General features: G+C 38.7%; 11 protein-coding genes and 2 long non-coding RNA genes across 23 annotated transcripts in view; 6 read left to right on the forward strand and 7 right to left on the reverse strand.

The window, feature by feature from the left end:
• The window catches only part of rp1l1b (rp1 like 1b), a 20,563-nt gene extending 6,203 nt beyond the window's left edge, over positions 1–14,360 (forward strand). Inside the window, exon 3 of the mRNA XM_067573312.1 lies at positions 1–14,360. This exon is cut by the window's left edge and continues 1,597 nt beyond it. Within this exon, the coding sequence (XP_067429413.1) occupies positions 1–13,216 (13,216 nt within the window). The 3' untranslated portion in view covers positions 13,217–14,360.
• A 6,718-nt stretch (positions 14,361–21,078) lies between these two features.
• On the forward strand, positions 21,079–28,781 carry blk (BLK proto-oncogene, Src family tyrosine kinase). The gene is made up of 14 exons (XM_067572499.1): positions 21,079–21,225; positions 22,542–22,628; positions 22,811–22,901; positions 23,051–23,081; positions 23,537–23,630; positions 23,745–23,843; positions 23,937–24,040; positions 24,212–24,361; positions 24,765–24,917; positions 25,018–25,197; positions 25,910–25,986; positions 26,830–26,980; positions 27,727–27,858; positions 27,984–28,781. The coding sequence occupies exons 3-14, from the start codon at positions 22,812–22,814 to the stop codon at positions 28,184–28,186; spliced, it is 1,464 nt and encodes a 487-aa protein (XP_067428600.1). The 5' UTR covers positions 21,079–21,225; positions 22,542–22,628; position 22,811; the 3' UTR covers positions 28,187–28,781.
• A 10,962-nt stretch (positions 28,782–39,743) lies between these two features.
• Positions 39,744–64,818, forward strand: fndc4a (fibronectin type III domain containing 4a). The gene is made up of 6 exons (XM_067573017.1): positions 39,744–40,572; positions 49,178–49,293; positions 50,735–50,939; positions 58,589–58,678; positions 60,949–61,082; positions 63,793–64,818. The coding sequence occupies exons 1-6, from the start codon at positions 40,497–40,499 to the stop codon at positions 63,832–63,834; spliced, it is 663 nt and encodes a 220-aa protein (XP_067429118.1). The 5' UTR covers positions 39,744–40,496; the 3' UTR covers positions 63,835–64,818.
• Positions 64,819–69,310: 4,492 nt separating this feature from the next.
• si:dkey-71h2.2 (low density lipoprotein receptor adapter protein 1) lies at positions 69,311–119,091 on the reverse strand. 6 transcript variants are annotated; one of them, XM_067572198.1, is made up of 10 exons: positions 118,755–119,091; positions 98,391–98,533; positions 95,503–95,615; positions 88,310–88,424; positions 87,772–87,844; positions 86,888–86,974; positions 85,175–85,302; positions 83,507–83,541; positions 73,725–73,753; positions 69,311–73,051 (listed from the first exon to the last, which is right to left on the reverse strand). In XM_067572198.1, exons 1-10 carry the CDS (start codon positions 118,837–118,839, stop codon positions 73,005–73,007), a joined length of 855 nt encoding a protein of 284 aa, XP_067428299.1. In that variant the 5' UTR covers positions 118,840–119,091; the 3' UTR covers positions 69,311–73,004. The 6 variants fall into 6 exon arrangements, with proteins under 6 accessions (XP_067428299.1, XP_067428297.1, XP_067428296.1 ...); XM_067572195.1 differs by lacking the exon at positions 69,311–73,051 and adding an exon at positions 73,064–73,589; XM_067572196.1 differs by lacking the exon at positions 73,725–73,753.
• A 1,144-nt stretch (positions 119,092–120,235) lies between these two features.
• On the reverse strand, positions 120,236–147,246 carry si:ch211-278j3.3 (E3 ubiquitin-protein ligase RNF19B). 2 transcript variants are annotated; one of them, XM_067572194.1, is made up of 11 exons: positions 147,138–147,246; positions 146,278–146,550; positions 137,642–138,247; positions 136,117–136,607; positions 130,622–130,827; positions 130,317–130,464; positions 128,266–128,428; positions 127,086–127,200; positions 123,570–123,701; positions 123,022–123,271; positions 120,236–122,042 (listed from the first exon to the last, which is right to left on the reverse strand). In XM_067572194.1, the coding sequence occupies exons 3-11, from the start codon at positions 137,792–137,794 to the stop codon at positions 121,754–121,756; spliced, it is 1,947 nt and encodes a 648-aa protein (XP_067428295.1). In that variant the 5' UTR covers positions 137,795–138,247; positions 146,278–146,550; positions 147,138–147,246; the 3' UTR covers positions 120,236–121,753. The 2 variants fall into 2 exon arrangements, with proteins under 2 accessions (XP_067428295.1, XP_067428294.1); XM_067572193.1 differs by having other exon boundaries at positions 123,022–123,292; positions 147,138–147,245.
• Positions 147,247–149,458: 2,212 nt separating this feature from the next.
• Positions 149,459–160,369, forward strand: znf513a (zinc finger protein 513a). The gene is made up of 5 exons (XM_067572403.1): positions 149,459–149,574; positions 150,855–150,991; positions 154,649–154,783; positions 156,795–157,565; positions 157,678–160,369. The coding sequence occupies exons 2-5, from the start codon at positions 150,952–150,954 to the stop codon at positions 158,640–158,642; spliced, it is 1,911 nt and encodes a 636-aa protein (XP_067428504.1). The 5' UTR covers positions 149,459–149,574; positions 150,855–150,951; the 3' UTR covers positions 158,643–160,369.
• A 1,724-nt stretch (positions 160,370–162,093) lies between these two features.
• snx17 (sorting nexin 17) lies at positions 162,094–191,723 on the reverse strand. The gene is made up of 15 exons (XM_067573014.1): positions 190,849–191,723; positions 186,516–186,590; positions 184,771–184,888; positions 182,986–183,050; positions 180,381–180,491; positions 178,290–178,380; positions 175,732–175,819; positions 169,220–169,289; positions 168,488–168,580; positions 168,004–168,207; positions 165,579–165,707; positions 165,302–165,379; positions 164,856–164,930; positions 164,712–164,753; positions 162,094–164,374 (listed from the first exon to the last, which is right to left on the reverse strand). The coding sequence occupies exons 1-15, from the start codon at positions 190,906–190,908 to the stop codon at positions 164,255–164,257; spliced, it is 1,419 nt and encodes a 472-aa protein (XP_067429115.1). The 5' UTR covers positions 190,909–191,723; the 3' UTR covers positions 162,094–164,254.
• Positions 191,724–191,779: 56 nt separating this feature from the next.
• On the forward strand, positions 191,780–196,348 carry atraid (all-trans retinoic acid-induced differentiation factor). The gene is made up of 7 exons (XM_067573015.1): positions 191,780–192,509; positions 192,703–192,836; positions 193,961–194,029; positions 194,525–194,596; positions 194,685–194,806; positions 194,993–195,093; positions 195,227–196,348. Exons 1-7 carry the CDS (start codon positions 192,411–192,413, stop codon positions 195,329–195,331), a joined length of 702 nt encoding a protein of 233 aa, XP_067429116.1. The 5' UTR covers positions 191,780–192,410; the 3' UTR covers positions 195,332–196,348.
• Positions 196,349–197,014: 666 nt separating this feature from the next.
• eif2b4 (eukaryotic translation initiation factor 2B, subunit 4 delta) lies at positions 197,015–203,084 on the reverse strand. 4 transcript variants are annotated; one of them, XM_067573011.1, is made up of 14 exons: positions 203,007–203,084; positions 202,506–202,543; positions 202,217–202,397; positions 201,908–202,123; positions 200,968–201,050; positions 200,048–200,074; positions 199,394–199,485; positions 199,176–199,290; positions 198,759–198,835; positions 198,527–198,629; positions 198,265–198,392; positions 197,767–197,944; positions 197,490–197,670; positions 197,015–197,355 (listed from the first exon to the last, which is right to left on the reverse strand). In XM_067573011.1, exons 1-14 carry the CDS (start codon positions 203,026–203,028, stop codon positions 197,156–197,158), a joined length of 1,641 nt encoding a protein of 546 aa, XP_067429112.1. In that variant the 5' UTR covers positions 203,029–203,084; the 3' UTR covers positions 197,015–197,155. The 4 variants fall into 4 exon arrangements, with proteins under 4 accessions (XP_067429112.1, XP_067429111.1, XP_067429114.1 ...); XM_067573010.1 differs by having other exon boundaries at positions 202,506–202,549; positions 203,007–203,052; XM_067573013.1 differs by lacking the exon at positions 200,048–200,074.
• A 2,769-nt stretch (positions 203,085–205,853) lies between these two features.
• Positions 205,854–208,871, reverse strand: LOC137169576 (uncharacterized). Its single transcript, XR_010924489.1, has 2 exons — positions 207,772–208,871; positions 205,854–206,336 (listed from the first exon to the last, which is right to left on the reverse strand). It is a non-coding gene; the product is annotated as an uncharacterized lncRNA (long non-coding RNA).
• Positions 208,872–214,852: 5,981 nt separating this feature from the next.
• LOC137169492 (uncharacterized) lies at positions 214,853–217,952 on the reverse strand. Its single transcript, XR_010924466.1, has 3 exons — positions 217,758–217,952; positions 215,890–215,935; positions 214,853–215,789 (listed from the first exon to the last, which is right to left on the reverse strand). It is a non-coding gene; the product is annotated as an uncharacterized lncRNA (long non-coding RNA).
• Positions 217,480–221,694, forward strand: nme6 (NME/NM23 nucleoside diphosphate kinase 6). Its single transcript, XM_067572715.1, has 6 exons — positions 217,480–217,744; positions 217,966–218,061; positions 218,942–219,044; positions 219,377–219,416; positions 220,383–220,543; positions 220,951–221,694. Exons 2-6 carry the CDS (start codon positions 217,969–217,971, stop codon positions 221,100–221,102), a joined length of 549 nt encoding a protein of 182 aa, XP_067428816.1. The 5' UTR covers positions 217,480–217,744; positions 217,966–217,968; the 3' UTR covers positions 221,103–221,694.
• Positions 221,695–222,091: 397 nt separating this feature from the next.
• baalcb (BAALC binder of MAP3K1 and KLF4 b) lies at positions 222,092–226,800 on the reverse strand. Of its 2 annotated transcripts, none has more exons than XM_067572716.1 (5): positions 226,499–226,800; positions 225,516–225,735; positions 224,790–225,031; positions 222,501–222,700; positions 222,092–222,274 (listed from the first exon to the last, which is right to left on the reverse strand). In XM_067572716.1, exons 3-5 carry the CDS (start codon positions 224,968–224,970, stop codon positions 222,110–222,112), a joined length of 546 nt encoding a protein of 181 aa, XP_067428817.1. In that variant the 5' UTR covers positions 224,971–225,031; positions 225,516–225,735; positions 226,499–226,800; the 3' UTR covers positions 222,092–222,109. The 2 variants fall into 2 exon arrangements, with proteins under 2 accessions (XP_067428817.1, XP_067428819.1); XM_067572718.1 differs by lacking the exon at positions 226,499–226,800 and adding an exon at positions 226,173–226,487.
• Between the last annotated feature and the right edge of the window lie 61,558 nt (positions 226,801–288,358).

A 288,358-nucleotide genomic window follows, 5' to 3' on the forward strand; every position in this document is an offset into this window, starting at 1 on the left:
AACCGAACAGAGAGCACAAAGCCCAGTGTCAGAGAAGTCAAATGTGTCTGCAAAATCTAAAATGTCAAGAGCCTCTGAAGCAACACCTGAAGAAAATTCAGATGACAAATCTGAAGCGAGTGAGGAAACTCCTGAGTCATTAAAGTCAAAAGAGGCTGTTGAAAATACTGAGGAAGACTTGGAAACTGAGGAAGCTGGAGACGATCAGGAGAGAGTGCCAAGTGTCATGTCATCTAAATCAGATATCTCTGCAAAATCTACACACTCAGAAGCATCTAAGCTTCAAGATGAAGAAAATGATACAAATATTACTGAAGAGAGAGCACTTAGTGCCATGTCAGCCAAATCAGCAAAGTCTAAAACATCTGAAACTGAACAAAATGCTGATATAAGAACACTTAGTGCTATGTCAGGAGTCTCATCTCATTCAAATATATCTGACGGTGCTGAGGAGGCAGATGAAACTGTGGAGAGAGCTCCAAGTACCATGTCAGTGAAATCTGTAAAGTCAAATGCATCTGCAAGGTCAAGAAAATCGAAAAGCCCAGGAGGCCTTACCAATGATGCAAATGCTGAAGAGGTAACTGAAGGAAGACCACAAAGCAAAATGTCAGTCAAATCAGCAAAGTCAGTGAAATCAAATATTTCTGCAAAATCTAGCAAATCTAAATCATCTCAGATTCCTAATAAAGAAAGTGATGGAGAGCAAACTGAAGAACGAGCAGCAAGCTGCATGTCAGCCAAATCAAATATTTCTGAAAATGAAGAAAATCTTACAAATGATGAGGTTGAGGAAACACAAAACCCCTGTGTTTCAGTAGAGGAAAATCCTACCAAACATGATGAAGCTGAAACGAGAGCATCTAGTCCCTCTTCAGAAAAATCAGTCAAGTCTAAATCATCTGCAATATCCAATAAGTCAAAAGATAGATCCGAAGAAAAGAACACTGATGAAGAAATTGCTGAAAGAGCACAAAGTGCAATGTCAGCAAAATCTGCAAAATCAAATGCGTCAGCAGTATCTACAAAATCAAAAGCCTCTCAAGTTCTTCTCAAACAAAATGATGACATTTCTGACGAGGAAGATACTGAACAAGTAACCAGTCAGAGATCACCAAGCTGCATGTCAAATAAATCAGCCAAGTCAAACATTTCTTCAAGAGTGAATGAGTCAAAATGCTGTGATGGTTCAGATGTAGAAAATATTCAAGAATATGAGGAAGAGAGGGCACCTAGTGCACTGTCATTGAAATCAGAACGATCACATGTGTCAGCCAAATCAGCCAAATCAACACGATCAAATATTTCTGCCAAATCTACTAGGTCAAAGCACAGTGATGTTTCAGCTGAGGAAAATACTGCAGATCAGAAGGAACATGGAGAAAGAGCTCCAAGCAATATGTCAACTAAATCTGCTAAATCTGCAAAGTCAAATGCCTCAGTGATATCTAAGAAATCAAGAGCTTCTCCGATCTGTGCTGATACTTCTGAAGAAATTGTTACCAGAGGGGAGACTGAAGAGAGAGTAATGAGCTCAATGTCAGCCCAGTCAGATGAGTCAAATATTTCTTTAAGATCAAACAGGTCAAAACGTTCAGCTCTTCCAGCTGAAGAAAGCTTTGAGAGCCCTGATGAAGGAGATGACGAAGAGGAGACTGAAGAAAGAGCAGCAAGCTCCTTGTCAGCCAGATCAGTCCAGTCACATGTTTCTGAAATATCTATTAAGTCTGCAGAGAGAGCACCTAGTGCTTTGTCAGCTAAATCAGCAAAATCACGTGCTTCTACAAAATCTATCAAATCAAAGGCCTCTGAAGTTCCCTCTGGCAAAACTTCTGGCATCCCTGATGAAGGAGATGGTGATGAGGAAACTCAAGAAAGAGCACAGAGTGCAATGTCAGCCAAAACTGCAAAGTCAGCTATTTCTGTAAAATCTACAAAGTCAAAAGGACAGGATGGTCCAGCTGAAGAAAATGCTTCGCATCATGAAGAACATGTAGAGAGAGCACCAAGTAATATATCAGTCAGATCAGCAAAATCAGCAAAGTCAAATGTTTCTACATCATCTAAAAGATCCAAAGTTTCTGAAGTTCCCATTGAAGATGGTGTTGACATTCCTGAGGAAAGAATTGTTGATGGGGAGAGTGAAGGGAGGGCATTGAGCTCAATGTCAGCCAAGTCAGTAAAATCAAATATTTCTGCAAGATCAAACAAGTCAAAATGTTCAGCTCTTCCAGCTGAAGAAAGCTTTGAGAGCCCTGATGAAGGAGATGACGAAGAGCAGACTGAAGAAAGAGCATCAAGCCGCCTGTCAGCCAGATCAGTCCAGTCACATGTTTCTGAAATATCTATTAAGTCTGCAGAGAGAGCACCTAGTGCTTTGTCAGCTAAATCAGCAAAATCACATGCTTCTACAAAATCTACCAAATCAAAGGCCTCTGAAGTTCCCTCTGGCAAAACTTCTGGCATCCCTGATGAAGGAGATGGTGATGAGGAAACTCAAGAGAGAGCACAGAGTGCAATGTCAGCCAAAACTGCAAAGTCAGCTATTTCTGTAAAATCTACAAAGTCAAAAGGACAGGATGGTCCAGCTGAAGAAAATGCTTCGCATCATGAAGAACATGTAGAGAGAGCACCAAGTAATATATCAGTCAGATCAGCAAAATCAGCAAAGTCAAATGTTTCTACATCATCTAAAAGATCCAAAGTTTCTGAAGTTCCTGTTGAAGACGGTGTTGACATTCCTGAGGAAAGAATCGTTGAAGGGGAGAGTGAAGGGAGGGCATTGAGCTCTATGTCAGCCAAGTCAGTAAAATCAAATATTTCTGCAGGATCAAATAAGCCAAAATTTTCTGCTGATGTTCCAACTAAAGAGAGCCCTGAGTGCTCTGATGAAGAAAACGATGAAGAGCAAACTGAAGAAAGAGCAGCAAGCTCCTTGTCATGCAAATCAGTCCAGTCACATGTTTCTGAAATATCTATTAAGTCTGCAGAGAGAGCACCTAGTGCTTTGTCAGCTAAATCAGCAAAATCACGTGCTTCCACAAAATCTACAAAATCAAAGGCCTCTGAAGTTCCCTCTGGCAAAACTTCCGGCATCCCTGATGAAGAAGATGGTGATGAGGAAACTCAAGAGAGAGCACAGAGTGCAATGTCAGCCAAAACTGCAAAGTCAGCTATTTCTGTAAAATCTACAAAGTCAAAAGGACGGGATGGTCCAGCTGAAGAAAATGCTTCGCATCATGAAGAACATGTAGAGAGAGCACCAAGTAATATATCAGTCAGATCAGCAAAATCAGCAAAGTCAAATGTTTCTACATCATCTAAGAGATCCAAAGTTTCCGAAGTTCCTGTTGAAGATGGTGTTGACATTCCTGAGGAAAGAATCGTTGAAGGGGAGAGTGAAGAAAGGGCATTGAGCTCTATGTCAGCCCGGTCAGTTAAGTCAAATATTTCTGCAAGATCAAATAAGTCAAAATGTTCTACTGATGTTCCAACTAAAGAGAGCCCTGAGTGCTCTGATGAAGAAAATGATCAGGAACAAACTGAAGAAAGAGCATCAAGCCGCCTGTCAGCCAAATCAGTCCAGTCACATGTTTCTGAAATATCTATTAAGTCTGCAGAGAGAGCACCTAGTGCCTTGTCAACTAAATCAGCAAAGTCACGTGCTTCTACAAAATCTACCAAATCAAAGGCCTCTGAAGTTCATTCTAGCAAAACTACTGGCATCCCTGATGAAGGAGATGGTGATGAGGAAACTCAAGAGAGAGCACAGAGTGCAATGTCGTCAAAATCTACAAAGTCAAAAGGACAAGATGGTCCAGCTGACGAAAATACTTCAGATCATGAGGAACATGTAGAAAGAACCCCAAGCAATATGTCTGTCAGATCAGAAAAGTCAGCAAAGTCAAATGTTTCAGTCATGTCCAAGAAAACAAAAGCTTCTGACATTCCTTCTGATCACATTGATGATACTCCTGAAAAAGAAAATGAAGAGGAACACAATGAAAGTAGATCAGTAAGTTCAATGTCAGTCCATTCAGTCAAGTCAAATGTTTCTGCAAGATCAAGAAGGTCAAAATGTTCAGCTGATGTTCCAGTTGAAGAAAGCATCGCCAGACCTAAGTCACATGCTTCTACAGATGCATCCTTCCTTCCTTCTGATACTGATAGTCCTAAGGGAAGAAACGATGAGGAAGAAACTTCAGACAGAGCAGAGAGTGCAATGTCTGCCAAATCTGCAAAGTCAGTCATTTCTTCAAAATCCAATAAGTCAAAAGTCTTTGATGCCACAAAAGAAGAAAATGCTTCTGGTTCTGATCATGAGGAAAGAGCTGCAAGCAATATGTCAATCAGATCAGCAAAATCAGCAAAGTCAAATGTTTCTGAAAAATCTAAGAAATCAAAAGCCTCTCAAATACCTTCTGATCACAGTACTGAAATTGCTGAGACAGAGAATGAAGGGGGAGTGAGCTCAATGAGTGCAGATGAAGAAGAAGACAAAGACCAAACTGAAGAAAGAGCAGCAAGCTGCATTTCAGTCAGATCAGTTCAGTCACATGTTTCTGAAAAATCTACTAAGTCACAAGCTTCTGGTATTGCAGATGATGTGGCTGAACATGATAAAACTACAGAGAGAGCCCCTAGTGCATTGTCAGCTAAATCAGCAAAGTCACATGCTTCAGTAAGATCTTTTACATCAAATACTTCTGAAGTTTGTTCTGGAAAAACTACTGGCATTCCTCATGAAGGAGATGATGGAGAGGAAACAAAAGAGAGATCACAGAGTGCAATGTCAGCCAAATCAACAAAGTCAGCCATGTCTAAGAAATCAAGCAAATCAAAAGTCTCTGATGTCCCAGCCAAAGAAAATGTTGCAGAACATGATGAAACTGTTGAGAGAGCAGCTAGTGCTATGTCGGACAGATCTGCAAGATCAAATGCCTCAGCAGTATCTCAGAAATCAAAAGGTACAGTTCCGGGTGAAGGAGGTGCTGAGGAGGAAAACAAAGAGAGAGCACCAAGTTGCATGTCAGCTAAATCAGTCAAATCAAATGTCACAGAAAAATCTGTGACTTCTAAAGAAAATACTGCAATTGCTGAAGGAACTGGAGAGCGAGCACCAAGTGCAATGTCAACCGAGTCAAATGCTGAAGAAGAAACTGAGGAGAGATCAAATATGTCTATATCATCGAGGAGTACACCAGCATGTGAAGCTCCTTCAGAAGAAAACCCTGCAAATGATGAGGAAACTGAGCAGAGACCACCAAGCACCTTGTCGGCTAAATCAGCCAGATCTGCCAAATCAACACATTCACATATTTCTGCAAAATCTAGTAAGTCAAAGGCCTCTAATACTCCAGGTGAAGAAAATCGTGAGGAGCATTTGGAGAGAGCACCAAGCAGTGCAAGCATCAAATCAGCGAAATCAGGAAAGTCCAATGCTTCAGCAGTATCAAAGAAATCAAAAGTGTCTGAGGTTCCTGCTGAAGATGATGTTAACATCACTGATGAAAACACTGAGGAAGACACTGAGAAGAGATCAATTAGTTCAATGTCTGCCAAAACTACTGAAATTTCAACTGAAGAAAACGTGGCAGTTTGTGAGGAAACTGAAGAGAGAACACCAAGTGCTTTGACAAATAAATCATCAAAGTCAGGTGTATCTCTAAGATCAAGGAAATCAAAAAAATCTGAAAAGACAGCTGAAACCCATGCTGAAGAGGTAAATGAAACAGAGAGGACACCAAGTGTTTTGTCAGTAAAATCAAATGTTTCTGCAAGAACCATGAAGTCAAACACGTCTGAAATTACCTCTAGTGAAAAGACTGGACATGATGAAGAAACTAATGAAAGAACACATAGTCCCACCATGTCAACCAAATCAGCAAAATCAACTAATTTGGCAACTGAAATTCCTACAATAGAAAGTTCTGACTCTCCCAATGAAGGAAATGCTCAAGCAAAGTCTGAGAGAGCACCAAGTGCCATGTCAGCAAAGTCAAATATTTCAGTGAGATCAAGAAAATCTAAAGTCTCTGATGTTACTACTCATGAAAAGGAGGAAAGAACAGTAAGCCCTGTGTCAGCTAAATCAAATCAATCCGAAATGTTAAGCAGGTCTGAAGTTCCTGCTGTGACAGTGGAGGAAACTGAAGACAGAGCCCCCACAGCCATGTCATCGAAGTCCAAGGTGTCAACACGTTCAAAGAAGTCAACATCATCTGAGGTCAAAGGAAAGAAAAGTGAGGGGCGACCACAGAGTTCTTTATCTGTCAAGTCGAATCTGTCCGTGAAATCTCGAAAATCCAAAGCAACTGATATTTTAACTGATGAAGATGTGGGAAATAAAGAGCTGAAGACGTCCACAGCCGCTGATGTTCCTGTAGAGGAGAAGATCAGTGTTTCTCCAGTAAATGCAGGGGAAGCTGTGAGCCCTGAAGACAGTAAACCCACATCTAGTTCGCAAAAGGAGGATGAAAAACAAGATACAGTTGATAAGAAGAGTGTTCACTCGAAGACAAGCAAGTCAAGCAGGAAAACTGCAAAAAATACAGCTGCAGAGGTTCTTGACAAACCGAAGTCTGTTGTGAATTCTGCTGCGTCAGACACCCGTCAGAGTGCACAACAACCAAAAGGAAATAAACATAATGTGCTTTCTCATGCAGAGTCAGAGGAAAGTGATTCGTCACAATCTCTGTCCAGTTCAGATATTGGCAACGAAATTTGTGAGACTCCAGCCATGGGAGAATCAAAATCCAATGTGTCTAAGAGGATTATAAATGGTCAACTGGAAGCTACAGACGCTGGCAGGAGTGTCACTGATAACAAAAGTGACAAAAGCAGCAGACACAAGAGCACAGATGCTGATGACTTCAAGCTGGTCCCGTCTAGCCTACCAAATACATCCCCTACTGAGGTAATAAATGAATGGCTGAAAAAAATACCAGCTGATGGTGACACGTATGATGTGGAAGATTTGAATGAAAACAATGATGGACAAAAAACTGATCAGACAAAGGAGGAAATGACTAAAGTGGAAGATAATGAAAACAATGAGGACTCTGCAGTTGAGAATACAAAAGACCCAAATGAAGGAGTTGTGATGAACAGTGTCCCTAATGATGAATGTCAAACAACCACGGAGGAACCAAATGCAGATAATACCAGTACTCGGAGAGATGATGCCTCTAAAATATTTCACTCCTCCGTACAGGTGATGAAAGTACTTTTAAATCCAAAGCTTGACAGATGTAACAGTTTACCAGAGATTTCTCCAGTGTATGGACGTAAACTAAGCACTTCAGCTAGAGGCCTTTTGGATTGCCTTGTGAAGTTGCAGCTAATAGACCATGATCCTAAAAATGCAAACGAAAATGATGAAAGATACCAAGAGCTAATGAATATTCTTCAGTCTCTTTGGCTTTGCGATCCTCTAGAAAATGAACATGTGCTAAAGAAGGACGATCGCCATTATGTCGATGATGAATTCAATCATACGTCATCCTCTGGTGTGGATGTCAACAGTGGCTCCACAGGCTCGGGGAAGAGTAGTGATGGTGTGAATGGTGATGTGTTGCAACCTCATATGACTGCAAATACATTAAGCAAAGTACCAGAAGTTCATGAAGGTGAAGCAGAAGCAGGTAATCAATGGACATGTGAGGCAGAAGTAGGAGTAATGGATGAAGAGAAACAAAAGGAAGATGATCCAGCAACAGATGACACCATTAGAAGTAGTGATAGTCCAAGAGAACTACCTGAAACACCACCATCCTCAGGATCAGGAAATGACAGTAGTGGCCAAAAGCTTCCAGAGGAAACAGAATCTCAAGAGGACACCAGTTCAGAGGGTACAGTACAGTTAACTAAAATTATTTCTCAAGAATCTGATCCTGTTTGGATCTTAACTTTATTAAGCAAAATAGAAAAGCAGTTCATGAAACATTATATCAATGCAATGAAAGAGTTTAAAGTTCGTTGGAACTTGGATGATAATGAGCAGCTTGACATGATGATAAATGAACTTAAAAATGAGGTCCAAAAAAAGATCCAAACAAGTATAGACAGAGAACTGAGGAAAATTAAAGTGCACGCAGGGCTACCAAGACCTCCTAAAGAAGCAATGTCTCGTGCTTCAACAGCACAAACAGAAGAGAGAAGACGGAGGCTGAAGGTCATGTTCGAACAGTCTGCCGATCCAAAAGCAGAAAAAAGTGATGAATCAGTGACAAGCACATCTTACAGTGACCAGCGCAGTGAAAACGATGATGACTACTGTCCATGTGAAACATGCATTCAGAAAAAAGTTACATTTAGGCCTCCACTTCCTGCAGAAACTATGAAAACCACACCCCTTTTCATGGACTTTGACCTAAAGAGGATTCTAGTAATGAAGAATGATGATCCTGGCAATACACAGGCAATCAAGTGTATATCTCACTCCATAAATGAGACTGAATCAATAGCAGCAAAAACAATTGTAGAAAAAATTATTGATGAAGCAGTGAGAAAAGTGGAAGGGGATGAAATCCACCATGAGTCTGAAGATGATTCTGCAGTTGCAGTAGAGGAAAAGGAAGCAGTTGATGATCAAGATGAAGATCAAGAAGATGAGTCTGAAAACATTGAAGTAGAAGAATACATCACTGCTAAACAATACCTAGAACTGGCTGTTGCTGAAGAAAGAGTAAAAGATGAAGATGCGGTTGAAGATAATAGTGAGAAACTGAGCAAAACTGAAGATGAAAAGACAGAAAATGAGAGTGCAGACATAGGCCCGATTGAAGATGAATCCATGGTAGAGTATGCAGACACAGCTAGAGATAAATTAGACGAAGAGACTGCTGAAGCCACCACAGCTGAGGATGAAAATGTGGCAGAAGAGACTGTTGTGGTTACGTCAACTGAACACCAATCTGTCAAAGAGGAAGAAGCAGAAACGGAAGATGAGATTGCTGTAGAAGCAGAGATTGCTGTAACATGTGAAGCTGAGTTGAAGAAAGAGACTGTTGATGCCATCCCTGCTGAAGATGAAGATGCAGCAGAAGAGGCTGATGTGGCAGCCATAACTGAAGATGAATCAGACAAGGAAGTGGCTGTGGAAGAAGAGATAGTCAATGATGAAGAAGAGATTCCTGCCACCAGTGGAGATGATTCTGCAGATGAGAATGATGACAAAGCCACAGCTGATGAATTGTCAAAAGATCCAGCTGAAGAAGCAACAACTGAAGATGAGATGGCTATAGAAAAAGAGATTGCTGTCACAAGTGAAGATGAACTTAAGGAAGAGGTTGCAGAGGCTACCACAGCTGAAGATGAAAATGCAGCAGAAGAGACTGCTGTGGTTATGTCAGCTGAACACCAATCTGACAGAGAGGAACAGGCAGAAAGTGAAGATGAGATTGCTGTAGAAGGAGAGATTGCTGTAGAAAGTGAAGATGAATTGAAGAAAGAGACTGCTGATGCCACCTCTGCTGAAGATGAAGATGCAGCAGAAGAGGCTGATGTGGCAGCCATAACTGAAGATGAATCCGACAAGGAAGTAGCTGTGGAAGAAGAGATCGTCAATGATGAAGAAGAGATTCCTGCCACCAGTGGAGATGATTCTGCAGATGAGAATGATGACACAGCCACAGCTGATGAATCGTCAAAAGATCCAGCTGAAGAAGCAACTGAAGATGAGATGGCTGTAGAAAAAGAGATTGCTGTTACAAGTGAAGATGAACTTAAGGAAGAGGCTGCAGAAGCTACCACAGCTGAAGATGAAAATGCAGCAGAAGTGTCTGCTGTGACAGCCACAAGTGAACATGAATCTGACAAAGATGAGGCTTTGGAAGAAGAGACAGCCGACGATGAAGAAGAGATTCCTGCCACCAGTGGAGATGATTCTGCAGATGAGAATGATGACACAGCCACAGCTGATGAATCGTCAAAAGATCCAGCTGAAGAAGCAACAACTGACTATGAGATGGCTGTAGAAAAAGAGATTGCTGTTACAAGTGAAGATGAATCAAAGGACGAGACCGCTGAAGATGAAATTGCGGCTGCCACAACTGAACTTGAATCTGACAAAGACGAGGCTACGGAAGCAGGGACAGTTGATGATGCGGAAGAGATTGTTGCAACCAGTGACTATGAGCTGAAGGAAGAGACTGCTGAAGCTACCACAGCTGAAGATGAAGATGCAGTAGAAGAGGCTGATGTGACATCCATAAGTAAACATGAGTCTGAGGAGGTTGAGGAGGGAGGGATATGTGATGAAGAAGAGCTTGCTTCCACCAGTGCAGGTGATTCTGCAGATGAGAACGATGACACAGCCACGGCTGATGAATCGTCAAAGGAAGCAGCTGGGGTAGCAACAACTGAAGATGAGATGGCTGCAGAAGAAGAGACTGGTGTCACAAGTGAAGATGAACTTAAACAAGAGGCTGCAGAAGCTACCATAGCTGAAGAAGAAGAAGAGACCACTATGGCAGCCACCAGTGAACATGAATCTGACAAAGATGAGGCTGTGGGAGAAGAGACGCTCGACGACGAAGAAGAGATTTCTGCCACCAGTGGAGATGAGAATGATGAGTCAGCCACAGCTGATGAATCGTCAAAAGATCCAGCTGAAGAGGCAACAACTGAAGATGAGACTGCTGTAGAAAAAGCTGAAGATGAAATTGCAGCAGAAGAGACTGATGTAGCAGCCACAACTGAAAATGAATCTGAACATGAATCTGACAAAGATGAAGCTGTGGAAGCAGGGACAGTGAATGATGAAGAAGAGATTCCTGCCACCAGTGCAGATGAGACTGCAGATGAGAACGATGACACAACCACAGCTGATGAATCATTAAAAGAACCATCTGGGGTAGCAACGACCGAAGATGAGATGGCTGGAGAAGAAGAAACTGCTGAAGATGAAATAGCCGCAGAAGAGACTGCCGTTGTTGAGGATGGAGAGGAGACTGCTGCCACCGGTGAAGATGATTCTGCAGAAGATTTAGACGCCACCACAAATGATGATGAAACTGCAGAGGAGAATGATGCCACAGGTGACGAAATGTCATCTGAAGTAGCAACATGTGAAGATGAAGCAAAGGAGGAGTCTGCCGAAGTCACCAAAGCTGAAGAGTCTGATATGGCAGGCGCAACTGAAGACGAATCTGACAAAGATGAGGCTGTGGAAGCAGGGATGGTTGACAATGGAGAAGAGACAGCTGCCACTAATGATGGAGATGAAACTGAAGAAAATAATGAGGCAGGAGAAGCTGAAGATGAAAATACTCCAGAAGAAGATGCCACAAATGAAGATGAAGCTGAAGATAACGACACAGCAGAAGAGGCTGATGAGGCAGCTACGACTGAACATGAAACTGACAAAGATGCAGCTGTGGAAGAAGAGATTCCGGCCACAAGTGCAGATGAGTCTGCGTCAGATGGGGAGGAAACAGCTGAAAAAGTAACAACTGAAGATGAGACTGCCGAAGAAAAAGAGATAGCTGCCACAAGTGAAGACGAACTGAAGGAAGAGGCAGCTGACGCCACCACAGCTGAAGATGAAAATGCAGCAGACACAACTGAACGCGAATCTGACAAAGAGGAGGTTGTGGAAGCAGGGATGGTTGAAGACGTGGAGGAGACTGCTGCCAGCAATGACAGTGATTCTGCAGAGAATACAGATGATGATGGAGCTGCAGAGGAGAATGATAACACAGCCAAAGCTGAAGAACTGTCAAAAGAGCCAGCTGAAGCAGAAACAACTGAAGATGAAGGTGCTGTAGAAAAAGAGACCACACACACCACAGATGAGGATGACACCAAGGAAGAGACTGAGACAGCCACAGAAAAAGAAAATTCAGGTGAAGAGGAAATTGATAAAGCTGATAATGAATCCAATGAAGAGGAAATGGAAGAAACCACAGATGGAGAAGAATGTGTGGAAGCTGCTTCTGAATCTGTGCAAGAGGAAAGCGCCAAAGCTGTGTCTGAAAATGAATCAGAGGGAGAGAGCAACGAATCAGACGCAGATGAAAGTGCATCAGTTAACGATGCAACAACAGATGCAAATGAGACGGAAGCAGGAGAGGATACTGCAACAGCTACAAATGAAAATGAACCAGGAGAAGAACACTCAGAAGCCAAGCCTGAAAATGAGACTTTAGATGAAACGGCAGGGGAAGATGAGGCTGCAGAAGAGAATAAAACGGCTACAGATGAAAATGAGGAAGTATCGACAGTTGAGGTTCATGAGACAGAATCATCAGAAAAAATTGCAGGCTGTATTGCTGATGAAGATGCCATTGAAGAAGAAGAAAAAGGTGAAGAAGATGATAATAAATCACACAACGAGGAACTAGAGGAAGGTCAAACACCTGGAGAGGAATCAGAGGAGGCTGAAAATGAGGAGGAATCTGCTGAAAAAGAAAGTCCAAGCGAGTCTGGGGCAACAGATGAAGATTGCACAGAGACTGCAACAACAGGAGAGGAATTTGAAGAACGTGAAACAGCAGCAGAAGAATCAGGAGAGTACATGGCAGGGAGTGAGATCACTGGGAGTGAGATTACCGCAAGTGACGGAGAAGAAGCTGGAGCAGAAGGTGTATCTGCAGGAGATGAGGAAAAAGAAACATGCAAAGAAAGTGACATGACTGAAGAGCATCAAGAAGACGCTTTAACAGAGACTAATGATGAAACAGAAGGAACTGATGATGTGGTGGAGCTGAAGGCAGATAATGATGATGATGTGGAGGACATATCAGAAAGCAATGTGCGTGAAGAAGATAAACCAGAAGAAGATGTAGATGAAGATAATGAAGAACAAACAGAGACCAATGTAACACAATGTGAATGTATCAACATTCCAAGTGAAAGCCAAGATAATGATGAGAACGATGTTGAAGCATCCGAAAAAGAGGGGGAAGAAACTGAGATATCCAATAAAGGATGGAGTGGAAACCAGGGAGAATCAGCTGATGGAGAAGATGAGGCAGAGGAAGATTCAGATGAAGCAGAGGAAGAAACTGACGATGGAGAGCAAGATTATGTTCCCAGCAAGGCAGATAATGAAGACGCAGCTAACAGTGTAGCCAAAGAAACAACATTAATCCCAATTGATACTTTGATGAAAGTGTGTGCAGAATCTGAGGATGGCGCTTATGCTGATGTTGAAGATTCTGAGACTGAAACAAGCAGCCATGAAAAAGTTACAAAGCTTGAGTCAGAGAGTTAGGGAAATTGAAAAAAAAACTGTGACTCTGCCAATGCTCAGGAGAACAAGTGATAGAGGACGAGATAAAGGAAGAAAGAAGAGGAGTTTGTAGTAGGTAAATGACAAGAAGACACCAACAAGCGGTTAGCAGTCTGAAGTCACAAAGTCAGGTCTTCATGTGGAAACCTAACAAGGACTGTAAGATGAAGCAAGCAAAAAGATTGATCCAGATTTTTCTAATTTATAACTCACTGTTAATAGTTCTTGTTTAACAAGCACTAAATAACACATGCACTTTGCTCCGGCATTTCTAATGCGGACACTGAACACAAGCACAAATAGTGCTCATTCATTTATGTGAAAGAGGAATCATGAAAACTTGAAAATATATATGTACTGTAAGTAGGAAGTTTCCTTATTTTTGTTCAAAACTAAATGGGATAATTTAATGAACAATGAGTCATAGAGTATTGTTACATGTTACTGCAACTTTGAGCATCAGACAGAGCATGGAGCTAATGATAAACTATGCTTTGCAGTACTTGATCGAATCTGCAACTGTGAGGTTATCATTACTTAAAAACATCATACATGCACATATACTGTAGTTTCTCTTCAAACTATATGCACTATATTTATACCATTTTTGCTGCTCAACATTTGTTTTATCTAATCGAAAGTATTCTTTGAAGACTTTTGGTTCCAATGTTGAAACTAAAAATAATAAAAAGTGATATATTTTTCTAGATAATATTGTACTTTTCTGGAAAGCCAGAAAATACTGATACTATTCATTTTGAATGTTTAACTTAATATTGTGCAAATACAGTACTGGTCAAAGAGTTAATTGAAGTATTTTAGTGCTGATACTAAAGAGTCAAACTGGTTGATGTAAGCAACTTCACTATTCCATCAGGTAATTGCATAATAACTCAGTTAATTTGTATAGCTCATTAACATATAATAAGCTGAAATGTCTGAAAGTAGCAAAATTCACATCAAGGTTTTATGTATCATGACAGGTTCTCCTTTTGTTCTGTACTTTAGACCATTCAACAGTGTTTATCGGTAAGAAAATATATTATTCTCTGTGGTACAGAGGTTATTACCCTTGCTGAATGTACTGTACTTATTGTCTCTAAAATTAAATGTACTACAAAAACTTGTTTGTTATTATTTTGTGAAACATGTCATTCAAAGAAACAAAAATCTAATCTGTGCCACTGACATGTGGCATTTCACATCATTAATGAAGCTTAATTTCAATTACCTATTCTAATTATGATTTGTTATGAAAGAGAATAAAAGGCAGATTAAAAATGGATTATAATGTTATTAATTACACCTTTTCACAGTTGTAATTAATAACAATAATAATGGCTTAATTCCTTTTAAGTGTTCCAGCTCCATATTGTGGATGTCAATAATGCTATTAGTTACACCTGTCCTTTTCCTATTATGACGTCCTATTATGAAGTCAAAATATCTGTTGTGAAAAAGGTGTAACCTTACAGCTATTCACCACAATTGCAAATACTACAAAGTTAACCCTTACATACTGTTCATAACCTGGCCCTTCATAGTATGGATCGGGTCATTTTTGACCCAGCTTAATTATACCTTTATAATTAGTTCCTTTACCAAATTTTGAACCACAAATGTATATTGCATCCATAGATATGTTATCAGTCATTAATAAATGGGTGATTTATCCTTCATTAATGTGTCAGAGAGCAGAGAGTGTTTTCTTTAGGTTTGACACTTTGTTTATAATGAAAATACATTCACTAGCACAATACATTATGATCTCATGTTATCTAAAACAGGAGAACAAAGCAGCGATAATTAGGTCTTTGAATTTTGTTGAAAGTAAAGGATGCAACAACATTTTTGAATGTTAGGTTTCATTATAACCATTAAAAGCATAAATCAACACTGCTTGCAAATACAAACACATGCCCTTTTTTTTTGTCACTTGTACACAATCAACTCTGCATTGAGTGCATTAGTCATAAAACAAAACAACAAACTGGTTTGTACATTTCAAACAAACAAAACTGCAAAAAACATTACTTTTGCAGTCCTTTTCTGTTGTGCAGAAGTTGCATCTCCCTCTCTTTTGTCCCCTTGTGACAACTGACTGTGGAACTGCAGACTATTCAGGGCAAAGTTCGGACAACTGTGCTGCTGCGGGTGCTGTGGTTAGCATGTGGGGAAGGTGGTGTTGCCTTTGCATAAAGGAAGTCACAAGGGCCTTTCCTCTATTTTCTCTATGTTGTCCTCCTCTTCTAATACTTTCTCTTCAACTCACTGCCTCATTTTACATCTTGGATTAACAGATCCACCAAATCATTCCTTCCACTCCACCAAATCTGTGAAATCTCCATTATAGGAAGGACTATATTGGACAACCACTATGTTGGTTGCCTGGTAATTGATGGGTTTGATTTGTTATTTTGTATAGGCTTGTTTGCTGGTGCAGATGTCCACCTAAGTGGAAACCCTAGCAAGTGTAGTAAGGGACACACCAGCCAGGGAACAGTCCACCTTGAGCTCTGTTCCCACTGTCCCAATGACAAAAATACAGAGATGGCAATCTATAGTTTCACTGTTTCAAGATTCCACATAACCAGCCTTTACCTTGATTTGACCCCCTCTAGTGACTTTAAAATCCCTTTGAATAAGTACGGGTCAAATTTGACCCAGAACACCCTCTATGTACAACTATTCATACCAGCTGCACAAAAATAAATAATATGAAATATTTCCATTTTTGTATATTCTGGGCCACTTTAGGAAGAGGCATAAAATGTTCAGGTCTTTTAAATGTCATTTAGGCTGTTTTTACTGCTTTCAAGTGTCAAAATGTGCCAAATTTGACCCCAACAGTATGTAAGGGTTAAACTAACTAAAATTCCATAAAATGCAAATATACATTTTTTGATACAAAAATGACATTGAGCGCTGTCCACAGATCTACAGTGTCATCCAGAGATACTTTCTGGAACACATTTTATTGAAAATCATTAGAGAATTAAATTTATAGATAATGGAAGGACCTTTTGGGGGGGGGGGGGCTATGATCATGCACAGCTGTTGGCACAGGGAACACATATGAGTCTTTCTGTTTTATGAATCCAAAGCCATTGACACAAAATTTACTGAACTTTCCAAGATAATTGAAAACCTAATAGCTACCCCATGCACAGGGATAATCAACTTCTGTGAAAAGGTATGCTTTAATGGGTGCGTGAGGCTGTCTATTGAGACTTCATTCATTCTCCTTCTACAGTGAGCCCCATTAGACAGAGCTGATGGATGTGCCTTATCCTGAGTTTCCATTTGCAGTCTCTTGTGGTCATGTGACATACATAATTGGTGTCACTCTGATTGACTGCATAACACCACTGTGGTGCGGGCCACTCTTCTCAAGATTTCTTTCTGAGACAAGAACATGTCACGTGGCCTCTCAAGTCCTTCTTACTGCCTGCATGCAACAGTCCACTACTACACCCTGGAAATTAAATGTATTTTACAACATTTTTAGAAGTAGCTTATAGATAGATAAAATACAACTTCCATTAACTCCAAAATTGCCATATTTACATAATTTATCCTGCTAGCAAGCAAGAAAGCAATCCATACTTAAAGTTAAGAATGACAAATCTTTTAAACACATTTAGCTCATTCATCATGATTGCACAGCACCAAATGGCTGGTCAGTTTAGCAAGTAGCGGTTAAAACTATGTTAAGTATATTCATCAGATGGCCAAAAACATGCCTCTAATGAGAGGGTATTTCTTCATGTCTGCGGGATGTGTAAGTAAGCTAACATACTAGCTTTCTGTTTGCTTGTTTTGCACTTCTGCACCCTAGTGGCCAATATGGTGGATGTATGAATCAACTGCAGGTTATACATGCCAATGCATTCCTGTGAAGAGCTCTATTAGGCAATTTAAGTGAAAACACCTGTGTGAGTGCAGCACATTTTTGTTTTTTTTGGCATTAGGGATGGTCTTATTTATTTTTTTATTTCTTATTTGATCTTATCTTCTCTCAGGGGTTTAATAAATATCTTAAAGTAGTAAGAGTATAGTCTCAAATAAACAGACCCATGTAAAGTAGAGTTATGTCATCAGGTTTGTGATGCTGGCTGACCGCATTCATGTGAAAGTAGATCTCCTGTGAGCATAATGAGACATTGTTTCTGGAGGAGGAAATGTGATACACTACTCAGTAATAAATATCGCTTAAAGCAAAACCTGTTTTAAATATAAATGGTGAACATCCACATCTGCTTCTTAATGAAATATAATATTTTACTCCTCTAATCTACATTTTTCATAACCTCTTTCATAAAAATGCTGTGCTAATGTTTGATTTGGTGAGATTGATTTAATCCTCAAATCTTCTGGAAAAGCAAAGAGTTTTTGAGGAAGCACCTGCTTGCTGGCACAGAGTTATTTCCACGGTAAACACTGGAAGAGTGAGGAACGTCATCCGGAGCACAATAATACGGGGCTTTCCCTCAGTCATGTTTACCTCAGAGCAACTTGCCACTGGAGCAGCTGCACAGACTTGCTACCAACTCCATTACTGCAGTACCCAACTGCAGATGTTTTAAACAAAGAGTGTGACAGGTACCCTTTGACTGGGGACAAAACAGTTTTTCACACTTATGAGTAACAGTGATTGTTTTACTTTACATATGAAAGTTGTAAGAAACACAAATCAGATGAAAATAAAAGAGTAAATATCCTGAATTTAACCCACTAACTGTGATATTAATAACCATATCAATACATAGAAAACGCTGCCATTACAGTAAAATCCAGGTGCACCTGGATTTTGTCTGCTGCTTGATGTCTGCTCCTACTATTGGAGGAAAAGTGAAGCTCTCCTAAAACTCATGAATGTCCCTGAGGAACAGCAGAAGTGCCTGTTGAATGCATCGGGGAGCTCAATTGTTCCTTGTTTATTGACAATCACTTTGTCTTTTTAAGGCAAATGCAGGAGCAAGACCCTCTCTCACTCCATGTGTGACAGAGGATAGAAATGGTTCCCACACAGACAGGAAGTCAAAGAGGGGCCACTTGTGATGTAGAGGGGGATCAAAATTGAGGAAAGAGTGTGTGTGTGTGTGTGTGTGTGTGTGTGTGTGTGAATAAATCAAAGCTTTGAAAAACATTGAAACAACTCTGACCGAACCATTACAGTACAGCTTCTAGTAAATATTAATTTATAATCTTGTTTTACTTTGCATGTTTTATTCAATAAATCTCCAGCTTGGCCACCCACACGTGCAAGCACATATGCATAGACACTTTCAGTCACATGCAGCACACACTCACATTAAAATGGGAGTAGAAAGCATTCATTGGCAGCATGTATGCTTTTGGCACAGAGTTGACCAGGACTGCTTTACTAAAGGAGACCCACGCTCCCTTTCTTTCCCACCGTTGTTCAGGTTATCCTGTGGGGCCACTTATGACCCTTCTGCAGGCAGGATGCAATGTCTGGGGACCCCAACAGAGCTGTACACAAGCATCCGCCAAGCCCTGGGAAGAAAACAAGGGCTGATGGAAAACCAGAAGAAGGGAGAATAAAGAGAAACAGCAGTTAGTAACCAGGACGCACTCAATAACACTCACCATGCACCTGCAGCCTGTGTGTGTGTGTGTGTGTGTGTGTGTCTGTGTGTGTGTGTGTGTGTGTGTGTGTGTGCGCGAACATGTGTGTGTGTGTGTGTGTGTGTGTGTGGTGAAGTGAGGTTGTTCCTTCAGAGAACTACAGCAGAGCACAATCCCCACACACACAGCACAGGTGGTCCAAACAAAAACCTGTGAAGTGTTGCCCAGAGAGTAATATCCCCACGTTGCGTGTTGTATAAAGCCCCCCATAGGAAACAAACACTTCCGGTGCTGTAAGATTTATTGTTCCCTGCTCTTATAGGTTACAACATACTGTGAATGATATCTTCCTTACAAGGTTCTTTGATTCATTTTAATAGCATTTCATAGTAATAGGTCATACTTACTGCTAGATAACTCAAGGACATATTGTTTGGTGTTTATTGTTTCCATCGCCGAAGAAGAGTGGTGAATTCCCTCTTCAGCGCATTGTGCGGTGAGAATAGGAAAGACCTGGTTAGCTACGCTGTATGGTGTGAAAAACCCAAAGCATTGTTATACTTTGATGGATTGACTGCACATCAGCTTGCATTTCATTTCCCCAATGTGACAGACTTTGCATCTGTATTCACATCCGCACCCTGCCCTCTGCACCAGATACAGATATGGAGCTTTACGCAACAAAAAAACCCAAAGCTCAACATTCAACACTGAATCGTTTTTATATAGGAGGTCAATATTAGGGTTATCTATTATTAGACATAGCATGAGTTTAGGGAAACACTGGCATAGTGCCTTGGAAGGGACCTACTTTAGGAGAGTCAGGGTTTATAACATGACTGTCTGCACCCTCTAGTGTCAACACTGGAGAATGTCAACAAGCATGCAACCTACAGTACAGCTGACCTCATCCACAGACTGCTTAATGTAACAGGGGGTAAATACAGAATTGGTAGACATTTACTATTTTAATCCAGAGTAGCATGCAAAAGAAACATTAAAACAAAGACACAAATCAAAACATTTATGCAGGAGGATAGGTGGGTTTGTAAGAGCTCTTCTCAAAGAACACTAAAAGGAGGAGCTTGCAGATCGATTACCCAATTACTATGAATAAGAAGTTTTGTTGTGAGCATTGCTACTAGTGTCAAAATATAAATAGACCTGTCTCGCCACATTAGATCATTTTCTGGGGCACATGAACACTCTTCTTATAGTACAATAACATTGTTATTTACCATGAATACCATGTTTACTATAATTTACCATGTGTTTTAAAGATATAACTGAAATGCTTAATGTTTCCCAAAGCAGCAGACAATAAAGGTAAAAGGAGGGTTGAGAAGAGAAGGATAAGGGAGAAAAGAATCACTATTGTTTTCAAACATTTTGCCAAATCTGAACTTTTATCATGAACAATATTTATATAGCTATGTATGCAGAAACTCCAATACTATTTCTCAGTTCAGAGGGTTTCAAGACCAGTTAGTTCATCTCATGTCCAGACTGTTTACTGCTTCACTGAGCTCCTGTAAACTATAAACATGTATCACGGTTCAATAAGTTGCACAGAAGTATAGTGGAGATAAACAGTACAGTAACACAGACCATCAGAGGAACTGAGAAATATGTCATGGAAACCACGCTTTCTCTTTTTACACATGAGTACCCAGAACTCAACCACATTTATAAGTCAGCACCCATCACCCATAGAGACACATGCAGTACGGCTCCTTTTCTCTTCAGTTTTTGTCTGATATGCAAGGACATTTGCTGCTTAAAAAAAAACAAAACAAACATTTTACAATCTAAGAAAAATTATGCAGTGTCCACTAACACTGTCATACCATACCCTCATTGTCTCTTTCTATTCTAGCAGTTGAGAAAAGATTTTGATGAAGTTATAAGCTGAAATATAGCTGCCTATTATTCAGTAAACTTTATTCTCTTTGTAATTGAATCAGTCAGTCTAACTTCGGTTGTGATGCATTTGTGAGTCTGAACCCTAAAGATGAATTGAATTCGTTCATTAACTAACAAGTTGAATATCTGATTAAAGTTAATTAATTTAAGTTTAATCAGCAGGTGATCTTCGTACTGTTTTGTAAGATGATCTGCCACAGACATAAGATAGGGTATGACAACACAAAATAGACAAACTGCTATCTGTTTACAGTAAACTCAGTGTAATCCCCCAGGGGAGGCCCTTGCTGTCACTGTAAGAGAGAGAAAAAAAAGCAGAGTGTGAGAGACAGAGAGAGTGCAAGAGAGAGAGACTTTCAAAAACAAAATGAGCGAGAGAGAGTGACACACTGAAAAGCACTAAGTTTTCAATAAGGAAACTGAAGACATTTTACATCTGGAGTACTTTTGAAGACACAAGCCTGGGACAAGTTCAAGTATGTACATGTTTATATCTCACATTACACACTAGTGTCAGAAGAGCAGATACTGTAAAATTATGGCAGTAAAATTAACAATCACACCAGATAGTGTAAAATGTAGAATTAAAGGGAGTCATTTGGATAGGTTGTTACGATGATTTAACTGGAAAATACTGAAATGCTTGATAGTTGAACACTTGTAGAGTTTTATAAGCGTGTTGTAAAGTCACACAGAACATTGTGTACAGCCACCACATGGAGACATAAAAACTTATGTTAACATAGTGTTAAACACAAATAATAATAAATTATTATGATATACATGAGTTTGAATTTACGCTAACTAAAATAATTAATAATTCCCAGTATATGTGTGAATGTGTGGCAAAGATGCTCATAGTAAAAAGTACTGTTGCTGAGGTCAGTTAATGTAAGCTTGCTTTCAGTTATTATGAAAACAGACAACAGATATAAGCTAAAATGTATTTTATTGCATATTTTTGTTGCTGCTCACTGGCAACTTTACAACTTTGCTTAACAACACATTTTTTTAGTCACACAAAGTTGGATTTTTAACAGATAAAAGCTCTGATACGATCATCATGACAGTCGTTTACAGAGAGTTATCTTGAGTTTCTTATGTGCTCTTATGGGCAAATAGAAGCATGATCATTTTTCAATGTTCAGATTACAAATACAAATGCAAGAATGCTGACTGCAAAAGTCATTCAATGCACAGTGAGACAAATCATTTGCAACAGCAGTATGATGTCCAGGTAAGGTTTTAGTTTTGTAGGACATTGTTCCTGCACAAGTGAGGCCACCTAAACTTCCCAATTCACATGCAAAACCATAAACTTTCACTTCCATGATAAACATGAATCCCTTCAAGTTGCTGAGTATTCACATATTGGTAATGTGGTTTAAAATGGCTCTTACATGTATTCATAGGACCGTTTGGTTTTAAAGTGTAACTTTAAAAAAAATATCATCATATATTTTAAGTTTTATAAAACTGTCTGTTCAAATAAATATAGAAACATCACTGATGAGTACACCATAGCTCACATTGACACAAATAGAGAGTCTTCACTGTAAATTAACACATCATCCTCCCAACAGTTCATTTAAGGCACCTTATTTTCCTCTATTTTTAACTCTGACATGGCCATTTGGCTGTATCGCAAACTTGACATGCAAATGAAACTATATAAAGTTGAAAACATTTTCCACTTCCTCAAAATGAAGGTCAATTTGGTTGAAGTGCACTTGTGACTGGAAGAAAACTCTCCAATGATTTAGCAATTTTAAATGAGTTGAATTTGTTTCAGCACCGGGTATGAACTCTCAGACCAGGCCTAGCAGTGGGAGGAGTGGAGATTGAAAACAGCTTCAGTAGAGCTCATCTGCTTTATCAGGTAAGCGCATAAAAATGATAATGCTGTAACTATGTGAACCTATGAGTGAGCATGGAGTCATTGATCATTTAAAATGAACTGCACAGTATTATACAGCAAGAACTGTAATATTATATTAAGTAAATCTTGTTAGAAGTATTCTGTATAACTACAGAGGACAATCATTTCTTTTACACATTCAGGATGGGCTGCACTTGCAGTGGCCAGAAACAAGATGACAGTTTCCACAAAGGAAAACAAAACTCTCATGCCTACCAATCACCAAATCACATCGTAAGTAGACAAACTGCTTTACTTATTTTAACTCTAAGTTAAAAGTATAGTCATTTCCTGTGATTAAAATGAGTCTAGATGAATTATTTTTGTTTTTCATTGATCTAACGTGTATTTTGAATATTAAAAAATCATATTTTCTTCTTTAGGCACGAAGTGGAAACACCTCCTCTGATAATGGTAACTGCTGAACACCACACAAACTCTCCACTGAAAAATAACAGGCCTACGTTTATGTAGTTGACCACTGTCGTGCAGAGAGATACTAATAGCAGTAAGATGAGGCTACATTTAGCGATTAAAATCTCTATAGGATTTCCTCTGTTCTCTTCTGGGGAAAAGATGAGATTGTAGACGAAGGAAAGTCATTTTTGTGTCACAGACGGTATAAAAACTTCAGAAGCCTCATTCCTAAGAGAAGAACAGCTTTCGTAATAATGTACTTTAAAATGTAGCTGTATGCTTGTGCTGCATACTTCTGCTTTATTCATTTTTATGCCCACAGTAGCAGCCAAACCAAAAAAAAAATAAAACAATCTAAACAGGCCTACACTGACAATCAATAAAATGAAATTACTGCAGTACCATTGGCAGATCACTTCACTGAAATAACTGTTTGCTCTATATGTCTTTAGATGACATCGTGTTTATCGCACAACATGACTTCAAAGCAACCAACGACAGTGATCTACCTTTCAGAAAGGGAGACAAACTTAAGGTTTTGCAAGAGTAAGTAGACTTGTTTTATTCCCTATTAATCCAGCAGTAGCGAAAGAAAATTATTACCCATTACGTCCAGGCTGTAAAAGTAATCTGACATTTCTGTTTGTCTCTGTTTGTTAGAAATGGAGAATGGTGGCTGGCTCAGTTGTTGTCAACCGGACAGGAGGGCTTCATACCATGTAATTATGTAGCCAGAGCAGATACGCTGGAGGTGGAAAAGTAAGAAGTGATTTCACACACAACTCGTAACACATTTGCACATCATCTTTAAATAATTACACAATGTGTGTTTTGTGATTCTCTCCTCTGCAGATGGTTCTTCAAGAACATAGGTAGGAGAGAGACTGAACGAATGCTTTTAGCACCTGGAAATAAACCAGGTGCCTTCCTGGTCCGAGAAAGTGAGACTTCTGCAGGTGAATACCATCATTCTGTCTTTCTGGTCGCCCCACAGAACTCTAATGTCTGTGGCAATTCGTTTGAGGAAGGCATTGTCAGAAACATGACTTTAAAACCTCAATTGGGTGTGGATTGTGAAACCCTACTGTATGTGTAATGGTAAAATGTATTCGTGTTCCCCAAATTAGGGTCCTTCTCGCTGTCAGTCAGAGATTCGGTAGAAGACCAAGGAGATGTGGTAAAACACTACAAGATCCGCACTATGGACAAAGGTGGTTACTACATCTCCCCCTCCAAAACGTTCCCATCTCTACAGGAGCTGGTTAAATACTACACCCGTAAGTAATAAACTGCATGATCAAACGTTTAAGAGCTACATTCTCTAAAAAGAAGTAGAGATAGACTCAGATTCAGTTCACTGCTGTGAACTATAACATGTCTGCACTCTCTTTGAAGTTAGACCCTTGTGATGCGTTTTATATTTCCTGTGAGAGGAGTGATAGTCTTGTCACTTCTGTGACTAAACCACAAGATAAGAAGGTAAAATCTCTAGAATGGCTGAAAACGCTCAGCAACTTATGAGAAAACAGTACTTACATGCACACACAAATGAGCTTTTAAGATTATTTACAGAAAACAAGCACTCAGAAGTAGAAATTTACTGTTCGAATAACTAAATTTAGCACAACAGCAAAGAAAGCAGGAAAGAAATATGGTTTATCATTTAATGTTTGGGTGCAGGTACAGCAGACGGTTTGTGTCAGCGGCTGTATGCTCCTTGTAAGGCTAAAGAACCCCAGCAGCCATGGGCACATGATGAATGGGAGATTCCTCGAGAGACACTGAAAATGGTGAAGAAGCTGGGGGCCGGGCAGTTTGGAGAAGTGTGGATGGGTGAGAGAAAGCTAACAATGAATCTTGTCATTGGCAACATCGTCATGTCTGCGAGTAAAGAGCAGTTTGTTAAGCACCCCTGTTTGAATTCCTACGACAGGTTACTATAAGAGCACCCAGAAGGTTGCTATTAAGACCTTAAAGGAAGGCACCATGGAGCCTGCGGCCTTCCTTCAGGAGGCCAACCTGATGAAGCAGCTGCAGCATGACCGACTGGTGCGACTCCATGCTGTGGTCACTAAGGAGCCCATTCTTATTGTCACAGAGTTTATGATCAATGGTAAGAAAGCAAGAAATCGTTTTATTGGCTGATGCCTTAGCAGAAAAGTGACAAATGTGTGCTTTAAAGCTGTGAGCAAACATTTAGAGATCAATATTAGGAGTTTGTATTAATAACTCAAGACCTCTTACTCAATTAGAGAAAAGAGAAAGAAATGAGAAAGAGTCAAATATACAAATTCATAGAGTGGTAACGATAAAGTAAACTTTATACAATATAATGCAATCAGATCCAAGACTACATTAGTAAAGCTTATACTATTAAATTTATGAGACCGTGTCAGTGAATTCAATGCTGTGGTAGTCTTTGAGTCCATTATATGTAATGTTATTATTTGGATTGAATTATGCAGTGTTTTGTACACCCAGTTTGTTGGGAAGGGCGAACTATAGACTCAAAAATGACCACAGAAATTCATCAAAAGCTGACATTCTTAACTACAACATCAAAAGCTTCACAAAGATATATTTAAAACTATATATAGCTATTAAACATGTATTTGTGTTGTGCCTAAAAATAATGATTGCAACTTTATTGCTTAATAACTGTAAAGGCAACACATGAATCTGGCTTCTTCCAGTGTACGAGGCCAAAACATGTGTTTCGGTGTGACTCGATTCATTTTTAAGAAGCTTCTCCGAAACTACAATATGTCTGTTATCTTTCGTTCCTTATGGTGATAGAGTTGTGCTTCTGCTTTTCTCATTCACAGGATGTCTTCTTGACTTTCTAAAAACAGACGAAGGGAAAAAGCTAAAGCTAAACAAGCTGATAGATATGTCAGCACAGGTGGGAAAGTTACGTTATATAAGAGATTTTCATCACATTGCCTACGCACACTTTTCTGTGATAAAATAAAAGCCTTTTCTCAGGAAATTAGCTAAATGGAGAAAGATTTATTCACTTTTCCCGTGAATGCTTCCGTGATGTTAAGCAACTTTTCATCTCTGACTTCTTTGTTTGCAACAAAACTAACGTCATTAGCATTTAATTCACTGATTTTTGCATCCTCCGTCAAAAACAAACACTAAACATCTCCACTGACCTCAAAATCTATTTATACAGTACCTGTTGCACTTTGAATGTCAGTTACACTACTGTATAGGCTTTGACGCCAGCCATGAAGTGAATGCACGTGGAAACTGTCAGCAGTAGATGTGTGGTTTCGTGGTGGGGCTTTTGCTCGTCTGGCTTGAAAGCCTCGCCCTACGTCAATTATTAACATCCGGACAGGAAATCATGCTATTTTTCCATCCACAGCGAGCTCCCTCAGAACTCTTTTGCCCCTCCAAAAAAAGCATTTTGGCTTCCTGAGAGTTGGCACATCCTGTTAGGCTCACTTTTTTGCCATTATTATACACATAAATGCAAGTATTCACACAATCACATGTACACATACTGTAGCTGCAATACTGGATGTGCTCTAGTGTGACAATTATATACTGGCCAGAGATAAAAGACACATATGTGTACAAAATCCTTTATATATATCCTTTGAATGAATTTAACGCGCTCTGAAAGTGTTATATTCAAAGTTCTTGGCATTAAATTTACTTTATTTTCTGACTTTCCTTGATCTGATTCCCCTTAAATGCTGTTTCAAGAATCCTCTCCTCTTCTCTTTTATGGCAGATTGCTGAAGGCATGGCATACATCGAGAAGAAGAACTACATCCACCGAGACGTGCGTGCAGCAAACATACTGGTCAATGAGACCTTGCACTGCAAGATAGCAGACTTTGGCTTGGCAAGGATCATCGAATCAGAATACACGGCTCATGAAGGTGCAGTATGCACAGCGATTACCACATCAGATGTGAAATGCTTCCAGGGCCGTAGAAAAGGATTTTATAAATACTGAGGACATGAGTCTAATGCACCCCTCAATTGTGATCAAAAAGAAGGCCTCTATTTTATTGTAACATTTGTATTTTTCACATTGTGTTTACCAAGTTAACTGCTTCCTTTCTCCAGCAACATGAAGGTTTAAATATTGTTTTAAAGAATCTCCAGACTAAGTACAATAAAACATACACAGTCTAGAAATACTGGAATCATCCTATAAAATACACATCATGTGGTGATTTTTAATTGTAGAAAGTAAAACCCCCACTGGTTTCTAAAAACCACCAAATTCGCAAAAAAAATTGTAGCTATGGCCCTGAATGCATCCTTCAACTCTTTAAGCTAGATCTACATTATTTCAACAATTATTTTGACAATATGCTATGGTTTTAATAAAGAATATAAGCAGGCGATATGGACAAAAACTTCTATCGTGGTACATGTAATTTTGTATTATCATAGTAGTCATACATATATATCGTGATGATACAGAAACACCATTTGCATGCTGAGGTGTAATGGGTGTAGCAAGAGCTCTACCGGTAATCAAACCTCTACGATCTCACGTATTTGTTATCACCTCGCCTAACACTCACAGTCACACACGCACCAATCTTGACAGTCAACATCCTTTACAATATCACAATTTCCTTCCATTTCCTCCCACCCTCTTTCCAATAACCAGGTGCTAAATTTCCCATCAAATGGACGGCTCCCGAGGCCATCAATTTTGGCACGTTCAGCATCAAGTCAGACGTCTGGTCCTTTGGGATCCTCCTGACAGAAATAGTCACCTATGGAAGAATACCATACCCAGGTACAAGAAGTGAAAAATAAATAAAAAGAGACAAAAATGTACTAAATACTAACATTACAAATGACACTTCATCATTCATTAATACCATCATTAAAAGGTAGCAACATTTTCTTTTTCCTTATCAGGGATGACAAACCCAGAGGTGATCCGGTGCCTGGACAGGTCGTACAGGATGCCGTGTCCAGACGGCTGTCCTAAGGAACTCTATGAGATCATGATGCTATGCTGGAAGGAGAAGCCTGAGGAACGGCCAACATTTGAATTTCTGCAAAACATACTCAACGACTTCTTTATCGCCACGGAGGGACAATATGAGATGCAGCCATGATGAAAGAAAATGTTTCCCGTTGTTTACTGAAGACAATAAAAAGGCCTGAAGAGAGACTTGAACGGATAGAGGATCAACCAAAAATCTTTATGATTGATACAATTTATTTTTTTAAGCAAGTGAAATGGACATACCTTTTTATGCCTTTTTTATGAGTGAATGTAAAAAGCTGTTTATGGCTTCTCCTGTCTCTAAAGCATCTGAAAGAATGTCAGTGATCACTGCAAAGTCAGAAAACAACATTCAGAACCTCAAAGGCCTAATTTTATTACATTGACTTTACTCCTGCCTTTGATGGCTCCCACCCTTGACGGCAACCACAGAGCATGAAGACACATGATATGGAAATACAAATACATGCCCAAAGTAAAACGACCTTTGGACCCGGGGAAGTCGGCAAAGGTAAAGTTGCAGATTAAATATTTGCATGGTACAGAGACGAGCAGCCTGAGATTACAACCACGATACTTTGCACTTTTTAAAAAAAATTCCTTCTGTCATTCAGCTGATATATAGAAAAGAAAAGGCCTTTTAAAGAGAATTTATACTTGCATACATTCTTTTTTTGTAAATTAAAATATTTACATTATTTAGAGATTTGCTTTGTTCTTGTATTTCTTTCTAGTTGTCTTAATTAAAGCACCTTAATGCATGTATTTTAAAAGCAATGTTTCAGTGGCTACTGTTTAAAATAGCAATTGCACTATTTGTCCAAAAGGGTAAATCAATTCACGGAGAATCTTAACACCTCTATCATGCATTTAGAAAGCTTGAAGGATAGGTTCACAGTTTTCTCAAGTCTGTCTTAAAACAATAGTCAAGTGCCCAAATAAACACTGAAACAGATTTTGCTCACAATAATCATTTCTCTTGTTCATACTGGCTATTAAAAGATTCCCTCCAAATGCACTTACAATGTAAGTGATGGGGGACAAAATCCATAGTCCTCGTTTTGAGCAAAAATATATTTAAAAGTTTATCTGAAGATAATTTGAGGCTTCAGCCGTCTGAGTTAATCAAAAAAGATAAAAGTGGATATCTTTCACGGTTATTCTTTTTAGTAAATCATTACCTCTTTGTGTCTCAACAGACAGCGTTTACCTGTTTCTAAAGGCAAAAAAAATAGTGATTTGATGTGACAAATTTGGACGGCTTCAAATAAACTTTCAAATAATTTTTTTGTGCGGAAGGAAGACGGTGGGTTTTGTCCCCCATTACTTACGCTGAAAGTGGATCTCTATAAGCCAGTATGAACAGGAGGAATTATTACAGCAAGAAAAACATGTTTCAATGTTCGTTTGAGCTCCTGAGTCTTGTTTTAAAATAGACTTTAAAAATTGTGAACCTATCCTTTAAAGCTCTACAACAGGCACATTTTAAAACTGATTTTCTGCTGTTGAACAGTGTGACATCATAAAAAAGAAGGCGCTATGAATGAAACAGGCATAAAAAGAGGTTTGCACGCACAGGATGTCCCATACAAACATAATAATCACATAATCACTTGCAGCATGGAGACCAAATGAAAGTCTGGGATTTTAATTTTATTTTGACTCATACGCAGACATAGGTGGATAATGGAAAGTGCATAGTGATTATTAACAAACCAACGGTATAATACTAAATTTAATGTTTACCTCAGTACACAGTGAGAGACAGCAGTAGCCTACAGGAAGCCTTTAAAAGCAACTGACCCGACAAAATTACAGCAGTTTTAAGTAAACCATCCCTAGGGGGGGGGGCAGACATTATCTTAAAGATAACAGAGTGGAATGGCCGTGGCAGTCAGGGGTTAAACCCTGCCATTTCCTGAATGGACAGGAAACAGGAAGTGTGAGTCAGCATTCCTTAAATGCCACACAGTTAGGACGCCCTCACACGACGAATTGGTTGAGGTCTTCACATTTTTCCTGCCTAAAATGATCAGTTTGGCATTTGGTTGTTGAGAGATACACACGGAGGAAAGCGCTTTGTTTAGACAAGGGGAAGGAAACTTTAACTTTTTGTTATTTAATGAAACATCGCCAGCACACACCCACAATCACACATAAAAAAGGTGCTTTATCATCATGCTGGGTGTTCTTCCCATACGTCTGGAGATATTGTTACGAGTGAATTTAACAAACTTTGAAAAGGTTTTCATAAGAGCAGAGCTGAAGCCTTTTCTTTAAAAATATACACTAAAAATTGAACTTTGGAGGGTTTCCAGCTGACACGACAACAGGAGGGGCCTGTAACAACAGAAAGTGCAGCATCTTGAATTTTTATAGGATACATTAATTCAATTAGATACATCCCAGTACCAGATAGCTGCCACGTTGGCAGTCTTTGTAATATCCACCTGTCTCATGAACGCCAACAAACACAGTTGAATGTCAGTTTAGACTGCTTAATGCCTATGATGTCTTGGTAATACACTGTATATATTTCCATATATTATAAAAATAAAGTATTCCTAATAGTCATTCCCTGATAAAACAAATACAAATGCATACATATTAGTGAGAAAAAGTTTGAAATTTTGAAATCAGACAACTGAGAGAAGAAAAAAGTATCATTTTGAGATGGCTAGCTATACTCATGTCATCCTGCAGAGGTCAGTGTCACACACAGTTTCACATACTACACATTCATGGTGAATAGAGGCAGATTAGAGCATTTCTCCAATTAAGGGTATTTCTCATGTACTGGAGAGCAGTAAAAAGACAAAAACAAAAACAAAACAAAAACATATCATTCAATGAAATCAAAACAATCTGTAAAATGAAGCTTCAAGTTATGTGTTTACAGGGTGTAAACATTTTGTTTTATACTTATATCATTCAACAGAAATGTTGCTACTTTCTGTACAAAGTGTTTTCATTGGATAGTAAACTGGCAGGCAGGATTTTCCATGACAGCAGGGAGTAAACCTACGCATATCCTCCAAATGGCATTATGCACATGTATCTGGGTGACAGATAAGGTCCATCTAAATCATATTTGGGACTATTATCAAAGCTTCATCTATGTGCTTACAGTAAATGTACAACCTAACATATCCTATCCAGCATGGTGGTCTGAGTCATTACAGTGGAGGGAGAGCATCTGTAACTACTGGGCCTCCCTACCACCCACCGATTCTATCAAGGTAATCTGTATTTATTTCATCTTTATCTGCCTAATTGTCTGTCTTCGTTGTATCTAAAAGCAGGAGTGGATCCTGAACAAAGGACATTTAAGAATAGCAGTTAAGCTTTAATTTAAAGTGTTTAACCTGGAAGGCTCAAATGAATATTTTAATACAAAATCCTTCTATTATCCTTCTCTAAGATTTTTGCTTTTATCTTTTATCAGTTTATGCATTTGTCTTTGTTTACCTCTGGGAGCATAACCAAATATAACAGGATGAAAACAAAGAGGAATATAAGTTGGACATAGCTAATATTTCCTCACTGTTTTGAAAACTTGCCCCACAGGCACAGATAATATCATCAGTCTAGCTGATGAACTGAAGGAACAACCATTAATAAGTCTCACACTGTGGTATGATTGATAAGCAGCTTCACCTTGAAATGAGCCGTGATGTTAACACAAGATGACATGACATGTGGGGTAAAGGTTGGGAGGCCTAATCACCCTCTCCCCTTCTTCTGTTCATCACCGCTGCCTTGGAGGAATAATGACGGGAAACGGTGGCTCGTACACAGATTGATGGCTGATCCCTGGAGAAGGCAACACATCATTAGGATCTTGTGAGGATAACCCTGCGCTGTCCGCTGGGATAAAAACGAGCACACTGCCACAGATGAAAAGAGATGCGCTTTCATCTCCCAATAATGTTTCCGTTTTCAATGGTGTTCGGGTTGGCATTATGCTCCTCATAAACATATTTTCTCTCCTGGGCTTTGATGTCATTAAATTAATGGGGTCCATCAATCAAGAGTGTTTGGTCCAATAGATGTGAGAGCTCTTGAAACGATGACAGAAGATGTCTACAAAACATTTTGCCAAATGAGCATTTGTAAAGTAGATATGACTAAAGGGCTTGTAAACTCAAATACAAAACAATTCACAGATTACATTTATGCAATGATGATCATGATGATGTGCTGGAAGGAGAAGCCTGATGCTATAATCACAATTAATTAATCAGATCTCCGACTTGGACTTTGACATACACTCAGCCCAAACTCTTTTCTCTCTCTTTCTCTCTATACAGTATGTTTTCTTAAAGCTGTATATCAGATAAACTAATTACACTATAGCTGCTCAGCACCAAACAGCAGACAGACAAAGATAGCGACTAGCTGGTGAACATTTGGGGAACATTTAGCTGCTAAGGAGTCACATGTTACCCTCACGGGTTGGTGGAAAGCAAAACAGACTTAAAAGGAGAGTGAACATTTGAATTGCATCAACTGCAAAATATTGCTTCATGTCTTCTGGATGTGTTAACTGGCGACTTTTTCGAAGTTTTTAAGGTGATTACATGTCAGTATTGTTTTGTCAGCTTTTTTAGATGCCCCTGAGTGGCCAAGAAAATCTATTATGGCTGCTGTAAATGCCACTAAGATTGACAAGATAGTGGCGGCACTATCATAATACCACTATACATATACAAATAATCTCTACCTATGACAAATCAGATTAGCCAAATGCTTCAGGCTTTAACACAGATATGCCTATAATAGAGACATTTATTTGGTCAAAATACTGTCTATATGTTATTTAAGAGATATACAGAAATGTAAGTGTTCCATTTTATAAAGTAAATTCACATTATTACCATAAAATGTCAGCCGCTGGGCCAGACTTCTGCACTATACATGAACTCCCCTGGAAATCAATACATAATGATACAGGTCAATGGTCTCCAGAGTTCTCCTGAAAATTGATTTAACCAGTCTCGACCAGACTAAGGTATCAGATTTTAAAATTGCTTGTTTACACTTTGGGTAAAACACAGCTAAACATATAAAGGTTACCTTTCTAGTGTCACGCTCAGTGAAACCATGTGGCATGTGCAGATGTTCCCGCTGACAGCAGCGTCCTTGAGAATGACTCTGCTGTATGTTAGCGTCTTATTAAATACCAAACATAAAATAACAGAAAAATGATGAGCAAGAAAAGAGGACACTTCTTTACTTGGCTATACTGTATACTATCAAAATCCATACAGTAGGCTTATTATATTCTCTTTCCTTCTGACAGTCTTATGCAGAGGCCACTATGCTAATGGAATTTTCTCTGATGAAGCCAATACAAAAGAAATCTGTGCACGGGGACACAATTTATGGATGCATGCTTTCTTTCCTTGGGCTGATGGGGAAGGATTTAGTCATCTGCTAGATTGATATTTTCTTGATATACGAGTCTGTGTCAATTCATTTACTGAAGGAAGCCTTCAAGCCATGACGTAGCACCAACTGCACCCCCCCACCTCAAATGTATCTGGTAATTTACCACCGTGGTTGAGCTCAATGATGAGTCAAGGGCACCGGTAACTACAGGGAAATTTAATTATATGTGCGCTGGTGCAGTAAAAAGTACTGAAGGATATTGTTGGCCTACGCTAGGTGGGCTGAAATGTGACCATTCAGTGTTCTCTCTTAGGCTTCCTGTCTCCACTGTTAAGTGTTAAAGGGTGAAATGATCTGATTAGTTTTAAGAGTAGAATAGACTCTTATAAAGAATCACACTCAAGAATGAATTCTGGTATGAGTTGGTGCATTTATCTCTCAGCTAAGTGAAACCCATAAAACCACATAAACCTTTCACTCATTAGTAAAACACTTACTTACACTTCCTACAGCTGCAGATTTATGTAACGCCTACAGTGATATCTTGTGCCATGGTCATATGAGCCTTCTGTTAGCTCAGCAATAAGACAGCTCTTCATCCCTGATCAGTATGCAGCCACGTGCTCCAGCCCATTTAAAGATCCCTGCTGTCACCACCTCCCTTCTCCTGGTGGTTTGTGTACCAAATGTCAGTAAATATTCATACATGTGGCTTTGACCTTGAAAGGCTGCCTCTTCCAATACGTTTCCTCTCGACTTGACTTTACTTTCAGAGTCAAAAAGAGGGAAATTAAGAGGAACATTCGTTTTGCATTTGCAGTTTTGTTAATATACAGTATAATTAACTGTGGCATGCTTTTATCCCATCATGCCACTAAACAGTGACTAATGCTTTACGTAACTGCTTCATGTCCATGCCAGAAAACTCTTAAGACTTGGAAGGTGTCATCCAACATAATGTTTCCAATCTTACACCGTAAGTACCTGAGAGCCATCAGGAGGATGGACAAACTGAACCATAAACAGTCCATATCTGCAGTTGCTTATTAAAATCCCCGCCTGCTATGCTCCATTCTCATTACTTATAAAGTTCTTTTACTGGGCGCTGAACACCAGGCAATTAACATTTTGAGTCTCTCCTCATGCCAGGTGAAGTTATTTTTGGTATTTTTAAGCCTGCCCTTCAGGAACCCTGTGGAAAGCCATTCAAACTAAAGGATGATTGACTTTTACAGAGAAAAAAATGCAAAGTAAAGAGGGGGGAGTTGGGATAAATATGCTAAGAAATGGGGTTCAAAACCCAGAAGGGGTTTGGAAGTGACCCTCTCTCTGAAGGTCCCCTCCAAATTCACATTGCTTAATTTATTCATTACTGTAAAAAAAACAAGCTCTTTAACATTCCACCTGCATAAAAATTATTTCTAGAGTGTTTGAGACGAAGCCAACAATCCAATAAATTGAAGGTGACACATTCCTTCATGTATACTGTGGGAGGTATAGATTGATTATGTGACATCCTTCGGTTCTGTTAAAGCATGGCAGTGAGGAATGGATTGCATTGATTTCACCACCAATTTTTCAACGCTCAGACTTATATGTTTCTCAGCAAAGACACTTTATCTGTTTTCAGGATTTCTGACAAACAGCTAGTGCTGCAAGGGAGAAAGTACATAGCAAGGGAGCAAAGAAGTAAAAATACATAGCTATGAGAAATAGATGGATGGTTGGAATATATGGCTTTTGCTGCTCCATATTGACTAAAACTACTGAAAAAACAGGAGGAAAGGGAGACCAAGTCTAAGCATGTAGTGTGTGGAAAAGAAAGTGTGTCTTCAAATAATAGTGAGGTACCCGAATGAACATTGAAACAGGTTTTGCTCCCTGCAATCATTCCTCCTGTTCATACTGAAGAATAAGATCCCCTCCAATGTAAGTGATGGGGAACAAAATCCACAGTCCTTGTTTTGAGTAAAAATGTATCTTGTTTATCTGAAGACAATAGCTCATTCAGCTGTCTGGGTTAGACAAATAAAGTGGATATCTTTCACAGTTACAGCCTTTTTAGTAAAAATGCCCCTCTTAGTGTCTCAGTGGACAGTGTTTTCCTGTTTAGCTGCAGTGGAAGGATCGAAACAAAAAGAGGGACTTTGGCACTGAAAAGACAGTAACTGTGAAAGATATTGAATTTATTTGAATAATGTGGGCAGCTGAAGCTTCAAATAAATGTTTAAATACATTTTTGCATGGAAGGAGGGTTGTGGACTTTGAAAGTGCATTATGAAGGGATCTCGTAATGGCCAGCATGAACAAGAGGAATGATTACAGCAAGAAAAATGCCAGTGTTCATTTGGGCACCTGAGTGTTGTTTTAGGACAGATTTGAAAAATGTAGACTTTATGGTCACATAAGTCAAATTTAAGGACAATTTCAAATCAACACATGATGGACTGTGATGATGAAGAGGCTGTTGAGCTCATGTGATGGGGTTGTGGAGGTAAGTCAGGAGGCCACTGAACCACAAGACGGATTTACTACCCTAATGTCATTTCTCCTACTTGCAGATTACATTAATATATACATATTTATAGTCATATACATGCACATTTCATATCACATGCACATTGACTTGTATTGTATGCTTCTTGATGGTGAGTTGATGGATGACAGTCACAAACAAGATAAAACTTGACAAACCGCTGTCATCTCTGTATACAATCAGTAGGCTAAATTACTGTACTGTACTGTACTGTACTGTAAGCAAAGGAAGTCAACATCTGACTGAATGGGAACATCAAATTAAGTTAACATCAAAAAAAAAACAAAAAAAAAACTCAACAAGCATAACCTTTGGTAAAAGTAACACAGTAAGGCAGCTCTGCAGTTAATTCAGCTCTTTGCTTCGGGACACAGAGTCCGTAATTTCAGGATTTTTAACAATATAGAGCCACACTCTTCTACTAACAGTCTGATAAGAATAAGTCAGTGTTTGTTTCAATACTCCAAAACCTGCAGGAGAGTAATAGTAACAAATGGTCACAAATGGTGCTTCCATACTGAGAGTGAAAATCCATCCATTATGGTGAAACTGTATTTCAGGCACACAGCATGAATTCATTTAGTGTGACTCTGTGTTTTACCCAGTTTACACACAAAATGAAGGACTACTCTCTCATAACAGCTAAGCAACAGGAGTTACTGGTGCAGTCAAGCAATTATGTTAAAAACAAACTGGCCAAAATTAGAAGGGATCACCAATTGAAGTGCAGAGCATGTTGAGTGCTGCTATGAAAAATTAAAAGCCCACAAGCCTGGACGCTGTTTGTATAACTCACTTCTGTTCCTTTGCAGTTGTGGAAAGTAACTAAGTACTTTACTCAAGTACTGTACTTAAGTACAATTTTGAGGTACTTGTACTTTACTTGAGTTTTTCCATTTGATGCTACTTTATACTTCCACTCCACTACATTTCAGAGGGAAATATTCTACTTTCTACTCCACTACATTCATCTGACAGCTTTAGTTACCCTTCAGATGAAGATTTGATACAATGGATAATATAACAAGCTTTTAAAATACAACACATTGTTAAAGATTAAACCAGTGGTTTCCAGCCTTTTTTGGCTTCTGACGTCTTACAAAAAGCAGTGTATAGTTAGGGTCACATTTCTATGAGTTGTTAACAGCTCCACTAAATAGTGATTTTTTCCCTCTAAACCTCTCAAGTGGTTTCATTTCAATAAATGTTATTATATGTAATAAATTATCCGATATTTCACCAAAACTCAAAGATTAGAGAAAAAGTCCAAAAACTGAAAACATTTGTGTATCAGAACTTTGTTTTTTCTTCTTTTCTCTCCCATTAATCATCTCACGACCCCTCAGATTTATCTGGTGAACCACTTGACTAATCTAGCTAGTCATATATAATAACATGTCAATCAGAGGGACCAAACCACTACTTTTACTGCAATACTTTAACTACATTTTGCTGCAACTTTTACATTTTGCTGCATACTTATGTACTTTTACTTAAGTAGGAATTTTCATGCAGGACTTTTACTTGTAATGGAGTATTTCTACATTGCTATATTGGTACTTTTACTTAACTAAAGGATCTGAATACTTCTTCCACCGCTGTTCCATTGTAAGCCGTTCATTTAATTCCTTATAGGACATATTCTCTATTGTGATCGAAGCTTTCGTTACCTTTCCAACACTCTTGTTCTCATTCTCTTCTGCTGTAAATCATTTCCAATGCCTCCACCACTTGCCTCCAATCATCAATTATGAAATGTTTTCTATTTCTCCCTAGTATCAATTGCTTTTAATGGTCAGAAAACGTTAAATATTCTGCACCACTCATAGCTGAGAAGAGGGTATCAAGCTTAAACCCTGTGTAAACTGAACCTTTAATTCCACAGACGACAGCAGCTCTTTCATTAGACTGCTGGCTTTACTCGATTTTGATATAACTGTAAAGAAAGGTTGGTTGAGAGATTTATTATGATCAAGAAAAAAATGCTGAAACATGTCCCTTTTTCCTTATCCTGCTCTTGATGTTACTCAACAAGTGTATTAAAGGGGGACAATGAAAATTAAATTGAAGTTTTTCAAGTAGATGTTTCATGTCTGAGTCTGTTGCCTTTTTTCACAGTTATACTGTAGACAGTTATACAGTGCTACTTGAGCCTGATCAGGTTTGACCAAAAAAAAAAAAAAAAAAAAATTCAATCATTTGTATCCCAACAAGTCCGAAACTTCTTCTTAATGTCCTCTTATCACTGGACACACATGTCAACTAAATAATGCTGCCAAGACTTTTTATAAATGCTGGCTCATGTTACTGCGAAAGATTATAGTCCCTGTACTCCATCACTCTGTGGTATTTCTGTTTAATGTGGGATCCAAGGACTGCAAACATCTCACTGGACTGAAAAAGGGCTGCAAGAGGATTTTTGAGGGGCGAAGGATACAACTCCCCAGCGTAGTACAGTAAGGCACAGCTGTGTTTGAGCCAAAAACTCTCTCTTCTCAGAAAATCCTCACAATTTACTTGAAAGAGTTTAACAAAAGCACAGGAATCACACGTCACTGCAAAATTATTTTGATTTGACTTTTAGGACTTGTATAGATGACTCTGCTCATGCTGAAGTAGTATCTCAAATTTAAACACCAGACCATTCTGTGTATTATTATAAATGAAAAGCTCTGACTGCAAGATGAAATTTACACACACAAAAAAAATCAATACAGTATTACAGAGGAGCTCAATAAATAACTGTTAGGAAGTTAAATTTGATACATGAAGTGAAAAGAAACTACATTTCACATTTGAGCCTTTGTGGCTAAACTGACCTTTGTTTCTAGAGAAAAAATACGGTTATGTTAAAACAGTGAACACTAACTACAGTTAAATAACCCCAGGTTTATGTGTTGGAAAAACCCGAAAAGCTCTTATAGAGATAAATGCCACAGAAATGTCAGCTACAAATAGACAGCTGTCATGGCAACTTCGATATCTGATATCTGGCTTAAAAGTCATTTTTCCTTTTTATTAATTTATTTCTTTTACAAAAGCCCCCGTCTGCTCCGGCTCATAGAGGACCGGTGAGCACATAGAAACCATGGCAACACACCAGAGAGGGGAAAACAATCTTTTCATGCACACTAAAATGTTCTGAGTGGTTCATTTAATACACAAAGCTGCAAAATAAAGTTTTGAATGGCAGCAACAACACACTCCCTGCTTAAGTAGTTATTTTGCTCCTTTTATTCTTGTTACAAAATCAGGATATGATGTTCATATGTATCATGTGATTCATAATTAGAACCTGTATGCCCCAACACATGTGATGACTTCTTCCATGTGTCAGAATAAAGACTGCAGTAGCCCTGCATGTGCTGGCAGATTCCCTTTAGACAAGCAATCTGACGTGAACGCTTGTCCCATGAGGCAATACACTCAGCTTATCAACATGATTCATCTTGCTGATAACACAGTGTGTGTGTGTATGTGTCTGCAGTGTATGATGGGTGAGTCCTGCTGCTGGGGGTTATGAGCAAAACACTATTAGGTATTTCATTACCAGTTTTGTGAATGAACCCGGACAGCAATAATACAGCATCTATTTTTAATCATTTTTTGATTGTCATGGAGAATAAGCTATTCTCTCTCTCTCTCTCTCTCTCTCTCTCTCTCTCTCCCTCTCTCTAGGAATTCAACACAAGGTGAAATCTCTCCCTGTTGCTTCCCCCCCACATGGTTCGCAACCTATTACCTACACTCTTCACCCATGTTGCGGTAAACACTCTCTTCTGGCATTGCTGCTGAAATGTTAAAGCAGCTGGAGAAGCATGTGTGTGATTGGTGGGTGCTGTCCAGGTGAGGGTAATATAGCTGCTGCTCTGCCCTCCTCTGATGACACGTGGGTGATTAATCACGGTACGCTGCGCCTGCACTTGAGCTAAGTGCTGGGAACCTTATAGGGCTTGTTGGGGGTGATACCGGGAAGGACTGCAGGATGACCGACCTGCGCTGTCCATGGTGCTGAATCGCCCCTTCGGCGTCCCCTCAGTGTATCTGCGAGGGGACCGACGACACTGTGAGCGTCATCCTCTGTACGACCTGCTCATACCTGAGCGCTCCTGAACACTGGTGAACACTGGTGATCTCAAGAATGACGGGAATGTACAGTTTCAGCCACCAGATTTAGTCGGACGTTGTCTCAGTCTGCAGGGAGAGCATGGATGAAGGACTTGTGGAATTAAACCTTTAATGAAGAATCCGTTTCGGCTCGACAAAATGTTTCCCGAAGACATCATTTCTCACCCACTTCCACTGGTTATCTATCTACTGACCAGCTCGAGCCAATATTCAGCCCAGTAGTCGTTCAATGAGGAGCAGATTCGTTCATTCCTCAAACGAATTCCAACATGTTACACAAATGAACTGCAGTCATTTAGTTGTCCTTCAAGCATAGGAGATCTGCATTTTACTCTCAAGAGGAGCGACGATAATCCACCAAGACATGGCTCATCTGCTTGTTTTGGTCAACTCCGTGGTCCTGTTGCTTTTTGGCAGCGACATGTTCTTGGTAGGAGCAAGTAAGTAAGCCTCAAAGCGGACGAGTCAAATCAATTATTTGTGCACTTTCTAGCCTTATAAAATGCGCCATTGGCCGCTCTCAAAGTATTACAAAGCGTGAACAAGTCTCACTCAGTCTGACACGGCTTTTGCTATGTTTCAATTCGCACATTATAATAAGCTTAATTCTGCTCTTCAATCATACATTTCAAACAGTTAGACTGAAATATGATTTTTGGATGATCAGGACTCGCCTGTTTAACCAGATTTAGAATAGTGTGCAAGCATGTTTAGGTACATGAAACCAAGATTTGGTGTTTAATTATTTTCTAAAATTTCTTTTTTTACATTTACATGTGTAATTAAATCAAATTACCTAAATAACCTTGGCAGCTCTCATTGCCTTACAGTATGCATTTCATTAAAAAACCTGGCAATAAATTCCTGGTGAGAGGATCTGCCATATCCATCCTTTCCCCACTGTTCTGTGTCTACTCACTTGGCAAACACCTTCCCTCGATCTTGTTGGCTGAAGAAATAAGCTCCTTTCATCTTAAGTCATAGTCCTACTGAACAATGTGCCTTTACAAATGGATCACTGAGGGCCAAAATCTACAGGGTCATTCACTCCTCTGAATTAACACCAGTTGCAGAACCAATTTAGAATCGATAAAGTCACAGCAACACTTTTTCATTCTGCATATGACAGTGTGGGTTAGTTTCTGCATGAGTGAGATAACCTGTGTTTATACTGATTGTTGTTGTGGCTATACTCCCAAAATATATACTGTACAGTGTATTTGTATTCTTCCCATTCTAACCTTAGCTTCAGACTTACTGTTCAGTTATTTTTCCTGTCTCTGTGACAAAAATCCTCTCGTTCTGCCTGTGTGTGTGTGTGTGTGTGTGTGTGTGTGTGCATCTACAGTATCTCTGCCTCTTTATCTACCTGTCTACCTCTATCGCTTCCTCTCTCGCCTCTTGAGGAAACAGAGTCCAACATGTGATAGCGCCTTGAGAGAATCAGGTTGGCACTTCACTGTTTCTGTATGTGTGTGTAGTGTCTGTCTGAGACAAAATAAGTCAGAGGTTTTGTCATGTTCTGCTCTGACATGTGAGACGCGAGAGCATCTCTGATCTCGGTGGGGTTCCTGCATGGGGTTGTCAAGAGCAGGAAAAGCTACTATTAAAATAATAAACACGGCACTCATAAATATAAATGTGGCAGTTGCAATAAGCATCAAAGTAAATTGAAATAAAATATGGAATTCGTTACTGCCATCACTTGCTATGCATGCTATGAGACTGAGGGATTCACAGTGACATGTCATTCAGGGGAAGGTCTAAATTAATTGTAAGCCTCTTTGGTTCATGGTGAGGTTGCCCATAAAAATTTCAACAGTACAATGAAGCAGGAAGAGGAGGGCATTTTCAGTGAAGTCTCTCTGAGGCAGGCAGGGGAATAACTAGAATGTGCTCAAATGATTTAAGAGTGATACTAGCATCAGTGAAAACAGTAAATGCTTGTACACTTTATAGTCTGTTTTTCTTTCACCTATCTATCTATCTGGAATTTCTTCTTGAAGCTTTTCACTCATCCACTAGGTTCTGTCACCATATGTGATGATTTTATCAGAATGTCACTGAAAAAATCTCAGTATTTTCAGAGTACAATCCCTTCTCTCCAAATTGACAAGAAATTCTCATATTTACATTTACACTCTCGCAAAGCAAGCATGCTTGAAATGGCCATGGACGGCCAGGCTCATATTGCTCAAATTGGCAATCTGCTGCTCATAAACCTGGTGACACATTCTTGACAAATAGACGTTCTGTATTAGACCTGTATCTATCAGAGCGAGGCCAATGTTTACTCATGTTGTTATAATTTTATCTGCTGTCACATGGCAGACATTTTACAAATATACAGAGAACAATCAGACAATAGCTAATTATTTTTTGCATAAACAGCATTTTACTCAGTTGTAGATTGTAGTATGAGACAGTTGATCACACTTGTTAGTGTCTAGTTTAGGTGTTTGAAGAACAAACAAAGAAAAATAATGCTACAAGCTCTGTTTGTGTGCTCTTGCTTGCTCTAGCCTCTACCTTTTTGGGATGATGAAGCAATGTTAGCTCGCAGCTGAAAAGCCTGAGAGTTTGGCCAAAGATTACATTAACCTTAGACTGGCACCTGGTCCCATCTGGCCCCACTGCTATTTCACAGCCTCTGAGTCTGTGAGAAAGAAGACAGAGTGTACCTACAGAAAGGGACATTAAGTGTGCCTACTGAGGTTTTGAAATGTATAGGGGAAAGCATGGGACTTAGCCACGCCTTGCTGGCTTTATATCTATCTACTTTATACTTTTGTCCCCTTACTAGATAGATACCAGTGTACTATAGTATAGGATTTAACCCATGATCACAGAAAAGTCACTGCTCCCACGTGGCATCACATGTGAAACAAAGGCAGGATGTGAATGTCATCCGGTAATCAAGCACTAAGGGCAATCCAGTTCAGAGATGAAACAAGAAAATTATTTTCAAAGGTAGTATGGGGGCAGAGAGTGCTGCAGCCAAGATAAAAAACAGCATGATATTGCTTAAGAGGCCTACTAGCTGGCGATTAGTAACACCTTAGAGCAGCTGTGCGACAACCTCCTGCTGTGCAGAGAACATTTAGACTTCCCACAACTGACTTTAAAACGTATGCAGATCAAGCTGTTTGAAGATTGGCGGGGGAACACATCAAATATTCAAGTTATTGCCTGTATTCATAAGATGTCAATGAATGTATCATTTTACAAATGGGACTGAGACATTATGGTAATTACTAGAAAATGGTTACATCAAGCAGCCCTTCAAATGGTCACTCTCTTGGAGGTAATTGAGACTGAAATATGATCAATAATACAGGGACACAGTATCATCACCTTCGTAAACCACAGTGTTTTGGCTTTTAAGTGTATGAGGCAGCATGAATCACACACCTTTAGGAGTTTTATTGCATTGTTAGTGAACTGATCAATCACTTGGAACGTTTATGCCTGCTGAATAATGAGCTGAGCACTCATTCATGTCAGACTTGATATAGCCTGTAAAAGTAGGTAGTAGTTCTGTCTTCATATAGGCTGTTTACAGAGAAACAGAGCAACTCTCACATTAACACAAGTGAATGAACACGCTTTTAAAATATCATCTTATAATTTTCTATTCAATATTTTTTGAATGTGGTTTTAGAAATGCAATTTCTGTTCACAATGTTCAAAAAATTGCTTCATTGGCTATATGAGATGTCAAAACACAAATACTTTTGGTGAAATGCATCGATTGTCTTCCAGTGTAGACAGAGATTACAAAATAATCTACAAAGGATTTCTGATACTAACCGGAGAATTAGAAAAGGTCACTGACTGCTATCACACTTTCTAATAGAAATGCACTGATGTCTGCTTGGCATCCAGATATAGTATCCACTGACAAATAGTGATGAGAAATAACTGTTTTCAAACAATTTAAATTGGAACACCCTGGATGCAGAAGTGACAACTTTTTTTATTTGCTCATGAGCACCATCATTCAATAAAACACATCAGGTGCAAAAAGCAAACACAAAGAGGCACCGATATTATATCTTGACTTGGCTACGCATTTCAAACTTAATGCTTTTCTTCAGCTGGCATCAAACTAAATCCAAGAGTGGCTCCTGCAAATATTAAAATTGAGATCACATGTCAAACTGTGATCTTTGTAAATGTGACAGGTGAAGTAATCTCCTATTTTCAACTCACATCTAATTTTTCTATTTCTGCTTAAGGAATATGTCACGCTTATTCAAAAACTGTTCAAGCTCTCTTACACTTTTATTGTTGAATCATAAAAAACTTCTCCAACTGATCTCTTATCATATATAAGCAACTGATAACCAAGCTATGCATAAAGCAGGATGTACTGTACAGATGTGCTTCACAAACAAATATAGAGGACAAAATATAAGATGCCATGGCCGTACCTGTCTGTAACAAATTCAAACTGGGCTGCGTTCCATGTATCTTGTCAACCATTCAGAGATCCACCAGCACTTTCACTATCTCTGCGTGTTCCCTGGTTAGATGGAGAGTAGCTAACGTGCTAGACATGGGCTATAGGCTATGATTCATCCTGGCAGTGCGCCCACATCCCAAGGTCTTACCATTTGTTTGCACTGACACACGCCTCAGCTACTGTGACCTATTGCTGTTTGATTTCAGATCTTACATAACGCATTCTGTGGAGTGGGGCTTACTCAGGACATGTGGCCAATAACAAATACTGAAGTGTCCACAATGACACTTATTACTGCAGCAGGGAACGTCAAACAAACTAGAAAGGAACATTGGAAAGCAGATGTCAATAAAAATATTTGCATTAGTAATTTACAGAGCTATGCTGGTTATCTGTTGTCTGCTCATGAGCCTGTCCAATAAGACATAACAGTAGACAAATCAAGGCCATGTTATTTGTCATAATCTTCTAAAATAGTAAATATATCAGTTTTAGTTGGCTTCATCTCATTTGACTCTTTATGTTAGTCACCTTACCAATAGATTGTCATCACTACATTAGTGACGATTCATGGCCTGCTTCAAATGAACTGTCACTTGCTCCATCACCAGTAAATGACCTGCAGCCAATGCATCATGGTTATGACTGCGTTTTTGCTCATGCATGGATGTCTGCAACCCTCATTACCTAAAGGACAATGACTTTCATGAGAAATGAATATGTCCTGTCTTAGATAAATGTTGCACCTGATTCTCAACTGTGTGCACTGCAGGATACGTGCTGAAGACAATCAATGCTTGATGCTGCTTTCTAGCTTGCTTACAGCCAAATGCTAATGCCAGCGTGCAATCATACTCACAATAACAGGTATAATATTTACCATGATCACCATCTTAGTTTAGTATGCTAACATACTAACATTAGCTAGTTAGCACCAAACACAAAGTATAGCTGAGGCTGATGGAAATGTCAGTTTTTTGCAGGTATTTGGTCATAAACTAAAGCTGATGATGGCGCTTAAGTCAGGTGATCACCAAAGTTATTACAATTCGTCCCCCAGGGGACATAAAAGTATGTAGCTATCCAACCAATAGTTGTTGAGACATTTCAAAAGTCAAAAACCACAAATATGAAACACCTTGTGGCACAAGAGGAAAAGTTTGGGGACCAAAAGTCACCAAAGTCATAAGGATTCATCCTCTGGGCACCATAAGTATCTGTACCAAATTTAATAGCAATCCATTCAATAGCTGTTGAGATATTTCACTAAAAGTCTTAACTGTCAATCTGCTGGTGGCACTAAAGTCGGAGGATCACCAAAATCAACAGGATTAATCCTATGGAGACCATGATTGTCTGTACAAAATTTCACAGCAATCCATCCTCTAGTTGTTGCAATATTTCAGTCTGGATCAAAGTAGTGGATTAACCAACTGATTGACCAACATTACCATCTCTAGAGCCACTAGCACCACTAGTATTGCTAAAAAAAAATGTAATCCTGGTATGTCAAAGCCATATGCCACATCTGAGGAGGAATTTGTTAAGTATGTACATGAATGTCAACCAATTAGTGCCCCAGCATGTTGCAATTTAAGTTTAAATAATAAATTAAATTATATGATCATTACCATAATCATCAAATGTTCATTAAACAAAATTGGCAGTCGTTTAGACAAAGCCAAGGCACAAGGACACTGGAGCAATTACTGTAAATATATGTATGACTCGTTTCACATGGCTCTCCAAAGATCAAGGACAATTTGACTTGCCCCCTCTCTCAACCCATTGTACATCTATCTTAAAACATGTAGCACCTGCTTCCATAAAGAGCTTCTCCATATATGGACAAAATGAGACAGATGTAACCTCCTGACCTTTTGACCAAACCCACTTTTCTCCCTGTTCTTCCTACAGTTGGAACATTCATTACCTCTTATGCTCTCTATCACAGGCTAAGCCGTAGTCTGGCCTCTTGTTCAACTCAGTCGTTTGCCTCCACAAATCAATCTACGAGCATGTCATGAACCAGAGAAACTGACCTTGACCTCTGTGGTTCATAATGCCACAAGGGCTGAAACGGGGAGACTGATAGCCTTGTCTGACTTGAGGGTCTTGAGATCTGCCTCAATGTCACCTTTTGCACTGAACACAGAGGCCATCATTGATTGTCTCTGAGATAAAACAGACAGAAATGCAAGAAGCAAAAGAGAGAGCAAGGGAGAGAGAGTGAAAAAAAAGGGGAGACATTGGGAGATAAGAGGAGAGTGATGTTAGAGGGACTATAACCTGCAAATTAGTTGAAATACCTCCAGATTTCATTATTTTGTCTTTCATCTTTCTCTCTCCAGTAGACTTGGAAGAAATATTGTCCTTTTACAGCACATGCCTCTGGCTGTCATCACATGGCAACTGTATTACGTCTGTGCCCCATAATAAAAGAGTCAATAAAAGCTTTTAAAATACAAATTGACTGTACAACCTTCAATTAATACTTACTTTGTAGTGAACTGCTGCAGAAAGCTGTTCCTAGACATCGTACTACTGGTAATTAAAGAGCAGCTACTATACTGTAGTTGCAACTCCTTCATATTTACACTTTCTTAACTGTAGCGCTATTATGAGGTAAAGCTGCACAGTTTATTCATATTTATATTCGATTTCTATATGCTACCATCCCCAGAAGAAACTTTTCCTTTTTTCTCACATATTTGACTGTGCAAGACATTTCCACTCACTTGACCCACTCCATAGTGCATCAGTTACTTTCTGTAACAACACACAAAGTCCATTAGACCCACGGTAACAAGAAAAAGCCCTGAGGATGGCCTCCAGGTCCCTATCTGCCCAGCCAATCCCATCTTACCTATCCATCTGAGCTGAGCGATTGCTTGGAGACTGTAAAGCCGTACGGGCCTTCTATTAGATCTGTCACCCTCTGTTTCTCCAGCCTTTTGCTTCCTAGGCTTTTGTCCCACTTCGCAATCAGCGTGTCCAGTGGCAAATCATGATAGATGGCTGCAAAGTGACAGGGTGAAGACACGTAAGCCTGACCAAAGGAGGTGGACATGAAACGGACACCCTGGTTACTTTAAAAAGGCCAGTTTGTCAGGTTGACAGACAAGGTTGTTTGCAGGAATGGGGGACAAAAGTGATAAAATCATACATGTCTATAATTTACAGTGATTCTGTGGGTTCATAATAAAGCAGTTTATTCAAACAACGAGTATTTAAATGAGTTAAAAAATAACTGCACTGTTAACTGAATCTACTAATTTTTAAACCAACTGCTTGGTCAGAGGAGCTGATGCAGTAATGTGCCGTTATCCGCAGCTTCCCCTGAAAACACACATTACAAATGTTCCACTAAGCCTATAGAGCACTGAAATTGCCTCTGCAAATGGTTGAATGCATGACCTTTTGAAGTATGTCCTGTATGTATTTAATGTCCCTGGGAATACCAATCTAAGAGCTTCTTAAAGTGTGACTAGCACTAAGTCTAAGTAATCCAGTAGCAAAGGCAGAGGAAAGTAATTATAGTGACACTACTGTGTGATATGGCTGTTGAGACAGCAACCTAATGGTTTAATGGTCTGAGGACAGTGGATTTGAAAACAGTATAGTGGGAAAAAAAACAAAACTTCAAACCTCTCTGAAATCCATATCATGCAGGTGTTACAAAACTACAGAAAGGTATACACAGCTAGCCTTTAAAGGGGACATATATTATGCTTTTTGTGATTTTCTGCTATTTATATACCATTATAATGTGGGATGTCTATGTTAAATATGGTCAAAGTTCCATGACTTGAGGTGAACGTATGTAAAAATTCTCCCTGAAAGTCAAAAGCCCAGGCTTCAACCTGCTCTGAATGCTTCGTTTGTAGTGTTAACTCTTCTTCCTCCTTGTGATGACATTGGATTGTTTGCATATGACCAAACGGCTGTTCATCCCATAGTCTTTGTTGCTAAGGTCGTTGCTAATGCTGTTCCATGGGTTATTTGCGTTGTCCACTCACATATTTCAGATCGGATTTGGACTCGAACATGTTTATTTACATAGCCACCAGAAGTTGGCTGAGATGCAGCTTCCGGAAGCTGGCCAATCAGAAAAGAGTGGTCTCATCAGGAGGCTGCATAAAGGGGCAGTATAAGACAAATAAGGAGTTTTTGAAATTGTAAATCATGCAAAGATATTCTAGCAGAGCTCCAGGATGCAAATATATACCTGAAAATATGCATGAGGTATCCCTTTAAAAAATGTCACTTTCAGTTTTGTCCACTGCATGATCACACAAGATCCAACAGTTCACCATGATGACACACACAGCTTGGTGTCTGATAGTGCTGCTGTTTTTCCTGATTCCACTGGCTAAATTATCCAGAAACTGGACCATATGTACGTTGTAAGTAAAAATGGCCTATTTGCTTTCAATTCAACACCTGTGGTGAGTTCAGAGTGCCAACATAATGCTTGAAACTTTGCAGGTGCAGTGTGGACACAGATGGCATGGATAATTTAATATGCAGAAAAGCGAGTGGATTAACAAACCTCTCTGTTTCTGTTTCCTCTCCTCCAGACCGGCCGCCAGCTCCTGTCAATGTGTCTGTCATGAACCTGCGGGCTGACTCGGCAACTGTATCCTGGGAGGTTCCAGAGGGAGATATAATAATTGGCTTCTCCATCTCACAACAAGTAAGTCCTAAACTTCTAATGTAAATCATAGAGACCATAGAAGGTCATCACAACATCTAAAATAAAAAAAAAGAAAAGATAATTGCATTTGTTTTATTTTTGGCAATAGCCATTTGTGGTTTGGCATTTAGCCATCATCATGTCTTGTTGAAAATTTTTGGCGCGCCATCCAGCCAGGAAGAAGAAGTGCACCTGGAATCCTTTTCCTTACTGTGTCACAGTTCTTGACAGCCTGTCTACCACATTGGGGTTTACTAGCATACTGAGTAGCTAGTGGCACATATGCACAAGATCCTGGATGAATAAAGATGTGTTTTTGTCTGGATTAATATTCGTAGGAACCCCTTAAATCTTTGCTAAGCATGGAGAAAGGCTGACTAAATCTTGCCTTCAAGCCTGGAATCAGACTAAAACCTGGCACAGCTGATTCGTCAAGAGAAAACAAGGTTGCAGCGTGATTTCACATATGTAACTGCTAAACTGCATTTTTTAGGTTGAAAGGATTTCAGAGGCTTAAAATAGGAAAACCAATGAATGCTAACACTGAATGACGGAGTGTCATACGCTAATGCAATCATGTTTATGCTTTATGCAACCAAGACATTATGTAGTCATTTAACTTTGCTATTCACCCAGAGCAACTGATGGGCTGTATACAACACCCAAATGCCTCTCCTGGCTGTTCATGATGTTATGCAGCTGAAATTGAACATGTTTGGTAATTGCCTTGAGTATATATGGTGGTTTAATCATTATATTAACCATTGTTTACAGAGAGTAGCTGGATTTTTTTATCCGATCCCTCAGTCGAGCAGAGCCATAAAATACACATAAGAAGATATCTGGCTCGAAGCCACTCCAGTTGCAGATGGGCTAGAAAGCACACAAAGCAGAGAGCTCAGCATGCAAGCGGGAGGAATTATTCTCACAGCTTTGGGTCTTGATAACTCCAATAACATTCTGAAAGGTCAAAGACAAATCTGAGACTTTGAGAGCTTGTGTCTAAAAGTACTCAAATTCAAAATTCATCTGAATTTTGACTCCACAACTTTTCAATTTCCAGTCAAGACTCCATATGGTGAAAATGAAGTGCCAACTGTTAATATAATAAAGCACTCAGCATGTAGTTCTCCAGCACCTTGAACATTTTCTGGTTGGTCACCTCCGTCTCATATTGTCATGCCCCATAGAGAGGTACATTATTTTTATTTATTTTTTATGATTTTGGGGGGTGATACATCATTGAAAAGACTAAAGTAAAAAGAAAATTCATGAAATGAAGCAACAGGACTTTTTGCAGAAGAAAGAGCTTTGCAGAAGAGACACATTCACAGGGCTGTTATCCATGTGCGGCCACCTTGATCACCTCATTGCACACTGTATTGATTAGTGTATCTATTCAATGCCTCAATTCATTCTGTACCACTCTTCCAAACCCCAGAGGCAGGATGGACACATGCAGCGATTCATCCGGGAGGTCAACACCACCAGTCGATCCTGTGTTCTTTGGGATCTGGAGGAGGAGACGGACTACATCATCCAGGTCCAGTCGATTGGCCTCTATGGAGAGAGCCAAGCCAGCAAGAAGGTCCATTTTCGCACGCTCAAGAAGACAGACCGCTTCCCTTCCAACAGTTCTAATCAAGGTACAGTAAGCTGCTCTAAGACATGACAAAGGTCATTTGAAAGGTGACTATGTGGGTTCTGGTACAAAAACAAGAGATTTTCTTCCCTAAAGTATGTGATTGAAAGAGTAGAGGCTCCTAGTTACCTCCTTGCCAGAGAACACCATGCCTCCACAGCCATTCTAGCAGCTCTGTGGGGCTGTACTTAGGCAAAGCTGTGCTTTGAGCTAAATGCTAATGCTAGCATGCTCGCAATGACAACATACTAATGTTTAGTAGGGAACATGACCTGGTTCCTCATCTTATTTCAGTCTGTTAGCACTGTAACATTTGCTAATTAGCTCTAAACACACTTTACAGCTGAGGTTGATGGGAATATCATTAGTTTTGCAGGTATTCAAAAACTTAAGTATTGGGCAAATTGGAATTTTGACGTGATGATTGTGCTAAAGGAAAAGTTACCAAACTCAATAGGCTTTAACATCTAGGGACAATGAATGTCTGTACCAAATTTCACAGCAATCCATCCAACAGTTGAAATTTGTGGACCAAAGTGGTGGCCCAACAGACAGGAACGCCACCACTGTCATCCCTAGAGCCACACTTCTACATACACAGAAAATACACGAGACTGCACTGGGTGACATATTTTTCATAACAAAGACTATAGTCAGCATAGTTTATTTCCCAAAACAATTTAAAAAATTTGCTGTACCGCTGGTTTTGGATGATATCCCTTTATTAGCTGAACAGTGTGGTCAAGAAGGAGCTTAGCATGCTAAGTGACGTCTGGCTGAAATGGATTAGTCACTGGTGTTAAAAAATGCTGTTGTGGAGTTGTTACCCTGTGCAGTAGTGGGACTGTTATGTTTTTTAAATCATTTATGGCACAGCTTGGCACAAGCTATATCATGCTGTGGCTAAACAGTCAATACTTGATGGGATTTGTTAATATCAACAAAGATTTAACTGCCAGGCACTGTGTTAGTTCAGATGCTATCCTCAAATCAACAAGATGCTACAAAGTTTATCAAAATGTAGTATAATGATCAGGTCAATAGGATGTTGCAGCAGTTTTCTCACACGTTTTGTCTAACTCTGTTGCCTTGCTTTTAATTCTACACGGTCTGCCACAGGCCTTTTTCCCGAAGCACAGATGAGAGCAACCCATTACAGACACTTTTCCTGTTGTTGCTCTGAAGCCTCTTCTGGCTGTTGAACACTTTTAAGCACCCTGACATTGAAAATGAGGTACGGTAAAGGTTAGCGTCGACATAAGTGTAAGTAACTTGAAGCCTCCTCTCACAGCATCTCTCTAGGGGGTCTAACTGCCTCTCGCAGGTTTATTTTCTCCTAGACACCAATTCATTATTGACAGACTTTTCAAGCATGTCTGCTGGCAAGCTCCTCTGAATTTATGCAACTCTATATCACTCCGGGTGCCTAATCAGGATTCTGACACACACTCTAAAACACTTCAGATTCAGTGTCTGGGCTCGGCTCAGGGGCTGGAGGAAATATGAAGACCATGACAAATAGAGAATAGGTTCAGTAGCTCCCAATTTCTTGAAGCACAGATGAGGAAAGGGTGAGAAAAAGCTATTTGCTTTCTATTATAAGCAGCTGGGAAGATTCTACATTTCAGAAGAACCTCCTCTGCTAATCTGCTCTGTATTACTTTGGGGTAATATATTAACTCTTACAATAACATTTGCTTGCATTTGACATTGATCTAGAAACAGACCCAATACTTACTACAAAGTTCCCTCTGTTATTTTATGGTCTGGTCGAGGTTCTGAATATGAGAAGTGCTGATGCAAGTGAATTATAAATGCTTCTTTCAGCTGACTCAGGTTGGCTACCCTTTGTTAAGCTGGCAAGATTGGCCAAAGTGAAAAAGAAAGAAATAAATTCAAGCTCAAGTTCAAAAGAAGAGCCTCTGTGTTGCCCATTAACCTAAAACAGGCACTGACACTACATTCTTTTCCTGTTGCTCTACACTAAATACTCAGGAAATTATTTTTTTGTGCTTATTTATGACGTTGAAAGCAACAGACAAAGTCAAAAGCCAGCTAACAGTCAATATGTGAACAAAGTACTGAGCGTGAAAAGAGTTATGGCCGGTGAGATGGGTCTCACTACTTTTTCAAGACTCTTGGAAAAGATTCACTACGCAACATTAATCAGTATTTGTAGCCTTACCTCCCTCGTTCCCCCCAGAGTCATCCAACTGGGTCAGTAAAACAGCCCATTCAGTGGATGAACTTCATTTGTGTGAGTTTGTTTTGGTAAGCGTGGAAGCAATCAGTGTCAGCTCTCCATAAATCTAATACCAGCACTGCTGACTCCTCATGCCCCAGTTTGAAAGTCCCAGCCAATCATATGAAGTTTCTTTATGTACAGTAACTCATGTCAAGTGTATTGCTCAGTTTCTCTTTTTATGTTTGGCTTCTTATTTTGACATCGATATTGTCAACAATTTTTTTTTGTGGACTGAACAGAATGACACACATGACCTGGGAAAAATTCACAGCTAATACTCCTTTAATAAATAGCCTATTGCACTGTTATTTTATTTTTATCCCACTTTCTACTACAAAGACATACACAGTAACCTAATTAACTCTGTTGGTGTGACAGACAGAAAATTATGCCACGAGTGCAATCAGTAAAACAGAATAAGAAAGTAACATGCAGCCTGATGTAAACTACAACATCAACAGCATCCATTAGAAAGATTAGATGAATTAACTAATCATAACTTCCCTTCTAAATCTTGCGTTATGTTGCATCAGCTAGCATTTCCAGGAAGTTCACAGATTTGGGTAAGGCTGTCTGTTTAAAGAACTTGTGCCTCTTTCATGACATAAATTACTGGCATTACTAATTTACTTAATACATAATACATTACTTAATAATGTAAATTTGCTAATAAAGGCAAACAAATATGGATGCCTCATGTCACCTGCAGTCTGTCATTTAAGGCAATCAAACTCAAATTTAATGGCTATACTGTAGTTCTACGTTATCTGTGCACAGTATTAGTCCACACAAACCTACTTTGCAATCATGCAACCATCATCAGTCATCTGATGACGTCAACACTTGCACAAACATAGGAATCATTCAGATATCCACCATTCATCTCACATGACATGAACATAACATCAACATCTTCTTTTCTTTTACTTCAATGGCAGCCACTGAGGTAATAAAGCATGAATTAGCAACAATTGTCAACTTGTTGATATATTATGGTTATCATTTGTCTGAAGAGAAAGTGAATATTACCGATTGCACCTCTGAATAAAATTACAGTTGGTAACAGTACAGATAATTTGTCTTGCATGAACCTAATTCCACTGCTTGAACTGCAGAGCTGCAAAGTGACCTGTTTTCACCAACCATTCACTCACTTTTTAAGAACAGAATTAGGGCGTCTAGTTGTATGATGGTCCATAATTAGGTCATAATTTTTTTTCCAGGGTCAGCTTTGAATTTCCTTATTATATTATAATGAGTCCTTAAAAGACCCATAGGGTCATCTGATTATCATGATGGAGTAAGACAAGGTTACATCAAAAAGATAACAGACATTATGACCCTTTACTGGGCTCAAAAGCCATCAATGAGAGATTGGAGGCACTTAATTTTTCACTACACCATTAATTCCTACATCTGAAAATGAATTTCCATCATTTTCTGAAAATTACAGTTGAGTCAGTTGAGAGCAGTTGTTTTTACCCAATACGAAAGAATGTTTACAATGTTTCTACGAAAAGTAACAACATATATTATTCTTCATAAACCTTAAAGCACCTTACAGGAACATAATGTGACATGCTTTGTTCAGGTTGTTGCTGTTGACCATTGTGTCTCAAAAGGCCTTTTTAATCTAGCTGGCTCCAGCATCACAGAGCCATTTCAGAGATCCTTTGTCACAGCCAAGTGGCTCCTATTGAAAGCAAATTGATTTGCAGTATATACCCGACATCCAAAATAGCTAGAGCTATGATACCCACGAATCAATAATGCTTTTTTTCCCCCTCAGTGCAATTCTCTTTGATAATGCGATTACATATTAGTGCATATGCCACTGAATGTACGCCTGACCTAGCCGGAATCAGAATCCATCTATTTCATATAAAGCATTTTCTGGCAAGATATGGACCATATGTTGCAGGCAAATTTGAATTTAAATAGGCTACTGTGGACTTTTTTTCCTCAGGATCAATATTGCCATTTCAAAGTCTAATTCAATTTCATTAGTTCCATGGAAAGCTTTTAATCAGAGTATGTATTTACGTGCTTTGCCTGCCCTTCAAGAATGAGGTATGTTGTGCTGTGGTCAGAGGAGCAGGGCTTTCCGTGAACACTTAAAGTGAAGCTACTAGATGTCTGTGTATAAGTAAATCATTTTTGAAGATCTCAAAAAGAAATAATTTTACTGAATATAAGTTAAAAATTCCAGCCTAATACTTATTATAATGTAGGACATTCCCTTCTGCTGTAAAAGTGTGCAAATTAACATATTTGTTAGTATTAACAGTGAGGTTACAGTCAGTACAATAATTACCAAATATGGTATATAAATAATTCCTCAACAGAAGACATGAAACTGTTACCTGCTGCCACTAAGCTGTCACACTGTGACACGTACTGTATTTGAGCGAAAGCGACTATTTTCAAAGGATGAATTCCTTGAGCAGACAAACCTAACAAGGTAGGAGGTCCCCTTAGACACAATTACTGTGTGATACTTCAAAGAGATGCCAACTTATTTCTGCTGGGTCAGAAACTACACCTAGGCGCTCCATTAACAGCACTGAAACAAAGGTACGCTGCACACTGCTGACAAACATTGTCCCTGACAAATGTTCTTTTGAGTTTGACAGATCTGCTCTATAAATCACTTGTGCTGTGTTCTCCTTTGAGAAAAAAATCAGAAACCAAAAAGGAGAAATTTATATTTTAAAGTCTTTGATTTCATGATGGTACCCTTTAGTTTTACAGTATTTTGATGAAATACCGTTCCTTTATCCGCTTATGTAGCTGGAGTTATTATATACAGCAAATCAAATCTTGTATAAAGTGATAAGGTGGCATTCGATCAGGCAGAGCACACAGTCACACTGAGCCTGATAGTATCCTGCTACACAACACAAGAGCCACAGACTTTCCTGTTAAAGTCTCCTTCTTATCTAACTTACAAACACGAACAAACATCTTGTCCTGCACCTTAGCTTGTTGAACGAGCCACCAAACAAACATTCACTGAAGGAAAATTGCACCACTAATGTCAGTTAGCAGACTAGCTGCAGCACATTAAACAGGTATGTAAACATGTAAACATACCTGCAAATATCACTTTAGATCCGTTAGAATTTGGTTCAAAATCCCTGTTAGTGACACTGTCTGTCCAGCTACAGCAGTTCTGTATGGTACCATATAACACCTGCAGGACAAATGCCAAACAGCTCCTCAGTTGTGAGGATTTGCTGCTTTTCTTTGTCATATCTGATAGTACACTGAAAATGCGGTTTATTTGGACTGTTATTTGGACAAAACAAGCAATTTGAAGACTTCACCTTGGGCTTTAGGAAATAGTAAGTCCTTCCTAGATCTAACAACATGGAGAAAATAAAATTAATTAATAATGAAAATAATTTTTAGTTGCAGCAATACTGTTATATCAAAGATTATCTAGATTACTAGACAACTGTGAAGCAGGTAGGAAAATCTTAAAGCAATACATTTTGGTACTCTACTTTGGTATTTGGTCAACATGCTGTTAATAATGACAAAATGAGCACGATGGTGTCTAGAGAACTACCTAAATGCTTTTACATTAAGAATTTAATCCTAATAAAACCTAAAAAGCTCGATTGTTAAATCCCAAAGAGACACAATGTAAGAATAAATCAGATGATGCATCTTTGTGACACCAGTGCAGCACCCCTGGTGTGTCATTACATGGTTTCACGACACAGTTCACAGCCACAAACAACATCATGGGATTCGGAGTGAGCAGGAGGAAGGTCGACTGATTATCTCAACACAAACTCTTTGGTGTACCGGAAGAACCACAGTCCACTTGTACTCCTCTATCCTAGAATCACAGAGCATAGTTGAGTGTGGTGCAAATATGAAATATGTATGATATAGCAGCAGGACATGTTATTCAGGTCATTTGGAAATTCTGTTCACTCACTCCGTAGTATATAACCCTCCACTGCATCAAATATGCATGTACATACACAGTACAATACATACTATTTATCAGCATGCTATACAGTAAACCAAAGCACCTTTTCAAGTTAAATGGGATAATTAGATCAACTAGAAAACTGTAAACAAGAAAAAGAAGTTCAGCAGAAGAACTAGTTTATTATTGAATGGGTTGAGTTCAAATAGATAGAGGAGATGTGGGATTTAATAAAGCAGAGAACAACTCGCAGGACAGTAGCACCACTCATACTTAGCACTGACCTGAGTCCTGATCTGACATTTAAGTGTAATCTGCAGCCTGATATCAACTGTAGAACTCACTGTGCAATGGGAAAACACAGAAGATAGCAAAGATGAGTCTTAGATTAGGGTCTTAATGGATGGGTTCACATTTTTCTAAGTCTATCTTAATACAACTCCCACATGCCATATATAGTAGAAAGTGACTACACTGTAAGAGATGGGGGCAAAATCTGTAGTCCTCATTCCACGCAAAAATGCATACTTAAGTTTAGCTGAAGCTAATATTAGACCTTAGCAGTGCAAGTTGTTGATGCTTTTAGCTATAGGTACTGTATATTATGCAAAATAGTTGGTGCAAAGTTTAATTTACTCATAGCCAGATACATGTTCAACCCAGGTTGAAAAATATCTGAATTTTCATATATTTTAAGACATAGTATCCTCCACTGAATTACAACTGGTTTTTACATATTGATAAATTAGCATCCAGCATTGCCCTTTGATTTGTGGTCACTTCTTATTTCTACTGTGATACCCCTGTAGCTTCCCTCTCTTTACTCACATGCCCATACGAACACTACTACAAGGACTTCAAAATTGTAGGAGTACAGTAATTGCTATCATGTGAAGAGAGTCTGGCAGTCTGGGCCTGTTTCTTGACAACTTGATTCACTAAAAGAGCCAATTGGGAAGAGTGGTGTTCTGGAAGAGATCCATCCATCCGGGTTAAGAGATAGTTTGGAGAGTGGAAATAGGCCCATAGTCAATCCACTTAAAGGAGGATTAAAGCTACAAGATTGATATGTGGTAATGCCCATCACATTCACTGACTACTACAGTTTTTTTATAATGGCATAAAAGTCATGAGAGATAAACGGAGTGTCAGATTTTTGCCAAGCCTAACTGACTCGATGTGAGTTCTCCCATTATCAGGGAATTCAATAAATATAGTCCTGAAACCAATACCTCTGTCAAGGTTCAGTTTTTACTGAAATTATGTCACACACAACTCTATAGTAATATTTGTGATTTTGTTATATTGGAATGCATTTTATTGTCCAATGTAAATAATATTTAGTTTCTCCCATATAAAAAAAAATGAAGGGACAAATATTTTAGTACATAGTATTCAGTTTTTTAATGTTTAAGTAGTCCGTAGGCCCACTGACTATAACTGTCCTGTCTCTCTTTTCTTCTAGATGACCCCACTGTGCAGGGCCTGGACAAGTCACGGCATCTACAAACAGGAGAGATGATCATAATTGTGGTGGTCTTGGTCATGTGGGCAGGTAGGTTTGTAAACTGCGTGTTATTCTTTCTTTTTTTAAAAAAAAAAAAATCAGTCAATACAGAACAAATTAAGGACCAAAGAAAAACACTTTAGGTACCACAAAGTGCAAAAAAAAATGAACAGATGTAGTATATAGAATAATAGTTCACTGGTTGCCACAAGGTGAAAACTTCCAGCACATTACCTGTCTTACAGCCACAACTTATAGTTTTTACAGTTTGTTTTTTGTAAGTATTTAACAAACAAGATATATAAGCTGTTATTAAGAGAGCTTTAGAGATGCTGGTAGATGGACTTTTATCTTTGGGCAGAGCCAGGATAGCTGTTTCCCTTTGCTTTCAGTTTTTTATTGATGCTAAGATAATCTAGCTTTATATTTAACAAACAAACATAAGAGTGGTATCGATCTTCTCATCAAACTCTCAGTGAGAAAGAAAAAATGTGTATTTCCCAAAATATCAAACTATTCCTTTAACAACACTAGAGGTGAAACATATACAAGTCATTTTTATTCAGTTGCTTAATACTGATATTTACTAATGGGGATGCTTTTTTCACTTTTTTTTAACAGCCCAATTGTAAATCCAATAAGGTCTAGTATCTATAAATTCAATCCAAAGCATCATATGTTATTGAGTAGTTATTGTCAATAGTGAAATGACATTAAAATCCTGCTCAGTAAGCTAATAGATAATGGGGCATTTCAAACATGTTAGCATTTATAATCAGCCTCAGTGAGGACTAATGGTGCACGTCACTAAAAAAAGGCTTCACACTGTATATTATCTTGTAGCGCCATCAATACATTGACACAAATCAATAAGCCACTAATCAATGAACAGTCATCCAGCAGACAAGTCCCAAACTCTGCGTAACTCAATAGATCAGAGAACTGTGAACATCCTGTCCCTTTTTGTTTTTTTGTTCTTTTTGCCACAGCAAACACTGCACTTTTCTGAGCATTCTCTACATCTACTGTAAGCTCTTCATCATCCAAGTATGACATTCTACTCCTCTGAGGAAGTGTGCTGATTAATGAAGTGTTGAGGCACAATGAGAAGTGGTATATCTGACAGGCTGGCAGGAGCAGGATTTCCCATCCCTGAGCAACAGAGTGAGATGTTAAATAATACTAATGAGAGGAACTAAAGTAACACGGAGGCTGTGAAGAGTAGGAGTGAAAGAATGAAATCACCTCATGTTGGGTGTTTATATTGGACTGCTCGTTTGCAGCCAATGCAGTTTAAAGTCAGATTTACTTTATTCCCTGCATTTTGTAAGGCATCAGGCACCTTCGAAATTCACAATCTGCAAAACATACTATGTTGATTTCTGTATAATTAATTAGTTTCTTTCATGTTTTCTGTTTTTAATCTAATCATAATCTTTTATCCTTTACCTCTGTTACTTTCAGCTGCATGGACTAGTTCTGAAAACATGAATTGAATAATGAAGTAATTAGGTAATAGCTTCTATGTGCATGCAGTCTAATGTACAATATTGCATAATGTTTCTGTGCGGTAGTGGCTTTGGTTAAAAAAAAAAGAAGAAATGTAGTCGAGACCTTTAAAAAAAAAAAAAATCACCACACTTGCAGAAAAGTTTTTGCTGATATGACATGTCACTTTATTTTGTATGCATTAAAACAACATTGCAAGTAACTGTAATGTCAAGCATTTAAATGCAGACAAATCACCTCTCTCACTACACAAATGCTACAATAATCTAACAAGCCAGTGAAAATGTGGAACTGGCCACCATCAGCATCTCTCTGCAAGGCGATGACACTTAGCTGCACTGTTGCAGTTGATTTACATGATGCATGAATAATCATTAGTTAATTAGATGAATTACGTTTAGCTTCTTAGTGGTTCGTGCAGCTCCCTACAGTAGCTCCCATCACCGGTATCAGTTTCTGAATATTTAATGATAAATTCATAACCTCAGTGAATCAAGGAAGTTAATGTGAGCATACAGTACTTATCCAAACTGGAGGCAGAACTGCATCTGGAAGATTGCAAAATGCAACAAAGCGAACTCCATGGAGAATTACTGTCTTCCAGGCTTTCAGATAAAGACACCGTCATCACACTCCCTTGGGAGCAGAATTCCATTATCCACATGGCCTTTCAACGTGCTCAGTTAGAGGAAGTGGTGACATGTCTGTGAGTGACAGTTGCCACCTCATGACTGAATTTGTATCCTCCTTTGTGTGTGTGTGTGTGTGTGTGTGTGTTGCATATGTGCCCGCATCTCACCTCCTGGCAGCTGTTATTGCCCTGTTCTGCCGGCAGTATGACATCATCAAGGACAACGACTCCAGCAACAACAAGGAGAAGGCCAAGCCGTCGTCGGAGAGGAGCACACCGGAGCATCACAGTGGAGGACTGCTAAGGAGCAAGGTAAGCACAATACCTCTCAATGCAATAGCACAATCAGTTCAGGATTTTTTTTGTCTGAATTGATTTGTTGTGAAGTCTTAAAAACATACACAACATTCTCATCCACGTATGTCTGATATAACACTCTAGTGATCCATGGTAACCAGACAAACTGTCCTCTTTCATGCTGGTGTACTGTATTGTGCACACAAGCAGAGTCTCCATGTACAGACATCTATTGGATGAATTGTTTGGTTGCTGTAAGTAGTTAAGTAGTGCATGCAAGTTCCTGGCACACACAGACCTATAAGACACCAAAAATACTGTTGCAGAGGTGAAACTTTGTCGGAGAAGAACATAACTTTTCAAATATAACATGGCATTGCAAACAAAGAACTTTATCTCCTTTCTTTGTTTCAAGCTCTATAAAATAATGTCTGCCACAAAAATGTTCCCTTCCTAAAACACAACTCAAGTTTTTTATCATCATCCAACCAGAATAACTCAGAGATTTTACTAAAAGGTGTAGCCCTAAAATAGTCATATCATGGGCAATAAAACATGAAAACAATGAAAAAAGCCTTTGCTGGTACCTGAATGTAATTGGGATCTTTAACGTTTGGTTAAACTCTGCTACACAGAAGGCTCTATACAATAGTTGTTTTTTATGAGACAATATGTTCGTAATGTAAGTCTGTATCAAACATCAACAGACAAATCTTTCCTTATATAGACTGAAAGGAACTATAAAATAAATATTTCATCTCATTAATCTAGGGATGGCTGTGCAACAATGTCCCAGTTAAAGATCTTTCTATTGAGCTGCTCTTAATCCATACTGACAAGTCTGTAAATATGTCGGAAGATGTGTACTGTGATCTTGTTTTCTTTTTGTTCTGTGTTACACAGTTTTTAATGCACCTTGCAACAGAAACAATTCCCTCTATTGAAGATTAATGTTAATGTAATATTATCTATGTGCTCAGCCAACTCATGCTGCCATGATGTGCCCACCTCTACAGCACTTCACAACCTCAAACTTGGTTATGCAGCATATTAACCTCATTATTGTAGTTTTGTAGAATACAGGGACATCTGGCTCTGCTGCGAAAAACAAAAAGCTCTGATATGCCATGATTAATGATGTATTTATCGCGAAATGATGCTCGATCGATGACTAAAATATTGCCCAGTCATGGTATATCTAATGCCTGGCTACAGATGGGATAAACTTAGAATCATCTCTCAGTGTTTTCCTCTTTTATCCATTCTCATAACTGCCCCCATGATTAAATACAAGACATAAATTGACATTTATTTGTTTAGCAAATTAAATTTGCATACAGAGACAAAAAAAAAGAATGCTTTTTCTAAACTTTTCATAAAATGTTATCCGCAGCAACAAGAGATCTTACTCTGTAACATGAGCTGAATATCAATGAAATCTTTCGTATATTTTGGCTAAAATCTGTAAATGCATAGTCCTTTCTGGTAAAGATCTAGATGATGAAATTTGAGTTTAATGCTTGAATGAAATAACCACAAAGCTTTTAGATCAAGCTTGACCTTCATACAGTATACTGTATGGCAAATCATTTTTTATCCTTTTCAGAGAAGAATACTTGTATTTACTGCTGCAAAACACAAGTCTAAAATCAGACCTTACCTTTTTCCACTGGGAGAAAAAAAAATGCATCTTGCATCCAATAGAGCACATAATAGAAATGGTATCTCTCCTACACCTGTAATCACAGGAATCTCCAAGGAGCCATCCTTTACATAGAGGAATGTGGCTGCTGCATGTTCTATAATAATGCAGAGTTTGGTTTTACATTTAACTCAAAGCCTGAGGATGAGTCAGTGAAAGAATCTAGAAACAAGGTGCTGGTGGAGCTTTGAGTGTGTAAGAAATGCCTTTAAAAAGTTAGAGATAGCACTGGAAAGATATACGCAGTCACCGCTCAGTAATGAGGCCACGACCAATCGATAATCGAGGTCATTTGCCTTGTGAGTGTTTGACCTCTGGCTAGGATTTAATGTAGCAAATATTGAGTTCTCTTATTTAAATTAGCTGAGGGGGGGTAATCGTTGCAGGATTGTTCATTGTGGTGTCTTATCTCTCTTTCCAGTCCTCATTAGGTGGTTGGATGTTGATGTAAGGTTTCTGTCAGACAAGTTCTGATGAGGACTTGAGAAACTCTGTTAAATATCTGCCAATTAACTTACTTGGTTCAATTTCGAGTGAGCAAAAAAGAATCCTTAAGCTGTTTATTGACAGATTGGTTGCATATTTACCAATGACTGAAGCAGACTCGGTATATGGAAACAGATCAGGACCACAAAAATGAAATGAAAAGCTAAAATTTAATGTTAAACTATTGATCTTGAATAACTGAAAAATAAATACAGATAAATAATAGATATAGATATAGATAATAAAAGCTTGAAAAGTATCTTAATTGAATTCTACTGTTTATTTGACACATTTCTGACTATCCTTTTAATAAATTATAAGTATTCATTTTAAATTCTCCTAATTTCATATACAAGTACTGCAACTATCCAGCCATATTTAAACATTTTTGCAACATTTACAGTGGAAATAAATTATCGCTGTAGTCATATCAGTAACTGTCACAGTAATAGTGTAATTATCTTCTATGACCAAAGTATTCCTTAATTGTAGAGGGAAAAGTAATATAATGATTTTTATTTTTCTTGTCTGTCGCAGTTTCATCCTTCTGTGCCATCAATCAACATCATTGAAGTCTGAGAAGAAGGAAGCCAAAGTTAGATGTCTCTCCCTCCTCTACCGTCAATGTATTTTTAATCTTTCTCACTGATGAGAAAATACAGCTGAAAACAATGTAATGTTTCTGTTGGGCTTCATCAGTGATGAAGGCTGGCCAGGGCTGTCTTGCAGAAGACACACATGCATGCACACAGTATTTGTAGGAAAACTCAACACTGAACTACAGATACAGACTCCAGAACCCATCCACACAACCCGACACACAGACACATACCGTAGAGTAGCTAGCAGAACCCTACTCCTGCAGGTTGATAGTACATACAGTAAGTAAATGTTAACCCCTGGTGCAGTTAACATTGATGTCTTTGCCAGGTGCTTGATATGTTATTGCAATACAAGACACACAAAACGACTTATCATCTCTGGGAGGCCTGTCTCATGACTTTAAATATACAGTGTATTTTTTAATATTGGCATGTGCAATTAGATACCGCGTTCATCTGTTATAGACAATTCAGCTATAAATTGATCAACATTTTCTCATTGCAAATAGTGTTAATACACTGCCTGATCACAAATGTATATTATCTGACTGCTGTGGGCAGATTGTTAATGCAGACAAACAGCAAATACATGTATCTAAAATTCATTTTTTTTTCTTATTTTCTCCTAATTACTCAAATTAAAATTCCATTTTCTGGATAACATTGTATTTTTGCATATTTCATACATTAGAAAACATGCCTGTACATATTTCATGCATTTACTAAATGAACTTGCATGCAGGTCATTTGCCTGTAGAATAGCATTTGATGTGCATTCTAAGTTAGATGCCAAAAATGGAGAAATAAACATGATTGCTGTACTGTGAAGCTATTGTTTTGATTCTTCTACCGTGTTTTACACTATCTTTTATCATCCAGTGTGTTTCATTTTAGATCTTGTACATTTCCTGACAATTGTATTACCTAAAAGTGTAAAATAAACTTTCTTTTGAATGTCCCATTATTGAGTTGCAATTAATAATGAAGTTATACTCTGACTGAAATGCATAAATCACTTCCACTGTGCACAAAATGCTCATCGAGTGTCACCAAGGTGCATTCTGTGCATTACTGTAAATGCTGGCTGAGACTTACAGTAGAAAACTGCACCTCATGCACAAAATGCTTGCCAAGTCTCATCACAAAAGTGCATTTAACGCAGGAAATAATTTGTGTTGCAAATCAGTTTGGTAATGATATAGTACTAAAAAATATCCAAAAACCTCTAGATACAAAATGCATACAGTGCAAGTGACACATTGACTCCTGATGTGTATTTTGTGCACATTATATTACTGCAAAAATGGTTGCATTTCTGATTGCTTTTCTGCAATGTCTGCAGAATGCAGCAACAAATAGACAACGTCAACCTTTAATATTTAACTTTGGACCCACTTCTTGTTGACGCTGAGTTTCCTGTTTTACACTTCTCTTTAAAAGCAAAAAAAAAAAAAACAGTTTATATTATGGTACAAGATGCCTGAGTTCAAGTACATAGTCTCAAATCTACAAACAATGTTGTTTTCTGACTCTTAGGTCTGAGTCCAGAGGCTCTTAATACGACTGGGATTGTGATGTGATGTAGGAGATAACAGGCAGGGATTTTGAGGAGATAAACTCACGTCTTGTTGAAGCTCTTCAATTTCAAGACCTCGTCCTCAAGTCAGCTCAAGTAGTGGCTGTCTTGATGCTGTTAGTGATATGGTCCTGCTATTTGACCAGAAGAAGGATCAGGAAAGAAATCACACAACCAGTGCTAAGGGTATTTTTTACACAGTTCATAATCACAAATATATTATACTACCTGTTTACTTTTTTTCAGTACTTAATCTTCTATTAAAATGGTACAATTTGTCATTATTAAATCTAAAAATAGCTCTTAAATTTATAAACTGCAGTTATCTTAACACCAACTGCTTCATTCATCCATGATATGCCAGAGATTGTGAGACAAGGCTATGAGCTCTACAGAGCAAATTCAATAAGTCATTTTACCTGGCCTTTAAACTAGATTGTTCCTAATCAAAAATGTAATTACACAGAAGTAGCTAAGGTTACAGCTCATCTTAAAATAGAAAGTGATTACAGCGTCCCAGGGATTAATAGGTAATGTTGTACTCCCTCCCCTTTTTCTCCTAACTCTGTGCTGCAGAGCTGCAGACTACTTCCATTAGTTGTTCAGATGATTTATAGGCTGTTGTTGGCTAAGATAAGCTGGTTAGATGTTAGATGTGATTCAGAGACCTAGTGTATACATACTGCACAATATCTATAAATATGATAAGATTGATTTTTAAAAGGGTTCGCATAAAAGTCTATTTCATTATTTGACCCATGTTTCCATGTGTATCGATAAAAACATCATTATTTAGTGACCTCCTTATCCTTTTTCTATTGTCTGTTTATATTTTTGCAGTACTGGAACAAGTTCAACCTTATATATTTTGACCTTTATTAAAGAACAAGTTATTTCTGTTTTAAAATAGATTCTTTTATTGCTGAATTACACTTTTACACTTCAAATCACACACATAGCAGAACCTGTGGTTTGATGGCATGCTGTAAATAACCTGCACAGTCATACCTGTAACCACAGTGGGAGATACAATGGGAGTACTTGCAGGTTATTGCCCTCCATATGCCGTTTTCACAGCTGAATTACTCCACAAGCTCAACAGACTCAACAGATTTCCAATATCAAACAGTACAACCATTACTAACACAATAATAAGCCATTCGGGCAGTGTGGAGCACCTTATCAGTAGCTAATTAGCCATTTCAAAATCCTGTTAAATAGCCAATCAGCAATTAATTATACACTTATGAATACTACATAAGCTGTTCATTCAAAGATCCCAGGACACCATGGACAAATTAGACTTCGGTAATGAACACATTGCCCCAAAGTTAAACTAGAATTCCCGAAATAGTATCTAGTGAATTATAAACTCTATATTTTGCACTTCATGAATAGCATAGGAGGAAAGGGAAAGTGAAAATCTTCCAACTTTGTTTTTCCACCTTATCTGACCTAAATCTAATGTCTAGGTCCAGAGGTGGGTTGTGCTCATAGCGTCATCCTGTCCATTATTCTTAGTGTTATTCTTATTATTCTATCATTTATCAGTGCTTCACAGACACATTTTTAAAATTCCACTTCAGTTTTTCCCCACAATAGGATTTAACTGGTTGCTCTAGACTCTGCCGATATGACACTCAAGTAGCCTGTTTGCAGCGAGCTCAGATCCGTCATAGATCAGCAAAGAGAGCAGAGAAAAGGTGAAGTGGAAAGAAGTAGACATGTTCTTGTCATTGACTCACATCTCCAGGCGGTGTATTGATCAAAACACAAGTCGATATCAACAGCATTTTAAAACATTAAATTGCTGTCACCACACCGATATAATACATCAGCACATACTGCAGAAGCAGCATACAAGCAGCAGCCATGCTGCAGCTGTTGATGCAGCACTAGTAGCTCTCTCCAGTGAGCTCCATGAAAATATCAAAGTGCAGTTTTTACACACAGCTCTTCTTAGGTGCTCACTGCAGGCTGATCTCCCTCCCAAGGACAAATCTCCACAAAGTCTTTGTTTACCCACAGTCAAATGTTTCTGATAAAAGACACGGTCACATTGAACTTTCTGGACAGTCGAGCGCTACAGGCACAGAAACCAAACTTTCAAGGTCAGTGTGATCTTTAAGAGCTGCTGAGACTTCACCATCTTTCTTGTGACAAGTGGATTAAAGTGGATACATGTAAAATATTTAATTTACCTCTTAACATGTTAATAGATTGTATGATTAGTTATTTGATAAGTCATTTGTATTTACAAATGGTGGACGTTTGCATACTGAGCTTCTGTATCTCTGAATCACTGATGTCTGAACCCTGAGAGTAAAACCATTGAACTACTTTTCAAACCCACTCTGTGTCAGAGCTGTGTTTTTTTCCCCCAGTAAATGCTGCATGCAGTCTAGTAACAAGATTAGCAGCACCCCACCACAATGCAACATTGACCTCTTTAGAAATTAAAATTATATTTGCATACCTCTATAAACAGTCATCAGACTGAACAAAGACTCACAGATAGATTTGCCATCTCACAGACACACAAACACACAAATTGTGATGAGGTTTCATACCTGCAAAATATGGTCTGAAAAAAACCCAGTAACCTTATCTGAACCTGTGACACCATTTCTGTGAATTGGTGAAGAGTGTCAGGTGCATTTGCACAAAAATATTCATGCTTTTGAGCACCTTTTCATAAATATGGTGAAATTTCATTTATTATCCTTCCTTTTAGGTTTTATTTTACCTGTAATAAGGCCATTTCTCCTTTGTGAAACAAGAATATTCTGCTTGCTAAACAAGCATTTGAAAACAAATACATTTTACTTGACTAGTTCCTCTTGGAGCCATTTGACAAAAAGAAAAAAATAATGAGTCATGAAGCCTGACAACTTCTTCCCATGTCTGTCTTAATCCTTAAACCTTAACTACTGCATTTTTGTCAAAATTCCAACAATTATTACATGCAAAAGAGTTAAAAGCATTACATTTTGTTTACAATTCCCTATGATGTGCCATTCTTCTTAGCCCGCTACATAAAATTGAAAGTATAGATAGAGTTCACACAGGTTGACAGTATGATAAATTGTACAGTTGCAGCCACAAAAATATCAAGATGGTCCTGAAATTGAATTGCTCTGCTTAGAGAATCCATTTCAGCCCACAAGCTGCTCTCAAGTTGCAGAAATCAGCATGCTTGTATAAATATATATATATATATATATATATATATATATATATATATATATATATATATATATATATATTAAGATCACTTCAACACACTTCAATTCCTACAGCAGATCTCATATACTGCAGACATTTTTCATTGTTTTACTGAGAAAACAGAGAGGATATTGTTGTTTTCACCCGCAGGTATGCTTTTCTTGTGTTTTCAATCAGACATGAGCAGTGGGCTGAATGAATAGATGCATCGATGTGACTGTGTCAGTCAGACAGCTGAATAAGAGAATGTCCTTGCTTTTGATTGACCAGAATGAGCTGGAAAATGTTTGAGAGAAAAACACTGTGGATTCAATTTTGTGTTTGAACTGAAATGCTCTGGACAGATCAGCAGAATGACTGTGATAACTGAAAAAAAGCTCACAAAGCTAAATATCTGAGATTGCTCTGTGTGTCTGCACTGTGAGTAGCCATTGTTTAATTGGCATCTTTCTGGGAATGATTTGTTGAAACTCATTATTGATCAAATTATAAAGCAATTTTGGAACCAAATTGATTTGCTACACAAAGACACATTGCAATCATACAGTAATATTGCACTCCTGAAGGCCAAACTGTATCTTGGTAACCAAACCATGTATAGAAGACAAAAAAAAGATGCTTCTGTGCATTGGAGTATTTGTACAAAGTCTTTTTATTATGCATAAATATGTAACAAACCATAACAGCTTCCAAAGTCTGTACAAATGTTTACAGTTTAGGACAACTGCATGTGGTTTATTCACAAATTGCTATATTATAATATCACAACACTGTTGGAAACCCACTAATTGCATAGATAGAAAATAAGCACCTTCTTTGAAAAGTAAACCGATACTGTAAACATCAGTGTTTAATTTGGGCAATAATAGCTTATCTGAGAAAATACTCCACCTTTCCTGCTGAAGATATTCATTTTTACAAACCTTGAATGTTTTTGGACTCAAACCGTCACAGGCTGATTTGTATTCAGTGCACTCAGGACTCTTATTGGCATGTTATACCTCCAAGTGCAGGTCTTTCCCCCTCCCACACAAAATTCTCTGCTGCGCCAAAGAACTGCCTCCATTCAAGATTTGCTGGGAATCTGCCCACATCAATGTGCTGTATACAGTACACTGGCTACACGAAACAAAACACCAAGAAGCTTCAGGCTGGACTGATCTGTGCCATCATATAATTTATACAGGCTTTCGACTGCAAAATAAAACTATATTACAGATTTTTTGTTGTTGTTGTTGATCAACTGAAAAGATAATAGACTGGCTGAAGATTATACCCAAATGTAATATCTAATAACGCCCCTTGTAGGTCCTTTCTCATTTCAAATTCTTTATCACATGCATTGAATAATAATGCAGCTTGTGGTGAAGCTCTGCAGAGACAATGCCAGTGTTTCTGCTTATAAGTAAATTTGCTTCAAAACTATTGTTTGTTGGCTGACATTACTGAAAACCAATTCTGAGTCTGAGAGCTCCTTCTCAAAAAAATCACTCAATAGCACTGAATCAGCGGATACTGAAGCATCCACACATAAATCCATCAATCAGTCAATGATGGAGCTGAAGAGGTGAGTGAATGGTGAAAAAATAACTTGTTAGAAAAGATGTTGGAGAGAAATGATGACACTGCCTTTTAGACACTTCACTTTCTTGAACTTCATTGTCAATACTAAATGCTAACATGTACCCACAGATCCATAGACATGCTGGAGGCTACAGTATTTATGATATCCAAGCAGAATAGTGCTTTCCTCTTCTGAAATATGCAATAGAGTTGGTATTTCAGCCAGTCAGGAATAAAACAATGCAATTAAGCTTCATGGCATAACCTGATAAGCCGCCCTATTATTCTGCAGCGGGTGTCATGACAACAACACAGAGCCCTCGCTGCCTCCCGCCTCCTGCCGTCACAATTATTCTCAGTCATAATGCCATGAATACAGAGAGAAGGACCACTTAAGCCAGACTGGGGCACAATATAATATCCTCTTGACAGTGAACGTCATCTGAACAGTGGATAAAAATAATTTGCACCGTCTAAGCAGAGCAACATTTTGTCTATAATAAGATTTGGGACGAAGCACATTATGTGGGGCACAGATTGCAGTTAAGAGTGGAAGTTGTGAATTGTGTTCAATGGTGTATGACTACGTCCAATCAAATAGGCAATTCTTTTTTTTTCACTTTATCATTGTACACTGTATGTGGGTTACTCTATGCACAAATAATGGCTATTTAGAAAAAATAAAGCAATTCCTGCAGTAATAAATGTCACATATATTTAAATTTGTACAAATTAGTCTAACCTAATGCAAAACATACAAGCATCTACACATTCACATCTCAACAAAAGTGATTATTTGTAAAAACAAACTGTGTGAAGCCTCGACTCTATTCAGTCTACTTCATTTATAATGATACAATATGCGTACATTAATTACACCGCTTTGACATTGAAAAAATACAGTATATGAAAATTCTTTACTCTAATAGTTTGGCCTTGCCATACAGTTGTCCTTAAATCCATATTTCATCATTATTCTTCAACAGTAATAAAAGAAGTAGAGGAAACTGCAAAGAAGCGTTCAGAGCAGATTGAAGCCCAGCTTTTGACTTTTGTTTTTTCTTTTTTACAAATGTTCTCCTCAAGTTTTGGAACTTGGACCACGTTTAACATACAGTAGACATCTGACATAACAGTATATAAATAACAGAAAATCACAAAAAGTGTGGTATGTCCCCTTTAAAATTGTACAGAACTAATAATAGACATCCATAGTTTGATTACTGATTCATTACTGACAACTTTAAACCTGGTAATGAGACTGTAGATCAAAGATCCACTGAATTTCTGACACTATAAAGCCGAACTAAGCTTGAGCATGAAGATTCATAGGAAACCTTGTAAACAGCAGTTTGGCAAAAAATTCTCAACACAAGGTCCGCTTAGTTAATGTTTCTGAAGCTTTCAGAAACATCTTGTGGACTTCAATAGCAGTTTAGAGTTGCTCAGTTGTCGTTGAAGCTGTTTTCTTTATCATATGACCCATGTATGGAGTTTTAGTTACATGATAATGTGGATAAATAAACAAAATTCACTCATCTGATAATTTATCTTGATTATTTCTTCCCATTTTTATTACAATACAGCCACCTGTTGCAGGATATAAAAAACTAAACCGTCTCAATGATAAGTGATCGATTTCATTTATCAAGGAAGGCTAAGACATGATATGGTTGAAAGCTTCAGAAAACAAAGTGAGTAGTCCCTGTGTTAAGATTTTATTCACCATAAAACTGACAATATGTATATGACTTGTTGGAAATTAAATTTAAACACTCTACTCCACTCTGTAAATGTAACATGTATGGCTCTTTGAGAAACATTTCCTCATTTTTCATAGATTCTGGACTTTTTTTTACAACACATATATGTTGCAGTTAACAAAAATATGACACAAAGTATGTCTGTAAGCCTGTAAGTCTTACTACTATATAACATATTGTGTTCTCCAAAGAACTGGCTCAATCAGCAAAACAAACTGAATGATGAATGTATAAATCATTTAATGTCAGAAGAGAAACACCAGCTTCTGCTGCGGACTTCTAACGCTGGACCTCTGCCAGTGACTGCTGAGAGTGGCAGCTATTACTTCATCAAGCAAACTACAGGATCAAAGACATATTTTCAGAAAGAGATGACAGCTTTATATACACAAATGTCTGGATTTTTTTGATGCCAAGTAAATCTTTTATGTAGTCTTCATCTGAATTTACAAGTTAAAACCAAGTGAAAGTGGTTTTACAAATTTAGATTAAAAGGAAGAGGCTCACTCTAAACTTGCTATTCATCTTATGATCCGCTTCACTTTTTAGAATATAACAAAATTTCTTCTTTGAGAAGAAATATGTAATTCTTGGTTCCTCCTTACAGTGCTGTTTTGCACACTGTGTGGGTCGTCTTTCATCTGGCTGGTTTGTGAAAATTTGAATATGGCAGGAGATGGCTGTTTACAGTGTGTGTGAAGTGTGAAGTGAAGTGTGTGTTGACTGGCAGGCATTCACAGAAATAGCAGTTTATAATATGAGGGTATTCATTCTGGCTTCTCTGCAGCAGTCGCAGAATATCAAACAGAACCTCTCTGATTCAGGTTATGCACTGGGGGAGTGCAATATGTTTTGCTGTCTGTTCAGTTGGCGCGTTCAGTATTGTGTTTTTTTGTTAGTCTTGGGGAGAGTGGTATGACAAATTTTTGTGGTGCTGTTGGGCAGCTATTGCCAGAGTGTGTTATTCAAACTCATTGTTGCAGACAGACAACAGATTCTCATGGCAGACCTCCTGGGGACTCAGAGCTGCATTGTCAGAGAAGGGTTCGGAGCGGGACTCGGCCAGTCTGACAGAGACAGAAAGGAAGGGGAGGGGATAAAAAAGTAATATTGCCAGACAGGTTAGTGACATTAAACATTTATTCGTTGAAGGGGTTCACAGGATATGAATAAGGTTAAAAAAAAAAAACAGAGGGAAAAAAGGAGCAAATGGAGCAAAGCATGCAGAGGATGCTGATTTATATAATGGAATGACAAGTGGGAGGGTAAACGTACAGGGTGCAACATGAAGATCCATCAGTGGCAGACAGGTGGAGAATTACAATTCCTGTGAGGTCACTCATATAATTCCCCATCACTACCAAATGATAACATAGTGAATGGAACAGTTACCCTCTACACATACATTTTTATGTTCATTTCTAAAGGAAAAATACAAATGAATGGAAAAGTTGTTGTGGTTATGATGTACAGTTAGTGACTGAGGCTATGATAAAAGATGCTGGAATGTTTATACAACACAGGAATTAAATACATGAGTGTTTTGGGGGGTTTTTTTTTGGACCAGTGTAGCAATTACAACGAGCTGCTTCCTTCCAGTCAAGTCTGGAAAGTGCAAGAAAAAGAAGAGGTAAAAAGAATGGTACTGTGCAGGAATGTTGATTCTTACTCTTAGATGTAAGGCCTCATGCTACATGCATGATCAAACATGTACTTTCACACATTTATCATCTTACTTACCAGTGTCCATCTCCTCTACTTCCATGTTGCTGCATGCATAAAGAAGATAAACTAAATCATGACTACAGTTCGTGACTCAACAGTAAAGGTTGGGGTAAGTTAAAACACTTCCAACTACATCATCATCCACAAAGTCAAGAAACACACAAAGCAGCTTAAATTAAATTCAAGCTGCAAGCAGCGTTGAACGGGCCTTTGCACCCTTGCACAAGTCGGGGGCACGGTGTAGTCCAAGGGCCTCTGTCACTGGCATGTAGATGTCTCCAGACCTGGGCTGACAGATCTGACTTTACAAACATGTGCAGACTGGAGCATGTACAATAAAGTTATAGCAATTTAACCCACATGACCTGGTCAAAGGTTGATTGACATGTGTACTGTCAGGTGTGTAGAAACAATAAGTAACTGCAGCTGGACACAGAAAAATACTCATGTATTTGAATGGACAGTGCGCTCTGCAGTACAGAGCTACAAATTTTAGGTTTGATTTTATTTTTCTGCAGCACTTCATCACTAAACTGTCACTCTCACTCAATGAGCTCCATTCAACCTCCACACCCATCCCCTCCCTCCTATTCTCTCTCTCTCCCTCTCAGTTGGAGAGGAGAATGTCACTCTTCTTGTGAAATATCCTCATAAATCCCATGACTTTGGCCAAATACTACATTAAAAATCACATTTTTTTGTAGGAAATTTCATCGCAAATCCATTGATACATGTTTCAAAGTGGCCAGACTTATAGTTTAGACATCAGAACCATTTGTTTGACACAAAGTCCATGCCTAGAGATTGCCTCCCCATTGGTTTACATTGTAAGGTGTGATGTGGCACTACAACTTTCAGGGCTTACAATATCTAAACCGTTTGAGTTATTACAAAGTTTTTAACAACTTTTGTTCAGCACAGTGTCAGAAGTCATGTATTAAAGTTTGAGGCCGATACCGTCAACGCCCTAGGAGGAGATAGCGTTTCTTGGGGGTCCAAAATTGGCGCAAAGTCGTACTTTGATGGGCATATTACGGACTTCCTGTTGGATTTAGGTCAGGGGTGTCAGTGTATGATTTGTAGGTCTTGATGAGACGAATAATTGAGTTTTGTTTCGATCTCTCTACAACATTCCTACGGGCCGTGGCGCCCATATTAGATACATAGGTGGCGCTATAGAACACATTTTGGCACTTTGGGGGTTAATTTTTACATTTTATCACATTTTTAACCAGACCTGATGTGTGTGCCAAATTTGGTGAGTTTTTGAGGATGTTTAGGGGGTCAAATTTAGGGTTGAAGTGGCATAATAATAGAGGAGGAGGGAGAGGAAGAGGAGGAAGAAGAGGGTGAAGAAGAAGAAGAAGAAGGGGAAGAAGAAGAAGAAGAAGAGGAAGAAGAAAGAAACAAACACACCCCTTTGGGGCTCAGGCAATAATTTAAAAAAAAAAGAAGTCCTTCCATTTTAGACGAGGTTAAATTATTTAAGTACCCCAGCGTACAACGGAGCCAAGCCAGCAGTTACATAATCATCACTTGACCTGCAAGGCCACCATTCAATTAAGAAATCTTAAATACTCTTTGAACAATTTAATTAAACACATTTGAACTGAAATTAATGTCAATAGTTGTAAGTATCGATTGCCCTTTTCACAAGCACTGAGCTGCAACTTGAGAAACTACTATTCTGAAAATTTTGTGATAAGTGAACTGAAATTGAATGATCTTTTTTTTTTTTTTTTTTTTTTTTTTTTACAGAGGCTTAAAAGCCTAACATGTGCTGATACTGTTAATTAAAAATGATTGTGCATGAATTGTAGTTCAAGTTGAAAGAATATGCAGCACTGCTCGCAACTCCCAGAGGCCCTGCAGCTACTTTCACCCAAGCACTGCAAAAGTGGTCTGCAGTGACCCATCAACCTGCTGACAAAAAAAACAAAAAAAAAACAAAACAGCCATCCACTCACTGCCATCTTTAAATTCTGTTAAAAGAGGCTAAAAATATATACACATATAATTCACAGAAAATGAGCTCATGAGGCTTGCGGTCTATGAGAGTTCATGTGTCTGCAGCAGAGAAACCACAAAGGAGAAAAACAGTACATCTCGAAACGCCACTCATCTACACTCAGATCAATCAGAGATCTAATGCAGTTTTTGCAGTTAGAGTTTAAAAGTTAGATTCACTCTTAAGGGGTTTATTGATGTGTTTTATAAGACCTGGCAGCCTTTCTTCACCCATGTTGTGAATTGCACGTTTGATACTTTGAGTGTGAGTCTGGATGTTAGTATCAGTGAAATGTGCAGCAAAACTGACTATACATATATAGATATACATGTATCTGTTGCAAGCAGTCAGTCATGGTGAAGGTGTGATTTATGTTTTTTGTTTTTTTAAATGTATTTCTATTATGATTACTATTCTCTCGTTCTCTTTTTTTAGAGCTTTTTTAAAACCTATTATTTAGTCCTTTTTCTTTTTTTTTTGTCCTTTCTCTTCCCAACAAATTCTGTCAGTGGTTGGGAAGGCAAGGGGTGGTGGTTGTTAGTGTTGTTGAAATGTTCATATCAAGTTTTGTGTATTGGACTGCTAAATTACATCTTTTGGGTATCGTCTCCTTTAAGATAAAAATCATAAAGTGTCAAAAAAACAAATAAACAAAAAAACCCAATACATCTTAAATTTTTTACCGATGTACGTGTCAGCTAGTTAAATACATTCCTATGCACACATTTTATGTCCGGCTTTAAAAACTAAAAGACACACAAGCAGTTGAGGGTAAAATATTGATGTACTAAAACGAATCCAACAGTACAAAGCATAAACTAGAGTCTCCTTTGCAGAATCTGGCCAGAGGATTTTTCCAGAAACATCCCTCCTCTGCCAATCTATAGGAACTCCTAAAGTCACATGTAACATTGAGGAGGTGTGACAGTCATGACAACTCAATGTGATCCAGAGCCTTCAGTGTTTCAGGACAGATCTTATCCACCACTGGTGCACAGCCACTACAGAGCTTGACAACCTTGCTGACCTATGCAGAAGAAGTCTGCTTTAACACTCCAAAATCTTCCAGCACATCCTCTAGGATATGTCTGTCAGATTTAGATGTACTCTTAAGTGTTCCACCTTCAGCCATTTGACAAGCGTCTACACTTGAGGTCAACATTTCCTCGCCCCTGGTGAGAGCAACCTCAGTGACGACCTCCCTTCATCTTCTGAACTCTTTCCACATCAAACCGGCTTCCACAGACACCACTGCATGTAATCTTCCCTTACTCTGCCTCTCGTTAACCCATTTGCTTTAACCAAAGCATTTTATGCTCCAACACCACAAATGTATCTATTACCCGCGGGCAAACACAACTTAATGACTTGCCATCTCTTTAATGTGTGGGGCACCATCTCTTCGCTGTGTAAGAAGAGATAATACAGCACTGCAGGACACGTATGCACATATCAGCTGGTTATATGAGGAAATGAAAAGTCATGCAGAGTGCTCAGAGACTCACAGGACTTTATGGCCTACATTCTCAACTGTTTGCTGAGCATGGAGGGACATTATCAAAGAGTCTTGATGGGTTTGGGTTTGAGTGTGCTGAGAGTCTGAGAAACTATGTCAAAGGGACCAAATGAAAGCATTTTATGTCTCAGAAGTACACTACAACACAAAATATGTGCACTAGCCCCATCTGTATGTGCAAGTGCTGTATATGTACAGTAATAATGCACAATAAGAGTTATATCCATCATGTGTATGACAGCATGAGTACATTTGAGTAAGCACACCCATGTGAGAGTTTTTCATACCTGTCAAGTCTCACATTTTAGTGTCTCTGCTGGCATCTCAAGGCCACTAAATTTCACAAACTGTCGCACTATAGAAGAAAATAAAAACTGTTGCTTTGTTATCTTAGTTCAGTGACAAAGTGCTGATACACAGTGGAAGGCACTTCCTGCAGGCTTCAGTCTCTGTCAGGAGAGGTGGCGATCATGTTGGCAGTGAAGGAAGTGATAGTCATTCTTTTTGTCTGCTATGGTTCAAGAGTGGCACGGTGACCTCGCAAGTGTTCTGACTACTCACTGGTAATGTGATTTCTACAGTCAGTTTTGAACTGCAGAAAATCAGCTTTGTGCTGTGCACAACAACAGTAAGAAGACGATGAGATGTTAACCTGGTTTTGCTGGCAATTTATTAGCAAACAATACACAGGCTCCTGTGAGCCTTAGCCAACATAAAAACAAATAAAATTGTAAATCTTACTGTTAGCTCTCTTAACTAACTTCTCCCTTACACTCACACATACAGACAAACTGCTGCAACTAACAGGATGAACAAAAAATATTTTCTCTAACTCTCTGCCAATCACAGGTACATCATTTCACACAGATCTCTGTCATGGGAGCAACAGTGAGTGACGGGCTTCACAGCTTCTAAGCTGACAACATGTTCACTTACACCCTGGAAAACCTCAGTGACTGCAATTAAACAGTCCTTTTTTATCTTTAGCTGAGCTAACATCTTTGAATACACTCATAACATAACAGTAACCTTTAACATGACCATCTGTTACAATATGTTAAAAAACCAAATCAAGTAAAGAAACTGCTTTTCACAATTTAAAAGAATAATTTTCAACTGCAGGTGTAATGCTGACTGCTAATTACAAACACTTATAATAAAACCCTCAATAGCAATAAACTACAGTACTGTGTGAAAGTTTTAGGCACTTTATTAGTTATTAGATTCTTATCCATTAAGCAATACCATCATGGAGGCATCTGATTGGTCCCAAATTTATTCTGCAGCATGACAACAACCCCAAACATACATCCAGAGTTTCTTTTTTTTTTTTTTTTTTTAACCACAGTCTTGGTTGTTCTCCCACTTACGCTGATTGGACGTGTCTAGATCTCTAGATACCATTTTGAACATCTCTGACCAAGTGGCGTGGCTGCTTGAAATGTGAACATGTGATCATTTTTCTCTCTTATATCAGTCACTCCCACAGGGAGAACCTCTTAAGTTGTCTGCAGATGTTTTACTTTTTGCACTGCCAATTTGCTCTTTGTTGTTTGAAACTTGTCGGTTTGGTGAACAGCCTGATACTTTGGGGAAAAGCCCTCAATCTGTTTTTGTTTTTTATACAGTTGTTATTATGTTTGTTTAGTTCAGTTTTTTTGTTAAGCTTTCCAACCCCTCTGAGTTTAACCAGCCTGGGACTGTGATAACATGGGTCACATGATGCACGTAACAAAGAGGGTGGGATTGTGGTTGGGTCAAGGCTGATCATTTTGTCAATATAGTTAATACATACATGGCCATGTCTAATTTAAATACCATTAAGCTCTGTTCTTGGAACACCCAGGGTCTCCAAAAAACTGCGAAGAGAATGACAGTATTGACATTTCTGAAAAAAAGAGGATGTTTCCATTGCTTTCCCCCAGGAGATTCATTTGGAGGACAAGGACAATGCCAAACTGCAAAGGAACTGGGTGGGGCAAGTTTTTGCAACGTCATATTCTTCTTTTAGTAAGATTGCGGCCATTTTGGTAGTAAAAATCTTGCATTTAGGTCCCCTAATTGTGTTATATAGTCAAGACCCTTATGTGATTGTCAAGAGCGTACTCTCAGGCAAGGCTGTAACACTTATGAATCTATATTGGTCTCCTGGCTACTCGCCTGATTTTCTCTCTAAGGCCTTTGCAGAGTTTGCAGAGATGGCATCTAAGGATTCCTTTGTGGGAGATTTCAACTGCCATCTCAATCCCTCTCTTGATGAACTCCCACCAGGCATCTCTCCTCATTCAGGGCAAGCCAGGGTGCTCCCTTCTATATGTCATGACATTGGGTATTCAGATGTATGGAGAGAGCTTCGTCCTACTGACTCAGTTTACCTTTTTCTGCCCCCCCCCCTCCTCCATAAAAGTTAAACTAGAAATGATTATCTTTTCATTCCTTCATCAAAAATGTTTTTGCTTCTGCCATATAGCATAGTTAGCATCATCTTATCTGACCACTCCCCCCTATATATGGTCTATTCCCTTTCCGAGGGCAGGGCGTTGTCAAGGCACTGGAGACTTCAATCATCTCTTCTCAAAGATGATAATTTCATTTCCTACTATACCTCAGAATTCAAGATGTTTTATTCATTAACTCACTATCGACAGACAATCCCTCAATCCTTTGGGAGACATGTAGAGCTTACTCCCAGGGCCTGATTATGTATTTTGTAGCATCTAAGAGATGAACAGAACAGAAAAAAGAACAGCATCAACTCCTTGAATCTAGATTAGCCGACTTGGAGAAACTACATATCAAGCCCAAGCTCACTCAAGGAACAGACGGCAACACGTTCTGCACTGAATACTCTGCTGATTCAGGATTCCAAGCGCTCCCTCAAATTCGCCAGACAGAAGCTGTATGTGCTCGGGAATAAACCTGGCAGATATCATGTCAGATCATTTGATACCAAAACTAGAGTTTGCAATATTTTACTCCAATTTATTGCACTTATTTTTCTCAGACCTGAGACTCCTGAAGGCTACAGATGCTCAAAAACTAAAGTGAAATACCCCAGTCACAAGAGAGGACGCACTGCTTGCTTTGAAATCTATGCCATCTGGGAAGGCCCCAGGGCCAGATGGATTTGGATGTAAGTTTAATGATATTTCTTAGACCCCCTGCTGGCTATGTTTAACCATTCATTTGAAAGTGAGATCTTACCTCAATCACTCAGGGAGGCCAATATCTTTCTTATCCTTAAAAAAGGAAAGTGCCCTGACATTTGTGGCTCCTATAGGCCAATAGTCTTAACTTAACTCTGATCAAAAATTGCTTTCCAAAATATTTGCTATGCATCTGGAAAAAGTGCTGCTTTACATTATTAAGGAGGACCAGACCGATTTTATCTAGGGTCAAAACTCCTGTGATAATATGAGAAGGCTCCTTAATTTCATTCAGTCATCTTATTTGTTTTATACACTGGAGAATTTGGCCTTGGCGATCACTTTGCCAATTGGGTCAGGGTTCTGTACAATATTCCAACAGCAGGAGTTGTGACTAATGGGCTGAGATCTAGCAACTTTCCCCTTCACTGCGGGAATAGACAGGGCGACCCTCTTAGCCTGTTGCTCTTCGATGTTGCTATTGAGCCACTGGCCCAAGCAATAAGGCAGAATGCTCTAATATCTGGTACTCTTGTTGGAGAGAGGGAGTATAAAAGTACTCCTTACACGGATGACGTATTGATATTTTTTATCACAACCACAAACCTCTTTTCCCTGCCTGACCCACTCATTTCAACATTGGGCACTTTTTCAGGGTACAAAATTAATTTAGCAAAGTCTGAGGCCATGTCACAGGGGTCTCTAACGTCTGCCTCAAGCATGTTAGAGCCCTGTCCTTTCCATTGGTCTCCCTCTGGTTTTGTTTACCCAGGAGTGCATATAACACCCACATGTGGTCAGTGAAGACCTAATTCCCTCTCCTTCTGGTTGTCATAAAGGCAGATTTAGATGACTGAGCCCCCTACCTGTTTCCTGGCTGGGTAGGATTACTCTCATTAAAATGAACATCCTGCCCAGACTACTCTACCCACTGCAAATGATCCCTATTTTATTATCAAAGGTTATCAAGGTGCTTGAAGGCTGGCTGAGTTCCTTTATCTGGAGCAAAAGTAAGCCCTGACTGAAGATGGCAAAACTCCAAATGGCTGACTCTGATGGGGGCTTAGACGTACCAAATGTGAGACTATCAGCTGGCAGCACACCTCCGGGTGATAACGGATTGGCTCAAATATGACCCAGTCTCGATTTGGCTAGACACTGAATCCTCCCAGTCCAAATGCTCATTGTGGAATTTGTTGTTTGTGAATAACTTTGAGTCTGTCAAAACCTCTGTACTAATCCTATCACTACCGCAGACAAAGCCTGGAGGTCCATTCATACTATAGAGGGCTGTGCTCAGTTAAGATCCCCTCTTACTCCTATTCTGGATGGCCCAGACTTTCTGTCAGGCTGTCGAAACCAGGGCTTTAAAGCATGGTACAGCCAAAGGCTAACAAAGCTAGGAGATCTATTCTATGGCCAGACTTAACTGTCCTCAGCAGCTACAGCAACGTTATGGTTTACAGAAATGTGAATTCTTTAGATATTTACAAATCAGACTGTTCATCACTAAAGATACTACTTTAATAACCAATAGAGCCACCTCACATGTAGAAAGGGCCTTGTCTTTATAAGTATCCAAGAAACACATCAGTGCATTTTATAGAGCCCTAAGTTCCAACTCATCTCTAACTTCCCAAGCTACTAAGCAAGCCTGGGAGAGAGAGTTGGGCATCTCTATTGATGACCTACCCTGGCAGGAAGTTGGGATCCATGCTATGGAAATATCTATTTGTAATCGAACCATATCTACTTAGTTTAGAATTGTACACCGCACACATATAACACCTGCTCTCAACAACAAAATGGATGCTAATGCGTCTCTGCTCTGCTATAATTGTAACTCTGAGACTGGCAATTACATTCACTGTTTCTGGTCATGTGTGAAGCTACAAAGCTATTGGTCTGGTATTGTGAATGAACAGTGTGCTATTTTTGGTGTTCCATTAGAGTTAGACCTTATGTGCATCCTACTTGGTCTTCCAGATGGTCATATAAATATCAAACACAAGAGGTTATTCAAACTATTGACTTTTGCTGCTTGGAAGAATATCTTGCTCTTCGGGATCAAGGAAGCTGTTCCAACAAAAAGGTCGTGGCACAACCTTATAATGGAGTGTATCCGCAATGAATACATCTCATGCATGCTTCAGTCCTCAGTGGATGCTTTCTATAAAGTTTGGGACCCTTACTTTGCATATATTGGTCCCACACTGTCACCTTCCATATTACAAGAGTTTCCTAAACCGGCCTAGCCTGTCTCTGTACCTTTTTTTTGTAAAACCAGCATTCCTGTAACCTAGCTATTTGTTGATTTCTTGAAAGACAGGAAGGTAATTAGGATTTTCAGCAGAACTCCATTCAAATTAGAATCGATTTTCAGCTGAGGGAAGCTGTAGTTCAAAAACTATAAATGACTCTTGGGCTTTCTTTTATTAAAGCACTTCAACATAATATTTGTGTACATACATCAAGTTACCCAACCATAATTTATTTTGTTTTAATTGGAGCAGATAGTTGTTTGCCTCTAAAACTGCCTCATATTACTCAGATCTGATTTAATAAGACGACAGAGCTTTAAAACACATACAGTAATTACAGTCTTTTGCTGTGTGTTCGGTAGCTACTCACAACAGGGCACTCCAGGCCAATTTACAGACCGAGTATGATGGGATAATATCAGGCACTTTGCCGACTGGATTTTTCACTATTTCTCTTTTTTACCAGCCACATTGCATTTATGTAAATCTATGTTATGATATGTTTCTAACTCTCTAAAAGCTGTAATAATTTTAACATCTCACCACCAGCAGACTCTGACAAAGATGACTTCTTCAACACCATTAGGGAACAGCAAACATTTTCAAACACCAAACAAAGTTACCACTCAATCAATAGAGTAACACCCTCTAATCTGTGACCTTGAGACACTTCTGCCTCAGGTCAGTGCTGCGGGCGCCATTTCATCCTTTTGCATAGACTGAGACAGGAGTCTATTACATGTCCCTGTCTGTGTCTGTGCCTGTGCTTGTGTGTGTGTGTGTGAGTTTCAATTAAAATTTGTGTCAGTCAATGTGTCCCTATATCCCTGGTGTGCTACATACTTGCGGTTATATGTAAAGGTTACCTTGAGAACGGATCATCGAGTCCATCCTCCACATCCTGTTGAGAGATAAACAATAAGGATCAATACACGCATACATTATTTCAAATTACAACCCAGCTGAAATTCCTCTGAGTCAGCCGTTTGTCACAACTTATTTTATTCAACTGACAAAGTAATTCAGGACGTGCTGAACAAAATGTTGCAAAATGGATCTTTTTGTTGAATACTTCTTGTTTCAATTACTATGACTAAATGACTGATTGACTGATTTGATTTGATGAATGATTTACATCAAGAAGGGAGTTTGGAAAAATATGCATAGAGGAACACCTGTATCATATTTTTGGTTCCACTTGCTCCGCTCTAGTTTTTGGGAGATCATCAGAACGTTGTTTCGCATTGTTCTAATTTATTAGATACTAATAGATACAATCTAATACATATTGTTCTGTGTAATGAAACATAATACTACATTTAACAAAATTTAGGGCAAACATGGAAGGATTATCAACTACACAACTGAGTCAACAGTAAGAGAGGAGACTATCAAGATCAAGCTGATGAGATTTGGCTTAATTAAAGCATCATTTCTCCCTATTCCCTCCCAGTGATTATTTTATTTAACAGAGAACACTGACAAATTTCAATGTGTGAGATCAGTCTGCTGAAAAGACATCCTAAAGACTATGGTGTCCCCTAGTGTTGAGCATCTGTAAGTGAACAGAACGGTGACTGACAAACCTCTGCAGCAGCGATATCAGTTTATAAACATAGAATAAAATGGTTTATAACACACTATGATGTCATTGTAAGCAGATAAAAGTGTTTATTAATGTATGTGTCAACTGTAATCCTTCCCAAATACAAGTGCATTACTCTGCAAAGACATCTTTCATTTGTGTTGGTTTCCAACCTAGAAGTCTGTATCCCACAAACGGTCCCAAGATAAATCTGAGAAGTCACAAGAATTTATGTTTATTTTTCTGACTTTTCTCCAACTTTCTTCCCTAAATTGTCTCTAAAAAGCATTCAATCACAACACACTGAGAAGTAAATATATCATTCTTTGGGTGAACTGCCCACAACAACAACAACAACGAGGACATGACCTGTCATAATAGATCACAAGTACACATTGCTTCATTTTGAGGGATCACAAGCCAAAAAGGTTGTGAACCACTGGAGTTGGTCATCTATAATTACAGTAATAATGATTTTGTTTTGTGAAATACTTGCTTGGATTGTGATCCAATTAATGTTTTTTTGTCCACATTTAGGTTTCACATGCCAACAAACATGCTGTTCTCCATATAGAAAACCTTTGCTAATACAAACCTAGGACAAGGACTCATCAAAAAAAACATTTTAAATATCATTTTTTAAAACTGCATTTAACATACAGCTTTAAGATGCTTTATTTATCGCCCCATAACTTATACAAGTTATGATTAAGCGCTCTCTTTTCCCAAATTTAAAATCTGTATACCTCACTGCATGGAATCTCATTGGAATCATGCTTATGTAGCACACAAAACAAAAATTTCGGAAAAAGATGGTATCAGATCAATATTACGAGTGGAAAAGTTGAATCGGTTCACCCCTAAAACAAACAGCCTTACATATAACAATAACCATTCTTTTGGCCCAATCAGACCAATCAGCAGTTTGGAGGCAGAGCATGTGACCTACCCAAGAGTCGTGTTTGATTGGTCGCCTTCGAGTGGGGTTACTACGAGGTGATGGTGAGCTGAGCGAGGCAGAGAAGAAAGGCCTCCGGAGCTTCTCCTCCATCCCAACGGGCTTATGTGCCTCTGGATCTGAGGGAGAAGGCAGGTGTTGACAAGAGGTCGGCAGGGAGTAAGAGTAAAACAGCACACACATCGAAGGAGAGCAGGTGGAGAAAGAAACAGGAGATGAGACAAAGAGATGCAGACATGAAGAACAGAAACAGAACAGAGCAAATCGACACACAGAACAGAGAAAAGAGAAAGAGAAAACGGTCAGCTCTTGGTCTCTTTAACTCTGTAGCACAGAAGTGAAACATCAACTCCAGCCTGTGGCACTCGCAGCTTTCTTTGTAACAGTCCGAATTTAAATAAACTATAAAACTTTCGTGCTTCTTACTGTTCTGAGTTACACCTCAGGTCCTTGAGGCTTTCACATCAGGCTTTCTCTCTGTCCTCAGGCCACTACCACTGGGAGAGGTGCAAATTTTAATTGAAAGAAGCTGGAGAAACCGGGCCTTAACTAACAACAAACTGAATGGATGATCAAGTCTCATTTTACTGACCCTTTGACCCACCCGAGGAGTGGAAAACAGTTTGACCTATAAATGTCACAGCCATAGGAAAGTACTTAAAATCTGCTCCCCTGAATGTCTAACGAGTCGCATATAATTAGGTAATTTGTTCTCTGTGTGTGTATGTGAGAAGTGACTGACGTTCGTTAAATGAGTGCGTGAGAGGGTGTACTGTCAAACTAGAAAATTACAAGTCTAATTGCTGTGTGCACATTAGAACTGAAAATGTCTTTTTAAACTCATTATGAAAATGACAACAGAAGTATTAACTTAATCATGGTCACTGGAAAATGCTGGGCTTGAGAGGATTATGAAAACAGGAAACAAGGCTTCAAGTCTGGAGGATTTTTCTCCTGGAACTTGGGCAAGAATGCATGTATTTACTCTAAATCTACATAAAATTGCTGTCTCATTTCAGCATATTACAGTTGTCATCTCTGCTATAATCAGATCATGGCAATCTTGTCTCTTTCTCTCTAGCCATAATCAGCAGTGGTTCCCAATCTGGGGTTTGGGACCAGGGTAAATCTGAGGGGTCGCAACAGGAGAGGAAAAAAACAAGACAATATGTATTTTCTCAAATCACCTCTGAAATACTGGAGAATTTTAAATCTTTAAGACTGTAAAATCTATCAAAATGAATCAATCTCATAGGGGACATAACACTGCTTGAACTGCTCATAACTCAAACCTGTAACAAGGGGGCTTCACTGTCGAGGGTCACAAGCCAAAAAGGTTGGGAACCGCTGCTATAAAGTATATTGAGGCATTTACTTACTTTACCACTTTTCATTAATTTAGAACTGACACAAACTTCTGCAGCAACAAAAACCTAGTACAGTGTTAAATACTAAATTGCCTGAAGAACATTTATTTAAATGTGTGGTGTTCCTTCTTACATTGGAAACTATGCTAAAAAAAACAGTCACAGTTCACTTTAGGCTGATTAACCTAATTGTTTTGCTATCAGCAAGACAATGTGCTGTGTTCAGTACAGTGATGAAACCTTTCGTTAATAAGATCTCATCTCTTGTCAATGCTGTGGAGTCCAATTTGACACACAAAGACACACCGTGACTTAGGATAAAACAAAAAAAACATACCTGCTTGAACACACTGAGTGTCTGTTGTCTCTGTCTGCCCGTTGCTTGCTGCACAGGAACAGCAGGTCCTCGCCTTCTTGCTTTTGTCTGCAAACAAATAGATGACTTTACTAATCCCAAAGGGAAATTCAAGTGTTACAGCAGCCACTTGACATAAATCAAAATACAAAAACAATGAGGTTGGTAAAAGAAACAAATAGGATTAAAGGCTAAATTGTATACAATAACTAAATCAACTGACTAAATATAAAAAATAAGTAGAATATAACCATAACTATAATATACTATTTGCTGAGTATACACTGTTAAATGATGTTAATATGCTATAGTATAGTACACTGTACATTAGTGCAAGTGGATGTTAGAATTAAGTGTAGATTGATACTTGAATTTACACAATATATATACACATATATGACAGTATACAGACAGTACTTTGAAGATTATCAACAGAAGAATCTGAGATATAACAGATGTGATGGATAATGTAATAAATAAAAGTCCAGGTGAGCAATTTGTCTTCACTGTCAGAGGAGTCCTCTCTGCTGACACAGAGGTCATTGTACAGACTGATAGCAGCTGGCAGGAATGACTTCCTGTAGCTTTCTTTGTCACAGTAGAGCTGAAGAAGTCTCTGTCTGAAAATGCTCCACTGTTTGACCAGCAGAAGAAAACTAGAGGATCCATCTACAAATATATCTGAAATGTGCTTGAAACTTGGCTTCTTTTTAGTTTAGTAAGTAAGAGTGTGGAAGTCAGGCTAATCAGATAGGTTAATCACAGAAACATTGCTGATTACAACCATTTCCTACTCGTATTTTGTCGAAATAGTTCACTGGACTGTCTCAAGGTTCAATTTCTCACCTTGTTTCAGGGAAACTCACCTTCCTGAGCGATCTCCCAAAGATCTAGGGCTACTTTAAAGGCCTGGGCTACCGTTAATGTCACAGCCTGAGCCTGGAAGGCAAAGGAAAATGAAAGAAAAACACAGTTATGATACTTAAAGAGTAAAAAATAAAACCTGAAAAACAGTTGTAATTCCATTTAGAGGTAAAGAGATGTTTTGTTTTAACTTGTTCTAATCCTTCTTCTGAGATAATTAGATTTATAAATATTAAGAAATACAGTTTTCACTATAAACTAATTTATTTCAATTTCTCATCTTATTTAATTCTAAAAACTGGGTTAATTAACAGTGTCCAGTATAAATGCAGCCCATTCACCACACAATACAACTGTAGTCCTTGCAGGGCCACAAGATGGAGCCACACACCATCTACATTCATGCTACTTGCTGCCTCAAGTGCAGTTAATTACAATCAATCCTCAAACAAACTGTTTAAACAAAGCTTAGCAGGTCATGAGGTCAGCATGTTACCAATACATCAAGCTTAATACAGTTACATCAGAAATACAACTTACAATCTTTTTCTTTTGGCAGAGAAACGCATGGCACTCAAGGGTCTCATTGAACTGACTCTGAGAGACATAAGCGAAGACCTTATCCTGAGTTTTATCTGCTGTGCAGTATGAGATTCTGCAAGGGAGGAGAAAGAAAAAAAAAACATTATTCCAATTAATCAACACTATCAATCCACCTGACATCAGTGCATTTACTGAGATAAATGAACTGCGCAGCAGACAGGAACCAATTTGTGACATGAACATCTTTTTCAATCATAGGACATGAATACCGAACAAAGGACAGCATGTACAACGCATTAGTCAATAGCCTGCACTCTTAATCAAACCTCATACATCATCAACGTAAGCTACGCTGGATAAATGTCAGTTTAGGCCGGCCATAACTTCGCCTTTGTGCTCAATCTTTTGCATATGCATAAGCAAACCAATCATAGCAAGATGAGAGCGGTTGTTATGAATATTATGTTGATTAAGTCCCACAGCTGGGAATAGTGGAGCAGGAGACAAATGAGCAGCAGTGAGAGATGCTTGAAGCTGTTACTGAACTCTTCAGCACTTCATATTTTCAGATAGAGTCCCTATTTTATGCAAAACTCAATTGCTGATATTGTTTTGTGGACTCAAGGTTTTGCATACAAGGCTCAGATGGCTGCTTTTAATGTTTTTGGTCTATGGTGCAATTCATCCTGAAATTCTCAGTGAAGTGTTATGATCATAGAGGCACAACTTTGGGATAGTGCCATGGGAGAATGAGATGAAACACGCCAGGTTGAGTTTTTCACTGTATTAAGGTAATTAGTATGCTTGTTTTGTCTCATTTTGTCTCTGAGAACATGCCTACAGAAAGGCATTAAACTGCACGACCGAGAAAACTGTTTATTTCTGAAATGACTTCCCTGAAGGTTACATCATTTATTGCAACTTCTTATCGACCACAGAAAAGTTCCCCCTTAGTGTAGGTACATTTTTTTTTAAAAATATCTGAATTTCCACTGTCATCTTAACTCTTGTTATTATTTTCTTTATGTTGTGTGTTCTATCTATGTATTAATACTTTAGCACTTTGAGTTTCACTATGAATAAAAAGTGCGGTACAAAGTATTTATATGGAAAGTCTTGGATTACAAATTGATCTTTTGCTATGACTGTATTGCTGTATTGAATGAGACCTCATTCCCAACAGTCGCACTGAATCTCTCCTGGATCTAATATTTGGTTTTTCAAGAAATCCAATTGTCTGCAAATCCAGTGATAGCCACGGTCCGTTATTTTGCAATGGTTATCAAAAAACACATCTGGACGGTCCACCAAGCCATTTTCGCCCCCACAACAGCTCGAGTTCACTGGAGCAAAGGACACAAAACTGGTAGATTTGTTTTGTCTGATTTTATGCAGGCTATTAGAGGCAGTATCGATCTTGAGTCATCCTTTGTGTCTATCTGAGGTTGCTACATGAACCAACAGCGTGTATCATGTTTGTGGCTTAAATTAGATATGTAAATGAGCCACAGTGAGTGATGCACTTGACCTTTGTCGCTATAATTAAACATACAACCTTTATTTTAAGAAACACAAGGACAGGATTAGCTTCTTTTACTTGCTTTTTATCTTGCTTCAGTTGTTACTTTTCTCTGAATGCCACACATCAAAGCCTCCCATCTCAATTAGAGATGTCACCACCATCAGCGGGGGAAGATGCCAAGAGGACTGCAGACAGTGCTGTGTGCATCTCTGTATAATCTGCTGTTGCTAAAGTAACTTGTAAACTATACACAAAGGAGATCTGCAGACAACAGCAGCAGCAGCAGCTTATTTGCCTCCCCACTTCAAAAAGGGCACTAAAAATGAAGTAATTTCTTCTATCAAACAACAAGCATGAAATCACCAGCACTTTAACATCTCCCTCTCAGACTGTTTGCTGGCTAGCACCACTGATGCATGACCCACATAGCAATGCCCATGACACCCAGCTATGTGTCCCCCCCCCACCCCCCCTCTCATCCCCATGCTCCAACTTATATTTGGGCCTTAATTGCAGAAAAATCAGCTGAGAAAAAGTTGAAAGGGATGACCCATTTAAGTTTGGAATACAAGTGTGATGCAACCAAACAAAAGTAGCTGCTTAACATGAACTTAATTATCATCTTATTGACATATTGACTATTTTCTCCCAACTCCTATAAAGTGGTGTGCACATACTTCACTTTACTAGGATATTAAAAAAAATGTCTTGTGTAAACGTTATTTAATAGCTTACACTGAATAGAATGAAACTGTATTGATTTTTTTAAAACATTTTTACACATCTTTTTATCTTTTCATCTCTGTTCAAAATAAAAGCATGTTTAGCAAGGTTTCAATAAAAGTTATACAAAGGGTCTAAATGAACAAGGACAATCAGATGATGGCTGTAGCCTGGAGATACACAGTCTATAAACAAAGGCAATGCCTGGAAACCAGCGGACTCTTCTGTCTTATCGTATATCAGAGACACCCAGAGGTTCTGACGCATGCATTTTAACAGGAAATGCAGTTAATTTTCCACAACCAGTTGTTAGATTTTGCAGAAAGTTTAGCTGCACTGTGAGCATAAACAAAATTATCAAAAAGATCAGTGCAAATACAGTGCAAGTCTGTTTTGTCTTCAAATATGTGCATTAGCAAGAATATATAGCCATAATTTTAACAAAAGGACTGTGTACAAAATAAAATAATGATGATGAAAAATATGGAAATCGTGAAATTTGCAAAATCACCCTATGTCCTATTATAAACAACAAGAGTCTCATGAGTATGAATTTATCATAAAGGACGAGTAACCCAGAAAATTGTTCATTGTATAATGGCATCCATGCGAGATTAATATGAATCTGCAAACAAAAACATCTCATTGGAGTGAATACACATTTAAGATTTAATCTTTTGGCAAAGACACACAAATTTCTTCTGTAATTTATCTGAACTGTGATGCGATGTGATGTGAATGCATGTATCTTAAAAATCATGCCTTCAGATTTTACTTATTATAAGACAACTGGTACCAGAAAGTAATTACTGCCAATGTTGTGACACACAATGGCTCATATTCATAAAAATAAGCATTCAGCTTGAAACAACAGCAGTAAAAAAAAAAATGACAGCATCACAGAGTTTTCACTAAGCTTGAACAACAGGAGCTGAGCTGTCAGTATGCATCATATCTCCAAAGGGGCTCTGTGGACTGCAAGCCTTTGATCTCCTCACTGTGTAGTGCACCGGTGTTTGTGAGGAAGAGAGAGAATATCAATGAAAATATTTAAATATTTACAGTACAAAGCCTGAACAGAACTTCTTGCATCAAAGCCTCTGAATCTCAATGAATAAAGCAGGTATGCTGTTTAATACAACAATGAACTACTTTTGTTCAACTTTTTACCCGACATAAGTCCAATAATGAAAAACAGCAGTTTGCTTTTGCAAATATTTCAGCAAAATGGAGTAAAAAGCAAGGCCTCAAACAAAATGGCAAAATCTATTCATCAATGTTGAAGCAAAGAGAAAATACGGGCTCGTCCTGTACTGGTATATCACACTGAGAACATCTATTCAGGGATTGTGCAGACACATCTCACACATATAATGGTGTGTCAGAACAACGCACATCATTACACAGGTGGGGTGTCAGTCATAGTTTCAGCTGTATTTTGCTGATTGATATGCTGGTCGGTCGGTAAAAGCTCTTCACAGAATATGAAATAGTAAAACCAGTCCAGATGAAAGCCGAACACCGTCAGAGCGTTCTATTCATTGGGAGATGTTAGGATCACTGCCAGTATGTTTTCAAATTCAAGGAACAGAAATACAAAGGACACATAAGATGGCATGATTATTAATAGTTTTCAATACCTGAACTCAGTCCAGGTTTATACAGTATTGTGCATAAAAGCCTGTCAGTACAGGGAATCAAACCAGCCACCTTTTACTGTTCCTGTAAGCTGCTCCTTTAATCAAACTCCCACCTTTTCTCTTACAACTGTGCGTCATCAGCTATAAAATGTAAGATTTGTTGAATAGTGGTTTTACTTTAAATATATCTCATCCAATATTTTCGAATTTAAAAGAAAAGTTAAGAAATTTTGGGATACGTATCTGCATTCTTGCCAAGAGTTTGATTTGATTACTTTCATGTCTGTGCATTAAATATGAAACTACAGACAGGAGACACTTAGCTTAGCTTAGTGCGAGAGACTGGACGCAGGGGGAAAAAGCTAGCCTGACTGTCCACCTACCAGCACCTCTAAAGTTCTCTCATTAACATGTTATATCCTGTTTATTTAGGCTGCACAAAAACTGAAGGGTAAAAAAAAAAATTATGGTTTTACAGGGGGTTGTGTGCTGGACTATTTCTTGGCCAGGAACACTGACTTCCTAGAGGTCTGTTGCCAGGTAACCAGTGGAGACTCCAGGAAGTCACTGTGCCTGGCCAAGAAATAGCCCAGCACATAATCCCCATTCCCGTAAAAACAAGATAAAACTTATTAATTAGTGAACTTTGGAGGTGCTGGTGTTTTTATTACCTGTGGATAGAGCAAAGCTAGCTGTTTCCCTTGGTTTTAAGTCATTATGCAAAGCTAACTGTCTCCTAACTTCACATCTAGCATACAGACATTCTGACAAATTGATACTGATCTTCTCATCTACTGTATCTCTCAGCAAGAAATGAATGAGCTTATATCTATATATAAGTGCTGAGCATTGGTTAATATATCACTATCAATATCATTATACAAAATTAGATCAGCTGGGACTTTTGCTATCCTAAAATACGGTTGTTTAAATTTCTGTTTTCCAGGTCACATGACAGATAAAGAGACAACAAAATCTAAAAATGTACTGTTCTGGTTGAGTGAAATGAACAGCAAATGCTGTATCTTACATGTTTGATCATCATTTCCACATTACTAGTGATTTTTTTTATCTTGTGAGTATGTATTGTATATTCTAAAAAACTAATCTGCGAGGTATTGCTACATTACGCTGATAGTGTGAATTGATATTGAGGTGATATTGTCATTATCACCTCTGCGTGGTGTAGCTCTTGACCTGATCCAAGCCAGCAGTTAGACTCAGAGAAACACTACGAGACAGACTTGCACATACTGAGAGATCAAGCTCATGATAATGCAATTTGAGTGGCTGATCCTGCAAATTAGATGCGCTGTAAAGTGTGTTGTCAAGATCTGTGAGGTTGTCATGGCTGCTGAATTCAACATCAGGTTGTGAATGTGTAATGCCACTGATTCAAGATGATACTGCATTGTTTGTGTGTGGGTGGGTGGGAGGGTATGTGTGTGGGTGGGTGTGGGTGGATGGGGTGGGAGGGTCATAGCTGCGAGGATCCCATTTCCAATGCAGTGCACAATGCCTTTCCTGTCTGTTTTCTATCCCACACTAAGCTTCCCCTGAGGGAAACAGCCCTGGCTTCCAGTAAGTGCAAATACACAATTAACTTTACAAACACACACATTTATAGTACATACACACACACAAACACACACACACTTGCATGTTCAAGTGTGTGTATTTGTGCTCATGCTCATGCCTTTACACACGTTCATCCAAGCATGACTATATGTGCACACACACACACACTTATCTTGTGTATCTAACTCTCCCTTATTTGTTATGCACAGTAAACACAGACTGATTTGATCCATTCTCTTACATCTACACTCCTGCACTGTCTTTCATCCTTCACTAGCTTTCTTAGCCAATAAATGGATTATGTTCAAGAAAAATAAGACAAGAAAGCCGGGGCAGTAGGGGAAAAGGGGTTCTAAGGAGGTGGGATTGGGGGTGGGGTCTCATAAAGGGAATAAATCAATCCTCAGTCATCTCAAGCTCTGTCTGTGGCCCTTCAATCTATCCTGTAACAACACTCGGGGGTGTCAGGAAAGACTGGCAGCACAGGTTTCAAAGTGGGCAATTAGTTGTGGGTATTCCTGCGTTCAGAGTCTATGACTAGAAAAGAGAGATTTCTTCCCAGACAGTAGAAGTGGAAAGGGGGAAGGTGAGGAGGGGAAGATAAGGAGGGAAGAGAAGGAGATCAAAGACGAGGCTGATTCCCCTGGCCTGTGGTCTGCTACCGCTGATAAGATGGATCAGAAGAGGATGCAAACCTGTGCACGCACACGCACACACACTAACCACATGCATCCATCCACGTGCCCTCTCGTGCACACACACACACACACACACACACACACACACACACATACACACACACACATCCCACAATCACTGGCTAGCCATACAATGTTTCGACTGTAATCCTACATGACACGAGGCCCAGTCTATATTACAGGATGGTATCCAGAGAGGGAAAGTCAGCCAAACGTACAGAGCAGTATCACAAACCACACTGATTTGGTCGAATGAAACCTTGCATGATGCTGGAAAAGGTTAGCTTTCATTGACACACAGAGAGACTGTAACAGACACCCCCCAGCGACCCCCCTCCTGCCCTTCCATTATTGGTTTCCAAGTGAATTGATCAAACATGAGACTCACAACAGCTCTGAGCAGAAAACTGCTCGTTTTATTCCTGCAAAAAGACCGCAAGCAATGGATAGAGGAAAAAGTGACCTAGATAAGAAATATGATTTGTTTTTAAGACTCAACTTGAAGGATAACCAGCATTTTTAACCATAAGTAATAATTCATTTAAGTAGTAATAATTCAGTTCATAAGTCTGGCATTTAATAAATACATTTGAAATAATTATATATCATGTCATAACACTCAACCATACTACATTCTGCATGCATTGCAACTGCTTAATATTCTCCATGAGAATACTGAATACTAAATGAGGTCAGTGCATCTCACATAGGATTTCTATTGCACAGTAAATGGCTTGACACACTGACAGTCCAAAAATATTGTAATTGTATTGAATGGAAATGTTAGTTATAAGTGTCTGGTGCAGTACAAATGTGCACACTGCACCACTTTGTAAGTTTCTCTTTAAAATCTGATTTTAATTTAGTGTTTTTCAACTTTTTTTGACCTGGAATGTCATTACTGTTAGTTTTCAATATAGTGTATGTACCCAGGACTCCCTACAAAACAGTAATGATGATACTGAGTTGCTCATTCTGGCAAAATCAAGTAAATTAAAGTGACGTATTGTATGAGAAAATAGCATTTACCTGTATATGGAGACATTCTCTATGAGGTCTGTAGTCTCCGTGTCTGTGATGATGATGCCTTTCGGTGAGACCGTCAGTGTTACTTTACGAAACTTCTTAGCACTGGCTCTGGCCTGTAGATGTGAAAATATGAAAATATATACACAGACATTGAAATAAGATGCAATAAATATCACCTCAGGTTTAGACAGAGCTAACCTGTCACTCTGATGTAAATATAAGATGATCTTACTTAGTAAACCTCAACTGTGTCAGTGGCTGCTGAGCAGCAACATAAGCAGCCTGCATGAGTTGTCCCAGAAATGTGGGAAATATATAAAAGATGACAGAACGGGGGGAGGAGAGCTGTTATGTGTAGCCCAGTACAAGTACTCGAGGTCGGGCTGGCAGCCACTGACTCCCCCTGCCGATATGCTCCATCTGGAGATTCAGAAAACACGGCCATTTTGCTGAGCTTGCGGTCTGTGAGAGTGCCTGTTGACAATGACAGTGACCTCCTTAACATGCAATTAGCCAGCAAATGAGAACAGTTTATTTCACACCCAAATGATAAAGTTAAGAGTCAATGGAGTGACTATGAAAGAATACAGAGGGGACAGAGGAAAGGAGGGAAATTAAAGGAAGAGATTTTCATCATTTACTGTACTTTTATACATTCACTCTGCATATTTTTTGTAGCAGGTGAAATAAAAGGCACTAGTGGAGAAAGGCTTAAAGGGGACATATAATGCTTTTTGTGATTTTCTGTTATTTTTATACTTTTACAATGTTGGATGTCTACGTTAAAGATGGTCAAAAGGTCCAAAATTTGAGGTGAAACTATGTAAAAATGCTCTCTGAAAGTCAAAAGCCAGGGCTTCAGCCTGCTCTGGAGACTTAATTTGCAATGTCACTTCTACTTCCTCCTTGTGATGACAGAGTGTTCATGCCTGCCCACAAACGGCCGTCTATTCAATAGTTTTTGTTGCTAAGATTATTCAACGGGTTGTTTGCATTGTCCACTCACATATTTTGAATCAGATTTAGGATCAAACATATACGGATGTAAAGATGTAAAGAAGTTAAATCCTACTACTATTGTTTGTTTATGTAGCCTCCCATGCTGCTGGAAGTCTGCTGAGTCGCAGCTGAGCAAGCTAACCAATCAGAACAGAGTGGGCTCATGGGGAAGGGGGGCTCACAGGAGCTAAAACTGCCTGTTTCAGACATCATAAAAGTAAAGACATATCAGTAGAATATAAATATCGACCTGGAAATGCAGATGATACATCCCCTTTAAACAAAAACTAGGACTTCTGCAGTACAACAGGAATGGTATCATGCTGTAGGAGCCTAAATTACCCTGTGAAAACGAACAGCAGATCCTGCTTAAACACACAGCACTTGAAAAACTGGAAAACTAACGTTACAATCAGGAAGGAAACGGTGCCGTAGTTGACTGTGGCAGCTCATTTATGTAGGAAGTGCTAACAACCACATTTTCTGCCATCATGTTACTTGTGTCATGCCACAAGGCAAAAACCAATCTGTCAGTTTGAGATACGCCAAATTCAGTCTTTCTCTGCGTTTGGTCCCTCAGTCATGTCTTATCATGTCTGACTAAAGCATGTAGCAAATGGAAAAAGTCACAAATGTATTCAGTAATCCCATTCAGGTTGATTGGTTTCCAAGGGAACAGACAGAGACAACTGAGTTTCTTTTTGTGTCCTGGTATAAAATCAATTGAATCTTAATCCTGCCATTAGGCTCGGTTCAGTCTCTAATTGAGAAGTGGGGGGTTTCTGATTAGGCAGGCTGCACCAGGCTTTTCTTTCTGCCTTCCAACAGATTAGACATTCTTATTGTTGGTGGCATTCAGGGAGTAGGTGAGCTGTGTGTGTATGTGTGTGTGCATGACAGAAAATGAATGGAAAAAACATGAATATAAGCTTGTTTGATTTTTAATGCAGGTAAATAATCAGATTGCTGTTTTGTGAGCAGCCTTGTCGAAACTGAATTATGAATTGATGTAGAAAACCGTGCTCAGAAAATTGCGGCTCAGTGTTGTTAAGCAAACATCATATCACTGATTTGACTGCTGCACATGTGCAACCCTTGATAATCCTGGATTAGCAGCTACTTTATGTTTCCATGCAGCCATACTGACCTTGATATAAACATGACCTGACTACAACTACGTACATGCCAAAATAATTGCAGGCAGTTAAGGTAGAATGGTAGAAAATAATTCATTTTAAAGTAATTCTGGTGGGCTGTTCAGTATTTTACTGAGCATTTGAATTTATACTTTTTCCCAAGAAAAATATTTCCTAACATGGAATGCCACAGAGTGCCATGGATACTGAATTAGATGATTATGATGGATTCCACTGTGATTTTCTACCCATGGGAATACATATACTGACCTGTGACTGACTCAATTACTGTGACATAAAGGGCATCTTATAAAATAAATGTAAAATAAAATCAATCTTACAAAATTCATTCTCCTTTTTATTGTCTTTAGTGGTATCCCAAGATGTATATGCTGTATATGGTGCAACAATTTTCCAATTTCTGACAAAAAATTGTCCTAGGTCATCAAGATAACATGGATCAGATCTATTGTGTCAAATTTGACAAGTATTCCCCATTAGGTCATTCTGATAATGTGTATTACAGTTTGAGGCTGTAATTTCACAAATCCACAAGGGAATTTCTATAAAAAGGATCACTGTAATTGAAATCGTCACAATGTCACTCCCACATTTCCAGTTGCTTCCTGTTGCTCGCCGTTTCCTGTATCCAGTGCTCGCGATGAAATCAAAGTACAGCGAGCAGGGTGTCAAGCACTGATGACAAAATGTCAAAGTCAGTTGTTTGAGTCAAAAGAGGACTCAGTGACTCACTGTGGCAACAATCCTGCGAATGGCAGCTGAGGCCATGTCCTCTCCTTTGGGCTGGCCCACCAGTGTCATACCCAGGTACTTCACATTGAACACCATCCCCTCCAGTAGTGTCTCCTTGGTGTCTGTCCAGTTCTCTGGCAGCTCTGATTGGACAAAAAGTGAAAAATATAGAAGTATGATTATAATCATGTAAGTGCTTTACTAAATAAGAGCCCAGAAAAACATCTAAAACTATTATCATCTTTTCAGAAGAACATGTCACATAAGCCACTTAAATAGACATATCACTCCATGTATGAGATGAAATTAGACACTATTTGAAAGTGCATTCACAAGTCCCACAACTCTAACAAAACAGACATTTAAAAGTCTAAAAGTCTGTCAGAATTAGTTTTCAAGTCAGTGTCTTCTTCGCATAGTTTGAGTAGAATGTTTACAAGACTCAGCATAGACAGCATGTGTGCTGGCAGAGGAGCATCACAGCTGATCTGTCAGACTTTGCACAAATTCTGTGTGATTTTTGTTCGAGAGCTTACGTCAGAGCTCTGCAATATGTATTTATTACACTTGTCCGCATGTAAAAAGAAAAATTGAAAATTGTGTGTGCATTGAAATGTAAGAATAAGATAACAAGATCAACTTTACTGTGTCTTTTATGGGTTCCTTCAATAAAGTAGATGGTCATTTCATTTTGTCTTTGAAACTCAAACAGCTGGACTGCAAAGCCATCCATCCATAATCCATCACATTCCTCAATACATTTTCTGAATTTGAATGTATCCTGTATCGTAAAATCCACTGAGATTTGACTGAGATTTGTGATCATCCTTTACTGGCTAAGAAGCAAGAATTTCTGCAGTAGAAAACCCTATATGGACAAACATATATAGATGGATACATGTATATATATAAATAATTTTGCAGCACTAGTCCCAAAAACCCAGCATGAGCTGTGCTCTGATAGACTGCACAGAATGACTGCAATGTCCTGTTGTTGCTGTGATTTCCAACAGGTAGCAACCAAGCTGTCCTCTCTAGCTGACTGCTAAAGGCAGGGAGGGGGACTGCGCCCGTGCAGAGAGCTTAAAATATCTCTCAGCGACACCTGGACACCCTGCAGAGGAGCATCAGGAGGGGAATAACTTACAAAACTATGCAACAGACCACACTCTGTGATAAAACTTAATGGGACGATCAGTGAAACATGATCCATTATTCCACAGCATTTCAAAGTATTATTTAAAAAGTCTGCTGTGATAAAGGCAATCGAACAACAAATGCATAAGCAACTGATAAACAGACCCTAGTGCTTTGCCCTCCTTTCTTTCCCCTTGCCATACAGAGGTATTTCTGCTCATAGCACAGATTAGGAGAGTGAGATTGACAAAGAGTATTACAAGAGCATGGAAAGAGAGAAAGAAAGAGAGACACACACACACTCAATCCGTGTCCAACACTCTACTGGGATATACTGGCACTGAATCATCCGCATGGGATGAGCCATCTGTCACTGGCAGGCCCCATGCAGCTGTGAAGGCGAACAGCAGAGAACACCATCCCCTTACACCACTTCCAACAACTCTGAATTATTAACTCATCTTCAATCACACTGCAGGGGCCGCTTCAACCAGAGAGCACATTTGATGTTATTAAATGTGATTGCTTAGGTAAATGGTGGATATCATAGTTTGTTCATTCGATGGTGTTAAAAGAGTAGAATTTCACATTTTGCCTGACAGAGCACAATGGGGCTAAAAACAAAAAACAAAAACAAGAAAGTATTGCCACTTGACCATTAACTAAACCCCTCCGTTTGTCCTATAATAGGTTACCACCTACAGTAGGCACACCAGGCCAGTATTTAGCCTTTCAAAAACCAAAAAACACATTAGCAAAACTCTAAAGACTGAATTAAACAGTGTGTCTATATAGCTGCAAACACCAGCACACCTAACAACCTTACTATCTACAACAGTAACTTATAACCTAGCACTACTTTCAGGGCCAAGCACATCCTTATCTAACTACATTACATCTTGGGCTTATGGGTTACGATAGGTGCGAGCCAATGCACTATTATATCAGAGTTTAGAGTCACGATAGCGGTTCTGTCCTGTGCTTCATTTGGTTTGGGGAAGTTTAACGCAACCTAATCTTGTTACCAGAGATAGTGTTACATTTGCCAAACACGTCAACTTATCGTGAAAGCTTTTTTCTTTTGGAAAAAGTGAAACTGTTTGAACATACAAACAATAAAGCATACAGTCCTGTGTTGCTTGTCCAAGTTTTTTCTATAGTAGGCATCCGAATATTTTATGGTAAAATTAATAACATTTTCACTACATTTTTATTTAGAAAGCTGCTTTATAATCGAGTGCTGACAAGCTTTATCCTACAGTTTATGATAAATGCTGCTCTTTTAATTCCACACGTTCTACATGGATCATCAACTGGAAAGGGATGCTGACTTTTAGCCTCAATATTTAAGAATTAGCATATATAATATATAGCAACCAAGAGCATAATTAAGACTCTTGTAAAAAGTCAACCAATTCATAGGGTTAGCGTCACTTAGCCAACTAGCTGCAGCTGATAAAATCCGCTAGCGATCATCATCATCATTTCAGGCAACAAAACTGATGGTCATTGCCTGTAAATGAAAGGCCTGTTTTTGTTCACTTGTATGTAAAATTTAACACCGGTTGTTTCAAAAATGTGCCTCGCAGGAATGGAAGGCTTGACAGGCAACAGTAAATAATGTTGGCAGAGCTTTGTGAAGGATATACAATTAAAATATACTTTACTTTTATCAGCTCCAATAACAGTCTTTCAGATGGGTGTGGGACATCATAAGCTGCAACAAAGCAGCTCCTGGTCAAAAGATTTATTGCTCGGGTGCGTTCTTTAAAATGTCACAGCACTACAAAGCTAAAGTGCTACAGTCCATGTTGTCTTCACCAGGCTACACACATGAATTATTAAACAGCTTCATGTTGATGCTGCAGGGTTTCCAATATATTATCCCTCTAAAAGAGGAGTGCTTAAATTTTTAATAAATCCTGTGTGAGTCTACAGAGGGACGGGGACTGATAAGTGTGACAGGAACAAGCGGAGGGAAGCTAATTGGATTTTAACATGTTGAAGAAAATAATAAGAAGGACCAAAAATGTGCAATTTGGATGTTTCAGATGGCTAGTGTGCACGCTTTAATGTGCATCTGTGATCTGTGGAAATGTATGTGTAAGTGTGTGTTTGTGTGAGAGTGTGTGTCTCAAGGTGATCTAATTTGGGCACAAAACAAGATCAGGGAGGACGAGGCCATGGTGGTGCACTGATGACGTTTGCATTAGAGATGCACCGATCTGACTTTTTCAGCCCCGATACCAATACCTGGGCTTTGGGTATTAGCCGATACCAAGTACCGATCCAATATCAGTGTTTGATTAATAAGCTGTATGACTCACTGTGTGGAAGAGACTGGGATCATTTTTTTATGTGTAAGGCAAAATCAGGCTCAACTTAAACATTGATTTCCTAACTTTGTAAAACAAAACATAACAAATAAATGCATAGATATAAATTTACTGAATTGTTATTCATTAAAATTTTGGTGTCCGATACCAGAACGGCCTATTGTCACCAATACCCAATACAGCTATTTGAGTCAGCATCGGACTGATATCCAATATCGGTACATCTCTAGCATCAACCTTAATAAACTGATGTCTGGCAACACTTTCACATCCAGGCTGTTACAGTAAGTGCGCCAACTGCATTATGCTCACAAAAAAGCCTCACAGTTGGGGCACACACTAAAGGAATCAATTCACTGCAATGAAGGCACGGAGCGATTTCATGACATTTTGCTGCACTGAGTCTGAAGTGTATTCACATAAAGCTTTAATACCACTGCCCTGAGATGTTGAGCACTGTAAAATTCGACACTCTGTTGAACAAACAACTGACAAGTGTAGCATTTCACAGTAGCTGATCTGACTTGGGGAAGTGCTGTTGTAGTATAATAGGTACCATGTGCTCTGCACGCCTTCAGCTACATGCAGCGATCACCAGCTGTCTCTTTGAGCTCCACGCTCAGTAATTTAATTTGCACTGAGAAGTCAGAATGGTGCCCGGGTGAATTCTGCTCTACACCTACACTGAAGATTAATTAATAACGCAAACAGGAGTGCAATGATATGCACACAGGCATAATCGAGCAAAAAAGGGCATAAACACAGGCATGCAGGGCAGACGCACACAATGTTTCCCCCAGGATACCATCATATTAATTGCAAAAACTGTCAGAATAAGAATGTGCTCATAGGTCAAAATAACAAAAGCATTCCCTTTTGACCATCTCCCTAAAGGTCAGAAAGTAGGACATTCTTTCTAGAGAGGTTTCACAAACATTCTTGTTTTGAATTTAAAGCATTAATATATGAAATATTCGGCTTGCTTTTCAAACCCGGCTGACACCCCCATCCTCCACATCTGTCTTGATATAATCTCGTTGCCTTACTGTTTTACTCATCCGATGGAACTTTGAATCTAGGACACCACCTTGACAGGGAAAATAGGCCGCACATTCTGGGAAGATGGTGGGCTGGGATGGCGTGTGAGTGGGAGGGGGGAGAGTAACGGGTTTTCTGCCTTGAGGGGAAATCAAGTAAAGCTAAGTCCTTCCTCTCAAGCTCTCGATCTTCTTACCGTTTTTCTAAATGCTATCCTTTTCCTCACCTCTCCCATCTGCCGTATCTTCCTCTGGTTGTATGCCGAGAATGTGAAAATTTTACCTACAGTATATCTAAGATACTGGTTTATTAAAGAGCACCAGGAGAGACGAAGTACCTCTCAATCAGAGCCACAGTAGCTGCTGTTCCTCAAACATTGACAACATCAACAATAACAAAGAGGGAGTCATGGGATCAAACAGCAGATGTTGCTAAGCAACCACAGGCTCCATCACCGACAGCCCAGCAGAGGCAGGAGAGGTGGTACCTGCAAATAACGTTACTGAACACCTTGGCTGAGCATCAAAAGAGGTATACAAACTACATTAAGCGGTGGGATACCAGTGGAATTATCCTGCGCTCTGAACTGAAGCAGTACATAAAACTCCAACCTCTGGATGGAATATTACACATCTGTTTGGCCTCAGTACAAAACCTTATGTCATGCTATTTTTAAATGCTAACACCCCAGCTTTAATTTTCCACTGCTCTGGAATACGTTTTACTACGGAAAAACATATCTGTCAACTCCTACAGTGTCATGATAATAATATGTGACCTAGGGGACGCACACTTCCAGGTCTATATTTATATTCTGGGGCTCTACTGGAATATCTTAGCATAATTTACAGTTCAAAAAACTGTATTATCTTCCTCAGTTCAGCCTCTGTCTGAAACAAGCTGTTTTAGCTCCTGTCTCATTAAGACCCCCCTTGCAATGAGCCTACTCAGTTTTAACTGATCCCTCAGCAGACTACTTAAACAAGCAGTAGTAGCAGGATTTGACTTTTTCTCGTTCTTATATGAAATGGAAACTTCTCAAATACATCCTTACATGTTCAAGCCCGAATCCCATCTGAAATATGCGAGTGGACAGGGCGGACAACCGATGGAATAACCTTAGCGACAAAGGCTACCAACAGATGGCCATTTGTCGGCGTGCACAAACAATCTGACGTCATCAAAAGGAGGAAGTAAAGGTAACATTGCAAACGAAGTGTTCAGAGCAGGCTGAAGGCTGGGCTTTTGACCTGCTGGGAGCATTTCTACATACGTTTAACATAGACATCCGAAATCATAACAGTATAAAAATAACGAAAATCACAAAAAGCATAATATGTCCCCTCTCTGGAACTATCCATGATCCACGACTACATAGGTAGCATGGTCCAACATGTTTATATCCCAGAACATGGTGTGCTAAGCATAGAAAGCTATACAGAAGCAATACTAGTGATTAAAACAGTAATCTCATTTATATATCTTCTGAGCAGATCTGTGACCATAATGTCCAAAGGCTGGGAGATAGCATTGCAGGAAAGTAATACAGTAATACCTGAGCAGGGCTACACCGAAACAGGAAACACATAACATTGAAAATGTTTTTGTTACAGCTAAAGGAGTTTGTTTTTTGTAGCTTTCAAGTTTCCAGCTAGTAATGAGTAGACACTGGTAAACAACCCATTAATAGTCTAATGACTTGACAGTTGGTGTATTCCTATAGAGAGAGAAGCAGACATCAAACATTCTCTGAAAATACAATGGATTTCGGTTTACAGCATTTCCCTTGTGTCTTTATTGTGATCACCAGCTCAAATGCAACCGCCTTTTGATTTGCCGATTCATTACTGTTTTTTTAATTACATTTTGACTACTTTGCACAGCTTTTAGAAAGAGATTTCCTTAAACACATTTAAATGTGATGCTTTTCATTTCCTGATGACAAAAAATACAAAATGCAAGCAAAACCAATAAAATGGATGATTAACATCCTTGAGGAGATTTAATTAGGTTTGTGTCTACTTGTAAAAAATACTGTATATTTCAGAACAGTGCAGTCATCAAGTGTCTGTACTTAGAAAAACAATTTCCTTTAAGCTTTTGTTTAATTTTAACTGACAGGAAACATATCTGTGCAGTAAAATAACTCAGGTTCATGAATCAGCTATTTGCCCCGCAGGCCCTTGAATGAATCAGTGCTGGTGTGGCTCTTTCAACATAATCTCCTTTTCACCAAAACCCCGTCATTAATTGCTTTCCCTTCAAACACCCTATCTGCTGTTAATCATAATGATGATGTGAATTATATGCATGGCTGAGCAAATAGAGCTACTACAAAGTGGGAGCTGGTTAGGACAGATTGGGAATATGAAGGAAGAAATGTGAATTTGTCGTGTGACTGGCATCATGTAGTTTTTCAATCTTACAGCAGAGACTGAGAAATAAAATGGCATTTACAACAGAGGCAGTCATGACAAACAACCGCAGATGATTTAACCACATTATAAGCTGAAATAAATGTTCATTGAACCTGCACATGACCCCCTGTAAAACCACAACATGACATTTTTATACTTGTTTTCTGTACAAATGAAATAAACGAGATATAAATTGTTAATTAGTGAGCTTTAGAGGTGCTGGTGGCAGATTCTGTTACATTTGAACAGAGCCGGGCTAGCTGTTTCCAGTCTTTGTGCTAAGCTAAGCTAACTAGCTGCTGGCTGTAGCATCATATTTACTGTAACAAGACTAGGTCAAAACCTAGTATGTGGTTGGACCATGTATGAAACGCTAGAGGGCGTTGGAATAATTTGAAACGACAGATACAGGAAGTGGCGACAGTGGTGACCAAGCCCCCAGGAAGTGTGCCGGGCTTTGACTGAAGCCAATTTGACTGAGGGCCTTTCTCAATACCAAGTACGCCAAGTTCGACTCAGGAGTACAAACCTCCAAGGACGGGAGGACGTAGTACGGTCAACTGGAACAGCAGCATACTTGCTGACAGCAGCAGCTCAGCTTCACCACAATAATCTGACTGTACTGTGACAAAAAAATAATAAAATGAAATTTAATATAGACTAATCTGTTCATTTTAATACATTTATATTTATTGAAATGTGGTGACATTTGTACATATAGAGCCCCAGAGGCGCGCTATTGTTCTGTCCAGTAAAAACATGAAGCTTCACTTTACATTCAGATGAACTAATGCGGCAGCTACAATTGTTAGATTTCATCTGTGAGACCAACATTTATCTTCCAAAAGGAATTATAAATTATAAAAGGAATATATCAAAATGCTAAGGAGACATTAGAGCAGCCGATCATCTCAGGTGTCTCAGGGCTGCTAGCGGCTAAGATGACCAGCCAGTCTCACCCAGCCAGCGGCTCCAAAACAATCAAAATTCCAAACAGGCATTATTTGGATAAACTGACCACATATTGGGAATCTTAATGGTTACTTCCTCACCTGAAAAAACATTAAAACTTAATAAAGTGACATATTAACAGTCCAACAGCAAAAATTACAACAGTTTTTAGTCTGGCTCACTGATGGACACACATTCGTGTTTATAGGGCTGGTCCCTGCGGTCCAGTCAAAAGAAACGGGTGGCATCAATCTTCTCATCTAACTCTCGGCAGGCAGGTGAATAAGTGCAAATGTCCAACCGTCAGTAAGAAGTGGAAGTAGTAGTATACAGCATGTAGGGCTTTATACAGATTTCAGTGTCTTTTTTACATGAATTCAGCATTCAACTCCTCAGTGTGCCTGGAAGCATGAAAGTGAGTATTAAAAATGATAAGCGAAAATACAATCACAACTTGATGACAGATTTCTTATAATGTCCTGAATGCTAATTGCCTTTGACTGCAGTTATTATGCAAAACATTAGACCTCAACCCTCCCATCAGGAAACGTCCTCCAAAGGCATTGTGAATGATTAATTAGAAACGATCAACCCAGTGTTCTCACTTATAGCAGTAAAACAGTCTTATCTTTTCTACTCTAAGTAGCGTGTTTTGTCCTCAGAAGTGTCCAGGGAGTGAAATGAGATTAGTACTGAGGTTATTTTGCGGGCAGGCATTATTACATGCTTCAAATTAAAAATCAACACAGACGTTTGAATTTTGTTCCTGATGGAGCTCCTGTACTCTATTTATAGCTGGCATCCCACAGTGAAAAAATGTGCTAATATTTGCTCTGTAGACAGTGACAGGTGGTGTTCGGTTGGTATAATGCTGTGCGGCAGGTTGGAGCCAGATAAGCACACAATGAGAAGAGAGTTTTTATAAAAAGGCAACATGGCGTAATTCCAAGATGCAGAATGGACAGTGTGTAGAATCAACAACAAGATCCCAAAGGATATTTTTCCCAAAAAGACAGAGGTAAAATAATGCTGATGTGTATAACTGCCTGAGGTCAGATGATATTCAGATTGAAATTAGTGAAATATCACTGCAGAACCATTCCCTCTTGAGAGTGAAGATGAAGTTACAAACTAACTAAACACAGTTACACACCATTTATCATTTCCTCCACAATCATGTATTCATTTATTTACAGAGAAAGAGCTGGAGGAAAAGGCCTACAACTTAAGAAAGAAAACAATATTCTTATGAAAAGCAGTTTAAATTGTCTTTTAGTTTCTTTTAAAGCTAGAAGGGCAGGTATCCGGGGTGGTCCTCACCAGAAAAAACAGAAGCATCATTTTTCAAAAGCTGAAAATTGAACTAATTGACATTTTCTTTTTAACAATGGATTAAATGTGAAGGAGGCAACTCGTAGTGGTGAACCCACAGAGAATTTTGGCCAGAGTCTGCGGTCCTGCTCACTTCTACTGCACATTTTAGCATCTTTGGAGCTCATTATTTTGCAGCCTGCAATTTTACTGTTTTGGTTCACTCTCACCACCCTCATCAACCTCGATCCCAACCACATCAAGCAGCTATTTTCAGCAAAAAAAAAAACCCAAAAACAACAACAACTCCCCGCTGTACGCTACCTGCCAGCACTAAACAGCAGACAACTTGAACCTAAAAGATTGTCTGAAACATGACTCCAAAAGAATGTTTACATGCTCTGTATCTCCTGGATTATTTCAGAAAAGCTTGAGTAAAGCTCTTTAAATGCTCATTTATCTGCTTCACAGTGCCATGGTTAATCAAACACAACACAGCAACTGGGGAGTTTGTTCTTTATACAGACTGTTCATGATCTCCTGACAGTTATAGTTCACCATTGACAAAAGGGCATTAAATATCTAGGTGACTTGAACACTAAATGTCCATTGAAAGTGCCTTGGATCATTTTTATTGAGTGACTCTGCTGTTTGTCTATGCCTGACATGTAGGCTGCTGCTGTCTGTTAAATTAAAACTTTTGAAATTTTCATATTGGTCTGAGGCACCAAGGTCAATTTTCCTACCCAATGACCTGTATGAATATTTCATCCTGCATGTATCACTTCAACATTTTAATGCAGTTTCTAAATATGTAGAAACATGAATTTTAGTGTCTGGACCACTGAGGGGAAATCCAAACTTAAGTGTAGTAAAGTATGAGAAGAATAATCAACACCTATATTATAAGGTATAGCAAAGTTCACTGGAGGAAGAGTAAACATTTCCAGAATCATGCCTAAATAAAATAACCACATTAACAATGCAGACACTTCCATACTAAAAGAAATCTTTCCTCACGGCTATTTATTCATAAAGCATAATCACTCAGCACCGTGGAAGGATTGTTTTCATTAGCAATTCAAACAGGGTATGGTTTTCTCTTTGCTGATACAGATCTTTTCCCCCTGGAGTCTGCTGGCTCCCGTTTCAACATCTTCATCAACTAGAAATAGCTCCCTCAAAAGAAATCAGTTCATGAAATAATAGGTTTATATTTCATATTCTGTTTTCTTTTCAAGAGCAAATCTGAGGGAAAAAAAACAAACAAAAAAAACAAACCAGAATCCCCAGGTTTCCTAATCCCCATCTCAAGCTGAGTTCAAGGAAAACAGCACTTAGCTTGAGCAATCATTAGCTTTGCCATCCATTATCACACGAAAGCAAGCAAGTCACCTTTGAGAGCTGCTGATCTCATTTGAGACAGTGTATCTCTGCACCCCCTTTAATAGATGAGGGCTTCCCACAGGAATCCCCTCTAATGCAGTAGAGCACTTTAGACCCTTCCAGCTGAATGATGGATGCTAGTCTGACACAGCCGGATACCTCGGCTCCCCAGGTCTCATGTCTCTGTAGTATCAGGATATTAAGGGGGTAATCAATAGGAGTGCTCTAAGTAGTTATTGTATGCTGTGCAGTTTAAAAATGGCTCATAGAAACTTATCATATTTTGTGTGGTATTTTTGCCTTTTCTTAATATCAAATATAAGTTAAAAGATCCTGGGCTGGATTTGGCCACAGAAGGTTGAAGCTAAGGTTGAGCTAAGGTTGGTATAGAATTACCATTTTCACCATCCTAGTTGTTATTGTATTAGCATGCTAATACTTGCTAATTAGCACAAAACACAAACACCTGATGGTGTCAAAAAGTTGAGGGATTTTGACCAATCTTTTTTTCATCCTGAGGGGGACATGAATATCTGCACCATAGTTAAAATTAGAAATATCATGTAAATTGGTTAAACCTAGTTAAAATCATGTTTCGTTTTATTGACAGAGACCTGATACTTCATAATAATGTTATACTTCCATCTTTAGTATGAGGGGTGCTGTGCTTTACTGCGTTATGTTTGATTAATGTTTAATTCTAGTGTATTTTTAGTAAGATACAAATAAACACAGATTAAATTAATTTTACAACCTGAAAATCATCCAAAACTTGACTTTTTCAGCCCTGAATATAGCCTGCAGTCTTCCTCTCAGGCTGTAAACATTTCCACCGACCTCCAGCGATAAGAGAGTGCATCCTCTGCTGCTGAAAAGCGATACCCAGAGAAAAAAATGTCTTCATATGTACACTGTAATAACTGAAGGCAATTCAGATGAGCCAATTAACATTTTTATCAATTTAGACCTTCGCTCGTCTGGATTTTGGCAGCGGGACACTAGAGGACCTCTGTTTATGGAGATTATAGGGAGCGAATAAAATTAAAACTGTAAAAGTGGGGGGAGAGAAAAACAGGATTATGAAAGTGACGGGTCGCTCACATCCCCCACAAAATTAGGCCCCTGTGTACACAGCATGACCTTCACCAAGTTTGCTACAAGGGCACCGAAAATCATTTTTACATAAATTTCAGATAAGAATCAGATAATAGCTATGAACAGAAAGAATTCTAACTTAATCAAGTGAACTAAAGAACGGTAGCAATTTCATTTTCTTACATTTTCCACCAGCAGATCATCATCAGCTATCTGCATAATTAATATCAAGATGATTAGAAGAATCGGTTAAAAACTAATCTTAGCTAGTTTAAACATCAACAGCTCATCATGATTAATCTGACGACCAAGACATCAAGATAACTTATCTTTGGAGAAAACGATAAGTTCTATAAGTCTGTTTTGACCATGACCACATGCATACTGTGTTTCTATACAGCACACAGCGACAAAAGTTTTCCATTTTCACTTGACTTTACAAAGTTATTTTTAGGAGTGGGTTCCTTGGCTCAGATAGGGACATGATGTGTCAGAAATGGTGAGTGAAGTATGAATTTTTCAGCTGAACAGAACACCAAGACGGGATTTAGCTCTCCAGTGGAGGAACAGGTTCCGCTGATAAACAAATGCACGCACACACACACACACGCACACACACACACACACACACACACACACACACACACACACACATACACACACATTAAAGCATCTGCAGTACTTAATCTCTCTCTTAAACACACACACAGAATAACAATTGATGGATGTTAGGGCTTTGCTGTACACACTAAACAGGAAGGTGGATGTGGATGTGTGTGTGTGTGTGTGTGTGTGTGTGTGTGTGTGTGTGTGTGTGTTGCTGCAGTAGTGTGAACAAGCAGTCTCCCAAGATAGGGTCTCTCAGTTTCCCTGTGTTGCATAATTCACTTCACTTCAGGCCAGGAAACATTGTTGGTGTTAAAAACACTCCAGAGAGAACACACAGTTAGGCAGTACCATAATAATGAACTGTATAAGACACTAAAAGTGTGGTTAGCTTAAACACATCAGAGTTTATGGAGCTAAAAGAGAGATCCATGCATGTACTTAAAAGACGCCCTCATTGTTAAACTTGGCTGACAGGGATAAAAGACTTACCTTTGAAAGAACATGTGAGTTACCAAATATAACCATTTACAACATACAGTATATACTGTAGGCAATGATGTTATACGCTTGCCATAACACAACTCTCAAGAGCCTCAGAAAGAAAATCAATATAGAATATGATATGGAGCAGTTTTTAATAACATGAAGCCGAGGCTTTAAAATCAATATTTGCAGAGTGCAACAATGAGGATAATATACTCATAGCTTCAAATGAAACAGGCATGTGAAACTGTGGAAAAAAATATCACATCACTATCATGAAAAATTGGATTTGGTATGTGGATGTTGAGTAAGTGGAGGATCATTTTCAGCCTAAGATACAACAAAATCAATAAAGAATTAAATTGTTGTTCCCTGTAGGGAAATAGGAAAGTCTCTATGCAACCTTACAGACAAAACTGTGGTAATATGAACACCACAAATCAAATGTACAGTACATCTACTGGCAAAAGTCAGGAAACACTTCCACACAAAAAAACTGTTTAAATGATCAAATCTGATGATAATTAATGCAATAAACCTTCTCCACAAATGAAAAAAAAAGATTTTTAAAGATTCAACCAAATCCCTTTACACATAAATGCAGCATCTTGTTACAGTAAATCTTTTATACATCCCTGTGTCATCACACAAACTCTAAGTTTGTTTTGACTACAGAGAGATAAGACACCCACTGTTCAGTGTATCTTAAACTACAAACGTCTCCTGTTATCCTTAAACCATGAAGAAGAATTAAGGGGAATCTCCGTGGCACAGTTGGGATTTTAAGGCACTAATACAGAAATGATAGTTGTGGAATAAAGGACAGATGGCCTCCCACTAAGCTTTGATTAAACCCAGACCCACGACAGGAAAAGAATGGGGCTTTATTAAATTTCAAAATACCCAAAGCAACCGCAGGATTACAGTAAATCACAAGTAGACAAGTGTGACAGGAGGGGCATTTAGTGCAGTGAAGCACTTGTCAACACAGTGTGAGGTTGAGTAGCATTGTTCTCACCTGCCTGAACAAACCACACACACAAAAAATGCTCCAGGGTTTCATTTAACCTGCTCCAAACATGCTTGGTTTCACAGCATCCGAAATCCATTGAATACTACTCTTGACTGGGGAAAATGCACCCTGAGAGCGCAGATTTTTAACCTGAACTGGAGTTATAGGAGGATGATGGAAAATAGAAGAGATTCACACAGACAGACTTGCATTTTTTTCCAACACTAAATATAAGCTATAATATAAGAAACTTTCAGAAGGCCACTGACCAGGAAGAAATACAAATACAGATTTAAAAAAAGGAGAAATCTCACAGAACAGGCAGTTTGGTAAACGAAGAACACGATAATAATAATATTTCATTAATGAAATAGTCCCTGAAAAGTTCCACTGCAATGAGACTAAAAGAAAAAAAGAAGAGTTGTGTAAGAAGGAAACAAAAATAAAGTCTGTGCAGAGCTGTCACTGAGGTAGCCATGCTTTTGACAATAATCCAACTAATCAGACTGTTGAGGGGATTTAGCTCATGTAGTTCTCTTCTGACCAAACTGGAAAGAGTCAAAAGGTAGTCACACAAAATCCTCTCGGCTATTATTCATGCAGCTGAACAAAGTTGTATTTGAACATCATGTTCACTGAGTCATTTTGCAAAAAATAACATTAGCTGAATAGGAAAAGGTTATGGTTATTAAGTAAGGAAGGGGGAAAACTTAATTAGTGTAAAGAAGACTATAGACACTAATGAGTATTGTGAGCTTATTGGGTTAAGAATTCAGAGAACCCTGGTGGATATAGGATGGGATAAAATAACTTAAATTCATCAATGCCATGCAGGAGATACCTCACGACTACATCAACTGCTTATCTTTGAAACATGAAATCCGTTAGACAGGTTTCCTCCCTCAAAGCACACAGCATGAAAAGTCATTAGCAACACTTTATCATCTCATCTATCGTCAGTCTGCGACCGGTGAGACTGATGAGTGTGAGAGCATGAATTATGCAGAGTATAGGAGGGAAATCTGCTCAGTTGAATCATTGTCTGATATACAAGAGCTCAGCTAAGAGCACACATTGATTTAACTAGTCTTCTAAATGACTGGTTACTGTATATTGTATATGTACCCTGGTGAGAGCAAGATGCATTAATGAAATATTTCTTCTTTTAGTGTTAATAGAAGTACTGATGCACTAGGATATGAAAACATCTTAGATTTATAGGATTAAATATCTGTTTTAGGCATCACATTGTGCCTTTATTTTCATAGAATCTCTTTGATAACTGCTTTTTGTTTACTATCTTCTATTGGTGTCAGTTCTTGGAGCATCATTGTATTTTTCAGAGTAACTATATACAGGGCACTGCTGTAAAAGGTCATGTACTGTGTGCCAATCCAACCTTTCCTATAGACCACTGAAAGCATTGCTTTCATTCAGTGTAGTTTTTTCATAGCAGTATTCAGAGTAAACCTGGGTAATGTTTTCTGGAAAGACACTGCTACTGATTATTTAACTGTAAATTTTTCAATGCTTTACTTGCCACAAACAACAAACAAAATTCACTCCTGTTGCATAAGGGTGGGGGCAGAAACCACAGAAATGCATATCTTACAACAAATATAAGATAAAACAAAGCTATCTGCATAACAGAGTATCAGTAGTAGTAGTGTTTTTTTTTTAAAATTTGGGTGAAATAACTCTTTAAACAGGCTTCCAAGGGTTCATAGCCAGATTTGTCTGTATTTGTTACTCTATTCTGCATAACACAAATCCAAATGCTCCATCAGTCCCCAATTATCATCATCTTATCACTTTCAAAGCATAGGAATCCATCCCTTCAATCTCTCTCTTTGACACATTCCCTTCATCATTATCCTGTATATTCCCACAATTCCCCCCCATCGCTTCTGCTCCTTCTGCTCCTCCTCCTCCTCCTCCTCCTCACCGGCGTCTCCCTGACTCACGGGTTTCCAAGTCTTAACGAGCCACCAAGATAATTGCTCCTTTAGGGGCAGCGCTAACAGACACCACTGCCTCCCGCGTGTCATTCAGTCAGGCCCCTGTCAGGTTTAATAGCACCGCAGGCTGTATTCACTGCCAGAGTTCCCATCCAGTCGAACCTAATGACTGTTGAGTCCACTAATTTCAGATCAAGCTCCTCTCTGTACTGCAAAGCACAGCAATACAAATTGCATATTGGGGCATATTTCTCAAAGGAATAAAGTGTGAGAATCTAATAGAAGCACACTTGAGACGTGTATTCAAGAACTAAATGATGCTTATTTTCAGTTTTTTGGATTTTGCTATTGATCCCAATGCTGTGCAGCAGATCCAGGATATATTTAGAGCACTACTAGTATAAGCACATTTTTACTGAAAACAATGCTAAACCCAAAGACACAATCTTCCTGCATTCAACACAAGTCTTTCCCAAGGCTACGTGATTTTAAACTAATGCAGACTGTAGAGAATAGATGTCCTTGGCGCCAAGGGAAAGTGTGTGTGTGACTTCTGAGATACAGAAAAGGTCCTTTCTGCTTCAGTGTGACATGATCCAAAGGGATGGCTTGCACTCCGGGCACATGCTGTGTCCTCTTCCGTCCTGCCAGTGGCTTTGACCTCAACAGATGCAAGCGGGCAGCTAAGAGGGACGATGGGGAAATGCTGTACATGTCATGTTTTCTACTGGCCAAAGAACTGAAGAGTAGCTTCATTGATGTCCAGAAATAGATCTTTTTGTGTGTGTTTTTTACTCATGAAGAGACATGACTAAAGCAAATATCCTGGCTGTTACTGAAATTTTACCTTGTCAGCTGTCTGTGCATCCTGTCCTGAGTTGCACAAATATAGAGGAAGATATTTGGCTGCAATATATGGTCGTCACAGGCACTAATGGATTAGATTTGCACACTGTCAATAGAACAAAAATATTGAAAACACACATTACCATACCTGTGGTGACAGTAAAGTATCTAAAAACCTAATGGGATATTTCTAAATCATTTCATTTTGTTATATTCATCCTTTGGGAACATGATACAAAAGGAGGTTTCCAAACACAGGACTGTGAATATCAACAGCAACATTTTCAAGGGGAAAGTCTGACCTTATAGTGGTGTTAGCAGAAAGCTCAGGTCGTCACTGAATTAATCATGTCAGCATGTTTAGTAAAAGCTTTCTCCATGTGCTTTTGAGAGCTCTCCCATAAAGCAATTCAACACCCAAATCACCATCCAATAGAGCGCTGCCATCTCATCTCACTGTCGCTCTACATCCCCATTTAAAACAAAGTAGTGTGCAACATGATGAGCACTGATGCTAATGCTTTTAAGCTGCACTAATCAATATTTTTAGGTTATTAATGGGTCAAATGACGATTTCTGATCTGAGAAGTGTCTCATGTAGTGACAAACAAAAACCAACTCTGCAGTTCCCCTTTATTGTTTTCAGTCTCACCACTCACATCAACCTTGTTTCCAACCGCAGCAGGCAGCTGTTTCTGGCAAAAAGAAGAACTCAGATAAACCCACTGTATGCTACCAGCATGGCACCAAACAGGAAACAGACACATTTAGAAACTAGCCGGTGGCATTTAGCTGCTAAAGAGTCAGATATTTCCGTCAGGAGTTGGTGGTGACCAAACAGAGCTCAAAGTGGTGAGAAACATAACTCCAGATGAATGCTAATGTTGCTCCATGTTCACCATATCAACTTTATTGTGTTTACAGCTTGTGCCAGTGCCCCCTAGTAACCAAAAAACCCCAATTAAATCAGTTATAGTACTGATGTATCTGTATATACTGTGATGTTTCAGCTTAAATTCAAACACCCTGATGGTATATTTACTGTGATAGTGATTTTCAGTCATATGACCCAGTATCACTCCGTGTTGTCAATCCAATACATTATGCGTCTGCATAGCTGACAGTTTAACTGAAACTAAGTTAACTGCATGTTACAGTTACGACTTAACTGTGTATATTATCATTAACTGCAGTTATTTAACAAAAGTGACTTCATGTCTATATTCTGTCAGTAGACAGGACACAAATAATCCATCACTTTTTTTTCTTAATCACACCTAATTTGTGTGAATATGTGGCAAGCAGCTGCAACGTCGCCTTATTTGCATTCCGACAGCCAGCTTTGACGCATCGCCACATGCTGGCATACAGACGCTGTCCTCTCTCCAAATTGCCTGCTAAGTAGCTTCTGGACATCAGCAGTCACCCTGTCTGCCTTTACTGTTTGTGAGTGCTGTGTTCACATTTTTACAGCCTGATTCCTCTGGTGGCTCTCAGACACAAACTGCTTCTGTCATCAGGTGCCGAAATCCAGCTGGATTCTGCTCTGACAATATCATTCAGCTTTTTCTTCCTCCTCTCTCTCTCTCTCTCTCTCTTCCTCTCGCTCTCTGACATAAACAGCAGTGAGAGAAGAAAAGCACAATGCGGAGGCTGCTGCTAACAATGTGACACAAACAGTGTCTTTCAAGATAACATGATGTTGGTTTGGTTGTCACATTCTCTCATTATAAAAGTCACCATGGTAATGGTTGAGAGCACGTTGATGTTAGTTGTGTGGAGGAAAATAATACCAACGCCTATCCATCAATGTTTGCACAAAAAAACAAGATTAGAAATCTATGGCTATCAACAGCCAACATCCCAAGACAGTTTAATACAAGCTGTCACTTAACTTTGACATCTAAGGCTTAAACTATGAAACATAATGCACCCAAAGCCAGCAGAGAGACTCATTATAGCCTTAATCCAATAAGAAAACTTTTAAATCCCTCACACACTCAATATTCAATAATTTATGTAGAACATTTCCTTGAAAGCATGCAGAAACCGAGCACATCTTAGTAGCTGCAAAATTAATCAGTTGTGTTTAATGAAAGCTGGCATGGACAGCTGATTATTCACCAAGCATGAATTCAGGACGAGGCAAAAGCAGTATGCTAGCATTCATGGCAGTGAGAAGCTTGAAGGCAATGTAGCTGCAGAGAAGGAGCATTCCAGACAACACTTTCACACATCGGTGAGACAGCAGAGCCGCAGGCAGCAAAACAGCTCCTCACTCTCCCCCTGTCACTGACGCTGTGAGCAACGTTTGTTACTCTGACCCTTCACTCAGCAGTCAGTCCTGCACAGTACTTCACACTGTAGTGGGCCAGGAGCAATCTTGAACATTTGGTACAATATTTGATGAATAAAAACATGAAGCTTGCCTCTTTTCCTCCTGGTAGAAACTAATCGCAAATAACTAGAATAAATCCAGTCACTGTCACTGAATGGTTTTTGTGATCAATCTATAAAAAAAACCTAAAAAATATAAAGTTTTCTTTAGTGAATGGCAATAAATGAATGTTTGATTAGTTGATCGTCTGAAAATTAATCGTTGACTATTTTAATAATTGATTATTATGAGTCTTTGTTTTTTGGAAAAAAATGTCCAGATTCTCTGATTCCAGCTTCTCAAATGTTAATATTTTCTGGGTTTTTTTAGTCCTCTGTGACAGTAAGCTGAATATCTTTGGGTTGAGGACTGTTGGTCAGAACAAAACAAAACATTTGCAGGACGTCACCTCAGGCTTTAGGAATCAAACATTCTTTTACCATTTTCTGACATATCACAGACCAAACAACTAATCGATTAATTGAGAAAATGATCGACTGATTAATGGATGATGAAAATAATCGTTAGTTACAGCCCTAATTTACACTGTAAACTACCTCATGATAAATCATGTTTTTGTGAGCTAGAGAAGTGAGGTCCCAATGAAGTCATTCATGTATTCACTACTTATTGTATAATGAAATAATTGCACTTGTAGTGTCTGTTTTTACAAATTGGTAATCAACGTTAGGGTTTCAAGTGATGATTTCATTCATTATCAATTAAACTGTCCAATATCTTCTGATGATCTCTTTGAAATGTAAAAAAAAAATGTGAAAAAATACATAAGAAAGCCCATCTTTAAAACAAAACATCTTAAATGTCTTGTTTTGTTTGACCAACAATACAAAACCTCAAAATAGTCCATTAAAAATGACATAAAGCACAAAAAAGCAGAAAATCCTCACATTTGAGAAGCTGGAACCAGCAAATATTTGGTATTTTTGCTCAGTTTAACAACTGAAACGGTTAGTCAGTTACTAAAAAAAATGTTTGCCAATTAATTTCCTGTGGACTGAGTCAACTGATTTTCAGTTTCAGCTCTAAATCTTAAATTTCACTGAATAGTAGTTTTGGTGAAGCACGATTGGCAGTAAGACCTGGATCCCTCTCAATGAAGTGAAGCAAACCACTTACAACTTAGACTTAACAACATAATAAAACAGCTTGTAATTGTACAGCTTTGTACACTTTAGTATATCCAGCTCAGCTACATTTGGCAGCAGGACAGACAAAAGCTCCCCAGTAATAAAACACAGCAGACCACTAGCCTACGAGCAGCCAGAGGCACATATCGTCCTGCTTTCTCTCTCTCTCTGATAGATTTTACTGCATTTTATTGGAAAGGAAACATTTGTAACCAAACCCAAACATTAGTAAACCCCCTCACACACACTGCCTCACTCACTTTCGTGCTTTGAAGTTCCCCATGTGTGCCGCGGAACTCCGGGGCTCTTGATGATCGCTCTGCCGGCAGATTTCAGGGCATCCATCCCGAGGTGTGTCTGCTCTCCGGCAGGTGGATTCCCCAGTCTCCGGAGCACAGGGAGGTATATAAATATATATATATAAAAAAAACAACCTGCAGGCTGCGATCGACGGCGGATGCGCTAAAGGAGAAAAGGCGAAGCTCAATGATCCAAGTTCCCACCCTGAATCTCTCTCCTGTTTCTCTCTGTACCCCTCTGGAGACTGGTGATCAGCTGAGGGCAAACACATGCACACACTGCACCGTTTCCAAAGTTAAGGGCGTGTCCTTCTAACCTTGATGGGCTGCGAAGCTTCTTCTCAAAGTGCTCCAGTTTGATGGAGCGACCTTAATGAAAAATCATTACAGTATTATTGCAGCGTAAAGGACTTACACTCACTAATGAGTTTATGTCTAAGGAGCTTACAGTTGCACTTTTTTGTCTCGGAGGATTTTCTGTGTTTGGTTTGGTTGCTTCACTGTTGTCAGTTTTGTTCTTAAAGAAGGACATTATCCCTTTAATTATAGTATTGATATTTTAGCCTGCATCAGAAACATTATTGATTTATTTATCATAATACAGTGATTCTTGAAGCAAGTTCAAGCTTCATAAATGCAATTTTCTCCCATCAGCCCCTGTTTTTTCCAGGTTGGGTCTCATTGTTTTATATATTAAAACAATGTCTGAACAAATCACGACACGCTTGAGGCAAACAATCAAGCACCAAATACAAAACCAGGCATAATTTCAAGTAAATGGTTAATGTTTTGCATTTTCTGTATTTTGGCGCCCTCTATTGTTTACAACTAGTTATTACAGTCTGCACTCACTGCACAGACTGTGTAAGCAAGGTGATATTTGGGGATGTTATCTAGTAGCAGTAAGTTTCTTTAACAGAATTAAGGTTTTTTTTTTTAATTATTAATTAAAAAACAATAAAGGACATCCTGGTGGTCTAGTAGTCTAAGACCCCCAAAAGTTGCGTGAGATGAATATAAGTGGTCAAAGGATGATTATCATGAGAGGAAAGCAGAAAAGAAAACACACCTCAGCTACAAAAATGTATATTTATCCTTTCAGACTTTCCTAATCTTTTTTACTGGATCATTTTGCTTCTTTGAGACTCTAAAAATATTTGAATAACACCTGAAAAAGGAAGAGCTGAACAGTTTTAACTTGTCACAACTAGTGCACAGGGTCACAGGAAGACATTGCTTCAATTGCTTCAAAGGTATGGTAGGATATGCATACCATCACCTGAAACATCCCCAGTTCAATTCAGACAGGGAACCTTTGTTCAACAAAAACAATGCACACACGTACAACATTGGGAAACATAGACTTCCCCAACTCCACTTAAACTTTTACTGAAGAAAAATCAGTTTCCGACAGACACAAACATGCACTGTGTTTTTGTCCTTCATGGTGAAATCTTTATTTCATTTCTCTCCAAATCTCAGCACAGGTTATCATGTCAAGTCTCATTTTCCGCCATTATTTCACACTCAGGAAGCTAAGCAGTGCGTGTATAGTCATGTATTTCTCATAAATCATTTAGAAGGGGTTATTACACTTTAGCCTGAGGTGGCATGCTGCTGTTGTCATTTTGGTGCTCTGTGATCATTTGAGAGGGTCTTAAGTTTATATATTTAATGCTCTCAGCAGCACACACTACTGCAACTACACTGACCGCTGCGTGTGTGCGTGTGTGTGTGTGTGTGTGTGTGTGTGTGTGTGTGGGCATATGTGTGTGTTATCCTGGATACACAGTGAGTAGTAGAATCATCATGCAGCTATTTTTAAAGTTGAGACTCTTTAGAAAAAGCTTGCGGTGTTGCTGCCAATGTTGTTGTCGCTAATGCAAGTAAATGACTGCATTAGAATGAGCATTTTTAAAAACTAAAGCAACATCTCCCTCCCCGGTTTTTTAAGGAAATAACCTTGTGAAGGCTGAAAGCTGCACTACAAAGAAGGCAAAAGTAACATTGCCCCTCTATCTGCTTCCATGGAAGACTGTGGATCGGAGACTAGCAGATATATTTATGGTATTACGGTATTTATAATCCCTCCTGTCATCACTGCCACAATGTCACAGAGCACCTTTGACTCTGATAGAGAACAACAGTCACAGGCTTGAACAGCTTCCAGGTGTCATTTCAGCATTTTCAACTGGGCTTCTTTCACAAAAGAGTAATTGAACAGTGCAGCATGCGTCATCTGTTTTAAGGATGCCCAATTCAGGTGTGAACACTGCATCTTAAAATATTGGGGATATTCTTTAAAGGTAGAAAAAAAAATCCTCTGACTGTCTTGCTGCATATGATAAGACAGTTGCATGTTAGATTCTTAATTCCCCATGAAACAACTCATGCTTGTGTGGGGGTCTCTTTATTTGTAAAGGGAGAGGGAGGAGGCATGTGAGGTCACTAAAAGAAGTATAAGAGTATAGTCAGATGAAGAGAGCGCTTCATGAAATAGATTCCTAATAGAGGGGGAGTAGGTAGTCTCTTTCAGAAAGAACATAGAAAAAAATAACAGGCTGACCCCCACTGAACTAGTCGGCTAACATGCTCTCAGTCACTTCAGTTTAGCGATTCAGCGATGGATGCTATCCTGTCTTGCTTTTACAGTTGATCCCCCGTCCGGTTTATTATCTCATACTCATGCTATTTGTCTCATACACACTCACTCACACACACAGACGCACACACACACTTATCTCTCTCTCTCATCTTTTTCATTTGCTCTCTCTAAACCCGCGTCTTCCTTAGAGGCTGGAGCTAGAAGGCATCTGGTGGGCGGTCCTGTCTCGGAAGCAGGAGGTGGCCTTGGCCAATGATTTTCAGGTCAATACAATGACATGTCAGATCACGGATTTGTTTATTTCCATAAAACCTGACTAACCTTCAACCAAGTGCAAAGCCTGCATTAGAGGGCCTCATACACTGTCTATTTCAAAGACTGGGTAAACTATCCCTTCTACTCCTCCTGCTTCCCCTCCTGGTTTCTCTCTTCCCTCCTGCTCCTCTCCTCCTCCTCCTCCACTCTCTCGTCTTTCTTCCACTTGTGAGGCACACAGGTAGTCTTGGAACTGGGACTGGGACTGCGAGTGTCCCAGGGACTCCACTGACAAGCTTCGGCTAGACAGGATGCTACTTAGGCTGGACTGGCGGGCGCCTCTGGGCTGGGTCTCAATTTCCACACGAACCTCAATATTGGTTCCTTCCCTGTGGTGACAACAGAAACATATAATGACATCAATATGAAGCTGCCAGGTATTCAAAAATGTTTCAGACTTGAGGAAATGTATGAAAAAACACCTCAATGAGTTCAAATCAGCTGAAATCATGGGATTGTTCCCAAAAAACAGTTAAAGAACAAAGAACTAGACCTAAAAAGGTGCCAAAAATCCTTAGTAAGTTTCCCCTTCAGAGTTTACAGCCATACTAGCAGCCATGTGAGGCTGTACTCAGGCACAGCAGTGCCTTGAGCTAAATGGTAACGTCAGCATGCTAATATGCTTGCAATGACAATGACAATACCCTGATGTTTAACAGTTCTAGTGTTTACTCAGTTCATCATCTTCGCTTAGCATGGTAGCATGCTAACATTTGTAGAGTGGCAACAATTAGTTGATTAATGCAACTATTAATATTATCAGTATTTTTCTTCCTGTTTCTTTAGTCCTTTATGATAGTAAACTGAATATCTTGAATATCTATGGGTTGTGGACTTTTGGTCGGGACAAAACAAGACATTTGAAGATGTCATCTTGGGCTTTGGGAAATAGTGATTGACATTTTTTAACATTTTATGGACCAAACTAATCAATTCATCGAGACAATATTCAACAGCTTTGTGTTTAGTGTCTGATGACAATGTTTGGTCATAAAACTAAGTATTAGAACTTAAAATTTTAACCCAATGATGGTACTGATTGAAAAGTTAAGGGATCACCGAAATGACCACAATTCATCCTGAGGGGAGTATTAATGTCTGTACCACGTTTCACCGCAATCCATCCAACAGTTGCCGAGACATTTTACATAAAACTACAAATGTCAACCTCATATTAGCGCTACAGGAAAAAATAGGGCATCACAAAACTCATTAGAATTAATTTGGGAGCCATGAATGCATAATCCTTCCTAAAAGCATAAAGAAAGCGGTAGAAACAGAAAGGGAAGAGGCAGACGCAACATTCACCTCAAAGGAAGTTCTTCTGTGTCGTTGAGCTTGCTGTCAGGCACAATAACCACCTCACAGTCTGATTGGCTGTGCTGCTGGGTGTATCCATGGCGTTGTGTGGCTTCATCCAACCCCACATAGCTATCTAGCTCCGGGGGCGTGGTGCTTGTACTTGGCAGGACGCCTACTTCCTGTACACTGACTCTGACTTCCTGGACGCTGGTGTCGCTGAGCGTTTGGTTGTTCTGACCCGTCCAGTGGTCACTGACTACATGAGAGAATAGAAGATCTATAAGAGAAGTGGAAACTTCATCAGATCAGGCCAGCAAGCTTTGGAGCAAAAATTACAATGCGCTTAGTACGATTGTCAAGTATTTTATCACAAGAATCCTTAGCCTAAACTAAACTACACAAGTAAACTCACTTTCTTACTAACAGTTAGATGAGAAGGTCGATATCACTCTCAGACATGAGAGTTGTATCTATATTCTCACTTAACTCTCAGCAAGAACGAAAATTAGCATATTTACAAAAACGTCAAAAAAACAATTCTTCTAAGTACTCACAGCTAGCTAAGTCCTCCAGTTGGATCTTGTGTGATTCAGGGGGCTCGCTCTGCGGTCGACACCAGCCGTTCCTACAGAGCGACATGGGAACGACCCCATAGACATAAGTCAACATAAGCGGCACACCCACACCTGCAGGAAAACAGGAATATATGAGAAACAAATTAATATTTGTCATTTGATTGTGCCAAAATAATTTAATAACATATGTGCGGTTACATCAAAACAGTATTCGAGTAATTCAATCGTCCAAAAAAGTTGTGGGATTAGCAAGACACAGATTTTTTGAAAATACTCCAAACTGTTGCAGCAGAGGCCGAAATATCCTGACTTTTACTACTGCAACTGCAACTGGAATTTGTCTTTTAGTAGACCCTTGGTGCATGGTAAATCCTCACATCTTTCAAACTCTACATATGCGGTTTGTAACGCATGATTTCTGATTGATTTCTGATTGTCTCCAAGCTCCAACCAAGTGTTGTAATTTGTATTTTGTTTCATATGTCCACAGAAGACATTACACGGCTGATTTTGCAGGCTGATTAGTACTGTCTGTGACTAGTAAAAGCACTTTTATGTTTTATGATATATTAATTGGTGAAGTGCCCCTTTAAACAGTTATAGTTTTCATCATCATATTACCGCAATAACCCATAACGTTCACAAGAGGGAGCCACTTCTGCTTCACTGTGGACTGGACACCAGATTAAGGTAGCTGGTACACACTGATCTATAAAGCTATTCTTACATCCATATCTATGTAATTTTGTTCTTCCAAATGAAGCTGGAAACTACTGCATACACTTAATTTCTGTTCCTACGTTGCACACTGAGGAAGGGAAAAGAGCCTTCATGATTCTTCAGAGTGGAACAAGCTTCAGTCAGACATAAAACTTCAGGAACCTGTTTCCATGCGAGCTTTTAAAGCCACTTTCTTTGAACTGGAGACAAACTGATCTAGTGTTATTAATCTATTATATGTATTCATTTTTAAATCTGGTTGTGGTATGTTTATCACTATTATTTTATAAGTCTTATTTAATCCCTCTGATCTCATGTACTGTTTGAATCTTGATTATTCTCTTCATATCTTAACTGATTTACCTGGTTAATTAAAGCTATATATAAATAATGCAACTGCTTTTCAGCAGCTGATTCTCAAAACCTGAATGTCAGAACTTCCTTGAATGGACCAAACATTGCTGAGAATGGACAAAAACACAATTTTGACAAAACAATCACGTAATGGATAAATTGTTTGCTGTGATGGATCACCTGTCTTAATAATATGTAAAAAATAAGGACGGAGCTGTGTATAACTACACTGGCAATGTAAGATTTCTTCCCACTCTCCCACATAACCTTCACAAAAGCACCTTCAACAACCCCCCAAACCTGATGAGCAGCAGCCTCCCTATGCTGTGTGATTATGTAACCTGTGATTGAGATAGGAATTTGGGAGCACAATGCAGAGTGCACACCAAACAAAGGGACATAATTAACACAGCGGAAACCCTGGGACACTATTGACTCAGCAACAGGGTGAAACGAGGGCAAGAGGATGAGCCTGCCAGCCAAACAGTTAGACAAGAGTGAACGTGAGACACTGTATGTGTGTGTCTGTGCGAGTTAAGGAGAGAAACAGCAAGACAGAGAGCTGTGACTGAAATATGAGATACAAAATAACAGTTGCAGCTACGAGAAAACGAGCTAATTTCTTCCATGGGAACTGAATGAAAAAGGAAACAGAATTGGCATAGAGACAGGGCAAGCAGGGAAGGATCCACAGGGGTGGGAGGTGAAGGTGAAGAGTACAGTGCGGCTAAATGTGTGTGCGTGCCGGGGGAGCGCCTGTCAGTGTGCGGTACGGTGATGGTTGTGACACTGCAGAGGGAAGCTGAGAAGCTGCTGAAGCCTAAAGGATTTCTGTCACAGTCTTGAATCTTACCTGAATGCTCCTTTACATTGCATGTGTCTGTGGTAATACATTAATGTTTGCATAAAGAGAACTAGTTTTTGAGTATTCATATGGCTGTTTATGCCATATGTATAAGGCTACATGTTTAAGTGTGTATAACTTGTGATTTATTAGTTTAACTTTACAATCTTGTGTGAAGACTGTGAAAAGATATGGGATTTTTCTCTCTTATTGATCCCACTGTACAGTCCTCGCTCATTATTATGCCCGGGATTATCTCAGACACTCCACAGCCAGCAGCTATGTGCTGATCAAATCACACGGATTATCTTTATCTGTAATGGCTTTTTGATACACATGAATACTGCCTTAGATATTTTTAAATAAACCTGATAAAACTACAGCCAACAGAAAGAAATATCTTAAATTAGCATATTTGGCATATAAAGTCTCTTTGATGTCTGCTCCAAACTGCTGTGTTTCAGGACATTGTGGTAATTTTATCTACTTAAAGTGTCAACAGTCATGCTATCCACTCTGTGACACTGTACTTCAGCACAGCTGTGCTTTAAGCTAAACTTTAACGTCAGTATGCTAACATGCGCACAATGACAATGCTAACATGATGATTAGAGCCTTTGTGTCTTCAGATGTCTTGTTTTGTCCAAATAACAGTACAAAACCCAAAGATATTCAGTTAAGCATCATATACGACAAACAAAAGCATTAAATCTTCACATTTGAGCTAATTTTGGGCATTTTTGCTTTAAAAAATGACTAAAACAATTAATCAATTATCAAGATAGCTGGCGATTAATTTTCTGTCAATCGACTAATCAATTAATCAACTAATCGTTGCAGCTCTAACGCTGATGTTTTGCAGGTATAATGTTTATCATGTTCACCACGTTAGTTGAGCATGTTGGCACACTAACATTTACGAATTGGCACTAAAGACAAAGTATAGCCGAGGCTGATGGGAATGATTCATTTAGCATAGTCATTAATCAAAACAGTGTGTAGACAGTTTGGAATTTTAACTTGATGATGATGAAAGGTCAAGGGGTCACCAGAGTGATTACATTTTATTCTGAGGGAGGCATGAACGTCCAATAGAAGATGAGACATTTCAATAAAAACCACAAATGTAAACCTCATGGCTGTGACAGAGGAAAAGTCAGGGGAACATAAAAGTGTTGGGGATACATTCTCTGGGTGCTGTGGATATCTGTACCAGATTTAATGGCAGTCTATCCAATAATTGTTGATGTATTTCACAAAAAGCCAAAAATGTAAAGCTGCTGGTGGCACTAATGGGAAAGGTGATCACCAAGTCATTCGGATTCATCCTCTGTGGAACAAGAACGTCTGTGCAAAATGTTACGGCAATCCATCCAACAGTTGTTGAGATATTTTAGTCTGGAGCAAAGCAGTCGACTGACATTGCCATCCCTTGCGTTTTGCCAGCAGCATGGTGAAAAAATATATATTTTGAACATTTTCACAACTTTATTTTCAAGAACAGGCTAATTTTGCATTTTGATCACTCTCTTCAGTGTGCAGGGCAGAAGGTGGACATGTGGTTGTTTGTTCCTTACCCACAGTGACAGCTGCTATGACCGGCGACACAAACACTGACATCATCACCCCACTTGCCACCGTCAAGTAGTGCTTACTTCCTGAGATATTGTTTTTCTTACAGCGACCATGGACCTGGAAGGCATTAAATACAATATAATCATGTAACTTTAATTTGTTTCTTGTTGTTGTTCACATTCTCTGCAACCACTTATTCCGGTCACACATTCCTTTCCACTGTGTAGGCATGGACGTGAAAGGAAAACACTAAGAAGAGATTACCACTCTATCACCTGGCCTGCACAGTGTGTATGATGACGTGTTCAAAAGTTGAGTTTATAACTGTTGATTACATGTAAAATGAACAGGATATTTTTAGATAATGTGTGGTGGTGGAAGGTGGTTCCATTAACACTAAGGTTGGCAAACATGGAGCAGTCATTAAAAGAAAGAGAGATTCAAATTAATTCATTCAGAATAATTTGTTTACTATGAACATTTTTCTAAAGAGCCATACTGTATGGGAGCAATTTGCATGTTTTGGGCTGTATGTTGTCTTTGGTGATGCACACACAAACTCACCCAGTCCCACAAAAAAGTGTGAATCCATTCAAACCAGTTATTTAAAGGATGAGGCTGGTGACTTTCTATATTTTTCTTATTGTCAACCCATCTCATGTGCAGAGACAAACCAAAGTCTGATATATCTTATTCCTCTGTGCTGTAGACCTCCATTATTGTCCAAAAACTATTAGAAACATGTCAGTGAGCCACACATGTTGCACTGGGTGACATGTTTCTTCACCACAAAGAGTATGAGCATGTTAATTTGTTTAGAAACGGCTGCAAAGTCTAATAACAGCAATCACATTTTCAGTCTCCGAAAACTAGTTCCTTGTATGGCAGACACCACTGCGCAGAGCACAGTTCTGTTTACAGAGCTTTGCTAGCTTGTTATGCTACATATCACAACCTCTTGACTTTGTGCTTAAGTTCTCAACAATGTACAATTTGGTGCAAAGTCAAGAGGGTGTGATGTGTAGCACAGAACAAGCTAACAAACTCTGTAGTTTTGGACAAAACTGGAAGTCTACAGCACAGAGGAATCTGCGCAAGAGATTTGTTGGCAATAAGAAAAATGTAGACAAGTCGCCAGCCATACCTTTCAATGTAAGGCAGGGTTTATAGACTATTCTGTACCTTGCGGCCCATGTAAATTGGTATGCCCACAATGATGACTGGGATGGCGATGCCCGCTATGAGGGAGATGACCACTGGTGCTCCAAGCAACATGCCCACCTGCCACAGAACCTTGCGGGTTTGAGACCATGGCTTCTTCCCCCAGAATGTACATCCAGAGGGACTGAGACAGACAGGAGACACAGCAGATGAGATCAGATAGGAGTTCAAACCATCATCATGCACATAATTCAGAAAAAACGTCTATACAATAAAACATATATTTTTATTACCTTATATTACCCATTTTTGGTTTATATCACCCAACTGTCCAGTCACATAAACACATAAACACACTCATAAGCATTCATCACCTTAATTCCTATGGAAAGCATAATCACCTGTGTCATGACCTCTCACAGAGCCTCAACCAGCTCACTGGCACAAACAAAAAACACATGAAAAACTTACCAACATGATCTCTCATTGATGTTATCAAATCATTACCCAAACTGAATGATCTCATCTGTATTTATAATTTTAGTGTTGCTTTCTCTGAATTACAGTCATTTGCAGGAAACATTCACATACTCATTTATCTTACATATTGTTGTTATGCAGATGGAAAAGGCTGGTTACTTAAGTCTGTTTACAAGGAGTATATACTTTGTCACTTGACATGATGTTAGGTACAATAGTGTTGCCTTAAAGCATAAGTTTAATCTTGTACCAGCCTTTGGTGTTGAGGTGTAATCCTATCTGGAGCAGAAAGCAGTATAACAGTGTCTAATGCTGTTCGGTCTTAATCAAGCAGCAATTAACTTGTAGGAGCAGCAGTGACAATATAAGCAACACAAATAGCACCTTAGGGCTATGTTGTTTCTCAAAGCATTCGTTTGTATTACAGCTGCAAATGTCACTTTGGGGTTCTAAAAGCCTGAGTGGGGGGGTGTTATGGTGAGATATTATGGTTATGCTCCATTGCTCTGAACTTGCTGTGAGATGCTAAAAGCTTTGCCCTTCCATAGGACATTCTGTAATTTGTAGTGTGAAAGACAGACATGGATAAGGGGAGAGAAGAGGGGGAGGGATGGGGGAGAAGGAGGAGAGAGAGTGTGAAAAGACAATGCGGCCCATGCACACAAGAGAAACAAAAACTCTCTTTTATAGTTGACACATGCACAAAAACAATGATTGATTCATGAAAATTTGACGTAATACTCACACCTTTATTGGACATTGGCCGGCATAAGGATTAAACTGTTCAAATACAGCTAATCAGCTTTTATCCAGTCTCTTAGCTTGAGTTACATATTTTGCCGCATGGAAATATGGAGGCAGATAGAGCTGATTAATTGATGACAAGTCAGCAGTGACTCTCTTCCAGGGCTGGAAAAATCAATGGAAGCCCAGACGAACAGTTTAAAGCAGTGCAGCCTCTAAACAATGACACAGTGTACGTGCCTTGCCGACCGGCCTTGTTTTCCTATTTTCATCTCCGACTGGGTTTTGCTGTTCTAAAGTATCTTACAAATGCCAAAGTTGGGACTTTTGCCACAAAGCTTTTTGTCACCTCATGCTGCTGTGCTATGATGCTGGGATCAAATTCTGCTGCTTTTCTCTTGTGCTCTTGAATGGTACTTTCATTGTATATGTCCCAAAGGTAGTTCATTGTAGGGCAGCAACTAAAGATTATTTTCATCATTGATTACTCTGTCAGTTGTTTTTTTCTGATGTATCTATCAATTGTTTGGTTCATAAATTGCCAGAAAATAGTGAAAAATGTGATGTCTTTTATTTGCTTGTTTTTTCAGACCTAAATCTGAGTATGTTTCATTTCAGGTAAAAACAGAGGAGATCATTAAATCATCACACTTGAGAATATGAAACCAGCAGATGTTCCATTATTAAATTTACTGTTGATTAACTCTCTGACAACCAACTAATCAATTGTTTTATTTCATTTTCTCAAGGCTAATGAACTTATAGCTTTTAGTTTGATGTGGGCATTGGTTATGTGTGTTAATGAATACACACATGAGCTGAGTGCCAACAGAATTGTGGCTGTGTACCTGAGGTAGTGCACGTCGGTGATCTCCTGCATACACAGCCAGCAGAACTGACAGGCACACACAGTGCAGTTCATACGGTTACAGCTGCCATCATTGGTCTTCATGATGTAGGCACCACAGCGAGGGCACGGTTTGATCTCCTCTGCATCTACAACAACACAGTGAATGTTGTGAAAGTGAATATTTATTCCTTTTAACTACCAAAATGAATGTCCGTGTCAAATGTGATGGAGATCCAGTAGAAAAATGAGACAGCATTCTGGAAAAAAAGGCACTAAAAAGGTAACAGTAGCTGCCAGTCGCACCTCCTCCAGGTTCTTCATTGAAGACGTACAGCGTGGAGGCATCGTTACTGCCTGAGGTGTGGCGGGCTCGCTGACGCCGTGCCTGGTCACACGTTTGGTTGGGGTGCCACAGCTGCCTACAGTGGTAGCAGAACTCTGTGTCACACCCCTCACGGCCACAGCTCAGCTTGGGACACTCTGCACAGCCGTAAGCTATCACTGCATAGCTGAGAAGAGAGAGAAACCTGAGATAAAACATGATAGAATGGACATAATTGATATGATTATTGATCCCTATGGGGGAATTCCTCTGGAGGTTAAAATCTAGGTGTTCCAGTTAAATAATGCTCTTTCTACTCACTACTCCACACTGTTTCCCTAACTTGTTAATTTCAGAAGGAGTCACAGCAGCTGCAGTTTCATTTAAATATCACAGCTTTGGTTGGCCAACTGGAATATATACTTCTATTTCCTTGTATTGTTTCACTGTTCAGCCTGGTCAAGCACACTGAATATTTCATTGTTGTTTTTGTTCACAAACAGCACTTGTTGACTGTGTGGCTCAGTGAATCATAATTCAAAGACAAGGCAAGTTTATTTATATAGCACATTTCAACATTTCAGCAACAAGGCAATTCAAAGTGATTTACATAAAACGTTAAAAGCATCAAGGCATAGTCCAAAAGAAACACACCATAAAAGGAGATTTAAATCAAAAACAGTCATTAAAGAACTAACAGAACAGAAAACAAAAATAAGCTAAAATAGAATAAGACAAAAATAAAAGTTACAATGCAGTGTAAGAAATGAATTATTTGATTTAATAAAAGACAGCAGCAAACAGAAAAGTCTTCAGCCTTGATTTAAAAGAACTGACAGTTGCAGCAGACCTGCAGTTTTCCAGGAGTTTGTTCCAGATATGTGGTGCATAAAAACTGAAAGCTGCTTCTCCATGTTTATTTTTGACTCTGGGAACAGAAGCAGACCTGTCCCAGATGACCTGAGAGGTCTGGATGGTTCATAACATAGCAGAAGATCAGAAATACATTTTGGCCCTAAACCATTCAGAACTTTGAAATCAATTATATGACAAATGAAAAGCCAGTGTAAAGATCTGAGAACTGGAGTGATATGATCCACTTTCTTGGTCTTAGTGAGGACTCGAGCAGCAGCGTTCTGAATCAGCTGCAGCTGTCTGATCAAATTTTTAGGGAGACCTGTAAAGACACCATTATAGTAGTCGAGTGTGCTGAGGATAAATGCATGGACAAGTTTTTCTAAATCCTGCTGTGACTTAAGTCATTTAATCCTTGATATATTCTTAAAGTGATAGTAGGATGACTTTGTAAATGTCTTAATGTGGCTGCTGAAATTCAGGTCTGATTCCATGTCTACACCAAGATTTCTGGCTTGGTTTGTGGCTTTTAACATATGCTGAACGCTGACTTTTAATCATTCTTCCTTGGCTCCAAAACAATTACTTCAGTTTTATCTTTGTTTAATTGAAGAATATTCTGGTACATCAAATCATTGATTTGTTCAATGCACTTACTCAGTGCTTGTGTTGGACCATAGTCCCCTGGTGATATGGTTATGTAAATTTGTGTGTCGTCTGCATAATTATGGTAACATATTTTGTTTTCCATAATCTGAGCCAATGAAAGCATGTAGATGTTGAATAGAAGAGGCCTCGGAATGGAGCCATGGGGAACTCTGCGTCATTTTTGTCTGCTCAGATGTGTAATTACCAATAGGCACAAAGCAGTCCCTGTCATTTATGTAGGATTCATACCAGGTTAGTACTGTGCTAGAAAGTCCCACCCAGTTCTCCAGACGATCTACTAGTATGTTGTGGTCGACTGTGTCGAATGTATAATAAAGGTGATCCAGTAATACTAAGACTATAATTTTGCCCCTGTCTCTGTTTAAGTGGATGTCATTGAAGACCTTAACAAGAGCAGTCTCAGTGCTGTGGTGTTGTCAAAATCCCAACTGTCAAAGAGAGACACAACTACTATGGGACTGGTTTCCAGAGTTCAGCACCTGAACCAGATGTAATTCCATCCTTAGATCTTGAGCAGTCATTATGATGATAACACAGAGCTTCATGCCGGTAGACCTAATCCCACTCCTCAGAGGGGGTATTAACATAAATTTTAATATTCAAAGGACCACGTGACTAATGATCAAATACAAGTGAAAATAACTGAGTATATATTCACAGCCTCAAGGATCCTCTGCTCGGCTGTGAAGAACTATTTGAAAGGCTCCACCAGGCTTTTTCCTTTTGCAACTCCAGCCTTGTGTGGTTTTCAGTTTTATCAACATGGGAGATGAATCAGGCAGGCTGAAGGCCACACACACATAAGAGGATAATGAGGCTGCTGCATGGATTCTACTTAAGTGTCAGACTAGATTTGAACTGACTGTGTCTGATTCTTGAGTCAAACACTTTTGGCTGAGCAACAAAGCTGGTCTTTCAAGTGCGGACCTGCTCATGCATAAAAACATTTTCAGGTATCAGTAAATATCTGTATCAAAGAAACCTGCTATAATTGGATTATTTAGATCTTAACCACCTTTCCACACTTCATCATGTAAAGATGTCTGAAGAAGTTCTTTGAAAACCTAACAGTGACAACGCCATGGGCTACTGACATCATTGAGATCAATTGAATTTTTTAAATTTTACAAGCAGGGCTGCACTTTGCTTTGCATTTTTTGCCAATGTAATAGTTTTACCAAAACCCCTTAGAAACCACTTAAATGTAAATACATTTTTAAAGGTACTCGGTGGAGTTTTTGACCACTAGTAATGTTATAGATCAATGTTTTTCATGTTTCATGTTTACCATTTTGTTTCTATCTATTGCAAATGCACAAGGATGCACGAACACAAGCAAACAGTGACATAACTTGTTCCTGCTGATGGTTTTACCCTATTGCACTAATTGACAGTTGGTGGAGGTAATACACCAAGAAACAGTTTTAGCTGATATAAATAAACCAAATCAAAATGTTTTAAATTATTTTATCATTTATTCAAATGTAGAGCTGCAACAATTAGTTGATTAATTGATTAGTCAATGGACAGAAAGCTATTTTGATAACTAATTAGTTGTTTTGAGTAATTTTTCAAGAAAATATTCTAAAATTCTCTTGTTCAAGCTTCTTCAATGTGAATATTTTCTTCTTTTTTTAGTTTTCTATAACAGTAAATTGAATATATTTGGGTTATGGACTGTTGGTCACGAGAAAACAAGAAATTTTAGGATAGAGCTTGGGCTTTGGAAAATAGTGATTGACATTTTTCACCATTTTCTGACATTTTAAATGACTAATCAATTAGTCGAGAAAATAACCAATAATGACAATAATAATTAGTTGCAGCCCTATATAAATGTTTTATGAGGAATGTAACATGTTTATTTAGTACCTGAAGGTTATACACAATACGTTCTGATGGAAAAAAAAAAAATAACATAAACATAACTTGGTTTGTTACAAGAAAAGTCCACAGCATAACTTAAACTCAGTAGATATTTCAAAGTGAGAAAATGTAAAGGCTATGCGGTAGAATTGATACATATATGAAAGAAGTCCAAATCAAGATGTTCTCTACTTTGAATCAAGTTACTCCACTGTAATAAGTTGAGAACTGGATGTACATTTTCTGCTCAAAAAACAAACCACACAAGTTTATTTTTGAGGGAAATACAAGAAACCTTCCTAAAACTTCAAACTGCAATAATCTTGGATAAAAGTGTGGTTGTGTGACATTAATATGGGCGCTTAAAGATTTCCACAAACATTACTAATACTGCAGATTCTTGTCTCTCTGTGTGCAGGAAAATTCCTTGTTGATCCTCACTTGAAATCACCCACAGTAGCGCCACACAGCAAAAACATGACAAAATGTGCACACATAGATACAAGTGTGTGGAGCAGAAAAACACATTTGGCCACACTTTCTCAGAGCCGACATAATCTCCAGCTAAGCTTCTGTCCCTAAGACCACCAGGAATGTGTGTATGTTGAGAACATGGGAATAAACAAACCATAACTGTGAATGACTGGTTTACATAATGGGTCGAAACACTTCAAAGGTGCTTTTTCTATGGGAACTATTAGCCATTTCAAATTTTAAACACCACTAACCTCCGCTGCACTTTTAACCATTTTTTAAATATGCCAAACTCAAAATTCAGTACATTTGTTGAATACTTTTGAATCAGATTTCATACTTTCCGCTGTTATATTTAATTCACCACAGCATCAGACAGACTGGCGTATTGATTTTTGCTCCACTCATTCATCATGACCTGGCTGTGAGCACTGACAGTCGGGGAGACAGACAGTCTACCACTAAGTCCTAAACCCTGGTGCATACGTGCCTTTGACCACAAATATTCACTGAACACACACACAGACACACAACATGCACACACACATTATGATTTCCCATCAGCAGCCCTATCCTGTTACCCATCCATGAAGATTAAGGTGACACAGCAATGGATCAATGTCTCTACATAAACAACAACACGAAAAACATGTCTGTTTAACTCAGTTAACTCACTCAGAGTCAACTCAGAGCATGTTTTTGCATTGGATTGTGGTCTGTTGAGGTTGCTGCCAATGGAAAAAAAAGGCATCTTTGACTCTTCCACAAAGGATGTCTCGTTGAATGATTTATGATGATGTCTTAGATCGATTCTGCAATGAAATCATATTGTAACCATGCTTTAAACATCTCTACCTGACATGATGCAATCCACATTTCAGCCAGTTATCCTCGGGGAGCAAGAAAAACACTCCACCACTAACAGTGAAATGATCCCAGAAATGCCAGACACATCACCACATAACTTATTTGAAGTGTTAATGTAGTAAACATTAAGTTAGATTCTCAAAGAGTTATAATTACACATGGAAAGAAGCTTGATTCATCATTCGCAGTCAGTCTGTTTTGTTCCATCAGCTGAAAATATATATTGCTGGTATCAAAATATGAACAGCCTTGGGATGCATAGAAAACTCAAAACTGAGCTTTCATCAGCTGTCAATTCGGCTTTTCAAAGCTCACTCAATCATTCTGACACTGAAAAAATGCTTCAGTCTTGTGTTTTACAACATGAAGCCGGCGGTGGGATGACAGGATTTTGACAAGTGCTGTCAAATTGTTGTGTTGGATTAAGGCGCTGTTTTTTTAAGGGTAATTACTGTGAATTGCTACTGTGTGACTCAAGATGTCAATAAAAATACATTGTTCTAAGATTACACAATCTAGAGGAGCCATTAGTTTTCTTATGTATAAGTTTTCCTCTATCCTATTAATTTATCTTCTCTCAATGTTCAGTTCACTAATTATATAGCAAAAATGGCTCTTTATCATTATTAATGAACTTAAAATGTAAGGTTTTCTAGTGTATATACTCTAAACTGTGGGAAAAGCCTATTGATTTTGCTCCAAAATATCTAGATGATGATGGTGGTGGCACAAGGCTGAACCTCACCTGCAGTCAGGTGCAGGGCACCAGCGTGTATCTGGGTCAGCAGCCAGGAAACGCCTCAATTGGTACTCCTCGAACCTCTCCAGCAGCGCCCGGTCATCCAGGATGGCACGAACATCTAATGGTGCCAATGTTTCAGGGCACTGCGGGCATGCAATGCCCACCCGGCTCTCTGATATCTCAATGCGCAGGTATTGGCGGAGGCAGTCCGAGCACGTCCGGTGGGAACAGGAGGTGAGTCGTGGGAAGTGGCAACGCGGCTGACTGAGCAGGCACAGTGGGCACTCCTCCAGGTGTTCATCCAATAGCTGATCCTGGCTGGAGGAAGAGAGGGACAGGACGCCGGTGGAGCCACTGCTGACTCCGCCCACGCATTCAGCTGTGGTACCACCACCCTGGCCAACCTCAGCGGCTGCTGGCGGACCTCCTCCTTCTCCTCTTTCTGTTCCAGAAGCTCTTGATTCTCCAGCCTCTTCTGCTGTGAGGTTGAGGCCCTGCAAACAATTACAGTACAGTGCATGCTGATTTACCAAATGTGCATTAAAAATATCCTTATACACAGGGTGAAACTGAGAGACTTGTACAGACATTGTGCTGCCGTTCACAAAAAAAAAAAAAAAAAAAAAAAAAATATATATATATATATATATATATATATATATATATATAGATATTAAGAAATAAATGAAAGCAAACGGATGGTCCCCACATTTCTAGTGAAATCAGTATAGGTGAGCGTGTGTGTTGGTGGATACTTATTGCACTTGGTCTACTTGGTTTCCTGGCAACATAATTTCTAGAAATTACCAATTAATTAAATAAACACTCTAATGGATTTGGGCTATAACAGTAAGGGAGGAAGCAAGCATCAGCTCATACACCCAAAGTTAATGATCTACAGCCTCTCTTCACGTTCTTTCTTATACAACAATCTGTGAGACATTCTGATTTCAGACATTTTAAAGCACCAAAACTAATCATCTGAAATGTTTGAAGTTTATCTCTTGAAATCCTAATGTTTTCTGCATCCATCTTCTGACGATAGATATGGCAGGATAATGAACTAATAAGCATATACTGTATGTTCTATGTACGACTACAATTTAAATAACATTATCATTTCAACTCCTATTATTATTCTTATACTTATTTCAACAAAATCAAAATCCAGTATGCTTTAAATAACATATAACAGGTTTACCTGAAACTAGGAAAAAATATTAATATTGCAGTGGAATATAAGAATAATGTGAATAATATTATAACACCTGACACATAAGAAAATTTCCATCCAAAGACTGATTTCTGTGAGTGTGTTTACAAAGCCAGCACTACCAATAAAATAACCAGGCTCAATACAAAAGCTCAAACTGGAACATATAAAAAACAGGATCAAACATTTTATGAAAGCTAAATGCTTTTACAAAAATCACCAAGTCTACCTGAAGCCAAAACAAACTTAACCTAAATAAAACTGTATGAAATTGGATGACTTTGTTGCTTAGAGTAGTAGAAGCCTCACTCTTACCTGCTCTGGATGCTCGCTCAGGGTCAGTGTGATGGCCACCTCCTCTTTGGGCCAAGCTTCCACAGGCTTCTCGGGCCTCGGCTCCGATTTGGGCTTTCGGCTGAAGAAGTTGAGGAAGCTCAGGGGCCCCGTCTGCTGCTTGGGCCTCTTCATGGTCTACAACTGGAGCAGGAGCAGCAGCTGAGGAGGGCAGGCCAACGACCATGAGCGGGATGCAAAAGCGTGTGTGAGAGAGAGTGTGTGTGTGTGTATGTGTTTGAGTTTGTGTGTGTGTGTGCGTGTGTGTGTGTGTTTTGTGTGCGTGGGTGGGTGAGCACAATGAGCTCTCACGGCTCAGAGTCTTGGAGCTGGGCGGCTACTCTGCTGTAGGAGGGAGGAAGAGCGGGAGAGATGGAGAGGGAGATGACAGGGAGGAGGCGATCCCTGCTGGAGGGGAACATCACTAATTTGGATTCCAAGGCCGAGTCATGTGGTTTACTTTCTCTCTTTGGTCTTCTTTCCCTCCTCCACCTCCACTGCAGTTCCCTCGGTCCAAGCTAGTCCCGAACTGGCCGACTGTCCTTCATCGTTTTAGTCCTCCTTCTTCACTGTCAGCAGCCCTGTAACCTGGAAGCAAAAGTGACAAGTCATGACTAACTCAAAGTGAATCAGAAATGATGACTGTGCCTTAAAACATGTGCAGTGCTGGCTGAAGGCGTGTTGTCCTTTTGTCATAGAATATATTATTGTACTAAAAGTCCCAACACACAATGTTACAGCTACAAAACCAAATCAAAGTAGAGCTCGGTGATAATCTGATAGTATCATAAACTAACATAATGAATTATTGAAGGTTTTGTTTTACACATTTAAAGAGGTTTAGCGCCTGTAATGCAGCATTGGAATACAGTTTATCGCACTAAACATCACTTTTATTATATTAACTATTATTTTTAGAGCTGAAACAATATGTTAATTACTTGACAACAGAAAATAAATTGGAAACTGTTTTGGCAACTATGCAAAACAGTCTCTGGCTCTGGCAAAATATTTTTTGTTTTAGACTAGTGAATATGACCACTGGGATTTTTTTTTTTGGAACAATTTTCAAACTTTTTTACAGACAAAACAATTAACCAGAAAATAATTTGATAGCATCAATTACAACTGCATAACAATATGTGTAAAATATATAACAATTAATGGCAAATACATCTCTAAGAAATTGTACTTTACCATGTAATCAGCCTCATTTTGCTTAAGTTGTTAATTTGTGGTTTTGCTCTGTTTTGAACCTTTGAACAATTTTTATGTATACCCCCCCAACATTTCAATATTTCAATATTTATACTACTGTGCTATGATTAATTGCTTCATTTGTTATATCAGCAACCTATTAATATTTAATTTCTACTAAGACATATTATGTATAAATTGTGTGCTCAGTCTCATCCAGTGTTCTGTAGTAAACGGAAGCTTGCGGCGTGACCAGACCTGACATCAAATGACATTTACTTGAAGCTGAAGTAGACACAACAACAGGAACTAATTTTAAGATCTGACCTTTCAATAATTCCACAAAAATAGTGATATCAAAAATAAGATGTGCTATTTGACTCCTGAATCCTCTATTCAAATCCCCCCAGTAGTCATTTATATCAAAAAACAAAAAACACCAGAGAGAGTTTTGGATCTGTGCACCCCAGCCTGCCCATCATACAGCCTCAGACACGAGCAATAAGGTCACAGAAATGAGACACAAAGATCAGATGGATGAGAGACTTGTGACTGGTTTGACAGAAAGGATCAGGGAGATAGAGGGCGAGGTAGAGGAGAGGAGGTGATAGACAGCACAGACAACCCATTCTGTCTCCATTAGGCAGCAGTGAGCTTTCATAATCAGGCCCAGAGAGCAAAGAGAGCATGAGGTGATTCATACAACCCCAGACCAATTAAAATAGCTGTCTCCATATTGGCACTACGTTGGATCGAAACATGGAATACAGCATGAAATATGATATGATTATAGATTATCATCTATTTTAAGATCTAAGACAGTTTCTTGTTTTCTAATTCTATAATTACAGAAAAAAACATGTTTCATTCTTTTATATAAATTAAATTACACAGGTCAGAGGCAGGTATAGCCACAGGAGCTATATGCTTCACCATTATTTGAACAGGGATTCACAAAAAATCTAGATTTATGTAACACTGCAGTGCCTAACCTGCCTTCTTTTACTCTTGCAAAGAAACTGGAAGTTTGAGTTGTATTTATACTCTAGTCTTCTGGATATGTTAAAATCCACATGAATAGCAGGCTCTTCTTGCAGTAGTACATTATTATATATGGTAATTTAAGAGTAAAGAAAAGACATTCTCTCCATTTCAGAAGTTGGCACCATAAACTGATGATTAGTGTTGATATTTTAGATGCAAGATTCTTTTTTTTCTGCTCGCAAACTATACAGTAGCTCTGTGGGAAATACTGTATCTCAGTATTCTACTGAAATACAATTTGGCCAATACAAATACAAAACAAAATGCAATATGTATTTTATCTTGGATCTCGGAAAACAGAAAGGCTGTTTGCAAGCCAGAAATAAGATCCTATTGAAAAAGGATCTTCTAGCAAATCTCTTTAAAAAAGATTAAACCAAGTATAAGTTACTGTGAGATAATAGAATAAACATCCCATTCAATTATACACAAAACAGTGGAAAACATATTCAATAGGTTATAGTTAAAGGTTACTGATAGGTCATTGATATTGATTAAAAAAAAAGAAATAAAATAACATGCTACTGATTTGCAAAGTCCAAACTTATAGATCCACTCTGGCGATGCCTCACATTAGATGCTGTGATAAAAACAGTCCTGGCCATCTTCCAAAAAAAACTAGAGAAATATGAACTGGCAAGATGAGAAATGTTTGTGAACACATTCAGAACTTTCTCATTCACACAGAGGTTATGATGACAACGTTGCAGATCATACGTTCTTCTGCTATACATAAAACATTCAAACTGCTTCCTGTCCTCAGAAAATCCCTTCAAGACCTAATAGTGATGGTGAATAAATATAATAATTTCAATTTAAGCTTTAATAACATCCTGATTAATCTGTCATCTAAATTTCTATTTGAAAGATTTGCAGTCCATAGTGAAGTCTTATGGGAACTTTTGTTTGCTGAAGAGGAAAATGTTATAAACAAAGCAGAGGATGTTTTGAGTAAATTAATCAGTAATAAAAGAAAACTTTCCCAGCAATAATTTAAAAGGATCACAGGCCTCTTTCTACATATTTCGTCACCACACACAGCTTCTCCCCATCCAAATTCCAGTAACTGTGTTGTGCATTTGGTTGAATTTTTCCAACATCTGACTGATTTTCTTCAAGGATCCAAAGCACCGACCTCTGTAATGAACGCACCACTGTGCTGCTGTATATTTATAGAAATCATCCTCACATATGAAGACACTGAAATCACACACATAACACATTCTAAGGAGCTAAATTCACATGCCATGAACACACTGCATCCAGGATGTATGCATGCCTACACACTCACATATAAAGTATGAATGCGCACATGTACACGCTCAAACACACACACGCAGAGTTGAGTGTAATTAAATGATAGCTCAGTGGATTCCAACCACGGCTTATCGCTCCACAGTAAAAGAGAGAGGGCCAAGTAATTAGACAACACAATTCACCGCTTAACGACTTAGATAAGTTGTCATTGTAAGGAAACGTTCCGAATTTAAACTGTTGTTTTGCACAAACCTCAATGCTCTCACTTACCACAGGAGAGATAAAGAGATACGCAGAAGTACACGCAAAGTACAGAACATTACAGTCCACAGCATATAAAACCTCTTAAAACCTAAGTTGGAGAACACACAAACACAAATATAAACATATAATGAGTGTGCACTCACTCTCTGTCACCGAACTACAAAGTTTGAAGTTGTAGCCAATTCGATGTAATATATTATAATCAGAGTAATATATTGCTCTAATTCTCTAGCAATTAGGTACAAAGGTTGCCAATAAAGTTAGGTCAATTGCAGGCAACTGTCAGCAAACTGAGTTGTGTTTGGCACCAAAACACCAAATGTGGGAAGGCTCTGGTCCATACAGCTGCCAGATTTAACTAAGATTTAGAGGTTTTGGACTTCGGTAAATTTGGGCTGAGAATCAGCTACAGTTAGCAGCAATGATAGTTTGGAGCAAGTCGTGGCCCTTAGAATCAGCCCCAGTATGCTGGCAAGTCAATTTGGCTGCTGGCTACCTGGGTAGACTTAGATTTTTCTTTTTCAACATCGGACTAAATTATCCATATATCACATCATGTTCTTTCAACTCCAATTGTCCTGCTCATGATCTCTGCAGAGCATCTTCGCATTGTTAAAGATCATCATTATCATCTTGAATCAGATCATTCATCCGTCAAAAGCTACAGAAACAAAACACACTAAAATGCACACGCATCCATACACACTTTTATGCACACATGCACAAACACACATGAATTATGTAGATAAAGAGATAGAAATGGCAGAAAAACCTTCTGGACGATGAGATGCTGTTTGTTTTCTATGACCAGTGGTTATAATACAAACACAGTGTCTCTGTGATGTCAGTGAAAACTACTGAATCACAAACCAAACTTCCAGCAACAAAACAACAACTGTTCATTGGATGATGACATTTTTGAACTTACAAAAAAGAGCAACAAGTAGGTAAATCATCACAAATATGTTTTTAGACAAACAGGTCTTCTTTGTTAAGGAATCTAATTGTTTCTAAAGCTACCAAATATTAGGGAAAAGTGTATAAAATGATGTATAACAAGACAGGAATATTTTGTCTTGAGTTTTGGACAAACGTGTTTCCAAATTTAATGCAAATTGTGGGGAAATTTAAGGGGAAGAAGCTGGGTTTTAAGAAGTTAATCACATTCAATATATAAAAATGAAATACAGATAAATAAAGTGATAAAGACGTAACTCCTATGAAATCCACTGTTTCTCATAAACACAAGTCCAAAAATATTGTGGTGTTTTTTCTGGCAAAAAAGCATCCAGGCTAATAGCTGAGCTGTTACGAAACATGCGATAATAACCAAAAGATCGTGTGATAACAATTAAGCCCTCTCCCAATAACAAATGAGCAACTCTACCCACTGAGGAAGTTCCACAAGGTGTGGTTGAAAGATTATGAAAAATCTCCCTAAATAGACTCAATAAAGAGACGGTGAAGAGTAAGGAGGAAGAGGAAGAGGAGGAGGAGAGAAGATCCTGTTCTCTTTAATGTCGTGACTCAGAAGACTGGAGGGAAAATAGTTAACAACACGAGAGATGGACACAGATGCTGCTCAGCAAGGGAGAGAACAAGTTTACAGGCTAATGGTTAATGGTTTTCTTTTCTTTTTAATGTGTGTGTGTGTGTGTGCGCACGCGCGTGTGTGTGTGTGTGTGTGTACAGCACAATGCTCCTGAGGCCAAAGACACACTTAAAGATTTGACCTCCCTTCTTTACACTAGTATGCTGGCACTCCTTTGATGTTTCATACTTCACTCAATTTCTAGAGAATTCTTGACCACAGAGAACGAACAATCCAATAAAACGGCCTTTAAAAGAATTCAAATTCTTCAGGCGTCTCGAGGGATTACAGAGAATTAAAGGACAAATACGAAATCTGTCCTCGAACTTTCTTTCTGCGCCAGAGAACAAATCACTAAATCACAAATTTTGACAGCATTTTCACCCTCCATCCATGTGAAATTGATTACCTTAAATATCAGATTTAATGACTTTGAATACTGTGATAAGACAGTAAATATTCATCAAGTTATGTGTCATATTTGTACAGCTACACAAGAGTAAAACTCCTTAGAGTTATGTAGCCACGCTGTTGAAGAAGGAAAAAATCTATCATGTCGGGTCCAATGGGAGTTAAACTATCTGGAGACGGAAATTTTCAGCAGAAAAATAACCCACTTTAGTCCTGAAAGAGAAATCATCTGTACTGTAGAGTGTTTCTCTGCAGTTTTCCAGTTAAGGGTTATAATTTATAACAAACTACAATGTTATGAAACATACTTATTCAGCTCATTTCTTTGTAAAGTGCCCACTGAATTTATAATATGATGATAATTTATGGATGTGTTATGGAGCAGTTATCATTATAAAACCTATCGTTCACGATGTAATGAGGAAAGGTACAATAAATCCTGTATGACAGTGGTTAGTAGAAGAAATGCTTCTGCAGGCTATGGATGTTCACTGTGTAGCTGACTTCAGCAAGATGGCTGTGTGACCTTATGACCTCCTCAGGCACCTCATGACCACCGTTAAAGGAACCGAACGAAGTAGTCACCATGAAATGACGCCCCTTCCATGTACTATATCACCTACAGCAGTGCACAAAAACAAAACATTCAGCCACACGTCTCTGTCTTCATTCACAGCAGCAAACCCTCATTTTTAATTTATTTCCGACAGGCGAGAGAAAAAAAGAGAAAACCGATCCCCTGGGCATCGTCGGACATCATTACACAATGAACAAAGGCTTTGGCTGGAGTCTTGTTTTCTTACTTTCTGACACAATTAAGCATGCTGATTCACTCCAATTACAATCTGACCATAAAAGCAGCAAGCACATTTCTACAGAAAATGTAAGAATAGCAAAAAGATTGAGTAAAGGTTTTAAAGGGGTATTCTGCGAATTTTACATATAAAAGTCAGTTTATATGTCATGAGCAGTACTCCCCAACCTGGGGAAAAAAAGTTGTATAATGTCTTCTGTGGATGCGGAGGAAGCTTTACAAAGTCAGAAAAACATCACTGTGATGATGTCATCAGGGTAATCTCCGCATGGGCTTGGAGACTTTTAGCAGAAAGTCGGTGTTACAAAGTGGGGGTGTGGAGATTGAATGGCGTGGGTGTTTACCAAGCAGAGAACATAAAACAAAATGATGCTATTTGTTGCATTATGGGAAATGAAAAACAAAACGTTTTTGCAGCTTGCGCCATACTGAGGACTAAAGGTCAGGATATCTTGGTCTCTGCTGATCCAATTTTGACTATTATTTTTAAAATCTGTCTCTTATGAGTCCCCCCAACTTCATGCAGATGCAGCACTAAGTTGCTGCAGTACCCCATGAAGACACCCATCTAGGATGCTGAAGGCACTGAATATAATGAAGCAGCTTGTCTTGTTGAGCCTGTTGAGCTCCCGGAGGAGGAGTAGTGACATTAACCTATCTACAGGTGATGATACACTTAAGGCACAGACAGAGAGGTAGTAACTAGTAGACGCTTGAACTTTGAGGACGTGATGACCGATTACTGTCACATTTGACCTGTACAGATGGTTGGCTTTGTGTCATGAGAGAAAATGGTGCTTAATCTGCCCTCTTTACATTGGAAATATGAATGGCTGTCATGACCTTAATATTCTGAAGCCTTTATTGAATTCCTTAAATCTGGACATGGTAAATGAACCTTTGCACTCTGAACTGTTTTAAGTTATTCTTAGAATATATTGTTTCTGATTCCACAAACAACAGCATGTAGGTTACAACTTATAGTATGGCAGTTTGCCTCTTGATGACAGATGAAATGACAATGACAGATGGGATTATTACACAACCAGCATCTGCCCTAAAGCGGTTTCCCCCCTCCTTTAAAATGCCAAGCATGGGAAGAAACGGACCACCTTTTTTTCTAGATTTTATACTTATCATGTACCGTGTTATCACAACTGTATAATCTCCTCAGTTGGGAGGCGTTTTCGAGGATGTGACACTTGTTAACAAGCTGTTGCTATGCAATCACTGGACAGAGAGGAAGGGAGGAAGGTCAGTTTTCAAGCATGATATTGAGTTCAGGCTGGGAAACCTGATGGTACACCCTGTTAAATGTTCACTGGACTGAAGCCCACATCAGCAATGCGGGTTTCAGAGACATGAGAGTGACCTCAGCCTGCCCACACACTCCTATACTCAGCGGCATCCCTGACCAAAATGTTCTGTTTCTGCTCCATGTGGTGCTCAACACTGAGTCTTAGTGACCTATGGTAGCACAAAGCCTACTTTAAGAAACCGAATAACCACAATATAAGGTTTTACTTTATATATGATATCATATTATAGTATCCTACATTGTTGTAGAATTTCATAACAGTGCTTACATGTCTTATCACTCCATCACAACTCACTGATCCATATGTTTTAACTCCACAACCTTAATAAGAGAAGTGGTATTCAACCAATAAACACTATGGGTAGCAGGCCTACATATATTTGGGGATGCACATTTAAATTTAAGGTGTTATAAAATTATACTAATCAAAGGCAGCTTTGAGTAACCTCCACACTTATTTAAAATAAAAATTAAAAATCATTTACACGTTTTCACACATGCACTTTAATCATTTCAAAAGGGAGCTGTCCAGGGCATCAGTGTGCTATTGCAGGGAGTGGCATGTTTAATAGGCTATTCGCATTCACCTCCACCTCCATGTATTCGTGATATAGACACGAGCGTTAACGATGAGGAAAAAGCCGTCTAGATGCGCGTTTAAAAGTCTCCCTCTCAAGCAGATAAAACACACAATAATTTGTATTACGTAAACGGTATCTTACCTCTCTGTGCGGCGCCGTCTCTCTTTGCAGCGTAGAATCAACAACTGGCTCCTCCCCTTGAGGACCAAACAGTAGCACAGAAATCCCCCCTCGTCTCCTCCTCTTTTCTGCCGCACAGAAAAACCTGTCTGACCGCCAAAGCTGCAGAGAGGGTGGGTATGATGTCAGGTAATGGTCCTCTGCAGGGGGGAGCCGAGGAGAGGAGATCCGCGGTGAGGAGAGCCTTCCCCCCGGTACATCAGCAGACTGATGGCTTTTCTGAGGGGAGGCTCACTGCAGTGACATGAACCAATAAGATGACGCAGAATCCCAGGATCTCCTATTCATAAATGCTCAGGCCCATAAAAACAGTGGTACAAACACATGCCATCTCGGGTTTTTTTTAATGTTGTCCCAGTCAATTAAATATAGCATGTCATTTGTTGATTTTAAAGGTACAGATTGTACTCTAAGGTCCAATGCTCACAAGAAAAAAAAGATGAGAGTAACTTTCTCTTCTCTGTAACTATATAATGAGATGAAATCAAACAAGCCTCCTGAAACACCTTTAGAGGTCATAGGACTCAACTGTAAAAACACTTCAGAGGGAGGGTAGTTTATGTTGACGAAAAGAAGAATAACACACATTAAAGGTGTGAGGCATATACAGATACCCTGTGGAGCTTTTAGGACAACCTACATATATATTTAGGTTAGCCCAGTTTTAAGTCTCAAATGATGTACCGTCCTAGAGTGGAACTGTTTCTCCACAGGACCCTATAATGCTTTACATTGTCCCCTTCGTGCCACAGTGTACTGTGTAGTTTTATTGTTATTTAGTATATAATTAGGCCTACAAATAATAAGAAAATCACCTTTACCTTAATAGCTGGATGTCGTATGTTGTGGGATAGCTTTGTGTATTCCCGGCACAGATGAAAGTCTTGACAGACTGTGGCCCCTCTCTCGTTAAAGTTTTTGAAAAATGCAACGAAGATAAAATGCTACAAGACGCTATGATGCAAAATGTATGTTCTTGCCCAATTTTTTTTAATATAAACTTACATTTGCTATATTTGAGGCATTTTTACTGCACTTCCTACAATGCTGCATTGTACACATTATAGCATCAGACACTTTGATCCTCTGTGCTTCTCTGAGCTTATCGTTAGATTTAAAACAACATTGATGTGAGTGGTCACTTTATATCTTTTTCCCACAGTGGGCTGTCTGTCTAATGTGACAGTGGACTGAAACTTTAAGGTTTGACATATCCTTACTTGACTGACAAAGTTTTCTGTTTAAATAACAGACACAGGCTCAGAGATGTATAAGATTTCAGTCGTGATGACATTAGAACTACAACTACCATGATTCAGTGAGGCACAGCAACCGGAAATTATTTTCGGAAGCGGAAACCTAACTAAACGGAAGCGAATACAATAGAATCAAGATGCATCCCGCGGGCAATAATAACACTTCTGGTATGCTCTCAAGGCCTTCAAAATAAAAGCATTTAGGTTTCGGGCTATTAAAAAAAATATTTTTACAGCACTTTAATTCAGTCTTTTTATCGTCACCAATTAAATAAAACTCTACTAATTACTGTAAAAACTACAATTCTACAATATGAACTATTTTTGGAATCAACTACAAAAAAACCCAAAAACAACAACAACAAGACACAGAATAAACTTGGATTCTATTAGAACAGACTCTATTAAAATGTAACTGAGAATGCAAAAGCATGACAAAATCAGCTTTGGTACGTTGCCATCTACAGTAATGCTCTTCCATATGAAATTGTAGAAAATTTTGTGATTGAAACTGGAAAACAAAAAACAGGATGTGCTTTCTCATTTGCTGCAGTAGCTGCAAGGTCATACTGACCCAGGCAGACCAAGGGAGAAGTTGATGAATGTGACCTATTTTATCTTGAGCAAGCTACCTAAAGGTGTCTTGTTTTTCTATTTGTGGTAAACATTGGACATCTTCAACCAGCAACTGGTGCTTTGCTACTTTACCTTGTATCCTTGCAATGCATTATGTAGTTGATATTTATTGCACCCATTTATTTTTAGATAAAATACTCTTTATTGGCACTAAAAATGAAAAAAATATGTAAACATTATCCATTATCATCCATTATCTTGCACAAATGTTATCATTAAAGAATGTACAATTCACATTTTTGCTCCCACACATCTAGAAATCAAATGACACTGTAAGAATGAAGTAACAATCAAGAGGCATATTTAACTGTATAATGTGTGCAGTTTTGTGCTAAATTTAAGTGATAGGCCAGTTATAGCAGAGGTAATAATAGATAATACAGATAAAACAAGTAAATAAGATCCAAAACATAAGATATAAACAAGATAAAATTATTTACATATTTACAATAAATACCATCAGTATAGAAAAAAGCCATAAGATAAAGGTGAATCTTAAGTAGAGATTTAAAAGAAGACTCTGAAATTGCCTGCCTGAGATCTCCCGGCAGCTGAGGGGCCCGAACAGCAAAGGCCCGGTCACTTCTAGTGACATGTCCAGATTTTGGACCCATTACTGTAATGGGGCCCTGCTGAAGGATCTCAAGCAGCGATCAGGCTCATAGCAAATCACAGATATAAATAGGAGCCTGACCATTCAAAGCTTTAAAAAGAAGCAGTAAAATCTTAAAATCAACCCTAAAAGTCACAGGTAACCAGTGAAAGACAGCTAGGATTGGTGTAATGTCGCTTCTCTTACTAGCCTGGCAGCAGCATTTTGTATCAACTGCAGTCTTTGGATGTTTCACCTGCTGATACTAGAATAAAGTGCATTGAAACAGTCAAGTCTGGAGGAGATAAAAGCATGGATGACCTTTTCTAAGCCTGCAGAGGAAATGAATGACCTGAGCTTGGTTTGCTGTGTCAGTTGGGCAAAGCAGGACTGCAACACTTTGGTCACTTTAGCATCAAAAGACAACTCTGAGTCATAAATAACAACCAGGTTGCAGGAACATTGTTAGATAAGGCAGCCAGACTAAAGGAGAGATTGATAACTGCTGGCGCCAGAGGAGGATATTGTCGCTTTAACTCTGAAGGATCCAGACCGGAAGCCACGTTGTTGTTGCTGCTGCTGGCTCACAGTCGAATCAGAAAATCAATTAAGTTATGAAAAATACCATTAATTGCCTTTCTTTGTCACCGCAGCTCAAGAAGAAATGGCGGATCTCCAGACGCAGTACATTTGAGGAAAAACACTTAACACCTAATGGGGTTCACACCGACGGCAGAAACCATCACAATCGACAGGAATACTTACGTTTTTTAGGTAAGTTAGCCCGAAAGCTAACCAGTGAAGTTGACATTAGCTGCTCGGCTAATTTAGCTGTAGGTTACCATGGTTCGCTGTGGCTCATATTTACTGATATTCACTTGTCTGTCGTTACTAATGTTACGTTTGCTGATGAGGAGGCGGTTGGATTAGCCACACATTAGGGTGTTTAACGTTAATTTAACACCATTTTCACCAAACCCTGCTGACATTTCTTGTTGTACAGGTGCAACATTTGCTTTAGGCTCTTTGTGGACACGTTTTAATTAAATTGTTAGCTGACTCGCTTGGCTGCTCTCTCTCTGTCTCTCTCTCTCTGTCTCTCTCTCTCTGTCTCTCTCTTTCGTATTACAATAACGGTGCTAATGTGTGTTAGCCATTTTGCTGAAGTAGCTTGATTGCTACATAGAAGTGTGTTTTCCGTTCGTTCACGTTGTAAATAGACCAGCTCGAGTCCAGCTTGTACATTGAAATGACATCTGTAGTTAATGTTTAGCCACCTCTAAGAAATATCCACTGAACTGCTGAACAATATGGCGTTAATGGTACAGCTACGCTTCAATCAGACATTATACAGCTGCTGAACACTGTGATAGATTGTTGACATTTGAGTTAGTTACACAGACGTGAAGCAGAATAATGTAGAAACAGGATTTGTTTTGGTTTCATCATGACTGTCCACTTCAGACTTGTCACTTTGTATTTCAGCTCAAGAAGAGATTTGATCACACTAAACTACCAGTCAGCTATTAATAATGGTAACTGAAATGTGTGATGTTCTATTCATGGGTAGATAGAGCTGAAATGATCAGTCGGTTAATCAGTTAGTCCGTTCAACTGAAAATGAATAGTTAATAGTTGCAATTAATTAGTGTTTGTCATATTTTCAAATAGAAAATGGTACATATTCTGTTTCCAGTTTTTAAAATGTGAATATTTGCTGGTTTTCTATGATAGTAAAATTTACCTCTTTGGATTCTGGACTGTTTGTCAGACTATTGTCATTGTTGTCAGGCTGTTTGAATAAGTTAGTGTGGGTTAGGTTATGGCGATGGTAATTTTTTTCACTATTTTCTGAAATTTTATTGACTGAACAATTTGTTTACGAAATAATTGGCAGACTAATCGATAAAGAAAGTAATCCTTAGTTGCAGCCCTGGTAGATTTGACTAACATGAGCTGTGCCATCCTAGTAATGTTTTACAATGGTCTGTATATGTCTGATGTTACCATACTAATCTAAAGATGCGTGTGTGTTGTCTGTCTTGCATCTGTAGAAATCCTCCGGAATATCTTCCAAACATATGAGAATGAGCTGATGGTTTTGGAAGTCTGCAAGAAGACGCTGCAAAAAAGAGAGAGGCTGACTGGAAGATGCCAAGAAAAAAACAACAGAATCCACAGCCAGTCAAGTGTAGGTGATCACATATTTTGTTCATTACGAGTCGTGTCTTTACTGTAACATCATACAGTGACTGAAAAGTTTCACATTTTAAAGTGTAACTTCACCCGCAGGTCTGAGCCTCACTCTGCCCACTGCATAATTTTGAAAAATGCTAAAAAGTGGGCAAGGGGCTGAGAGGGAGGAGGCGGGGGGGATGTAGGTACCAGATTGTCTCAGCCTGCCAGATCGGCTCAGGGTCCTGCGTTCACAAATGACATTACACATTATGATTGGTTGTACGTTTGAAAGTGTACGGATGCTGTGCGCTCGTGCCTCAGACTACCATTTAAATCAGCAAATTCATCTGATAAAATGTAAATGCCAAACTTTACATGTAATTATTTATATATATGTGCTGTGCATAAATGTCTTGCTGCAGTCTGGGACAAATATTTATTAGAACAAATATCAATGCCAATATTAACATTTAAGACATTTTAATAATACAATCCCAGATGGATATTTTTAATGTAGAATTTTAATATGTTTAATATTTTTTATGTAGACAGTGACCCATCTGTACACAATATTTTATTATTTTTTTAAATTCTAAAATTGAATTCTGTGCTGGGCATAAATGTACTGCTGCAGTCTGGGACATTAGTAAAAGTACAACAACAAATTCCATGTACAACCCGCAAATGGAATTCAGTAAGGCAAAAGTGCTGCAAAACTGTGACAAATCAGTAGTTTTCCCTGTCGTGATAGAGGAGATCTCAGTCGTATCTCCAGCATTCTCCTACCAACTGTTACTTAATACAATATCCTGATTAAGAGTCTCTCCTAGAACCATGAACTCGTCCCGAACCATCACAATATGGACTTTACGGTTCTGTGCACGCAGTTGTAAGAAGAATACGCAATGACCTAAACAATTACTGTCAAAATAGTTTAATAATCCACTTACTACTAGTATGCCAAAACCTGAAAAACAGATAAACTCTCCATAGCAAGACACGCACTAACTCCAAACAAGCAAAACTCAGGCATTTTGTAAAGGACAATATTGTTAAATTAGATCAGTTAGCCAGTTAATGTAAACTAATGTAACGAAAGTTAGTTAAGAAATGAAGACCACAAGGAAATACGTCGTCATTACTCTGCAGAACACACAGCCAGGATCCCAAGCGGATCTGGCCAAGTAGGTCTATGTGTGGACTCACAGTATCTACATGACACATCCACTTGGTTAGCTTTAGGTTTGAGCAGTGGGATGGTTAGGGTTGGGGTCAGGGGGGTGTGTCATGTAGCATATTGTTACAGTGACAACATCAGAGGGGTGTGTCGTGAAGTAAAGTGGGTGTGTCATGTAGGTCTGCAAGATTGCAGACAGACCCCTCTCGATTTGGCAGGCTGAGCCGATCTGGTACCTACAGGACAGGAGTTGCTGAATGACAATCCCCCTGGCCAGAGAAAAATAAGGATGATAATACTAATATTATTATGAGAGGAGCCAGTTGTCATTTTTAAATAAACCTGTCTTTGTTTATTTTCACATGAAGACAGTTTTAGCTTCAGGAGCTAACAGGAGCACTGACCTGCTGAAAGAAATCTGTCAGAACTGTTTGAAATCTGTCTGTGACTGTCAGCAGGAGGAAACGCTGCTGGCAGCCACAAAAACAAGAGAAATCCTCTTTGCACTTCATCCTGTAGCTCTTTAACTCTCTGGCTGTCTGTTCCTGCAGTTATCAGCTGGTAAAACCTTGTTTTAAAATGTAAAATCGCGGTCTAACCTGAGCTCCACAGTTACCGAACTTGTCCGCTGGAGCTCCGATTACACAACAATTTAATGTTTTGAAACAAGATTTTACCAGCTGATAACTGCAGGAACAGACAGCTAGAGAGTTAAAGAACTATGAAATGCAAAGAGGATTTCTGTTGATTTCGTGACTGCCAGCAGCTCTTCCTCCCGCAAACAGTCACGCAGGCAGAGAGATTTCCTCCAGCGGGTCGGTGCTGTGCTGTCCCAGTGCCCGGTTTAGAATGAGATGACTGGATATGTTGTCACATGGTGGCTTTATACATAACCTTCTTTTACAGGTATAATCTAAAAATGCTGTGCATGCTAACAAAATGTAGTCCTAAGTCAATTATCGAACCATGCACCTCTCAGCATGGCTAGGTATTATTCCTAGACAAGGATGACATGTGTCCAAGTTGTGGGTTAGATTCACTATTTCTGTTATGCATAGAAAAGAACAAGCTATGACTGATCTATAAGGAGTCAATACACAGTCAATACTCCTTACTTGTTGTTGCAGAAAAGCCTAAAAACATACATTTTTTTTCTCATCAGTACAATATTTCCATTCCCTTGGCTCAGCATATCAAAGCAAGACTGTCATTGTTTCCACCTATTAAATAGCCATCTATTCATCTAATTTGAGTGCCGTTAAAATGATCTGACTCCTGTGATAGATTACTCTCATTATGTCAAACACCAAAACGACCAGTAGATGGTAGCATGATGCAAGGACTCAAGGATTTGCCAAAAGGGGCTGTTCTGAGGATGTTGTCCTTGATTTGGCCTACAAGTAGTTTCCAGGAGAGTGACAGCTGTGTGATAGTGGTTTGGATTGCATCGAGCTTGAGAGACCAACGTAGGATTTCAGGCATCATTAGCTGTAACTGCAGTAAAAGAGCCCCATCTGTCAACTGTTACCAGGTCTTTTTTTTTTTTTTTTTTTTTAATATAATGCTGTTAATACTCTGTAAATTACATTTCCTGCTCAGATTAGATCAAATGTTTTACTTTTATACTGACAGTTAAAAAAAGAAGCATTTTATTTTTTCACTTGCAGACTTAAAGAGGAACTAGCTGATTGCATTTTATACAACCCATGTTTGTATACTTGACCAGCCTTAAGTTCATACTTCTTTTTAGTTTATTTAGCTTTAGCTCCGTAATAGTGGGGTAAATTAAACAAGTTTGATTAATGCTGAGTTTCAAATGGATTTGGGAAAACAACAGTTGAGAAAACAAACTCACCACAAGGTCCCTTTAGTAACTTTGTGAGGCTTTTGATCGTATCACACGATCTTTATCAACAGATGGAGTTTGACCAGTTGTCATGGAGCTGTAGATGTACACATTTCAAATAGACTTTCAGAGCAGTTCAAGGGCTTCTTGTCCATGTTGGCGTAAAGACTGAGGTTCAAAGTTTATTCAGAAACAGAAGTTGAGAAAACAATCTCACCACATGCAATTCAGCAATACGTAAGCAAGAAATCCTCCAAATCTACATCCATACTTAAAAAGTAATAGTCATTTGATTTCATTACCACAAGCCTCGTTCAGTCTTCATCTGTAATAAATTATCTCATTTCAAGATTATGATTTCTACGTATAAGTACACCATGTATTGTTGTAACAAAATAGTATTTGTTAACCCAACCCAAAGATTTATGACCTTTTATATAATATCTCCATCCAGCTGCCAATAATCCTGGCTGTTGCTGCGAAACTCTGAAATTATGTTCTCTGCTCTCCGTGTGTCGTTGCCTCGAGGGTCAGCCAATAACATGGACATAAATTAGAAATGACCCTCCTCACAAGTTGTAATGAAGTGATAGAAGTCGTCAAATGTTGTTGATGGGCTCTTTTTTTTTTTTTTTTCATGACCGCAGTGGATTCTGAAGATGGTGTAGCCATAGAAGCTCCAGGAAACCTCACCTTAGACACAGACTTCCTCCTCGGACAAGACCTTGAGTTTGGTGATCCTGATCATGACAGCAAGATTCTAGGTCTGGAAAAGTTCTCAGGTTTGTAAGCCAATTTTTTTTTTTTATCATCACAAACTGCCTTTGACTTTCATTTGTACTGTATCTGTCCATTGACTTGTAGCAAGTCTCCTTTAGTGTCTCACTGTTTCCAAATGTTGCATACTCCCCTTCCTGCTAAGTGTGCTGTATTAGTATATTTTATTGACATCTTATCCCACATATGGCAAATATATATTGATTATATAATAACAGGAACTAGAGGCTCACATAGCCTGGTCCTTTATAGTACATTTCAATTTAGTCCATAGTTTGAACCACATCTGCTTGATGAAATGATGGTCTCATTATGTTTTGTATAAGCTCTCATTTTCACTTCCTGTCATTACCATGAAAATGTGGTATGAATCAGAGATTAAAATGATTTTTAATGGCTTTACCAATGAGGGAAATGTAGTGGTGGCTTCATTTATAAAAGTGACCGCAATACAAAGAGGACTCAAAGGTTTCGGGTTTTTTTTTAGACTCTGTTTCTCGCCCCTCCGTGCAACAGTAAGAGAAATGGAACGAGCAGCTCATATTTCCCAGCTCTCTGCCAGAGAGAGTGATCTGAAAAATGGGAAAGTAGAGAAAGGAGCAGAGACACCATTATTTTATAAGGGTCATAAAAATACGACCATTACCATCAAGGACACCATTGTAAGAGGGCATTTATTCATCATCATCATCATCATCATCATCATCATCATCATCATCATCTGCTGCCTCTGCTCCCTCTACCCCACCGACATTATCGTTTCCCCCTCATCATCATCATCATCATCATCATCATCATCATCATCTACCCTCATCATCATTATCATCATCATCAGCAGCAGCAGCCTCACCATTACAGTCATCATCATTATCATTAGGCACCGTAATCATCCACGAGGGGTTTCCAAGGGGCAGGATAAAAGGGCAGCCTCGACGCTCGCCTTCCTCACATCCTCTCTCGGCATCTGAGGAGGAAGGTTGGTTAGATTCTGACTCGGTCGCTTCAGGAGCGCCAACTGAAGTCGGGACAGCGCTGTCATCTTAAAAGTTTTTCTTTCTACCTTCTGGGAAAAGCTTGTTTTTTTTTGTTTTCTTAAAATCTCAGATGGCACAACAACAGCTAAAACACAGTTGACCTTGCTCGTCGTGCTGTGAGTATCAGATGTTAGTTTCTCTGAAATTCACTCTTATCTGATTTTTTTTTTTTTTTTTTTTCTTTTTCCTGAGAAGAGAGATTGTCTCTGGCCTTAAGTTATCTCGCTCAGCGGGGATGTAGATAGAAGGGCACATTCAGGAACAGCGAGATATTGCTGGTTGTTTTCTTTGTTTGCTTTTGAGTTTAAAGAGATTTGCTGGAAAATACTCTGAACTGGATTTGCGCCTTCAGGTGTCTCACTTTTAAAACTGTGTCTCGTCATAACAGTCTCAGTGAAACTCTGTAATATAAAATGTGATTTAAGGTTTTATTGGTGACTCTGTTTTGATCTCATAATGGCAATTTTCTCTGTGTAATTTCACCCTTTGTGACTGTGGTGGTGTCACCATTCTCCGCACACTTGCCCCTCATCCAATCACATGGATCCAGCCTCTCTACTGTGGAAATCGGATCATAAATCGTTCATTTGTTTTATATATTTATTCCTGTGATTATGTTGTAATGTCAGATTAATTTATTCAATATTAGCCATTTTGGACGCCCATACATCTGTGCTGAACATCTGTTATGTTTTTGTGAGTCTTCTCTCTGTATTTACTTTTACTGTACTTCTTCTTTTCCATCAGAGGTCTTGATCTCATATATACATCTCAGATATATAATACAGCAGAGAGAGGAAAGTTGCAGATGCATATAAATCTAATTGTGACATGTTGTAGGTTTAGTGAATAGTAGTAAAGAAATATGCTCTAGTTTGTCGAGGTCTTTTGTCACTGAGAGTGGACTCTGAAGGTCTTCTGTGCTGAAAATCTGTGCAGTGTTTGTAAACATTTTTTCCTGTTTGTCTTGTCTCGTCCACAGAAGTAGCTGCTGAGATTGGTTTCTCTGTGTATCCTCTGGGTGATGAGGAGAGCCCTGCCTACAGCCAGCTCAGCATGGAAAGTGAAACAGACAACTCGCGCAGCACAACCGACAACGGGAGGGAAGACGAGGGCCGAGCAGCCCAGTCTGAGCCCAGTTTTCCTCCCTATCTGTCCTGCAGGGGCTGTGGACAGCTCCGCGATGAACCTCTGGGACCTGGCATAGACCTGGTTGGCCCTTATTGCCTTAGGTGCTGCAAAGCCTCCAGGGAAGCCAAAAGTACAGACTTCTGTTCACCTTTCGGAAGCATCAGCGGGATCCGCTCAGGTTCCCACCCGCAGCTCGACGGTGACGTGGTGGGAATCGGGATGGGCGACAAAGCACTGATAGCTGAGGACAAGTCGCCCAAACTGCACTCATGTCACATCTGTGGCTTCTCCTCACGTTACGCCAACCATGTGAAGCGTCACATGAAGACACACAACGGAGAGAAGCCCTTTAACTGCCCCTTGTGCACTTACGCTTCAGCTCAGCTGGTGAACCTGCAGAGACACCTGCGCATTCACACTGGTGAAAAACCGTACAAATGTGACAGCTGCAGTTTTGCCTGCAGTTCCCTTGGCAACCTCAAGAGGCACCAGCGCATGCATGTGCCCTCTACAGGGGCGGGACAGGACACCATGCCACGACCTACCGGTGGCCAAAATAGCCTGAAGAGGCATGTGATGGGGCAAAGACCCAATGAGGAAGAGCCTGGCGCTTCAGCCAAGGGTATGTATGATTTCCTTAATAAATCATTCCAATATTAATCCTTTTTTATTTCTATTTTAAGCCATGATAATCAACAATCTAGCATAAAGTAACTCAGTCTTCTATCTTTCAGTTTCAGAGGTTGCAAGGCCATCGTCTAATCTGAGTTTGGGAGCTCAGAACAATGACTATCTTTCAGCCTTTGATGGCTTAAAGGGGGCATCGCCACCACCAATACCAGCCTCTAACCCAGCTCCCGGCCACCAGCCTCCACCTCTACTGGAGACCACAGGCGGCGGCGGCGGCGGCAGCAGCAGGGCGAGCAGAGGGGGCGTAGCAGACGGCGTCCTCCCCCCGTCACTTTTTCCGTTTACTTGCCGGTTGTGTGGCATTGTCCTGGAGGACGAGGACGGCTCCTCAGCCCAGATATGTGCCAAGTGTACCCTTGAAATGCTGACTAAAGACTCCTCGTCGTCACCCAACAGCCCCGGCGAACGTAGCGACAAGGTGTACACCTGCGCCGCCTGCCCTTTCCTCACACACTACCCAAACCACTTGGCACGCCACATGAAAACTCACAGCGGCGAGAAACCGTACAAGTGCCCACAGTGCGACTACGCGTCAGCGCACTTCGACAACCTCAAGCGCCACCACAGAGTGCACACAGGCGAGAAACCTTACAAGTGCCATTTGTGCGATTACGCCTGCGGGAACCTGGCCAACCTGAAGCGCCACCAGCGCGTGCACTCGGGTGCCAAGCCCTTCCAGTGTGCCGTTTGCAGCTACAGCTGCAACCAGAGCATGAACCTGAAGCGGCACATGCTCCGACACACGGGGGAGAAGCCGTACAAGTGTCAGGAGTGCGGCTACACCACCGGCCACTGGGACAATTATAAGCGACACCAGAAGAAGCACGGCCTGGCCACAGACGGCTGGGTCAAAGTTCCAATGACTGGCAACGACGAAGACGAGGATGTAGGAAAAGGGATGGGAGTTGGAGTTCAAACTCACAGAAAAGAGGCAGGGGTCGATATGCAGTATATGCCCAGGGAGGGAGGGCAGACAATACACTCGTGCTACAAACTTGAGATTGTATAAAATATAACTCAGCAAAACTAAGCTACCAGCAACTCGTTTTTTTCTTGTTTTTCACAGAGCCTTTATATTGTTTTAGTGTGTGTCGGTCTTTTAGTGTTTTGTCGGATGTCTTCAGAGGCTGCTAATTGTTTATTCGTAGAATCTCGCACAGTTATGAAAAAAACCAACTGTTCAGAATATTTTGATGCCTTTCGAGTAAGGCACCTTACTCAACCGAGTGAGGGGGGTGAATCTATTCAGTTTGTCTTCTAATGGACAAGTGAAAGTCCTCTTACTGTCTCATCCTGTATGTTATATCACATTAGGCTAATTATAACATTTCCCTGTCATTCTACAACACATATCTAGTTCCTCATTGAAGGACAGAGAAAACTTCTTGCCCTTCTTACCAAATATTCCTCTATACATGGAACTCATGCACACATTTGCCTGAAATATTAGAGCTGCACTGTGTCGTTATTCATTTCTTTTAAGGATGACTGTTTAATTTATTTTTTTAAGTTTTAAATGTCAGTGCCATGGGTTCAGGCTACATTGTTTTACTGTTTTTTTTTTTTTTTTAAACAGTGTTTTTACCTTCTTATCGCATTCACAAGAATGTAAATACTAATTCAGAACTGGTTTTGTCCTTGAGGTTATTTTAACATGAAATTAGATTTAATAAGTTATGACCACACAGTGCAGCTTTAAGTGAAGATGGGTCCTTGTAAGGGCCAATATTGCGCTTTCTTTGCATTGGGGCATAAGCTCTGGTAATGGCATGCCTTCAGATTCTTTACTAATGTATGTACTACTAGCAAAGTGCTTTTTAATAGTACTGGAATTGTTTTACACTTGATAAACTATATCTGTAAATTAGGTTGTGTTAACCTAATTTAATAATCTCCTATATCTTGAACTTAATTGTCATCTAAGCCAAACCCCTCAGGATTATAAAGTGTGATTTGAAAGACTAAAGTGTTTTATTTTAACACTGAGAATGCATGCGTTTTGCATTTTAAAGGCCCTCTGCAGTCTTGATTAGGTGGTATGGTTAAAGAAAAAGCACATTCATACACACACAGATGCATTTGGAAGGTTTAGGACGAGTTTGTGGGAGGAAAAAAAACGTTGATCTCTTTTTATATGTAATTCAGGAGTGACATAAATCTTACATGAGCATGTTGTTCAAAGGATTTTCTTCCCCACAAACTTGCTATTCACATATCTTTAAATTTATACATCTTAAATGTATTCCTCTTGGGAAGAGTCTTTTTGAGGGCGACTATGTTTAATCAGCTTCCCTTTGATTACTGTTTATTATTGACTGTGAAATCAGCCCACTCTTGTTTTTTTACTTGAAAAAAAAAAAGATGACACTATTAGTAAGCATGTGAGTGTGTAATATTTGTTTTATTTTTTTAATGTGGCTGTAATACATGCTAGACGTGCATACTTTAATATATAGAATTGTTTTCATATTTTGAATGTGTGACGTGTCATTAAGTTACCATGGGAAAGATAATAGGGACTGTGATTTACGTTTACTCTCTTTGTGAATTACTATTATATGCAAGTGAAGTATTTTTCAGGTTGCGAACTTGCCATGATACAATGGAGCATTGAACCCACTGATTAGTACTGACATCCCCCCCCAAGTGTTCATTTTTGTCCTTATGCAGTGTCTCATAAATGCCTTAAGTGAGGATTTCGAAATAAACACATGGAATTCATTTCATTGAATGTCAGACATCAGACTGGTTCTCATTTTTTCTTAAATCTTGAAGACATTTTCACATATTGGTACATACTTAACATCTAATTTCTGCTTTGTCAAGATACTTGAATCATATTGTTATTGCTTAATTCTGTAATCAGTATTTTTATAATAACAATGGATCATATGAGCATGTCTAATACGGAAGGGGTCACTCATAGGGTAAGACCCATAGATAATTATCTAATCACTTGACAGGGAATTAGCAGTTCCCAGCTTTATAGCAAGTTTCAGCTCAATGTTTAGCTGTCCGGCTGCAACTTGATGGATTTAGTGGGATTTATTGGCAGAAATGAAATACATTATTCATAAGTATATTTTCCTTAACGTATAATCACCTGAACATAAGAATTCTTGTGTTTTCGTTACCTTAGAATGAGCCCTTTATATCTACGTAGGGTGTGGGTCCTCTTCCATGTAGCACACCCAGAAAGGACAAATAAAATACTGGCTCTAGAGAGGGCCTTTTGTGTTTTTCTCAAGTTTGGCGGGAACCGTAGATTGTACTACATGCTTGGAGGGCGGGCCAGTGTGAATCCTACACACTGGCCCTTTAACTATTTTGGTTCACTCTCACTGCTCTCATTTTTGGCCACACAGTCGTTTTTGGCCACAGCAGGCTATTTTCAGAGAAAAAGCTCAGTGTACAAAATCTGCTGAGCAGCAAACAGCCAGAGTTAGCGACTACCTGGTGAACATGGTGTCGCATTTAGCAGCTAAAGAGTCAAATATTTCCCTCAGGAGCTGGTAGAGAGCTAAAAGAGTGTGAATATTGGACTCACATTCACTAGGGAGACAAAAATGCGACTCCAAATGATAAGTTTGAAGCCACAGTAATGACACTGAATGTAACATTGACGAACAAATGAACGTATAGGTTGGTCAGTTTGATATTAGCTTGGCACAGCTATATCTGTACTGGTTGACCAATAAGAAACAAGAAATTGCAGAAATACCAGAGATGATTTAGAAACTGACATCACTAGTTTGTCCACCAGAGAGCAGCAACAAGTTTAATTTATTAACTGTAAAACTTCCTGCTCATATACCTTGGTCACAATTCTGAAAATGTTATATGCATTATGTTATATGTTTCTCATATTAAAAAAATATCAGCTGATAGCCTTATATCATAACTGGACCTATTGGTCAGGCTTAAATATAATCCTTCTCAGTTCCAAATACCTTTATGAAATGAGAGTTATCTTCTACAGGAACATAAAATTACTTTTGGGTGATGTACTATCACTTGTGTTTTAACAGACCTTTTTCACAGCAGACGTTTTTTACTTTTCATAATAGGAAAAGCACAGGTTTTACTAATATGGTTAACAATGGCTCTGTTGTATTCAACTGTCCTCGTAAACCATGACTGCATGACAGTGAACCAGCGTGCATAATACCATGACCCTGAAACTGAGGCAGTTTAATGGAGTTTTGACATCATTAATATTATTTACAGCTCTGCAAGATCCTAACACCATCTAATTTTTATTTGAAACTTTCAACCAACGTCTTGCTTCAAAATGTCTTAAATACTGCAACTCATTATGGTTGCTCAAAATGAGGTAGAGTCTTGTCACATAACATGGCTGAAGCCCAAAGCTGCTGCTGGTAAAGAACGTGGGTGCAGTTCTCAGAAGTGATGACACGACCAAAGTGAGTCATTAACAGAGACAACCGAGAACCACAAAATCACCTAATTTCAGAGTTTATTTTAGCATCATGACAAACAGAGCAGACAGTTGTCACTGACCTTACCACTAAAATCAAAATGAAAAGTTGTGGAATGAAACAAGTCAATACATCTTAATAAAATTTGACTTTTTCTTTAACAGTGATGCTGATGGGGAAAAAAATGCACTGTAAAGTGTAATTTGGCACCTACACATTTACTAACACCCAGGACCTCGCAGCTTCCATTTACATGGTATAGACAGTAATAAAGAAATAAAAAATTGGTGACATTTGAATCTGGTGTCCACATCCCTCTACTACTACTTAAATGCAACTTAAGACAGAAGAAGAAGCACAGGAGTGAACGAGCGAGATGCTTCTATGTTGAGAACATTTTTGTTTACAGTTCTGGCTACCAGTGAGAAAAAAAGCTGTTAATAGGCAATCGTTGATTTACATTTAGAGGCTTCAAAACACAGTTTTTTGAAATAACTGAAGCTAACAGCAAATGGAATGTCATGTCGTACAAAAGAGCGGGATATGTTCATTTTGTTGCCTGCAATCCATGAACTTTGTTCACTCCAGCAATCGTGATCACACTTGCCACTTAACCAAAGCACCTTTTCGACTAAATCCTCTGAGATGATTGGCACGATGTATGTACAAATTACAATGAACTGAAGCCCCGAAGAATTCTCCCCATCACTCACCCAAAACCAACTAGACAGAGAAAATCAGATCAAAAATTTTGTAAACACTTTCCATTTCAACTAAAAAAAAAAGTCCCCTAAACATTATGTAAACAATGATAAATGTTAGCCCATTTAAACTTTTTGTTCTATACAACTTAGATTACATTTGATCTATTTGATTACTATAAGCTATTGATGATAAAGATATTAGTAACTGTTCAGAATACTTAATTGCATGTACATAATATAAAAAGTGACATTGTCATAATTTTTATGCTTATTTTGTGCAAAATGCTTTAGTAAACTATAATTTGGCATTTATGAGAAACCTTAAAAAATTGATTAAAAAAAAAAAAAAAAAAAATCATAGATGGATTTACAGAGCCCCCTGGAAAAATCTCCACACAATGTTTAAAGTCATGCTCAAGCTTCCACTCAAACATTCATCTCCACTTGTAATACTGTGCAAAAACGATGGGTTCAGCAAGTGCAAGCAGCTCGGCCAAAGCAACCATCTATATCAAGTTCTGCAAGATCCTAACACCAACTAACTTTTATTTGAAACTTTCAACCTACATCTTGTTAAAAGGACAAGGTAACCCCCCACGAGGCAACAAAGTAAAAGTTAAGGCATCAGACTATTTCTGAAGGCAGTACGAGTGACTGTGCCTCAAATGTTAAGCTGACGACACCACTTGGTATCTTGCTAAGATATTTACTGACATGGCACGTTAACAGCATGACACACAGAGGATCACTAACAGTATAAAAACATGACATTTTGGTATATAGCCAAGCCAAACATTGATCAACCATATATGTAAGCTCTGTATAGTCTACAGTTTTAATTGCTCGACCGAGATCAGTTTCAACACATTCACTGGACTCTGGGTCATTTTGAGAACTATCCGCATCCAGCTCTGCTGTATAATCACTAGTGCCAGGTCTAACTAAACATTTGGCTCTCTGGTTGGAAAGGAACATGCAGCCACCAAGGGAAGAATCCAGGATCTAGCAGGTTTTCTTCATCTGTTTAGTTTATAATATATTAATTTACTTTGTACCTCAAGAATTTAACTGTATTATAGAACTTCACACATACTGTCGATGAAACAGTAATCCATGTGAATGAAACAGTAACATATAGAAAGCATCCCTATGTACCTGTAGCGTTATGTGCTATTTATGCTGCGACAAGTTAAATAACATAGGGATAAAGTTTCAATTTGGATAGGATGATTGTAACTAAAACACAAAAATCAAGATGAGCTTTTTTAGAGTCTGAAAGAAAGGACACCGTCAAAGATTAAATGAGAGCTTAAGGCAGCGATTTCTCCAGGAGGAAGCTACAATCTTGCAGAATCGGACACCTGCGTGATCCGCTCGGCTCGGCTCAGCTCAGCTTGTAATCTTTGTCGTCCCAGTCGTTGACAGAGGGATGGAGGGGGAGGGGGAGAAGGAGGAGGGGGAGGGGAGAGAATCAGGGGTTACAGGTCGTCGTCCCCGATACCTTCGAAAGCATAGTTGCCATGGAAATCGTTGCCACTGATGTCATTTGCTGAGTTGGAGGCGCTGATCCCTCGGAGGGACACCGAGCTCAGCTTGGTCTAAATGGAATAATCAATAATATACTTAACACCAGACACACATTGATTTAGCAGAATCGCTTAAGGTTATGGGAATACATTATTCAACTGCAATCAATCAGCTGCATGTTTCACTTTATTTTGTGATATATATATAATATATATATATAACAATAAATATATATATATATTATATATATTATATATATATATATACATACATATACATACACACACACACACACACACACACACACACACACACACACATATATATAATATATATATATATATATATATATATACACATACATACATACAGAAAATAATGAAAAAAAAAAGTCATAAATGTACTCACTGAGAGTTTGACGATTTGTTCACGGTTCGGGTCAGGGGAGTCCTGCAGCCAAATCAACAAATAGTGTCAAATTACCCTGCACATGAGGTCTACAGTACGTGGAAAACAAAATTAACACTCATGGCATGATGTCTCATTTCTCACCAGTAGAGGGGGAGATTTCACAGCTTGCTGACTGTCTGGCCGGTGGATGGAGCCATTGTGTCGTTTCCTCAGCATCTAAGAGGTAACAGCAAAATGAAGTGAACAATGCAATAAACAATGCAATAAACAATGCAATAAACATACAAATTAAGAGGGAAAATCCTATAAATTACGGTGTTTGCTTTATAATTACATGTGTTAAGATTCAAGAACAGCAAACCAAGGACCTATTATCTGCATAAACACCAACATAAAAACCAAATAGGTACAGAAAAACAAGTAATGTCCGAAAATGATGCTGTAAGATTGAGTATATTTGTTAAATAAAATGTCAGCCTAAAAAGTCTGAGTATTAAATGTAAACAAATTCAAAATTATGCTGTCATTTGGTGATTTTTAAGGATGTCATAGTTGTTATGAGGTGCATGATTTTTCTTGATACAAACCTTTTTTATGCTGCCACCTGACTTCTTCACCATTAGTTCATCAACCATAGACTGAAGGCAGATACTCATCATGATAGCCTAAAATCACAGACTGAAAATCAGTCAAATCTGGAATATCTTACACTGTTTTTATCTTAAACATTGTAAAATACATACTGCAGTAGTTTGAGAACAGCAGGAACAAAATGTTCTGATGATATAATCACATTTACAGTCCCAAAAATCTTAGTCTGTTTAACCTGCTCATTAAAGCTTGTTGACCTCAGTGACCTCTTACCTGCTGACTGGTGATGGTGACCCACTGGAGGCGGTCCTTGCTCATCAGATACTCAAAGGCGAGCTCCAGTTTGACCTCACATTTGGCCGAGCTGCAGGGATTGGTTGTGCCGTTTGCTATTGGGACTTGCTGCAATGTCAGATAGGAAGGGTGGAGGTTATTATTTGGTGCTTGGCAGGTATCATCATCATTATCGTCATCCTCCAACTGTATTGTAAGCACTGTCATCATCAACCACTGATGATTTACGTTTACTGTGAGCTATTTCCTGCTTTATCTTTCAAGCCACAGCGTTCAATCAACACTATAAAAATAACAAAACTTCACAACTGCCCCCATCATTTGTCTTCTTGTGTTCAAACTGCATGAATAAAGCAGATTTCCACTTTTTTTTTTAAAACCAAAATCCAACTTGGATTCTAAGTAGGGGATAAGCTTGTTATTCAACTCCATGACTAGAGGTCCGTGTAAGCAGTGAAATCACATTCCCCTATCATCACATCTCTTCTGGTTAAACTGCTGCATCACAAATGACAAGCAGCCAAATCTTAAGATGACACACGCTCAGAGATTAACACTGGAGCGAAAGGAAGAAAGAAATATATACAAATATGGAATTTCAAATGCCTTGAAAAATCCCTAAAGCTCAGAAGACACACGCAACTCCCGGGAGACAAGACCTCATTCCTCATTTATGGAGTCTGTGCTCGTCACAGGGCTGTGGCACTCAGAGTGAGACTATTTCCTCTGGGATAGATGTACCTCCCATGCAAACCACTCACACACACACACAAAGATAATACGGAAAGGAAAAGCACACAAAAACAAAGGCATGACATACACATACAGACATGCTAACTGTTTATACAGGCTCTTCCGGATGCAATTTGAGAATCCACTTCAAGGGGGGTTGCAGTGCTGCATCGAGCGAGATGTTTTGAATAGTTCGCTGGAGAGGAAAGGGCTCATTAAAATGACTTTGACCTCTGAAAATGAGCTCAGGAATTAATCATCCTGCTGGCCAGTGCGAGTGCTTGGTGTGTAATCAGACGAGCCAAGGTGCATTTTAATTTTAGTCATGTTGCCATGTGTCCACATCTCGGTGCAAATTAACTTTAGGAGACTAATAAAAGCTTCCCGTGATACACATGATGACTGCGCTGCTCGAACACTGATGCACTACAAAAGTGAACTGTTCTCTCCGTCTCCATTTAAATGAGGTCTTGCTTCTGTAAATGTTCATCTTTGTGAAATGATGTGGGTAGAGCTGCGTGTAATGCTTTTCTCAGCTATTCACGGATTGTTCAGGCTTTTCAGATAAGCTGTCTCTTTTCAAGACGACTGGAAGCAGAGAGAAAAAAAAGGCTTATTCAAGGCAGATCTGATCATTTGAACTGGGTGATGATGATGGGAGATTTTTTTTTATTCTTTAGACGAGGACTTTGTGCTGAATTTCTTGCCAACTTCATTTTCAAATGAACAAAAATCTAGCTGCAGTCAGTGAATTCAATAAAGAAAAATCAGTCAATTTGCATTTTAACATCTGATCAGTTTGGCAGGACCACTGCTTCTGTCCTCTTGTATGGCAAGTTGTTGTTTTTTTTTTTCTCACGAATGACCAGCTGACTGTAACTGACTCAGTCTTCTGCCTCCAACAGTTCCTACAAATTGACTGTGCAAGAAGCTGCATTGATTAACTGCCATGTGAACCTACAATGCGTGGGACCGTTCAATCACAAGTCTGACGCATCCTGATAGCATCTCATGTTTACTGATCAATTTAGTTACTTGATGACAGTCTAAACAGTAGCCTCAAGCGTTAAACATATGGCCTTTGTTGGTGTGAAACCTCTGCTCTCTTTTTTATTTCTTTCCCTGAAGGTCTCTAAGGTTTTATTTTATAAAGTCTACTGATTTCTTTTCATGCTAGTGGATCTACACCCTGTGTAGATGCTTCCTCGTACTACATGCCATCAGATTGCCTCATTGCCAATAGACAATTATCAGTTTAAGTAAAGGATGCGGCACTGCGTGTGAGGTTGGTGGATCGATACTGCACTATCCTCACGTTGGCTGCTATGTCTTTGGGTAATTGGACTGATGAGGATGGATGGTGTGATGGTCAGCACTTTTAGCGAGTAGTAGGAGCAAAAACTAATGTTTGGCAAGACTAAAGACAGACTATTTTTTTCTGCTGCAGTGGTGAGATGAGGTTTGTAAGCAGGCGACTCTTTGTGGTTCAAGGAGGACGCTTGCCAAAGCTGCTGCGTCTCTACTCTGCCAGCTCTTAGTCTCCTAATAATATGGAGGGATTCCAGTTTGATTATTTCAGAGCTTCAGAGACACAGGCATGCCTGAAGGTGAATTCACTCACCCCCGCTCTCTCTCTCTCCTCACACACACATGCACACACGATTGCACTTACAGAGGACGTGACTCGCCAACACCTCATGCGCGTGACCTTGAAGCTTCCTTCCTTCATCTGTTCATTGGGCAGCTTGACGTGAAAGTTGAGCTCATTGTTTCCGGCACTGACGATGACTTGGCAACCCTTTTCGGGGAAATCGGTGATACATGGGTCGAACTTGATATAGCCATAATATTTGAGTGTCTGACCTAGATGGATGAACTGAAAAAAGAGAAAAAAAATAGATGACTAAGTTTTCTAAAAAAATTATGTCTTGTTCTAATCCCTTGAGAGAATAAGTTTAAATTCTCTAATGGATTGATGTAATTAAAAATTCATATCATGGGAAAAACTAGGCTAATTGCATAACATAATGCACTAGAGGCAGTGTTCACTCTGGTCTGCAGAGTTATCCTTGGACAAAGACACTTCCTCATATCAGCTGGATTCAAGTGAGACATTTTCCGAGGCAGAAAAATCTAGAAGAGATGTCCTTGCTTACTTCTTTCTTGGAACCCTTCTCCTGCAGTGATTTGAGCTGCCTGTGCTGGTCTTTGTTGACGAGTATCCAGCCTCGCTCAATGTCAGACACTGTCTGGTGAAGCAAAAACAAGAACTGAAGTTGATCATTCTGCACAGTTGAACAAAATCAAATGCCTTTCTGTGTTTCCCTTTGGTACATGTGGGAGAAATCACACCCTTATGTAAACAGTTCAAGTCAACAAATAATTACACAGAAACATACACAAATAATTGCATATCCTTCCAAACACCATTTGTTTTTCTTTGATTTCCGTTTTAAACCTTCTCTCTGCTACAGAGTAAACATTTAGCAGTTCCAGATATTAATCAAACTAGTCGCCCCCCAAACTGCTTAATACAACGGATCACAGCTGTTGCAGCAAAAATAATCTGCTATTAATAGGATCACAGGAGAACACAAAGAGGTGCAGGATTCAAGGTATTGCAAAGTCAAAACAAGCTGACACCACTATCAGATAATGGAAGGACCCAAGGGGTAGACAAAAGCATTTGGCAGCAAAGGGACTTGCTGCTTGATTTAATTTTTTTTTATGTGATGCTGGCACCCTGCAATCTCAATAAAAACAGATGCAATCATTTTCATTTTGGATTTTTTGATTGGTTTTGTTTTAAAAAGGTATTTTATAAGACCACTGTTGCGGCTGAAAATAAATGACAGCGTCTGGTTTACCTAAATAATGCAACCCCTTACCTGGGCGTATAGCAAATTCAGGCCGACTCTGTTGTCCATTACATCACCATCGTACGCCATGTCCCAGTAACTGCAGAAAGAAACAGTCAGTCAGTCAGTCAGTCTCTACAAAGCTACATCCAAACATAACAGTTGCACAGTTACAATTTCCAGTGAATAAATTATCTGAATGAAACACACTCATACAATCATAACTGGCTGTTTGTCACTGATCTCTGTGTCGAGTAACACTGCACTGCAAGTTAAGGAAACTGCTTGAAACTAGCAGGTCAAAAGTTTTGACTGGTACTGTACATGTGAATTGACACGCTCCTGTGAAATGAGAAATACTTGTTGACTAAATTTCTCTACTCAATGTCATGGAGATAAATGAGATAGCAGTGGAAGTATTCCTCTCGAGGAATACTTGCTGTTGAGGTTGAAGGACAGCTGGTCTGCTGAGGGGGATGTGAGTGAAACGGCACAAAAGAGCCACAGGCAGTACCGAAGCTGTATTAGAAGCCATTGCTGGTGCTACTATGCATAGAAATGTGTGGGTGCAGTAGAGCGTGATGTAAAAAATGCATGAATTCCCTGTCTGACGGTTCACACCGCTGTCTCATGGCCAGGGATTGAAAAGATCAAGGACTATATATGAAATCTAATTTCTGAAAAGGAAAGATTACAAAAAAAAGATCTGCCTTTTTTGAGGAAAAAAAGATTATATTTGTCGCCCAGTGCGTAATTAAAGACGTGATGTGTATTTATTTACGGACACTCGTTTCACAGTTAACACTGTTGTCTGTGTTTGTAACTTCTTAAGCTTGAAGAGTGCTGGGTTTTTTTTATCTACTTCTGCTTTTTTGATCTCATTGTATTCATGTCTCTCAACACTTAACTACAGGCGTGAAATTTAACATGCTGTAATTGCATGACACAAGGGGTGTTTGTGGATGAAGAAGTTGTTCAAGCAGATGTGAACCACTCTGCCTAGCTACATCAGCAATTCAAAGCAGGCAACGAGGGAGAAGAAGAAAGAGAGAGAGAAAGGAGTGAATATAAGTAGCAGAATCAAGGTGTGTGTATCTGCGAGTGATATTATTTTGCCGCGTTTCTTTCAATTAAAAATACAACGAGAGCCTTTTGAGACACATGGTCTTTATTTTGAATTCTCTTATTGCATATATAAATAAATTAGCCACAATGTTACAATGTAAACATATGCTTGCCTATTACAGATGACCTACAAAAACATACTAATGATTTTATTCTTATGAGAGTTTTGGCCAAAAAGAGCTTTTTCATTCCTTTTGACCTGACCCTCTCCTGGATCTCATACACTGGGGGTCTGTTTTTCCTCCACCTCCACTTGTTAGTTCTACATTCATTCTTCCCTCAGTACTCTACAATCCACAGCGAAACTAGGTCAGGAGGACTAAGGATGCGTTTCATTAGTAGTTCCACTGCCCCTCAGCCCTTGATATTACGTAAGAGCGTACGGCCACTTGGAGAGCAGAGGGAAAGTGGGTGGGGGAGGAGCGGGGGATTTAAATGGAATGCACTTGCCCTTGTAGTCAGTAGTCATGATGGATCGTCAACCAGTTATGTGTGCAGCGTTTTATTGTGCCTTGCAGGTACTTGACAATAACATTTCCTTTGAATGATTGCATAACGTCTGCATTCGGTAAGTAGGCTTGAAATATTCAGAACTGTCTCTTGTGAGCTTAGAAAAGCAGCATAAATTCTGTAGTCTACAATACAATATCGGGAATAACTAGTTTTATTGGGAAAAACTACATAGACAACAGCCTAACTGGGTTACTTTAATTCAAGTATATAGTAATTGCAATGAGATTATTAGATTATAATTAATTGCAAGTGTAATCAATCAAATCATATGGTAGCATCAAGCTATTATACATACATAGGTCACTTTGGATAAAAGCGTCTGCTGAATAAATGTAATGTGATACAGTTTACTTAGTATTCAAAAGCATGTCAGATGGTGACATTTATTTTTCCCACTGAAACAAGGTTACAACATGTTGCTTTCTAATTCCAACAATAAAATGAAAGCAGGTACTAATGACCACTGTACTTGTGTCACAGTTTTAAACTATGTCAGTGGCATCATACTGATTTTATTCTGTCTTTCGAGACATCAACTATTCATTATGCTGTGGTGAACACTTCAGTACCATTGCTGAAGTTGTATTTTGATTTGGATGACTTGAGGAGAGATTTCTCAATCACACATGGTGCTGGGAATATGATGACGGCACCAGTATGAACCGACAAGACCCATGGCTGGGAACCTGAGCTGGAGATTCTCATCTTCCTTTTTTGGCTGGCTCATGGGACATCCTACAGTGTGGTTTGCCGTGCCTTTGCTGTCCATAAGGTGGCACAGAAGATAGTGGAATAGAGGATGCACCGTATCCAATTCCCCAAGCCCCATGAGCTGGATGCAGTTGGACAAAATTGCTGCACTAGCACAGTAAGATACCTTTAAAACCTGTGTGGGTGGAACTGATGGGTGCCGCATTAGGATCAAGGTACCTGCAGGTCCTGCCTCCAAAGACTATCTGAACAGTTGTTCCATTCCATCCAGCTACAGGCAGACTGTGACAGTAGTAGTAAGTTTTTCTTTCTTTCTCTCTTTTTCTTACTTTCGCAGGCTACTTTGGATCAGTCCACAACAGGAGTGCTCAAAAACAGTCCCCTCCTCACAGATCTGTTGTACCCTCCTGCAGGTTACTTCCTTATATGGGATGGTGGGTACCCCTACACGGAGTAGCCATGCTGCATCCTACACCCTATAGGGAACCACTGCAGGGAAGTGTCCAGGAGCGCTATAAGTGCCACCTTGCGAAGGCCCTCTGTATCATAGGGCGAGCCTTTGGCATGATGAAAACAAGGTGGCGCAGCATTTTCTTCAAGGTCCTGGAGATGGATCCTTCATTTGTACCTGAAATAATAACCTGCTGTGCATCCCTCCATAACATCTGCTTGGGAGTTTGGGACATTGAGGAGGCTGTGCAGGATGCATGGAGGGACAATGTGGATCAAGCCTCTTATGCTGTTGAGGTCAGTAGTGCAAGGTCTTGGAATCAAAACATTACTGTCTTTTTTACTTCTTTTTTTTTCGCTAATCCAGAGTAACATGCCTTCTCTCTTACAGGTCAGTAATGCAGCTGCTGGACCACGATTATTGATAATTGGACACATATGTAAATAGCGCACACATGTAAATAATTGCAATGTTTCTTTTATTTCTTTCATGTCTTTTTTTTTGGGTTCATCTCAAAATATTTGGACAAAGGCAAAAGAAAATTCTGTCTGGAGACAATTTGATCACTAATAACAAAAAAACCCTTAAAAATGAATTAATCTCCATTGGAGACAAAAAATAAATAAATAAATAAAAAAATCACATTTTCCCAACCATTTTTTCAAATAGTTGAATTATCCTCTCATTCTGAGCCTCAAGGCGTGTGTATCTGCCTTCTTCTCGATTCCCTTCTTGGAGTACAGCTCGCAGAAGTGGATCTATTCTACCAGGCTTTGCGGGGGGGCTGGATGTTTCCCCTCACTGGAAGCAGCCTTGGTCCCTCACTCCTGCCTGGCTGAGGCTGTGTGGATGGGGTCTGGCTAGGTGGTGGAGGTGGGGTCCCCCCCTCACATTGGATTTCAGGGGGCCCTTTCAGTCAGCTGGCTGTGTTGAGTTGGTCTTCCCCTGTGCATGAGGCAATGGGTACTAGAGGAGTTATGGATGGTCTTGAGCCAATTGTTGCCTGTGTCCTGAGCAATTTCCCCTCCAAACCCATCATCTGCACTAGTTTCCCATTGGCAAAGAAACACAGAACAAGATGACAACATACATGTGAAATGCTTGCCACAAATGCAAGGTTTTATAACAAAAAAGACATGCAACATGTCTTTATTTGGAATCATTTAGCAAAACGACAGTAATATGTAAGATAAAGTGATTCAATGATGCTCCAATTTAATATAAAACAACAGTCACTCCATGGCCTGTTTAGAGGCATTGCGCTTCCCTATGAAGAGGCTCTCATCGGAGCTTCTCAACCTAATGAAGAGCTCTGTCTCTTCTTCTGACCATTAAATAGCATTAAAACATAAACAATCACTATTGAATGGCCTACTAACATTACTATAATGTGAAATGGTGTGCAAAACAACATAATGAACTAACATGGAAGTTCTAAATGCAAATAATTGGGAATCGTAACATTCCAGAGAAGTAATTACATAAAGCAAATTCCTTAGCATGATAAAATTGAATTTCAACATGATTACTCTGATTATCTAGATATTATTACTTACACTTGTAGATTGTTTGCTCAGACATTCTTTCTGTTTCTTCCAATCACAAGCATCTGTTTTGAATACTGTAAATCAGCATCTTGTTGGCGTCATAGCGCAAAACTGCAATGCAATGCGCACTGATTAATCTGCATTGCTGATTGACCATTGATGATGATTTGCTTCCTCAGCTCTCGAAGGGTCGATCTCGCGAAGTTCACTTGAGTTTTCCAGAGTTCCCGTCAAGGGCAAGTGCCGAGGGGGAAGTCAACAAGGGCATGTTGAACAACTAATGAAACGCAGCCTACGACTTTCCTTGAGGCAGAAAGAAAGTAAACATCCTGTGTACCTTGATCAGCACGAGGCAGTGTGACGAAAAATCAGATACGAGGAAGTAGAAAAATGTTGAAAGAGGGGAACAATCACAAACTTAAGATTTGTGGGGGAAAGCACCATCGGTATTTTCTTTGCATAGAATTTATTTGGGCGTCCCATCCAAACAGATTTGCTCAGATTTTTTGCGACATGCAGCTCGTCATGACAGATGGCCAATTCAGAGCAAGTTGTATATTTTTGGTTGCTGTGAGTGTGTGTGTGTAATGTTTTCCTTCTGTAAATATCTTGGGATGTTTGGTTTGTGAAGAACAGGGAATTTAGTTTTACGCAGTACAAACAATCTTCCTTTTTGGTAGAGTCTCAACCCAACTCCATCCAGTGTAAACCACCTTCAAATAAATTCTCAACCTGTAGGAAAGACTGAGCATCTACACAATCCAATTAAACTGTCCTGAAGAAAGCCTTTGTGAAATGTGATGTTCAAATTTCGTTGAGACTTAATCAAGAGCTGTGGTGGTTCAACTTTAAGGGAATTTTTAGGGCAGTATTCATGTTATGAAGGTAGACATTGTTTTTACCTGTCTACTCTCTATGCACCCAAAATTATCTACGTTGAACCTGCTAGCTGTCCTGTCTTATAACATCTTATCTGAAAATAAAGCTACTCAGCTAATTGATTAATAAGGACAAATTTAAAAAGTATGAGTGTAAATGTTGACATGTATGATTTCTGTTATAACAAAACATGGTTGTAATTCTATTTTAATTTATAATAATGTACTACAACACTTGGAGGGATTACTCTTCAATACACTGCAAGAACACTGCTGTTTCCTTATTTCCATGTCATCTACATGGATCATTAACTAGTGAGGATGTTTACTTTTTGCTTGGAACATACAGCTTTAGCCATTAGTGCATGTACTTTCTTTATCATGATGACTGACTTCTGACAAGTTCATCCTGTTAATTACAGTCTGGCCAGTTACAGACACTGTGATGTTGGCTGATAGGTTGGTTGAATTTCTGGTTGAATGTCACTGGTTGTTGTAGCTATTGTCAGTTTTAAGACTTTAACTTAAAACTGCCAATATGAGTAAATTAACGTAGGTAGGGGATTCATAATACAAACTGATAAATTCATTTATGGCCTTGTCTTTTGTTGCAACAATAATAATAACTGTATTTAGCACTTTTCAAAGAGAATAAAACAAACTAAAAGTCATAAAAACTAATCAAATCATAAAAACACAAATAGAGTAAAATGAACTAAGCAACACTGGATAAATGTTCATTTCATTTTTCTGGGCTGACAGTCAAAGCCACCAACTGTCCAGTCATGATAAATATCGTCCTTGGCGAAATAAGTGACTCAGGTCTCTTTTTTTTTTAAATTAACTGCCACTTCGGAGAAGATGATTAAGTCAGATAAGCAGCCTGTGGCTTGACTTGACACTGTTCTGACAAATTAAGAACAAGTGCACCACTGCAGATAAGGAATTAAATGAGTATTACCCCAGGAAAATAAGAAGAGTGCCTTGCTGGTTGAGTGAATTAAATTATACCAAGTACAGCAGATGTACTGCTGACTAAAACAGAAATATCTGACCTGCTTCTTCACCGAGTTAGCTAAATGATACACAAATATTCCTCACTCTCCACCTCAAGCTGATATGTGGTGAGTGTTCTGGCGCAAAATGGCTGCCGTGCATCAACCAGGTAGGTGCTACACCCCCTTCACTGTGAAGCACTTTGGTTATCAAGATAAAGCTCTATGACAATGAATCAGAGCTATAATTACATGTGCAAGAGAGCACCTTGGGAGGGAAATGATCAAATTTGAAGTCGTGATGTGAGCAGGAGGTTTGTACCTTTTCCGTAGGAGTATGTGAAATTCAGAGCTCCGTAGGCTGGTAATGGATACATAAGGCAGCTCAAACTCCTGCAGCTTCCGCACGACTAAGAGAGAGACACACACAGAACGACAGAAGGAGAGAGAGAGAGAGAGAGAGTAAGGAACAAGTGCAGCGGTACAGTGAAGTCCCAAGGACATTTGGATAATGATGGTAACAGCAAACAATGAGGGATGGAAGAACTCCATCTGGACGGACCCCAGCAGGGTAGAACTTTTTTTGTGTGTGTGAGTATTTATATGTGAAAAGACATAATGGTCTGTGTTTCTGTGTGTCCATGCTCATCTGCAGCTGTTTCATTATAGCCCATTCCCTCAGGAGAGTACAGGAGATCTCAGGTGTTGCTGCTGCTGCTGTGTTTTAAGGCATCTATAACTGCAACACTAAAAATCAAATGACTAAAACAGTGCTTTAGCCTGCCATTAGGTTTGTAAAATTGTTTACTCCTTTATGGGCAGAAATGTTGTGTACAGGAAGCAGAGAAAACATGCTGTGTACTTTGATGTTGGAAATCTCAGCAGGAATGAAAAACACAGATACAAACTGAATGCTTAAAATGTTTTTTGAATATTCCTCGACAAACTAAATTGTCAGTGGGAAACTGCACAAAATAACCCCCCAAAAACATAAAATGCAGATAAGAAGACACTATTCCTTCATTCCTTCTTGACATGTCTTTGCATATTTTACAGCATATATTGATTTACACACAGATGTCTGGGAAACTTACTGCCTGTCAGAGAGGAACTGAATTCTTCTAACCATCTAGTTATGTCAATACTCCCACCACCAGTTGTGTTTGATCCCAGGCCTGCTGCGCCAGATTTATTCTAGCAGTCGAGTCGTATTTACCACCTGGACCTTTTCTTTCATACGGCTCCGATTTTCAGATTCAAACTGTGCCAAGAATATACACAACATGGCTGCAATATTTTTCAAGCTGTGCATACTAAAAGAACGTTGTCTCTGGCAGGTAATATTACGTCCGACCCCTCTCACGTTTTATTTGAAGAATATCAGCTTTTGCATTCAAACAGAAGATTTAGAGTCCCACTGGCTCGACTGAACAGACTGCGGAACTCTTTTGTTCCTCAGTCTGTCAAACTGTTAAATCAGAGTTTGGGTTCTAAGTAGGCCTCAGTGTTCCTGTGTGGATTAAGTACTGAATGTTAAAGGGAGTGATTTAATTGATGCACTGCAGCCACTTATTCGTCTGATGTAATATATGTTGTAGTATTTGTTTTATTGTTTGGTTAAATGCTGTCTTTTGTCATTTATGCGAAACAGTGTACGTGTTGGGAAGCAAGACAAATTTCAGAAGAATATTAATGATAATAAAGTCAAATCGAATCAATATTTACAGATTCCTCCAAGTTCACCTGGCACCGTTTTCAGCCTGGAATGGATTTGGCGTGAGGAGAGGGAAGGGGGGGGGGGGGGGGGGGGGGGGGGAGCATTTGGCAGATGGACAATGAGAAAAGAGAAGAACCCCTGGGACTGAGGGGGGGGATTTGACCCAACGGGGTTGTGATGGAATGGAAATAAAAAATGATTGGAAAACTGAAATATCTCGATATGGAAAGCTTCATATCTGCATCCCTGTGGTGTTATTTGCAACACCAATTTGCAAAAACACAATTTAATGGATTATTTTATGCTGTCTTCTGCCTGTGTGTTGACTTTTGAAACTTCATTTGTTAACAGTGAGTGGTCGTGGTTGCACGTGTTGTTGGAAGTAAGATAATGGCCAAATAACAGCCTAATCAGAAGTTAGCTTATGAATGCAAAGCCACTTTACAGTAGTAAGTAGAGCTTAAACCACAACAAATACTGTACATTCTCAAACTGGAAACACTGCACAACTCTCGTCACTCTTAACACTGCACAACTGTTTTGCATGAACATGCCAACAAACACACAAAGCTTGGCTCTGGCTCTCACCGGGTTTCTGAGCACCTAGTAAATGAACTTTAGCCAAAGATACAGCGAGAACTCAGAAATAAGATATAGCTCTCATGATGTGCCTCAGTTCTTCTTTTTTAATTAAACTACAGTGCATCTCCAAACTGTGAGACAGATAAACTGAGCTGTTGGATTATTGCTGGAGCAGACTTTACGTAAAGCCGTAGAGATTATTAGATCATTAACAGTAAAGATATTCTTCAGAAGGGCTTGACAAAGCTTTTAATTCATACTCTTACTTTTTTTGTTTCTGTCTTTGGAATAGAATAATCTGTTCTCAAAGTTCTGCATGATTTGTGTGTCTTCTGACAGTGACCTTGACTGACTTGATAAAGTAGTCTATATTTACATTATTTTATCAAAGAGCTCAGAGTACTGCATGTTTAGTTTGCCGTGATAAACAACACTGGAACTTGAAACCCAAGGTGCCTTTTATCAGAAATGTCTGAAAATACGTTCCAATGTGAGCGGTAATTAATTACTTATCTACTTTATGGATCTTTCTAATGAAATATTTTTCTTATTCAGTGAAGGTTAGTAGTTGTTTAACTTACATGTTAAACCTCCGTCCACACCTTCGCGGACAAGGAAGAGACTGAAGTAACCCACAAGGTCGTCTGGGAGATCAAGCTTTGTGGCAACAGCCTGTGGACACATAAGAGAGAGATGGAGTTCATTCTCACAATCAAATTCCATTAATTCATTCCTTCATCTGATTTATATTTTTCAGCGAGATGTGAGAAATGAGGATAAAACTGATTGTGGACAGATAGCAGAAAAGAAACAGCCCAGTTTGAAGTGGAAAAAGGCAAATCTCGACTAAAGATTGTAATATTTAGTAGATCAAAAACTGAGATATAACTACAAACATACTTAAAAATACACTGGAACAGTGAGATACATCATCCACCCTCCTCTCCATCTCTGTACATTATGTGGTGTGTTTCAATCCCTTCAGAAAATCAATCTTACAGTCACACTAATATGATAAATTAAACTAGTCCCCAGTCCCCACAGTACTTTGTTTGGCCAATAATCCCATTCATTCATACAAAGTGTACCTTGTTCTCCTATTATACAACAAACTGTACAGGGACAGATTTTAGATGAAGGCTTTTGCGAATGTTTTGAGGTGTTAAACAAGACTTATATTGACTCCTTTAAACTTGAATGAATGTGCTTTGTTTGTGCAGCTAACTTGATTAGAAACCTGAATTTCCTGATTCGGAAATTAAAAAAAAACATGAGCACAAAAACAGCCAGTAGTATCCAGTAGTTCCAGTAATATACTTTTAGTACAGAATACATGAGAAAGGCCAACTGAAGTCTGAATTTTTATTACCCGTACAATCATTACTATTACATTTCCAAATCGAAGGATGGTCTTCTCTGGGACAACCCTGACACAAAAATCAATGTGTGCTGATTTGTGTTTAGTAGTACCATTTCTTCTTTGGCCTGTTTTTAACTCCTTTAATTAAACTGAAAAACAACAACATAGCAAAACCTCAAAAATGTGGCATTTCTAGTCACATAAATAATCAAACAAACACACACATTGAGAAACCATGTTGTTATTAAGATATACTCTGCTCTAAGATCTGCTGTGGTAAACAGCGGTTAACTGTGGTTAAACTTTCAAAGCGCACTTTAAGAGCGCTTTTAACATCAACAGCTTGATTTACAGCCAAGAGCGACAAAGGACATCATGATGAAACATGGTGATGTTTACTGTGATGAGTAATTTTAGCGTGTGTGTGGTTGTGAGCTATCAGTGTTTTTTATGGTCAGTCAAGAGCAGAGGTGAAGTGGATGTACTAAAAGGTTTGGTCACAGTCACTACCTGATCTATAAAAAAAAAACATGTTGAAATTGGTCAAGGGTGTCTTGTTTTAATGTATTTGCAAAAAAAATGTAATTTTATTGTTCCTATAGGTCAAGGAATGCCTTTGTGATTTGACCCGTCAAAGGTTTATTCCATTTTTATGTTTGGTGCAACTTCCAAACCTTTTCTAAATGCTGTTTAGTGTCTTGTGCTTTGTTTTTTTCCCCCTTCATGATTTTTAATTTGTTAGATCGAAGAAGCCCAGACTTCAAAAAGTCCTTGGAGCGTTGTTTTAGTGAAGGGGGTCCATATAAATGTGACTTAATTTGATTTGCAACATTTACTGTCTGTAAAGCATCAGAGCTTACAGAGAAGTCTACAGCAATATTGCTTGCATGAAGGGAGTCCCAGGTGTCTGTCAGCACTGTTATTAACAACAGAGATCGAATGCCTTTAGTTAAACAGACACAAAACGCTGCAGAGATCCATAACACACAGTAAAAACCTTTGATGATGTTAACCTTATCAAGACTTCTGGCCACTTGAGTCAACCAGCAATAGCACCAGCTGTGAACATAATTACAGTATATTGCTATACACTAAAGAGATTATTTACTATATGGATCTAATCATATACAGAGGTGCATCTGTTTCTACAGACAGCTGTTGAGTGGATTGAAATATTAGCCATGTTGCACTCTTGATAGCACCCTAATCACACTTTTTTTTAAACAAGTGTTTAATTTATGTAGCTGTTTAATATCAAATTAAAATCACAAATCTATGTTAGGTCTTTAACAAAGGACACTCCAGCACTTACATCAAGGACATCCTCTGTCTGATCTGAGGTCAGAATGTTGACTGTAACCTTCTGACCGTTGGAGAGACAGATGTCTAGAGCGACGTCTTCTGTGGGAATCTGCTGCGTCTCCTGTGGGAATGACACAAAACACAACAGGCTCACTTTCACGATTCAAATCATGGTTAAGGCTACGTGTTTTCATTCTTGTTGCGTCTTGTGACTTTTGTTGTTGAGCAACAAGAGAAGTAGTGTAGAAAAAAAAAAAGGGGTGGTCAGAGCGGAGGTGAACATCAAGTAGGTCAGGCACAAAACATACTAGTTACTTAGACTTCTGTCAAAGCGGTCCAATGAATGTGATCAACTTTCAACACTGATGTCGAGAGCGGCTGTAGCATTTCAGGGGTTGTGATTGGAATCCAAGTTCATTCACCAAGTGCAAAGTGTTAATTTCAGTGACACAATTAATGCATTTTTTTAATTTGAAACTGGCGGGAAAAAACACAAAATAAATAGGGGTCTTGATGAGAATTACTGCCATCCAAAAACAAAATTAAAGCTTGACTTTGTTTACTGGCAGAGACAGATCACAAGACATACTGTACATTAGGAACTGATTAAAGATTAAATTAAAATAAAAAGGAAAAAATATGAGAATTGTGAATTTATTGTGAATTCATTAACAAAAATAGGAGCCATATTAGCCATTACCAATTACAATTTTCATGTTCAGTCACTTGAAGTGACGTCCCATGCAATTATTGTACTATTGCCAGCTCCTGTCATTAGTGCTGCTGTGTTTGTGCTTCTGTTCAAGCCTTAACTGAAAACAAAATCGATGAATAACAGCTAAGGAAACTGAACTGCCAAAACCTATGAATATTTCAAGACTGTAAATAACAGATATTGAGCTGACAAGAAATATGAAATCTTAAACTGGATAACCCCAGCTTCTTGTGTACCCAGGCAGTCTGTCACCACCTCTGCTAAATCATCTCTTATCTTCCCTGTTTCCTCAGCAGGGGGTCTCCAAGTACATCCCCGCCACTAAGGTGCGGATGAAATGACAGCACCGGGTGGTAACTCATCTCCTATTCTGCACCTGCTGTCCTCGCAGTACATAAGGCACTTGGGGGGGAGGGGAGAGAGACAAACGCAGACTCTAATGAGAGAGGAAGACAGAGGAGGAGAAGCAGCATGGGTGCGACCATTGACTGTATGCGACGTGGCTGCAGACGAATGAATCTGTCCATGAAGGTTATTGGATTTACAGCCCCCCCCCCCCTGGCAACGCAGGTCACAGCTTGAATGATGACAAATCAACCTTGCTACATGGTCTGAATAAGTCATTGACGCATCATCAGTTTGAAATTGCCTCTTCAGTCAGGTAACAACAACACACCATGAGTTTGCGTTTTTACAGCATTTTGCTTGAATTTTGTTGCTGCAGAAAAAAGCTTTTTGGCAAATTTAGAGGGGTGAATCATAAAGTGGCTCACGTCTCCCTTTTTTTTTTTTTTTTTTTTTTTTTTTGACATAATGGTTCAAAAAGATCCAGCTCCATCTCAATGCAATTATGTTGCTATATTCGGCAAAAGGTCGCTTTCTCATGAGTTTCACGTCTGATGTAATCATTTCATACATTTCTACATGCAAACCAAACCCAATGTTACACATCTAACCAACAAGTTTACAAGCCTGACTCTAACTCACTGCCAAAAGTAATTACTGAATCAGCCTTTTGGTTCAAGAAGCACGCCCTGTGTCTTAACAGGCCTATTGCTCATGTTAATGCAACAGGAAACGCTGGTCAGATTTGAAAATGATATATAAAAACTATGGCCGCCCCCTGTCAGAGACCCCTAAGTCGACTGAGAGTCTTCAAGTCAAGCAGTCTTTTTTTTTTGTCAATCAAATCTTAAATTGCAAGTGTTTAATTTGTTTATTTATTCTTCTACACTTAAGATGTATTTATTTTATGTTTAAAGAGAAACACAGTACCCTAATAAGCCTATCCTGTTGAAGACGAGAAGTTATTATTTCAAAACAGACAACTTTCAGGCCTATTGTTTTTATTTTCCATCTAAAAATTATTCCAATCTTAAATAATTTCATTTGTTAATTTATTCTTGTTTAGATTTATTTATTAGTTTTGGCAGTTATTTCATAGCGGGCAATGCTGTGAATTTATTATAAACTGTTTCATTTGTTTACTCATTTACATGTTTTTCATGTTTAAAATGAAATAAAATAGGCTATAAGAGCTTGATTTAAACTGAAATACATATGTGCTGCCTGTTTCATTATTCCAACAAATCCATATGGAAGCCCAACATTAGATGTCAGCAATTCAAATAGGCCGAAATTCAAATCTTGCATCATATGCAGCTGTCTTTTATTGATTTTTAAATGCTCAGAAATATGTTCCCATGACTCTGTTGCATTTAACTGTTAATGTGGTTGAAATCATCACTGAAACTCATGCCAGTGGATTTTCTGATTGCCAGATAATCAATATATAAAAAAAAGAAAGAACAAATAGTCGAATCTTCGTATTGAACAGCCAAATCCGACTGGACTGACAAAATTCTGAGTCGGGTACAGACTTAATAAAAACACCACCAACCTGCTGTGCTTTCCTTAAGAAGCTGTTGAACATCTCGCTTGCTCCAAGCAAGGGATCCTGACGTACTGTGAAAACACAATTTGACAAAACAGTGATGAAAAATTACAGAAACCAAAACAGCAACATGATAACAAAATTAGTCATACTGCATTGTGCGGTGGAATGCAATGAGCAGCAGCAGTCAAGAAGAAAAATGTTTGGTTTAGAATCGATAAATCAGCAATTAGTTAAGGGTATTTTAGTGGATGTTATATAAACATCCTTAAACTGAGCTATTTCGTAATTCCTAATTTTCCTCTTATCATGCAATTTGACTTTGTTGCCGTGAAATGGGCTTGACCTTTCAAAACATTTATCAAGGCAATCAGCTTCACATATAAAAAATTGCGCTTCACGAACTGAAGTTAATAAATACATTAACTTGCCATCTGGCAGAAGTTAAAGTAACTATAAATTATTACAGTCTACAGTTTAATCGTAACGTAGGCCCCGGATTTGGTTAAAGACTTTCCACTTTTGTTGTCTGTTGAGGCAGTTCTCAATTGCACTGCAGTGAATTTCTGCATTATAACTTTGTATGACAATATGACAAAGTATGTGTAGTAGCCTATACACTATTGTCCTTATACAAATTCCTCAAACCGTTTGACAAAATGTCAAAGTTCTGTGAGCCATCTGAGTCAGAGCACATTGTGTTTGTGGCAGTTCATTTTCCATAACTATGTAAAAGCCATGATGTAACCAAGTGAACTCCTAGCCAAGAACACCCTGTGTGCGTATGCTCCCAGACTATGAGCAAATACACACTTGAACAACGCTTCCTTGTTCTGCTGTAACTGCCAGTGCTTGAGAGGATTAAAACAAACCCTCCGCATTGCTGCCAGTTTCACTTATTCATTTGTGTATGCAGAAAGTTCACCCTCGACCCGTTCGCAAAATGTTGGCAACATGCTACAAAACCTCCCAAAATGGGATATGAAACTCGAGTAGCGTTCTTGAACATGATATAAGACTTGGAAAAGAAACCTTTCAAAACAGTCATGAGGCATTTTTACTAAAACAATAACTAGGGCTTCACTGCTGCTGTAAACAGAACAAAAACATGAATTATTCTTCAAAAACATTCATCTTTTCATTTAGAGAAAAGCTAAGTATCCATCCCTGGAGGAGGCACATCATCACGAGAGAGTCCAAACTCATAAAACTTTTACATACACATAACAGATCTGAAATCCTGAGTAATGATTTTCTTTTTTTTTTTTTTTTTTTTTTTTTTAAATCAGGTGTGTCAGCATAACTGCAGTGACTAGTGAGGCTTTGGCTGAGTGTCCCAGCTCACTCTGTGCTCAGATCATCACTTCTTTTGTGAAACTCTTCAGCTTTTATGTGGCATGAAGAAACCAGCGTATGGCTGGACTCCACTCAGACACCAAGCCAACTCATTCTTGTGATTGTTGCGGAGGAGCAAACATTTCAAGGAAATTGTGTTTATTCTGCAAAGTTACACTTTTTCAAAGACAATGTCTTTTCGTTTGTAGTGTTTTTTTCCCCCCCCTTTCACAAAAAGAAAAACAAAATCCCCCCTCACGCTTGAAAAGGAAAAATAATTGTCAGGGCTGTGTGTGCTGCAATTCAGAGAAGAATAGCATCTAATTTAAACACTGACAAAAACGACTATATTGTAGCTGGAATTTCTCAAGCAGAAATGAAATGTGAAATGCAACACAAGCCATCTGTTAAAAAAAAAAAAAAAAAAAAAAAGTCCATTCGGCATGAATAACTTACCAGCCTGCATGTATTTCTCCAGCTGTTCTCGTCTCTGTTCGACCTCAGCAGGAGTCAGTGTGAAGATCTTCTTTGGAGGGAAGGCAGGCACCACATTGCTGCCATATTCTTTCTTTATCTGTTAGTGCCAAACAGAAGATGTGAAACTAAACACAGAGGCTGCAGTGCAGCAGGCTATGCAACCTGTATTTATTATATATGTGCTCATATGATTAAACCTGTTAACTTCAGTACAGAGCAGCAGTCTCTTGAATTAAAGAGTTGTGCATTCATTTTTCTAAGAGGTATGTTCATGCAGTTTGAGATGAATCACAGGTTTATTTTAAGCCCTGTTTCAATGACTAGCTGCCGGAGTTTCCGTGCATAACACACACACAGACACATCTGGAACCCTGAATGTCTCGTCATTCCAAGTTTACTTTGTCTTCCAGCTTCTTGACTCATTTCTTCCCATTTTCTATCATCTGAAGGCTGGTAGCTTTGAACCGTGGAAGTCTTAAACTAAGCCCTCGCTGATCTAAAATCGCACATCAAAAGTGGTTTAATTTTAACCTGCTTGCTGCTGGAGGCAAAAGCGGCACGTCAGGCTCATCATTAGGAATTCACTAACACATTTTTTTCTCATTATGTAAAAAAAAAAACTCAGGTCTTGCACATATGGTACAATGAAGGAAGGCCACTGTCAGTGCTGGAGGAAGAGAGGTGATTTTCACCTCAACATACTGCCCTTTGGTATTTTTCAGTACGTCAGAGCCAGCACTGGTTATACATACAAATCAGCTCTCGTGCCCTTAAGACTGTACGAGCAGATATAGAGACACATAAGAGTCGCTTGACAGAACTCCCTTTTCTCCCTGTGGACTTTAAACAGGATCTGGATCTAGCAGAGGTGTGGCCTCGTTACAACTCTACACAAGGGAAACGATTAACATTCAGATTTTGTCAACAGTAACTGTGTGTGTTTCGGGGTCATGCGTACACCACAGGAAGCACTTAAAGATTGGAGTGTGTCTTCCCCACACCCTGTTGCCAAGCAACGGTAAAACTGTGCGACCGGATAACACTGTCTTGAGGATAGAAATAGCAAAGTTTGGCCCTTGCTTTCTTATTTAATAATGTGTGAAAACAGGGGACAGGGCACTTGTTCTTATGCTATGGCGTATATTTTCTAGCACAAAGAGCTCACAGGTAGTCAGCAACAATAATCCACCTCTTAAAAAACGCATCTCCCTCTTTGACAAGTAAATGAATTTCCACCAATAGCATTACAGAAAAACAATTAGATACTGAATAAACGAATTCGCTAGTAACAGCTCACACAATTAACCGTGGCTCCGTATAAAGTTTCACTGAGGCTTAAGACCAGGCAACCAGAGACTTTCCGACAACATTTCTTTTTCAGATTAAGTTCCTTTTCCCAGCAGGTGAAGTGAAAGAAAGGCCAAGAACATTCCTTCCATGTCACCCACCCCCTCCACCCTCCTCTACAATACCGCCTATTTACATGCAATGGTTTGAACTCTTGGAGGAATAAGAGCAGAAGACATCAAGTCACCGTGGCCGTGATTCAAACCGATGGAAGGCTGGCATATCGACTGTGCGACACAAAAGACGAGTGAAAGGTCACATTTGGTGGATGTTGTGGCATTTAAACAGCGTTCGGTGCACCGTGCATGCAGACCCATCACTTCTGGTCCAACTCATACTGACAGCAAATTAGTAAATAGCGATCGTTAAAGGCTTACCTGTTCGTGGAGGCCGAGAAGTTGACTGTAGCGTACCCGGCAGTGCAGCACACCATTGACATGGATGTTGTAGGCCTGTGGGAGAGAAATTAAAATCTGAGGAGGAAGGCTTTAATAGTGCAGAGGGAATAAACATCAAAAGCTTATATTGATCTGCTTGAAATGCTCGTAGGTGGAACTGCAGACACGAAAATGTCAAGATAAAAGACTCAAACAGATATGTATGGATAGAACTAATATTAAATGTAAAATCACAATCTTGTTTCAAATACAAGCTTGATAAAATAGTTTCCTGTCCAGACTTGATAGTAATCTTGTGGTGAACCTCTGAGAAAAAAAATACTAGTGACATCCTGTACCTTGAGCACTTCTGATTTCACTCAAAGACAGTTCAAAACAACCTCAGTCTCCTTGCATCTCATCTCATCAGTGAGCGTTTCCTCGCTCTGTTTTCATTAGTGAGATCAAACAAATGAAGTGTGAATCAAACCCTACTGACTTCCAAAGGGGGAAAACAGAACCTGCTGAACATTTTCCAATCAAAACAGCTGCTATGATTATGCAGAGGTAAATTAATACAGAGAGCAAAGCTCACATGGGGGAATCTTTAATTCTTTCTGAGACTTGTTTGTTTTGACAGGAGCTATCACTGGATACTCACCCCCACAAAAAACTACCATTTGGAATCAGCAATCACAGAAAGTAAATCTATTTTTAAGTCAGATGCCTTATTAAGTGTTGGGAATGATACTTAACCACATGAAAAACAAAGTGATACTTTAGTTATGCCCTCAGGAGAAGAAAAAATATAGTATTTTAAGCTTGCCCGAAAACAGCCTCACTTACAGAAAAAGCACCCTTTAACTGTAAAACAATGCAATGTTTTCCACAAGGTACCACAAGTCTATTCAAACACCAGCCAACCCTGCAACACAGGATACTGAAAGTGACTATTATTTGTTTTGTGAGCGAAAATGGCTCAAAAATACAACACAGAAACCTTATAAGTATAACACATGATTAAAATATGTCACGGCTTTGAGTAATGTTTTGTTAAAAAACAGTTACTGGCTGCTGCTGATTCCTGGAAAATTTGATACAACATAAAAGGACTTTTGAAGACCACACTGTTGCATGAAACTGCACGTACCATCCACTACTACACTCTTTAGCACCCAAGAAAGTGGTTTACGATCGTGACTGAACTATTTTGTTTTTGACAATAATATTTCCTTCCTCACTGGCTCAGAAATATCAGCTTCCACCAGGCTGTGTACAGCTCTGGACATGGATGAGAGGAAGTGCGCCCTGTATGCTTGTTGAAGCGATTTCCCGTTTGGGTGTCAAGGCAGAAAGTCAGTACTGAAATCTCCTTCACCTTCTGTTTCGATGAATATTTATAGTCAACACGGTGGGTCATCTGTCAAGACTAAAAGAGTTTTGCAGAATCCTGATGGCGTCGTTGCGTGCAGTTGCGCATGCCACTGCTGACCTATACAAGCGATCGATAGGAAAACAGATAAAGTACAAACCAAAACTTCTAGAGGGAAAGAGGAAAGCTACAGAATTTGGAGGAAGGCCAACAAATGAGCAGAAAGATGTGTGCAGTATCCAGGCAGGAAGGAAGAATGAGTATGCAGAATGTGTGACTCTGTTTGACCTGACAAAATACTACCCAGTTTTTTTTTTTTGTGAATTGCAAGCAGTTCAATGAAGGGACAGTTTAACTGGGCATACTTTATGGCTCTTAACACATTAATACTGTATGCCTGCACACTGACTTCAAACCACAAATTGATTTAAAGAGGTTTAAATCCCAGTTAAATCTGTATCAGGTCAACCTGACGAAGATCAGAATTGGATTACAATGTTTATTCAAACATATTTGTAGTTTAGAGTCAGTGTGCAAGTGTTATCTGTTTCACCGATGTTGTTTTCTAGTTGCACTGCACCTACATGTGATGTGCATACACTTTTTCTAATAAGAGAGTGTATCTGAACACATTTGGAAAATGTTTATTTGCTCACTACCAGATACAGGCTGATACAGGCATGCAGTTGGTCATGACCCCCATTGCATTGCAACACTAAACTGAAGCAGGTTAACTTGTTCATATCTAAGCCCTAACTTATTCCTAATCCAAAGTAAATGAGTCACCGTCATTCACTATAATGCCAAAGTCTCTTTTACACACCCCCAAACAAACTGTAAAAGAGAAGAAGATAGAAGTGTACCAGACAACAGGAAGTGTGCGCACTCAAAAACAAAGATTTGTCTGTGCTTGCACTGGAATAGCACCATATTTAAAAAACTGCAGCCCTTGTTATTCTAAAAAGCCCTGTGCAAACTCGGCAGATTCTGTGCCCTGCTGGTTCCAAGGTACACAGCCCATCTCTCAGCATTATAATCAAGCAAAGTCCCTTCCTGTAGACTGGTTTACAGGAAGGGTCACAATGACAGTCACACGACTGCCAGCTGAGAGGTGAAAAGCCGTTCTTTCCCACTGCTGTACAGACGAAAAAAAAAAAAATAGTGCCCAGCCAGGTAGAAAACAGCCAGAGGTGACACGTATTGACTTTAAACAGCAAGAGTAAGTGTTTGCAGAACAATATGGAGGGGAAAAAACATGACAATAGTTCCGTTTCAAGTTGAAAATCCCTGCACAACTTCTTCTTCTTAAAAAAAGTATGTCACTAGGTTGATTTCCAAAGATAATTCTGTACTTCTCTGTGCAGCAGGAACACTGAAGACAGACACGTTCAAATATTAATAAGCTTATTCCAAGATTTTTTTTTTTCCTTCTTCTTTGGAGCACATGGAGTCAAGATGGGAAATAGTCATTCACAGGTGTGTGACATTGAGAACAGCTAGTGTGATGTCACATGGAAATCAGATGTTGCAGATGTTATTTCAAAGCATCTGGAGAGTATGAGAGAAGCTGTGTTCTTCTATATAGCATCTGACACAAAAACGGTTTTGACAACGAATATATACCTAATGTTCTAAATGGATCCAAGATTATTTGTTGTGGTGCTGTTATTCGTTATACATAGCGGACGGGAAATAAACTTGAACCCAAGCTGTTCCCTAGCAACATAATGACTTCTGTTCATGTACAGCCCCGGCATGTTAATAGACGCACATTCACACAAATGCTGTTTCTAAATCATCAAGCTACATAAAAAACAGAAGAAATTATTTGAGTTGCCAGTTCCTCTTTGGATCAGTACTGTCACACATTAGCACATATGTGTCTGTGGCTGGCGTTCACACCAAACAAACCGTCACAAAGGCTCAAAATGTTTTATATCTGTAATACTTCACTATAGATGTCCTTGACCAACCTCCATGAATCATACTCTCTGAACATTACAGTGCATCTCTGCCAATGTATCTGTCAAGGCAATGCAATGAGTATTACCTTTCAACCATAATGGCTATTCAGGGTGCTTTAGATAAGGCATAAAAACAACATGTAAAAGACAATAAGAAAGAGAGCAGAGTGAAAGAAAATAAACACATAGTTAGTCTCAGGGAGGCTGCTCTACAACCAAGTGAGACGATGGGAGCCACAGATTATTTCTACTCTTGATATGCTGTCAAGACACGGCTGTGTTTAGACTGATATATCCAGCTTTGGCTATATTTTCTTCTCTGATGAACAAGGAGGATTGCGATATCATGGTGGTAAGCCTCAAATCTCTAGAAGAATTGAAGTGCTGACTCAAACCGTTAAAACAAAAGGGACTTTGTTGTTTGAGGCTGAGGAAATCAGAGCTCGGGCCACACTTTCCTCAGGTGGCTCAGTGACAGTTTAATTGACAACATGTCAACTTAAGCCACACCACTGCAGTCAGTGCAGTATTTAGTGGCTACATTACCATAGCTGCCATGCAAGATAAAGTTGATGTTGAATCATGATGAAAGACAGAGGTTGCTTCCCTGTTGATGTTTTCAACGGCCTCTTGTAATTATACTCAAGTCTAGGCAGGTTTTCGTAAAGGTTAAAAACACTTTTACTCAACTTCCTCACGTAGATCGAGATTATTCACCTATCTAGGCTGCATCCTTCAGAAACACGATCATTATATATGTGATAAAAATTAGCATTTTGTGGTCCAACTGGCGGTATAGCTGGTTTTTGTATTGCTTTAAACAGTTGTTTTTGCCTTCTGGCGACACATCACGGCCCGTGCTATCAGTTCACGTTTTATGGGACTATTTAGTAAACACAAACTAATGCTGCATTGACATTAGCCCGACCTGTGGCCAGCTGAAACACAAGCTAAGTGAAAGCAGGTAAAAACAAAAACACTAAATGTTCATGCTCACCACATATGTTGATCCATTTTCTCCCGAACGAACCTCCGTTTCAGGTATGGAAAAATGCATTTTTTCTTAGCTCGAAACACAGCCTGCTGCCAGACGAACCAAGAAGTCCTTTAACTGCACCACAGCTTACGATGGAGAAGAAGACACCACAGTTTCCCCCACAAAGTCCACTGCAGTGACTGTCGGCGGTGACTACGGAGGAGGAGGAGGCATTCACACGGTTTACCCACTGGTTTGTAAGTCCGGGGGGAAAGCGGTGGCAGGCTGGAGGAGACTGCTGACGACTTTATTATCTGGCCAACAACTCATGTACCAACTAGCCTTCGCATAAAACTTCTCCCACGTCAGTGTTAAACTTTTCTAACTGCCGTCCCCGTAGCAGCCATGTTGCAAGTGTCGAGTAATTACACCTTCACCGCTGGCGTTAAAATGTCTTTTTTTCACCCACTTTTACGTAATTCGTGGTAAATTACAACCGCTCACAGTTAAGTTGGAATTGAGTTTTAGCGTTTACGCGTAACTCTACTCATTAGCGCAACCAGATGAAGTTTCGGGATGAAAGCTGCAGTTGGTTCCTGCAAACCGCACAGCGTCGCAGAGCCGTTGGTAAAAGCTTACGAAATGTGAGGGGGGGGGACAGTTGCACTTGTTGTGGTTTTGCTTGTTTTTCCCGTCTCCTACATCTGCTGACGAAATATCTACACGGCGACCAAAGACGTACATAGACATAAGATGATAGAAATCACAGCAAAAAGCGAGTGTGCCACTGCCATCAAGCTAAGATGTGTAGTCAATGTATCTAGTGGCCCATCAAGAGGCATTGCAACAATCCCTGTGGTCCAAACCATTTTTTTTCCAGCCGGGGGTGTTTCCGCTCTGTGCAGGTAAAAAATATGTGAAAATTGCTATAAATGTCTGTCACACGTCTTTACACGTATAGATAGAACATTTAAATATATCTTATACATACACCACAGGCATGTTTTTCTTTGTATTTTGATGTTCATGACATCGCCTAACTTGAAGTCCCCACTTTATTTGGTCTAGCCGAAAGTGACAGCGAGAGCGCAGTCAAAATTCATTATGGTCAGAAAAAATGCGTCTCAGTTTATGATATTTTGTCATAGATTTTCTAGAATTAAACACGCCTGTTAATATACATTATATTAAAGACTTTCTTGAACTGTTGGGCTTTGTTGTACAAAATATTTTTAAATGAGTAAAAAAAAAATGCTCGAATGTTGTGAAGGTTTCACATTTTCGAAGGGCATAAACCTAAAACCTAATCAAGGGTTTTTCAATTACCTGAAAATTTAATTATTTGCACATATTATCAATTTATGCCACTAATAAACCGTTCAGATGCTTACTGTATGCAATAATACGCTGTTTGTTTTTTTCCACTTACTACAGACGCAGATTATAGTCTACGTTAAATGCTCATAATTGAGTTTATGCGTAATTACAGCGCAAAATTAGGTTAGACTTGCGGTTTCTGGACAAGTGTTTGGAGCAGCTTCCTGTCACATGTCTGCTACAGTAGGATCATGTGACTTCAGTCGATGAAAATGAAAGCTGGGGGCTACCAGCTGAAACCTGCACTGCTTATTTTGATCTTGAATTTATGTTTTTACGCGAGTTACCAGCTGACTGAACTACAGGTAAGACAGCTGAGAGGTTGTAAAGAGTTGTTTACTTTGATTGAGTAAATAAATGTTAAATTATACGCGCGTATTATTGATAAAGACCTTGTTTTGGTGGATATACACTACAGTAGCCTCACTACAGTAGCTTGATTAGGAGTACTGTTGTTTACAATCCTTTTTTTTCCATCGTCATCATTTGTAATCACAGATATGTAAGCTCTGCACCGGGACGGTCCTGAATAACACCGAGGTGGGCCAGTTCTGCTCCTCATCCGCTGGTCGGATAGAAGGACGCTGCTGCTTGAGAAATGACAACACAAGCGACCCTGAACACATCATCGGGTAAGGTCTTGACGTTGCCTTCCAGGTTTATCGGAAATACAGGGATTACATTTTGTTACATCAAGTAATAAACGGTTGATCAGGTAAATCTTAAGGTTAGAAAGAACTGCAGTTAAAATAAGAAAATAAGTTAGTAGGCAAAAAGTAGATTAATCAATATATAAAGTGTGAAAAACTTAAAAAAAAAAAAAAAAAAAGGGTGTAGAATAAGTAAGTGTTTACTTCTTTCCTGATGTATTATTTATTTCTGTATTTTTTTTCTGCATGTTTTGGCAATAATTTATTTCAGTATTTATCAATGTAAATGTTTTTTTGTTTGCTTTATCTTTATGTATCTCGCTGCAGTTGTTTATCTTTGTCAATATGTTAAGTTGTAGCTTTAATATTTTGGCAAAGTAATGAATTTCAGACTAGAGACTCCAGAGGGGGGGTTGCTGGATTTTCTTCTTAAAGGTGCAGTGTGTAGAATTTAGTGGCATCTAGCGCAAGAGACTTGGCAGAAATGCAATATAATATTCATAAGTAAGTTTTAATTAATGTATAATCACCTGAAAATAAGAATCGCTGAGTTTCTGTAACCTTAGAATGAGCCCTATATATCTACATAAGGAGCAGGTCCTCTTCCACAGAGGCCGCCATGTTGTACCGCCACATTTCTACAGTAGCCCAGAATAGACAAAGCCAACACTGGCTCTAGAGAGGGCCTTTCACGTTTTTTTTGCGAGTTTTGCGGCCGCTGCTAGATGCCACTAAATCTTACACACTGCACCTTTAATCTACAATACTACTATTATACTACTGTTCCCACTTCAGAGTAGAAATGTGTCTGATCGGTGCTTAAAATCTTACTTGCAACATACATTCCCTTTAGTGGGAGGTTGGGAGGAGCACTGAAAGTAAGACATAGTGTTGAGTTGAGCAAACGTTTCTTCTGCTTTGTCATCAATTTGTGTATAAATTCCTATCTTCTTACTGTGTATACAAGCTACCAGTGCCAATGTTGTAGCCTTTGTCCCTATTTGACATGTAGCCCATTACTCATGCAATTTTTAAAAGTTAGTTCTGTATAACATTAACTTTGTTCTATTAGTGTTTCAACATGTTTTATTTTTGGTTTGTGTCAGGTTGGATCTGTCCAATTGTTCACTAACTCATGTGGATGATCTTCAGGAAGCATCAACAGCAGTAATGATGTATGTAAAGTAAATACAATTTCACACAACATACATAATCAAAGCTGCATGTGTAGACAAAATAACAGAATAACCTAAAAAGCTCAAATCTAGAGGTTTCTTCTGTGGATGTGTTCATCAAAACAAAACAAAAAAAACGCCTTCATCACATCATGTTGATTCTGCATGAACATTTGGGCCTGTTCCACTTTACTGTTTAGACTTCTGCACGGCTCCGCTCAGGAAAACATACATCACATATGCGGGTGATACCTTAGAATGATCTTATCAACATGGGAGCAATCTTAGCCAGCAGAGGTTTAGGAATGTTTCCGTTTCTAGCATCAAATAAAAACATTCATCTCTCCTACTGTCAAGGACTAAAACTCTTCAGTTACTCTTATAGAAAGAGATATTAGACCCCAGAGCACTTCCAGTACAAGGAATGTACAACTATATCTTATTCATGTTTATTATTAATATCTATATGGAACAATTTCTTTGCTTTCTTTGCAGAGACCTCTCACTCAATTCAATTGTCAACATCAGTGACTTGGTATTTCAAGGATTTATTGAGTTACATTACGTGTAAGTACCCCGTTGCAAAAATTGAACTTAAGACTATGACAGCTGCTCATGAGTATCAAGTCAGTGTTATTTCTTTGTGGCTTTTTAGGATTTTGCCAGCAGACATAGTTTGTCCAGGAGGCAATACATCCTGGGAAAAGGAGGATGTCAAAAAGGGAAATCGTTTTTGTGAAGGCCAGAAAAATATGTGCAACCAGACTGGACAGCTGTGTAAGTCTCTGCCGTGGATCCATCTATGTATGGTGTCTATTGTGTGCACCTGTCATGTCATGCTTGTTTTGTTGAAATCCGATGTGTACGCACAGTCTATTATGACATATAATAACATGTAAAGCTGGAGTAGCCTACTGGTAATACATGACATCTGTACATCTCATAATTACTGACAATTCACAGCCATTAACTGTCCGGAGAACTCCCTCTGCGGCCCCTACGGCCCCGGCTTCTTTGAGTGCAGCTGTGCTGACAACTACCACGGATACAAGTGTCTTCGAGAGGTCAGTTCTGCAGGCTGCTTTATTTGGAGCCATTTATGTTGCTATTTCAAATATTCCACTTAATTACTGACGTCTTAACATTAGTACAGTTAAATCTTTTTTTTTAAGTGATGTATTTATTAATTGTCAACAGGGGGAGTTCCCACTCCTCCAGGTGTTTGGGCCTCTCGGAGCATCCACAGTGGTGATCTCTGTCCTGCTGTGGGTCACCCAGAGACGGAAGGTCAAACCACTCTGAGGCTGAACTGCATTCGACTGGCTTTTATCTTCATCTGCAATGATCTACTGAGCTGAAACTGACTGTTCTGAAAGGGAAAATGCTGACACAAAGTCTGAGGTGACCCCAGGCTTCTTTAAATATTTTATGACTTTTACACCTTTGTGGGGCAGCTATGTTTTATTTAGGGAGAATTTAAGACTGACATTTGACTTTTACAGCATAATCTCAGTAATTTTAGAGAAAGGATTTGAAAACATATTGCTCCAAGTTTTAAATTAATTTGTTTTTTTTCTCAATAATGACCACTTTTAACACTGAAGTTGTAATGTTGACTGACACAAGGTTTTAATTAAGGTAATAGGTTGTGTTAAACAAAATCCTACTTGCTGTTAACTGTGCCAAACACATAATGAATGTGTGTGAGCTTGCACAACAATGGAACTACATGTCTTGAAGCATGTTTGAGAGTATTTGTAGATTTTTATCAAATTTGAGCAAAAAATTATTGCATGTTGAACATGTACTTTACAGAGCGCAAAAAACCAAGTCGGCTTCAGTATCTGAATCATGAAGATCCCAAGTTTAACTGAACTTGGTTTTTATTCTGCAAAAGGAGTTTTATTTATAAGTGGGGCATTTTAACTACTACTGTGCAGTATATCATTTAGTTGTCACGATCACAAAGTAATCTCAGCATACAAGTGTTTTTTCAGTTGCGGTCCAGTGAACCATTAACATATTTTCATCCTTCACAACAAATAGCGATTTGTTTGTATCTAAACCTGCATAAATGTTTTTTATTAGAATAAATGAATATGGTTTATGCTGTTGCCAGGCTGTTTTACCACGTTGCACGTTTCAGCTCCAAGTTGAAACAAGACTCAATACTGCTGAAAAATGATCTCCCTCTGATTGTACTTTTTGTTCATCAGTCACATGTGATAATTTGGAAAATGTCTTGATGTTGATGGGCAAGTAGTTTTGATGCTTCTTCCCAATGAGATTCAGGGTTCTATTAAAAACTTTAAAGGAGAAGCAGAGTCCCTCTATTCCTTTCCCTGTGTTATCATATTGACATTATGCATATATATAAAAAAAATCTGTATTAGAACAATTTTCATAGACTTCTGGAAATACACCAAGTAACCCAACTGTTAAAGAAATATGGCGTCATTAATGGATATCTTAATTGTATGTTCCATAAATACACGGTCAGATAACAACCTCAAAACTACGTAAATCTCTGAATGAGTGCAATGTGTTCATATCAAATGTTACATTAACTAATAAATGACAACTGTCAAGAAAATTAAGCTGTTTTAGGTAAATTGTTCTTATTCTCCTGTGTTTAAGGCTTAATCTGACACAAGAGCATTGTGTTGACTGTTTTACTACCTGGTTAATGTCTTACTTTTCCTTCCCCTCTTCAGCTGATCAGGTTATTAAAAACTAGTCTGGGGACTTTATGAGCCATAAAATCCTTCCGAGATCCAAATATAATTATGGGGTCATTTCTGGTTAGTTAAACTTGCACGCTGTGGTTAACAACAGGAACATGTTGTGGAGAATAATGGAATTGTTCTGCTTTACATCCTGGAAATCAAATGTTTCCTACATGTTTCCTGTAGCCGGTATTAAAAACACAGACGGAACAAATCTCTGTAATTATCCCATCTTACCATAAAAACACACAGAACTCTGTTTAAAAAGCATATCCATATGCCATTTCAGATATATATTTATTGCATGCTAAAAGCACGATAGCTTTCATGCACACAAACCCCACCATCAAGACACAAAGACACGGCCTAATGGCTCAGAGTGATGTGAGCCGGAGGTCGTTCACTGGTCCACGTTTTTGACTCGCAGCACCACGGGAACCGAGGTGCAAGGGATCATTCCCAGCTCTGTGATCACCAGGTCCACGAAATCAGGCGGTGTCACGTCGTACACCAGGTTAAGCAGGCCGAGCGAGGGCACTTCCTGCCAGTGCTCGAGCTGGGTTTTCCCTTTACGGGTCACGATGAGGTCGTCTGGGTCATCTGGAAATGACACGACGTCAGGGTTATCTAATGACTTTATATCAATTCCAAAAACAAAATTTGAGACAGGTGGACTGAATGTGTTTGTGATAATTCAGCAAATCAAAACAAGCCGCCGGGTGTTGTTTCCATACCGAGTTCATTGGACACAAAGGAATCTGTCTGCACCCTCTCACAGAACTTGTACGTCTCACAGCACACCAGCACAGGCACGTTAAAGGCTTTGGCCACCAGAGCTATTTGTGATGTCCCCACACGAGACATGACGTAACCGTTGGCCAGCAGAGCATGAGCGCCAAGGAACACCTTCGATACCTACGAGGTCCAAGATCAAGTTTTTGTTAGGATATGTACAACGAATAAAGAAACTTTTCTACTAGGGCTCTGATGTGTACATGTTTCTGCAATCACCTCTGGAAGGATGTAGGAGACAGCCGAGATAAGGACGTAGGTGCAGCTGATGCCTTTCTGGACCAGGCGCCTCAGGGCCTCCCTGCCCTCCAGCCGAGGCCTGCTGTCCACCACGATCACGCGGAACTTCCTGCCTTTCTTAAAGGCCTCGCACAGGATGTGGTTGACCAGTGACGAGCTGAGTAGAGGGAAAAAAGTACAAGTATAGATGGAAATAAGAGGTGGTGATTTAAGGAGAGAGTGTGGGAGGAAGAAGGAGAAAGGAAGGAAGTTAGGAGTTTAAGAGACCAGACCAAAAAAAAGGGGAAGAGAAAGTGTTAAAAAGGAGTTTAAAAAAGGATTTTATGTCTGGATATGCAAGGATTGCTTTTATTATGAAGATCATTTAAGCACTGCTTGGTAACTAGGGACTGCAGACGTTACAGCCAAAACTAAACACAGACACGGTTAAGACATATAATTAAATTTTTCCTTCCATGTCTGGTTGAAGTGGCTTACCATCCGTAAACTAGGATGACATCTCCATCACTGATCTTTTCTATGGAGGACCTGGCAATGGCTTCAGCAGCAAGAATTATCTTTTCATTAATGTAGCGCTCGATACAGTCCAGCAGATGACTTTTTGCCTAAAACAGAGAAAGTGAGAGAAATGTTAATGGGTCAGAAAGACATTATGTTTATCAAATATATGAGCTACAACACATGAAATGTACAGTAGGACTTGTGGCTGAAATACAACAAAAAAATAAAAAGCAATAACCTCTTCTTCTTTGCACTGACTAGAAATATTGGAGATCTCTTTCTTGATGTATTTGATTGCATTACCCATGCTGGCTGACAGAGGGCGACATTGATTCAAAAAGCTGCAAAAACAAAAAAATAATCATATGTAGAAAACTGCAGAGATTAAACTCAATGTTATTAATTCAATGTCAAATTATTAACAGACAAATCAACAGTCAGTCAGGAATGAAATGAAACTGAATTTGTACCTGATGTAAGGTTTCAGCTTGTTGACCAAATCTCTAGATAGCTCCTCGTTTGGAGGTGTAGTGTAGTCCCTTATTACCTGAAGAAAAAGAGCTTTTAGTTTGTTTGCTTTTATCTGCCCCAAATAAATATTAACCTCACTTATTTATGCTAGTTGTTAAAACATTATTTCCAATGTTACCTAGTTTGTGAAAAGGGTGACAAAGCATATGAGAAAGCTAACATATTTTCAGAATAGTCAAATTGCAACATTTGCGGCTATGAGGAGTGTCTGTTAACATGTACTAGATTATAAACAAAATCAAACATAATAATACAGTATAAAATAATGAATTCTTGCTTTTTTTGCTGCTGTGTCAGTCTAAACACAGGACAATATGATGATAAAGCACTCAGACTGACAGCTCTGTGTTCTGTACCTGTTTGAAGGCATGCAGCAGGGCTACAGAGCGAGCGTTGGATCCTGCAACAATGCCCTGCGAATACTGTAGACCCAGTCGAACAATAGCGGGATGAATCACCGAGGAGGGAATGCTGGCACAGACAAAAATTGTCAATTAGATTTAATACAAGTGAGCTGCATGAATCAAACTGTTGTGAGATAACGACGTGCTGTACCGTGGTATAATCAGTTTACCTGAGTTGCTGTGTTAGAGGGGCTTTACGACTGTACTGGTGAAGGTGAGAAAACAGGCTGACTTTGTAGCCGTAGTCTGACCGGAGTGGGATCTGAAGTAAAGCAGATAAGGGTCAACTGTCATCACTGCCCAACAGAACAGAGGCGATAACAAAAACTGTTTCACCACAATCACAGCACAACTGAAACATATAACAAAAACAACTTCAGTTAAATTCAATGAAGCCAATGGAGCCAAATTCATATGTGACTATATGAAAGGCCACAATCAATTAATATTTAGACTTTTTCATGTTTAACTTTGACATCAAATAAAAATGAACTCCATGTATGATTTTGTTGTTAAGGCTTTCCAATTAAAAATAATGTTTCAACAGGAAAGCAGAATTACAATCAAAAACCTGCACAGCAAACAAGAAAACAAGAAACTGTTACCGACCTCTCAAACAACAAGTACAGATAATTAAACACATCCCAGCGAGATACCACCTCTGAATTCACGGATCGAGCAATAAGTTTGTAGTCTATCTTTGCAATGACTGAGCAGCAGCGGTGTTGAAGTACAATAACAATCATAGGTTAGCATACAAAACAAGATTAAAAGACACTGTCGACGGCACACATGTAAATCAACCAGATGTCGATGGCTAATACCTTTGTAGCAGAATTGTGCTCTGGTGTCTGAAAGAAATGTTACGTACAATCACATGCAGTTATGACTGATGATTGTGTGACAAACAAAACATGCACTATCATCTTTTGATACCTCTGTTTTTTTAGATTTGTTGGCCACATTTTTGACCACACGTTTGTTTTATATATCTAACATTAGGTGATGATGACTTTAGTGTAACTTTTGTTTTTTTCCTGAAAATGATGTCATCATCATACTGTACTTTTTTCTTAAGCTTTCATTACATTTTAAACAAGCAATAAGTCTGCCAGACATTTTTCTGTCCTTGTCCTATTGTATTTTAAGTTCTGCTAAATTTGGGTAGCAACTAACAATTATTTTCATTATAAATTAATCTGTGGATTATTTTCTCGTTGTTTGTCTCTTGTTTTGTCCCGACCAACAGTCCAAAGATAATCAGGACTAAAGAAACAGGAAAATATTCACATTTAAGAGGCTAAAAGTACAGAATTTTAATTTTTTTCTTTAAAAAAAAAAAAAAAAAAAGACTCAAAATGATTATCTTTTATCAAAATAGTTGGCGAGAGATTTCTCTGACATCATTCATTCCTCAGAGAGAAAACAACCTTTTCTCTGTCATTGGCTGACACCTGCAACAGCTTGGTGTTACAACAGATGTCAATCTTGTTTTGTATCTGTGTATTTAAGGAAATATAATGTATGTTTATTTGCTGCAAAAGCTCAAACAGAACAATAAAGCCTTATAATAAAACCTTACTCAAGTCATGTATATGTATTCCTGATGAGTATTTTTGAATTGTAGGGTTTTTACAATAAATGTACACTTACACTGCTTTAGATTTAACTGAAGCTGTCGTGAATAAGACAAAGTGTTTAAGGCTTTTAGAAATAACATACAGTATATACTATAGTAGCCAACCTGTTGTCTTTCCAGCTTCTTGGCCAGTTTCTTTAAAACATCTGGGTTGTCCACTTGGATATGTTCAGGAAGCCTCTTCACCACTGAAAACACATGAAGGGTGTGAGTCTTTTCTACTGTATATAATGTGTAATTTCACTTTGATTGAATGGTGATTTCACTACACAGTGGTGGAAGAAGTATTCAGATCCTTTGCTTAAGTAAAAGTAGAAATACTGAGAGTAGAAGTACAAATACTCCTTTACAAGTACAAGTCCTGAATTCAAACTGTTACTTAAGTAAAAGTACTTTTAGTATTATCAGAAAAATGCATGTTAAGTATCAAACGTAAAAGTACTCGTTACACAGCTCCTTTTAGAGGGTTCTATTGTTATAGGATATTATATTGTTTGTTTTTATCACTAACAAATACATGTAAGAGTATTTTAAAGTTATAGTTCATCAATGTGGAGCCAGTTTTGGATACTTTGGGTAGATCATTAGTAATAGTACTAAATCATAATATATAAGTCTATCATAGGTTTTTATAATAATAATAATAATAATAATAATAACAATAATAATAATAATAATATTAAATAATGATAATACACTTTATCACTTTTTTTTTTACATTTTCATAATTTTTTTTTTTTAAAGATAAGAAAAAAGCGGACAACTTAAACAACAGTTAGAATATTGAAATATATTATTTTATGTAAAATCTCAATCTGAAAAGTAACAAGTAACTATGATCTGCAAATAAATGTACCAGAGTAAAAAATTCAATATTTCCCTCTGAAATGTGGTGGAGTGGAAGTATAAAGTAGAATCAAATGGAAATACTCAAGTTAAGTACAAGTACCTCAAAATTGTACTTAAGTACAGTACTTGAGTAAATGTACTTAGTTTCATTCCACCACTGTCACCATATATGCTGACATCCTGTTTGTTACAGTACCTGGCTGCAGCTCACTAGGCGGTGCCTTGGGTTTGCCAGCGGTGGCCTGCTGGCCCACGTCTCCCTTCTTGTTCTGTTTGGACGCCCTCTCAGCCTCTTGCCGAGCTCTTCTCTCAGCTTTCAGCTCTGCTTTACTCTTAGCCGGCTTGTCTGCCGGGGCAGGAGCTTCTGAGGCAGGCACAGGGACCGGTGCAGGAGCAGGCACTGCTGAAGGAGCTGAGGAATCAGAGTAAAGATTAATAACGAATGAGTGAATTCACAGATGTAATCAATGCATCCAACTACAGTAACCACTGGTGCCGTCCGCACCTTTCTGCGCTGTGTTTTGTGTTAGGGGTTGGGAGGCTGGAGCAGCTGAACTGACAGGCTTCTTCTCTTTCTCGCTCTTCTGTGAAGCCTTGTCATCTTTTTTCTCTTTGTTTTTCTTCTGCTGTTTCTTCTCTTTCCTCAGCCGCTGCTTCTCCTCTTTGGTCAGCTCTTTGCCCTCAGCCTGTTGATCAACAAAGTCGAGAAGGAAGACAGGACAGAAAATAACATATAAGCCAGATATTTAGCCTTATGTGAGAATGTGGAAAATGTCAGGAAAACATATACCAACCTTTACACGTTCAATGTCTCCTTTCTTGCCAGGTCCATCTGTAATTTAAGCAGTCGATGACTATATGATTACATCAGATTATCTCACACTTATGTAGCACTTTTAATAGTATGTCAGTTGTGGTGCTCTCAGTTGTCTGTGGCTCTGAACATCATGCTAACGAAACCGTGTTTGCTCCCATCATCTTCACATCACAGTGACAACTTCACACAGTCTAGTTTTCATTTATTCTGTTCATTAAAAAACACCTACACGAAGGGATGATGCAATAACATCGCGTTAAACGGCACAGTCTGGCGCTCCGGCTACCGTTAACTTGTTTGTAGTGCTAACGTTAGCATGGTTAGCATCAGGAAATTAACTTTGCTACGAGCCAAACAAAAACACCCCAAAACACGAGTTACACGTGTGAGACGTTTTATCGCTGCGCCCATCAGAAAGTAGTAAAAAATATCTGGAAAAGGTTACAAAGTCCAGCTGTTACACACTCCCCAAACTCACCTGTCACTCCACTGTCAGCCATGTTTACGATGCTGCTCCACTTCCTCTGCTGCTGCACAAACTACCAGCCCCAAAAACCTATATCGCCCCCTTGTGGCAAAGTCACAGAGCTGCTTCCCTCACTGCTGTCAATGGCTCATGTTATTGTAATAATAATAATAATAATAATAATCATCATCATAATAATAATAATCATAATAATAATAATAATAATGTGATACTATGATATTTATATACAGTCGATGGCTCTAACATGATTAAGGTTTAATTAGTTTTCAAGTTATTGCTTGCTTTTTTTGATATTTTCATTTTTATTGAGTTTTCAGCTCTTTACATTAACACAACTTGTATTATATTATTATTATTATTATTATTATTATTATTATTATTATTATTATTATTATTATTATTATTATTGTCAGTGTTTTGTACATTTCTTTTCATTCTCTTCCATTTAAAATGGAAACCTATAGCAGTTCTTCTCACTTAGAATATATTTTACACATTTTTAATTGTAAATTTCTTTCTTTCTCCTTTTATATTATTTAGGATTATTTAATTGTATATATATTTTTGACTGTTATGCACCACAATACCAAGGCAAATTCCTTGTATGTGCAAACTTACTTTCTCTGATTCGAAACATGAGCATGAGCGCACACAATATAACACTGTATAATACAACACTGAACTATTTTTATGAAATACATAAAAATAGTTGTCTGGGCCAATTCAGACATGTATATATGTCCACTTTTCCAGTTATTCCATATCCGAACAGTTAAGTTACTTCGTTCAACATCACGCATCATCATAAATGATCCACCTTTCCTTGTTCCTAGTTACTACTTTTCATAAAATAATAAAAGAAATGTATGCATTTTTTTGTCTTTTTTCTTTCTTTTTTTTTTTTTTTTTTTTTTACAATTAATTCTTGAAATGAAAGATATTCATTTGATTTGACTAATTTGCATTTGAATCACTTTGCCTTCAAGTAACATTTTAAATACACTATTGCATGGAAGGAGGCTTGTGGATTTTGTCCCCCATTACTTACATTGAAAGTGTATCATGAAGGGTTCTTCTAATGGTCAGAATGAACAGGAGGATTTATTAAAGTAAGTAGAACATGTGTCAATATTCATTTGGGCACCTGACTATTGTTTTAAAACAGACTTGAAAAACTGTGAACCTGTCCTTTAAGCTTTCTTTAGGCCAGACTATGTATATTAAATTTGTGTTTTTTATATCAAACCTTTCTACTACATAGAGTTGCAATTATAAATAATTATTTGTACAGTATTTCTGCTTATTCTGTTTCATCTTACCTCTTGTGTATAACTTTATACAAAACTTATAGCCTACTTTTAATTGTTATTTTCTCTGCGATTTCTCTTACTACATCTGAAGTTGAGCAGTTGATCTCTGCGCTGCATGATTGCATTTTGTGTAGAGGTAACTTTTACTAATAATGTCATTATTATTTTAGAATCAGAAGATTTCTTGGATCCCCTAGAGCCCTGATAATTGAATCAATATGAATTGTATATGTTGTAACTAAAAGCACTCCTTCAGCCCACCTTTTTAGTCATTTATTCGTGATGTTATGACAATTATCAATATGCAGGGAAGTGTTTTGTAAACTCTTAGACAATGTACTACATAGACTTTAACTGACACAGCACATCATTTGCTAAACTGAGTGTAACAACATGTGCCACATTTATTCTTTACATCTAAATTATTAGGATTTGCTAGCTTTGACTCACTTTATGATGAGCGAGCAATAGGGGAAGCTTAAAATATAATAAACGCATGTGGTGCTATTAAAACATTTTGTCCCTTCTGCCACAGCAGCACTGAACAAACTGCCTCACTAACATGGCATATAGATCCAGACTCATCTGTGGGTGTGTGTGTGCAGATACATCTTAATGAGTTGGCATACAGGCAGAGGAATGAACGTTATGTGTTAATGCATTATGTTCATTATGTTTGCGGTGTGGCTATCTGTATGTTTCTGTGTGGAACATGCACAGACTGTTATCATAAATTTCCAGCAGGACAATAAGGACTACATCTATGGACACCAACAGGCTGTTAGGTTGGTCATATGAATACTTTGTTATAACTTATTCCACAAATCCTCATTACTGTACAAAAAAAATTATTACTGTATCAGGAGCGCTATCCATGGTACTGAATTGTCTGGAGTGGACCCAGTGTGTACTGTCAGATTCTGAATATGTAACTTCACCTCAGACAGTTCTGATCTTTGTTTTGGAAAAGATAAAAAATGAAGCTGATATAATACATACACACATACATGACACATGATACAATACATATAAATTCCACACGATAATAGACTCAAGGCTTTGGGTGCTACTCATTCATGTATAGTAATGATGACAAAAAACCCAAATTTGTACTTTTTGTAGTAACTTCTATTGTGCACTTATTATCTAAGTGTCTGGATGAAACTGAATAGCTCCATAAATTAGTGTTTGCTGATTTTCTGAGCATTTTATGAATGAGTAACTGAATTACAAATGACACATATTTTTTTTTACCAAATAGACTTTTGAATGGAAACATGGGCTAGTGGTCAAATCTGCATACTGTACATCTCATAACAAACACTCATACCTTATATTGGGATATAGTTGGCAATGGTGTGTGCATATCTTTCAACTGTTAATTGAGCTTTTGGTTGTACAATTCAAGTTTAAATTAATACATTTTCAACTGCTATTTACTTACTGTAAAGAAACATATTTACATATTTTGTATCATTCCTTGTTCCTGACTTGTTAAAGACAATTGGAGGAATATCAGTTCAACACCTTACATTGTCAGTAATCTTTTATTTCCTTTTCAAAACAAGCATTGCAACAGAGGAAACAACCAATTCCGATCCACAAAAGAAAAGAAGCAATCTATTATAGTCACTGAACTACCGCCTCCAGAATATGCAGCATTACACCACAACGCCTCTGTGTCTTTGATTCCACGCCGGTGTCTGCTGACTGAATTCACGACGCAGTAGCTGGTTGAAGGGGACCAAACCTCACAGAAACACCTGACTTGGTTCCGTTTGACCAGCCACAGCAAGGCGTGTTGCTTCAGCTGCAAGAGGCAGAGCGAGAGACAGACAGGAGAGAGCGGGAGGAGGGGTGGGGGTGGGGGTGAGAGGGGGGGGTGGGGGGTTGGGGGGAGTGCAGCGAGGAGGGTAAGAGGGAAGGTTACAGTGGTAGAGGACGTAGGAAACAGGAGAAAGAGAGGAAATAGAAGGTCCTCTGAAGGCTTTCATGTCCTCTTTGGCCTTACCTGATGAAACACAGAGAGAAGAAGAAAATCATAAATGACTTAGTTCTGCTAAACATTGGACATATCCTGCATAGTTACAACATGGAAACAAGTGTCTCCCATGTTACCAAGCAGATAGTTCCTATTTAGAGGCATGGGAACCCTGACAGCCAGTGACATCTCCCTACATTTCCTTCCAAATCCAGCCAACAGGAGCGAAACCTTCACCCCTCAGTGACAACTCCACATCTCTGCCCTCCCTCCCTCCCCCCCTCCCCCTGCCTTTTTTGAGAGTCCTGTGGTTGCTATAATGGGTGACAGCTGTGGTCTGTCAATCCTCCTTGACTGTCAGGGGTTGGGGCAGGGCAGGAATTTTTCAAGAAGTCCCTGAGACCCGATCAGCAATGCCCCGGGAGTAATGCTAACTGTACATGTGCCTGAGCTGAAGGAGAGGAACAGGCCTTTCACCTGTTGTCTTGCAACACACGCACACACACACATACACACACACACATACATACATACACACACACACATACATGCACACACACACACACACACCTGTCTCATAAAACAAACAAAGGCATGCTCAGACAATATAGCTGAATGTAAATCCATCTGTCATGACTGTCATTCAGTTTTAAAAATGACCGTTGGAATAAAAAACACACACAGTCAGAAATGTCTCTTCTTTGCAGTGCGGTTGGCGCTCAAGTCCCCTTGAAACCACACACTTCCTTACATTCCATAAGTGGTGTATTAATATGGGGATATAAGGAAGCATGTCCTCACAAGGGGCAACAACTGGATTCACTGCTCAGCGGACACAAAGCACCCTTTCATAGTCACAGTTGCAGAGAAGCGGGAACAACCGGCTTAACAATGGTTAACTGTGACAGAGAGGGAAAGGGACGGGGCTGGAGAAACACGTGATGGCGGCCTCGATCATCTGCGCCACAAACTTGCTAGAAAGTCAAAGTTTTGTCTGATGGAATTAAAATTTGAATTTAATTTAAAGTAAAATATGTTTGCTTCTAGTTACAACATCTTGAGGCTTAATTTCCTATACAGTTGTCTTCTAAGATAAGCAAAAAGTTTGACCCTCTAGGAGGAAAAATAAAAAAATATTTGTCTGTGATAATAAGCACATGGAAAATTCAAGCTGCTCTCTACCAGCCTTTGATGGATAATGCCAATGTGATGATGCTGAACTGTCTGTCACAGTAACTTTACACTGCCATGTGTTTGAATAACTCTGAAGGGCGAGGCAAAGACCAGCAAACAAAGGTCACCATCTGTGTTGTTTCCTAAACATTATGCCATTTTGATCCCAACAACAGTGTCAAAATGAAATACATAAAACTGTTTTAAGAGCAAAATGAATAAATATCAATATTAAAAGGGCACGCATTTGAAATAAAATGAAGCTTGAATAGATTTTAAATATTTTACTCACCTTTTTTATATATATATTCTGTTGTGTCTCCTCCTCATGATGAGTAGCTGAGGTTGAGACGGAGGCCACTGTGGCTTCAGCCAGCTTCTCCTACACTCTTACTGTCTATCTAGCGGTGACTTCCTTGAAATATCTGACCACTGCTACAGTACAGCTCCAAACCAAATGGCCATTAGAGAGACTACCTTGATTAGACTGTGACGGCTCCTCTAAGAAACACATGTCAGGTAACCAAATTTCCGGATTCTTTCCTGTATCGCACCTCAGCTTCCCCTTCACCTGACAGAGGTGTCAGGCTCTCTATCGTAAAACTGAGAGAAAACATCTAACAACTGGTCTGATGCCTGATTTTACTCACATGGTGCTGCAAATCAAAGAAACTGAAGAAGTCAGGCCTTGAACATATGAATCTAGAAGATACTGGACTCAGTATAATAACTTTAACTGTTATACCCATTCCTGGTCTTGCAAAGTAAAACATTTGACATTTACCAACAAAAAGAAAAGCTGTGTGCAAAGTTGTTCTAAAAGCAGAGATTAAACTGAAAAACTATCATTTTCTTCTCCCACAGCTCAGTCAAAACTCACAGACCAATCTTACTCCTTGTCCCTGAAGCCCAAACTCCTCTAACTATCCCTCCACTTCCTGACAACCATTCCCCAATTTCACCCTGCTCCTTCTCCTCTCTGAGCCTCAGCCCTCCTGCAGATCAACCATCCTCCTCCGTATCTCGCCGGTGGATTGTGCCCACTACAGGCCTTGCAGATCGGCCTTTTCTATCCCGCCAGGAGCGCCCCCCTCCAAAGCGGCCTCCCACCTGTTGGTGTCCTTTAGAAGCCCGGGCCTCTCCTGCGCCTCCTGTCCGGCCCAATCAGGGCCCTGACAGGGGGGAGCCAGCCTGTGAAATCACACCTCTCAGCTGTTCACACTGGGCTCGAGACACCCTACACCCCTGCCGTTCCTCTGTTCAGCCCCCACCCCACCCTGCCTCTATTTTACACCGTATGTCAATGGCTCCTTTTTGGAAAAAAAAGGGTGAAAGAGAGGGGATAGAGAGAAACAAGGAAGCAACTGCAGGATGGGCGTGTTTTATTGGTTTTGGGGGTACAGTCAGAACAGCAGTTACAGCAGTCCATGAGTCACAGCTGAAGCCAAGGTTGAGTTTCATCCCGTTTTGGTTGCTGGGGCTTCACTTTGGTTTCATTGTATTGTTTACAGTATAGCTGGAAAAAGTGACGTTCACTGTTATCAAAAGCATTTATAGAGTCTCATGAGCTTGTGACAAAAGCATTTTCAAGCCAATTTCATGTCATGACACGATGGCTTGAGATAACAGCTTTCGTGAGGCAGCCAAAAAAACACATCAATCTGCCTTGCGGTCAACCAAATGCAGTAAATCCTTTGATAAACTGTAATGTAAACCTCCGTTAATGAAGCACCACCAGTGATATGTGAGAAGTGTGAATAGGTTATATGGGTGTGCTTGTGGCACCATAAAAACAAGCACCAGCGGCCACAAGGTGACCATCTTGCCACCATGACACTGACAAAACAGCAGTGAATGTAAAAGAAGCTACTGCAGAGGGGAGGGAACAATCAAGATGTTGAAAATGTAACAAAATCTGTAAATTAAAAGGGTCAGAAATGAAGTGCAACAATTTCTCAAGAGCTAATCAGCCATCTTCAGCCATTTAACCACTGATTATCAATGATTTTGTCATTATACTTGCTGTTAATATCTTCTAAGTAGCTATATAGAGTCTGTAGATCCATATTTGACTGTTTTGAAGCGTCTGTGTGACCATACGGTGATTACCAATACTGTAGAGGCAAACGGGCCGAGCTCAGGGGTTCATTTTCCTCTGCTGCAAGCACAAGCCGCTCCACTAAGGTCAACACCTGTGTTCTAAAATCAGCCCTGGGGTTGGGTGTGATAGGAACCCGGGCCTCATTCACAGAAAGCTCGAGCTCAGAGAGGGGGGCTTATATTGAAACCCAACGCTCTCGCTATTTTCGAGGCACCCGCCGTCCACAAATAGCACCCCATCGAATCTTTGTAGCTCCCGTTTTTCTCTCTGCCGCAGGATGTTGTCTAAATTCGACAGTTGTTCGATATTTCCCATGGCCCGGGGCCAGGGTGTATCACAAATGCAACATTTCCACTAATGTCAGCTATGCGCCAAGGCCTCGCCAGATATATCTGGGTGCTAGAAATATCAAATGACTTTTGTTGTTGAGTGGATTCTTGGTCGCTCACACCGGACACAATGGTTAAGACACAAATCATAATCCTGCTGTTCCTCTTAACGGGACAGCTGATCACTGTCACATACTGGCTCACAGAGCAACTATCAGCCAAAGACTCTCATCTAATCATCTGTTTCTCTTTCATCATGTGTCATGCATCATGCAAAAGATCTCATCTTACCCTGTGATTTTTTTTCATCTGTCAACCCCTCTTCTGTTTTATTTATTTGTGTTCCAATCATCAGTCTGGTGATCATTTACAGATCTAAATGAATCCCAATAAAAAAAATTAAAAAAACATTCACAAAACAAACAGTTAGTGTGATTTAACAAGGTCTTTGAGTCACTTTTTTAAGAACAATTAAGCCAAAATGAGAGGAAGACAGCTCTGGAGTTCAGCGGTTGGGTTGCATGTTATCTACAAATTGGGTCAGTGAGGTTATTTTTATCCCATGTTCACATACCGGGGCCCCCGTTTGCTAATCACTTTGTTCCCCTCTGTCATACTCATCTGCCCCCTTGCCAACGTACCATTGCTTCTAGGGAGGTCACAACATGCTTTCTTGGCAGGGGGAAATAATTTCCCTCGGGACAGGCAGGTAAGAGTTAGACTGACTAACCCCAGAGCAGTTTCTTCAACAGCGGATAGCACGGATTTCTATGGTATAAATAAAACTGGCAGCTGACACCAGATCAGGTCCTGCACTCTGCACAGGGCAGCGACGTGCACGGGGATGGAACAAGCTCGCAAATTAACCCCTTGGTCTTTGGAGGAAGCTCCATTGCAGGAGGTTAAGAGGTAACCTAATAAGCCACTTTAGATGTATCATATATTTAAATCTATCTAATCTTTAAATCACAAAACATCTCCTGTCTGCCATTTTTTTCTACATTAATCTGTTATAGTATGACTGAACTTTATGTTTTGAGAAGTTAGACAGTAAGATTATGTCCACAAATATAATGTTTAAGTTTTGCAAAGTAGTTTTTAACACTCAACACAAATGTGTGAATGATACATTATAGGACATCACATGTATTTCTTAAACAAAAGATCTTAGAAACCAAAGAAAATAGCAGCATGCGGAAGAAGAAATTCACAATATGCGGTATACAATATAACGGTAAAACTTTAAACAGGTAAATGTTGCTAATGCTCCAGCAAGAAACTAAAAAAAATCAAAGTGAAGTGCTTGATCCTAACAAAGATCAATACAGATCACTTTGTACCATGTTGCCGACTCATTACGTGGTATGACATTAATGCCACTCTCTGTCCTTCCCTGGGCACACCAGTTGCCAGGGCTGAGGTTGACACAGCTGTTACAGGGAGCCTGGTCCCGTGTGTTGAAGCAATGGAGCAGAAAAGGTCAAAGGTCATCGGCATTTAGGCTAAAAGAAAGAACAGGTGATGGAGAGGTGAAGGGGACTCACTCAAGTGATTCACGGAAGGAGCGGAAGGATTTTTAGACGGATGCTTTAAGGTCATTTCAGTTTTAATAAAGATCTGCAACAACTTCTGATTATATCTCTTACTGACAAAAGCATCTTTTTTTTGTTCATTGGTGACAATTTAACAAACAATTCCATGTTGTGAAATGTGAAAACTAGAACTAGATAAAGCTGAATAAATTTTATGAGCTTGGTGTTCTCTGCAAATAAATCAGAGCAGACTTTGTGTAAACTCTCATTCTGGTAACATCAGGGTGTTAATGACTGCTGGAGGACAAACAAAAGGTGCTCTCTCTCTTGATTACATTCAAGTTTCATCTCTGGAGATTTCTTTAACGTGGCACCCTAATTACTGTAGGCTCCGATACAAAAACCCCCAAAAGGTGTCATGACAGGAAACACATCCCTGACTTTTCTCACCAACCGAACAATTACGACATGAAAGGGTGCTGGGTGTTACACGGGGGCCTGTGTCCTCTTTTAACTGGCCCTGTTGTAATGGTCAGGCGGCCTCTGAGTGACCGGATGACAGGTGAGCTGCAATGTGGTGGATCAATACAAAATACAAAATACCGTGTGACACCATCATACTTAAGTGCTGCTGTCCATTTCAGGTTTTCACTCTTTTATTTGTCCTCATTTTAATGAAAACACAGTCAGTGTGCAGGTCAAACCTGAGTAAATATGACTGAACGTTCATTTTATTTGAAACATTATTTTGCAAAGTGAAAACTGAACTTTTCAGTGAAATTACATAATTAAACATGTCAGATGAGATGTTGTAATTGTGTAAGTACAGTGCAAATACAGGAAGAAAGTACGGAAAGTAACCTGTAACAATACACATATATACATTAAACGTGTAGCATAATATAGATATACACAAATTAAGATGCATACCAGCAGTAAGTAATGCTATTTACTATATATAGTAATTCATGTTTGAATGATGACACATGTTTATATTACATCTTTAGTTCTGGGCAGCAGATATATGATCATATGTAGGCAGTATTTCAAATAGCTTGTCATTCATTGCTGTTGTGTATCCATCAAATGCACTGCTGATGGCAGTTTTACAGTAAGATACTTTGAATGTCTAATTTTTTTTTAACTGTATCAGATATAAGGAATATATATATATGCATATGGGAAGAGCTATGTAATTTGGTACTTATAGAGACAAAATTTTGAGACTTATTTTGTTTTTTGAGGCCGTTGATGGTTTCCAGTGGACTTTCTTTGGATTAACTGCTCCATTTAAACCCATGTAAATGTGCGTTATTTATTTATTTACTATTGGGAACTTTATTCTTCATAAAAGCTGAATTGTATGCTTATCTGGGAACAGATTTCACATTTTGTGCACTGACTAAAAGACTCCAGTTTTGCTTGCAATATTATTGGAATTCATCAATTAGAAGTGTGTCAATTTAACACAAACTTTCTCTATAATTATTACCACATTACATTGTCTTTCTGGAATATTCCTATGAAATTATAGTGACATATCAGCTGATTTTGGAAACTATAGGACTTTGATACATGCTACTGTATATTTCTCGGTTCACATGATGACCATGATGTCCATATGTCTATTATAGTGTTCCCCTCAAGGCCCTGCCGCCAAACATATACATACATATGACCATACCTACTTAACTAATACATGGATTTTTCTATCAGTATACAAGCTCACTTAATGTTTGTTACATAGTACATATGATACCATGTATAAAGTAGCACACCAACAAACACATTAGGCTTTATTAGACTTAAATTCAGTTTCAATCACTTCAAAAATCTATATTTAAATTATTATCAACACACAGTACACTTCCATAAAACTTTACAGCTTTACCCAGAATGTCAAAGGTTTTGTCTTGAAAACGTTCTCTCTGCCACATATCTTTACATGATCCTTTACTGTGGCTCCTGATCGATGAATGAATGTAGAGTACAGGCTCTGGACACCCAAGTGCCGGTGGGGGTCGTCAGTCAGCTGCCCGGCTCCCACCAAAAGGGAATGACAACTGCAGGAGCGCCAGCAGCAACAGCAGCAGCAGTCAGCAGCAGCAGTGACACCGAGATGAAACAGAGATGGGGTTTATGGTCGGCAGAGAGAAGTGGGGGGGGGAGGGTCGGCTGAATCAGCTGCCCAGCTGAGGATGTTTAAAGCGAGAGTCAGCAGGGATAAACGGTGGTCTCTGTTCTGTCCAACATGTCTGCTGTTGCCCCCCTTCCCCGAAACCTGTTCCTTCTGTTAAACAATATTAGTTTGAATCTTTTCAGGAAATATTTCTGTTTGACTGCTACACATGATGATCTATTTGCTCCTCCATCCATCATCTGCAGAGATACTAGATTAAGTGGATATATCACCTGCAGAGTGTAACAAAGACATCATAGAAGATGATGAATTTTGAGTTTCTTCAGAGCAGGTTTGGTCCTCCCATGAGTCCTTGACATCCAAGAAAATTCTCTAGCTCTTGAGGGATGAAGGTGGTAGAAATCTTCTTGAACTGTTTTCCAGATTTTCCCCCAAAACATGGAGAAATCATGGAAGTCATACTGGTAAAAAACAATATTATCTTTTCCATGTTTTACACTCCAGATCAGTATTGTCAAACTAACAACTGACAGTTTTTGGTACCTGTGAACACTTATCAGAATAAATAATCCCTATGAAAACTACTGATGCATGCTCTGTGGATTATCCAGAATTACTGGGGCACTATTTCCTGAAAGAGATGGTAAAAAATGTTGACCTTTTTAATGTTAGTTATCATGAAAATCCATTAATTTCCAGTGTATTTGGGCAGAGGCAGATATCTCAAAAGCTGGACAAATTAAAACTAAAATCTGCATGCAAGGTAAGGGAGAAAATATGGTTTTGGGGTTTATTTTTTTTGTAATTTGGGTAAACTGAGTCTTTAAGCATGTGTTGCCATAATGTTTGAGGTTGTTCCCCTACTTGCATTAAATATATTTAGGGTGGGGTGGGTGTCTTGGTGGTTTCCGGTGCAAACTATAAATTGCAACATCCTCAGTTTGAGTCCGTTCTGGTCTGGTCTCTTCCTGTCATCTCTCTTGTGTATACTCAGAAATAAATCCCCCCAAAAAACTCTAATAAAATATCAGATGAGTGTTCTGGGGCATAGGGGTTTGAGGTGCTGACCATGTAATCCCAACATCCCTGAGTTATTCCTGGGACGTTTTCACTCATATTTCATTTATTAGGATTCCCCATTAGGAGATTGGGGATGACAGCATACATGTCATCCCCAATCTCCCTCTGCTTATTTCCTGTCAGCTCAGTGTGCTATTTAGTTTTAAAAGTGAACAAAAATACTTGAATAAATCTCTTGAGCTACAGTCTAAGGTGACACATGGTGCTGTCAAATTCAAATGACTAAACCATATGCAGGATGCCTGTGTAATTGTTATTAGCCTAGGCTATATCCTGTCATGTTATGTTCTTGTTATTGTCTCCATCCCACTGTTGCATATCCGTTGGTCAACCCTGTACTGGGTTCAGAGAAGACAATGGCCTGCTGTCTGAAGCAGTCAGTGAGTAACTGTAGTCACAGTCTTCACCAGCACCATTTGTTGATCCCCATCACTCATGTACAGATGTTTGTTACATCAGTACTAAAACTGGAACTGTAATAAAAGGAAAACTGCAGTACAAATTTTAGTTTTGATTTTATTTTTCTACAGCACTTTATCACCAAAGCGTCACCCTCATTCCCCTTTTTCTCTTCCCCTCACAGGTCATCCCCACTACTGAATTATACACATAAGACCTATAATTACTGTAAAATAAATGATAATAATACCAAACTTCTTACAAAGTTCGTATTTATAATGTACTGTATGGATATAGGCCTTTCTGCTGTATCGTACAAAAATGAGCTCCATTCAACCCCCACACCCACCCGAGATCTCCTCTCGTCCTCTCCATCCCCCTCATGGGAGGTAACAGCTGTGGTGTCACCCCAAGTCACATGACATGGGCAGGTGGGAGAAACCTATGTGGGACATCCACCCCCCCCCCCCCCTTTCTTCCCTCCTATTCTCTCTCTCCCTCTCTCTCTCTCTATCTCTCTCTCTCTCTCTCTGAATGTCAAAGCACACATACACAATCTCCTCTTTTCAAGGGTGTGGCCATTTTGCATCGTTGGAATGTGCTCCGTGTTTGTAACTCATACTGTACGTCTGATCCCCCACATTGATGAAATACCACAGACAGAAATCTCTCTCGCTCGAGTCCGTGCTTGTAGCTGTCGTGTCGTCGTTTCTCTCCAGAGACTGTCAGCTACACGAGAGAGAGCAACTAGTCATTAACAAGTCACAGTAAATTTCACTTTACTCCAGTGTTCATATTTGATGATGATGATAATGAATCATTAACTCACATATTTTGGTCTTACCCTCCCATGGCACTGCTGTGCATCAAAATTGCTATATTCCCAAAAAAAACAAAAAAAGTCATATAAAAGCAGAATTTAACATGCAGACTGTATACATGGTTGATTTTAATTCAGTTTAATTCAATTCAATTATTTAAATCTGTAGTAAAAACATTATAGAAATATGGAAAATTTTTGGGTGTACTTCTGTACTTCTTTTCCCAATTATTAATGAGGAATGAAATTGTAGTGTCTTTTATTTGTTTCAATTATTTTGGTTTACTTGGAAGATAAACAATTTAAAAGCAGGATTAGAACAGTTAGAGGATAAAAAGGTATATATATATTTAAAAATGTTAATCAAAATTAAGAGATTTCAATGTGACTGTGATTTGTCATTGCACTGTCAATGTCCTGAAGCTACTGTTGCTCTGAAATGAGAGTGGAACAAAGACAAGAAGCATCCTGGTTATGATGACAAAATCAAAGATGAAATAATGCAGTTTTATATGCACTATGTAGCACACTATGTATCCTGCAACATGTTTTTCATTAAGTCTACTCCTGGGCATAAATCATCTTTTTATGGTAGGCCTATATATGGGAAGTGACATGAGGAGTGATGTGGCAAAGATGAGCAGCAGGTTACTGAGTGAACAGGAACACTGTCATTAAACTGCAGGATTGAAGCTCTCATATACTGTAGGAGGCATCCACCTTGCAGCATTGAATCCCCCCTATAGCCCCAGCATGCTGCTCTGTAATTACCTGTACCTTGTTGTTAAGAGTTGTAGCCAGAAAGAGAATTTCCTCATCCTTTTATTAGCGCTAATGTTAATACAATAATAATTAATCTTTAGAAATTGTAATATGCCAAACTGTCAAATAGAGCTACAATGATTAATTGATTAGTCCCCTTTTTAGTTCCCTTTTTGGCTTGTGTCCCCTTAAAATAAAGCAAAGTGTCACATTTTGCGATGTCTACCAGTTAAATGAAAGAGGGCTTTTTGAAAAATCTGAATAACTTTTAGAGGCTTGAGGAGATAAAATACAGTAATTCACAATAAATAAAGCAAAGGTTTGAGGAAAGCTTGAAGAAAAAAAAAGAAAATTGTGTGTCAGAAATATGTTTGTTTTTTTTCTGTTGTCCCATTCTGTCCTATCATCTCATGACCCCTTAGATTAATCCAACAACCCTTTGTGGGGGTCCTGACCCCCAGTTTGGGAACCACTGGATTAGTCAATAGACAGAATATTAATCAGCAATTATTTTGATGATCAATTAATCGCTTTGAGTCATTTTTTTTTAGAGAAAAAAGCCAAAATTCAGTCGTTGAAGCTTCTTAATTGTGAATATTTTCTGCTTTCTTTAGTTTTCTATGATAGTTAAGTGAATATCTTTGGGTCGTGTATGTCACTGTTGGACGTCTTTATAGACCAAACAACTAATCGATGAATCGAGAAAATAATCGTCAGATTAATCTATAATGAAAATAATCGTTACTGTCAAACACAGCCTGCGATTTATTCGGGTTATTATTATTATTTTATTATTTTTATTTATTCCTCTCGCTGGGGGAACACGATGTGCTGGTTTCAGTTTCTGGGGACAGTTTATACAACCGGACTGACCGGTGCGAGGCAGTCATTCTGCTTGTAATCACAGTTTAAAGTAAAGTTCACTTTTATAACTTAGGACATAACTACATAAGCAATATTCAGATTATATTTTAGACTGTTACATTTGTAGAGGAGGATACTTGATGTTGAAGTTAATTAACGTGTAAATATTTGTATCAATATGGCGGCGCAGCTTTTCTCTGTAAACTGACCAGTGTTTTGGAGACGAGTCGCAACAAAGGTTTGTAACTTACCTGTAATTAACTCAGTGTTACATTCAAGACACTTTTTTTGTCAAGGTTGCAAACAGCCTGGTTAGTTTATCCTTGAGGTGCATTAGCAGTTAGCTTGATTGTTAAATGCTGAAGTAACGAGTCTGCAGCAAGTTAGCTTCTTCAGCTTAATGTGGTTTAGTTATATGTGGTGTCTAACTTACGATATAATATCTGCCCTTTTCTCCAGACAATGTTACTAACAGCTGGTCGCCTGTCCAAAGTGCTGCAGCTCACCCTGGCGGTCATCAAACCAGATGCTGTCGCTCATCCTGTGATGTTAGAGGTGAGCTCAAACTACCTCTCTATTATTATCTGTTATTATCTGATATCATCTGTTATCCTTATAAATCCTCAAGACGCTGAAGTCAGCCTCTGATTCGGGAAAGTTAAGGGGAACATGCTTATGAAAACTGAAAAAAGGGCGATTTGACTGATATTTCTCCATCCAGACCACATCAGACCAGGTCCAGATCCAAAAACCTCTATACTTAGACCTGTAAAATCTGGACTAGATTAACAAGGAGACTCCAGAGACTCACAGTTTCAGATTTGTGAAACCTTTATTCTGTTTGTGAAAAGTAAAAAATGGATGATATCACAGATATTTCTCCACCCAGACCACATTTTAACAGGTCCAGATCAAAAACCACTATACTTAGATCTGTCAAATCTCAAGTTTGAACCAGCAATGCCTAAAGTAATAATTCAATTATCAAAATAGTTGCTGATTAATCTTCTGTCAATCGATTAATTGACTAATTGTTGCATCTTGTGTTCACAGAGTTGAGGTTCTTTGTGCCTTAAGTTATGCCATAAGGACAATATTAAACATTTCATTGATAAACCAAGTGGCTGTATCTTTCTAATAATTTATTATTTTGGTCCACTGTTAAATAAAAATATTATAAGGAGGAGTGGAATTTTCATTGACATGGCCTAAACATGCTCCACTCTCACTTTCATTTATTTCAAACTGTAAAGAAGCGTCATTTACTGCCTTGATAGATTCACAAGCCCAGAGGCCTCAATGTCATGAAAACTGTGTCAATCATAAAAGAGAAGAATGTCTTTTTTAATCAAAATATTTTTCTATAGTTCACTGAATACCTTCAACTACATTATGGCACAACAAGGTAAAAACAACCTTTTCCTTTTTCTTTCAGGCTCTTCACCAGAGAATCCTGGACAACAACTTTGTCATTGTTAGATGCAAAGATCTGGTGTGGAGAAGACAGGACTCTGAGAGGTTTTACGCTGAACATTCAGGTGTGAAAACATCTCATCTATATTGTTACACTGCAGTTACACAGTAGTGACTCTATCCGAACAAACAAATGCGTCAACAGCCAACTTTAGCAGACGTGTGTAGGTTAAAACAAGTGATTCATCGGGTACTGTATTATTAGAACAACCACACTCTGACATTTTGAAAAAACACCTTCTTGTTGTAAGTTGGATAATTGAAAGTCATGTTTCTGAGTCAGACAGTGAAGAACGGTATTTAAAATAATTATGGATTGTGCAGAATTTTTAAGAAATATTTTAGAGTTGAAAAAATGTTAAAGTTCTGATTAACTTGCTTTTGTTTTGCTTTTTAGGGCGATTCTTCTATCAAAGACTTGTTGAATTCATGTCAAGGTAAGCCTCCATGCTGTCATTATCATAGATCCCCAAACAATTACCGTGTTGATTAATTACTGATGCTATTATGCATTTGGATAAATGTTGTTTTCTGTCTGATGTATTGAAAATGGAATAAACACATAACCCACTGGGCTGACACAGATAAAGCCCCCTTAGGTGATTGCTCTCCTATTTTATGCTCAGCAAGTCACCAATTAATAATCTTCTGAAACATCACAGCAGGAGTTTCAATTAACAGCAGACTGCCTTGTTTAGCACACACCACACACCTGGAACAATTGTCTGAAAATCGCCATGTAGCCTGCCCGCATTAGCTTTTATTGGCTCTGCGTGCAGATTGCAGAAGGTGCTCACAATCACATCGCCATTTTTGTCTCGTCGCAACAGCGAATCAGTAGTTGCTACAGCAACCTTTCTCTGGGTGCTGTTAGAGTTATTGGAAACATAGGAAACATCTTCAGTGTAGTCACGTTTGAATCAGCGAGTGTCCAGTGCAAAAAAAAAATCAAATGTCTCTAACAGCCGGATAGGGCAGGGAATGGCTTTCTCAGTGAATGTGTAGCTTACAGGACATAATATTTAACCATAATTCATGACTAGTCAATTCATTTTTATTCATAAAGCACTATATCATAAGTTATTAATTTGCCTTGGGGGGTTTATAGTCTGTACAGCATATGATAGCCTCTATTCTTAGACCCTTGATTTGAAGAAGGAAAAACTCTTTAACAGGGAACATTTTGAATCACTCCCAGGATGGACAGACATGCAGTAGATGTGTGTACAGAATAAACCAGAGAGCAAAATGACAGTATTGAAAAACAGGATGACAAAATGAACTTGATGACACAATATGAAGAATATTTTTGGCAGGACGTCGAGCAACCTCCAGGTGCCTTCAAACAGACGGGACCTGAGCCACACGACCTACTCAAACTTCTTTTCAACTCTTTCCCACAGTGGCCCAATGCGTGCATATATTTTAGCCAGAGAGGATGCTATTCAACACTGGAGAGAACTGATGGGACCTACCAAAGTGTTCAGAGCCAGATACACCTCCCCTGCCTCCATCCGGGCGCAGTTTGGACTCACAGACACACGAAACACAACTCATGGCTCAGGTATGAAGTTATATAATTATACAATAACGTTATTTAGAATTTAAAAGGGTCTCACACCACAATACTTCATATTTAGGCCAGCAGATTTACAACATGTCCGACAGCCGTGCATTATGTCACATGGGCTGTCAAATCTCATACTGCAGGTTAAACACTGACATACAATTGCTCTCTGTAATTGTATCGCAGAAACACAAAATTCAGGCAAGTTGCAGTGCAAAATGTTTGCAAAAGATGTGTCAACGTTGTCTACTTTGGTGCATTGTCAAAATAATCCATTTGAATCCTTTGTTGTCTTCCTGTACAAACAGATCTATAGACTGTGGTTAAAAGCCTGGTTGGCTTTTTTTTGCATAAAGATAATTAAGAAAACATCACGTTTCTAATCTCCAATTCTCCTTTCCCAGATTCCGTTGAGTCGGCCCAAAGAGAAATCAATTTCTTCTTCCCAGACTTCAGTGAGGAGGAGTGGATGGAGAAGGAAGAGCCGGCGTTCAGATCAGGACAGATTCATTATGACCATCAAAAACAGATCCACACACTCTCAGAGCAAAGCTGACCTCAGAGCTGCTGTTACGTTTACTGATCAACAGCAGCATAAGGACTCTGCAATTATTTATCCATCCATGTGAAAATGCAACCTGCCAGAGCTGATGCTACATATTATATGTTTTTTTTATGTCAATACAAAGAAAACTGCATGTTCGTTGTTCACCCAAGTTCCTCAAAGTGCCATTGTGTCCGTTTCATGTTTGTGTCATTAAAACCGACTTTCCTTGAACATATAATATGAAGTCATTTAAAATAAGAACCTTACATGTTTTTGTTTTATTTATTCTCAGAATAAAACACAAATGACAAGAAAGTCAGACACTGTGTTGTACAAAAACGACGTAATTTATTAAGACAAGTTTTACATGAACACAAACTCCTGTCCAGGCTTCACTGTGAATAGTGCAATCATCACAATCAGATTCAGCTTCCTGAGCCATACAGATATTAAGACAGCAGCAACCACATGTTGTATATCAATGTAACAAAACTACAAAATATTTATCATTTGTGAATAATAAGTAATGTGAAATAGTACTGTACTTTCCCCTTAAAGGCATCTTCAAATGATTTCAGCTCATTAAAGAAATTTGAACGTGCTATGTAATTATTTTCCTCCCATGGTCATGAAACAGGCTGTCTGTTGTGATATATTACATACTGTACTATGATTTACTCATTTATTTTTGGCCTGATACCGCATGTACTGTTAAATGTCATGTTTTGTATCTTCTCTGAATCCAAAATACAGTAAAACATCGTTTTAACTGGCACCATAAAAATATATCTTACAGTATTAACTACAATACAGCCTAGTGAATGTTTTTTTTTAAGAACAAATGAGCCATGATTTCAACATGATGATCTAAACTTGTACAGTTTGACGTCTCAGAGCAAAGTCACACGTCCTCTTTGTGCTTTCAGCCATCAGACCCTTAACTTTTCTCCACCGACGGTTCATGTATTTCACTGTTGTCGTCATTTTTCTTTGGCTTCTTCCTGTCTCCGTTGTGTTCAGGTGTTTTGTGCGGCCACCTGTTTGAGGGTCTCCACGGGTTTCATAACCTCGTAGGTGGTGAGGGACTTCTTCACCTTTCCGTTCTTGTCCACCTGATGGATGCTCTGTGTCACTGTGATGGTCACCTGCTTGGTGGACATCCGATTGTCCTGCCATTTTGTCTGTAAACGTTGAAGAATTTATGAAGATACATTATTAAAATGCAGCACCTGACCTCTGTAAAGTTTGTTTTCATTGCAACTTGTGGCACTGAACAACTGTACTGTACTACCTGAGCTACCCAATGTGTTTTCAGACATTTTTTTCAATAAATGACTATAAAATAAAAAGAGTGTTTTGATGTGCGAAACTTAAATCCTGTCAAAAATCTAGGAGTTAGATACTTACAATCTCCTCAGTGTGTAGGACGCTCCTGCGCTGCACTGTGGTGCCAGATGAGGCTAACACCACCTCCTGGGGTGGGGAAGCGAGTATCGCAGGGGGGCTGCTGGGTTTCACGTCGTTCAGACTGGCTTCAGACACAGCCGAGCAGACCTTCAGGTACGCCTGAGCAGGAGGAGGGAGGCCGTCCTCAAAGAAATCTGGAACTGTAACATAAGAAAACCTCAGTTTTGACCCTTGAAGCCACTTGTAAACAAGATATTTTACCAGCTTAACGATCGATATGAACCTTGAAAACCAGAAAATACTGAACATTCCTTCAGTTAATAGACTAAAGATACAGTCTCTGTCCAAACACACTTCACCTGCAGTCTGTGAATACCTGTGTCATGTATCTCTGGTAATTGCCAACAAAGTCCAAGTATGTCTGGGATTTACAGAGCACACATAAACATGCTCGGTTTATGTAAGAGGCCCACAGGCTGTTGGGTGCTTGACCTTTATAAAAACATGTTTGCATGTAAAATAGCTGCATACAAGGCAGGAATATCCAAACAATGTTCTTATTAAGCCAGATAACAAAAGAGCAAAAATGAAAAACATTCAAGGGGCTGAGGGAACAATAAAGCTAAAGAGACATAGTATTGTACATAAATTGTTAAAAAGGAAACAGAAAAAAGAATTTAAAAAATTACTAATAATAGGAGGGATCTTATGGTATTTACCTATAATGATAATTATGTTAACATTATCAGATAAACCTTTTTAGAGATTATTTATATAGTGATTTTAAATATGGAATTAGTACTATTTCATTTGCTGAAACTGTGTTTTTTATTTACATGCAGTAAATAACACAGCTAATTAATTCTGCCTCTCTAGCACAAAAAAAAACAAAAACATTTTCTCACAACCTTTGAGGCAGATTAATTGCCATTTATTCATCTGTAATGCATTCTTTCAGCTTTGGACACAGTGGTTAGGTTTATGTACGTGCATTAAGCTTTTATTCATCATTACTATGGTTTGTTTTGATTAATTTAAACCAAACAATGTCACCAAAAATATTGTATTTCTGCCTTATTTAGCTCATTATTGTAAATTAAAAGCACTTCTTGCTTTGCATGTCAAAGCTTATAGAGCTTATAGCTTATAGAAAGCTTTTGGACGTATTACTGCCACCCCTGCAACCAATTTGACTAAAGGTGTGAAGCAGTGACGTTTGAGGAATTATGGGACATACTGAAGTCTGAATACCTCTAGGAGGCAGTATTTGGTGGGGTTAAGTGTACTGAGTGTTTTACATATACATGCGGTATATTTCAGCGATGCATGTTAGTATTCAAGACCACACGTGTTTTCAAGTCGCTGATGATGCAGGTGGTATTTTTTTACAGAAGTGTGACGTTCTGCATGGTAGGATGATTAAAAAAAAAAAACATTACCACATCTAACAGATGTACATAAATGTTACATTATTGTGAGACAACAGTTTGATACAGCTGCTGATTCATTTGTCCATTTCTGAAGCTGTTTTATCTCTTCGGAGTGGAGCTTTGCTGAATTTTGTCTTCACAATTACATCAAGGCTACTCTGCCTGCATTGACTAACAGCTGTATCTGTTGCCATGAGAGCCAAGTCCTGTTTGAGCCCAGTGGCTTTTGATGTAGCCTATTATGCCCATTTACTGATTCACCACCTCCAGGCTTCATAGAAAATGCAGCTGCAATTCAGGAGAAAATCCAGACAGAACAGAATTACAGCTGTATGTAGAGAGAAGCACAAGAAACTAAGGGCACACCACAAGAACAAAGGTTTCCAGAGCAGACTGGTTTGTCCGTCACTCATACTTATGTCACACACAATCCTTCTACAGCATGAGGGAGGGTCGACACGACCGCTTTTCATCTTCAGTTCAATTTTCCGTGTGGATAATGGATTCTTGTTGCAAAACCTCTGAATTTGTGTTAGAGGATTTTTCCTACAGGGAAGAGCAGAGAGACTAACACATATAAGGTGTCACACTTCACTTTGATGTTAAAGAGTGAAAAAGGACCAACGCTGGCTCATTACTTATAGAACTCTGACTCTAACTGAACTCTCGGAAAAAATGACTGTTTTAATACAGCCTCAGTCTGCAAATATACCATATTCTGCCTAATTGAGCTCTAATTCATACAACCATGTTTGTATTATTCATTTGTTCATCAAATTTCTGCCTGTTTCTGTCAGGAGATCAATGAAGTTTTCACTCATCCATCCTACACAGCCACACAGTAACACATTCTTCCTACCAGGACTGATTGTTTTCTCAGAAGTGAAGCTGGCCTCAGAGTTCTCGGAGGGGATGCTCTGGATGGACGACAGGGGGATGTCAGCGTCCGTGCTGGTCAGCCAAGTCGACTCGGTCTCTTTGGTCCAGCTCTCCAGGTAGCGAGGCTCCAGAGCGTCGGTCCTGCTCCCCCCACAGCCCATGGCTCTGCCTCGGGGTGCCTTCACTTCCCAGCTGGATGTTCCTCAGAACTGAGAGAGGAAACTGGAAAGAGATTGACACAGCTGGGTATGAAACAGATCATACAAAGCTGTGATATTTACTGAGTGAACTGACCCAGTTTTTTGCCTCAAGACAGTAAGGCTCATAAAAATTAAAAAACTACTTATTTTTTAATGTTACCATAACAAACACTGCTAAATGATAAAAATAAATTTAAATGATTAAGGCTATTAATAGATTAGTTGATTAAGAGAAAAAGAATAAATTCATCGTAATTTTTAAGCCTCTTCCTCCTATGTGGTTGTAAACTGAATATTTTGAGTTTTTGGACTGTTGGTTGGAAAAAAGAAGCAATTTGGAGATTGTCATCAAATTGTTTTATGCATTTTCACCCTTTTTCTTACATTTTATAGATTAATTGAGAAAATAATTACCAGAATCATCAATAATAAAAAGAATTGTTTGTTGCAGACTTAAAATAAATATTCTATACCTGACAAATTGACTAGAAATGTCCAATACTTACAGCAGAGCACACAGCTGTGGGTAAAAACGAGCGCCCCTCATAAGATTTGGCTCCAGTTACGTCTGTCCTTCACAGAGCAGGTTGAGTGGTTCCATCTGTGTTAACCCAGTCACATTTACATTTCTCCATCAGTGCTTGAAGGCAGCATCTTCTGATAGTCAGTTAGGTCAAGGAGTCCGTATTACACAGGAGCCGTTGGATCCCCACAACATGCAGTCACCTGTATGAAAAGAAGAAAAGGAGAGAGACTAGTGGTAGGTAGGGCTTTAAGTGAGAGCCAGACGACATATAGTGATGGAAATGCATCCTTTTGTGTCTTTATGTGACAGACTCTGACCCACTAAGATAAAGGTTTTGCTCTGCTTGGTATACAAAAGACACTAAATCAATTACTCTTCCTATCTATCTATCTATCTATCTATCTATCTATCTATCTATCTATCTATCTATCCATCTACCTAGAGACCTATTATAATTGGATATCACTGAATGTCATGACAGTACAGCCACAGTCTAAACCACGGTTTAATCACTGATCAGTATGGATTATTGAACGCTATTGAACCTCGTTTCCCTTGAATTAAACGGTAATGAAGTCTGAATTTTATTGATATATTGAGACTGAATGATCTCTACACGACCAGATCGTTATAATACCTGGTTTTCTTATTTGATTGGCTTTCCCCGGACAGGTAGGTTTAAATAAGGGGCATCAGCACATCCATGATGGTATAAAAGCGATGATATAGACGCAGTAAATGCTCACATAAGCTTTTTTTTTTTCCTGCAGTAGCTGTCGAAACACTGTCATCACTACAGGCCATAAGAAAAGACCAGTGGCTGCGTGAAATAAACGGAGATTTAAAAAAAAAGAAAAGGCTGCGATGGTCTAATGACAAACACGCAAACGACGCGGATGAATGCAGCTGATGGAGTGAAAGCAAACAGCGCACAGTGACACAGACGCTCATGATGAGGCTTACTGGTGATGGGGACTCGGTGTTTTTTTGTCTCGCTCCGGTGCTCCTCCGTGTCGTCTGCCAGCCTGCCGGACCTGTAACATATTGTCAGTAGTGGATTACCTCAGCTGTTGCCAGGTAAACTTTAAAATATAGCTACAGGTCCTGTGAGGTGCTTGTGCAGTGACATGTGGATACTTGATTGAAATCCATTTAGCAAACTGCATTTTGGCCCAATTGCATGTGTTAATAACCGAATGACACTAATAAGAAGGTCACACAATTATGAGTACTGATTGATTTCTTTTAGAGTTTTAACCCTCCTGCTGTCCTCGGGTCAAAGTTTTCAATTGTTTTGACACCCGAAATATGAGTTTCTTTCATCTAATTGCCAGAAAATAACATGATGGATCCATATTATGCTCTTCGCAAATTAATATGACCAGACCACCACTGGGTGGTGCAGTGGGGCAATGGGTCACACTGTTGTGCTTTCCAGCAGATGGACATACACGCACACGCAAACACACACACACACACACACACACACACACACACACACACACACACACACACACACACACACAACTTCAAAGCTACAGGTATGCAAACCTGATTTCATCACAACCTTTGATTTACCTTTCCCTACATTTCTGACGTTTCACAATTTTTTATTTATTTTTACTCAAAAACGAGATATAATTTCATATAAATGAGGTCTATTGACCATACATTCCAAGAGGCAGTGTTAAAGTTGTGGTGATGAGTTGGAATGAAGTTGGCTAAGAGGTGTAACACAGAATTGGGTGATAATTTATACTTTATGATTTATAAATAGTCAAACCAGACTGGGTTAATTTTGACAGCACAATGTGTAGGGAAGAACTTCAAAGGCGATTATTGCTTTGCACTTTTCATTTATTGCCTGTTTTTTACAACTTAACTTTGTGGAAAGGAGAAGGGGAACAACAGGTTATGGAGAGTCCCTTGGGAGCACTTCACATGTGTCAGTAGCTCAGCTTTATCTCTGGGGAACACCCCTAACTAAGATACTGAGATAATGATGTAACCAACCTGCGTGTTGGTATTTGACGTGGGGTTTTTTTTCTTCCCGAAAACAAATAATTTTTAAAAATATTTGTATGAAACATATATATTATATATTATAAACAATATTCGTAAAAAAACAAACAAACAAAAAAAAACACTATTTGCGATTTACCAAATAACATATTTGTATTCGGGCACACCCCTAATAGGACAATATGAAAGTTAAAGACTTCACTAAAAATACAAAATCTTTAAAGATCCCCTCCAAACATGTTTGAAGATATATAAAAATACCCTGCTTTGACTAATAATTTGTGTCTGATATGTTATTTTTCTGATAAAAGTTAAATTACTCCCTTAAAAATCCTTAAAATTACGTCTACTCCTTCTTCCTCATTAAAAATCCACAATCTACAAACATGCAAATATTGTTAATTTCCAAAGTTTAACTGCTACTAAATGCAAACAAAAGAATGTCACCTACTTCACTAAAGTCAATTGTCACTTATGTAAGTTGCATATTGGATCACAACTGGCTGCAAAATTGTTGTGATGTCACAAATCATGCTCGTATACCACCTTACACTCAGATTTTCGGTAAGCACAGAGAAACTTTTCAGCATCCTTCTAGTTTCAAACTCAAGTACAGTGAAGCTCAAACATCCAACTGAAGTGGTGAGAAGAACAATAGGTTTTTGACTGGAGGATAACTGAAACATTTTCCCCAGAAATAACATTTGATTTACATACTTCTTGGCTTGCAGTTGACCCCTTTCCAGTGTGACTTTCAGAGGGAAGTTAAGGGTTTACCTTCGTGTTGCACAGCAGTGGGAACCTGTGACCTCCTGGCTATTCCCTTAGCATATCAATGAGATGTTCACTATTCTGCCCACAAGGGGACAGTCACAGCCTGCTCCAGTACATCATGAACAGGGCTGGTAAATGACAGAGTGATTCCCATATTCATAATTATAAAAGGTTAATATGGTAAATATTTAAGTAAATGGTTCCTATTTGTTTGAAATATATATACATCTCAGCAAAAACTCACAAAGCTACTGCACATTTAAGCAAATCACAAAGATGATGGATGCAAAAAAAAAGTAAATCAGAAGAAGTGAAAATCTACATACTTGTCTTGATTGCAAACATCCAGTTTATTGTCTAAGCTTTTAGTCACACAGATGTTTGTCAGAGCTGATATATCTATAAACATCAAATACACATAAAAAGGTTTGCGCTCTTGAATCTAGGCTTTTTAAGAAGGAGTTTCATGTGCGTGTAACCAAGATAAACAGTGCCATGTTATAGGAAAGTGACAAAGAATGTAGACAAGGCTCTTCAGATGCAGACAGAATCAATTTATGACAAAAGATGTGCAAGAGATGATAAGATTTGAAAAAAATGTGGCACAAAACTTTGGTGGCGGGACAGTATGACCTAAGTTTTTGTATTAAAATCTAAAACCAAAACACATTGAAGCAAAGATCACTAGAATTAAATTTTATCACTGTATTAACCAGAATTTATTTTGGATTTCCATATATCACAATAATCAAATATATGTTAAATCCAATTGACTATTATGTATCACACCAGAAAGAAAAACCTCAAAAGTTAAAACAAAGATTTCAATAACTATGTTGGTCTATACTATTTGCTTGGAATCATTCATTTAGACAAGGACAAAACAATGTAGTCGTACATATTATCAAAACATAATATAACTGATAGCTAATAATCAATATGATTATTGAGTTATTGCTAAGCCCTATTAAGTATGATGTAAGATACAGGACTAGTCTTAAACAGACAGACATTTTGACTTGTCATAGCAGGAAAAGCACAGATGTTACTAATAATTCTTCCTTAATTGAAGTTATAACATTTGAGCTGCTACAGCAGCAAAGACAGAGAGCTTTTATTATTTATTTTATTTATTTATTTATTATTAATTTATTTCTTATTTCAGCTGCCAATAAAGCACATTACAAAAAAATAGAATAAACGGAGCCTCAACTTTAAGATCAATCTGCTAATGGGCAAGCTCACCACTTGTTCCTGTCAGAAAGCAGTCTGAGGGAAACATTTAATGGACTTCAGTATACAGTATATGTCCAGGTCAGTTAGTGATGGGCACTTCATGTGAGTGCCAAGAATAATTTCATGAGCTGTTTCACATTACTAAGACTTGACTTGCTGCATTAAATACTTAGAAAGAGGTGTTGATATATGATTTGCAGTTGAAGATCTGCCTGTGCGTTTCAAACATAATTCAAAAGGACTTGTTAATAATGATTATCATAAATAAGAGACAGAAACACATTGTCTTTGCTACTGGACATGCTTCATTTAGGTAGACACTGGATTCTGTTCCACTGTGTAAGCTGCCAACAGGAGTCTTGCCCTTTAAATACATATTCAGCCATTATTTTGTGCAGGTTTGGCAGGGTCTGAGCTGAATCAAATGCCTTCCTGCACTCAACCCTCGCCTCATTCCCCCATCACCCAGCTAATGAATCTCGCTTCCTGTGGACAGTCTGGTCAATATGAGGCTGGACAGCTTTGATTTGTATGTCCTGCCCCTCTGTCCTATTGGACTACTGGTCAATAGGCCTGTCTTCCCATTACCCCGGCGATTAATGTGGCGCGCTGCCAAATGCTACACTGGAGTGAATCATGGGTGAGCTCTCAGCGGTTTTCGCTGCAAACAAGGATGCATGACATGGAATTATATTGAAAATTCCCTTTACATCAGTTTTAATGCATACAGTAGCCATCTTTTCAATGTGAGCAAGTCACTGGTGCACTTAGCACTGAACTGTCCTTTTGGTGCAAGCCCAAGTCAACTCTTACATATTTCAATTCATAAGACTAATAATTAAAGGAATAGTTCAAAATTTTGGGAACTACACATTGTTCTCAGTCATTATTGTGCTGGACTACTTCGTGGTAAGGAGCAGTGACTGGGAGTGTTGACATCACTGTGAGGTTGCCAGGCAACCCACGCAGACTCAAGAACATCACTGAACCTGGCCAAGTAACCCTCCCGTAAAATCCTAATGTGTCATTCTTATACTACAGATTTGTATAGTTTTTTAAAAAAGTTATACAATTAATTTAATCTGTATTTTTAGCTTTAGAGATGCTAGTAGGCAGATGTGTCACATTTGTAAAGGGCTAGGCTAGCTCTTTGTGCTAAGCAAAGCTAACTTCAGCTTCATATTTACTGTACAAACATGTATGCAAGGCCTGGCCATTATTATGTCCGGTCTGTATCTTTCACAGGAAATCTGCAGGAACCTACGCCAGGATCCTGTTTGTGGACTTTAGCTCCGCCTTTAGTACCGTAATCCCGGCTCTGCTGCAGGACAAGCTCTCCCAGCTGCATATGCCTGACTCCACCTGCAGGTGGATCACCAACTTCCTGTCTGACAGGAAGCAGCACGTGAAGCTGGGTAAACATGTCTCTGACTGCCGGACCATCAGCACCAGTTCCCCTCAAGGCTGCATCCTTTCCCCTCTACTCTTTTCCCTGTATACAAACAGCTGCACCACCAGTCATCAGTCAAGCTCCTGAAGTTTGCAGATGACACCATCCTCACTGGGCTCATCTCTGGTGGGGATGAGTCTGCCTACAGGTGGGAGCTTGACCATCTGGTGTGCTGGTGTGGCCAAAACAACTTGGAGCTCAATGCTCTAAAGACAGTGGAGATGGTTGTGGACTTCAGAAGGAACGCAGCCCCACCTGCCCCCATCACCCTGTGTGACCCCCCAGTCGACACTATGTAGTCCTTCCGCTTCCTGGGCACCATCATCACCCAGGACCTCAAGTGAGAGCAGAACATCAGCGTCTTCACTAAAAAGGTTCAGCAGAGGATGTACTTCCTGTGACAGCTGAAGAAGTTCAACCTGCCAAAGCCAGTCATGGTGCACTTCTACACCGCCATCACTGAGTCCATCCTCACCTCCTCCATCACCATCCAATATGCTGCTGCCACTGCCAAGGACAAGGGCAGACTTCAGCATATTATTCGCTCTGCTAAGAGGGTGATTGGCTGCAACCTGCCGTCCCTCCAGGACCTGCACGCCTCCAGGACACCGAGGCGAGCAGGAAAGATCATGGCCGACCCCTCCCACCCTGGACATAATCTTTTTCCAACACTCCCCTTTGGCAAAAGGCTGCAGTCTATCTTAACCAAAACCTCATGCCACAAGAACAGTTTCATCCTGACTGCAGCTGGCCTCATCGACAAGGCCCAGCACCCCCACTGACACAGACTCTATCCCTCTTATAGTCACTACACGTCATATTAATGTGAAATGTATAATCTATTATATTGCACATCTGTGAACTCATCACATCTAACAAAGTGCATTACATTAACACAATTATTTGTATTCTTTGTATTATTACACTTGCACATCATACCGTTCATACTGTGAATATTTGCACAGTCAATATCTTGTACATTATATTTTTTAAACTCTACAGCTCTCTTCATGTAGAACATATTTTTTACTTATTCTTAATTGTAACATTTTATTTATATATTTATACCACTTGTCTTTTGTGGTAGTTGTGTTTTTCTCACTTTGCATAGATACTTGTTTTTTTTCTTACCATCTATTTTTTGAAGTGTTATGCACCACTACACCGAGACAAAGTCCTTGGTTGTGAAAACTTACCTTGCAATAAATCTGAATCTGACATTTTCATTTTAGAGATTGTTCTTCTTTAACTCTTCAAGAGACTTGTTTTCATATTCCCTTTAAATTGGGCATACAGTGTGTGTGTGCGTTAAACCAAAGTCTGTGCTTCAGTTTGCCTCAGACTTCACCCCAACCTCTGCTCAATTTTTAACAGCTGGTCAAGGTTGATAGCGGATAATATGCACTCTCCACTGGTTTGCAAAATTTTGCGGGAGGAAAAAGAACTTTTCTGGCAAATTCGGTCATGAGTAGGAGTGAACGTGCCAATTTGCAGCTGCAAAGCGGCCAAATCCAAACTTTCACTGGGATTTCAGTGAGACAGCCAGTGAGTTACAACACTGGAAAACTAATTAGGATGCTTAATGCTGGGAAACTGAAAACATTGCTCCCAGTCATACAGGATCATTGGTTTTGATATCAGTTTCCTAACTGTAAAGTAGTACGATGCTTGCATTTATAACATACTATTGTAAAAGACAAAGACCCTGAAATGTAAGCAGAATTTGTCCCAATCACTAAAAACGCTTCACTTTTATAGTTTACACTCTTTAAATTAACAACATTGAAAAAAGCAACATTTTCAAAACAATCACACAGTAAGTGATATTGAGATATTATCATGCGCATTTGTCCAGATTTCATCAGCAAATTGTTGATATTGGAGCTGCCAGCAGGACAACGAGGGACTTATTCAGATTTTGTTTTGCCTGGAGGTTGTGGATCAGCAGCATCAATCACATCTTAGGGCCTTTTTTTTCTGTGAGAGACGCAGTTTCCTCCTCGGACTGGCAATGGCAATCTCTTTCTCTCATGCGGATCCGTGCCAGAGATCTCTCCGGAGGTTGTGTTCTTTCAATCCATCATTGTGTGAGTTAACATGACACCTTTTCATTAGTGCAAAGTGCTCCAGAGGAGAGGCACCCAATATGCAGGCAGGGCTAACACAATTGTATTTATTAGGTAAGAATGGTAATGATATGTGAATGTGTTTATTGCTTGTAAGTTTATTAAGCTATTTAGGAACAAGAAGAGCATTACACTGTATATATGTTATTGTCTCACACATGCTCATCTATTCAGTGAATATTAGAACTTTACATTTTTATGCTCTCTTGCTTTGTTTTTTTGGAGATAGCTGACTTAAATTCCCATTTTGAAAGAGCTTTGATGGTGCAATTCATTGAAATTATTAACAGTTATATGTTTTAAGAAAAGTGAGATGTCTTCTGGACTCAGCCTTAATGGAAGCTGGAAAAAGAAACTGCATAGCACAGCATGATTAAATATACATATCTTCCTTCCTGCTAAAAAGCCTCCATTTTAGAACGTATAAATTAATATATTTCATTATATCTTAATGAAACAGCCTCATCTCTTTTAATTACATAAGGAAGCTGCACAAATTTTTTGACTTTGAAAGCCAAGTCTGTGTCAAAACTTGTGCAGTATTAAAAGTCGTGTTTGACCCAAAAGTTATTAATATTGCCACCATAACAAAGTCATTCTCCATGACTGATTTATGTAATTTCCCTTACTGTCGTTTACATTATCAGGGGAAATGCTAAATCGATCGTCCACTCCTCTAGCTTCAATTGATATTTGCGCCTTTTAAATTCTGGTGAAGACTGACCCATAAATGCAGCCTTTGCACTTTATGTGCTTCATTCGTTTTATCCTGCTAAACACATAACTCTAATCCTATCAGAGGCAAAGAATATTCCAGAAAGGGCATTAGAGGAGGCTTACGAAGCGAGAGACCAAGCATTAGTATTCATGGAATTTCTTGGGACTGACTCTTAGTTTTAGGGAAATTATCTTGGGAACCTCTGATGGAGCTCACATAAACATTGAACTATGAACTACCACAAAGAGCAATGCTGGGTGTTGGAGATGAAGCCAAAATGTGGACTTAGAGGGTGATTAAATTTGGGTGTCTCTAAGAAAAGGAAAACAAACTGTCAGCGGAATGATTATTTCCCCATATGACCTAAAAGACATCTGACATTAAACTCAATGTTACAACATGTAGTCACGTAACTTTCTAATATAGGTCATTAATATATTTCATAATCTTGATGAAAATTCAGTCTATGAATGCCAGGTCTGTCAAAACTTTTTCAGCTGTGCAGCAAACTGGATGAGTTTTGGTACCATCATGACCACTTTAATAACCCCTGGAAATGCTTAGAGTTTAGCATCTATATGTCATTCAAGCTGCTGGGGGGACCAGATTTGACAGCCCTCATATAGATTGTTGACTTCATTATGTTTAGGAAATTAGTCCATATTTTGAAATTTCTTGTAATAATTCGACTGCTATTGAGACATGTTGGATTTTTGCACGGCACAGTTTGAAATGCCAATAAAGTAAATAATATATTCACGTTCAAATGATCTAGTCGGTTGATAGCATTTCACACATGAAGTGAGATAGTAGTGCTCTGCCACCTGTGGTATAGCTCAAAAAAGGTTTTGCTGCCCTCCTGATTTTCCTAACATGCTCACTCATACAGTAAGTGCATAAATAAGCACTCAAACTGATGGGTGTATCAGAAGATGTTACTTTGTGACGTGGGGTTGTGACTCTCTTTGGCCCCACTCACTTGAACCATTACTGTTGTCATAAACTATATTATTATATCTCATATTGATTGCTGTGAACTGAATAAAAACGCAGAATTTTTAATAAAAATAAAAATTCTGCAAGTTATGCAGTGAAGCCTGGTAAAATATGAGTTCAGTTTTTGACACGGTACGAATATGTTTTGCATTCATTTTTAGAAATATTGCATGTTTTACAATAGCCTTTAATATGAGAAGTGAAGGCTATGTCATCTATTATGTATTTCTAATTCAAGAGGGCAGGATCAGTTTGACTGAATTCAGCTTCTGAGAACTGCTATTCTGTGGGCCGAGAGGGTGAATCAAGATTACACATTAGTGCTGTATAGTATGTATAACATGTAGTCCTTTATTTAACCAGGTGAAAGTCTCATTGAGATTAAAATCTCTTTTCCAAGTGTAACCTGACCAAGAGAGCAGCTTAAACATTTTTACAATAAACACAAACAGACAAATACAACTGCCACACATTACAAACATGTGAACACAATATCCGGTTGTGAAAAACAAGGTCAAGGACAAAAATCCAGTTGATGATGCATTAACAGGTACAATTTTCTCAAATGATTTCAGTGAAAATTTAGGAGGAATCACGTTTACCATGAGTACTATTTTCTCGATCCTTTAAAATTGACTTAAATTCCCCCGTAAAAATCAGCTCTGACAATTTCATGTCCTTCTGTGCATTATTCCAGGAAGAAGCGGCAGCATAATTAAAAGCTTTTTTGCCTAATTCTGTTCTAACTCTGGGGACCAACATCTGTAGAATATCATGAGAGCGCAGCCCATATTGCTGTGTTGTAGGCTGCACAGCACAAACAACATAATGATGATTCTGGAGCTAAAATATAAAGATTGTCTCAGAATGACACAAAATCACCTACAGTAATGGGCTTCTCCCTCCAGGGAATAATAATAGGCTTAAAGAATGTCAAGGCATCACCCTGTTTTATTGCGCAATATCTGTCTAAAAGGCCATCGGAACACCAAAATCAATAGACTTGATTGTCTGGAGACTGTAAATATCCAATCTTCTGAAATCTTGCCTCTAGTTATATTTGCACAAAGTTGATAATTAAATTGGAAGAGTGGCACTAAAACTCATGTACTGACTAAGAGGGAAGCAGGTCCTTTGGGGAACATGAAATTGTTCAGTAAATGTCACATTTATCCCCCATTTTGCTTTTTGAAATGTACAAGTGTACAAGTAGAAATTTAGAAATTTCCACCTGGCAATAGAGAAAAGAGGAAAGTTAAAGGACCCACCGCAATCAGAATGGTTAATTGTTTGAATATCCACCACAAATTTATCTTAGATATCTTATGTTGTTTACAATTTAAGCTAAGTGTGCAGGAAAACTGAGGGAGCATGAATGTGGTTAGCAAATTTTATGATTATTTATGATTATTTTTAAAGTCATTTGAATTTGAGAAACCAAAAAATTAGTTTTACAAAATAGTAATCTCACGAGGCCACTGAGAAACATCCTTCCAGTTAAAAGATGTCGATATAGCAAAGTTTTCAATATCTTGTACAAACCATCACCATTCAAGGCCACTTTAACTACAGCTGTTAAACAAATGCACAGGCATGAATGTGTAGGTGAAGGTCTGGACAGTCTGTCCGACATTATCATTAACTGTGATGACAGTGACATTGAAGTAAACACCTCTATCTCTCTGTTCATCTGCTTTATGCTTCATTAGCAGGAAAAGCCATATAACCTATAAAGCAATTCTACAGCATGAATCAAAGGGTAATCTATAAGAAAAGGACTTCTAGCAAAGACCAGTTTGTGTGTTTGTGTTGTTCTGTGTGTATTAACAAGATTCTACAGCTGTGCTAGCGGCTCAGCATGCTAACCTGCTCACAATGACAATGCTAACATGAATAATGTTTAACTTGTTCACCATCTTAGTTTAGCATATTAGTATGCTAATATTTGCTAATTGGCAATAAACACAAACTGTAGCTGAGGCTGATGGGATGGTCATTAGTTTTGCAGGTATTTAGTCATAAACCAAAGTACTGAATAAAGTAAATGTTGACCTGAAGATGATGATGGATAAAAAGCCTGTGGATCACCAAAGTGATTACAATTCATCCTGAGGGGGAAATGAATTTGTACACCAAATCCATCCAATAGTTGTTCAGATATTTCACTCAAAACCACAAATGTGGACCTCGTGATGGAGAAAGCAGAAAAGTCTTATGGATTAATCTTCTAGGCACTGTGGGTATCGGTAACAGATTTCATAGCCATCCGTTAAACCAATATTTCACTGAAAGCCAACTGACAGACAAACCATCTTTGCTATCTTAGAACCATGGCTAGCATCTAGCATGGGTAGAAATGTATTAACACCTCTTAGAGTGCTTTTGGTGGAAGTGACATTGTAAATATGTAGACACAATGTAAAACAAATGCTGATTAACACACATCATGTATGCACTGAGTTTTGATTTAATTGCACAGCTATTTCCAACACGTCCTCATAATTAAACGACCACAAAGGTCGGTTGAACCTGCACTCCAGAAATAGGAGTGTATAATTTTGACCACTGGTGGAAAGAGTCTCAGCAGTGTCAACTGCCATCAAAACCTAATGAGCCAATAAGATAATTTGGGTAATTAGTCGCTCTGTTTGTTTGTTTATTTATTCAGATCTCCATTAGCCACAGTGGCTACCCTTCCTGGGTCCCCATGAGTATTTTTTAACAATACTTTGTTCTGTACACTTTGAGGAATGATAATGTGCTGTCGGGGGAGCAGTGAGACATTTATAAAGTCAGTAGGATCAATCAAAGAGCGAATTCAGATTCATTTTTGTCATTTTGTCAGAAGGGCATAAAATAAGCTGTAGATTCTCAGATAGCCTGTGAATTCAGTTTGAATTTATGTGTATAAAGATATTATCTTTCAAAAACATATGACTTTCTTTCCACAAAAAATATTTTATCAAGTTGAGTGACTGTTGAATTTCTTTCCCATGAAAATGTTTTTCACAAGATCATTTGTTCAGCAACGTACATCATGTTGATAGCATAGAATATTAAGTAAATGTGTGAGCATGTGAAACAGAGCATTTGTTTAGTTAGTAAAACTCAAAAACCTGACAAAAAGCCCTCATTTATTTGAATACCAGCCTCCATGTTTCTGTGTGTCATTGACTGGATACACATAAAACATATATTTCCACGACATTATACAGAAACAACAACATCAGCATGAGTGCACAAAAGGAGATTAGCATACAACTCCAGGCTGTTCACTATCTCTTCACTCTAATTAAAGTATGAGTGGTGTTGCTAGGTTACAGTGATGATTTGTTGCTGTGCCAGGGGACCATCCGGCAACACTTGTGAGTGTTAAGTCATCCTGGGCCATTGTTTGTTTTAATCCCTGCACTGACAATGCTCTCTGATTACCAGAACATTTTTTTTTTTTTATCAGAGTGGATTCTGAGTCAGAGATCTATTTAAACTCAGTCCTAAAGCACCTTGTGCTCTCTCTAGAGATGCAACTGCCAACCAACACACATCCCTCTCTCATACAGAATCAATACATACCAAAATGAATCCACATTACAGGGGCATGAGTGTGTATAACAATAAAAAGGAGCAGGCGGTGCAGCAGATGGGATTGTTTCATACACTGCTGATTCACTGTAATGGGAACACAGAACATCCGCAGCTTAAAATCTGATATATGCCTCTCACAACTCAAACCGACGGGACAGGTAAGGACTACAAGTGAACAAGAATTCTGAAAATAAAGCAACATCCTCATAACCACCTCGTATCGTTAAGGTGTTCCCCAGATTTGGCAACAGAAGCCTTTGTTTGTTATTCTATTTCATGGCTGAATGCGTTTACAACAGGACTAATCTGCACTTCTGTGGTGCACAAAAGGATGGGAGGATTTTTGCCATCATTGTTATGAAACATAAACAGTCATATGGCATAAACAAAACCCGGACAGCTATTGATTTTTAATGAAACATGTATTGTAAATGCAAGGAAAGTAAGTGAGGTAAAGTCAAAGGTAGGGAAGCTGAAGATACGTTTGTCAGGAAAGTATGTGCCTGAAATGATGTCGCCCTTCTAATCATGAAACTGTCACAAATGATTTAAAGTGCAGGCAGACGAAAGGGTCCGCTGCTCTTATGTCTCTGACTGTACAGTATATCACCACTGCTGAGGTAAAAGTATTGAAAAGTGTCACTTCGCTATGTCATGTTGAGTGCAGAAAATATGTTTTGGTGAAATGCGACATTCCTGCTGCATATGTGTCAACTCCTACATATTCTGAATGTAGTTGATATGTGCAAGATTTTGAGTGAATGAATAACAAATGAATATAAATGTGTGTTTTTAGTTTATGTTCTGTTTAAAAAATACAATGAATCATAACCTCTAAGGGGTATATTCTGTGAGTCTGACATGTCTGATTTAAAGGACCAACCACTTTATTATTTAGCAAGTTATAATTTCCGTCAGTGTTCATGTTCGAGTGGGAGCATGGAAACACTGAGATTCAAAGAATTGCATATTCCCGGCACCACTTTGGTCTAAATGAACTAAAAAGACAGTCCTGATGCCAAAGAGTGATGTTAGTCCTCTGATTAAGTCGACTCTCTCCATGACTGTCCACACCCAACATTTATCTGATATGACGTAAATATCAACCTTCAGCAGCTCGCTGTGTTAATGAGTGACTTTGTCAGTCATTTTGGCAGCCACCACTGCTGATTCATGTCTCTCCCCACAGAACAGTTTGCATCTGCTGACAAAATCAAGTTGCACACATCAGTTCAATGTCAACTACCACTGTGTTGACTCTTAATTTTAATGATGATCCTAATTGCAGGTGATGATGATAATTGATCTGATGGTGACACATAGTTAGCTGTGATGAATTGCACTCTAAGTGGTACCATAATGAAATTATTATTACACTGGAGAATATTCAAATTTATTTTAAATGTATCATTAATTAGCATTCAGGGGATAATAAAACTGCTGTAATTCAGTGTATGTATAATTTGTACTCAGAGGATAACGGCTCACATAGTATTTACAATGTAACATCAATTTAAAGACATGTTACTATGCTAACATTTATACTAAACACAAAGTCCAGCTGAGGCTGATGGGAATGTCATTAGTTTTGCAGGTTGTTCATAAACCAAAGCATTGGACAAATTAAAACTTTGACCTGATGAGACACTAGATAAAAAATCAGAGCATGACCAAAGTTATTACAATTCATCCTGAGGGGCATATGACTGTGTGCTCTAAATTTAATTGCAATCCGTCCAATAGTTGTTTTGTTTTCAATAGATTTTACTCGAAACCAAAGATGCTAATCACATGGTGACACTAGACGAAAAGTCAGGGGATCACTAAAGTCAGTAGGATTCATCCTCTGGGGACCATGAATGTTAAAATTTTGTGCCAATCCATCAAATTATCGAAATATTTAACATGATAAGTGAAAACTTTGACCTCATGGTGGTGCTAGATGAAGTCAGAGGATCACCAAACTCATCAAGATTTGTCCTCTAGGGACCATGAATATTGGAACAAAATGGCATGTCAGTGTAACAGTTATTAAGTCTGGACCAAAGTAGTGGACTGACTGAAAAAGCAAACATACATTTCGTAGCTGTAGAAGTTTTAAACCTAATTCCAGTCACTGATTTTATTTTAAGTTACTTACCAAACTTTCCATACGTTCTTGCTGTGATCAAAGTCTGTATCTGTATTATTCCTCAGTGTCTGTAGCCAGTAGCATCCATGAACAGAATGTCTTTAGATCAAATTAATGCTGGGCAAATATTTGCCTCCTCTACGAAAGATGGGATGTATCTCTGAAACAACAGATTACTCACTGACAGTAATAATATGTACAAAGATCTGAAAATAACTGACTTCAACAAAGACAAAATGAGTCAATGATGCAAATGAAGGCGGCGGTGTTGTTGGGAATGTCACTCCACTGACCACTATCCAATTAGGCCAGTGATGCAATATCTCACAGGCTGGACATGACTTGACACTTTTTATTGCATATTTGATATTACAAAGAGGATCTAGCACAAACCAGGGAACACAATGAGGACAGGTTGGGTGCAAAGAGAATGGAAATGTGAGAATACTATGCAGGACATGGGCCTTGCAATTTAGACGAGATATTAGGTGAATGTGATTAGGGAGGCTTATTGCACTGCAATCGGCAGCTTTAATCATACTCAGTCACAACATGTAGGAGCCTTAAACATCTTTTGATATTCTTTGGTGTGAAAACATATTTTTCGTTAGCAGGTTCATCTGTTTAGGAGTAGGTTTTTAACTCCATCATCACTTTTAATTTGTTGTTTCCTGTGTGTGTTGATCAGCTTCAACAAGTGACTATATTCAGCGCAAAACTGACAACAATAACAATAATATGGGAAAATAATGTGATTTCACAGGGACTACATGGACTTGTTGCTGCCCTGCTTTCTGGCTGATAAGACAGGTGTGTTTTGAGTCTGCTCAACGCTGCATGAAATGATGCCTGAACCCAATGTGTCCCTCAAAAGAGCCATAAGTTCATCAGATAATTACCACAGATGCATGATGTGGTTTCCATTTTTCTGGTGAGGTCACAACCTCACGGCCCTCTCTGAGGAGTAACAAAGACGAGGAGGAGGAGGAGGAAGAGCGGACACAGTATGGAATGGGAAAGATGGACGATCTGTCAAGGCTGAGGATGTGATTAGTGTGAGCGTGCAACACGAGGGAAGGAACAGTGAGGACGACCTTCAGACCTCACCCCAAACCCAGCTGTCCATCATACTTCCAAAACCATGGAAACGCTTCAGTGAGGGGTCATTGGGTGGCTCAGGGCTCCCTGCCACACTCCACGCTTCTTGCACATGAATGATACACAAAATCTAATCCATTAAGCTTGAATTTCATCCCTAGCTTCCATTTTATTTACCGGTTTTAGACAGTGAAGCTTTGCAAGCAGATGGTAGGAGTGCATCAAGTGAGGGCTATAAATTTGTACTAGGCTGAGAGCTGCTGACTTCTGATGAATGAGCTTTGTTCTCTGTTTTGCTGGAACATAGTGTTACTTATCTTTGCTCTAACAGTATGTAGCAGAGGCAAGGATTTACTGAGATAAAAGTCTGACCTTGTGTTTACCTTTGTAGCCTTGCATTGGAACATTTTCTGACTCAGTTTATATCACCAGACCTGACACATTTCTGTCCATATGCTCTTAAAAATGGCATGTAAAATAGCCAACACAAGAGATTTTAGCTGGCAGGCTACTCTATCTCCTCTATATTTTGTAGTAACAGCTCTCACAAATCTTGGGCACTATTTTTCCAGACCACTTGGTGGCAACAGTGTCTCATCTTGTTAAATGATGACTTTTATACAAGTGGAATTAAATAGATGTAACCCAATGAGACAGGACACATCAGCTGTACTCCCTGTCAAAAAAAAAGCATTACTGCTAGAGTTACTACTGAGGTTGGCTGAAATTTTACAGCCACAGCACCAGAAATGTTTTCACATCAGCATTTCAGTTTAAAGATTGCTATATGCATGCATGACTCACACTATGAACAGCAGTGATCAGGACCATTGTATGAGAGCAATAAAAATATAAGAGATTCTGAGGGGATTTTTATGTTTTCCACTACTGAAATAAGTCTTGTAGTTTGGCCGGACATCACCTTTTCCTCATTTTTTACTGAGACCTGTATAACTTCTGAAACTGAAATGCACTGAAGTTCTGAACTGAAAGAACACATTAAGTTTTTGAGGTGACTAGTCAAATTTTGGAACATTTTCCTAGTTCATTTTTCTTTGTGGTTTCCTGTGTTGGTTTTCAAAGTGGTTTTGGAACCAGTTAGTCTTCACAAATAAATTCTCTGGTAATTGCACCGATTCCACGTGACTTTGTTTGCTTTGTTGTATATACTGGAGTGAGGATAATATTGATCTTTGAATCCTTTTGTAAAACTTGGATTTAGTGGATTTGGGTTTTTATAAATATGCTGAATTAAGTAATGTGGGAGAAAGATTGATCTGTAGATTGAAGACTGTTGAAACTAACCAAGTCAGTATACGAGATGTTAGAGTTACACAGTAAGCATGGCTAAAGGCTAAACATCAATTGTACCTTTTAAAAACCTTGATATTAAGCCACTAGAGCTGATGAAAAAGGAAGCAGACTCAATACAAGGATGTTTGGGATGTTTGCTTGGGCAAAGAAGAACATCTGACATCATGTTCCAGAAAGTGGTATGAGCTAATTTTATATTTTCTTGAACCTTTACTGAACCACTGCAATTTACACTGAGAATAACATTGAGCTAATAATAAGATGTGAATAATTAACAGCATGTGGATGCAAACAATTCAAATAGTTCCCTTTCCCCTGTCTGATCCAGCTTGAAACATCACTGTTGTTTCATTTTGCCAACTAAAATGCCAATTCATGACATTTACTTAGACTTACTCTATGAAAAATGCCAACATGATACCTTGCATGGTCTGAGTTCAATGTCGTGGTCTCTAGAGCTCAGTCCCCTTTTACTTCTTATTATTTTTAATTCATTTCACTTTCATTTTTTTCACTTTCATCCAGTTGATCTTCATATCCCTTGCCATCTGACATTTGGATTTCCAATTATGCCGCTTTTTTAAAAAATCCTCACGAGAAGCCGAAAACACTGTTTGGTTTGTGTTAAATTAACTGTAGCCTCATGTGGTGTGATGTGTGTCAGATCAGATCTCATTGTTCTTGTCAGTACACTGAAGGACCACCAGCATGTGCATACTCTACTTACAATAGCTTCAACTTGCAGCTAATTAATTGAATATACTATATACTGTATGCAAAAAGATCTATCAATCACTATGATGAAAGGGGTCCCTGGTGTATCTTTAATTGCTTTGGGCCTTAAAATATCTAAATCCATCTAATTTACAATATTTTGAAAAATTGGCTACTCTCTAACTTTTAACGATGGTCAAAAATGGTGGTTAAAGAAATAGTTCAACCTTTTGGGTAATATGCTTATTTGCATTCCTGCTGTCTCAGGGCTGTCTTGCACTTGGAGACAACCTTGGCAACCCAAACCAATACAAAAAGATTCCTTACAAGGGCCAAATCTCAGTATTTATTAAGTATTTTTTCTCTCTTCTTTGGAAAAAATCCATTGCTGAAATTCTGTTTAAAATGCTTCAACAGCGACACCTGCAGGACAGGAGGAGAAAGAGCAGTGTGTGGAGGGGCAATTGGTGGAGGTGGAGTGGGGGACAGAGGAGGACAGGTGCCTGCTGACCTCCGCAGGTCGGGATCTCTTACATTGGACTCAATATATTTCTTTTTTTTTCATGCTAATCTGTGATTGGCCATGACACGTAAAATGACGCTCCAAGGGAGGCTGTCCTCCCTTACCAATCAACAACCAGAATGCAATATTGACATTGAGTTGGTCCAATGATAGTTTCCAGATTTCATCTTCAATTCTCTCCACTGTAAGGCAGAGTAGCAGCAGTAGATAGCTCCTTGCGTTAGACAATGCAACAGCTGGCTTGTTGTAACAGCCTGGAGGACTCTTTATACATCCATAGAAGGACTGTTAAGGACTGTTGTTAAGCTAACGGGAGAAATTATCTGGTCTGTGCAGTGCAGCAGCTGCAGGACGCTGCCATGGAGGCTGGAGAGAGAGGCAACTGGAGAAACAACCAGGAGAGTTAGCTTGTTTGTCAACTAACAAACAAGATGAAGATGACCAACAGCTACAAATGGACGTTATGACATGAATACTTCATCTCCATGAAAGAAAGAAGAAGACATCAGATAACGTGAGTCAGATACAGCTTCTCTCTCTGTGTCTCTTTGGTCGCTAATTTCATCTCTGAGGGTTAAATGTCTCTGTGTGGCTTTTTTGTGTTTTTTATCTCCTTAACAAGAATGCAGCAGAGATCCTATAATGTGTTGTGGGTAACGTTAGTTTGCTTGTTGAAGAACAAGTAGGCTACATGTATGATGCTAATCTTAGACAGTAGTATTGCTAAGCTTTTTCTGTCTCCAGCCTTCTTTATGATTCGTATTTCTGACCAACTCGTTTTAACTTCAAAGGATTAAGCTTTCCCTTTACTTGAAACAATACTATTAATAACTCTGTTGTTTAACAATATCAAATTATCTCTGCATATGACAACATCAGTGCAGCTAATTTAAGACAATATTTCATTATTCAATCCATACACTCCATGTGGCTTATAGAATGGAGCTATTTTTCAATTATGTTTTAATTTCAGCACAAGAGCATATTAGAGAGAGGACAGGGAGAGGATGTGATAAAGGAGAGGGTGCCATGAGGTCATTCAGCAAACCTTTTAAACATCTGGATCTATTGCAATCAGCTACTGTAACTTGGCTGAGTCTCAGCCACCTCATTGAAGATGGTTTCTTGGCATTCATCAAAGCAAATTCAGGAATATCACTGCACCCCCCTGTACTTTGTCTAAACTTGCGATAGGGCAGCAGCTCCGTTTCTGCAGCGGCATTCTGAACCTTTGTGTCTGCACTTCTTGAAGAGGTAGAAGAGACTTGAAAACAAGAGGGACTGATTAAAAAAGATCTTGCTGCTTGTTCAAGTTCACTCATCTCACTAGAGATTATAACTTTTTAAAAGTTGCACTTGTGAATCTGAACTTGTGAGTGAAAACCCTCTTCAACCCCTGTTTCAAGGGATTCTCTTACTCAGTCAGCTATATTGATCAAAACTTGAATCAGGCAGCATGGGCGTTCAGATGACTTAGCACTGGCAAAGGTGGGGCACAAACTCAAGTGAGGACGGCTTTGCAGAGTCACGATACAGAGGCCGGTTGCTCCAAGCTTATGCACAGCACATTAAACGTTTTTAATCCATCGTGGTCTATAGAAGAGGTGACCAGTTAGACCAAAGAATTATCTTTTCCCTTGCATTATATGGGTAATTTTAGGAGGGCTGAAAAGGTAATCAGATAATTCACAAGGAAACATTTTTTTTCTGTCTTTCCTATCCTGTTCTTCTTCTGCTGACACTTCAGATTTTTCAAGTGACCCATGTTGGGGTTGCAAAAGTGGCTGAAGCCACTGTGGAAGTACAGCACCATTCAAAAGTTTGGACACACCTTCCCATTCACTTGAATGAGAAAGTGTGTCCAAACTTTTGATTAGTGCTGTGCAAAGCCACCGACAGCTGGTAGATGCTGGTAGATAAATAACTTTTATTGTCAGCTGTGTGCCATGTTTGCCCTCGAGACTCACAGCTTGGTCAGATATACTTTGTGAGGTTCTTTTTGTTTTGCAGAGCACATTTGCTTTGTGTGTGATATGAAAGTTTATCATTTCCCTATGTTTTCAGCACCCTAGGGCTTTTGTGATACAATTTCATTTAATTGACTTGAATTTTCCATACACGTCCCCCCTAATTTGCACTGACTCAAGACTGCAATTGACAAAAACATCATCTCATCATACTGGCAAAGAATGATTTATGGCTAATTACAAAATTATAAACCAGTGCATAAATATTGCTAAATGAGAGAACAGGCAGATTTGGGACATTGTGGGAGGAATTTTAAAGCATGCTACTTTCTCCAGAGTGTAATAAAGTTTTATTTCTCCTTTAAGATCAGCAGATAGTGTCTGATGTCAGAGACGTGTGTCTTATGGTTTAATGAGGCTGCTTAAGATGACTGTGAAGATAATTCACTTTAACATCTAGTAGTATTAGACTATAATGGGGATGAATTATGTTGTAGACTTGTTGCACTCTTTCTTTGTCATGGTTGTCAGCAGAGCAAAACAACTATCCTGCATATACACACAGAAACAACAAGAACAGACTGGAACAGCAGTGTTTACCTCTTGAACGCCGCGACTAAAGTGACTAATATCATTCATGTCACATCAACTCCATCTGCCTAAAAAGAACTTTATTATTCACTTCAAATACCGATTAGTGGAGAAAGACTCACTTTGAATTCTAGTATACAAGGTGATTTGAAGCATTTGTGTGCTGTGCATTATAATGTTCCCGTTTGATTTGTAGAAATTTGTGTGCTACAAATGTGACTCCAAGTTTTAGACTCAGAACAGAGAAAAAAAATGACAAAGCATTGGTGAATGTTGCGACTGTGGAAGACTTTCTTTCATCTTAAAATGGCAGCTTAGCAAGTATTATGAGTACATCAAACACAGAAAAGATTTAGTTTGAAGGAACATTGTTTCTTTTCTGTCCTATTATTCTTAAATCAGTCATTTTTGACAGTCAGCTCTAAACTGTAAACTATTCTGGTAAGTATATCTCCCCATGTCTGTATCTGCACCTGAGACATATTAAAGCTCAAACTCAAACATAGAAAACCACGACTGTCTGTCCTTTCTGAGGACAAAGATTATTAAAATGTATCAAAGTAACATAATTTATGGGGCATAATTACACATCCAGTTCATCAATAGCACTGCCTCAAAGTTCTTTCAGAAAGAGGTGAATGAAAGCATAGAAATACTTCTATCAATTGGACTCCATTCTGCCACGTTTTTTTCTCCGCTCTTTTCAAGCTGCCAGCGCGCTGCTTGTTCTGCAGAATGTATTATCTTTAAATAGCCATGAAAAAACAAATTAGTCATACAGCAGACAGAGAATGTTCACTCTAATTGTGTTGTAGATTTCATAGTCCAAATGGCTCTGCTTTGACATTAAAGCAGGTTAGTGTAGTGGATTTAGGACAAAAGCAAAGAGCAAACCAAATTAAAAAGATACATTTTCCTTAATGAACTCTGGAACTTTGACAACAGAAATAATATAGAGGAAAGTTCTTTTATTCCTTTTATTCCTTTCCAGCAGTCAGTATTAATACAATTCCACTAACATTTATACAATGGCCTCATGAGAAATTTAACAATTTACTGAACAAAGTACAATGGAAACATTCTCTCTTTTTTTGTACACACTGCATGTCATATCACCAGGAAAATTGCGTGTTCCATGTTAGGTAGTTGATGCCTGAGTAGTTCAACATTTTGTGAAGCATTTTATTACAAAGAGACTTTATGAACAAGATTTTGGACATTGGAAACATGTATGTTGATATAATCATGTTGTTATTTTCCACCCATTAATTCCGTGGAAGATGGCAAGAAGTCAATCAAAAAGAGGGTTAATCAATTTTAAATGTTCTTTTACAATGCTCAGCGCTTAATTAATTAAAAAAGCAGACCGAAAGGGTCAAATGAGTAAACTTGCTAAAGTTGTATGTGCGAATGAATATTGATTAAATTGTCATTGGCCAACTGCTGGGGATATAATATATCTCAGTGGACTGGAAATTTAATTCTCCAGCATGAAAAAGACAATGGATCAATGAATTTACCTCCCACTGTGTTCCAGAGAAAATTCCTTATTATTGTTAGAGAAACACCTGCTGCTTTCAAGAAGGTCTGGGGAGCAATTATTAACACGTTGCCTCCAAATGTGATGACTGACATTTGACAACATTTATTTGGATCTACTTCATTTTATTACCATTGGTTGGGGAGTTTATTTTTATGTTTGTCCTGATTGGTAAGTGTTGTTGTTTCACTTCAGTGTTTTAATGTTAAAAAGTTTGAATTTTATCCTTTTTTTCATTTTTCTCCTCCTCATGACTTCAAATAGTGAGAATTAAATGTAAGACATTATGTTTTATATCTATATATCTTATTTCTTATTTCTATTTTGATGTGTTTCTTGTATCAGTTGTATTGTTGTCAGTTCTGCTATTTTTCATTGTTTTTTCTTTTGTTAAGTGTGTAGAGACACTTTTATGTGATAATGCACTTTATAGCCTATAAAACTTGACTTACAGGTAATTTCTCATCCAATAAACAGATCTTTACAAAAACAAACAAACATCATTGGCCATATGTTCTCAAAGTTGAGTAGTATTCTCCTTCAGTATGAGGGTATAAACAGATGTGGATGCCATGGATGTGTATTACTGATTTATGAACTTTATCCAGCTGTACATGGTCATAGATTACGGCCCCAGCTTATGTCATGGCACATTTTTCTGTGTCAGTGTTGTTATATATATTCTTCCACATCTGTGGCCAAGTTCCTGCCTGCCTTCACTCATCAAAATCATGTTTGATTTGAAAATCGACATCAATATTTTATTTTATTTATTAGAAGTGTGTTCACACCAAGAGGAAACCCACAGAATCAGGCGAATCCCACAATCCTGTCTACACATCTTACATAACTCTAGGGAAAGATAATGGTTTTGGTTGAAATTACTGCTTTATCAAGGTTAGGGGACCTTCGTTGTGGTGGTTACAAGGTTAGTTATAGTTAAAAGAAACCAAGGTTGACTGTCGGCAGGTAAAAGGAAATGAACAGCAGTCTCCTGTGTTAAAGTCAGATGTTTTGTTACTATAACAACGGCACGCTACTGTATTTCCACGCAACAGACAAGAGTCATAATTCCTACGGCTGCAAGAGGGCTTTGTCATTTGAATGTAAACATACAGTGTGTCATTTTCGGGGATATGCTGAAATTACTAATGCTGTAACTTCTCATAGAAGGACAGTCTCGTTGTGTTGTGTGTTCATCATTTTCCCCTGCCAGCCAAGCAGCGTAAAAAGGTGCAGATACTCCTTCCTCTTTGACAGAGTAATAAATGACTTCTAATAATGGCGGAAAAAAGTATAATCCCAGCTGTGATAATAACATTACAGTATATGTTCTCCACTGTCATTTTTGTCGTGATCGACTTGTACCCATGAAACTGTGTGGGGTTGTGCTGATGGCTGAAACCACTGAATTAGATATTTGCATGCCACAGACACCTGCTGCATAACACAGTGTTGCATCTTAACCAGCTGTATATATACATGTCAACTCAAAACTCAACTACTTTAGTATTGAGGTTATGAACTTTTTCGCTGTCACTGACATCTCAGATGTAGTTTTAACATATGATAGGATTTGACAGTAAAAAAATACAAGTGAATATCTGTCCAAAAGAAAGTTTGTTCTCTTGAGATTTAACCATCTTGTGATGTGATGTGATCTTTTTTTTTTACAATGAGTTTAATAATTGACTTAGAAGTCACCTTTGAATATATCATTGGGATTTCAAATATATTCTGTTTCTTTGAATCTTTCATGCAAGGAAATGGCTATGCAATGAATACACAGGTTGCTGCATAATAGCAAAACACAAAAAAGTCTGACACAAATTAATGTAAGAAAAGGAAGAAAAAAGCTATGCTTAGTTATCGAACAGATCATATATTTCAAACGTGTCCCCAAATTCTGCACTGGAATAACTGTTGCACTGCTGGATCAATAAAAAATGATCCCTTCATAATCTTTCCTACTCAGACCGATCTCAGTAAAGCGAGTTAATAATGCTGCCATCTGTGGGTCAGCACTATATGGGGCAGAGAGACGTCTGTAGCTAGTTAGCCATCAAATGATACAAGTTAAACCCTAACACTGAAATCATCTATTGAAGTTGTACAGCATCTGCACAAAATCTTGACTTTATCTCCACTCCTCTGTATTCCAGTAACCATCAGAAGTATGGCGGCTTCTCATTCTCCTTCAGAAAGATAAAGCAAATGTTGAGGAACGTACATATACTATTCTTCTCATGAATATGTCATTGACCTTTTCTAAGGATAACAGGATTTACTGCAGTCCAATTTTCCTTTGTTGAAAAATAGATTGTAGAAAGGTCATTGGGGTATTTAACTTTAGGACAGACCACTTCAAACATTAAAGAGAGAAGTCTTTTTCATCATCATTCAGTATAAATTATTAAATAAAACTTTTCCTTTGAATTCCTTGAATACAGTACCTTCTGTTACTTTCATGAAAAAAAACCCCCACTGCCAGATTTTTTACAGAAACACTGAAAACTTGCGGCAGCAGAAACATTTGCTTTCTGTTCCCATTCCCATTTTGTGGTTATCATTTCCGAAACACAACAGGCCAGAGGACATATTGTGTTCGTGCTACAGCGGCTCTCATGAGGAGTCTGTTGACTTTGTATGTTTGCTCGGCCAAACACACAACCCCTCAGAGAAGAGCGGCTTTCAAGCCAGAAGACATTTGTTGCAGTCACCCTTGATGCTGTAAAAGTAACCTAAACTGAACCTCAGAGAAGTGAAATTTGACAACTGAAACTCAACATGATACACTCAATGTCACTGCTTGAATATGTCTTAACTCTCCTCAAATAATGGTAATTATTTAGAAAACAGATCCTATTAATGATTAATTAAAACGCATTAGTTACCTACCAATTACCTGTACATTAATGTATGTTTAATGAACCATACATATGTCCTAAATATGAAAAAAACTAAAACGTTTCTTTTCATGTTCTTAGTAAGACAGTTGCAAGTTAATGCATGAGTAAAGGAAGGAGAGGTTGGAGGGGAAGTGAAGAGCTCCCTGAAGAGAAACGTTTTCATGCTACAACAGGGGAAGTCACTGCGGCTGGGAGGTCATTCCATCACCAGTGAGCCAGGAGGAAGAAAAGTCAAGTCTGAGTGTAACAGGACACATGCTGTGGTTTAGGGTTCAACTTTGTCGTACAGCTGCCCAGTAGGTTTTAGTAGCTTTGTCTGTCACCAGCAAGGCTTTGAAATGAATAGGAGCAGCTTCAGGGAGCTTCAGGACAGTGACAGGAGAGAACACGGAGTAAAGCACTTCACTTATATCAACACACCCAAATTCAACAAAAAAATACTTAGTTTGTAATCGTTCTCTAGAACAATGAGTGTTTTCTGATTCTGATCTGTAGGATGAGATTATTTGTCAGTGCCTCCTAAAACAGTTACAAATCACCAATCATCAAACAGTTTTCTTACTGCTATGCACTGCTATGGTTAAAGCTTGGTTAGGTTTAGGCACAAAAATTAATTGGTTAGGGAAAGATCATGGTCATGGTTAAATTAACTATTGGAGTTCCATACATAATACACATGAAATGGTGAATTTACGTTTTTACACATCGGTTTTTGTACATTAAAAAACAACATATAATGTGAATTAGTGAGTTAGTTTCCTCTTATTTTCAGTCTCTGTGCTAAGCTAAGATAACCTCAACCCCTCCTTCTCCAAACTTGTCTCTATAACAACGTTGCACTACTTCCTCCTTTTCCCTCAGTGGACAAAAGTCATAATTCCCACAACTCCTAGAGGGCTTTTTTAGGCACATTTTTGCATAATTGCTGAAACAATGGATGGTATTTTTCTTGGGAAGACAGTATTAGATATAATGGTTGCCACTAATTACCCATTTACTAGTGATGAGCACACAATAAATTTTTTTTCTAAGATACATGTCTGAGCTTTACTGCTTAACAACCACAGCACACAGCAGAGAGAAATGTGTGACTTACTGCATTCACATCCTCATCATTACGGCTGAAAAAGGCTGTTACCGCAAGCTGTTCCCACCATCTTTAAACTGTATACGCATGGATACCTGAAGTACTGGCATGGAAGAACAGGACACACTTGTTCTTTAAACCTGGACTGAAAGCACTTGAGTGTGCATTAATAAATTCAGCTCTTCTGGCTGGCTTGGTGTGGTACAAAAGCCAAGAGCAGCCATTTTCAGTAATGAACAAAGGTGCTGCTGAGGCGAGCTTCCTTCTTACTGTGCCAAGATGTGTCGGCACATTTGTTGCCATTCTGATGGCACTACTTAAACTAAATGCAGAGTCATTTCAGACAGTTGACTAAAAATAGCTCATGGAGGCAGCTAAAAGAGAAAATGCTTAACTTTGCAGGTTTTGACAGCAAAGTAATAATTCTGAGGACATAACAAAAAATCATGAAGCATCAGGCCCTCATTTAATGGTCTGGATTCAATTCAGATACTAATAAGACATGAAGTGCCAATATTATTAATAGACTTTCTTCCTACTTAAATCCTGTTAAGCCTGCTGTAAAGGACAGAAATGAAAATGACCCTTAAGTAGCCAAAAAAGAAGACAGGCACACATGCCAGGGCATTGAAAACTTAATGACTAAAACCCATACACAGTGAAAAACGTACTTTTTAAAGGGGACATATCATACACATTTCCAGGGCTATATTTATATTCAGTGGCTTTACTGGAATATATTTGCATGATTTGCAGTTAAAAAAAACTCCTTATTTATCTTATACTGACCCTTTAAGCAGCCCTCAGTTCAGCCTCTGTCTGAAACAGGCTGTTTTAGCTCCTGTCTCTTTAAGGCCCCCCTCCCAATGAGAACATTCTGGGAACCAAAAAAAACTTCCTGCTGAAAACGTTTTAAGGAATATTTGGGCATAATGTTTTAACAATGTTATCAATAAACATTTTTAGGATGTTTTTAGAGAACGTTATCCTAGGACCTTCTGGGAACCAAAAGAAAACTTCTCGCTGAAAACATCATTAGAACATTACACGTAACAGTCTCTGAAAGTTTTTTGAACAAAAAATTTCTAGCTTGGAACCCAGAAGGTGAAGGTAATCAAACGATATTACATTACATATTACATTACAGGAGCGTTTTATAAAATACGTTCTGTCATATCAGGCCCAAACATTTTCCAGATGTTGCATTGATTAGATTAAAACATTTTCTTTAAAACATTATTAGAATTTGTAGGTAACATTAGCCAATATTTTAGGAACGTTCCCTGCTAGCTGGGAAACAAAGTTCAAGCTGGATTTTGAAGAGCAGACAATGGACACTGATATACATCAGTTTCTTTATCGGGTATAATATTAGCTAATGCCATTTTCTATAGCTCGTATATTATTCAGCTTTGATGTGTCATGAGGGCCAGTACTCGACCTATGATCATGCGAATCATACCCTCCTGCCCTCTATTAAAATCCCTTCTTTCTATAGCTCTTATTTTATCTCTTTTCTTTGATCATTCTGTATTCTCTGAAATATCATGACATGAAGGCTTTAACTCTTGGACTTGTCAGAAATGGCTGCTAATTGGATAGAATTTTTAAGTTTGGTACACAGGCTTATTCTGGTGTTGCACATATACAAAGACTCCATGTAAATGTTTCCTCCTCTAAACATTTGTACTATCATGACAATCATTACTACTTTTCCTCAAAATACATACGTTTTTTTTAAATATTATACACTCTACAAAACTCACTGCTGTATAGTGAAGACATACTGTAGCTGCCTGACTCAACAAGTCACATTCTCAGTTATAAGCATTTCCCCACAGAAACACAATCAATATACCGCAGGTAATATGTTTTAGTTTAAAATGCCAGACAGTCTCAAACTGTCTCAGAATTCCTCACTGCAATCTGAGCACCAGGTGATGAGATGAGATCTTTACACTTCCATGAAAGTAATTTGTGGGGTCACACTGATTCTATACACGTATTCTATAAGCAGACATGTTTAAATGGTCCCCTGTGGAATTTAAATGATGCTTTCATCTCATCCTCATTAACGACTGATAAGGTCTTTGATTGCTTGGAATGTTTCTACATCAGAGAGTAGCTGGTGACACAGTAGTTTAAAATGGAGCTGTATTATACAAGGCAATTGATCCGGTCAATATCCAAGTACCCAATGTTGCTGAACATTTACTATAAAAGTTGAGTTTTATAGTCTTTAGAGAATGTGAAAGATGAGAACAATGTTTGGTTTTTATTAAATTGTTCTGGCTCTGTGTGATCGCCTCATCTCCACTGAAGTGTTTTACAGAAAATATGTCTGAATATTAATTGAAGCTGCTTCTGAAACCCTATGGGAGAGCTTAATAAATGTAAATGACTGTGTGTAAGTGAGAGCTTAAAGATCGTCACTTCATTGGTTAACTATCCCACAGTTACAAGGCTCTATAAAAACAGGGTCCATCTACCTGTGACATGAATGCTCTTATAAAGTTGCCATGTGACCGTGAAATACGACCGGTTTACGTGCAGATCTGAGAAGAGCCATCATTCTGTGTGGTTCAATTAACCTACGCAAAGAGGAGAATGGGCCAGGGGAGATGTGCAAAAGGGCACAACATGATGGAGCTCAATTAAACAGACATGTCTGCATAGGAGAAGTGCAGTTCCCTTGATATCCACATAATCCATTACATACATCAACAAAGAGCTATTTCTATCTTCAAAAGGATAACTTGTTATTGTGCAAAAGTGAACTGGATTCACTCCCTGTGTTTCTGTCTTTCTAACCAGTATTTCAAGTTGAAATAGCAAAAATTCTAACTTGGGTGCGCTAATCATCTTTCACACAAAACCCATTAAATAATGAATACAGTGTGCATCACCTATTTATATGCTCCAATGCAGAGTACAGTGACAAAACAGTGGCCAGTTTGTAATGTGACATATTTAATGGGTGGTGGTTTGAATAAAAACCCTAAAATGATCATTTTCAGGTATCTTCTTTTAAAACATCTGCTTTAAAGCCACCCCATTTAGGAAAGGTTTGTCTTCCATTCGTAAAAGTGCTCATAGCTATGGCATGACATAAATGGAATAAATGATACACATAAAAAGTCACTTAGAAGGAATTACTATGTTTTATTGCTCTCCATTTCCTTCAGAGCAGCTGGTGAGATTACAGAAAATATTGGCATGTGACATTCTCATCCGCTAACGTCTCTCTGTCAGGGGTGCTTGTCAACAGCTTCAGATCCTGCACATCTGACAGATCTGTATAATATTATAACGTTAGCCCTCAGTGTTACCTGGAGCGACAAATGTTACAGGCACATCCAGATTCAAGTCGCTGATAGCAGGATGACACATAGCTTGTAGCTGGAAGTCACATGTCAGTCACAATACACAATACTTCCCCTTCTGTCCTGCCTGATATTTGCTAAACCTTTACGACTTATTGGATTAGGAGCTTGTTCAGTAAATCAAAGGTAAAAATCATATTATTTGATAACTGGCACGGTTTTAACAATTAACAAATTTGAATTGCTATACCTGGCTTTGAACTGTAATTTGACATCATTAAAATTTATCATGCAAAAAAAAGTAAGGTGGAAATTACAGCTAAAATAATGCAGAAAAACCTCATGGAGTTTTGTTCTCTGACGTTGTACCCGATGGGTTTGACTAAGCATAGTATCACTATACTGTATAGTGTTCTATAAGTGCAAGGCTGGAAACCAACATTTGATGGAAAAATATTTTTTGTTGTTGTATTAACACCCAGCTTGGATCAAAATGTCTTTTCACATTGATATAAATGTGTAAATAAGACTTTGTTGACTGAACCATCATATGATCGTTGAGGCCAAAAATATGCTGTACACCATTTGCAGTGTTGGCCTAGGTAGTAACATGAACATTTGCATGACAGTAATACAAGCGGCAAACAATGGCTACTTGAAAGTTTAAGTCTTTTTGGTTGACTACAAAATTACTTTTGGCCTAACTATAATAATAACGGAGCGCCAAGTGCACTATTGAGCAATCAGTGTGATGCAATCAGAAGAAAAATCAAGGGTATTGATGCTCATCATGTCCAGCCCTAAAATTTAAATTACGGAGGGTCTGAGATTACAGAGCAACCCCCACTCCCCTCAAAAAAACACGCACACCAAAAAATCAGCAACAGGGCAAAAGATTTTGCGAGGGATAAGTGACTGTAACACTTAAAATAACCATGACGTAAGGTAACCAAGAATAGGCATGGTAATCATTTTAACCTCGGGCGTCTTCTCTATACCTACTCAATGAAAAAACAAGTCACAGAAAACACAGAGATCATTTAGGCTACAAAATGAACACCATATGAAGATAACAACTGGGAATAAAAATCTGGCCACCCAGAATATATATATATATATAATATATATAATATTTATATATCTTGTTAATGGATATCAAAAGCCTTTGTCTCTTACAGGCCCGGCACCAGGATGATGTGACGGTGGGGGGGTTGTTAAAAATTGCGAGGGGGCAATTTTTTTCATAAAATAAAATAATTTGATTTAACCATGCAATAGCCCCAGAAAGGCTAAATAACAACAACATAAGGCTACTGTTTCAAAATCAAAGAAAAGAATGCACTTATCACTCAGAACAATAACAAAAATCACTCAAACAGTGACACTTGCAGCTCTCTCTCTCTCAAACAAACAAAACTACAACAGTCATGTGTGCTGTTATTATTCATGTACAAATGAAAGAAAAATACATTTCTCTCCAAACTCGTTTAGTCTGTTGCTTAAATCTTCAATAAACTACTACTTTGCAAATAGGTTTCCAGGTGGACTGGCTGACAGGACACTAATCCTCGCCTAGCATGATGCTAACAACATATTAATTCAAAGGGAAATCCCATCGAAAAATGGCAAAGCTAGCAGAGTTAGTGTTACACTACTACTTAAAACAATTACTAGATGAATACACTAAACGGTCTTTATGAACCCATAATAACTTTTAAGATGTAACAGCAGCATCACCAAACAAACAACATGACAAGAGGGCCTTGAATTATGACATGACAAACATAACTACACCATGTGCGGTGAGCTAGGCTACAAGATAGCTAAGCTCTGGTCAGGGTTGCCAGGTCTGTGTGACAAAACCACCACAATGGCCAATCAAAACCAGCCCAAAAACCATACCAATACCAGAACTCAAAATATGTTTCTGCCAAACCATACACATTGTTTTTTAAGTCCAACAGCTTTGCTATCATTGTATATGTATTGTAATATCTAGTAAGTAACACCATAAATGAATAGTGTGCCAGCATTAAAAGCAGTTTTCCAGAGTTGAGATCGAGAGGTGGGTGCCGGGCGGTAGAGAGCATTACAGCACATGGTGTGTGTGTGTATGTACATGGGTGGCGTGTTGGTGTGTGTGTGCGTGCTGATCTGGAATCAATTTGGTAGGTTTTGGGTATAAATAAATTATTTCATTTAAAATATGGATTTCTATTCATAGATATTATTCATGTAATATGCATGCAAAATAAGTCTACCCAACCAACGGACAAAAAAATCAACCCGCGGCAACACTTCAAAAGTAGCCCAATTCCATTGGAAACCGCAGACCTGGCAACCCTGGCTCTGGCCTTTGGGAGGGCCTAGGGGGATGATTTTTAGTCTCACCCACTATACATCAAAATGTGACTGGTTAATTCACCCGTGATTTTCTAAACAAACACACACTATGATGGCTGTGGTTTTCTCCTCCAGTTATGAAGGCCTAACCAGTGAGTGAGCCAGCTAACATTTTCTCTGCCTAGAGACAACAACAAAAAAAATCTGATTGGATAACTCTATTTTCATGGTTTAAGGACAGTAACCCTTTCATTTCTGAAGCAAACTTGATAGAAAATTAGGCTAAAATTATAATTAGAAGAGAATAATTATTTTGTGAAAGAGAATAAAAATTTAACATTTAAAATCCTTCTCTGAAGGCCTGGAAGGCCCTGAAGGTTCCCCTCTGGTGTGTGAAGATCAGGGTCGGTCCTTTTCCATGATAGCTCATAATAACACCTTTTCGGGGATACATCATGATGAATTTCCATACAGTTGGGATATCTGCACCGTGAGCAACCAAGATCAGAGGCTGTAATGCAAAGTATGTGTGACTGGTGGCTGTGTAAAAGGGGATGATGTGTTGGTAATTTGAAGTTCACTCAAACTGCAGCAAGTTCCTATTGTCTGTTTAGCCAGTTCACTTGTTTACCATTCTTTCCTTAAAATACTGAAAATTGATCTGTAAACAAAAAGCCTTAAAAAAAAATGCCTCCATCCTTCTAGCAATTCGCAGTCAGTTGTCATTGACAGAGTCGGCACTTCTTGTGGTTTCTGCACAACAAAACATTTTCTGAGCGTTGTGTGCCTTGCAGCTTTAGTTTTTCATAATGAAACAAAGTAATACATTTGCCATCAGGAACCAAATAGAGTTGCAACAATTACTGATAAATAATTCATAGCATTCATATCGAAAGATAATCGAAAAACTAATTTAAAGTTGAATTATTCAAAGTGGGCCTCCCAACAGGAGCTTCATACCTCAAATTGAGGTAGAGGTAATTATGTGGAGACACAGTATACTGGTCACATATTTAACTCTGACATGAAATATGAGCTGGATCATTTTAAAATTACAGAATATCTTATTTTGCCAATTATAAAATTAAAACAAAACAAACCCTGACTTTTGGGGTATTGGGAGGTGGGGCTGCAACTGTACCTTCAAGTTTTTTCCAAAGGAAGCCTTCCTTTGGTAAGGCTTACTTTTATAAGGAGACGTCTAACGCTGTCTTGAGTCGTAATCCACATGCATGTGCAGGTAGGCTTGGCAGAGGTCAATGTTTCAGAAAGTCTCCATATGGTCCTGCACTCTTATCTTCTATAGCCACGAAAGTCCCAGAACAGCTGGATAATTAACTTTAATCATGTGCACTGGCAGCTTCATGGTTTGACCATTACACTGAGTGGTGACATCAATCAAATCCAACAAGGAATTTGGTTCTCCACACTGTGTCCAATATAGAGTGCAGAAAAAAAAGCAAAGAATCAACTGATGTAATGGATTTTCCATATGCCCATATCAATCATGATATTTCAAGTTAGTCCCACTTTTACTTAGGAAAAAAAAACTATTAGCTGCTTTGCCCTCAAAGCTGCATACCAATTAGTTAGCCTTGCTATACGCACCTGAACCTTTATCTTGGACAAGACTCACAAATCCAAATCTTAAAGATTCAATTCATTTTGAGGTATTGATTTGGTTCTTATGATGTGACAAAAAGATTTGACTTGCCTGTCACAAATCATCACCAATGTGTATTGTAGCAAATTCAACATAAGGGGCCCCATCTCAAGTTGATGTTTTCTTTTCAAAATACAAAGTTTCAATAATAAATAGAAAGTGAAGAATAACACAGGTCAAGCAGGGTCACTTAGACATTTTAAACTGGGAGGAAACTGACTGGCTTTTGTATGTGAATGGACATAAACTGAATCTGCCCCCTGCATTTGTTGTCAGACAATTTGAATGACTGTAACGATGTGGCAGACAATGTGACAATGTGTGTGCTATTTCACTGCAGAAATGAATGTGGAAACTTCAAGGGCAGAGCCTCTAGCAAGATTTTAAACAAATAATTGCCTGAGTGGAGAACAGATTATTTACCAATTTAACATGTCTACCATATCGCCACAGTCAAATCTGCACATTTAGTACTCTCATATGTAATTATTTAACTAGTTTAGCTAAAGATTCAGGAAAATTTAAAGGGTTATCTCATGGATGATTTTAGTTAATTTAAACCACTATGTCTAAAGCGGTGCGCAGGGTGCTGCAGTAACAGCGATACTCCGCATTTATAGAGTTTTGAGGGTTTTTTTGTTCTTAGGCTTAGAGCAAAATTGCAAGGAATGGATTAAACGGTGTGATCATCTGCTGAAGTGTAAACTGCAGTTAACTAGTTTTCTACTGTAAGAGAAAACTGAATAATAGGTTATCATTTGATGTATTTCTTGAGTATATCATACATGTTTCAGATAGTGTTTAAGTTCAGTTTAGTGTTGGTTTGTGTTTCACACATGTTCTAAAATCCTCTGTGCCATGTCTATTCTAAACTTAGTTCTTTGCTGTGTAAGATGAGGCAGTTGTGTGTTTAACAGTTAAGTTTATTCTGTTATGCCCTTACCTGAGCCAGTGATAGATAAACTATAGTTATGTAGATGTTTATTTGCAAAACTGATAAGCTTTTACAGCATAGTGTGGTTTGTCTTTAATTTAATATAGTAGTAATGTTATTTTGTGATGCTACTTGGTGCATGCTTATGTACTGTCATATATGGTCGTGAAGAAAGACTGTTCCGAGATTAGCTGAACTTTTGACTTATGTTTCTATCTGAGGGTTGGTTGCTGACCTGTAAGGTTAGTAAACAGATGTCTTAAATTCTGTACAAGTAGTATTTAAGGGACTGGTTAAGTGCCAACCTTTCAGACAAAGAAAAGATAGCTAGGTGGTATGTATCTTTGTCTCCAGAACTATGATGCATTATACTTCTGATTGTATTATTTGATTACATTATTTCATAACCTGACAATGCTCTCTTTGTGTGTTTATTGAGTGATCAGCAATTTCCCATTACACTACCTACAGTAGTAGCATTATGTTACTTCCAAAGCCAAGGAGCATATCATTAAATAACTTAATCACTCTGTGAGGTTTAAGGCTACATTAAAAAAAAACTCCGTTCACATCAATTGTGTAGTATTTCTCCTCCTGTGGAAGTCAGTGTTGTCCTGGGTGCTAGCAGATACATTTTTTTGAGTGTCACAACCCCTATGAAAGGACTTGTTTCACTATCAGAATTTAATCCATTTGGTCCAATCACATTTTGAAAGTCTATAAAAGCCACATGATTGAACTGTTTTATCCCCATTCAAGTTAGCTGGAGGGCTAAACTAGAAGTTAGCTGTCTCAGATTTAACAGTAAAGCTAGCTCAGTTAGCTAGCTAGCTGACAGACAGTTGACTAGACAGACTAGAAATGAGAAGCTGCTTTTGTCTGTCTCTGTCTGAGGTCAAGGACCCATTGTTTCAAAAATGATGAGTGGTAAATTAGCCCGAGTTATCAATATAAAACTGTGCATGCAGTGTGAGAACATGAAGATTGAAGGGAGTAGCAACAGTCACTAAGGGGAGCGGAGCTTAGTCAAGGGTCAGTTTTGGAAAAATGATTAGCTCTCAACACAGACAGCTGAATCTGAGCTGACTGACAACTAACACTTAACGGACAGCTGCTTGTGGACGACAGATATCCATCAGTGCGCATTCACTGTAGTGTTACATTTCCCCAAATTCATATTTGTGTGATGTGGCTTTCTGATCATTGGTAAACATAAAAAAGAAGAGACGTCCTATCAGTGCAGTCAGACCTGCATGCTGTTCTCTCTCCACGTCAACAGCAGTTCAGGTCCCATTAAAATGCCTGCAATATTTTTTGGGTCTTAATTGTTTGTTGTTTTCCTTGTAGGCTGCATATTAAATACAAGCTCATGTTAATCGAAGAAATTGAAAGAAATACATTTAATGTATTACGTTTGGGGACCACTGGTCTAAATCACTGAGATAAATTCTGTTTAGATTTCCTTATCTCAACTCAATCAAATTACTCTAGAAAATACAGCCTAGTCGATGTCAGCCAATTAATTCAGCAATTATTCCAAGTTTCTCAGTTAAGCTTTCGCAGGAGATACCCTGCATCATGTTGATATTACAATGTCTGTTATATATTGCATCCATCCCCACACTATCAGCAACAACGTGTGTTATTGCAGCTTTATCACACCATAATCCCCATTGTGGAGAGCAGAACTCCATACAATGCCGCTGCTGATTTTACTGTTTGCCCACAAAGCTTTAACTCTCAGAAACAGGCGGATTTCATTTCTGAGAAAAAAAATGACATATAATTCCCCTCGATTGCCCAGTGGGAGCTTTCTAAAGCTGCTTTGAAAGGGCACCGATCTGAAGAGGCTCTCTGATAAACATGCTCGGGCTTATTTTCTGGTGTTGATCTATCTATTGGTCACAGTGGGTCTATATGAGGGATTTTGTACATTGTTTGAGTTCACTGACCAAACGGTCTGCCCTCTGGGTAATACAGCGTGCTGTGCTGGAGATGGAATAGCAGCTTTTTTCTATAGAAATTCACATTTTAGCACAATTATTTGTCTCAAGTAAAACCAACATTTTTAGCTTTTCTTCTCACCTAAACATCACATTTGCATTTCCTATAGTGTCTCTATCAATCAGTTTAGCATTTCTCATGTAGAATTTAAGATTTTTCACGCTGAATTGGTCCTTTTCAATCAGATTAACACAACTTTCCTATTATATACATCACATCATGGCACTAACATTAATGCAGTAGCAGCCAGTACAGTACAGAAGTCGCAAAACCAAAAACGAGAAGCAACAGCAACAACATTTCTCACAGATTTGACAGATTTCCTGCCTGATTAGATAAATAACAAAACTTGCTCCTTGATAAAAAAAAGTACAGTGCTACAGTATGTGATCCATGATGCCCACTCACTGTACAACTACAAAGTGTAATATATCCTCAAACTTCAGTGACAACTGTGCTCTCAGTTCTCAGTACGGCTCCCTGAGTTGGATCCTAAATTATGGGTAGAGTTCCCCAAACATCAAAGGAATTTTAATATTTCTTGCAACATTTAAGTTGCACGTTTAGACAAAGTAAAACTGCTTAAGAAAAATAATTGCACATTTGTTGGAGAGAACATTAAACATGACACTAAGAGGAAGCCTACATTTCCAGTGGTATTTCCTGAATCTTCCACTTTAAATCTTTTAGTTAAATCAGGAGAGACAAGTGAATGAAGCAAAAAGAATTATTTATACAGATGATATTGATGATTAAGTGTTGCCAAACGTCTTTGGCACATAGACTCTACAGGGAGATTTTGAATCAAGGGACATCAGTCCTGAGCAGCAGCAAGAAAAATCCCCCCATGGAGTCTAGACACGGGTTGTGGTGGCTGATGACTTCTGCTGACACTGATAAGGCTGACGAGGATGATGAAATGATGCACTGATGAATCTGCGAAGACTGGGCGGTGATGGGAGGTGGTGGGGCACGCAAAACAGCACCATGATAGGCTGACAGTGAAGGTGTGTCACCGTGCTATTGGTTAGATGTGACCAGCTGATGTGAAAAGCTAATGTCTTAATTGACGCCAAGGGGAATGACAGCAAGGAAATTATGAGTAAGCATGCGTGAAGAATGGGAATGACAGATGGTTTGAGAAATAATACTACAGACCTGATCATGCAAAAGATTGTCTTTCTGACTGAACTTTCACTAAGCTACATTTGTGACAACATGAATTCACAGAGTTTTAAGTTACAACTGTTTAATTAACGAGCCTCTCAGTCTTCTAGTTCTATCAGTTCCATATCTGATGTACACAATAATATTCAGAAATCCTTGGCGTTCTGGTTGAAAGTTATTTCATATGCCTTGGTATATCTAGTTAATAATATCTTAAACGTTCGGTCAGTTATACAAGACACATCGTATTGTATATCGCTAATTAATCTTCAAAAGAACATGGACTTCCAGGGTTCAGATATGATAACGATCAACCAAATTCAATCTTCTGGGAAGTGGACTTACCCTGGGAAGTTTTGCCAAATATCTCTCCTCTGTGGCAAAAGACGGAAACTGTGGCTGTTAATAAACCATCTCTCCACTTGTCATCTCGTTTTCTAAAGATTAAAACCCTGCACCAAACAGATCAGTAATCATTATAGTTTGAGTAACCTTTTGAGGATCTTAAATCAGATAAATTAAGCTTTTAAATTATCAAACAGTTCTATTTCTTCCATCCCAGACTAATGGAGCACTGAGGGAAACAGGATTGCTCTGTATAGATGACTTTTATACAGATAACATATCTGCTTCTTTTGTACAAGCCAAAACCATATAACTTTTGTCAGTCACATTTCTTTTATTTGCAAATCAGAAGCAATGTTCAACCCAGTATTACATAATGTACAGTAATTTCAAGCAATAAAGTTGTGTTTTCTAGTTGTGTGCTAATTTCTGAGAAAGCTTCTTGGTAAAAATCTAAACTGACTTCTCTGTTGTTACCATCAAGTCCTTTGAAATACGAGAAAACATTTAATAGCAAACTGTTATTTGTCTTCTATATTGTTAAAATGCAGCAATACTGAAAATATCAGTATCAGTACAATAAATGGAACAGTGTCCATATTAATTATACACACATCTAGGAATATGTATGGCTAGATGCGTTTATCATTAAATAGCCATGTTCACCTTATAAAAACATCTGTCGATCACTTAATTTATACAGAAACAAAGCATGCAGCTCTTTGATAAATGACTAAATAAACAAACACAAAAACAATTAAATAAATAAATATGAGACTTTTTTTCATACAGTACTGGCTCCTGCTGCTTTGAAGCCAATAGATGCTTTGTACCTCAGGGTCTTGCTTTTTTATTACAGAAGATAAATTTCATACTCACCATTGTGATTTATATCAAAAAGCTGGCTGATTTTCAACAACAAGAAAGGAAATGAATTGCATTGCATTTGTCTTTACAGCTATACTGAAGTAATCTCTGTGGTGTACTGCACTCCTCTACTACAGCTTGAATACAGTAATTATTGCATCAAATCACAGGGCTATGGCTAATTCCTGGTATGAACCTTATAAAAAAATGTTGTATCACACTTTCACATTTGTTGCGGCCTCTTTACTACTTTTAAAGCATGGATGTGTTTATCTGCATGTACTTGACTACTTGACACACTAAATATATGACTGAATTGAATTGAGTATTACTTTCATTGTTTTTCTTTATTTCTCTTGAAAAAGAAACCTTAACTTTTATTCCCTGTTTGATCAGATGAAGTTTGGCAAACTGTCAAAAATTTTACGTGAGACCACAAGTTTCTCTTCTCCCTGCCTCTTTAGTGCACTTCTCAGCAGTTGGAGCAAGAAGGAAAGACCTGAAATTTAACAGCTCATGGTCAATTAGGTTAATGGTTAACGCTCACTACATCACATCAGCTGCAACAGGACAGAGATACAGGAGGATGTACTGTACAAGTCCTCCAGAGTCTGTCAACTTTTAACTTTTTTAAAGTTTATGAGCCACTTCAAGAAAATACATTGTTTTAACTAATAAAGCTGAATAAGGTTTTCTCCTGTAGCCAGAAGTGGGCACCTGTGCTGACAGCAGGACAGTGTAAAATACTGCCGGGGCCATATCAGCCTCTGGACACTCCACAATCAATCATCATTCCCTGGAAGAGAAAAGGTTTGACTTCTCTCAACCCAGAACATATTACAAACTGTTTTTGATCAAGTGTGGAGCACATCATGAACCAGTCTGACTCAGACTAGTGTCCAACATGCCTCTGTTGTACTTTTTTTATTTTTTGACAATGATTATGATCACCCAAATGTACACATACACTCATGATGAAAGATGAGGTTTGTTATTTTATTTCTTTTGAGAAACGTTGAGCTGCTGTGCCTGCAGGGCACGATCAAAGCCAAAGCCTATCAAAGACCAATTAGGGTGTCCGGTGCAAAGACTGTGCAGAGATCAAAGACAGGGCTGCATTACATGACAGCCACTGGGAGAGAAAGTAACTGGATCCCATTATTAGTGTGAGCACATCCACTAATAGGGCTTTGCATAAAGCGATTCATTATTATTGCAAGGATGGTGCTGGTGCCTGTTGAAGTGTCGAGGCCAATCTCTCGCATCAGTGAAGCAGGTGGCAGTTTTTTTTTCCTTTTTAACAATGTTTTTTAAACTTTGTACTATCGGTAGACCTGAATCAGACATGGTGGAGTTAAGATTCATCCTACATTGTGAATGCTGCCACTATACATTGGAAGTAACAGCTGATACTACAGGACAGCCTTGCCTATTGCAGTGACAACACCTGTCCCGCTTAATCCAGGTCCATATTATTTGATGGATGAGGCAAATTTCATAACAAGTCTGCAATGTTGCGTGATGTAAGCCCTCAAGAGAACAAAATATAAGCAAAAGTGGATTACAGGCTGTTGTATGCCCTTGTTTCACTACAGGTGTAGGAAATGTGAGAAAAGAACAGAATGACATGACATTCAGTTTGAAGCCACATTGTCTTTCTTGTTTCCTCACAACCAGGTGTGCAGGTGAGATTTCAGCAAGGTCATACAAATTGCAAACTGGTCAAACAAAAGCAAATTTACTTAAAACATAGACTTGGAATTAGTCTTTTTGTGTCTTTGTTTCTGTGCTTGACATCATTTTCTTTTTACCTCAAACAGGAACTAATGTTATTAAATTTGCAGAGAGCACAAGAACTCAATTGCTCAAAGCCACTTTTAACCTCTTTCACTCCCCTCTCCTTACCATAGACCCATTTTTGTCTTTTTTATCGGGGGGTGGCAGGGGATCTTTAGGGGGAAATAGAAGGTCAACATTGTATGCCACATAGAAGTGGTATACATAATCTGAAAGCTGGGAACCTGAAGAATAATTACACATGCTGCTCAGCACTGTGTGTCAAGTTTTTCTAGTCATAAATCTGTAATAAACATTGCCTTTTGGTTAGGCGCCTATTGAAATTTTGAAAGTTTAGAGTGTATAAGGGCTTAAAAATGATGACATTGAATTGGAGAAGGAGGTTATGCTTCAACAATGGGATTCTCAGTGGAGTGGTAAACGCAAGATCCAGTGAGCATGTTCCAAAAATATGAAAAGGTAGCACATCTCAAATTTCCTAGTCAAGGAGGACAAAATACTAACATTTCACTTGATTATTTGGCTCACATCACAATTAAAAAAACTCTTACATGTTTCAGCACAGAGCCTTTGCTCTGAAGAGGGCTCTGTGCTTCCTCCTTAACTAGGACATTTGAGATGTGCTACCTTTTCATATTTTTGGGACATTATGTCTCATGAGTTGTGGCAGCAATTTTTGTGTTGATACCATTCGTTACACAGATTTTGTACAAAAATTTTACCATTTTTGACCACTCAAGAATTGATATAAATGGTCAAACATCCCTCCAAAATTCCACATTAAGACACCATGACCTTGAGGAAAACCATAGAAAAATCCATGCTGTGATTTGGTATCAAAAACTTTTGACATCTGGAGATTTCTGTAAGAATTGCATTTTTTGGTGATTGGATGACAAGCATCTCTGTTCTGGAAATTGCTCAGAAATCCCTTATTGTCAATATACCTAGGAGGGCAATACATCCTCTGAATACCCTTGGGCTCTAGTTTGTGGTTGTAGTTTCATGAGGCTGTGATTATCCTAGAGGTCACAATAGGTAATTTTATACAGTGAGGTCAAGTATACAGAAATATTCAAATAGACCATTTTTAGAATAGGTGAAAATAACACATCTATACTGCATGCAAACAACTGCACTGTTTTTACCCCAACTTGCATGGTATTAGCATAAAGTAGGCATGTCTGTAAGGGGGAGACTTGTGGGTACCCATAGAAGCCATGTTCATTCAGATATCTTGAGGTGAGAGGTCAAGGGACCCCTTTGAAAATGGCCATGCCGGTTTTTGCCTTGCCAAAATTTAGCCTAACTTTGGGCCATTATTTATCCCCTTTCCTGACAAGCTAGACATGGTTGGTACCAGTGGATGTCTTAGGTTGCCTAGTTTCATATGAAACCAATATCTTCACTCTAGCTTTGAATCTGAGCCTCTGAAAGACAGAGGACGCCGGCGTCCTTGTGGAGTTTAAGAGATTAATGTAACAGCCATTTCCATTCTCCCCAAAAACCATTTGGTCAAAGTGGATGGTAAGTTATTGACCAATCTAGTTTCCTATGGCACTGCCATATGGATTTTACTAAAAACTGATCATGTTGGTATGATCCTCAACAGATGGTAATTACAATATGGCTGCTGTCTCTGATACAACTCAGTGGTGCCTTCAAATTAACATCTGGCTCCATCATTAAGTTGTATACACAAGTGACAGGGAGGGCCAAAATAAGTCAGCCAAAATGTTGATGCCAAGTCATGTTCCTCTGCAAAGGTCTATGTTGGCCATGTCAAAGACAAAGCATCCTAATTAACCACTTTACAAGAAAGAGTGTGATCTTGACTCCCCCCTAAAAACTCTGTCATCCATCATGTCTACCATGTCAGATGGTTTAGTCACTGCTGTAAAAACAAATGCAGGTCAGTTAATCAGGGCAAAATGTGTCACATCTGCATTTCAGCCAAATTAAACTTAAATGTACTCTAAGTTTTAATAGTGGTATGGTATCCTCGTACAGGTGCTGGTAGAACACAAAATAAAAACTTTATGGTTACCTGATCTTTAAATAATCAACAGCACCTTTAATGGTCAAAAACACCAGAGTACCTAATCAAACTGTCATAGAAAACATTATTTATAGATCATGTCTAATTTTACTGGCCAGGATCAAATTAGTGAAAGTGAGAACATTTATATCAACATGAAATCTGTCCACTATGAGGTAGAGTATAATAGATCATGCTCATTTACTAGAGAGCCTGAGAGAGGTGAGATCACTTGCAAATAAACTGCTAGTTAATTGGGTCTATATTATCACAAACGAACTGATAGACTCCACACAAACTTGTACTGACTTCTTATTACAATATACTGTGCATGATTTTTGAAATCTTGTATTGTATTCCAGCCTATGACCTATGATCCCTACAGTCAGACCTTATTCTTTCACATTTATATTTTTTGTGTCTCAGCATTTGGGTGGCTCTTGTGGCTCTGAATACTGTGTGTGTGACTGTGAGAGCAAGACAGCTATGAATAATGGTTCCTCAGTGTGTCATCACAGGTGAGGAGCTTTGTCGGTGCCTGTGACAAGTCCCTACTCTGAAAACATCAACTGGCATGAAACACACTGGCCACACTTAACACGTCACAACAGCCACTGTCGGGCAGCCACCCATCACCCTACGAGGTTACTGTTATCCATGAAATGTGAACACTTCCAAGTTTCCCGGACAGGCGATAATTAATAATTAGATCTCGGAGGAAATGGGTCCTTCAATCAACCTCCATTATGTGCAGGGTTTGTGAGGTTTTGGCCATCGACAGACTGTGAGTGATCATGCAGGGGACATAATTACCATCAAGGGAAAACAACTGCTTGTTTTGTTTTGTCCACCCCTTAACCCCAGATATCTAGAGGAGAAGACATTTGTCACACTTACAATTATGGGCTTAGTTCCAGTGATTCTATTGTCTTCTTATCATTACACATCACATATTGCAATATAAAAGAGGTTCACTGCTGTCAAGTTGTTATTTTATAGGGATATGATCATCATTATAAGTAAGCTGCTGTGGTTTAGCAGCACTAGAGCCTGTACTCACAATATGTACAGTATGGTCCACTTTTATACTGGTATTTCTACTAAAAACATTACATTTAAAATTAACTACTTGAATTATAAGAGTAAAGAAAAGTATAGAAGAGCAAATTTGAAAGATAGTGTCCAAGGTTTGGGAGCAGTAACTATACAAGTCATTATAAATACTTGATTTGTATTTGAGTGTGAGAGTTTATTCTTGACATTGGAAAACAGTAATTTAACCCTCTGGCTTTTTCAAGGCTTTCAAGCTCATGTCTCTCTCCAAACACTGTCTGTGGTGACAGATGAAAATTGTCTCTTTGAGATGCGTTTGAGTTTAGATTTTTTAGATTTTTTTGCTCAAACTTTTTAGTTTGAAATTACTACTAAAAATAATTTTGCATGTATACATTCTGTTGTGCAAACTACACTTTTGAGAGAGCTAGTGCTGAGGCATCACTCCACGGGTCTACAGCATTGTTCGTATTAGAGAGATTACTGTATTGTGCTGTACGATTTTAGAATAATTTGCACTGGCTATTACTGTATTCTAATTAAAACTACATGTTTGTAACTTATATGAGGCTAGATACAGTACCAGTCAAAAGTTTGGATACACCTTCCCATTCCCTTAAATGAGAACATGTGTCCAAACTTTTGACTGGTACTCTATATGTTCAGGTGTCACCTGTTGTCTTAATCTGGTGTACAGTCTTTTAAAATACAGCTATCCAGGCTAGAAAAGGCACTAATAATAGTATAGCTGCCACCAAGGGAAAACACAATTAAACAACAGCTCCAGTGACCTTGTTCTCTAAAAATAGCTGCAAAATGGGAATAAGAGTGAATTCCAACTGAAGCCAATCCTTTTGCCATACTTTGATAACCATGGAGGACGGGAGGCTCAGCTGTGCAATGAAAGTGCTGAATATATTTAATCTATTCTTCATTGTACTTCTATCAAGCAATGTCTGAAGCAATCACCTCTCATAAATACACTGTCTATGGAGGGGTGAAAGGGTAAGTCATGTTTAACCATGCAGAGTCTTTCCTATCATCGTATTATTTTTGCAGTTAATAAAAATGTTGTTGAGTCCTGAATTACATTTCAGCTCAGACGGATGGCATTGTTGTGGGTATGAGTCTGGATTCATCGAAGGCACAGAGATCAGGATGCAAGTAACTCAATTGTTTGTTAGCTTTGCAAGCCAGACATGACGCTACAGGATTTAAACCAATCATAATTCCATAATCAATAACATGACTCACCTCCCCAGCTTTCCTGTCTTCGTCAGGAAGATGGTACTTTTGAGGGCTGTTTCTGCCTGTTAAAAAGAAAGACCAGTGAGTGATACAAATAATAACAGATTCAAAGATATAATGATAACATAATAATTGTAATTGTGACAATTCACATTTTGGTCAAATACAATAACAAAACTGTTAAAATGACGCAATGAGACCAAGTCTGAAAATTAAATAACAGCTCTAATTAGTGCGCACACTACAGTAAATTGTATATTTAATGTGTTCTGTCTCAGTAAAATATGGCTTAAAACTGCAATGAGCAGCATGGTCAAATTAATTTCTTTAATACTGGAGTAGCAGTTAATTTTATGAGTATGCACTTCATGATTATGTACAGCTCAGCAGGCTTTGCTTTTGCTTTGCAGAACAATTTTCATCCAACAACAGTAAAAGCTATATCATCCCCTGGGTAGCAATCTTATTCAATCCAGGTAATTTAATTCAAATGGTGTTATTACCAAATTCGGGGGAAGGATGATATCTCATAATTTAGGAAATTGGCACTATAATAGCTTAACAACACAGTGCCTTTGAAGTGTGAATGGTCACATTTTCGTTTGAGGCTATCAACAAATAATGAAGACAAAACTGGAAGCTAACAGTCGAGGAAACATTCAAAAATATTTGTCCCAGCGGCCTCTCAGGAATTTAATTTTGTTTTTATGTTCAGGGAACCTGTCATGAATCATTTTAGCAACTCTTGTTATTCTCCTCTCTAGAGCATTTCCTACATCAAGTCTAACAAAAGTTCAAAATAGAAATTCCACAGTTATGGAAATTAGATCAAGGTTTAAAATGATCATACAGTATAGTGTCTTTCTTCAACAGATCCTATAAGGTTACTCTCCTTGCAACCTCTTATTGTCTTTGTTGAAATAAGCCACAGAGCATAAAACCTCTCTGTGAAGGTTCCCAGCAGCCTTCAGGTCAGTTCACAGCTGTCATCACACATGTGCGTGATATATATAAACAGCCGTGATCAATCTCGTTCCAGTATTAACAAATGTATCAGTAGATAAATGAAACACTGTAAAGTCTGCGCCATTAAAGAGTCATTCAGTCGAATGTCATTATTGACCTTCAACACCCATGTATAGGCTTACAACATTCATCAAGTAGCACAGAGAGATCAATAGATAGATTACCTTCAGAAACACTAAACTGACTGACACATTTCAAGGTCATGCTATTTTTACTTGTATGTTCACTAGTAAAGACCACACTTTTTGTGCAGTATAAACCAGTTTATTTGGTTTGGCAAGAGGATTAGAGAAGGGTTGGATGGGGTCATGTATGATGGGATGATTGGTGGTGGAGGAGAGGGATAAAGGGGGTCGAGTGTGAGGGGATGAATGGAGGTCATGAATCGTCTGGAATGTCCAGGGAGCGAGACTCAGGATGGGGGCAAGTCTCAATGAGCGTTGCCTTCATCATCCCCCTGTGGTTCCTATAATGGAAGAAGAGGAATTAGATGGACGTATTAACACTAACACACATCTTTGATAGTGGGAGGGGAAACCAGCGCACCCAGCGGAAACCCACGCGCACACAAGGAGAACATGCAAACTCTGCACAGAAAGGACCTGGGACAACCAGGGTCCAAACCCAAGACCTCCTTGCTGTAAAGTGACAGTGCTAACCACTGAACCACCATGCTGCCCACTGACAGGGGAGAGAGGAAAAGAATGGTGTGTTGGGGTCATGAGAACTGAAACAAAGAGAGAGAACTTGGTTGAACACACCTATCGTCACCTTCCTAAAATAATGACCCAAGATTTTTTGCCTAAATCATCTCCTCATGATACTGGCCACCTCTGGTAAAATAGCCTACATCCTCATTTGAACAGATCATGCGATTCTACCCCTGTAGTATGATGGCCTATGTCAAGAGTGTGACTAAGTCATCATATTGCGTAGTTGTTTAGTCTTTTTATTCAGTCTTTTTAGTCAGCATTTTAGTCAGCGAAATAGCTAAGTCCATGAAACTAGCATTTAGCAAAGAGTTGAAAGGCTCCAGAATCTGTGGCTGTTACAAGTGATAGGCTTTCTGTTAACTCTTTTCTGCCTTTTAAACAATATTTCATCCACAGTTTTTGTCTCATTTTTTTCCACATTACATTATCTAATTAAGAAAGATTTGAATATCGTATTGTAATCTAACAGCTAGAAATTATGTCTATAACTAAAAAATTACAAAGGATCCCCTTTATTTTTGTGTTTTTATTTAATGAAAATCTCACTTGAACATAATATTAGTAATCATAACATAATTTGACTGGTATTATAGTATGCCTGTTGTGCAGTGCCTAGAGGCAGCTTGTACATCCCTAGGGGTGCATGCACACCATGATGATTTTTTTGTGTTTTCTGAGAAACCTGAAAAAATGACTTGAGCCATTATTTGAGGAAGGTGATGCTATATAGATATGCACAGGTGATTGAATTAGCAACAGAGATGCGTGGTCATGTTCATGAACCTTAGTTATAATAACTTAATTTGTAGAGGACAGACAGGGTAAAGCAAAATGGATTTGAATGACATATTACATTATCTATATGTGTGTGTAGAATTTAGCGGCATCTAGTGAAACGGACTTGGCAGAAATGGCATATAATAATCATAATTATATTTTCATTAGTGTATAATCACCTGAAAATAAGAAACATTGTGTTTTTGTTAGAATGAGCCCTTTATTTCCACCAAGGGAGCGGGTTTTCTTCCATGGAGCCTGCTCTGTTCCTCCACCTTGTTGCAATGTTGCAATGAGAGGACCTTTTGCGTTTTTCACGGATTTCGCAGCCAGCATACGTTCTCCTCCTGCTTGGAAGGGGAGTGTGAGGGGAGGTGTATTCAGCTGGTTGCAATCTGCAACCCCACCACTAGATGCCACTAAATCCTACACACTGGTCCTTTAAGGACCGCATACATGAAAGTAAGTTCTAATAATAAATATAATCACTGTTGAGGTTTTCATTTGATTTGATTTCACTCGATCTGTATATAAAATAGAAAAATGGACAAAGAGAGGAGAGGGGTGGTGATGCTGTGTGGCATCAGGTTGAGAAGTTAAAAAAACAGCTTCAGACCGAGAAAGAGAGAGAGAGAGGGAGAGAGAGAGAGAGAGAGAAAGGTTTAGTTCCATCTGTCATCCAATCAGGGGCCTCTGCTATTTGAGCGTCGGTCTCATTTGCCAGTCGCCAATTCAATCCAAGCATAGCCACTGCATTCAGAGACAGGCAACCAGGTTGTCACTTTGAATATGTTTATTTATTCTCATTTCAGGACATCTGCTGGAACATGAAGACAGCTGGTTCAAATTGATTCTCCCACACAAATAAATTGGGAAACCGAACAGGAATGAACGATTGAGAATGTGTGTGATGGTTACATATGCTGTGCCTTTTCTGATGCCCCTTACAAAATATTAACCCAATATGTAAAATACCTTTGTGACAACACGTATGTGTGGTATAGCTCGAGTTGATTTATGACACATACTTATATTGATATTTAAGATTATTGAAATATCTGGTAGATATATCAGCCAATATTTTTATTTCTTTTACATAAACTCATAACATGAACATTTTTTGATTGGGATCCCTTAAATTTAGTTCTTAAAGAATTGTGACTGAGATATTCTAAGTCTGACATTTTTAATCTGAAAAATAAACATGTCAGTGCTCTCTGGTGAACATACTTGGAGACAGTATTAAACATAAATATAAAATTCTTACACTATTGGTACCAGTAGTGTAAGATAATTATTATGTTAAGATGTCAAAATGTAAGAGGATTGTTTGTTTACTAAGGGTGTAAACACCCTACAATGTAATGGATTTATTTTATTTCCTGTTTCTTTCCTCTTTTCATGCCATCCAGTTGCCTGCCTGAGAAAGAGTGCTAAGCTTGAGATATCTAGCTATTTTCACATATTGAGCATATTGACTGTAAATAAAGACAGACGCTATGACAGCTCCCCAAATCTAAAGCCAAAACATCTCGATCGCCCCCTGGTGACTGGCTGCAGTATAAGTCATAAATCCCGCCTCCTCCATGTTAGCGGATGGGACATGAGCCAAACTAAACAATCAAAGTACATGTCATATAAATTTGTTCCAAAGATAGTTTCTGTCATTTTAGGTACTTTTTAATCACGCTGTCCAAGTGCTCATTTTTCTGATAAGTTTGTTTTTAATTAGTTATTTGACGATATAGAAAGGGGGTGTGATAATAATAACAATAATAATAATAACTTTATTTGTATAGCACCTTTCATACAAAAAAGAATGCAGCTCAAAGTGCTTCACGTTGAAAAGATAAAAAACAAATGAGAGACATTAAGAACATTAATCAGGAATACATGCGTAGAATAAAATGAGGCAAACAAGAAAAACAAAAAACTGTGCATTACATTAAAAGAGAGGACGAGAACAGCTTAAAAAAGGAAACACAGCTAAAATTCTTAAGTAAAAGACATTATCATTCATGAAAAAGAATAAAACAAATAAAGTGTCTTAAAGATGGTAGGATATGGTACAAAAAGCATACTATAGAAAAGCTAGGTTAAAAAGATATGTTTTTAAGTGTCGTTTAAAACTTTCAACCGAGACTGCTTCTCTGACATCTTTAGGTAAGGTGTTCCATAATTTGGGAGCGTAAATGAAAAAAGCTGCATCTCCAATTTTCTTTTGGGTAGGTAGGCTTATGGGTATCAAGCAAGCCTGCAGTAGAAGATCTTGATGGAACATAAGGTAACAGAGAGTATGCAAAGTAGCTCAGCCCTAAACCATTGAGAGCTTTATAAACAAGTAAGAGTACTTTAAAATCAATTCTGGTGGAAAGGGAGCCAGTGTAGTCTAGCCAAGACTGGAGTGATATGCTCTCTCTTTTTTGTGTCGTTAACAGTCTAGCCGCGGAGTTCTGAATAAGTTGTAATCTTTCAATGGACCTGTTAGGGAGACCTGTAAAAAGTGCCTTGCAACAGTCCAACCTACTTGAAATAAAAGTATGGATTAGTTTTTCAGCAGCTTGCTGAGTTAGGAATGGTCGAACCTTGGCAATATTTCTGAGATGAAAGAATGCTGTCTTAGTCACTTTGTTTATATGGGACTTGAAGCTCAAGTCAGAGTCTAAAATGACTCCTAAACTTGTTACCTCCGGTTTGATTACTGGAGTCAGGTTGCCAAGTATTTTAAAGATGGGCCAATTAATAAAATTTCAGTTTTCTCCTCATTTAATTTTAAGAAGTTATCATTCATCCATTTATTGATTGCAGACAGACAGGCAGTCAGGGGGTTTAGAGCAAGTGGATCGCTTGGTTCAATGGATATGTATAATTGTGTATCGTCAGCATAGCTGTGGAAGGTAACATCATGTTCTCTGATCACCTGGCAGAAGCTCATATAATGAGAATAGTAAAGGCCTGAGGCAGCTCCCTTATGCAACACCAGAAGTTATTTCATATTGCTCTCACACATGTTCTCCAAGACTAATGAAAAATTTCCTTCCTGTAATGTATATCCAGAACCAGTTTAAAACGTAGTCTGAGAGGCCAACCCACCTCTTGAGACAATTTATGAGGATTTCGTGGTCAACAGTGTCAAATGCCGTGATGCCATGATTGACAGCTGTGACAGCCACTCTCAGACCTCTATTTTGGCTTCTTTTTTGCATAACAGTAGGAAGTGGAGACTCATCATCCATATTTATATACAGTCAATGACGGTGCACATAAATTCTCTCACTTTTCTACATTATATGGCTCCCTTCTTTCCTCAAATATACTTTTGGCATTTCTGTACTGACATATATACTGGTTTACGCTAATACTGACATGTCTGCAATAAGCTAATACTGGTCTCTACTAAGTCGTTGGCTCTGGGAAGACAAAAATAAAATAAACACAAGAAACAAATCATATAACCAGGTACAGTTTTCAGTTGCACAAGCTGCAAGCGGTGTGTTTTTGTACTCATCATTTATTTATTTTCTCTCTGAAGAAAGTGTATATTTTTATATACAAAATGCATTTTATGAATAGGAAGAATGGATGCTCACATTCTTTGAAATATCCTTCATCGGCAGTGTTTTCCATACAGGATGGCAAAGTCACTGAAGCAAACCAGCAGTACATTCAAAGAACAGAGAAAGTCAGAGTTCACTGTGCATTTTAGAAAATGTTAACTATTTACTTCTATGTTTTGACTGATGTGTGAATTACGCCATACATACAAGCAACAGCAACCTTAATGTGATGTTTAAGACTTCATTCATTCATATTATCAGATACACATCCTCCTACACAACATGCTGTTTGTGGCTTTAGTCATGTAATAATGGATGGGGCTGATTTGTGGGAGTCTGAGGTTGTAATGCTGGAGAATCCCCTGAGGGCATTTCATTTGTAAAATAAGCTTCTCAGGGGCGATCCACCGTAGGCTGGCAACTGAACTCCAGGCCTTTCATTACCACAACCCTATTGATACTGTCCATTAATAACATTAATGCTTTATCATCTTGTCATTTCTGTGGATGTTAGTATTGAACAGCTTTCAGTGCGGACAGCAGAGAGGTTGTTTCTCATTTGATGTATAGTATTGTTATGCATAAGTAATGATTGGAGTTCTGAGGGGAGTAAATAATGTATGTTCTTAGATAAATGAGATAAATAATGGCCTTTCATATATTATTACTTGAATTCACAATGATCATTGTCCTTGGTTTTCGAGTTATGTCGATCCAAAGTTTTTACAACAACAGCAAGTCAGTCAATAAAAAATTCAAAATGTATTATTTATTACACATTATTGAAAAGCAGTAATTCTGTTCAAAATGCTACAAAGAACAGCCTTTTAACAATGTTGACCGCAGTTGTATTGTTGGCAGAGGATGCTGAATGCCATATTCTAGGCAATTCTCAGCAATATTTTACATTCTTGCAATAGACGTACAGGGAATTCAATGATAAAATACTAGGCAAGATATCACAGTACAGCTTTTGTATCTTTGTATCCATGATTTTAAGCAGCCCACAAGCTTGTTTGATTGTTTCATCCAAAAAATTGAATCAATCTTGCACCTCCACTTTCTACAATAAAGTGAAGTAAAAACAAATAGACATACTCTTCAGTGGTGAGAGAATAATGAAATGTAAAACAGTTTATAATATGATTGACTGCAAAACCAAAGGAACTTCTTCCTCTATTTGACATTGTCGACTTGGCAGTCCTGATAGACTTCAGGAAAGACTGCCATGTCAAATGACTCAGCATGGTGACTCCTGATTAAGTAAAGTGTGTGTGTGTGTGTGTGTGTGTGTGTGTGTGTGTGTGTGTGTGTGTGTGTGAGCGAGAGAGAGAGAGGCTTATTAGAGTGGAGAGAATGTGAAGCTATAAAGACAAAAGGAAAAACAATAAATCAATAGCAGCTATCGATGTTGAGCCTTGACAAAAGATTTCCATTTTCATCCAGGTGCACTCAGTCTGTTAAGAAGCTACTGTAGCTAGAGGCAATCATTGATCACACTCAGTAATCAGTGACTGAAAATGACAAATTAGAGCCTGTCAATACATTTAGACCAATGCAGAGAGACCTCATGTGTTACTTTGTTATAGTGAGAGAGAAAATTAAGTTACAGTTTATAATTAAGTCATAATTAAGTCCTGCAAACTATATACAACTTGAATATAATGCTGCTCAGATTGTTGTTCTTCAATGTATCAAGCAAAATTTTAATTTTGAGGATACATGCAGAATATTTACTAGTTGGGTAATCCTCCATGTCTGCATGTCTTAACTAAAATATGGTTATAATAAATATTTATGTATTATTATGGCCACATGGCTGAGGATCATGGGTAATGTAGCATTCCGCTATCCAAAACTGACAATAAGAACTTTATTTCTCACAATCGAAGGAGAAATAATTAAAACTGATGGTCATGACATTAACCTATTGTGTTGTTGAATTATCAAGGCGACTTTTGTGTTTTTGTGTTGAGAAATGTTGAGAATTTCATTTAAAGAAAACCTCAACATGGGTCCTCGGTTCTCCGTTGGAGACTGAAGGACTCATGAAGGACTGGAGCTCACAGAGTCGTATAGCACTGCAGGCAAGTTAACATTGGAATCAAGAGACAGCCGGAGTAGTCTCATACAGACGCCAAAGGGCACCTTGTGCCTCTGCATGAGACACAGAGGGACGTGACAAAGCGTCTGTATTTGACAACCTGGGAATGAGAGCGGGTTATTTTTTTGGACCAAATCGTTTGAATAACTGACTGACGCTGAGAAGGATTCTAAGCAGAATATTTCATGTGATCCTCAGATGTACAGAGAGAAGAGCTTCACAATGACAGATGATAACTGGCTGCTGTCAGCGTTACAAGGTTGTTAATTCATCTCTGTAGACTTCCTCTGACATGCGGGTCACAAGACTCCACCACAGACACGTGTTCTCTTAAAAGCATGAGTACCCATGAACAAAAAGGAAAGACACACACACACACACCAAAACATCTTCATCATTATTTCAGCTCAGATCAGTCCTAAGAGCAGGATTGTCAAATTTATTAAACTCATTTATTTCATTCTTAGTCTATACACAAAAACATGTATTTTTCTTTGTAATTTTATGCCATGTCAAGGATTTTTTTGAGACACTTAAAACTACAGATACTGGGTCAGCATCGACTGCGGTCGTAAGGATTCCTGGCACTCTTCTGAATTGTGGGCTAGAATAAAATGCAGTGACAGTTTGGTCGTAAATCACAGCCCTGGGCATTGGAATTATAAGTGTTATTTGGGGGGTCTGCAGAGGTGACTCAAGGCTGAGTCCTGACCTTGGGGCTAAGCAGCACTCTTCTGTACATGTCATCCTGGCATTACTGATTTGATGGGTTGTTTGTGTGTTGTGTGTGATGTGCTCAAGACGGGTCCTGACACCTATTTTTCAACCTAGAATGTTTTGACCTGCTTTAACCATATACTGCATCTAGCAAGGAGGTGTTTTCTGATGACAGCTTTTTTGTTTGCTGAACTGCTATACACATAAAATTGGAGCATGTAGTACAAAAAAACAAACAAACAAAATATAGCAGGATTTAGATCTCACCTTTTGTGAATATATGACATCAAAACAACCTAAAAAAAAAAAAAAAAGTGGATCTCTGTTCCCAGTGGCATTCAAGTTAATAGGATTGTTTATCTGTTTATACTTGGGAATAAGAATTCTCCCATTTCCTGTGATTGCATTTGACAGACTTCGGAAAGCTTTCTGTCAAAGTTGATGACATATTTCTATCCCTTTGGCAAGGTTATAGGTGCTGCGTCTGTGTATTAAATTACATATGGGGTGATGCTCGTGAAACAGCATTTGGGAATACAGATGACTTCTCTTTCTGTCAGCTTGGGCCTGTGATTAATACGGCCATGGCCCTGCTGGTATATTGAAGATATTGGTCTGTACACTGTTTCATCTGTTAAGTGAATGACTGATTAGGAGCTGCGAAGTGTTAGCCCGTCGCTCAGGGGCCTTGAGAGTACATGGATGTTAGCGGTACATGCAAAACACCTGTTTCTAAAGGGAAAAAAAAGAAAAACAAATCATTTTACCAAAATGTTAAAGAAAAACAATGGAAATCTTGTTCCACTGTTATAAAGATGTCATAAAGTTCAGAGTGGTTTGCATGTTTGTGAATTCATCTATCCCTCTACAATATCTATATATGATAGTGATACTGAATCAGGGTACATACTCATTGATTGTCCTGTAATATACGACTCCACTGGTTAAGCCATTGATTACTGTCTCAGCAGAAATGTGGGTCCAGAGATAAAATATGTGATCATCAACACATTAATTATACTTCAGCCCAAATGCCCCCCTCCTATTCAGGCTGTAAGTCATATCACAGCCATAGGACGTTACACAATGTCATATTGGTGATCAATAACAGCAAACAGCTGCTTCTGAGGTGATAAATATGAAGAGAAGTGGGTTCAAGATGATTTTTGTTGCTTTTGGGAAGAAAATTCCTGTTGCAGAAATATTGTTTTGATCGCAGAGAATTTATTCTTTCTATTGCTTATTTTCCTGCTAACAATAACTCTTTATTGGAAGTGACATATTCTAAGAAGTGTCCAAAATCCGCTGCTCCTAAAAAGCTTTGACAGCACTGCCTGAATTTATGTTGTAATTGCATCACGGACAAATAAATGTCATGAGTTTTGTTTGGCAAGGTTGAGCAGGTGAAGTATTAAGTCACTAAATTTCCCCTTGGTGAATTTCATTCTCCTTGTCAGCATTGCAAACAAAATGACAGCTAAGCATCTCACATACCTACAGCAAACTGCAAACAGCAGCAAATTTTTAAACAGCCTTTAGACGGGGGCAGTTTTGATGTGGTGTGTTGCTATGACACCAGTCACCTCACTGACTGACTGTGATGTCGCCCTGAGGGAGCGCCTGTTAGTCAATATCGACAGACTCCCACATCCATTTTGAAAAAAATGCAATTACCTCTAATTGTAATCACAGCTGTGTGCACGTCCAAGGGAAGCGGAAGAAGAAACGAGTGGCTGGCGACTACAAGTTTTCCAATTTACTGCAGCGTGAGCCTCAAAGTTTAAAGCGATGACGATTACAAACAGGTTGGATGAATTATTTGGATCAAGAGTAATCCTGGCCCCCCAGGTGATGAGGAAGAGCAGCCTGTACATCAATCATGTGTCTGCCCGGTGCTGAAAAATGTGTTTAGGCCTAGATTCAAGATGTCTGAGATAGCTGTTGCTTGGTGGTGTTTATGGAAAGTAGCCACATATAAAATCGGTGGAGGTGGGAGGGAGGAATAATTGACATGTCACTTGTGAGATAGTACCTCATCCTCCTTCTCTCCGCTGAAGTTATGAGATTTATTGTGCAATGATTTGCACACATTTACAGGTCTGCCATCCAGCACTTATTTCTTTCTACAGAGAATAAGCCTCTCTTAAGGCTTTGCAGTCAAGTGAGGACTAAGAATATTTGGCATTGTTCTGCACAGAGAGGATGTTATGGACCAACAGAGTGTTTCAGAAGGAGCTTTCTTTTGTTAAACTATTATTATTCAACAATGCTATTTATTCCCTTTGCTGCTTCAGGTCATCCAAGTACCGCTAAACCGACAAACTTCAAGTTGATGGCAAACTTTGAGTTCCATTGCAGTAAAAGTTATCCAACACTCCCTGTGTCCTTTGACCTCTTGCTTTCTCCTTCACTACAAACGTTCAGGCATGTGTCATTATGTAAGAGGATAAAAAAGTACAGTGTTGTACTTTGATGAGTAGTTTTTGGCAAGTAAACATCCACTGACATTCTGTCCTTGTTTGAGATGCAATATAAAGCAGTTATTGATTAACAGTGTAAGATGTACGTGTGCAGGCTAGCATTCTGAGCTCTATTTAAAGCAAGAAGTCCGTTTGATAAAAGCTATTATAACCTTCATGCCCGACAAATATGGCATTCAGAATAATGGCTAAACTATTCAATGTTGACTGCAGCCATTAAAATCAATTGAGAAATGTCATTAGGCCATATGACTGGAAAATATAGCTGTTCTGCATATTACAAGAAAGGGAGAACGGACATCGCAATACTAAATATCTACTGAATTTCAGCCAAATTAATAGCAGATTTGCATTATGACTTCATTTAGGATTCAGTCAAATTAGCTGTAGGTCATTTATATTTGTGAAATAATGGTAGATAATATTCACTTTTTGGCTTGCTGTCTGTGTACCACAATTCTCATCCAGACAGAACAAGGATGTAGAGTTAAGTTTACCTTAATTCTGGGTTACACACTGAGAATGAAACTCTGGATTTGAAATGAAATGATTAGAGTGGCAGTGAAGTAATAAACACATCTACTGCATCTTCTGCACTGATTAGGATTCAAAACAATGATCACTGGTGTCACATGAAGACTGCATTAGTGATTGATTTTAAAAATATATCACAACACTATGGAAGCTAAACACACTTCCAATAAAGGTTGAGGACAGGAGTTGGCCTTTAAAGCCTTTACTGGAAGCAACTGTCAAACCGTGAAAACAGTATTCGACAATAAATTCAATGACAGTTATTACAAACCAGAAAAAGATGAGATACCATGCATGAACAAGAGTTAGACCAAAGGTACTGTAAAATTGAATTAGCACATTAACATCTGGATTCACAAAAGTATAAACTCAAAGCTGTTACATTGTCCCTCATGCCAGGACGAAATAATATCAAGTAAAGATTAACATGAAGTCCCCACAGAAAGTACAGCATTGTAATTGATATGATGAACATACACAAAGAGTCCACAAGTAAAGAGAGTAAAATACATAACAGTTAATCCAACTAACTAGCTAACTTTGTAAGAAGTCAACTGATTCCAGAAAAATGCTGCAATCACAATAAATAAGGTAAATTCAAGAAATCTCTGCAATATTTGCGAGAGTTTGCAATTTTGCTAAATTACTGCAACTTTTCCTCATGAAATGGAAAAAGACCACTTGTGATTTGGACCAATTGTCACGTTTCGTGTTGTGGTAACTTATGTAGTCACAATGTGCATTCAGCAAGGATTCAGGTGCGAATTCAGGTGAAAGATGGTGAATAGACCATGGAAAACAATTCCCAAATGTTTTGCACAACAGTAGAGGAAAACTGCTTTGTACTCCTTGTAACATTGTAGTTGACCACAAGCGTAAGTCTTCACTGGACAGTCACTTTTCTACCGCGAAGCATAAGAAACTGTCTGCAATGAATAAACAGCATATTTGGTGCTAAGGTGAAAGTTTATTTAAAGTCACTACAAAGGAACTTTCATTTTGTGTTGATTTTAGCAGCCCCTGTGGACAAAAGTAGTGTTTCCTGGAATGAAGACTGCATTTCCTATGAGCACCACCGCCTTGTGTTGTAAAAATCTTGGCTAGCTTGTGCATTTGTTTTGTAAGCGAGTGAAAGAAAGAGCAACTTACTCTTTAATACTATTTTTTCTTTTTTAAACACAGCTGTTTGCAGGATGCATAGCGACGAGGTAATGTATCTATTTGTGGCTTTGTAAGATTAATCAAAAATTCAGACACTCAAATAAAGTGGTGGACAGTAACTAAACTGTGCTACATAGTAAATATGGAGTGATTTAAAACACATTCACGTTTTTCATTAAAAAAAAAAATGTCACTGAACCCTCCATAGGTGAGATCCACAGTTGTCCACATGTTTAATATAATGCATTAATAATTCAATATTGGCTCAATTATTTACATAGTCAGATCCCAACCCTATCATTACTGTCACTCCTGTAAGACCTGGCTTAATTCATCCTTTGTAGAACCTCAGCATCCAATTACTATAAATTTTATTCCACACATCATCGCTTGTCTTATGGGGTTAGTTTCTGTATAGCTGCTTCTGTTCCTCCTCAATGACGACTCTCATTGATCAACCAAGATCCAATGAACTTGTGTCATGAAAGGACATGTGGGCTGCACAGATGAGGTCCACTAATCAAAGGAAAACAAGGACTCAGGTTTGAAAAAGCTGCTTATCTCTTTATTAACACGGTATATTGGATTTCAAGACAGTAATACATTTCAAAGTATTGCCCTCTTTGAAAAACCACTTTGAAAAGTATGTTTACCAGGCTGTTGCAGTGCTTCATGCATGGCAAAGAAACATCTGACTCAAGTATTAAAGTTATTGTATTAATGTGAACTTGCTCAGAAAATAAATATATAGGCTATACTTAGATTTGTGTCCTTGGGCTGGATTTTTTTCCCCCTGAAATATGTTTTGATACACAATAATGAAAACCTTTACCAGGACGGAGTTGATGAGATTGCGACCCTTACCCAGCCTCAAACGTATTTAATTTATGGTCTGCAATATAACACCATGGTGCAATAGCAAACAGAGATATGATTCTGAGAAAACAAATTTTAATTTCTGCTTCTGATTATGTTTTTTTTTTAAATTCTGTTTATTTTCCTCCACAATGTTCCTTATTTACATACCCACTGACCGTGGAAAAGACACCTAGCTAATGAGAAACCGTGCTTGCCATTCTCTATCTCCACTGCTTGAGGCCAGGTTTAGATTGGCTGTGTATTATTAGAAACATACATACTGTGCAGGTCTCTTTCTCTTTCCAATTCTGTTTTTTTTTTACCACATCATTACTTCATTATCACTTGATTTGTGTGTCACATTCTTTTCTGGGAATTTTTAATTCAAAATTATATGGCTAAAAATATCATTATTTTAAATATTGATAGTACACACCTGCCGATAAATTAAATTGCCACAATATTGGCTAGTTTGAGCAAACATTGCTGCCTCATTTATATTGCAGGCTGGTCATTTCAGTGTCTCACAAGCATTAATTTCATGTTGTTTTGCATCTACAGTACAGATTTCTACAAAAATACATTGGCTGCAAACAATGAAAATGCAGTCAACAGAACATTTACATTTATCGCACCATCAGTAATAAACCTTGCTAAAAACAGTGCTACGCAGTGCAACACAATGACTTTGTATTGATGTTTGTGTAAAAGAGACAATATAAATAATGCATTTTATCTGAAATGAAATTGGATTCCCATTCATAGCGAGCCATGTGAGCTGGGACGTAGTGTCCTTTCATCTCTTGGTTGACTCCTCAGATGAAGACATGGTTGGCGTTGAGAGTGTGTACCCCACCTGATTAGCACAACACTGCTCCAGTATAAACAACAGAAAGGACAGCAATGGGGATTTTAATAGTGCCAACCCTGCATCAGCAGGAGAGAGGGCACTTTGTGTGTGTGTCTTTATGATTTTGTGAGAAGGCTCAGAAATTGGCCGCATGGTGAAAAAAAAGACAGCAAATACACTTCCACCTGCGATGAACCATATATACACACATCTCCTTTATGTGCACCTGAGATACACAGAAAATATGTTGTCAAGCTGTTCAGGAAACTGCTTTCAAGATAAGTGTGAGAAAATCTATGAGAGCATCTGTGTTGTGACATCCATTGTGTGATAAAATGGGCGTATTTACAATGGCTTTGGTGAGGTAGGTCATCTCACATTTGAGCAGGGTTTCTTTTGTTCAAAATCTTCTGTAAACCTTCAGAAAACAGAAATACAGAAGAGATGTGTATCAGGCGCACCTACATCAAAAAACTTGCGCCGCTTCCACGCTGAACACGAGACATGAGTGCAATACAAACCAGGAATTTTTGAAAGAACTTTAAAAGAAGGTGCTTGCGGGCTTTTAAGTGCAGCTTGCCTCTTGTGATGCAGCTTCAGATGATAATGACAGGCTTAAAAAATGTAAATCTGGAGCACTTGCTTCAAACAGACTTTGTAACATCACTACATCTTTGTTACTGTGCACTGCCCAGCCAATGCTGTGTTGTGGAAATTATGTTTATATACTACTAATTTGCAATTGCAAATACTTTTTCAGGAAACGGCATGTCGGCCAGATTATGTCTTCAATGAAAATTCACTTCAAATACTCAACAAAAAAATTCTTATTATGTTAGTGACCACTGTTCCAACCTTAGAAATACATGACAATAGCTGTGATACAATCAGTAATTTAAGAGAATGAGAGTATTTCCTGCAAGTTGCAATCTGAGATGCAGTCAAAGAGTGAAGACAGATTACTGCAGAGGACTTCAGAGCTCCTCATCTAATCAGCTGGCTATCAACACCGGCTCGTTTCACATGTACTCACGGTTAGACACACTACGCCAGTGTGCTCTCTCCCTACAGAGAGGTAATACAAAATGGCATCTTCACTCACAGGGCACGGGAGAAATGTGAAATTACCCATACCACCTGCCCATGGTCTTTGCCACGCTTGCTTTCAAGATAATGAATTCCTGCAGGCAGATTCAAGGGAGCGCCACTTCACCACACTGCACAGCTGCAGCATTTCAGCAGTAGAAATATTTCTAAATAGGCTCATTTGGCAAAGATACCATAACAGGAAAGATCATTTTGCCACACTGCAAAAGACTTCAGAGTTATCTTGTGTGATGAAAACTAAATTAGAAGTTAAAAAGGTCAAACATGTTTTATTATAAAAAACAGACTTTTCCAGAAAAAATGTTCTCCTCAAATATTTATTTTGACTCATCTTCTATTATTGTTATTACATATACCTGTCTTTTTCCAATTACAACTAGCTGTAGTAGTGCATGTTTAAGCAGAACACCAACCAAAGTAGAGATGAGTAGAGAATAAATCAAGCCCTGACACTGAGTTCAAAGGTATTAAAAAAAATGCTGTTGTAGAAAACTGAGCGAGGGTAGGATGCGCTGAGGTTTGGCAGCGTATAAACTAAAATATATATGCCGTCCACGACGTCACTGCCTGTGTTCTGGGAAGTTTGATTGCACACTGAGCCCACAGAAGACTGCAATGAAATACATACCAGTGCTTTGGTTTGTCAGTCTGAGAGCTGCCTTAGGCCTCTCAAAACAGATAAGACTGAGGCTCCAGAAGCCTGTTTAGTTATTCAACTTGTGAAACTTAAACTCAACCAAGAGGCAGAAAACTGTTTAGGGTATTCTAACATCGTCACGGGGCTCTCTCCCAGTTCAATTCATTTCTTCATGTTAAGAGAAATTACCTCTCTGGGGTGCTGGGAAACATCTCTATTGATGACGAACACTGGAGGCTATCAAAACTGTCAGTCGTGAGCGAGACTTAAGGGCTAAAAACATTATTAGTCATGCCCCCCGTGCCTCCTCACAGTGGAAGTGCATCCTTCACTCTGTCACTGCTTTCCATCACCTTAATCTCGGCCTAATTAGCACCTAATAGGTCCATTTGTCACACTACAGGAGCATGGAGAACTTTGATAGACGGTGATTAATCTGTTTCAAAATAGCAGTTGTTGGTTCTTTGTGGTCCACATTTGTTCTTATATTTGACAGAATGATCAATTATTTAATCAGCAACTAGCAAAAGTGTTTAAAATAACATTATGTTCAGCGTGTGCCTTGGTTTCTTCATCTGTGTGGTCATTCATTCGTTGCTGTGTAACATTTTGTACAGTGTGACTATGGTGCAGCACTGTTAACACAGAATCCTGCCTGAGGGAAGGAAAGTGTGCGCTCATACAGCAGTGCAAACATAACAAGCCAAACAAGCCTCGACCAGCTTCAGACTTGTGTGAT

The sequence above is a fragment of the Thunnus thynnus genome, chromosome 18 (assembly GCF_963924715.1).
Source record: "Thunnus thynnus chromosome 18, fThuThy2.1, whole genome shotgun sequence".
Lineage (NCBI taxonomy): Eukaryota > Metazoa > Chordata > Actinopteri > Scombriformes > Scombridae > Thunnus > Thunnus thynnus.

Excerpts from the sequence above, each read along its gene's own strand:
- znf513a (XM_067572403.1), top strand. The coding sequence starts at position 150,952 with ATGCCAAGAAAAAAACAACAGAATCCACAGCCAGTCAAGT. Across the intron at positions 154,784-156,794 it reads AGGTCTGGAAAAGTTCTCAG|AAGTAGCTGCTGAGATTGGT; the intron begins GTTTGTAAGCCA and ends TCTCGTCCACAG. Across the intron at positions 157,566-157,677 it reads GCCTGGCGCTTCAGCCAAGG|TTTCAGAGGTTGCAAGGCCA; the intron begins GTATGTATGATT and ends TCTATCTTTCAG.
- fndc4a (XM_067573017.1), top strand. The coding sequence starts at position 40,497 with ATGGCTCATCTGCTTGTTTTGGTCAACTCCGTGGTCCTGTTGCTTTTT. Across the intron at positions 49,294-50,734 it reads GCTTCTCCATCTCACAACAA|AGGCAGGATGGACACATGCA; the intron begins GTAAGTCCTAAA and ends TCCAAACCCCAG. Across the intron at positions 50,940-58,588 it reads TTCCAACAGTTCTAATCAAG|ATGACCCCACTGTGCAGGGC; the intron begins GTACAGTAAGCT and ends CTTTTCTTCTAG.
- nme6 (XM_067572715.1), top strand. The coding sequence starts at position 217,969 with ATGTTACTAACAGCTGGTCGCCTGTCCAAAGTGCTGCAGCTCACCCTG. Across the intron at positions 218,062-218,941 it reads CTCATCCTGTGATGTTAGAG|GCTCTTCACCAGAGAATCCT; the intron begins GTGAGCTCAAAC and ends TTTTTCTTTCAG. Across the intron at positions 220,544-220,950 it reads AAACACAACTCATGGCTCAG|ATTCCGTTGAGTCGGCCCAA; the intron begins GTATGAAGTTAT and ends CTCCTTTCCCAG.
- atraid (XM_067573015.1), top strand. The coding sequence starts at position 192,411 with ATGAAAATGAAAGCTGGGGGCTACCAGCTGAAACCTGCACTGCTTATT. Across the intron at positions 192,837-193,960 it reads GACCCTGAACACATCATCGG|GTTGGATCTGTCCAATTGTT; the intron begins GTAAGGTCTTGA and ends GGTTTGTGTCAG. Across the intron at positions 195,094-195,226 it reads GATACAAGTGTCTTCGAGAG|GGGGAGTTCCCACTCCTCCA; the intron begins GTCAGTTCTGCA and ends AATTGTCAACAG.
- snx17 (XM_067573014.1), bottom strand. The coding sequence starts at position 190,908 with ATGCATTTTTCCATACCTGAAACGGAGGTTCGTTCGGGAGAAAATGGA. Across the intron at positions 169,290-175,731 it reads CACATACTCCTACGGAAAAG|TTACTGGGACATGGCGTACG; the intron begins GTACAAACCTCC and ends TTCTTTCTGCAG. Across the intron at positions 168,581-169,219 it reads TGAATTTGCTATACGCCCAG|ACAGTGTCTGACATTGAGCG; the intron begins GTAAGGGGTTGC and ends TTGCTTCACCAG.
- baalcb (XM_067572716.1), bottom strand. The coding sequence starts at position 224,970 with ATGGGCTGTGGGGGGAGCAGGACCGACGCTCTGGAGCCTCGCTACCTG. Across the intron at positions 222,701-224,789 it reads TGAGAAAACAATCAGTCCTG|TTCCAGATTTCTTTGAGGAC; the intron begins GTAGGAAGAATG and ends CTTATGTTACAG. Across the intron at positions 222,275-222,500 it reads TCCTACACACTGAGGAGATT|ACAAAATGGCAGGACAATCG; the intron begins GTAAGTATCTAA and ends CAACGTTTACAG.
- eif2b4 (XM_067573010.1), bottom strand. The coding sequence starts at position 203,028 with ATGGCTGACAGTGGAGTGACAG. Across the intron at positions 198,630-198,758 it reads AAGCTGAAACCTTACATCAG|CTTTTTGAATCAATGTCGCC; the intron begins GTACAAATTCAG and ends TTGTTTTTGCAG. Across the intron at positions 198,393-198,526 it reads GTCAGTGCAAAGAAGAAGAG|GCAAAAAGTCATCTGCTGGA; the intron begins GTTATTGCTTTT and ends TCTCTGTTTTAG.
- si:ch211-278j3.3 (XM_067572193.1), bottom strand. The coding sequence starts at position 137,794 with ATGAAGAGGCCCAAGCAGCAGACGGGGCCCCTGAGCTTCCTCAACTTC. Across the intron at positions 136,608-137,641 it reads TGAGCGAGCATCCAGAGCAG|GGCCTCAACCTCACAGCAGA; the intron begins GTAAGAGTGAGG and ends AATTGTTTGCAG. Across the intron at positions 127,201-128,265 it reads CAATTTACATGGGCCGCAAG|GTCCATGGTCGCTGTAAGAA; the intron begins GTACAGAATAGT and ends AATGCCTTCCAG.
- blk (XM_067572499.1), top strand. The coding sequence starts at position 22,812 with ATGGGCTGCACTTGCAGTGGCCAGAAACAAGATGACAGTTTCCACAAA. Across the intron at positions 23,844-23,936 it reads GATACGCTGGAGGTGGAAAA|ATGGTTCTTCAAGAACATAG; the intron begins GTAAGAAGTGAT and ends TCTCCTCTGCAG. Across the intron at positions 25,987-26,829 it reads TGATAGATATGTCAGCACAG|ATTGCTGAAGGCATGGCATA; the intron begins GTGGGAAAGTTA and ends CTTTTATGGCAG.
- si:dkey-71h2.2 (XM_067572195.1), bottom strand. The coding sequence starts at position 118,839 with ATGGATGCCCTGAAATCTGCCGGCAGAGCGATCATCAAGAGCCCCGGA. Across the intron at positions 86,975-87,771 it reads TTGGGAGATCGCTCAGGAAG|ACAAAAGCAAGAAGGCGAGG; the intron begins GTGAGTTTCCCT and ends ATTTGTTTGCAG. Across the intron at positions 73,590-73,724 it reads AGTAGAGGAGATGGACACTG|ACTTGACTGGAAGGAAGCAG; the intron begins GTAAGTAAGATG and ends TGCACTTTCCAG.